We start from the raw sequence: 288,358 nt of genomic DNA, 5'->3' as shown, positions 1-288,358 counted from the left end.
ATCTCCCCCTCTTAGAAAGGTTCTTAAAAATTTGAGAGAAATAAACGATAATAGAATTTTATCATGAAAGGCATTAATCTAAAACTTCGCTATTTTGAAGGAGGTCATAGAGATGGGGGCACCTTGGAAACATTTAGAATGAAAGACAGGATGCATTTCTACCTAAAAGCTGCAAGGGTACACCTAAATAAAAATAAAAATAAATGATATCTATATGGCACTAAAAAAAAACTTTGCCGTTTCAAATGAAAAAAAAATCCATGCTTTTCTTTAAAGTGAACTAAAAACAGCAGGATTAATATTGATGCAGGAATGGGAAAAGCAAACAGACAGGCAGGGACAGGACTGTATCCAGCCTCCAAAACACATGTAAAGTTGGAGCTAAAATGTCATATGCATATGTAATTTATATGCAAAACTCTCCTATAACAGGGCTCATGGCTGCCAAGTCTCCTTTTGCTACTTCCCCGATACCAGCTGAAACTCTATAATTTCATATTATCAGTCACCTACCAAGGGCAAGGCTGTCTGAGGAGAACACAGAAACTTTCTTAAGGCCAGGGTATTAAATTCTTCTCGCACATCGCTTTCCTGGTAGCTCAGCAGGTTTCAGCAGGAAGACCTATTTTTGCTCCCGTGCAGGCTCTGTCCCTGGCAGTGAATGACTGGAACAGACTGCAGGCAGCTCTGCCAAGAATCTGAAGCTCTGATGATGTGAGCCAACCTCAGACTAATAATTTTATATCTCAATATAAGCAAAAGAGTTCCATAAAAATAGACCGTTTTTAACAGGATGGTGCTCTGTGCAAAGAGAGGGCTGAGTAACGCGGGTGTCGTGTGAGTATCTTTCTCCTCCGCGCAGCACCTAACTTCAGCAACTTCCATATGCCTATTTGTCTGATTGCTGAACTAGGGGAAAGAATGTTGAATGAGACATGACTTTTCAAACTCCACGCCTGGGATCCTTCAGAGGTGAAATACCTATCGCTGCAAGGATAACACTTCCTTCTTTCGAGTTTCCAGGAAAAGGAAAACAAATAAACCCCAGGCTCAGATGATCCGTGTTCTTCATCAGATATATACGCACAAGGATGACATGCACATATTTCTTCTTGTAAATTAACAAGAAAAATATTGATGCCGTAGGGGTGGGAATGGCCTAGGGACTCTAAAAAATATTTTCCCTTCTTCAAAGTGGTGATGACATTCACAGTGTCTCCTAGACAGCCCAATCTCATCAAAGACACAGACTCAGGCAGTTTCTACCAAGTAAGTTTCCTGGGGAAGGTGGAAGAGGTCCAGCTCACGGTGGGATTCCAAGACTGGTCTCTACAAAGGAGAGGCTGAAACCTACCAGAATGGCTGCTCTTTTAGCTTGGTGGGAAAGGAAATCCAAGCATAGGCAACTGGGGGACAAACCAACTAAACTAAATAGAGCAGAGAGGGTTGAGAGGAGGAGTGAACATCTTTTGTGACCTTGCTTGCAGAAATTAAGTTGACACGGCTGGGGGGAAGGGCCTGCTTAGCCAGAAAGGAAACAGAAGAGTAAATACCCACCACAGAGGGCCAATTACATGAGGGCATCTGTCCTGGTGATCAGTTTTGGGCTGAATTCCCACTGTGTGCCAAGTTCTGCACTTGACTGGGGAGACTAGAGATGGAGCTTTATAGAGGAAGCTCCAAAGATGAAGGAAGCCAACATTGACGATCCTTGAATAAGACAATGCTTACAAGGTTATTAATCACATATTTATCGACTACAGGTAATAACACCAGTCATGATCTCACACATCTGTGTAGTGCTCTATAGTCTTAAAGCCATTTTGCACCCATCTCTCTGGATTTTCACATCCCTGTCACATTGCTCTCAGGTCCAGCCTGCTGGGGTTTAAGAACACCTCATTGGATATGGTGAAGAACCTTCGGTTTTGCTACCCTCAAACTGGTAGAGCCAGGGAATGAGGAACCCAGGCCCATTCAGGTTCCCTGATATCATTGAAATATCTGCTACAGTTTTTATGTATTTGTGTGGAGAGGGAAAAAGAAGTGTCCTTTGGGTCTAGGTGAGGAATGGGAAGGAAAGAGCTGACGTTAACTCTGCTAACCCAAGCCACCATGACTGGTGACAAGTGACACTGATGACATCACCTTTGTTCTGCCTCCTCCCTTTCCCCTCCCCCTCAGCCACTGTTGCCTGCCCAGAAGCCATCATGATATCAGTCTTCCCCAGCCATTAGTCAGCCATGATGGGGTCCTCGGGAATAGCAGTCTAGGAGACAGAAAACCTGGTTCCAATACCATCTCCAACCCCACCTCACCTGTAACCTTGAAGAAGCCATTTCTGCTAATCAGGGCCTCTGTTCTCTCTTTTCTGCTGAATGCAGTTTTATCCTAGTGGATCTCAACCCTTCACCTGCCACCACACCTGGTGGGACGGGAGAAGGACAGAGCATGAAGATCCAGGGAAAAGAGCAGAAGCTTCAGGATTGTTGTGCGAGGGGTGGATATTGAATCCAACCACTACCACCACCTCCCCCAAAACTTCCCAGGTAGAGATTTCCCCCCAAATCAGGAGCTCTGGTCTTGATGGAGAAATGTTATTAATGAGGAAGCAGCTCAATGCCTGCTCAGTTCCAGAGTCAGACAGACCTGGAGTCCCTGTTTCAGCACTAACAAGCGTTTAGAAGCATCCTCAAGCTGTACAAGTCAATAGAGAGTCTGAACAAGACAATAGAGAGAATAATAGTAGCCTAGCTCATAGGAGTCTGTGTGTGAAGGCTAATCAGTCATTCCACACTAAGGTCTTGGAATAAGGTCAGATACATAAAACGTGTTCAATATATGTTAGCTATTATAACCAATACTATGAAAATTATTGAGTATTACTCATTTTATCATTTTAAATTATATCGATGAATATGAGTTCGCTTAACTTTCCTAGCAACCTTATGAATAAGTTACTATTACTTTGCAATTGAATAACACAGAGAGGTTAAAAATTGTCCAAGGTCACACAGTCAGTAAGTAACAAAACTAGGATCCAAGTCCAGATAATCTGACTCCGGAGTTCATGCTTTTAACCTCTGCAATATATTGCCTTGCCATCACTCTCTGAATATATGGACTCAAAAAAAGGATTAAAATTTCTCATCTAGAGTAATGAGGTTTTAAGTCATTTCACTCCTAGCACTCTATAATCGAGGCAAAGAGTGAGTTGTTGAAGCCAATTTTGCCACTTTAGGCTGACTTTTAGGAGCATACCTATACTGCATGTGTGCATTCAGAGAATGCCATAGTTACTTAACTCCGAGAGTACTAAAATAGGAAAGTGAGTATACCTGGGGTATAGTCTTGTAATATATCTACACAATTGTTGGTTGTAGGGCGATAGCTGTCATTTTGGATTCTCAGTATCTTGAGAATGGACAATCCCAATGATGATGACTGTCTCCTAAGACAAGCTACATAAAAATTGACCATATTTAGCCTCAGGGTTTTTCAGGTGGATCAAGGGATTCCTCTTTCCATTTGCGTTCCCTTACATGGCAAGCCACCACCCCCACCTCTCCACATACACAACCAGGAAAAATTTGTGGCAGTTCAAATTTTATTTTTCTTAGGCACTATGGAATAAGAAAAGGAAATAGAAATGAAAATAAAACAAAGTAATAATAATAATTTATAATTCTAACATTTGTTGGGCTCCTATTGGCTTCCCGCATGTTACTTTATAAATGAAGCCAGGGCAGAATAAACCTTTAGCCAGGGCCCCAAGAGAAGGGAAGGAAGAAGGGATTGAACTCATATGTTCATTTCTGCTCCCAAACTCATGGCTAAGGAACTCACTCTATCCACTTGAGTAGATTTGGGAAGGCAAGAGACCACTTTGATAGAAACATCAAGAGTAGGAAGAGGTCTTCATTCTTGCTAACAATTTCTGTCATGAAATCTTTCTAAGTGTCCATTGTAGAATTTCCTGGGAATTCATCTTGTTCTGTCCCATCCCTCCATCCTTTGCCTAAGCAGTGACAGGAAAATGAGGTGGCATTGGCCAATGTATTTATTACTTCTGAAATAATTTATTTATAGAAAATGTATTTCCTAAATACATTTATTTATGAAAAATTTATTTATTTATGAAAAAGGAAACTAGGTTTTAAGATGGTTTACAGCATTCAAGCACAGTTAAGAAAGAACATGATAAAATTTTCACTTATGGCTGTGATGAAATAACTGGATACTAGATTATCCCTCCTGCTGAAAACAACCATAAAACTGGGCAATATATACAAAGCAGCTGTTTTCACAAGAGTCTAACTAGGAATGTGATCCCTGAGAGAAAAGAAACACACAAGGTAAGTGTAATGATTGCCTTGGCTTTCTGTATGGAGACACTTTCTGGTCTGCAGGGCAGAGAGGTGGAGCCCAAGAAAATATGCTGCATTGCTGAACTGAGGAGGCAGATATCAGAGTTTGGGGCTGCTAAGATTCTAGAGCTGTGAACTGCAGTACCAGAGAGGAGGGAGCTACACAGAAAAAGAAATCCAATAATGTGCATAGGGCCCATTTAAGTCTTTGGCCAATACTAAGTTTTACATGTGTACTAACAAGACTACATTGTGACCTGACAGGCAACAACTGCTGAGAGCTATGAGCCAAGTAAAGATTTTGAACACAGTGCTAGAAGATGTTGACATTCCGAACAGCCAGAATGGAGAGACCTGATTAAACCTCCTACACATGCAGCTGACTCCAGAAAGTGCACACTTCAGGATTAACACTCAACTAGCCCTTAAATGAAGTTTATGCTAAAACAAAATAATGAAGTTAAAAAAAAAGATTCAAAGGGAACAATTTGATCAACCAATAAATTAGTTGTTTGCCAAAACAAAGCCCAACAATCTTTAAAAGAAAACAACAAAATCCAGGCTCTCATCAACATAAGATTCACAAAGCCCAGTGTTCTAGTTTGCTAGTTGCCAGAATGCAATGTACCAGAAACAGAATGGCTTTTAAAAAGGAGAATTTAATAGGTTGCTAGTTTACAGTTCTAAGGCTGAGAAAATGTCCCAGGTAAAGCAAGTGTTCTAGTTTGCTAGCTGCCGGAATGCAACACACCAGAGACAGATTGGCTTTTAATAAAAGGGGATTTATTTTGTTGGTTCTTCAGAGGAAAGGCAGCTAACTTTCCACTGAGGCTCTTTTCTTACGTGGAAGGCACAGGATGGTCTCTGCTGGTCTTCTCTCCAGGCCCCTGGGTTCCAACAACTTTCCCCGGGGTGACTTCTCCAAAGGCCTGGGCTGAGCTGCAAGTGCTGAGATGAGGAATGCCGAGCTGCTAGCAGTGCTACATTGCAATCTCCCATTTAAGCACCAGCCAATTAAGTCAGACGTCACTCATTGCAGCAGACACGCCTCCTAGTTGACTGCAGGTGTAATTAGTAACAGATGAGGTTCACGTACCGTTGGGTTATGTCCGGAGCAACAAGACTAGGTATGCTCACCTGGCCAAGTTGACAACTGAATCTAACTAACACAGCAAGTCTATAGAAATGTCCAATCAAAGGCATCCAGGGAAAGATACCTTGATTCAAAATAGCAGATGAAGTTCAAGGTTTCTCTCTCAAGTGGAAGGGCACATGGCAAACAAAGTCAGAGTTTCTCTTTCATCTGGAAAGGCACATGGTGAACACAGTCAGGGTTCTTCTCTCATCTGGAAGGGCTCATGGCAAACACAGAGTCATCTGCTAGCTTCTTCTCCTGGCTTCCTGTTTCATGAAGCAACCTAGGAGGCATTTTCCTTCTTCATCTCCAAAGGTCACTGGCTGGTGGACTCTGCTTCGCATGGCTATGTAGTTCTGCTCTGCTCTGTCTGAATCACTCTCATTCTCCAAAATGTTTCCTCTTTCATAAGACTTCAGAAACTAATCAAGACCCACCCGAATGAGTAGAGACATATCATCACCTAATCCAGCTTAACAACCACTCTTGATTAAAACACATCTTCAGGGAGATGATCTAATTACAGTTTCAAACATACAGCATTGAATGGGGATTAGAAGAAATGGCTGCCTTTACAAAATGGGATTATGATTAAAACATGGTTTTTCTAGGGTACATACATCATTTCAAACCAGCACACCCAGTATATACTCGAAATCTATGACATGAGAAGAAGCAGAAAATGTAACCAATAACCAAGAAGAAAAGTCAATAGAAACAGACCCAGCTATAATAGAGATGTTAAAATTAGGAAAAAAATGACAAGAAACTTAAAAATGCTTAAGGATTTTAATGAAAAATAGACATGATGATAACTAAATGGGAAGTATTGGTAGAGTAGTGGAAACTCTTTTTAAAAAGAACTAAATGGAAATTCTTGAACTGAAGTATAAAATATCTGAATTGAAGAATTCATTGGAGGGCTTTAGTAATAAATTGGGGGAAAAAAGTACAAATGAAGACAAGACAATAAAAACTATCAAATTGTTACTCTAAAGAGAAAAGAAAAAGTGAAATAAAAAAAAATTGCCTGAGAGACCAATGGGACAATTTCTACTGATCTAAGATATGTGGAATTGAAGTGCTCAAAAAAGAAGAGAGATTGGGGTAGAAAAGTACTTTGAAACTATAATGGTCAAATTTCTCCAAATTTAATGAAGATTAATACCAATTGATCTTATCAGAAACAGTGCAAACCAAAAGATAATGAAACAACGTCTTTAAAATCCTGGGGGAGGTAGAGTCAAGAGGCTGCTCTAGAGGTCACTCTTATGGAAGCTTCAGTTAGACATTGCACCTATCATAACCTGTCAAACCCCAACCAAAACCACTCCAGACAATCCTAAAGAACACCTAGGGCAATATATAAGATTCTACAAAGGTTCCATACACTAAGGTAACTTTCCAGAAACCTGCAACCTCCAGATGGGTCACTGAACCAGATAAGTCCTGAAACGTAGAGGGCCCAGCCTCTCCAGAATGTCTGCTAGTTCCATCTCCCTGCCCCATATTATTAACAACCCCTTCCAACGTGAAAAAATTAGAATGGGCATAGCCCAAATACCCTTAAAGAGTGGGAGAAAGATCAAAGGTAATGGTGGAGTTATACAGAGATGGTAGGGTTTAACAAACGAGTATGATTGTTGAATCATTATATAGATATTTCCTTATTCTCCCTTAAAGAGTGGGAGAAAGATCAAAGGTAATGGTGGAGTTATACAGAGATGGTAGGGTTTAACAAACGAGTATGATTGTTGAAATATCAATTATATTTATATTTCCTTATTCTCCAGCTAGAAATAAAAACCCGTAATTGTGGAATTGTAACCCATACCAAACCCTGAAATCTGTTCTACAACTAATTGTTGCAATGTGCTTTGAAATTTATTGCTTTTTTGTATATATGTTATTTTTCACAAAAAAAATATAAAAAAGTCAATGTGATGATAAAAAACATATTCCTTCTAGCCTCCTAGAAGTCAGCTAAAAGGAAAAATCTGAGGTGATGGTATGGTAACCCATGACAAACTTTGGGATCTATCCTGTAACTAATTGTTGAAGAGTGCTTTGAAAACTATTGCTTTTTCCTTTCTTTGCTTTGTATATATTTTATATTATAAAATAAAATAAAACAATCAATTGGCAAAAAAAAAGGTTAGGCAGAGACATAGCAGGAAATGCAAACAGAGTGAGTAGCAATAATAATACTAGTTAATGCAGAATTCAAGAGAAAGAAATACTAAATGTAGTAAAAAATTTCATTTTATTCTGATGAAAGACCCAATCTACAAGAAAACCTATGAAGTTTTATGTACAAATAATATAGTTCCAAATACATGAAGAGAAAGCTGATAGAAATTCAAGGAGAAATAGACAGATACACATTTCTCTGAGTCTACTAAGCAGGCAAAAATGTAAAGTTTGGAGGTCCGAATAAAATGATGAATAAGAAAAAAAATGCCGGTAAAGGTGGAAATCTTTCTACTTAGAATTTTATATCCAGCAAAGGTATCTCTCAAAAATAAAGGCAAAATAAAAACATTTTCAGAAAAACAGAAGGTAGAAGAATTTATCACTATACCACCTGCACTCTAGCTTTCTTCCCTCTCATATCCCCTTATCATGTAGCATAGGTTGCATTAACTTAACATCATATTACAAGATATCAAGAATAAGAGAAAATATCATCCAAAGGACCTGCATCTTCTTCTGGGGAAAGGGTTAAGGCGTGTGTGTGTGTGTGTGTGTATTTTGTATGAGGATAGTTGAATTATGCTAGGTGGAAATATGATGTTATTGTCTTTATTTGGAGATTAAGTAAGGTTTAAGAAGAGATTTATGGGAGTCAGGTTGACAAAGGGTGGATTGTGGTAGTTAATTTTATGTGTCAACTTCATACCACTAGGTTATGGTATCCGGTTGTTAGGTCAAATATTGGCCTAGCTGTTACTGCAGAAGTATTTTGTAGATTGAATTAACATCTATAATCAATTTACCATAATGTGGGTGCACCTCATGTAATCAATTGGAGGTCTTAACAGCATTAACTGGGGGTTCCAGAGGTCAGAAGAATTTCTGCCTCAAGAGTTCAACATTAATTCTTACTGGAATTTCCAGCCTGCCAGCTTCCCTTCAGTAATTCAGACTCAAGACTTCCATATCACCCTTACCAGAACTCCCAGCCTGTGACCTGCCTTACAGAATTCAGACTTGCCAGCCCTCACAGTCACATGAATCAATTCTTTATTTTAAAAATTTATTTTTATTTACTTATCATATGTACAAACGTACATACATATATCCTGTTGGCTCTGTTTCTATGGAGAACCCTGACTGATACAAAAAAAGTTCTTTATATCAAAGGAAATTGATACCAGATGAAATTTTGGATCTATACACAAAAAAATGAATAGCCCCAGAAATGGCAAATATGTGGATAAGTCAAAAGATGTTTTGCTTATTTCTTAATTTCCTTAAAAGATAGTTATTAGTTACAAGCAAAATTAATAGCAAGGTAATATGTAATTTACAACATATAAGGTGGTACAATATATGTCAAAAATAATGCTAACTACAAAAAGGGTAAATAGAAGCTTAGTGTAACAGGTTCTTGAACTATCTATGAAGTGGTATAATACTGATTCTTGATAGACTGTGTTAAGCTAAAAATGTATGTTGTAATCACTACAGCAACCATTTAAAAATACACAGAGTGTATATTAAAGACTATTATAAGAGATAAATTGAATACTAAAAATATTAAATTAATCAAAAAAATGTTTTTAAAATGGAAAAAGAAGAATAAAAACAGATCAGACAAATAGAAAGTAGATAGCAAGATGATAAAACCTAACCACATCAATACTTACATTATATGTAAGTAGACTAAACACTACAATTAAAAGGCAGAGGTTTTCAGACTGGCCCAAAGCATTAATACCTAACTACATGTATTTTACAGAGATGCATTTTAAATATAAAAGGAAAACCATGTCTTGAGCCTGGGAGTTGCAGGGAAATAGATGGGAATGCAAGGAACCATCTAAACACACCTACCCCAAGATAGTTCAGGCATTCATGGCTCCCAGGGGATCTAATTCAGATGATGAAACAGAACATGGGGGCCTAAGGCAGGCAATGGAAAACTGAGGCACAGCTCTCAAGACCAGCCCATTTTCTACAAGAGACCAGGACAAAGTGAAGGTAGGGAAGGCACAGATAGGAAAGATCAACATGGGCTGGGCCAGGGTCTGGGGGAAAGTATTTGGCAAGACTTTGACATGGTAACAATGTGCAACCTGGTTGGATTCATGACACCTTCCAAGGCTAGAAAGAGACTGGAGGAGGAGGCAAGCTAACTGGGTTGCATGTGGATGGAGCTCTAAAGAGGGCCCCTGACTCAGGAACATGAGCCATGGTAAAGTAAGAAAAGCTTTAGCCTAAGTCTTTCATGGCACCTAGCACAGACCCTTAGCCTATTTAGTTACGGGTAGCACTGGAAATCCAATTTTTTATTTATCCATTCCCTACACTGATCCATAGTGGGTTGAGGACTATGCACAAACATGTATTCAACACTAAAGAAGAAAATATGATCTTGAGGAAATCAGGCAAAGGGAAGTAAAAGCATACAGCTCACAGAATTTTTAGATGTGAGCCAAAAAATTGCCTCTGAGATTCCACAGAGCCAAAGCAAAGAAAGAAACACAGATTGTTAACAGCAAGCCCTTCTGGGTGGCAAGCTGGGGGCAGAACTAGACCAGCCCATGAGAAAAACAGGATGAAGACTATAAGTGGAGTCCATCTGGTAAAGCAACTATAAGGTGCTTCCCCCAGATCGAGTTATAGGAAAACACCAGGAACTGATATTTTGCAAACTTGGTTCCTTTCTGTGAGAATGAATATATCCAGACCCTTGAGCTAAGCACAAAGAGCAAAGTGGTAAGCAAAACAAAACCTCCTGCTTTCATGGACATGAGAGTCTGGTCATGAAGCATCTATTTATTCACTCTTGATGATCATCTAGAAATTCTTCTGGATGCCAGATTATAGCAATGAAAAATAAGAGAACTGTATCAGGGAACAATTCAGAAATAATAAGAAACTGTGATATCAAACCAGGCATTGAGGGAGTAGAGGATAAAACTCAGGTAAGGCTCTATTCAGAAGTTACGTTTGAACTGAGCTTTGAAGAATGTAGAGCGGGATTGACCGGTGGAGATGAAAGACTGTTCCACACGGAGGGAAGGACATGAGGCAGAAAGGCGCATGTTGTCTGTGGAGCAGAAAGGGTCAGGAAGGCTAAAGGGTGGCTAGAAATGAGGACAGGAGGCAGACCAGGCTGGGTCCTGATGCACCTTCATGAAGAATTTGGAACTTGATTCTAAACTATGGGAAGCCATTGCTGAATTTCATGTTGAGAGATGGTGATGTATCAGATTTGGATTTTTATAAGAGCGTCTGGCCTCTGTGTGGAGAACGGCTTAGAAGGCAGCAGGCGTGAAAGCAAGGAGAACAACAAAGAGGCTCTTTCTGTAATCTGGGAGAGATGAAGGCAGATTGAACTAAGGTAGAAGGTGTAGAGATGGAGACAGATGGATGCAGGGTTTTCAGGAAGCAAACGGGTTTTGTGTATTCATTTTCAAACTTCTTCTTAAGAATGCTCAGATACCCACATTGAACCAGGAAGTTTCCATGTTACCAAAGCGATCCCTGGGAACCCTGGGTGATTAGGGGCTCTTGCTTAAGTTAGCCAATCTCTCTTTGAGTCTCAGCTGTGAGATTGAGCTTGTAAACCTACCTCATGGTGCACATATGCAGGGCTCAGATGCTCAAGTGACCACCTTGCTGTTCTTTAATCCAATAAGCGTGTACCCACCACTGACTCTTTGTACTTACTGTTCCATCTGTCTAAACACCCTTCCCCAACATCCTCACTCCCTTACCTCCTCAAATGCTTGTTTTCCCACCTTCCCTTAAGACCCTTTGTAAAAATGCCTGCTACCCCTGACCCCTCCCCCAGCACACCCTATCCCCCTTCCCTGATTTATCTTTTCAGCAACACACATCATCTTCGACATTTTATAAAATCTACTTTTTTGGATATTCTCCACTAAACATAAAGTTCCACGACAGTGGAAATTTTTGTCTGTTTCATTCGCCACCATATCCACAACCCATGACATATGGTAGATATTCAAGCATAGTCCTTGATTAAATAAATAAGTCCTGTTTAAAAATCTGAGCCCACAATCTAATACATACTAATTGCCCAAGAAATAAGAGCTCTGAGTTTTTTGGACAAGACCAATAACACTAATTAAAATTTTATAATATAAATCCCTATTTATGATCCCCTTTTCAACTCCAGTTTTCTGTTTGGAATGATTTCTCTCATCACGGTGACTTCTTGTTCTAGCATTTGTAAGCACAAATCTTTCTTGGTGGCCTCAGCTTGTTAATTAAAATCACAATCTGACTTCTCCAATTAAAAAAGCAGAACCCTACAGCATTCTAGGCCTAGGGGGTTTACAGAAGAGCCACAAGCCAAGGCTTTGACTTCATTTGTTTGCTTCTCTCAGGAAGACGAGCTCACAGAGGTCCTTGTTTTGTCAAGCTTCGCAAAAGCTCACTTTACTGCCACGGAGTTTATCCGCGATTATGAGACCCTGAGCTGTATCTTTGCCGCTCACCAACGCATTATACATTTATATATGTTGCCATTATGTGTAAGGAGCTGGAATTGGAAAGAAGGTAAATAGGACATCTTGATTCTGAGTTACATTTTCTCGTAGTGCAATTGAAACGCCATTCATTCCATTCTTACTGCATTGATCGGTAATTTTCATTTTCTAATTTCAAGTAAAACCTCTTGCTGCAGTCAAAGCGATACGCTCCTGGATGTAACTTCACAGTTCATTTTAGCTTCATAGCTTCAAGACGTTCTGTTGCCATCATTCTTAAGTGGTAATTCCACTTTTCCAATTAGACTGTGGGAACGAACCAGATAAATGGACTCTCATCCCCCAAGCCATAATCTCAGCCATCAAGGCTGGGACAACAAACAAACCCAGAAGTTCTTGCCTGTCATTGTGCTCCAGAGCCAAAGCCCTCTCTCCTTACCCCTTTGGAAATGAGCCATGCCCTGAGGTGAAGTTGCATTTGGGGAAGTTGACACGAGTGATACCAATGCATTTCAAAGAATCATAAGACCAAATTGCCAATCAAAGCCTAGACCAACTGGACCTGGGCTTGCTCTTAGTATCATCCAAGAGGGGCTGTCCTAGGTTGAATTACGTCCCCCAGAAAGATATGTTTGAATCCTAGTCTCCATCTCCCCGCTTGGAAACAGGGTCTTCGCAGATACTATTCAAGTTAAGATGAGGTCAGAGTGGATTAGGGCTGGTCTTAAATTCAATGACTGGTGTCCTTAAGAGAAGAGGAAACAGAGACACACAGGGAGAAGGCCAGCGATAACAGAGGCAGAGAGTGCAGTGGTGCAGCCACAAGCCAAAGAAGGCCTACAGCCTCCAGAAGCTGGAGGAGGGAGGAAGGACCCTCCTCTAGAGACTTCATAGGGAGCACGGCCCTGCCCACCCCTTGATTTTGAACTTCTGACCCTCAGAACTGTGAGAAAATGAATCATTGTTGTTTTAACCACCAAGTTTGTGGTTCTTTGTTATAGCAACCCAGGGAATATAAGCAATATTTAGTCTCTATCTTCCTTTCTCCTCCCAACACACACACACACACACACGCAAGCACACACAAACTTCATCAAAGCCAACAGCAAAAATGGAGTCAAAAAGGACAATAGATTTTGCACTGAAACACAGGTTTGAGTCCTGGTTCCATTGTGGAACCTCAAACAAGTCGTTTCTCCTTTTGCATGTCAGTTTTCCATATTTGTAAAATGAGCAGACATAAAAATCCCTAGAGCACAGGGCTATTGGGAGAGTGAAATGGCATGATACATGGGAAAGCATTCTACAGATTGCAAATATGAAGACAGGAGGCAGTCTGGAGGGTGGCAAAAGCAAGGCCTTGAGAATCCAATGTATCGACAGATGTACAGTATTTATTTAGCCTGTGTCCGTGATGATGCCGCATTTCTGCACCCCCCTTGAGCTCAGTTTCTTCAGCAATGAGATGGAGATAATAACCCTTGGCCTCAGCATCTTAGTGCTCTGCCATGAACACTGCATGAAAATTGATAGTTAAAGAACTTTAAGAAGAAATGTCATATGAATACATTATTGTTGCTGTCACCAATAATGTCATTTAGTCTCCAATCTACTTGGTGCATTCTACAGTGACTATATGCCAAGCATGCCTAGACTGAGACACATGTTAGGAACCAAGGTTAATGCTACCCAAGAAGTGGCAAGACAAAAAGACTTAGGGACAGACTGAGAGAGAAGGACTCTGGTCTCCTTTCCTCCTTGGTTCGGGGTTGATTTCTTTCCTCCAAATCCTGTTAGCCCCTTTATTTGTGGACTAGAATATGACATCACATTTCTCTCCTCTATACATAACCACAAACAACTTCCTTGGATGCCCAGGCTAGATTTTTTTTGGCTCATAGCCTCATGTTTCAAGTCTTGCCAATTTCATTTCTTAAATGGCATTGACCAGATTTCCCAAAACCCTTCCCACCTTGCTCCTTGGGTTGCAAGTGTGATTTTTTTCATACAAAAGGCAGAGAAAAAACAATCTTGGATAAAAGTCTTTCTCTAAGTTTCTGCCCCTGGCATATCCTTAGATCCCCCATGATGTTATAGAAAAGAATGGATGTCAAGAGTCAGGTCCATTGGTTATGAATCCTGGCTCCACCATTGATGGGCTGTATGGCCTTGGGCCAGTTCTTAACCTCTCTGAGTATCAGTTTCCTCAACCCTAAAATGAGAATAACCAACCTCAGAAAGTTCTAGTGAGGAGTTGATGCAATAATGGATGTTAAGATGCCTTGAAGAGTGAAAAAATGTGGATTTCCTTCTTAGCCCCAGTGCCTTAAGAGGATAACCCTGGGATGGATAGATAGGTTGGGAGTAAAACTATTACCAAAGGCTGAAAGGCTGATAAAGGAGAGATGAAGCTGCTGAAAATAAACTTCAAGTCCTACGAGAAACAGCATTTTGTAAAACAGACTTGGAGGTAGAAGTTCTGCTCGCCTTCTAGGTGGGTAAACCAATGTCAGATATCCTTGCCTTTGAATCTGCCCCGCTGGCTGTTTCCATGACCTTAGCCAGGTCTGATGACCACCCTTGCCCTCAATGATAATTATTGAGATATATATTGTCATTTCACAGCTAAATTGTGATAACCAAATGAAGTAAGGCAAAACTTTTCAAATTTGTATCTGCAAACTCTCAGGATTGACACAGTCTTGAAGTATCAAACGGTCTATGAATTACTTTTCTTTTAATTTTGCCGTTCATCTGAGTGATAGTATTTAAAAAATGATCATCTATAAGGCCAAAGTATTTTTGCAACAGTAATGAGCAATTTAAAATTTTTTCAGAGTGTACATAAGATGCTAATTTGCACAGTTTCTCAGTGCTGCTCAGGGTCCTTAAAATTTGTGACTTTATAAGTAAAGAAAAGGTCAGTGTTGTATTCAAGTTAAGAAGTGCTGAGGGGAGAGTCACCCTACATGTGGTCTGTCCCCAGTGCCTTTCGCCACAGTCCGCTCTGCCTGACCATGTTGGGTCTCACTATTCAGCATCTCAGCTGCTTTCATTTAACTGTAAACTCTAGAGAGCAAATCCTTTCCAGAGGAAGTTTCTGGAGTGAAGTCTCTTTAAAATGGTAAAAGCTTCCTAGCCAGGAGGCGAGAACTGGCATGGTAGCCGAGCACAGAGGGATGGGGCGACACCTTGTAGAAGGCATGGGGAGAGCACCCTGCTCAGTTTTCTGTTGCTGAGCTGGAAACAATCTGCATCTGCATTTACTGCAGAGGGCAGACCAACCAGGCTGGGCTTCAGAGCAGGGCAGAGCAGCAGGCACATATCGTGGCATTGACACGTATTAATATGCACATCCGTGTCTGGACGGACCCCACATGTGCAGCCATCCATGGGCCTTGCCCTTTAACCCGGACCACTTTGCCCTTTGCCCACCATGGACAAAATGATCAGCCACTGTTCTAGTTTGCTAGCTGCTGGAATGCAATATACCAGAAACGGAATGGCTTTTAAAAAGGGGAATTTAATGAGTTGCTAGTTTACAGTTCTAAGTCCAAGAAAATGTCCCAATTAAAACAAGTCTATAGAACTGTCCAATCAAAGGCATCCAGGGAAAGACACCCTGGTTCAAGAAGGCCGATGAAGTTCAGGGTTTCTCTCTCAAGTGAGATGGCACATGGCTGGCAAACACAGTCAGGGCTTCTCTCTCAGCTGGAAGGGCACATGGCAAATACGGCGTCATCTGCTAGCTTTCTCTCCTGGCTTCCTATTTCATGAAGCTCCCCGGGAGGCATCTTCCTTCTTCATCTCCAAAGGTCACTGGCTGGTGGACTCTGCTTCGTGGTGCGGCAGCATTCTCTGCCCTTTCTGAGTCTCTCATTCTCCAAAATGTTTCCTCTTTTATAGGACTTCAGAAACTAATCAAGACCCACTCAAATGGGTGGAGACATGTCATCCCCTAATCCAGTTTAACAACCATTCTTAACTAAATCTCATCAATCAGGGAGATGATCTCATTACAGTTTCAAACATACAGTACTGAATAGAGATTATTCTACCTTTATGAAATGGGATTTATATTAAAACATGGCTATTCTTAGGGGGCATGCTTCCTTTCAAACCAGCAAAGCCACCTTGAGACATTTCAGACAGGGGAGTCAGTGCCAAAAGATGCCATGCAAAGACCACTCATGAGGATACAAACCCAGAGCTTCCTCTCCGCTAAGGGTGGGTCCCATTGGCAAATTCAAAAAACATAGTGGGGAGCATTTAGTCCTCAGAGCTGACTGGGAAACAGGGACCACGGGAAACTTAGCCTTATTTTCAGCCTCTTGATTTGGCAAGGGCTGCAGATAAAAAACAGCAGGCCCAGGCCAGAGCTGGAAAGCCAACTGGAAGGCAGGAATAGGGCAGACATCTCTTCCCACCCAGCCCTCGTGACTTAGCAGTGTGAACCTGAAGCAACAGGATGGTGTGTCACCGTGGGGACAGAGGAGGCCAAGCAGATGCCCACCCCAGCAGGCAGCCTGAATTACCAGCTGCTGTGTCAAGCCACAGAGAGTCAGAGTTGACAAGATCCCTGACGAGAGAGGGTAGCCGAAAGCCTCACAGCCCACCAAGAGCTGACAACTTTGGTGGGAATGCAAGATTGCACCTGGTAGGGGAACAGCACAAGGCAGCCCTGTGCCTCTCATCCTTGCAGAGTAGATGAATAACTCTAAAAGGGACTCTGCTGAGGACATAAAGCTGTGGCTTCCACGCAAAACCCATCCATCCATCTGTCAGCAACTCAGCATCCCAGAAACTCGGGGCAATCTGGGCTCTGGGTTAGCAGTAGAAGCCATGAAGGGAAGGGGAAGCCTGGAATCACATGGTTAGGTATGCGGGAGTCACCCCCAAACCCAACAGCAGACCAAGAGTAAGGAGTGACGTGTTGAGTAGTTGCAGAGTTGGCACTTTCTGAGAGCGTGCCCGTGAGGTGCAGTGAGAGGGCAGGGGTCCTCAGAGCTCAGCCCACACATCCCACAGCCGGTTCTCCAGGTCTCATTCCCAGCATCATATTCTCAGGCAGCCGTCCAACCCCACACATTACATCTTGCTGGAGACATAGTCACTGAACTTATTTTTCCCCCATTGTGGGCAAATTCATGTAACATAAAAGTCATCATTTGAATCATTTTAAAGGAAACAATTCTGTAACATTTAGTACCTTCACAATGTTGGGTAACACCATCTCTCTCTCTAGTTCCAGAACATTTTCATCATCCCAGAAGGTAATCCCATACCCTTTAAGTAAGCACTCTTGCAGTCCCTGGTAGGGTGGGCATTTGCCTGGCTCCTCTGTCCCCATAGTGACACCCCATCTCTGTTGCTGCAGGCGCATACCACCAAGTCACAAGGGCTGGGTGGGAAGAGACATCCGCCCTATTCCTGGCTCCCATTCGCCTCTCCAGCTCTGGTCTGAGCCTGCTGTTTTTTTCATCAGCAGCCCTAGACAAATTTAAGAGGTTGAATTTGAAAGAAGAACCAATCTTCTTTTTTTCAGTATGGAGTCACTTCTTCCAGTTATTTCATATAAAAGAAATCATACAATATATAGACTTTTCTATCTGGCTTACTCCATTTAGCCTAATGTTTACAAGTTTCATTCATGATGAGTGAAAACCTGGTTTGAAACTCCAGGAGGGTCAGGAATTAATGCTTCCCTCATTTAACAAACTTTGAAGTCCTAAAGATGGGGTTTGAATCTTGCCTTCTTTCCCTTCACCTTAAGAAAGTTGGAAATTTGTTGCTGAGTACAAAGAAGTCAATTTCAGTGCTGGACTCAGGTTCAGGAGCTCTAGGTTTGTATCCTCGTTCTGTCCTTTGAAACCGGGTGACAGCAAAGCAATCACCTAATGGCTTAGTCTTCAGTTCTTCAGCCGCAAATGGGCATAAGCATTCTCCCATGGATTATCCTACAGTTTAAGTGAGTTTCTATATTAATATTCAATAAGAGTGAATCCCTATACTGATGCAAGAATTTATTCTTAATCTCCCATCACCACCCTGCCATCTCAATCTGACTTAATAGTAAAATTACCTTACAAGAGAAAGAAAAGGCCATAAGTAGCTCACTCAGCCTCCTCTAGTTATCCTGGGTGCCAAGGCAGGTGCTGTGCCCCTAGAAAAGGGGAAAATGTCAAGGACTGGAGCCTACCAATCCCTCCAGTAGGCTCTTTGCCATTCATCACTCCCATTTGAGCAATGGTTCTCAACCCTTCGCCTTGAGAGGCATGGCTCTTTCAAGAGCTCCCTTATGATTCTGATGCCCACTCAGAGTTGAGAAGCACTGATTTAGAGAAAGCATTGTGTCATTGATGCATTCATCTGTTTATTGGTCAAATGTATATTGAGCATATACTCTAGGCCAAGCCAAATGTAGATGCAGTAATCCTGGGCATTAGGGAGGAAGGGAGGAAGGGAGGAAGGGAGGGAGGGAGGAAAGAGAGAAAGAGAGAAGGAAAGAAGGAGAAAGGAAGAAAGGAGGAAAGAAGAAAATGCTTAAAACCTGTTCTCAGGAAGCTCACTTACACTCACCCTGCACTTCAGTCATGCTGTATCCATTGCACCTGTTCTTCTAACCCTTCTCACACCAGCAGTCTCAGGAAGCAGGACTTTCCAGGGCACAATTTCATCATCCCCATTCAGCAGTGCCTGAGATGACGGAAAGAATGGGATCCATCTAAGGACAATTTTTAAGCCCCCTGGACAAAGGAAAGCTTCTCTGATAGCAGCCAGAACCCTGATGCTGAATCTACACCACCCCCAAAAACACAACTACCTCTGTTGTCCCAAATCCAATCCAATCACATTGCAGACAGAAGCCACTAAGATCAGAGAGGTGACTCGCTGGTGCAGGGTCGCACCAAGTTCTCCTGGCATCAAATCGAAGTTCTTTCCACAGTATCTACTCTTGGATTGAGCCAGGTACCCCATCTCTTCTGTTGCTATAACAACAACTGCTCCCATATCTGAGTGTTTCCTGTGTATCAGGCACTGTGCTAAGAACTTTGCACAAACCATCCCATGTAGTTCTCAATTAGAAGTGGGTGTTATCACCTCTGTATAGAGTTGAGGAAATGAGGCTCAAACAAAGCAGTCATCTGGGAAGAGGGGACCCAGGCTGAGAACCTGATCATCCTAGAACGAAGGCCTATGCAATTTCTTTTATAACAAATACTTAAGAATTTCCATTGCATGATCTTTTCCCCATTCAGAGAGGGTCTGTGTCTTATCTATCTTTGAATTCCCAGCTCCCTGTGCCTTGCCTACCAGGTAACTACACTCACTCCTTGAACACGGTTAGCTCTTATTGAGATTTATAATTATATGTTTATTGGGTGTTCACTTGATGTCTGTCTCTGCCACTGGCCGTAAATTCCGTGAGGGTGAAGAGCAGGCCTGTTTTCTGGACCCTCTATCTGCAGCATACACCCAGAAGGTCCTCAACAAGCAGCTGTTGAGTGGATGTGCAGTTTATACTGTGTCTACTTGGAGATTCTGGGCACCAGGCTGGCATACGGTCAATGCCTACTGTTTGACTCGATGGCTGTCTTTAAATCCCTGCAGAAAGAAAAAGAAGCCACCCCAGGCAACAGAGTCCACCCTTCCTGTTCTCCAAGCTGAGACCCTGGGGGGGAGGAGAACTTGCAGCTGACGGGTAAGGAATAAAGACTGGAGCCCCTAGCCTCAAATCCTCAGATGGAGGTACCATGGACCACTCTGCTTGCCAGTAACACTCCTGGGCCAGGTGGCTGGCTGGGAAGCAGGTGATCTTGAGGCCCATGAATGCAGCTTGGGGCCTGGGCTGCTCACCTCCACCCTGAAAAGCTATGAGCACTCCAGCCCTGCACCACGTTTGTTCCCACGTCTTTTACCCTTGACTCACTTGGTGTTAAGGTTGTACTCAAATCCTCGGGGAGAAACAGGGCACTGAGAGAAAAGAGCTCTCTCATCGTCCTTTTCACCAAGGCCATGCATGACTTGTCCCCTGGCACAGAAAACTGTTGCCATGGAAACTACCTCGGATGCCAACGTGACACCAAGTGACATTCAAGCCAAGAGGGACATCGACCTGAGCCACCCCACATGTGCACCCACACAATCCACCCTGCAGCCCCCTTAAGTGTTGGAGGAGAGGGCATAGAAAAGCATGTCCTCTGGTCTACCAAAAGTCCTTCTCTCTTTGCATTCATTAAATGAGGATGGCAAAGACAGAGGCAGAGAAGAAAAAAATCAGAGGAGACGGGGTGCTGTCGTCTGAAGCTTCTTCCATACTCAGCAGAGGCGAGAGGGCACAGTTGCTGTGCCGTAAGCACTGGGTGGCCGACAACGTCTCCCTCGAAACAGGCCTGCAAGGAGATTCATCCAATTGATGAAGGAAAAGAATAGTAGCTCGTTCCTGCAAGATGCATCTACAGAGTTTTCTTCTGCCATCAAGTCCAACCTCAGAGGAGACCTACAAGGCCTGGGGCAGGGGTTGGCGAACTTCAGCTCATGGGCCAAATGTACCTGTTATCTGTCATTGTCTGGCCTGGGAGCCCTGAATGGTTTGTACATGACTTGGGGGGGAAAAAATCAAAAGAAGAAGAGTATTTTGTGACACCTGGAAATTTTAGGAAATTCAAATGTCAGTGTCTGTGAATATGGTTTTATGGGAACACAGCACACTCATCTATGGCATATTGTTTATGACTGTCTGGGTGTGACAGCGGCCAAGCTGAGGAGTTGTGACAGAGACCACGAGTCCCAAGAGGCAGGGTGGCATCTCCTTTAGATGCAGTAGGACCAATGCCTATGAAACTTTTAGAAGCCCATAAAAATGTTTTAATTTTAATTTGTTTTTGAATCAGACGAAAAATATGATAATAATAATGACGCATACATTCATCTTTATATAGACACGGTTGTAAAATGCAGTCTTTAATATTTTCTCGCAGAGGAAGAGAATCAAGAAGGCAAAAGCACCTAGGCCCCACAAAAATCATAATGTGGTCATGCCACAAAGCCAGAAATATTTCCTCTCCGGCCCTTTACAGAGGAAGCCTGCCAACCCTCGTTTGGGACTCAGGGACTCCCATCTCTGACATCCTGGGTGGCTCTGAATATCTCACTCGTCCTCACTGCACTTCTGGGAGTAACCCCGTTCTACCTACTTCCTGGCTGTGTGACCTTGGACCTGTGACTTGATGTCTCTGAGCATTCTGGAAAACGTGGCTTATGACAGCTCCACATAGTGGTGTCGGTGTACAGGCTTGGTGACGAAGACCCACAGCACTGAGCCGGGACTTGGCACTGAAACAGTAGCAGAGCAGCTAGCTCTTGGTAGGGATGAAAGATGGCAAGACCCCTCACATATGGGGCCCAGTACCAGACCTCCCAGCCACACGGGAAACCTGACTTGGGAAGGGACCAAAGCCAGGATGGCGTTGCACTTACGGAAAGTGCCTGGGAAGTCGCAGAATGCCTCTGCACCCCACTGCACAGTTCCACAGTTTTAAGGGGTGAAGGCCCCATGCCTCGCTGTGGCCACCCCGTGGCTCTGTGGGTCTCCCGTGTCTGGGGCAGCCTCTGTCTTGCAATCTCTATATAACCTTTGCAAGGCGCCTGCATATTTCACCCTTCCAGGCGAGCACTCCCATTTTTTTTTTGTCATTCCAATTTCATTTCCTGGGCTGTGCGGACTGCGGGCTCAGCAGTCGCTCAGGTCTGAAGTGACTCCTGGGACCTCCTCACTGTTCTATATGCAAATGGCCTTGCACCTGGGCAGCCGAGCAGGCTCGCAGACAGTTTAGTTATGCAAATCTGATTGATCGAGAGCATATTGCAGGAGCGGGCAGGCCTGGGACGCCGGCAGCTATATTTCACTGGCTAAATTCCCGAAGAAGGGGGGAAAAATTAAATGCCAGGCATTCTGATGCATATTCCTTTTCAACTCCTGTAGTGTAATAGTGTTTATTTCTGAATGTGTTCAACACTCGGGTTAGATGTGGCTAATGTAATTTTTACGTGTGGGGTGTGTTATTGCTGAATTAACAGAAAGCTTGTTTTCCGTGTAAAAAGCCAGTCGCGGTGATGTCACAAGCACAATAGGTCTGCCAGTTGATTTGAAATAATTCCCCAGGCAAATGCAGTAAAGGCAGTGTTAAAAAAATAATAATTAGGTTCTTCAGCCTCAAAATGCTCACCCAAGTGGAGGGAGTAGCTTAAGTTACTCCGACTTTATTCTCTTATACAACAAAAGGTAAAATAAACCACAGGGATGCTGATTACATATTGTCATCCTATGTCGAAAGTGTTTGTCTATTTCCCAAACACAAGATTTGAAAAGGGTTGAAAAGGGAAGATGGAGCAGCAGCAGCCTTGGAGAAGAGGGAAAAAAAAACCTTCGCATCTTCTTGAATCTGCTTAAAATAATAAATTCCCATCAGACACATTGCATTCATGCATGTTGAAGTCTGTAACTCTAGAGGCTTTGGAAGCCCCACTTGTCTTGCTTCTCTGCCTTCTCCTTATTGATTTATAATCACTGATAAATAAGATGCACCTATGTGGCAGGCTATTGCTGCAGAAGGAGAGCGAAAGATATTTTTGCCGTCAACTTTCTCCACCACCCCACCATCCGCAGATCAACATAAAAAATAAATCAACGTTATGGGGATAGAAGGAGGCGATGGGAGGGAAGAAGAAAGAGTAAATTTTGCTCAGAGTTTGGACCATTATAAATGGGGCTATGAAAAGCAGGTCTTGAAAGCTGCAAGTCTCTAAGAGGGGAGAAGGTAGGGTGGACAACTCAGTTCAGGAGTTAAACCTCTTGTGAGTATGATGTTAAAGTGCACCGAACAAATACACACGCAGCTGTCCACTCACTCCCTGCTGCTGATTGTGCTGCCCTCCAAAGCCGGCCTGAGATAATCATAAAGTGTGTGCACCTCTGCACGGAGCTAGTCCCAAACACTCGTGTGGAAGCGTGCGTCCTGTACAAGTGCACACTCACAGACAAAATGCCCGTGTTTAGCCATGAAGGAAAGGAGCAGCATGTACAGGGGCATTCATGGCCAAGTTCTGTCACCAGTGTGCACAGCAGAAATCCTTCATTTGTCACCAAGTCCTGCTTTCTCCCTGTCTGCCCCCATACATGTATACACATGTGCATACATGCACACACACGCACGCAGAACCCACACATACAAGTGTAAACACACACTTTCGCATGTGTGCCCACACCCCACATGCATATATATATGGACATAGACATACCCTGTGCACACGTGCACTTCGCACACATACATTCAACCATACAAGCTCATGCATACATATGCACACGTGTGCACAGCACACACATACACACACACTCACATGCCTTTTGTGAGTGTGGCTGGCAAAGCCTAGCCAGAGGGTCAAAGATGGAGAGCCTGAGAAAGGTCAAGTTTAATCTCTCCCCTCAATGGCCCCGGAGCCCCCCTCCCACCGCTGACTAACAAAAGGGCCTCAGCACTGTGACTGACAGAATTCTTAATTGTATCCACTCATTCATGACAATTTGATTAAAATATTACGCCAAAGTCTCACCCCCTGTTTGCTTCGATCCTCCAAATCTAATTTTGAATTTTCAGAAAGGAGATTACCTCCACAAGCATGACTGGGATGCTATTAACTTCTACTTAATCTTTATTACTGATGTGAGTTTAACATATGTACAGCTTCGCTCTGCTCCTCTTGTTTTCCTCTCAAAAGTAACGTCTGGGCGATACACGCGCGGCGGGCATTAATTTCCACTTTGATATTCCGCTGGAGTCCGGCCCCGGCTCGCGGAGGCAAACAGAAAGGAGGCGCCGTCTCGGGAGCGCACCGTGGTTTGGACAGCGGGTCTCCCGCTTCCATCCTCCTCTCTGAGATGCACGCCAGGGCAGCAGAAGCGAAGCTGGGCTTCAGGATCCAAGGGTTTGAGAAAATCTCCAGGCCTGAATCTGCCTGTTTCCTCCCTCGGCACCAACGGCAATTAGCAGATTTCAATCCAGATCAGACATAGCCAGAAGCTCTAGAACTCTCTAACCAGCCCCTTGCTTCCCAGCCACAAAATAGAAGCAAATCAACCAACAGACAAAAAGAAGAAAAACATTGACCTAGGAACATTATGGTTTAAAGTGCTTTTTTCTTTCAGTTCTTTTAATATTTTCTTTTTTCCTCATAATATATAGGCACATGTGGGTATATAATCAAGATTTGTGTGAGCATATACAAAAGTCTGGAATCATAGCCCATGAGGTATTAGCCAATTGCTTTCCAGTGGGGTTGGGGCGTTGGGGTCACAGGTCACAGGGTAGAAGGAAGAAGGCAGTTCCTTCTACAATGCTTCTAATGCCCCATTCCTCTCCTGCTTGATCAGGCATCGTGGTATCACTTTTGCAATGCTTTTTTTTTTAACTATTCCTGTAGCTTGCACCTGCGGAGTAGGACTGCAGCTGTCTCATGACATCGCAACCGGAAGACATTCACTGGCAGGGCCCCGGCCAGGAGCCCAGGAGCTGTGCTTAGGGGCCTGAGCACAGGTGGTGGCCCCACCTCTTCCCAGGCAGGTGATGAGGGGCCATCCCTTCAGCCTCCCTTGAACCCTGTCCTCTCCAAACAAGAAGTGCAGCCTTGACCTGCCTGACTCAGGCAGCTGCTGCCAAGATCAGTAAGTGCCACCTAGAGTCCTTTGCTCATTCATATTGTTAATGCCTCATTCGTTCACTCCACAAGACTTCCCTAAGCACTCACCAGGCCGCAGGTGCTGCAGGCTAGAGGAGCCACACACACGCCTCAGAGATCTGCAAATTGACATACAGTGGGGTAGCAAGAGCAGGAGGGATGTCCACACAGGTACTGTGGGCCCAAGGAGACTTAGGGTGATTTTAGTGAGTCCGGGAAGCCTCCTGGGGGAGGAGATGGCAATCAGGCAGGGGTGTTGAGAGGTTAGCCTAGCCCAAGGTGGCCAAGTGGAGGAGGGAGGGAAGGCAGGGCCATGCAGGGCCTGGAGATAGGAGCGCTTCTGGGCAGAGTCACAAGGTACCAAGGGGCCAAGACAGAGGCCTCAGGAGACACGGTCCCTGTGAGGGTCTCAGCATCAAGAACAGCGCTGGCACAGAGTCGGGGCTCTATAAGTATTTACTGGGTGAATGAATGAATGAACAAACGAACGAGCTTCTGGGGAGTGGGATAGCAAGAGACAAGTCTGGAGAGGCAGTCAAGGGTTAAATCACCAGAACATAGAAAGGAACTTACGCTCTATCCTGAAGGCAAAGGGAGAATAGAAGAGTTTGGCCTCATTTAGTATTGTGGCAGGAAACAAATGAGCCCTAAGGAGTCATTTGAAGAGAATCTGATGAAAAGACTAGTTACCAACCTGTGGGCAGGGTAGATAGAACCGTGGGTGGTGGCAAAGGGACAGTGGAGGCCACAGTCACTGCGTCGGAGGCAGAGGGCCGGTCAGACTTCCCACGTCCAAGTCGAATCCTGAGCTGTGACTTTCAAAAGGTGGAGCCAGCCCCCCACACCCCACAGGAAATGCCTTCCGTTTGCCTCCTCCCTCTCCCTGTCTCCCCACTGCCAAACCTCAACCAAATGCTGTGGGTGAAGTTCACACAGGCTGGATTTGGGGGGCATGGAGCCAGGGGCAGGGGTGGACAGAGAGTGGTTCTGGGAGGGAGCGGGCAAACGGAAGGCATCCAAGACAGGACATGGTCCATTTGTTCTTTTAGAAAATCATTTAGCCCATGTGACAAGGACTGACCATTCTGCTACAGGACACTGGGCCCCACAGGGAGGAAGGGGCTGCAGATGCAGGGACTTATAATCCAACCAGATAGAACGAGACAAATCAACCCTAACCTGAAAAGAGGAAATTAGTATCTGGCTGACGTGGCACATAACAGGTCCTCATTAGATATTTGTTGATTTGAAATATTTGTGCATTCCTCTAAGCACAGTAGGATTTAATCTCCAGCGCTCCCCCGCCATATCACAGATCTTATAATTTAACAGAGAACTACCTTTTGGTCCTCAAACACACTGTGAAAGGCTTGTCCCTCAGCTGTTCTCCCTGCTGCGTTTCGTAGTAATAGCGTCCTCAGGTGAGGGCACCCGGTTCTCATAGTACAAGCTACATTCCCTAGCCTCTTTTTCAGCTGGCCGTGACCATGAGACTGAGTTCAGGACAATTAGGAGTAGATGTGATGCAGGCAACATCTAGTTCCTGCCTTTAGAAAGAAGGGAGTTTGTCCCTTCTCCTCTCCTACAGGATGATGTGACATGGGATTCAAAAGAGAAGGAGCATGGGTCCCTGGCAGCACACAGCCACCATCCCAACCCTGAGCAGATCTTGCCCAGCCTAAGAGAGAGAAATAAATCACTATTCTGTCTGAGTAATCATATATTGTCTCTATTAACAGAAAATGAGCTTCCATCCCACCTAATACATGTGCTCTCAATGTCTTATCTCCAGGCTTTTGCTCTTATTATCCCCACTGCCTGGTCAAATCATTATTCACCTCCTCTGTGGACACTTTTGTATCAGTCAGCATAAGCTAAGTCATGTGCAATAACAAACAGCCCCCAAATCTCAGTGTCTTATAATAGCAGAGATTTAATTCTCACTGCGTCATGTGCCCTTTTCAGGGGCAGTGGGGACTCTGTTCAATGGCTCATCACTCCAGTTGAGCTGAAGCAACAGCTGTCAGCTGGGGTATGGGGACTTGGGGCCAAAGGAAAAGAGCCCCAGGTTGGCTCTTGAAGCTTCTGCCTGAAAGTGGCATGTGACTCTCCCATTCCCGGGTCACTTGACCAAAGCAGGAAACAATTTGTTGTTGAGAGGATGTGTGTTCTAATCACAAGACAACTCCCCTGATAGTCTATGTCCCCAATTAGAAGACTTTCCTCCCTCCCCTAGGTGCCCTTCCATGAGATCTCTATCCTGGCATGCACTGTGGACGTTATGGTCATTTGGGTACATGTCCCTGCCCATCTCAGCAGCCACCAGGGGCCAATTGTTGAGCAAGGCCTGAAAGCGTATCATCGTTTGCATTTGTTACCCCAGGAAAGCGATGCCTGCTTGGAAGTTGGGGAAAATGGGGCATATTGGGAATAATTAGTTCAAGATTTTTTTCCCCCTAAAGCAAGCAGATCCCAGCTCTTTCCAGGAGCTCCTGAACTGTATGGTGAGGGCATTTGTTGTCTCTGGATTCCCAGGAACTACACAGAGCCTGGAACAAATTGACACTCAGTAAATATTTGTTGCGTAAGTGAATGAATCAATGGTTGTGAGCACTTGTTCCTTCATGCATCACACAAGCATGAGACCCCACCATGGGCAGGCCCGGTGCCTGGAACTTTTCCCAGTGATTGGAGCCCAGGGGGTCCTTCTAGAAGTAGAAATTCATGTCTTTTGTTCCCAAACCCAATCAGTTCCCAACCCCATGTGTGAGCGATGGATTCACCAAAACACCATCAGCACTATGAGAAGCAACAACCAAAAATCAAGGTTTTGTTTGTTTTTTTAAAGTAAGCCTTGTTTCATATGCCTCTATTATGCAGGAGCCTCTGCTGCTGAAGGACTGTTTAGAGACTGAAAAAAAAATCTGTTAATAGCATTCACCTCAAAATGAAAAGGAAATGAACCACTTCTTCACTTCCTGACTAGTAGCCTTCTTCCACTTGGCAGACATTTGATTCACTTGGCTCCTGTTTCCAATGGGCTGAAATGAAAAGCGTTTGATCAGCTCAGGGCTGCCTAAGAGTCAGCTGCCTGGAGTCAGCAGCATAGACATTGTCCTTGGCTCCGTGCTCAGGTTTCAGGTCAGCTCAACCCTGCCCAGAAGCATCTGGTGGGAGCTGACACTGACTCTGACCTTGGCATGGTAGAAAAAGCTGGGGAGAGAGCAACTGCAGAAAATTACTTAACCCATGGGAATATTGTTTTAATATCTTAGTTGCTAAAACAAATACCCTACAATAGGTTGGCTTGACAACAGGAATTTATTAGCTCATGGTTTCAGAGGCTAGAAGGATTGTTTCCTCCTGGGGTCATTATCTTCTGGCTGGCCAGCAATGTTAGGGTTCCTTGGCTTTTCTGTCACATGGCAATGCATGTGGCAGCATCTTCTCCTTTCCCTTCTGGGTTCCATTGGCTTCCAGCCTCCAGCTGCTCCCTGGGGCTTCTCCTTCTTTCGCTTTCTCTATAAGGCCTCCAGTAAAAGGATTAAGACCAGTCCTGAGATAGTTGGTCCATACCTTAACTGAAACAACCTCATCATTGTCCTGTACACAATGGATTCACACCCATGGGAATGGATTAAGATTAAGAACGTTTTTCCACAGTTCAGAACCCTAAGCCACCTCAATATCCAAAAATCCAAAATGTTAACCACTGGCAGAGCAAGACGCTAATCTGAAGGAACCCTTGAAGTAGTGCTAGAGCTAGTTCCTAAGCCTGCTCTACTAGATATTAACTCTTGAGTTGCTGAGTCAAGGGAGGTTCTGGGGAAGCCAGGGCAGTGGGGACAGTCAGATCAACAGCTATTTTGCAAATGGTGGAGGAGTATTTAACATATAACAGCATGTAAGCTGTACCAGGACCTTCTAGCTAAAGAAGATCTTGACTTCCCCCAAGAAAGTCACCAAACATGAGACAGAGGGTTGGGAAATCAGAAGAATCTATTGAAAATGCAGAAGGTTCCTATGGAGTTGGACAAGTGTATTAGTTTCATAAGGCTGCTGTAACACATTACTCCAAACTTGGAGGCTTAACGCAATACAAATTTATTATCTTACAATTCTGGAGGTCTGAAGTCTGAAATCAGTTTTATTGGTCTAAAATCAAGGTGTTAGCAGGGCTTGGTCCTTCTGGAAGCTCTGGAGAGAATCCATTCCTTTGTCTCTTTAACCTTTTTGAGGCAGCTTGCATTCTTCAGCTCTTGGCGCCTTTTGCTCATCACTCCAGCTTCTTCTGTCATCAAATTTCCATTTCCTCTTCTGTAGTAAATCTACCTCTGTCTCCCTCTTATAAGGACATATGTGATTATATTTAGAACCCATTCAGATGATCCAAGATAATTTCCCCATCTTAACTTAATCACATCTGCAAAGTCTCTTTTCCCATGTAAGGTGACACTCATAGGTTCCAGGAATTAGGTTCCCTGTGCTCTCTTCATCTCTGAGCATGCTCCCGCCTCCAGGCCTCTCCACATGTATTCTTTCTGTGGATAAAGCTTTTGTTCCAGATGTTGGCCTGCTTTCCTCCCTCAGTTCATTCAGGTTTCTACTCAGATATACTTCCTCAGTGAGGCCTTCCCTGAGCACCCTGTCTAAAATTGCACCACTCCTCTCTTTACTGTTTGGCAGGAAAGATCGTGAAAGGCTGGAGTAGAGGAGGGTAGGGGTGAGAAGGGGCCAGAGGGCTGGACAAGAGCCAGAACACAGGTTGAAGCCCCTTAAACACTCCATCAGTAAAATGATGGCTATAATTTTCTTTCTTTTTTTTTTTAACATGGGCAGACACCAGGAATCAAACCCGGGTCTCCAGCTTGGCAGGCAGAAACTCTGCCACTGAGCCACCATTGCCCGCCCAATGATGGTCATAATTTTAACCAACCTTGTGGAGTTAACCTATGTAAAGAATTTATATAGGGTTCAGACATAGAACAGGATCTGCATCCTTAATAAGTATTAGTTATTGCTGTTGATACCTGATTTTTTTTATTGTTTTGGAGAGGTGCCTGGTCTGGCATCTTCAATCTGACCTGTCTCCTAGTTCCTACTTTCTCACCTTCTGCCCAGATTCCCAGAATTGATGCTTTTGGGGTCCTCTCTGCTTGGCTTATCGTCCCGCATTGAGTACAGATATGGGAGACATTTAATTCTTCCCTTCACATACATTATCTCAAATTCCCCCCACAACAATTCACGTACATGGAGACTTAGGAAGAGCCAGTACTGGTTCAAGGTCACCAAGTTAGCAAACCTGAGACAGGTGTGTCCAACATCAAAGTCCCCCTTCTCCACCTTGATGCAGTCTTAGAGCCTGGCAGGGTCCATTTGTCTCAGACAATGGCCAAAGCAAGTCCCATCTCACCTGGACTCAGTCCCAGCCTCCAGGGCCTCTTAGGATTGGGAGTTCAGACAGCAGGACGCCTACTGGTTAAACATTGCCATAATCAGCTCTGGGGAAGGGAGAAGGTGGGCTGGTCTTGTGAAGCCCAAACCATGGCCACAGCCCCAGGCCTGGAGAACCTGCAGCATCACCAAAAGTTCAGAAGACAAGTAACCAAGGAACATGCTGGAGGACACACTTACACAAGCACAACTGGGTCCTCATTTAACATCTTGGGGATCCATAGGAGTGGAACAAGAATGCTGCAGTCCCCCAAAAGCCTTAGCATCAAGCTCATCACGGCAGGGTACAGTCTTTAGATCGACTCTTCCAAAACGAGGCACAAACGCCAATGAATGGGTCAAGTGGTGTTTACTGGGCTCTTTTCAGTATTCCTCTCTTCCCCCCTGCTGCTCTGGTGTGGTATATGTGGGCAAAGGAGACTGATGAATTGGAGGTCTTTGAGCTACTGATAGCTAGTAAGGTAAAGTTTTGGGGAAACAGAAGGACCACTTACTGGCTACATGACCTCAGCATAGAATTTCACCATTTTGAGCCTCAGGGTTGTGATCAGCAAAGTAGAGCTAAAACCTCCTGCCTTGAAGGAATGCTGCAAGCATTAGCAATAGCTAATAGTGCTGAACAAATATTGGAAATCAGTACATTGTAGCTGGTATGAGTATATTATTATCACTGCCCTATAGGCACCCAAAGAAATGGATAGCATTTCATGTATTTTACTTTGTTTGGATTAAGTATCTTTGGACACACACACATCCTTAAAACTTTTTTTGAATGTTTCACTTAGCTAACTTTGTTTGAAACAGAAGCTCCTTTTGCAGGTCCTAACTCAACATCCATCATCTGTCATTGCCTCATTCGTGCTTTGGCCAAGGGGAGAAACTCGACAAACACTAACATAGCATGTTACAAGTTACAGATGGTCTTCACTTTCATTTGTCTTACTGGATTCTTCCTCAAAGCCCCCAGAGAATGACCCTGAAAGGATTCTTAGCCCCATTTTACAGATGAAAAAACTGAGAAGCAGAAGAGAGAGACACAAACTGTGGTCAAAGTCACACAGCCAAAAAATGGCCAGGATTTGAACTTAGATTTAAGGTTCCCATCGAAAGGGCTAGGCAAGTTCACTTCAGACATGCATTCCAAATGCAGTGAGAGCATAAAGCTCAGGTGGAGTTATTAGAAGTTTCAGAGCCTTATGACTAGTCTGATTCCAAAGTTTTACAAGTTAAGGATGAGCAGATGATTTACACCACTCACAACTGGAAGTACAAGAAGTCTGTATTGGAAGTGATTCAAGCATTGTGTTTAGTTCTTAATTCTCCCAAAATAATATATTTTAAAAGGTCATTTTAGACTGTGATGCATTATGAAGGGGAAAAATGCAAGCTGCAGAACAGGGTGGATAGTGTCGGTATATTTGTTTTAAATTATAAATGTATGTATTCATTCGTGTGTACTTGTGGGCGCATTGGAACCTTCCGGAAGGATGCACACAAACAGCTAACAGTGATTTGTGGTGGGAAGAGGGATAGGAAGGAACAGAAAGAGAGGGCAAAAAAGATGTCTACTTTTCACTTTCTATACTTCTGAACTGTGGCTTATGCTGAGTCTTTAAGGACATGGGAATCTTCACATCAAGTGGTGAGAAGGCCCCACATTGAGTTCCTGTTGCTTGGACATTCCTGCCACTGAGAGGTGGGTTCAATACCTAATCTTGAATCCGAGCAGGTCATCTGACTGCCTGGACCATTCTAATATAGCAGAAGTGATGCTGAGCTGGTTTCCAGCCCCAAGCCCTAAGACAGTACAGCTTCCCCTTCTTTTCTCCCAGGCCCCCTGCTCTTGGAATGCTGAGCCACCATGCAACCATTCCAAAGCCACATATGGAGAGGGTCAGGGGCCCAGCTGAGCCCAGCCTTCCAGCCATCCCTCCAGACCAGGTCAACCGCCAGCTGAGCACTGCCAGGTGATCCCCAGCAAATACCACGTGGAAGAGAGCCATTGCCCAGCTGGTCTCTGACCATACTCCTGTCCCCAAGAATCAAAAGATAAAATTTAAAAGTTGTGTAGTTGTTGTTTTAAGTCCCCAAGTCTGGGGGAGTTTTATTGGCACAGTGAGTAACTGGAAAGCAGGACCTCATCCGTGAATACCTGGGGGTGGGAAGGATGATATTCCTGAAGCCTTGTCTCAGATTCCAAGGGGCTCACACATTAGTGGGAACAACAGACATTTAGGACATCGCCTCTTTTATTCTTAGATTATAAACACCTCAAGGGCAGAAATCATTGTTTATTTTGTTCCCTGATGTATCTCTAATAATTAGAATAGTGCCCCAAAGAGCAGATGTTCAGTATGCATTGGTGGAACCGTTGAAGGAAGGCCCAGAACTTTTGCCCTCACTCCCTTGTGGCACCCCTGCAGTTCCTGCAGGGGACATTTGAACCAAATGACAAAACGGATGAAACAGCGTCAAAAACTGTTGGGAATTATTCCCACAGGCGTAGGCACTGCCGAAGGACATCCTTTCCTCTAACATCGTTTGCTTAGCAGCTTTATCAAGGTACAATCTACATATCATAAATTTCACCTATTTTAAGTATGTAACTCAACGAGTTTTAGTACATTTATAGTGTTACATGACCACCACCAGAATCTGCTTTTAAAACATCTAAAAACACATAGGAAGGATGTGCTGGAGACGGCCGGGGTCAGGGTCCTTGGGAAGGGAGTGTGGCAATGTGCAAAAAAACCTAATTTGCTCCTGGGAAAATGAAAAGTCCCCATGAAGTAAAGATGTATATGCATTAGATTGTTCATTTTAGAATTAATTATCACTGAAAACTGAAAAGAATCTAAATCCTGACAAATTCAGAAATGTTGGCTTAAATTGTGTCACAGCCTCTTGAAGGGAGGTTATACAGACTCTGATAATAATGGTTATCATGTTGCCAGTGTCTACATGAAGATTTCCAGGATGTAATGGTGGGGGGAAGCTTTATGGTATGATGTGAAAAGGGAAACCAAATACCAGGGCTGCTATAACTAAGAAGCACAGATTAGTGGGCTTAAACAACAGAAATTTATTTTCTCATGGTTCTGGAAGCTGGAAGTCAAAACCAGGTGTTGGCAGGACCAGACTTTCTCTTAAAGGCAGAAATCCATTCTGTCCTCTTCTCAGACTTCTAGTGGGTGACTCACTCCACGGCCTTCCCTGGTTTGTGGCCCCTTGACCCAATCTCTGCCTGTATCATACAGCTGGCTCTCTCTCTCTCTCTCTCTCTCTCTCTCTCTCTCTCTCTCTCTCTCTCTCTCATTAACTATGTCCAAATTTCCTCTGCTCATCATGGCTTCAGCCCTAGGATTCAGGCTCACCCTACTCAAGTTTGGCCTCATCTTCAAATATCCTGTGTCCAAATGGGGTCGCATTCACGGGACCAGGCCAGCATGTGAACATGTCTTTTGGGAGGACATAATCCAATCCATGATACCAGGGCAGGAAATTCAACATAACAGACTGAAAGTCTACATTCAAAAATGAATATAGTTTGTGGAAGGCATAGGATTTTGATTGCAGGTACCATCCTCCATTGTCCTTCATTTGCTTAGGAAGCTTTCCCTGAGCGCCTACCCCGTGCCGCACACTGAAGACGGCTGTGGTCCCCTCAGAGCGCTGGCCCCATGGGTGCTGCTCTGGATGTTTACCCCATTCCTAGTTTTCCTCAGCCATGTACATTCCCTAGCCTAGGTAATTTTGGATTCAATGAATACCCCATATTCTGCAGGACTGAGAAGCTTCTGAACGACAGCTGACCAGAAAATCAGAAGAAGAAAACAAAAGAAGTGTCAGATTTGGTCCCATGCTATACAAAGCCTGGGAACCAGACATGAGCACACACACTCACCCCCCACATGCACACACACCTGGCACCCGCTTACCAACACTGTTAGTGTGTCAGCCGTAAGGCTCAGCAAGGGATGGCAAACAGTCTGTGGTTATTTTAAACAGTAGGAGTTTTTTTTTTTTTGCCAGTTTATAAATCATTTCCATTGTCAATCGAGTGATGAGCCAGCATAAAGCTCGAGCCACTGGGGCCCACTTGTATCGTGCCAGACCTGGGCAGAGCGAGCGGAGACATGACGACCTTCTGTGTTGAGAAGGGAACCTGGGCTCCCACATGCCGTATCTCGCAGCCTTGTTTCACCTCTGGTTCGGAGATGGGCCTGCCTGGGTGATGGCCATTGTCAACTCTGCCAAATGCAAGGCTCGACTAGCAGACTCCATAAGAGACAAAGACCAGGGTCAGCACCAGCCACATTCTTGAAGCAAGCAGATGGAAAAGGGTAGCATGCCACCTGCCCAGCAATATTCTCAGGAACGCGCAACCTTGTTGAACACAGTTTCCAGAGATCTGAATTCTGCCCAGCATTATGCAGGTGAAAGTTGACAACTTGGAAAAAAAAATCCCCTACATTTTGAAGAAAGGAGAGTGCTGCAATGGCAGAAAAAGGCTGGCATGAGCGTGAATGTCCCAGGATACGTTTGATTGAGCAGATTGAGACCTAAAATGTTTGTGACCTCCTGCTAGGTGTAAAGAAGTATATGACAGCCTCTCTGCTTCCTTCTTCCATTTCACGGTCCCCAACATTGACTCTTTTTCTCATGTATTCCTTCCCCAAACATTTCTTGGGCACCTGTCAGATGTTCTACATGTGCCAAGCACTGGGCACACGACGGTAAGACACCACCCATGGTGTGACCTGAGGGCTGACAGGCCTTTGTAGGAAAGAAGATTTGGGTTTGACAAGAACCTTTGGTGATTACAGAGGAGACAGAAGAAGGCAAGATCATAAACCCAGCTGGGAATTCGTCATGGGGCTGCTCAGTTTCTTCCCCACCTACAGGAGCACGTTAGCCATAACTGGCGATTATTTCAAACCTCCTGCAAACAGGAGCTGCCAGTTCTTTTTTCCCTCTATTCATCAGAAGCACCTTCTGGGCAGAAAATAGATGTTCAGTAAAAACTTCCCAGAGGCTGGACTGAGCAGTGGAATTGATGCCAGCTTTTCATGGGCTCTTGGAGATACACTGTCATTTGTGGAGAAGAGGTGAGATGTGCAAGAGCCTTGCTTTAAGACTGTGTTGCCAGCCAGGTTCATATTAGGAAACAGCATTGTTTAGTGGGTTGACTGCTGTGCTTTCCTTTGGGGAATAAGTTAGTTGCATGTCCTCAGCCTGGTGTGCTTTTTTCCCTCAGCTCATCTATGACCTTTCTTTAAATGGAATGTCACTACATTCTTTTCTCCTGCATTATGTCAGTGTTTGGGCTATTTGGGGTTAGGCAGATGAGTCTGTTGGAGTGTGGAATTTTGACTTGAGAGGCTTTGTTCACTGATGAGTGAGTGAGCCATGGAACGGAAAGAGTCTGGCTCTGGGGAAAACAGGACCTCTGGGTTGCAAGGGACCCACAAAGGGACTTGTGCTAGGAAGAGGTCCCGAGGCTCCCAGGCAATCAGAAGGAAGGAGGGGCTTAAGGATGGATGAAATGGAAAGGCCTCTAGGAAAAGTCGCCCCAGAACTTAGAAGAAGTAGAAACTGATTTCTGCTGTGCCAGTGAACCCTTGCCATGGAGAACTCTCCATCAGAAAGGAGTAGATGTCCTCCTTGGGAGAGAGGCGTCAACCCTTGGGTTCCTTGACTTTCCTGACATATGTCAACGTTCTTTCCTTTCTCTTCCTGGTTCCACTGCCTTATTGCTCCTCCCCTTGGCTTCCTCCTCCATCTCCAATTTCCTTTGCTCAAAAGGACTTCAGCCAGATCAGATCAAGGCCCACCCTCTTTCGGTTTGGGCACCTTAACAAATAATAATGTCTTCAAATGTCTTATTTGCAAGCAGGTTCACACCCACAGGGCCAGGGGTCAGGACCTGGATATGTCTTCTGTGGGGGCCGTGATTCAGCCCTCAACACCGCTGTCCACACGCACTCCGTGGGCGCTGTGCCCAGCTCCCGCTCCCCCCTCCCTGCCACTCTTCCTGGTCCTGATCATATTCCCTCCACCGCGCTCACTCTGCCTCCCAGCTGCTCTCTGGCAGCTGCTTCTCCCATTTCCCTCCATGCCTTCTCCTATGCATTTGGTGGGGTCAGGTGAACTTGCGGCCATGAGCTTGACTTCTCCCTGACAAGTTTCATCTCCCACCCAGGCCAGGCAGTCTGACCCGAGGTCCCTGAGCAAAATGCCACACAAGATAGAACCATCCCATTTGTAAATTCCAACGCCAAAGAGCTAAAGTGAAGAGTTAAAAGCCTGAGAGTGTTAAGCCACCTTCAAAGAATGACTCATTTGCTTCCATATCCCTGGAAGGATCAGCCCATTATATTTAATGGACTTTGATACTTCTTATTGTAGTACATAAAGGCTATTATTAAAATGAAAGATTGTTACAGTTAAGTATCCAATCCTTGGTACTTCTTTTTTAAGCTATCCAAAGCAATTGGTATTAGGACTCCTCATAGATCTTCTCCTATTAACCCTGTCTCAGAAGGAGTTGTTTTAAAGATCGTGTTGACCTCCTCTGCTCCCTGGGCTGGGAGGGTGCATAATATGGGGGGGGGGGGGGAGTGTGACCTCTGCTAGGGGGGGCGATGGTGGCAGTTCTTTCCTCTACCATGTGATTCGAGTGTAGCCTTTTAGCATATTTATGAAATAAGAGCAAGGAATGTGGCAGCTTGGAATCTAACACCGTGCTCTATCTACATTATTTGGAGGATTAGAAGCCATTAATTCCTAGAATTGTTCTCTGGAGCATAAGTGGCAACAGCTGTAGCTATCTGCTCCCTGTCTTTCCACATGGGCTCCTCCATACAAGGGACGCATGAACACACACAGTCAAATGGGGGGCTGCCAATTCCACGCCGACCAAGGCAGAACCTGCCACCGGGAGAGAGACAAACAAAATGTCCCCCGAGCGATCATCTGGAGGCTCAAGAAAACGGGATCGTGCCTGCTTCCCGTCTCTAACCCATTTCTTGGGCAGGCTCAAGCAGGAGACAGGCCTCCGCACTTCCCACTTTGTTCTGACCACAGAGAGGCTTTTTGCACCTTTCATTCTGGTCTTGCACAGTGTTATGCTCTGCACCTGATTTCTCGCAGCCTCAGTTTCCCCACCTGAAATAAAGGGACTAGACCAATCATCTCAGGGAGTCTTTCTGGCCATTAAAGAACAAAGCAAACTAACAACCAGATAGGATCTCCGCTATCATCAGGACCAAGTCTGCTCACTACCTGGCCGTTTAGGTTATTTTTAGGATTTTGTTCTTTTAGACAACACCCTAAGGAATAACCTTCTATCTATTTCTTGGCTTTCTCCTCAGAGTACATCTTTAGAGAAAATTTCTAGCAATAGAATGGGTCAACAAACATGTACATTTTAAATTTTGACAGACCTAGTAAAAGTATCTGCTGTGAACGTTGCAATAAATGACATCCCCACCAACAATGCAAGTGGAAGTTTCTTCCCCACACCCTCACCAGAGTTATTTAACTTTGTCAACCTGATAGGTGAAAATGGTATCCCAAATGACTTCTAAATCACATTGGATTTTTTTTCTTTTCATTCCTCATTCATCAACTGAAGAAGAGGTGTGATAGTATGCTATTTCTTCAGACATTTGCAGATCTCACATTTTGCAGATCTCATATTTTGAACCATTTTGAGTCAGGCAAAAAGTCAGGCTAGGAGTGAGAAGTCAGAACTCACCCAAAGTGCAGCCCTCAGAAATGCTTGGCCCAAACTGTCACCATGGCATCTGGGATATGAATGGATGGATGGAATGAAGGAAGCAGAAACGAGTGAACGAGCTAGAGCTGCTGTGGGCTAATGAGGCCAGCAACGCTGCCTTAACAGTCCATTCTGTAAGTCCTATATAAGCCCATCCCAGGGGGAGTCTAACTACCCACTAAAGAGGCAGCCTCTTTACATTTTTTTTTTTGCAAGGCACCAGGAATTGAACCCTGGTCGGCATGGCAGGCGGGAACTCTGCCTGCTGAGCCACCATAGCCCGCCTCCCTCGACATTCTTGACCCATGAAATCTGCGGGTTTGTGGTAGATGGTCTCTAAAGCACCACCCAAAAAGTCTCCAAAAGCCTGTGACTCAACTTGGAGCAATGAATAAATAATGAACTGCATATAGGTTCCCTGTGATCTGGGATGTGAGCTCCCACCAGGGACAGGCTGGGGCTGAAAGTCAGAGTGCAAAGAACGCAGGACCAACACTAGAGGAGTAGCAATCTGAAAGAAGTAGAAAGGGGAAGTTTGCCAATTGCATCTTCCAATTCAGAATGGACATTGTGAAATGTATTTATAGAGACAGGTTCTATGTCCTTATACTTCCTTTTTGCTTTTTTCCAAGAGAGGTCATCCTCATGACCCTCCTCCAGCAGGGCCACTGTGGCTGCTTGACTTCCCAAGGCAGACACATTTTTTAATGGGCTTGGTGGGACAGCCACATGAAGCGCAGGCATTCTCACCTCTCCACTGGCCAAAGAGGAGGGTACACCTGAGCAAAATCAAAGCAGCAAAACCTCCTCAAGGAGTTGGGGGGGCCCCGCCCCCCCCCCCCCCCAGCTCCACTACATTTGCTGGAAAGACTAGAACACATTGAAATTTCCGGGTGAGGTATCACTGAAAAAGCTTTAAAAATACTTAAATATTTCACCCACTTGTATTATTTAGAACTGTTTTGGTTGCAAGTGATGGAATCTTAACTTAAATTAGCTTATGGAAAAAGGGATTGATTGACTCATATGATGGATGTACCCAGGTCTGGTTGGAACCGGAGGCTCAAAAAATGTATCCTAGGATCCTTCCAGCTCATTCTTGCTTTCTTCCTTATTTCTCTTCCCATTTATTCTTATCCTTCCTTCCTGGAAAGACAGCTACACCATTCCCGGACACCAGCATTCAAGATTATGCTCCATGAGAAAGAAGCAATATTTTCCCATTAGACCTGGTGGAAAAGTTCTGTGAAGGGCTCTAATTTTCCAGGAGACCACTTAAAATAAGTGTCATGTCTAGGTGGACAAAACACTTTGGCTGTAAAGGATCAGGCTCCACACCTGAAAACAGATGAGAAAATTCGCCTAGGGCTGAGAAAAAATTCTCTGAAAAGCCAAAAGTAGGGGGGGAAAGAGCTGGGGTGACCAAAAACATAGCTATCACTGGCTATGGTAGTGACCAGTGCGGCCAAGTAGTCCATGGAGTCCTCAAGAAGTCCACCCTAGAGAGAGGGAGTATTTTTTTCACCGACAGTGTTTGGAAATGCAGGAGCATGGTGACAACGTTGAGTAGGTTTTCTTGGTTGTTTTAAATCCTCTATTGACAATGCAGCCTTATAGCTGACACAGGTGGAGTCCCCCCGCTGCCAGCCATGACAGGCCACCAAACTTTAGGGTGTTATCTCAGGGTCCATTTATCCAGCTATTGTCATTTTCTGAAGGTTAACTCTATGGCGGGCCCTGGAGGTACAGACACAAATAAGACACAGCCTCTGCCCTCAGGAACCTCACACTTCCTATAGAGGAAACTCAGTGATGGCACATGTGCTGTAAGAGAGGTCTTCATAAAAAGTTTCGAAACTTTAGTGGAGGAAGGATTTGGTTGTGTTTGGGAATAAAAGGCATGGTACATTCACCGACTTCACAGAAAAGAAAGCACTCAAGCTGGACCTTTTTGTTGGTTGAAGTGGGCGTTTTACAGGTAAGGATAGATGAGGAGGAAATTCCAGGCATAAAGAAGGGCACAAGCAAATGTTCAAAGATATAGACATCAAGATGCTTATTGTGCTTGGGAAGGAGCAAGTTGTCGTGACTATAGCAAACGTGGAGAAGCTCAGAGGCATTGGAAATGAGGAATACCATGAAGATCTTTCCAAAAAAAGAGTCATCATGACACTGCAAGAAAAATCAGGAACCATGAGTCACTGGCAGGACTAAGGGTGATCACCCTTAGTGACCAAGGCAACCGGGAAGAAGTCAGGCTTTGATAGGTCTGCAAACTTGGAAGGACCTGGAGAAGGCAAGATGGGTCCTGACCAATCCAGAGCTCCCCCTGCTGGGGGATCTGAGCCCACACCCTCCAGTCCATCTGGGTCAGAGTTGCCCAGAGTCTCATAAAACTAAATATGCTGATCTGAGAAAAGAAGCCTCTTCAAGTCCCATGACGGCCGCTGTCATCCTCCTCTCTTGCCAACCCCTCCTTCCCTTGTCGGGGTAGCTTCCCCCACCAGACTGCCATGGTCTCCTCTCAACTCCTTGAAAGTTCCAAACCAGTTCCTGTCTCAGGGCCATTGAATTTGCATTCACTCACCTGGACATTTACTCCCCAGCATGAGTGGCTTCTTTCATTCACCCACCTCTTGGCCCTGTCAAGGCTATATCCAGGGGTCCCTCTCCCATAGTCACCTTCACACGATCCTGACGTTATCTTATTTTTTTCACATCACTGATTCATTCAGCAATGTTTATTAGCACTGACAAAGTGCCAGGCACTATTCTGATGCTTTGGATATGACAATAAACCTGATGAAGGCACTGCCCTCGGGAAACTTTTATTCAACTGGCAAGCATGAATAGACAAGCATAAATCACATAATATCTGGTGGTGTTAAGTGCTAGGCAGGAGTAATTTGAAGTAAGAAGATCGGAACCGATGGAGCCTGCTGTTTTATTTAGGGCAGTCGGGGAAATTGTCTCTGAGAAGGTAACTGGACAGCCAAAGCATGGATGAGTTAAGGAAGCAAGCCAGGCAAGTAACTGGGGAGGAGTGCTACGGGCAGTGGGCACAGCGAGTGCAAAGGCCCTAAGGCAGGAGCATGCTTGGCAAGTTCAAAGAGCAGCAAGTACCAGGAAGGTTTGATGAGTGAGAGGCAGGATGGAAGGAGATCAGGTGGGAGCCACGAAGGCCCTGGCAAAGACCTTGGATTGAATTCAAAGTGTGACGGGAAGTCTTTGAAGGCTCCGTCCAGTCCTTGACCTTTATTCAGTTAGAATGCAAGTTCTCTGAGAGCGCAGATGCATCAGTCTCTTCGGCCCCTGTACCCCAGTGTCCAACTCATAAATAAATGTCATATAAATATCTGTGGAATGAATCAACTCGTTAATGAAGCATCCCTTCTCTAGCTCTGCCAACTTAATCCATTTGAATGTTGACATTATAATTTGAACACTCAGATTACATTTTGGCCTGCCAAACCAAGCCCTCCTTTCCTTATGGCCAATTTGACTGACGTTCAACCTACCCATATCATCATAAGTCAAAGGCAGCACAGAGAGGTCCTCTGCCACTCATTTACCAGATCAGATTCCTTGTATGAAGGGGGTGTGTGTACACACACTTGTCCTCGAAGAGGTAAATGCAAAACCAAGTTTTAGCGTATCACTCTGGTGCCCCCAGCTCCTGCTTTGGCAGGCCTCAAAAATTCGCATTCATTCAGCATCAAAATAATCAGCACATGGACCCCTATTTCCTTAAAGTGATTTCTCTCACCAGGAATGGGAAGGGTGGATTATCTGGAGGTGTCTCACTTAGATTCCATAAATGTCATCCCCATTATTGGCACCAAAATGCCATTGAGTTCTTAGTAAACATGATAGGGAATGGCCTTTGCTAAATAATCCCTGTACCACCACCAGCATTGTAAATGTAGCACATAACTGGATATCTTAAAAGGGGGAGTAGGAAAAAAATAAAAGGCAACACAACAGCATTTTTCCAACCAATCAAAATCAAATTATACCTGAGCAACATAATTGGAGTTTAATGAGTAGTTTTATGTTTTGGTAATCAAATCACCATATTGATGGGGTATATCAGCAGAAATACAATGTTAATTACTAAGGAATGATAAAAAATTAATGTGACTCCAATGCAACAGCCCACATTACATACGGAAAGGGTTGTGTAGACGGTTGGGGAGCTGGTCATTTTTCCTTTTAATGAGTCCAATAGCTGCCGGGCATGGGAGCTCTGGCTGGGCAATGTTTATTTGCCATTTTCAATTAAGCATGGTTCAAAGCTGGGTGTCATGAGCATGTGCTAATGCAAAGCATTCTGAGCGTACAAGCTCCATCTCTGGGCTTTTATGTGGGGAATAAGCTGTGCATTTTTAGGATATCACCAAATGCCTTCTCTTCGGAATTAACAGTGTTAGAAAGCCTGTCACTTGAGAGCAAAGAACAAGCCCAGATCCCAAAAATACATAAAGTAAACTCAGATTTTAAAAGTCAACAGCATTCACATTCCCACACTTAAAGATTTCTAAGAGAAGATACAAACAGTAGGGAAGGACTGAGATGGGGCTGTGGTATTGCTAAGAGCTTTTTAATTTAACATGACCCTCCAGAGCACCTAAAAATCCTTCGTCCAACATGGAAATGTCCTGCAAGAAAGGGAATGGGTTGGGGGGGTAGGACCTTATTCTATTCCTTGCTGTTTTAGTTTGCTAATGCTGCCAGAAATGCAATATACCAGAAATGGGTTGGCTTTTATAAAGAGAATTTATTAAGTTATAAGTTTACAGTTCTAAAACCATTAAAATGTCCAAACTAAGGCATCCAGTAAAAGATACCTTGACTCAAGAAAGGCACATGGGTCTGGAACTCCTCTGTCAGCTGGTGAGGCACGTGGCTGATATCTGCTGGTCCTTTGGTTTCTGGTTTCAAACAGCTTCCCCAGGGCTGCTTTCTTTCTTCATCTCCAAGTGTCTTTGTGTCGGCTCTGAGCTTTTTTCCAAAATTGTTTCCTCTTAAACATTGTGAGATTTAATCCAGTAAGGGAATTAAGACCCACCTTGAATGGACAGAGAAACATTTCCATGGAAACCACCTAAACAAAAGGTCCCACCCACAATTAGATGGGTCACATCTACACGGAAATAACCTAATTAAAGGGTCACCCTAAACAATAGGTCTGCTCCACAAGACTGGATTAGGAAAGAAACATGGCTGTTCTGGGATGCACAACAGTTTCAAACTAGCATATCTGCCAAGTCACAGTGATATATGTTTTTCTTCTGAGGTTTTGGAAAGACTGCTCTCATCAACAGTAAAAAGAAAAATTGGATAGATAAATAAAAAGAAAGAAAGCAAAATGAAGCTGATTGAAATTTTGCAGACATTTTCCCTCCTATAAACACTTAGGAATATTCTCTAATTTTGTGCCCTGCAAGATACTTTCTGGTTTCAAAACCAATGTGTGATCTCAAGTCTGGACTACTCATAGGGATGAGCTCTCCCACGCACACCTAGCATCAGTAATTACATGGGTATGCCCAGTGCTCTCTTTCTATACATAGGATTTTAAGATCATAAGGGAACTTGGAGGTCACCAAGTCCCAACTTCCATCCCAATGACCAGGACTGCTCCTAAAGACTAACTCAGCATGTATACAGTGCTTTGCATTTACAAAGCAGATTCACATACATTATCTCTTTTAAATCGCACAATGATCCCAAGAGGTTGGTATTTTTGTCCCATTTTAGTGTTGAAGAAACTGAGGTTCGGTTAGGTGGATTACCCGGGGTTACACAGTTGATAAGCAATAGGGGTCAACCTCAACCACTTGCTGCTCCATCTCCAATGGAAAAGTATTCTCTGTGATTGTTTTTCCAGGAGGCTGCATAGGCACTGCTCCTGCCTACAAGTCTTCTTGCCAGACATCAAACATGACCTTGGCTCTCCTTCCCCATGGCTTCCCTTCCCTTGGTTTTTTCTTTAGAATGACTTTTTTCAGATTCTCTCTACCAAGTTCCAGTCATCCTTCCTGAGCCAGCTCATACTACCTCCAACAGGAAGTCTGCCTACATTCTCCTGGCCAGAAATCATGGCTTTATTCTTCCATAGTCTCTAAACTTTCCAGTTGTGACTAATTCATTAGTCATCAAGTTGTTTAATGACTCTTTCGCTTCTTTAACTACAAGTGCCCTGAAGCCAAGGACCTAGCAAGATGTCTGACAATTAATAGGAACACAAAAAGATGTTTAGAAAAAGAGAGTAGATGAAAAAAAATGAATGAATAAATGAAGGAACAATTTATTGACCATATATGTGTCAGCCCCTATGCCAAGCATATTATAATGAGGATGAAATGAGTTAAAAGGAACAAAATGCAGAACATAATGCCTTGCACATAGTAGATGCTTAATAAGTATTAGCTAATTTTGCCTATCACCATTATTATTATCATCATATTTGGTTCAATTAAATATTTACAGCAACTCTTTTTTACCCCAATTTTATCTCCCTTTTACACATGAAAAAATGAAGATCAGAGAGGTTAACCAATTTGTCCAAAGTCACACAGCTGATAAGTGGTAGAGCTGGGATTTGGAAACTGAGATGTAAACTCAGGTTTGTCTGACTACCTCAAAGCCATACCATTTGCCATCACACTATTCCACTCCCCAAAATTACAGTAAGCCAGAAAACATATTATTAAGGTGACTTCAAAGCATAGGACCATGCCTGATTCCTCACCTCTTGCACCTCCCCACTAATTTCAAACAAAGTACTAAACAAGTCATGTCTATGTGAGTACTCCTGAGGACAGAAAAGAATGTCTACAGGGCAAAGTGTATGGACAGGATCAATTCTGTGGCCACAGAGTGTTGTACCCTTTGGCCTTGCCCACTTGTCCTCATCCAGCTGAGTTCACATGTGTCAATCATCACTGTCAACACAAACCTGGATTCAGCTACTCTGTAGATGATGGCGCCAGAGAGAATTAAAGAACCAGAAAAGATGGCTGGGCATAAATGTAGTGGTTCTCTGATGTTTCAGATGCAGAAATTGGGAATCAAAGACAATCGGTGAATTAGTAATGGGACCAAACCAAAACTCAGATCCCATGCTTGCTAGGCCAGTGCTTTTCCTGCTACCACACATATGAGGAAATTATCTCAAAATATGTGGTTCCTTGTTTGTTTTTTAAAGCAGTTTGAGATATAGTCGCATATCAAGCAGTCCATCCAAAGTATATGATCAATGGTTCACAGTATGATCACAGAGTTGTGCATTCATCATCACAATCAAGTTTAGAACAAGGTTCTTCGTTTTTTACCATTACAATGAAAGTTCCCTGAAGGTAGGGATTAGACCATGGTCTGATCCAAACTCACCATCATTCTTCCTAGACTGTCAAATGGAGCCCATTCAAACACATGAGGCCCTCTGACCTCAGCAGGGAAATGGTTTTCACCTAGAGTTCAGCATTACTCAACAACAAAAGCAGTAAAGATTATCTTGTCCAGTGGTTCTCAATCTTACCACAACTATGGGACCTCTTCTTTCAAGAAAAATCTTAAGAAGCTCAATTTATAAATAGAAGTGGGAACATTCAGATCCCATCCACCACCTCCACTTCCATTCCCAGGAATGGCCTCTGAGTGGCCTCCACAGGCACAATTGGAAACTTTCTGGACAGGTCGACCTCATCTGCATTACCCAGGGCACGCCAACTGCCATGACAAACCACCCTCATATCCAAGGTTGTCACTGCCATCACAGCCCAATGCAGTGGGACCCTGCTCCACATAGTCACTCAGGTATCCAGGATCCTTCACTGGATGGCTCCATCATCTCCCAGGGCTTTGGAAACCTCCTCCAAATCCTACACATCTCTCTAGCAGGCAGAGAAGAGAGTGTGGGAGGTTTGCATGGGATGTTTATACCACTTCCACCCTTATTGCATTAGCCAAAGCTCAATCCTGCAGCCTCTGCTAAATGCAAGAGTGGCTGGGAATTATAACCTCTGTGTCCAGGAGAAAAATAAAGGACTTGGTGAACACAAGCACTTTCTACCACACCATCATTTATAGGAAGACTCTGAGGTCCAGAGAGGTGAAGCAATTTTCTTGGGTCACACAGCTTTTAGCACCTAAATCTATTGATTTCCAACTGGGGCTCATCCAGACATTGTCAATCTGCACACTTAGGAGGCAATGTAGTAAAACAAAACAAAACAAACAACAACAGAAAGAAATTCAGCCTTTGAACAAAACTAAGTTCAGATACCAACTCTAAATCATAGACTTTCTGAGCCAAGTTGGACAAGTCACCGGTTCCCTCCGAATCTCAGTTTCCTCATCTGGAAAATGAAGGCCACAGTCTCAACTGTTGAAGTGCATTATGGAGATTAATTGCATATTAAATTCCAGGCCCAAGGACTGAGAAGTAAAAGAACAGAAAGAGTTAACACCAATATGCTTTTATTTTTCCCTGTCTCTATCTTTTAGTCTGCCTGATCCCCTTTCCTTGCTCTAATTTTTTTCCATAGCATTCATTATCTTCTAATAAAGTGCATGATTTACTAACTGGTTGTCTCTGTTGTTTCTATCTGCCTGTTGTCCAGGAAGGTAAGCTCTAAGAGGAGAGGGATTTAAGGGTATTTTGCTAGTTGAATGTATCCCAAGAGCCTAGAGCAGTGCATGACACAAAGAAAGCATTCAAGAAGCATTTAATGAATGAATGAATTTATCAACCACAGTGTGGCCCTTTATTGTCATCAGTTATTCATCAAACTTTCTATGCCCAGCTCTCAAGCTACTGCCTAGGATTTTCTTTCACTAAGGGCTCCTCCTCTCTCTCCAGCTGTCAGATGGAAAGACTAATTTTCAAAATGCTTTTTTCATGGGGAAGCTCTTTCTGAACAGATCCTGAGTTGGTCATTCTTTGCCCAGTCACACCTCCGTGGGTGTTTGGAAGTGCTTTGGAACCACAGCCCACGTCATCAGGGTGCTTGGCAAAGAAGCCACCAGGAATGGAGAGAGAACTGCAAAAACTTCCTGTTTTCTCTTTTCCACCCTCCTCCTTGTCTTATATCACTGCCTCCCATTGGCCAAAGCTCTCTGGGACCCAGAGGCAAGGGTTCCTGAGAAATGAAGCTCCCTGCAATGCAGATCATGGCAGAGAATACAAGGGAATGGATCCAAAAGCAAACAGGCAATGGAATGACACATGAGTATCTATTATTATTGTGTCTCCAGCATCTGACCACACTTGGCACCTATTAGGTGGTCATTAACTGTTTTTGTGGGTGGTAGAAATTATTCATTCCATATATTTTGTATATTGAAAATTTCTGAGGTTTAAATCCTACAAACTCTATCAATAACAAACTCTAAGATGATCCTTAGATCATCTTAGTGGGGGAATGGACCCCACTTCCTTGTGCTGACAACCTTGTATAATTCCTAGCCCTTGCATAATCCACATCCAGGCATGAGGATGGAACCTATGACTGCCTTCTAACCAAGTGAATATGGATTGTCATTCCTGTGATTACATGTCCTTAATTAGGACTAGAAGACTCATTAGATTTTCTAAAAATGATCCTTATAGGCTTGAGTAACCATGTTGAAGAATCCATGAGGCAAGGAACTGCTGATGTCCTCCAGGAGCTAAGAGTGGCTTCTAAGAGCTGAATAAAGTCTCTAGGAGCTGAAGGTGGCCTCCAGAAGCCAATAACTAGCAAGAAGCCTGAGGTCTTAGTCCTACAGGTGCAAGGAAATGAATGGTGCATGCAACCAGAGTGAGCTTGGAAGCAGATTCTTCTCTAGCCAAGCCTCCATAGAAGAATTCAGCCCAGCCAACAGCTCAACTGAAGACTTGTAAGGACCTGAGCAAACAACCCAGCTAAGCCATTCCCATACTACCGACCCATTGATAATATGAAATCATAAATGTATGTTGGTTTAGGTTGCTAAATTTATGATGACTCATTACATAGCAGTGGAAAACTAATATAAATACTGCCTTATTGAAGTAGGGAAGGGAAGGGTAATAAATACTGCTGAAGAGTCTACTATAAAACCATCAAATCACATTTTCTTCCCCCTGGGTAGATAACTAACCTACAATTCTCAACCTTCCTTGCAAGAGATGTGGCCAGGTACCTGACTTCTACCCAAAAGAATGTAAGTGTAAGTTACAGGTACCACTCAAAGGCCTATAGTCTCAGGTGGTCTTCCATTCACTCTTTCCTCATCTTCTGGATGATTGAAGAGGATTCTGAGCACCGAGAGGAAGGCAGACCTGAGAGGGAAAGAGCCCAGATCCCTGACTCATTGCATTCTTTTGGACTGTATGTGAGTAAAGTCACTGTGTTAAGCCATTAAGATTTTGGAGTTTACCTGTTACAGCTTCTACTGTAACTCTAACTAGTACAAATAGGAAGGTAATCTGTATTGAGAACTCACTATGTACTAGGCACTTTGCTAGATATTTAGTGTATATTATCATATGCAATCATCTAGTCAACCTTGCAATGTGGGTTTTGTTCCTCCAACTTATAGTTTAAGGAACTGAGTCTCTTTGAGGTTAGATAACTTGCCTCTCATATGACTAATGGGCAATGGAGGCAAAATTAGAAGCAGGACTATCTGACCTCAAAGCTAATAGGATCCCTAAAAAGAATGCACTGTGAGGCAACTAGGAGAGAGAAAGTCTTTTGGAAGATCAAAGCAAAAACAACCTACAACTGAACAAGAGGTAAAGACTCCAGTACGAGGGGCCTTTGAGATGGTTTTGGAAGGGTAGGCAGCCTGAGCGCATGAATGGAGTCTGAAAACTTTTAAAACCCAGATAGAAAATCTGATGAAACCCAGTTTGCCCAAAATGTGGGGTACAATAGGAGATAAGGAGGTGGCAAGGCTAGATACAGAGTTAGACAGAGTTTGGGTTTAAAGCACAGAAGATCTTGTATGCTGTGATGGTTATGTTCATGTGTTAACTTGGCAAAGTTATGATGTCCAGTGGTTTGGTCAAGCATCTGTGAAGGTATTTTGAGATGGTATTTGCATCTACAATGAGCTGATCATATCTACAATAAACAAAAAAGATAATCCTCATCAATATGGGGCGTCTCCTCATCCAGTCAGTTGGAGGTCTTTAAAAGCCATAAATGAAGATTTCAGGTCAGAAGAAGAAGAATTCAGACTCAACTTCAGCATTGGTTCTTGCCAGAATTGCCAGCCAGCCAGCTTCCCCTGGAGAATTTGGATGAAGGACTATAGCCTTATCTTTATCTGAATTCCCAGCTTGTGGCCTGCCTAATAGAGTTCAGAGTTTGCCAGCCCCCATGGTCATATGAGCAAATTCCTTATAATAAATCTCTATTTGTTCTGTTTCTCTGAAGAACCCTAACTAATACAGATGGCTAAATGAAAGAAAGCAAAAAAAAAGAGAGAGAGAGTGAGAGAGAAAGAGAGGGAGGGAGGGAAGAAGGGAGGGAAGAAAGGAAGGAAGGAAGGAAGGAAGGAAGGAAGGAAGGAAGGAAGGAAGGAAGGAAGGAAGGAAGGAGGGAGGGAGGGAGGGAGGGAGGGAGGGAGGGAGGGAGGGAGGGAGGGAGGGAAGGAAGGAAGGAAGGAAGGAAGGAAGGAAGGAAGGAAGGAAGGAAGGAAGGAAGGAAGGAAGGGAGGAAGGAATTGGAAATACAACCATTACTGGCTTTTGAGTAGATGGGCTATATAACCATAGCTGTACATCAGAAGTCCAATTTAGCATAATCTTATGTAAACATAAATACCTTCCTCTAATGCCTGTATAGGTGAAAGTAATAAAGCATAGTTTTCTTCCTTATAATTAGAGAGATTTGCCAGAAGTGAATTCAATAAGAACTAATGAAACTCTTTTCCTAAACACAGAGAATTTGTCTCATTATATTGTAGTCACGTTGTCCCACGATTTGTCAGTGGAAGAGCCATAAACTGCAAGCCTGTGTGCGCACATATCCTTATGTGTGTTACCTAGCTAGAAATACAGACATACCCTGCACAGAAAAAATGCTTTGTCCATCGCGTATATAAGACAGATGGCGACAGCAATGACTCCTGAAAGGCTGTGTGACTGGCACATTTTGCACAAGGGGTAGGAATCTCCTTTGCATCTCAAGTCCCTGTCATCAATTCAGACACATTGTAGATTTCCTTTTCATCAACAAAAGACCTGTTAGTTCATCCATGACCACAGAGTCCCACCATTTCAGGGTCTGAAAAGGAAACGAGGCCAGGACTGAGAAAAGCTAGGCTATGAAAGGAAATATCAGAAGGGCTGCTGCTTGCTGAGTTCTGTTCAGCTCCAGAACATATGGGCCCTGGGCCAGCTCTTTGGGTATAGAGTGATGACTGCAAGGCCATCCTCCACCCAAGGGAACTTCTAGCTGGGAGCTAGAAATAGACAGACTTGCAGAGAGTTGCAAAAGAAAATGACCATTGCTAAGCAGACCCTGCTCCTGGGTCCTGCAGAGACAGTATCTGAGGACTCATTGGCCCAGCACTTGGGTAGACATCTTCAAGGCAGCTACAAAGTCCTGAGACCCACTCCACCCTCCCCCTCCTGACTCTTTCACTCAAATCCAGCTCCAAACAGGGAGACAAGATCAAAGGTAGGCTCCTAAAGGCCATGTAACACAGGAAAAGGAATTCAAGTTTTGGAACTGGATATCTGTGTTCAGATCCTGGCTTGGCTGCTCCAAAAAGCAGCCTAGATTTTGAGTAGCTGACTCGGTCACTTCAATTTTTAGAGAATTCAAAGAGATGGGTAATTAGTAAAGTACCTGGAACCTGAAAAGCCCCCAGTAAGTGACGGCTATTTTTACTATAGTAATTTTCTTTAGAGAACACTGTATGTCTAAATGGCATCACCAAAGTCTTTGGGATCTGGGTATTCCAGGAAGCCAGGAAATTCTGAGCAGTGTGTAATCCATCTTAATAATTCAGACCCAAGTACCAAACATCAGGAGCATCTTAAGTCAGGAATTTGCAATCAATGCACCAGCAATTCCTCCTCACTTTTTTCCAGCTGAAAATTTGATATGCTATCTATGCTTTCATCTGAGTTGTAAAGAAAAGTAGTAAACAGGATTGAGCTTGAGACAGAGGTCTTGGCATAACTTAAAATGTCTCTCTCAATGGAGACATCAGTCCAGCCATCAATTGTCTTTGGATACAATTGTTGAGTTGACAACAACTCTCAACTGCTAATCATATTTTACTCCAATATCCTTGTCCTTTCTGCCAGATTTTTTTTTGTCTAGTTCTTAGGGACTTGAGGACTCTGGCATCAAACATGCCTATGACCTTTCCCAGCAAACCAGGTCAGCTACTGGGCCCTGATGGATGAAGAGGATGGATGTTGGCTCAGTATGGGAGCCTGCAGCTCTATAATTATAGGCCAAGGTTGGAACCAACTTGATAGAGATTCCCATCTTGGCTTCATCTTTTAGTATGTGGCATGACCTTGGGAAGGTCATGAGCCACATACTAAAGCCCCCAGTTTTCTCTCTATAAGACTTGGATCAACAAGACCAACCAAGAAGTTTGAATGAGCTAATGCACAGCTTGCATCTAGTTCTGAGTCCGGCACTTGTCAAAAGTAGCCATTTTGTGGGTGCAATAGATCTTGGAAGGGGAACGAGGTCTTTGCCCTTCTAAGCCAAGCCTGGTATACAGGCTTGTCCATGCCAGTGCATCTCAGAAGGCAATCAAAGTGCACAAGTCCCAGAGATGTTTCAAGAAATCACTAACCAAATCCCTTAGACATTTTGGCAAAATACTCCAACTTCTTGCTCACACACTTTAGGATGAATCTAGCAAAAGGATATTAGGATATGACATGTTAGTATATCTGGGACCTGGGATGATTCTGGCCAAGGCCACAGAAGCCCAAATTCTCCCCAGGGGTCCCTCTCTGAGTTACAAAGGGGTATCAGGGATTCATTTGAATATTCCAGACATTAAACTTGGGCACTAGCTGCAGGGATGTTCCAGCTCTTTGGGTGTTTTGAATACATTTTAAGGATCATTGCAAATTTGATTGCCATCAATAAAAATTGCAAACAATATAATTATATTTGTTTGCATATGTCTAAATAGATACACATATGTGAAATGTGGATATGCTAATATAAGCAAATACACAGGCATATACATTAATGTATGGAAGTTCATAGCTACACAGCACTAATGCACTTCTATAACTTGCAAAAATAATCTACTTCTTCTATGCTATACTAGAAAAAAAATCAAATCTAAGCACGGAGGAAGTGAAAAAACTACATGTATCATTCACCTGATTTCAATTGTGCCTCTCTTTGAACCTCAGCCAAATCATTTTGTACATTAAAAATTGGTCAGGGATGATAAGATTCCATTTTCATGGTTGGTAATGCAGAACCAGGGAAAGAATACAATTACAGACCCCTGAGTAAACTCTGCGAATGTCAACTTGATGTAAATGATCAAGTGTCGACAAAGGGGCCAGGGAGGGAGGGCTCAGAGAGGAAAAGAGAGCTGAACTCCAAAAGAAAGCAAGAGACAGACAGACGGAAAGAGCCAGAGATAAGGGTTTAACATCCCCTTCAGACTGTCATGGAGCTGAAACATTGAGCTCCTGGGACCCAGGAATTTTATTAAAGCACTAGCTTTTGGGCCAGTCTTGAGCGTGCCAAGGTTTGGCTGCTGAATGTATTTATTCATTCTCCAAACATTTACTAAGCACCCACTTGGGCTGGCCAATGCCAAACAATGGTAGTAAAAAAATGAACTGACTTGACTTGAGTTCAATCCTGTAACATTTTCCACAGGAATGGGAGTAGGAGTCCAGACAGAGGAACTCCACCTGCACCCAGGACTTTAGAACACGCAGACATGTACAGAGGCCCTTACCGAGACAGAAAACCCAATTCACTCAGCCAACCCTACCCACTGCCACCTGAGCCAAGGAACGATAGTGCAGAATCCAAGGGAAGGAATGAGATCATTCTACCCTGCTCCAAGGATGTCCCTAGTGTGACATCATACTTCAGGACAAACAGGAGACAGACAGGAAATAAAGGGTCTCAAGATCGCATCATTCAAGAAACTGTTGAACGAACTTGAAGGAATTGCTTTGCTAGAGAAGGAAAGGCTCACAGGCATGATGTCTGTCATCAAAAAACTGGAAGGACTGCTGAGGGTTGGGAGGGTAAATTAAGCTTCTAGAGAGACGTCAGACTCTCTACCAGTGGGTAGAAATGACCAGAGAAGATTTCTGTGTATTGTAACAGCCAGAGTAGCCAACAATGGATTCAACTTCTTTGAAAATTAATGAGTTAATTTTGGCTGTAGGTATGTCAGAAAAGCTGGCCAACCACTTGTTCAAAATATAATTTAAGGAATGTTCCTACATTGGAATAGGAGAGTACTGACTGGATGATGTTAAGAAGTGTTTAAAAGAAGGAACCAATAAGTTTTGGTTTTGGCTTTGGAGGAGAGGGATGGAGAGTCTGCAGTCAAATTCTGCCTTCTGTGTCTCTTACATTCGTTCTCCAGGTCATTTCTTACATCCTGTACCATTCTACGTCAATTAAGCAGGGCCATACAGTGAAAGTCTACATATCTTTTTATGTTAAACTGTTTCACCATTGCTTTCCCCTTTTTGACATGTGTATACATTCTCCAATTTGACAATGTTGGGTCCCTGTGAGCTAAGTTCTGATTTCAGCTCTGGAGATACAAAGATGCCCAGGACATTCAAAATCTCTGATATTTGTCTGCTCTATTGATGTTGGACAGGGTTGTGGTTATACTGAAACCCAAGTGTTAGCTATGAGGACAGGACAGCAGGAGTGCCCTCATCCACCTGGAAGCTCACCGGTACTCATTGGGAGATGCCATGGCACCTGGTATCAGAGCACAGTCGAATTCAAGCTTCACTAAACTAGAGGCAAATGCCACGCCTTTAAATCCTTCCTTTCACCTCTCCTATCATGGATTGTCATGGTTGTATGGTGATGGGGGTGGGGAGGGGGGCAGAATGAAGTAGCTAGGGATTGAAATATGGCCATAGGGCAATGAGTTTTAGCCTTGAGAAAGATATTGTCCACATGTGTTCTTTTGAACTTGGCTTGGGAAATCATATTTCCAATGGCATGAAGTTTGACCATTAATATGGGGTTCTCAGCTTCTGGACACCATACTGGTGTCCTCATCTTCTGTCTATTATCATGGGCATTGAGAGAGTCTGAGGTTGTCTTCCACTCTAGGATTCTAGGATTCTACAGGTCTGGCAATCTCTTGGATTTGCCTTTTCTTCCTTCCAGCATCTTTGTAAAGGAGTCCGCTGGCCCTCCTTCACCTTCAGAAATGCAGAGGGTACCCACCAGACCACTTCCCAATTGCCTTTCTGAGGATGAGGTCATCAGATTAAAATGAATTTCCCTGTGAAAACCTGGTAGACACCTAGGCCATCCCCAAGCTTCAGTAAATTCAGAAGTTTCCTCATGCCTCAGCCTTTCATAAACTCTCTGGCTTGGTTGGAAGGAACATTTGCTCAGCCAGTCACTGGACACATGAAGAGCTGAGAGACGAGCAGGAGACCTATAAAAGGGAAGGCCCGAGACTGAAACATCAGAACCTGGTTTGGAGAGTGAGATGTCTTTTAAACAAAGTCACTTTTAAGGTCCCATCTTACTAAAGGGACTTCAAATTACATCTACCAGCATCTTTTAGAGTAAGACCCAGGCTTTATTTTTCAGTTACCCTCAAGTCTCCTGTAATATCTGGGTAGTTTGTTTGCTAGGCAAGGGTGTCTGCTGAATTGCATTGAGCTGTGATTCAACGTCTGTCTGTTGCTTCAGGACCATCTCATGTTATTGTGGGGACACCAAGGGCAACCTAAAAGCCAGAGATATCCAAACTCACTTTCCCACTAGCCCATCAACCTCTTCCATGGAGGAGTCCTGAGTTGTTCTATGAAAAGCCATGCTTAGTAAGGGAAGCCTAGGGGCCAAGCATTCATGCAGTCTAGAGTTGTGAAGACAAGAGGAAAGTTGACCAGAAGTGGGAGCCACTGGAGATTTTGGATTGTGTCCTTGGAGGGACCCAAAGAGAATAAGCATTTTCCAGAAGAAAGAGCTCACATCCTTCTACCATTCCATCATCATTCAAAAGCTGAGAGCAAGACTGATTTTTCCAATTTATTTTAGAATTATCAACTGAACTGATTAAAGCAGCTATCAACTTTGGTTGTTCTTTATGTGTCGTCCTCATTTCACATTTCCAGTGTTTTTTCACGTGCAGGCTGCATAAATTATTGAAACATTATTTTATTTATCCATCTCCCTGTGACAGAAATAGGTTTTCTGAAAGCAGATCTTTCCCTAATCAGTTTTTGTTTTTCTTGGTTTTGCTTCCAAATAGCTCTGTGAATTTTAGGCTGACAGATGTGTAGCATGGGTTTGTTTCTTTAGGGTGAAGCATGCCACGGTGGGAAGATAAAGAGAAGGGCTCTGGGTTCCAGAGCTCCTAGAAATATATTACTGGTGCCTGGGAAATAAGAGACTTCCAGAACTTGTCAAAAGATTGTGAAAGAAGGAAACGCTATAATGAAGTGAGGGGTTATGGGTGAACGTCTTGACCTGATTAGGTTTCAGGGCAATGGGGCCTAACTATTGGTCTCCTGGGTTAAAGGTCTTCCCTTCCAGACAGGGTCACCAGGTCCCAAGGTGACCATAGCCAACTGCAGGTTTCTATTTTGAACTTTATTTTGAAAAAACTAGCCTAGGGCCCAACCCCCCTACATCATAAAAATGCTGGGAAATCTGAAAAGGGATACTTTCATATCTACACACATCTGAAATGTGTTCCCTCTTCTAAGGGCATGTCTAAGATTTGAAATATTGCAAGAAAAGGAGCAATCAAGAGAGAAGTGCCAATGTGAAACTCACATGTGCCAAAGAACGTTCAGTAGTTGATGGTTTGCAAGATAGAGTCCCAGCTCCCTGTCCTGGCATTCAAGGACCCTTGCGGTCAGAGTTCCCGGGACCCCTCCAGCCCCCAGTCCCTCCACTGCTCCCCACCTGTCTCCTGTTAAAGGAAACCACATTAGTTCCCTGCAAGGGCCCTGCCTTCTCCATGTGATAAGCCTTTGCTCTTCCTGCTTCCCCCCCACCCCCACCCCAGCCCCAACCTCTGTCTGCTGCACTCCTGCAGCTGCTCCTTCCCTACTCTTATTCTCACTTCAAAGCCCATCAGCCTCTGTCACAATGAGGAGGAGGATGAAATGGCTAAGGCCAATGGAGCACTTGCTAGGAGGCAGGCACTGTTCTGAGGATTTCACATGCCTTCTGTAGTGAGGGTGGTATTTGTCTTTATTACTGCCCCACTTTAGAGATGAAAAAAACTGAGGCTGGGGAGGTTATGGAACTTATCCAAGGTCTGAAAAGCTCTGTAACAATAACAACAACACAAACAACAACTATGTATTAAGTCCTTAGTATGTCTTAGAAGGTGATTTATGAATAATATCCTCAAACCAAGTGCTATGATCACTTTATAATTAAATGTATTACAACAGACAAAGCCAAAAGAACAATGGCATATACCAATGTCAGCTCTAATGCTCACCAGCACTTTGCAACGAGGATACTAAGTCTTAGAAGGAGTGAAGTAACTCACCCAAGGACACTAACCTGCAGGTGTCAGAGGCAAGTCCAAGCTCAGGTCTCTACCCCAAAGTCCACTGTGTCAGCCGCTGTGTGGTCCACCTGTCCTGGGAGACACAGAGTGGTGCACAGTAAACCCCAAAGAAGAACGTGGCAGAAAAAACCAAGGAGCAAGCAAATGAACTAGGTCTCAGGAAGGGCTATTGGACCGCTAGTCAAAGACCTCATTTTTCCTGGGGGTGCAAAGGTAGTTCAGCGGTAGAATTCTCACCTACCATCCAGGAGACCTGGGTTCAATTTCCGGTCCATGCACTTTCCCAAAAAAACAAACAAGCAAAATAAACAAACAAACAAAATTCAACAAATGTTGCTGCAATAACGGGATACTAACAGGGAAAAATAATGACATACGGCCCCACCATACAGCATACAAAAAAATAAAAATAAATTTTAAAAAAGACTTTGTTCTTCCAAGCTTTAAAATTAATATTTTTCCTCATATTTCTATTCATAAGGAAAAAACAGGGATGCTTAGGGTGCTGTTGTGTCTTTACTTTTAAAGCAACAACCAAAGAGAAAATGAGTTGTCCTAGCTCAGGATTTCTCTCTAAACATATGGCCTGTGACACATGCTGCAGCCGAGTGTTTAGTGCTGTGCCTATCCCCTCATGAGCTGCAGCACAGGGGAGAGGGTGGGATGGAAAGGCAAGGGGTGCAAGTCACCAAAACCTGCAACCCCTCAGGTGGAGAGCAGCCACGAGCTCAACTTCCTCTCACTCATGGCCTTGAGAACACAGCTTATTCCTGGGACTCCCAGAAGACTGAAGTCCCAGGTCCCTGCCCAAGTCACAATCAAACACTGATCCTGCCATTTCTCTTTACCTGGCAGAGAGAGATACAGCTGAGCTCTGTGATCAGCCCAGTTCAAACAGACCTTCATCTACACATTCATAAGAGTTTTGGGTCATGGACTTAACTTTTAAAGAACTCCAGAGAATCAGACAAGATGGCATCAGGGAACCATCTTGTGTGTCATTCCCAACACATTTCCTGAAATATAGTTGCCATTTTGTCAATTGCCATTGACAGAAAAAGGTTTTCCATGCTTGGAAACCATTCTAAGTCTAGAAACTGTAAAGAGAAGGAAAAATGCTCATTTGACAATCAAGGAGGCATGGTAAATATTTTTGCACATACTGTTCCCTCTTCTTGGAATGCTTTTCCTTGCCTGGGACTCTCACCAAACTCCTATACATCATGAAAGTTTTAGGTATACTGGCTTCTCTGTAAAGACCTCCAGGCCTGAGATAGCCCTTCTTACAACGACCCTTTCTGATGTCAGGTTTACACTAAACCAGAGTCTGTGCCAGGGATCGGGAGCTGATTCACTGTGTGAGAGCTCTTTAGGAAAGACCTGTAAAGGGGGGAGTGTTGCAGGACAAGGAAAGGAAGGAGTTAACGAGGTGCTCTAGATCACAAATGCACCCATAGAATCAAGGGACCGCCTTTGTTCACTCTGAATCTGTCAGTCTTCAGACTATTGGCTGCCCCCAGGCTGAGTGGGCGTCCACTGACCAAGAGCAATTCCCCAGAGAAGTGGGACAGCTGTGAGCTGGTAGCAGCCCCACTCAGGTTAAAGAATACGTGGGTGAGGCACCAACAGCATCCAAACAGACCCCTCCTCCCCAGGCAGTTTGCATATGGCACCCACCATGATAAAAATGATCATTGATTGAGCTGCACTAAATCAGATTTTTTAGCGGCGGCTGTATTCGTTGTCTTTTAATCCTTGGAGCAACTCTCAGGAGACAGCCAAATCCCCATTGTTCAAAAGCATCACCTGAGGCTCAGAGAGATTACTGGGCTAGCTCAGAGCAGCAGAACTGGTCAGCAATGGACTAAGGTATCAGCAGAGTGTGCACCTGGACCCAGGTTCACCCAACTTCAGAGTCTGTCCTCTATTAACTGCACTCCCAGTCTCATTCCATTATCAGAGCAGTTGCTATTTTGCATTTTGTTCGTTTGCACATCCCTCTCCCCACTGGCCTGTGAACCCACTATGAACAGAGACCTCCTCCTCTTCTCCCCTCTCTTCTCCTTTCTCTTCCTTTTTGCATTTATTTCTGTCACCACCACTTATTGTGTATACCCTGAGTCAGGCCTTTGTACTATTTGACCCATTTCCCTGTAAGAAGATGATCTCTAGCCACCTTTTGCCATGTGTCTTTCATGCCCACACTGATGTCAGCTTAACCATGACTTGCCTTGGTCAGTGAAATGTTAGCAGAAGTACTAGGTGGAAGGAAAGATGGAAATACCATGAAGAGGTAAAGCAGGAAGATCTCACCTAGTTCAAAGGTCTGAGAAGGCATCAATGAGACCAAGATCTAGAGGCTTCAGATCTAACTAAGTGGGAGGAGAAAAAAAAGTCTGCCACAGCATGTGCAAAGGCCCTGTGGTAGAAGGGAGCATGGTGTAGTCCAGGCTCTGAAACAAGGCTAACAAGCACAGTGTCAAAGACAGGAAGAGAGCAACATGTGGAAAATCTGGCGATTGGGCTGGGGCCAGAACTGCAAAGCCTTGCAGACCATCTTAAGGAACTGGGTCCTGATTTTAAGAACAATAGGGAGACTAGAAGAATTTGCTTCTGGGCTCTTCCACCGACACGTCAAGTGGCTTTGGCAGGTCATTTCATTTCTCCAAACTTCTTTCCTTATTTATAAAATAACTAACTGGACTATGACTTCCGCAGCCCCTTTCAAGATTCCTCCTTTTCTGGTTCTGTCTTAGAAGTCTGGGCCTGGGCAGAAAATATTTCTGCAGTGAGATGAAAGGGTCCCAGCCAACAGAATCTCATCTTTGAGAGGATTTACCTGAAATGTGGTGATGTTCACAGGCATTAACTCCCATATTCCACCGTATTTCTAACTTCAGTCAATAACAAAATTAAAAAATCAATTTGGTTAATCTTCTTCAAACAAAAGAACACAGAGATCTCTTAATAAGAAGAAAATAGGCTTATTTATAATCAGACCAAGAAAATTGTGCACATAATGTGCTTTGCGTCTCAAAACTAATTTCTTTAAAATTTTTAATTTGCAATGCACAAAATAACTATTTTTAAAAATATGCAATTGCACGACTAATTCCATATTAATGAAACTCAACATCTGTGGCTTTTCACAACTGATAGAGTTAAAATATTACCAAATTAAAGCAGGGGATTAATTTGTTTTGACTTATTAATATTGGTTAGACGTTAAAGTTTATTTTTCCCCATTTTTCAATTTTTTTCTCATTTTTTGGTCATTAAATAGCCCTGTGCTGTCCTTCAATGATTTTAGAATTACCATAATCACCTTAAGCATCTTGTCATTCATGCAAGTTATCATTATTCACAAATATACTCTCAGCTCCTCTTTAGGCAGAGTCAATACTCATAAAACATCATCACCATTTCTTCGTTCAACTCAATTCCCACAAACTTCATCTCTGAATTCTCTTTGCTTAGAATATCTGATGTCAAAATGAAATTGGAGCAATTGCCAACACAAACATACGTCCCTCTCCATTACACATGTAGTTTCTCTCCTTTGAGTTCGCTGCACCAATATTACAGGACCTTTTTTGACTCTCTCCCCTCCAACCCTAGCTTCTGGCTATCACCATCTCCACAACAACTGGCTGATGCTTGGGAAACACTGGTTCATGTTAGTGTCAATCAAACCAAAATGTTTTTAGTATCTCCAAGGCTTAGAGCTCAGTGCTCAGCCCTACACAGGCATGTAGAAAACACATCATTCCACCTTCTTGGAGTTCATAGCCTGTGCAGGACATAACAGCAACACACATAATTCCACACTGAAGCAGAGGGAAGTAAACAACTTCACAAAACCTCTTTTGCACTGACATCACTCTTTACAATTACGGAGAGAGCAAAGAGCAGGACTTAGGCTCTTGTCATCTGGTCACCATTTACTACCTGTGTGTCCTTGGGTAGGACACTTTGTCTCTCTCAGCCTCAGTTTCCCCAACTGAAAATTTTGAATAGTAATAATGCCTACCTCATAGCCCTTCGAAGGGCAAAATGAAATGATCCATTTAAAGCCTAATGTTTGGTACTAACCGTAAATGGCTATTGCTGGATTAAAAAATGTTTTCAAATAACTCCTGGCTGAGAAAAGGAGTTTGAGGAAATCTCAAACTTCCATAACAAGGACACTCATACTAGCCACATGATGCAAAAATGACCAGTAATGTCATCAAATTATTAGGACTGGAGTGGGGCAGGGGACATAAATCTCCGAGTGCACTACTCCGTGATAAAAACAGCCAGCTGAGAACCTGCAGGTCAATCCTTCCCTGTAATGACTTCAATTAACATCCAAACATGGAATGATGCATATAAATATTCCTTATAAACTGTAAAGTACCTCCCAAGCCTTTGTTGATAGTGTTTATATCATCTGAATACATGGATAAAATTTCCATTGCCTTTTGTACCTTATAACTTATGGTTTGAAAATATGACTTCTTACAAGGGGAAAAAAATCATCCTGATTAATAGAACACAACATGGAAAAAGGTATTATAGAATTCTTTGTCTAAATTTTGCTTAAAATTTAGTTAGTTTGTCTTGCTAAAAAAGAAAAAAAATCAAACCAGTTTTGCGGAAAAAAAAAAAAGCAGTGCTCAGATCTGCAGGGAATTCGTAATTGGTATTTCCATAAACCAGCTGACTGGCTGTTGAATGGAACACTAGAATAAATAAATAAACTAACAAATGAAAAAGCAAGCACTCAAGTTCTGTGGTATTTACAAAAAGAAAAGACAAGACTGAATTAAAAACTCTCTCATGAATGGGTCTTACTTAAAATGGCTTAACTGAAAAACTAGTATTTTAAGGATTGAAAGTGACTAACTCAAAACTAGCAAATTGGGAAAGATACAAGGTCTTCCCAGGACCATTTTTCAGGAATCTCAGAGTTTTTTCTGCTGTGATTTAGGCAATATTCTGTGACAAAGTATTTTCCAGGTTTTTTTCTTTTTTACCTTCTCTGGACATTCTGAAATGGGCTGCTTTGGGCTCAGAGTGAAAAGGACATTTTATAAGAAACATTAACAAGAAACAAAAGTGGGGTTCAATTGAACCCCACCATTTTATGCTGCATCACTAGGGAAAAAAAGATAATGGAAGGGTCGTGGATACCTATGGCAGAGACTGCTAATTAATATTCAAATCTATTTTTCCTTTCCCCTTACTAACAAAACCTATACACTTGGTGGGTGGCAATTTGCCAACTTCAAAAAGATTCCCATTTTTCTCTTATAATAGGATTGCCCACCTATGAGATATAGATAGAAAATGTTGGGTATGATTTCCTGGAAAGTTATTTAAAGATTAATTGACTCAACTAGGAAGCATAGCCTTTAAACCTTGTCCTTTATGACCTGGACTTAATAGCTGGAGCTGCAGCAGCCCTTTTGGCACCATGAGAAAAAGACCAAAGAAATTGCTAAGATCCCAATCCTGACATCCTGAAGCTGCTAAACCCATACTGGCAGTTACCTACTTCTAAAATTTCTTATTAAATGAAAACTATTTTGCTTTAAACCACCACTTCCAGGCCTATGCTTGGAAATTTCTAAATTGACAATATGCCCTTAGATTTCAGTGAAAGCTGTGGATTTCCAAACAAGATTAATCCAGAAAATCACTTGACAAAGATTGGCAAGTATTTATGATGGATTTTTAATGTGTGAGTGTTTTAGGACTCAGATTCACTTAATTTCAGCCAAGCACTCTGAAAGAGTATTTAGAGTATATATAGATTTTGCTCTAAAATTCATCTCTCACACACGTAGAATATGACTATCTGCTCAGAAATATTTAACATGTATGAAGAGCTATAGCTAGTAAAAAAAAAAAAAAAATCAACACCTGTGTGCCCACCTAACAGTTTAAGGAACAAAGAGCTACCAATAGAGCTGAAACCCCTTTTTACACCTTCCCATCACATCCTCTTTACTCTCCACCCCAAAGTAACCACTCTGCTAAAGTGAGTATTCGTCATTTCTTTATACTTTCCAAGCAAAGTATAATATCTCAAACAGTTAAAAACAAAGGATTGGGACCTAATTTCCTGGGTTCAAATCCCAGTTCTGACATTTACTAAGTGGGTGACTTTAAACAAGGTACCTAACCTCTCTATACCTCAGTTTCCTCATTTGTAAAGTGGTGGTAATAACATAATATCTACCTTGTAGTCTTACAGTGAGGATTAAGTGGCCTAATAAGTAAAATCTGGCATTTATAGTAAAGATTACATGAGTGTTTTCATTATTATTACTTTGCATGAGAACCTGTATAGTTTTCTATGGTTTTTTACACATATTTTATTTGGATCCCCACAAGGTTTTTTATTATAAACAATAATGTAATATAAAAAGTATTGTACTAATAGAGTATACACAATTGAGATTTTTGTATATTATGTCACATATGATAAAAGATAAAATTTTGTAAACAAGTAGAATTTCACTCATCTCTCCTATTCCAGTGTCTTCTACCTCAACGTGTAGAGCTGGCATCCACTCAGGTGCTATATTAGTTAGATTTAGCTGTCAACTTGGCCAGGTGATGGTGCCCAGTTCTGTTGCTGTGGACTTAAATCATCAGCATGTGAAATTCATCTACGGCTGATGACATCTGCGGTTGGCTAAGGGGAGTGCTTTCTGCAATGAGTGACAATCAACTGAATCAGCTGGAGGCTTAAAAGGACAAGTCAGAAGAGTGAAAAGGAGCTCAGCATAGCACAGCACAACTCAGGTCAGAGCTCAGAGCCAACACAAACCCAGACATTTGGAGGTGCAGAAAGGAATCAACCTGGGGAAAGTCACTTGAACCCAGAAGTCATGAGGGAAGGCCAGCAGACATCATCATGTGCCTTCCCATGTAACAGAGAAAGCCAGATGAAAAATTGGCTGCCTTTCCTCTGAGGAACTGTAAACTTGTAACTAAATAAACCTCCTTTATAAAAGCCGTTCCATCTCTGACATATTGCATTCTGGCAGCCTTAGCAAACTAAAACAGATTTTGATACCAGAGAAGTGGGGTGCTATGGTTTGCAAATACCAAACATGTTAGAATGGCTTTTTAAATGGATAAGGGGAGGATTCTGTAAGAATTGTGAGAAGCTTAATAGATAAAACCTAGATTGGTTTGAAGAGACAATTGATGGAAATATGGACTGTAAAGATACTTCCATTGCAGACTGGAAGGAGGGTGACCCTTGTTTTGAAGTCACAGAAAGTTTGACAAAAAATAAATCCTGGTGGTGGATGGAATGGAGAATTTGAAGTCAACACTCTGGGATGCTTGGCTGGGGAGATTTCCAAACTGAGTGTGGAGAATGCAGCTTGGTTTCCCCTTACAGCTTATAGTAAAATGCAATAAGGAGGGATAGGCTAAGAACTGAACTTCTGAGTAAAAAGAAACCAGAAATTTGTAATGTGGAAAATTGGGGGCTTCCAGAAAGTGAGACCACAGAGAATAGTGCCCCAAGTGAGGATTTAAGCAAACATGGAAGCAGTCGATCATTACAAGACAAGCCAGGATTGGATATGGATTTATCCAGAAAGGATCTGTAGAAGGCCCTATCGCTAACAGCTTTGATCCCAGTATACTACATGCCAAGTAAAAAAAAAAACTTGTGAGACTTGCTAAACAAACTCACTACCTGTGTGGACTGGAAGGGACAGAAAATAGACAGATAGAAGGAAAATTACTTCAGAGGCAGAACCATGGAAGCTCAGGTTTGAAGCCGAAAAACCTCAGGCCAGGAGAGCAGATCCACTTGTGCATGTGGAGGTGATTAGTTTGCCAGGATGCAGAGGGCAATCCTTCTGCCTCAATGTTCAGGAAGGGTTCTGGTGCCACAGGCAGAGGGTAGAGAACATTCCCAGGGGATTGGGAGTAGCCTGGCTGTCACCCCACTTTTCTGAAGGGGTTGAATGTGTGCCCCAGAGATGGCAGAGAGCTCAGGTGCCACTCAGCTGCTTGAAGAGGGTGGGACCAAGAAAAAGGTGGTCTCCCCAGTGTCCTACGACTATTCCTTCTTTGTATATTGGAAGCAGTTAACTTGCTCTAAGTTCACAGGTCTACAGCCAGAGGAGAATTTTGCTTTAGGACAGATGTTGCCTATAACTCCTTTAATGAGACTGCATACTATTTTTGAGTTGGTATTGTATTTGTATTGGTACTAAAAATGGTTTAAGGCTTTGTGATGAAGTTAATGTATTTTGTATATGGAAAGGTTAAGTGTGTTGCGTGCAGGACAGATGAACATTGTTGGAGGGAAAATGACTGCTATTGTTTTCTATTTAGAGATTAACTACGTTTAAGGTGATGTGTATAGTTGCCAAATTAACAAAGGGTGGATACTGTAGTAGTTAGGTTCAGGTGTCAACTTGGTCGGTTAATAGTGCCCAGTTTTTCTGTTGCTGTGAACTTAAATCATCAGCTTGTGAAATTCATCTATGGCTGATATGAGCTGTGATCATATCTAAGGGGTCCGCCTTCCTCAATGAGTGATGTTTAATTCAATTAATTGGAGACTTAAAAAGAGAGGTCAGACTAGAGAAAAGGAGCTCAGTATAGCTCAGCACAGCCCAACACAACTCAGCTCAGAGCTCAGAGCTACACAGATCCAGACATTTGGAGATGCAGAAAGGAAACACACGGGGGAAAGCTGTTTGAACCCAGTGCCAGGAGGCAAAGCATTAGATGTTGCTGTATGACTTCCCATGTGACAGAGGAAGCCAGATAAAAGTTAGCTGCCTTTCCTCTAAGGAACCGTAAATTTGTAACTAAATAAATTCCTTTAATAAAAGTTGGTCCGTCTCTGGTATATTGCATTTCAGCAGCCTTGGCAAACTAAATCAGGTCCCCAAGCCAGAAATCCAGGTAAGGTTCAGATTCATGTGATTCTCTCTTCTAAATCTCTCTGTGATGCCCCTACCACTTCTGGGACCCTTATTATCTTTCTCCTGAACCATGCTCCTAGCTTCATCTTCATACTTCCTCCCTCACCAGATTCCAGTTCATTCATTGTCTTAGTTTGCTTGAGCTGCTATGACAGATACCACACAATGGGTTTGCTTAAACAACAGAGATTTATTGGCTTGCAGTTTTAAGGCTAGAGTCCAATATCAAGGTCTAAACAGGTCATGCTTTCTCCCCAAAGACTGTGGCATTCTAGTACTGGCTTGCAACAATCCTTGGAATTCCCTGGCATATGTCTCCATAATATGGCATGTTCTTGGTCTCATCCTATGGTTTTCTGACTTCTGGCTTCTTCTGGTTTCTGCTTTCTACTGAGTGTGTCAAATCTTCTTACTTAAAAAGGCCTCTAGTAATATGGATTAAAACTCACCCTGTAAATTTGACCACACTTTAATAATATTCAGTTTGCTATCCTTGGCACCCATACCCCTTTCACTGGTACCCATACCTCCTCCCCATCACTGAAGTCTCCAGTTGCACTTTGTTGCTTCCTATATGACCCCAGGTAACCTGCTGCTTCCTAGCTGACCTCAGGTACCCCTAAGCCCAGATGGGTGTCACGCGCCTGGCACTTCCCTGTTATGACCACAAGTCTTTCAATGAGTGTGCCCTGCTGCCTTGTATGACTTCCCCGTGCAACACTGCAGGTCCCCCTCTGTGCATTAGGGCTGACAAGCAGGAGCCAGGACTGGGCAGGTGGATAAATGATGAGATACGCAACTATACACCCTGATTTTCAGGGATTTCCCTTTACTTATTTCCCTTAGAATCCATCTTTCCTTTGATTCTTCAGTCCAGTATAGTCACTCTCCTAGAGGGTGATAAGGACAAACATTTGAAACATAAATAAACCCTGTCAGTGGGGAGGGGAAGAGAAATAAGTAATATGATAGTGTTTGGGAGAGTCTCAGTATGATTTTTGGGGGAAGGGTATTGAGAAATTAGCATTTCCATTACAATTATAACTGATCATAAATTTAAAAACACTTCAGCCCCCAAATTCTCCCACTTAAATAATATCCTACAGAAATACTGTAGAAACATGTGTAAGGATAGTCACAATACAATACCCTTAACAGAGAATCAAGAACACCTCAATATCCTTTAAAATAGAAATGGTTAGATGGATTAAGCTGTAACTATGCTATGAAACATGCTGCGGTTAAGAAAGAACGAGCTGGCTATCTATGTCTTGTAGAAAGACACCTAGGACATATTATTAAATTAAAAAAATATATAAAAACAAAAAAATTGGTATGCCTTATATACAGTAAATTATAATTGATGTAAAGAACAATGTAAATATGCATGTGTAAATAAATACAAACAGGTCTGAAAGAGACATCATTAACAGTGATTGCCTCTAAGCCAATGTGAGAGTTAAAGGGAAATGAAGGAGATGAAGGATTTTAAGTGTTTTAAATATAATTTCTGTACTGTTTAAATCTTATATTGAGTATATATACTGTCATTTTACCCAAAAGTACTAAATTTTAATTTTAAAAGAGATAAAAGATGCAGAAGTCATGGTGTCATAAAGCCAGTGGTCACAAGTTCAAATGAAAATGCTAAAAGTGACCAGGGTTATTGTTGCTTTCTTACATTTAAAGATACCACACATCAACAGGCCTATGAAGAAAGGAGGACTGGGTTTATCATTCTCATCTGAGCAAGGAAAAGAATAAAACTATCTCAGAGAAGAGAAATGACCTCATAAGATCAGCAAGGATTCATTGCATCCTTAGCACATTACTTAAATTCTCTGAGCCTCAGTTTCTTCATCTTGAAGATGGAAATAATAGATTTCCATCTATTATTGGAAATTAATGGAATAAAAAGAAGAAGAAGAATGGAAATAATCTTCTGAAATCTTTTGATTTTCAGAAGATTAAATCAAAACAAATATAAAAATCTCCCAGCACATTGCTTAGGCACACAAAAGCACATGGTAATTGTCCAAAAGTGACAAACCAACTCTCTTTTTGCTTCTTTCTCTTCATCTTTAATATTCTGCAATTTCACTCTGATATATCTAAGTGTGAATTTTTTTTACATTTTTGGGTACTTGATGACTTTTGTTTAATATATATATATTTGATAAATATATAAATAATAATTAAATTATTATTGTTGGAACAATAAATATATTGATACATAAAATTTTCTCCTAGATAATTCTCATATTCCCCACTTGCAAAGTTTTAATTAAACATATATTAGAACATATTAAGCATATATTAGAATTTCTCAATGTACACTCCATGTCTCCGCATCTCTTTCATGTTATCTTTTTCTATTGCTCTATGCTGCCTCCGAGGGTGAAGAAGAGGTTACTTGCTTTTATCTTTGACTTCCCTAATTTTCTTTTCAACTATCTCTAATCTATTATTTATCTCTTTCATTTTTTGATAACTGAATCTTTTATTTCCAATATTTCCTATAGGTTCTTTCTTGTATCTGTTTAACAACCTTTCCTTCTCTTTAAGGGGGTATTCTATCCTTAATCTAGCTGAAAATTATAAACATACCTATTTTAAAGTCCTTTCAAATTTTTCTACAGCAGAGTAAATAATGCAAAACGGAAGATTAAACAGGAGGAATTTCTAGCCAGACTTTCTGGATCAATTTCTAGCTCTGTCACTTATTAGTGATATAATCCTTGGTTAATCTGACTGCACATCCATTTCTCTTTCTCCTCTGCTAAATAAGGATAATAATTATAAAAAATATAATTTGTGAAGATTAAATGAGTTAATACATGTAAATCATTTGCACTAATGCCTGGCACATACTAAGCATTCAATACACGTTAACTGTTATCATCATTTCTATTTCCTCAAGTTAGAATTCTCTCATGACTGTCTCTTGTTACATTTTCTTCTTGTGCTTTTTAATTTTTGTTTTAAAGTTCATTTTGCCAAAAGGTTTTTCCATGGGATTTCATGGGATTCCATGAAACAATTGGTTTCATGGATGGTTCAACCTAGACCTCCAGTTACCAACCCTGATAAGGCCTAGGAGTCTTGAAATTCTAGTCACTGTTGTTATGCCTCTCTATCATGCAGGTGTGTGGAAATGACTTGAGACCCAGGTCTTCTGATTCCCAGTCCATGTTCTCATCACTCCTCCACAGCTGCCTCCTCCACAAGTCACAAGGATGCAAACCAGCACCGCTTTCAGGAAATTGAGGAAAGGAAAGAACTAGAAGTAACTGGTACAATGCTCACCAACTCCAGAAACTCAGCCAAAAAAAAGGAAAAAGGCATTGGCTAAAAACAAAACTGGAAAATATGATCAGTAGAGCATTCTTCTAATGCTAGGGAAATATGGACATGAGTAAAGATTCAATAAAGGAAGATTGCGTCATCCTCAGAGGTATGATTCGTATCTTAGGTATTTCTATACATACAGCACCCAACCCAATGCATTCAGGTTGTGACTGAATAATCACTGAATGAAGAAATGAATATGAGAGAAAAGAAAGTTGGCAAGGAGAGATCAAAATCACCAAGGATTCTGGAAAAGAAGAGCTTTCGTAAGGGGCAGAATAGAATCATGATTAAAATTTTGGACTTTCATGGTGTAGGCCGGGCTCTACCACTTACACTATGGAGCCTTAGGCAAGTTTCTTACCTTTTCCTATAGGACTGTAGGTAGAACAAATTAGACAAAAGAGAAGTTCATTCATTCATTCACTCAATAAAGGTGTCTGTTGGATGGATGGATGAATGGATAACTACAAATATGAATAAGAGAAAAGGCATGGTTTCTTCCCTTTTCGAATGCATTTTACTCGTGCAGAACTTATGAGAATCTCAATACATGGGAAATCTAGCAACTGAACAGACATACCCACAACAGGATATTGATGAAATGTTATATCTGGAAAACTATAAACAGGAGTGCATTATTCTGAAGTGGTGGTTGCTACTTCAAGTTTCATGATTTTCTGGTATGTCACAATGGATCTCCAAGCAAATATTGAGGTTACGGCAAGGAGCACAATGAAGTTTAGACATTTTCTTCCCCTTTAGAAAAGGAGGGAAAGGGGAATAGTTGAAATTTAATGTTTGTTTAGAGAACAATATAAATGACAGCCAATGCCCCTAATCCACTGATGTCATATGGGAAGAGATGGCTCAACTTTCTGGAGTAAAGCTAAAACCACTCTTATTTGAAGCCAGTAAGTAGGGCTTCCTGATTTGATTTGGTGCTGATAGAATTATAAGATAGGAGCATGGGCTTTTGGTGATTCAACTTAAGGTGAAATAAATAAATGGCAATGGATATGGTGTTGAAACTGGGGAGCTGATCACATGGTCTTAATCCAATTAATGATATAAGAAAGCTTAATGTATCCAAAAGAACAGCATATTTCAAGTTCAAGAAACCTAGGGAGAAACTCAACACAGCTGTTCATTTGCTGTGTTTCCTTGGGAAAATCATCTAACTTCTCTGGTCCTGTTTCCTCCTTTGAAAGATGTGCGTAATGATCTCTGCCCTGCCTTCCTCATGAGATTCAAGTGAATTAATGACAAGAATATTGCTCTGTGAGGTTTCCAGCAACCTATCAGGGACAAGACTAACTGTCGTTAAGTCTGGGGTGGTCCTTAGTGTTTTGTGAGAGGAGTTCATTTTCCTGTCCCTAAAACCCTAGAAGTTAGGGAAGAGGGAAGGAAGCTGGGGGAGCTCACTGCTAACCAGGCAGAATGGGGGAAGGGCAGGCCCTGCTGGAAATTCTTGCAGAGGATGAAGGTAGGATTAAGAACAATTGAGGCTCAGAGACACACCAGGACATACTCTAGTAAACCATGGCCTAGCAGTGGAGGGAATTGAGCTGAAGAGGTGAGGCTGATATGAAATTGCCATTCTCTGTCTCAATACTCTTTTCCAAGTGTCCATCAACCAATGACTAGATAAAAAAAATATGGTAAATCCACACAATGGAACATCATTCAGCTGTAAAAACGAATGAAGAGCTGATACACGCAACAGCGTGGGTAAACCCTGAAGATATGATGCTGAGTGAAGTAAGCCAGATGCAAAAGGACAGGTATTGTATGATCTTCCGGATATGAAAGAATCAGAAGGAGCACAGTCATTGGGTCAGAAACTAGAATACAGGTTACCAGCGACTGGGATGGGGGAAGGGAATGGGGAGTTCATGCTTAATTGGCACAGAGTTTCTGTTTGGAATGAGGGGAAAGTTTTGGCAATGGATGCTGGTGGCGGTGGGACAACATTGTCATACACCACTGAATTATGGATGTGAATGTGGTTAAGAGGAGAAATTTTAGATTGTATATACGCTATTAGAACAAAAATTTTTTAAAAACACGGGAATGAACCTTCACTCAACCAAAGGTGAAATGAGCAAATAGCAATGACACGGTGTTAAAACTGAAAACAGGGAGCCCTAATGTAACCCGTGGACTGAAGTCAATAGTACCATTATAATAACATTCTTTCATCAGTTGTAATGAATGTGCCCCACTATTGTGAACTATTAATAATAGGTGTTTATGGGAACTCTGAATTTTCTGCGTGATTTTTCTGTTAACCTACAACTGCTCAGACAAAATTTTAAAATTTTTAAAATTTTAGAAACCTTCTCTAAGTGCCAAAATTGGCATGTTGGAACTGTAGCGGGCCTACCAGTCAAGCTGGTGTATGGGTGGGAGCATCATGCGGTCACAGAATCTGAGCGTTGAAAGGAAGCACAGTTGCCACGAGGGGAACAGCGGTCACACATGTGATGCCACCAGCTCGTCCAGGCCTGGTGGGGTTTGCCCACTGCGCTGTCGGATCTGGCCGGCAGTGACCCAACTCCGGGGTTTCTGCTCTAGCCCACTGGCTTTCGGCATGGGAAAGTAGCCCCATGCACGTCTTTGTGCTTGCTGGTCAGAACATCCAATTCCAGTTGTTAACTCGTTATTAATTAAAGTGGGGGGCTTAATTAATTAATTAGGTCCCCTCTGGAGGGGACATGAGATGATTTTGGGTGGTTCACAGACCTAGCCTCAGAAACGGTGAATTGCGTGCTGACTCTATTCAGCTTTTCTAATCATATCCAAGAGTGCTGGTAAGGCCTTGAACCTTCTGAAGCTTGCAAATACCCCTACTCAACAAACATTAGGTTTTGCACCTAAACCCCAATCAGCGACAGTATATAATGTGCATGTCATGCCACTGTTGTATTTTTATTGTACTTTTTATAGTTACCTTTTATTTAACACATAGGATTCTGATTTCCCAACTTTGAGAATGATATAAAAGCTCCTTTTTCAGTACATCTATTTAAATCTAAAATGAGTTAAAGAAAAATGTTGAGTAAATAAAAGTACAAGTGGTATCTGAATGGGGCAAAGAAGAATAATGATTGAAGTCTGGTAAACCAGAAGTTAATCAAACACACCCCCATAGGGTAAGGCTGGTGGGGGAGAGAGAATGAAACTACTGGCATTTATGATTGCCTACTATGTGCCCAGGCATAATGCTAGGCTTTTTTTACCCCTTGCTAGCTCAGCTGATATGCATGGTGAATTTATAGAGGCAATAAGCAAAGTAGTTTGAGAGTGCAGGCTCTGAAACCACTCAGGAGCTCTGTGACCTTGGATAAGCGACCAAACCTTTCTAGGCTTCAGTTTAGGGCTCCCAAATTAGCAAATTAAAATACAGGATGCCCAGTTGAATTTAAATTTCAGATAAGCAATGAAACAAAAAATAATATAAGCATGTTCCTTGCAAAGTTTGAGATACACTTCTACTATAAAAAAATTTGCTGCTTATCTCCAATTCAAATTTAACTGGACATTCTGTATTTACTCTGGCAATCCTGCCTCAGTTTCCTCCTCTGTAAAATGAGGATAATAACTGTCCCTACCTCGTAGGGCTATTGTGAGTATGCAATGAGCTAATACATGTAAAGTACTTAAGACAGTGTTCGGCATATGGTAAATGTCTAGTGAGTGTTTTATTTTTATCTTTTTAATCTTCCCATGGGGTTGCCACAAAAATTATGGCCTTGAGACACTGCTGTTGAACACCAGAGTTCTGTGGTACACGGTCCAGGAAGCCACTCATGTAAGCCTCGCCTCTATGTTGAGCAAATCTGTGAAGCTACCTGAGAGAGGCACCAGGACTTGTTTCCTCACCAGCACGTCCCCAGCCAGAGGACAGGAACCAAGCACAGTGGTTCATTGTGTAAACGTGAAAAAGCTATCTTGCAAATGAAAAAAGGTCAAAATCAGTGAAGTATGTGTAGCTAGTGGCAAGCCTGGCACTTGAACTATGATAAATACATATTAAGGCCGGTGTTTAGGCCTTAATGAGCTCATAGACGGGCTCCAAAGGTAAGTACAATAAACTTCCAGAAAACAAGAGAGAGCAGCAAACAAAAGGTGCACCCTCTCTGTTGCCCTTCTGGAGCCTGTAAGAACCGGCTAGTTTTATTTGGGGGCAATCCTGGCCCAATGTTATGAGACTGTGTCCTGATACTGCCACACCATCCTATTGAACTCTCTGGGGCAGTAATTGTTGATTCAGTGCCTACTGCAAGGCACAGGGGTATTACAGAAAAGCGCAAGCTAGCCTGTGGCTTCAAGGAGTGCATAGCCTGGCTAGGAAGATAAGTACAATAAGCCTCCAAAACAAGAGACAAAGCATAAAGTTGAATTGAGGAGGTAAAAGTAGATGTGTTCACTGGCCACAGGACCAGTGGGGAGAAAATATGAGGAAGTATACTTGGAAGAGATTTAGAACAACCTAAAGACAGAGTGGATGGCAATAGGAAGTAATGAGTACCCTGTCACAGGAGGCATGCAAGGAAAATCTGGACACCTCCTTCATGGGAATATATGTAAAGGAGTCCAACAGAAGCTGGATGAGCTCGTCTTTATGGTTCCTCCTAATCCAAAAGCTCCCTCAGTCTGTAGTTGGTATGAGACATATTAACATGAGAGGGATGAGACTGAATTGCATTCTCCAACCTGGGGCTGCCCACATTACCAAAGGATCAGGCCCACATCTGAGACATGGTAATGTGCCTAGCAGCTGAGTGCAGGGTTTCTCTTCCTGTGCTGCATTCGGACTCATGTGAACTGCATTGCTGTACCTGTTGCAGGGCGGGGGTATGGCGGGAGCAGAGGAGACATTCCCACCAGCAGGATGGCGACAGACCTCCCCCACTCTCCCCTTTGGGGCCACGTGGTAAGGTGCGCTCCCAGCAATGCTAAGTTTTAAGCAAACCCCACCACTTGTAGGAATTGTTTTATATACGAATTGCAACAAGATTGTATAAATCTTTTTTTTTTTCACCATTAAATGATATTATCTGGGTTACGCCAGGACCATCTGGGAAGGCAGGAAGGCAGGAAGGCACACGGCCTGCTGCCTGGATCCTCTGCTTGGCTCAGCAGGCCTGGAGTGGAAAACGAAACACGAAGGGCCTTGCCAGCCCCCAGTACCATCCTCCAGCCTCTTGATACCTGCTCCCCTACCCCCACCCCCTTCAAACTGCACTACAGACACAGGCCAGATAGGCTTTGCCTGTGCTCAGACCTTCTCCCAGTCCTTCTCCAAACTTCACCTAGGACAGTGATAATGGCTGGGTAGATTTCAGCAGTTTAGTTTTTTTCTTTTTTTGGATTTTTTTTTTTTTAATAAGAACCTTAAAGAGTTTTGGTACTTAATCCGTGGGTAGGAGAAACTTGGATGGATAGACTACAACCTCATCCGTTTTTCCCTTTTTGACACGTGCCTTCTGCCAGCCCCCATCTCCCCTACTGCTTCCAAATACTACACACATGGGTGCCACAAGAGATTGACAGGAGGTTGGCACCAGGGCCAGACTGGCAAGGAGCGGCCAGAGGCCTGAATGCCATAAGCCTGAAGCTTAAGTCCCCTCCACTGGTCACAGACACAGTGACCCAGGAAGGCTGCAAAGCCAAGCACTGGCAGCATTTTTTTAAAGAAGAAAAATACATATGCCTTGTTTGTGAATGACAAAGAAAAGGAAAAGATGAAATACCTGGAAAATATATATTTGGAAAAAAAAAAACAGATGCTGGTGATTCTTTTTAATTGGGTTGGAAAGGGTTACTTCATTATGCAGCAAATTAGAAAATTCATAATTTATCATTGCACCCAGTCGAAATGCCACCCAACTGAGTCGCACCCCTGTGAAAACCATCACATAGTAGCAAACTGTCAAGCCTGCTGCAGCCGACGGGCAAAATTAATATGCAAATGTATGCAAGAAATTAAAAAGCAGAATTACCCAGGCAAATGAGGTAGCTATACTTGAATTGTTAGAATTATGAATAATTACTGCGAATTTTCTGCTCCTAATATAACTTGTTTTTTGATAAACAAAGACTTAATTATCGAGATGCGCTGGAGAATTTCCGTGGCGCTCATTAATCTTGCAAAAAAAACAAGTCCCTGGTGCCCAAGCCGTAATGAAGAGCGCGTGCCCTGAATCTTCAGAAAGATCACAGGCACCAGGGTGCCAGGGCTGGGGAAAAAAAATGACAGTGCCAATGTCCCCTCCTGTACCCTGGAGTGTCATAACGTCTTCCACTAACTATCAAAGGGACTTATTTATGCCAGCAGCTGAGCTATAAGTCCAATTTACGATGCCTTGAGCAGTGGTGAGTGATCTGTTGATGTGCGCTGGAAATGCCATCTTGCAGTGGCGCGCGCCGGGCCCGGTGCTACCAACGCGAGGCCGACCTGGCGCCCGGTGCTAATGGAGGCCGCGTGACAGCCCCTAATCCGCAAGAGGGACCGTCTTTTAGGACCCGTCTCGACGGTTCTCCATTAATCTTGGTTGTGCAGCTCACTGGTGTCCATGGGAACAAGGGCATTATCATAAACACTGGTTTTAAATTTTCCCATTAAGAGAGGCAACTCCGAGGAGGACGCGCAGGCGGGCGCCAACGGGGCGGGGCGCACGTGGCCGTGGCCCTGGCCTTGGCCTTGGCCCGAGGGTCTGTGCCCATGCCCGGCCGGAGGCTCAGGCGCGCGGCCCATTCCTCGGGTTTGGGACCAGGAGGCAGAGGGCAGCGGGGAAGGGGCCCGGGCGAGTCTCGTGGGGGCCGTGTGTGCAGCCCGCGGCAGCGGATGGCCTGGTGGGAACCGAGCTCGTTTGTGCGAAGCCCGCAGAGGCGCGACCCGCCGCAGGTGCTGCCGGCGCGCAGCCCGGCATGTGGGTATTACTTAAAGCCCCGCATCGAAGTGGGGAGGACTGAGTTCCCGTCATCATTAGGCCGGTTTCCGCCATGATAAACCCTCGCAGATCATAAGGCAAAATTACAAAACATCATTTCTGCAGCTCTCAGGTGACTGAAGGCGCCCCCGGCTGCCTGCATTTTCAACCTGTCCTTTCTGAATTCTGGTCCCCAAATACCCTGATGTCTTGACAGAACCATTTCACTGTGTAGGCAAATTGTCACCTTTTACACCAGGGCATCTGTCATTTTTATACTCAACGCTGCTTCTCCTTTCTTCTCTTTCTCTCTCTCTCTCTCCCCGCCCCCCCCCCCCCCTCAGTTTCAGTACAAAGCCCTGGAGCTCAGCACTCTATCCAGGCCTGGGCTTGTGTATCTCCTGCAGTAGCCTTATACAAAAAGTAAAAATCTTCTGCAAATCAGATAGAAGTGATTTATCCCCCAGCATCACTCATCCCCAGATTTTATTTTTATGCAGAACTCGGTGCGGCTCATCTCGCGTTCTCTCACCTTTCCCGAGTTTAATTCTCACCACGAGCTGGTGATGGAACGTGAGGACGAGAAGATATCCGAGCTCCACGAGAAATAGAACGCGACTCAGCATCTCCATCTTCAGTCACGGGACCGACTCCTGGGGGAAGCTCCTGGAGGGCTCACCCTCACCTCCAAGTGGGATGCTCCCCAAAAAGAGAGGGGCGGGGGGCCCTCCGTCTTCTACACAACCTTCACCACTCGGTTGGATGTTTAATCAGCAAGCAAACCTGAGCATCTAGTCAGAGCCCAGAACTGGGAGGGAGATTGTGGAATGTGATGGACTAAAAAACAGACTTGAGCTTTAAGGCTGAGACACTTCATTTCTCTGAGTCCCAACATCCTGCACTACAAAATGGGAACAGAGTTGCAGCAAAAAATTAAAATCCCATAAAGTTGCCAAGCACATGATAGGTCATTTGTATTCTCATTATTGGACTAAAATATGGATTAGGCATAGTCCCAGGCAAGAGTCCCGGCTGGGGGGAGAAGGAAAAGCAGGAAGGGTGAGTTCCAAAAAATGTGGTGTGAAATAATCAGCGAACTATTTCAAGCCAAGATGGAGAGCCCTTGCTTCAGGTGCAAGCCAGGGTCAGGGAGGGTGGGAGTGGTCAGGGGAGGTTTGACGGACATCAAGCTACTACCTCTCACTCTGACCACGGCCCCTCCTGGCCCCCACCCCCACCCTCTGCAGGCTCCGGGCTCCTCTGGGTTTCGCCCTGGGTTGCTTCTGCACCCTGGCAGCAACAGCTGAATCTGGTTCGCAGTTTTTTCAACACTTGTGAACCTGTTTCCTGTGCCCCATGCTAAGGTGAGCGAGTTTTAGCACTGAAAGTCCCCCTCCCCAGACATCCCCAAGGTCTTGCGCAAGTCAGCGGGTTGTCAGCCAGTTGCTCAGAGAACAGCCGAGAGGGGCTGCTGGCTGCTCCCCCAGTCTGCATCCAGGCACCACAGGGCCCTTCCTCTAAGCTTCTCAGTTCTAAGAATCTTGCTCTCTTCCTTGGTCTGCCAGCCCTGGGGTGCCCAGCTGCTTCCTGCTCCCGTGCTACTTTTCCGTGACCTAATTAACAGCTATATTCAATTTGCTTTGTTCAAATAAAGGGTGTGGTTTGGGTCTCCTGGCTGGACCCTGACTGATACAGAGGACTTTTGGGGGGTATGTGGAGGGGGACAGGGGGAAGAATTTGACCAAGGCATTGAGGGAGGGGGCATGTGGGGGGCTGCAGGGAGGGAGGACACCTGGGCCAGGGTTCACGGGGCAGGACTGGGACTGCAGAGGGATCCTTGTTGGGTGAGGATGAGTGTGGGGCTGTGACTCTGATGGCTGGGTTGGATTCTGTTCTCTCAGCAACCTGTCCCTGTAACTGGAGGAAGCGTCTCTACTGCAAACCCAGCAGCACACTCCAAACCAACGCTCCTCTAGGTAGTCCAGGGGTGGACCTAGGAGATCCTCTAAAGAAGCAAGCAGCCCACTGAGCAGATGAGCAGACCAAGGCTTGGGGAGAGGCAGAAGCAGGGCCAAGGCCCACTCCAAGAACCCAGACCCTCTGGCTCCTTCCACCTCGCAGGCCTGGTCTTGGTCGCTCCCTGTTCATCACTTACAGTATGGGGGGTAAAACCTCCTTTTCCTTCCCAAACCCAATAGCCATGATCAAAATAATAATAAAGTTTGATTGCGCCCCAGTGGTGGACCAAGCACCTGATGTGAATAACACCACCAACTTCCTCAGCACTGCCCAAGGTCCATTTCACCCCTGCCCCCATTTCACAGATGAGGAAGCCGAGGTCTCAGTAGGTTGGACGACCTGCCCTTGAACCCAGGAGTCCGACTCCAAAACCCATGTGAGAACACAAACCTGAGACCCCACCCCCACCCCCGTAGCTCCTGGTCCATAGAGAGCTGTTGAGGAGCCGAGAGGTGGATGCTAAAAACTTTCCAGCAACAGTTTCCCACAGTGATTTGTTTAGGGCTTCTATGGCAACATGTGGAAGGCAGCCGGCGGTAATTGGGAGACACAGAGAGGGCCCAGAGCCAGCAGAGCAGGCCTGTCAAACGTCCTGAACCAGGCAAGCGCTTCCGTATTGTTTTTTAGGTCTGTGTTTATTATTTATTGAGGAGAGTGGTTCCCTCCCACAGCTCTTACTGTGGCTGTGGGGAGGTGAGCATGTAGCATGCGCCCTGCGCGGATGTCCGTGCCGTGTGGGAGTGTCTGTGCCATGCAGGGGCTCTGACACCCCCGCATCGGGCCATGCCGCCATGGCCCCGGCCACACCAGCTCAGCCAGCCCGTCGCCAGCCCTGAGTCTGAGTGGTTAGGGGGGAAGGGTCCAGCCCTCTGAGGCTGGCAGGTATCCAAAGCCAGGCTCCCCCCAAAACGAGGCCACTGTACTTCCACCCAGCTCCGCTCTCTGCTCTGCCTCAGGCCCTCCCTAGCTTTTTAGAGGAGGGGTCCTTTTGAGAACCCGGTGAAAGCACAAGACTTCTGCCCAGCAAAGCATACTCACAGAGGTCACCCCTGAAGCCCATCGCAGAAAGTCTCAGGGTCCCAGTCCCCAGGTCAAACACCTCTGAACTTGACTCCAGGCTTCTTAGGGCTGGGGAAAGATACCTATTCACTGATGAGATCCCAGCACTCAGCAAAGGCTTATCACATTGCCAGTAGCCCCACAGATGAAATGAACTCCAGGTAACATTCTCACGCCTGTTTTGAGATGAAGAAACTGAGGCATAGAGAGGACAAGCAGTTTACACAAGGCCCCAGTCTGACACCAAAGCCCAGACTCCACCTTGTCCACCTGAGCCTCCTGCAGTGCTGAGTATTGGGAAGAGGGATCAGCGTTTATTGAACACCTGTGTGTACCAAGCACGCACATGCAACCACTCACTCAACCACCTGTCAACCTTCACAACATTTTCTAGCATCACACCCACTTTATAGCTGAGGAAACTGAGGCACAGGGGGCTTAGGCAGCTGGCTGAGGTTCTCAACAGGTAAGTGGCAGAGCTGGGATGTGAGCCAGGCTCGTGGCCTCCAGGGCCCAAGCACCCACCCAGAGGGCTTTGCTGCCTGCACCAGACTTAGTTCTTATCTAAGGCTGCCTGGAAGCTGAGCTGGGGCTGAGGGACAAAGGACATTGGAAAGAGCTTCAGAGACTTGAGCAGGACTTCAAAGAATGAGGGCAAAATGATAGGGTAGGGCATTTCAAGCAGAAGGAATTACACAGGCAAAGTCCCGGACACTGGATGTCCACTGGCCACTGCTAGGCACCATTATATATATTATACATTATACTTTGTGTAAATTAGACAAGAGGAGGTCTTACCGCAGGCATAGACATCCTTGGGCTAAGGTGTACAGCCTGGCGAGGGGGCATTGGGTGGCAAATCAGGCCCGCCTCAAACCTTGGCTGGGAGCCCTTGTATAGTGAACAACCTGCCCAACCATATGCAGCAGCCCTGGGTGTATAAGAAAATGAAGAATCATTTGATGGATTGTGAAGTCCATGGAAGAAGGGTGCAATGAAAAGTAAAGTTGGGAAGGTCAGGTGGGGCCTGTCCCTGGAGCAGAGATGGCAAATTGGGTTGAGCTTGGGGGCCGTCTCCAGTCCATCAGGACTGGCTGCCTGGAGGAGGAGGCAGAGTGCAGAGAAAGACTCAGGCACAGAACCAGCTCATCAGAAAGAAAGCTGTGCTCCAGAGTGATGTCTGCCACAGACACAGGAAGGGAGGGAGCTGCGGAAGCACCAGGTGATGTGTCCTCTGTCTCAGAAAGGGTGGCAAGCTGAGGGCGTTCCATTGAATTCTGGTGACGTTGCTGGTGGAAGTTTCCTTGCAGAAGTTTTGTTGTGGGTCTGACCTGGACCATGGCTATAAGAGCCTCTGTTGTCCCTTACATTCAATCCCTTCTCAGATAAAATGAAATATAGAAGGGGGAAGGAGGGGGAAAAAATTCCCTTAATTTTGGTGAAATGAAGCGGCAGCAGCTTCGCTGAGCCAGGCCTGCCTCTGTCTCCTGCAGACAGAGCCTTGGGGCACAGTCGCTTGCCCCCGAGGACTTTTGGAGACGGGAGCAACTCTAAAAATTAATTTTTAATTGGCACACCCTTGCACTGGGAAGGAACAAAGAGGGGAAGGAGCTAGTGGGAAGAAGTCTCCCTCTCCTTCATGACAGTCTAAACCTGCGCTGTCTACTACCCTGGCACCACGTAGCTATTGAGCGCTGGAAATACACGGCCAGTCCTGATGGAGAGCCGTGTGTCAAATACGCACTAGATAGCAAAGACTTGATCCGAAAGAGAGAATTTAAAAGCTCTCGTGAATACTTTTTTTGCATGATGATTGCATGCTGAGACGATAATATTTTGGATAATTGGGGTAAATAAAATACATCTTTAAAATCGATTTTTCCTACTTCATTTTTGCCTTATTTTAAGTGGAATTGCCTACGTGGCAGGCATTAGGTTTCTACTGGGCAGCACTGGTCTAAATAGATATGAGGAGGGGGTAGCTCCAGCCCTCGGCCGGATGCCTCTTCTCCACAGCTTAAGAATTCCCACCCAAAATCCCAGCAGAGAGGCCCCCCCACTCCCGTGTATCCTTACACGTGGTTCTTTTTTTTTTCTAAACGGACTCTTTGCCTTTCACACTGCTAGAAGGAAAAGAAAACACAGTTTGGGGAACGGTGAGAGGAACTGGGCAATAATCCCCCAATGCGTTGGTATCAGGTGTGCAAATTGCTGCAGCCTTCCTCAAGGGCGCCGTGTCTCAGAGCCCCAAGGGGGTGGGGCTCGCGCAGAAGATGCAGCCCCCAGGGGCGGAGGCTCAGGAATGCCGCATTAGCACCTGCTACCTCCAAACCAAGCTAGAGGCCCAGGCTGCTTAAAACTTGTGATTTTTTAACTTACCAAAAAAACAAAAACAGAATATCGAGTATGAAGACTATAGATCCAACTGCCATCTGATTTAGAAAATGCCAATAAAATATTAATTCTACCCTTTGAAAAAATAACTGCTTGCTGATTTTATCATTGAACAAACAAAAAAGTGTATAAAAAAACACACCTGTGAGTTCATGTTTAAATGTACTTGATCAGCTGACCACATTTCAGCTATAGTATACCTCAGGGCTTCTTATCATCTCTATTCTGCAAGTTGCATAAGAATAAAAGTCAGAATTAACAAGTTCAAGAACATTTTTTTTTCCTTCCAAACCAAACTGGAGTCGCAGGATTCGCTGAACAACTGAGCGCAGAAGGGGGGCAGTGAGGATCCAGCCATCAGGGGAATCCCAGCTAAGTGCCAGGGGGGCTCTCACATTCTTATTCACACACACACACACACACACACACACACACACACACACACACACACACTCAACCCAAAACTCTGTGGAGTCTGAATCATTAACCTGGTTTTTCAGCTCAGAGGAGCTTTGCAACCTGTCCAAGGACACACAGCAAATGAGCTGCAGAGCTGAGTTTGGAGGCCAGGCGGCTTGACCCAAAGGCGGTGCCTATACATTGCACCAGGATCTGTTCCCCCCACCCTGGGAACAAGGCCCTCAGGACCTGCCCATGTTCAGGATGTAATATCTACTTCATTTGCGTGTCATGCCCCAAATTTCCACTTTACATCTTGTTACAGATATAATTTCTATGTAAATGTAGGTTTTCTCTGCTTTTTTCACTACTGTCTCCTATCTCCAGTGCCTAGGAGAGTGTGTGTCATACAGTAGATGTTCAATAAATATTTGCTGAATGAATGAACAAATGAATGGATTAATGGAACATGGCCTATTCCCTCAGAGAACTCATGATTTAGTGCAGGAGACTGCCTGGGAACCAGATAAAATGCATGCTCGGTTACAGAGTACTGGGACCCAGGGCAGAGGCACTTGAGGCAGATAGCAAAGCACTTGGGTGGGGCCCCGATCCAACCTAGGAGGGCTTCCTGGAGGAGGTGATATGTAAGCTGAGTCTTGAGGATGAGCAAGAATCAGAAGAGATAAGGTTGGGAACCTAAAGCAGACAGGGGCAGGGAACAGGATGGACAGAGTAGACAGGCAGACAGGGAACAAATGGGAGGCAGGAGCCCAGTTCGGATGTGGAAGGTTGGGCAGACTGTGAGAGTCTTGCAAGCTGTAGGGAGGACCCCAGAATCTTTCCTACAGGTTCCAGAACAATGGTTCCCAAAGGGAATGGAAGGCATGTATGGGCAGAGAAAGGAGGTTCAACCCCTGGAGGGAGCCCCAGTCCCCTAGAGAGGTGTTGGAATACAGAAGGGACAGAATGTTATGGGCCAATTGTGTCCCCCCAAAAATATATTCAAGTCCTGGCCTTGTCCTGAAAATGTGTCCCGATCTGAGAACAGTGTCTTTGAAGATGTGATCAGTTCAGATGAGACCAAAGTGGCTTAGGCTGGGTCGGAATCCAGTAGGACTGGTGTCTTTATAAGAAGGGTAGAAGAGACCCAGACAACCTAGGGGAGAAGATGGCCATGTGGCCCCAGAGGCCGCGGCTGGAGTGGTGCTCTCACAAGCCAAGGAATGCCTATGATGAGCAGCAAGCCCCTGAAGCCGGGAAGAGGCACGGAAGGATTCTCTCCGACAGGTTTCCGAGGTGTCAGACACCTGGATTTCAGACTTCCAATCTCCAGAACTGTGAGCCAAACCATTTCTGTTGTTTTAAACCCCCCAGTTTGGGGACCTTCATTACAGCAGCCACAGGGGACTGAGCCCCGGGCAAGAGTATAAAAAGGAGAGTTTGCAGCTGTCCTGGTTAAGAGCATATCCCCGGCAGTCCATCAGCCCTGGACTTGGGGCCAGCTGTGTGACGTCACCTCCTGCAAAGCATGCCACCCTCCGAACCTGGGCCTCATCCGTCCTGGAGGAGTTGGGTTATTAAGAGGGATAAATGATGTAATGCAGCACAGTGCCTGGCACACAGGGATTGCCTGATAGTCACCATTGCCATTACCTGTCAAAACAGGACATGAGATTTTTAAAGAGTCTGAAAATGTCACTCTGCAAAGCCATTAAAAGGGATTTGATCTGCAGTTTGTAAAGATGGCTCAGCTGCTGCGTGGAAAGTGGATTAGAGGAAAGGAGAGTGGAGTCAGAGAGTCCAGGGACGCGGCCCTCTCTGTCACCAGGTGAGGAATGACAGAGCCAGTCCCTGTCACCTGGAGGTGAGTTGAGGGGATACCAAATGCAGGTGTCTCCAGGCAGGGAAGGAAGGAAGAAGGGCTTGGAGGCTGATTGGTCTGGGGCTGAAAGACCGAGACAGGGATGAGAAACCATCTCTAGGAAAGCCAGAGCAGGATGCATTTGCTGAACACATTTTCAAGCAAATGATGGTGAAGGAAAGATGGGGAAGGAACATGGCTGCCAAGTCTGTCCCTTCAAGGAGCAAGTCTGGCAAGACCCCAGGTTCTTCAAGGCCCAGAGGTGCCTGGTCTCGTCTTCTAAGGCCTTTTCTTGGGAGACGAGGTGGACGCCCCTCTTCTTTGCTTTTAATTCTTGACCCATCAGCTCCAAAAAGTCACCATGTCATAATATCTTTTAGGATTGGCAACACCAAGGGCAAATTTTAAGTTTACCCAGAGCATTTGGAATCCTTTCTGAGTGTGTTTGGAGGGAAAAACTCGTTCAGTGATGCTGTTTTGCACTGTCTGGTCCCAGTGTTATTTCCAGAACAGCACTGTTCCATTTGCAGAAATAAAGCTCAATCTTGGATTCTGAAAGCCCTTGTGTTTTACATCCTGGCTGTTTTCTTTGAGACCATGATCAGCCTTGCCTTGCCCTTGGGGCATATTGACCCAAAATGATGGCCCTCCCCTCTCTGGCACTATTTAGCATCTTAAGTTTTTGTTGTGCTTTTATTCACATTAGTAATTACTCTTTCTTTTTGCATTTCCTCTCTCCCCTCTCTCTGCATTTAGCCATTCTTCTCTTTACTTAGGCGAGGCTGCCCTAGCATTTCCTATAATCATACTTCGTATTCTGCAAATTAATAGCTGTTCTTCCCTAATTAGTCTTTTTTTATTTTTATTTTTATTTTTTGCACTTCTCCTTACCTCTCCCAGTTCTACGCACACAATGTCCAAGGTACGCTCACTGAATTTAAAATCCAAGTTCATAAAAGTACGACGCATGGAAGAAAAAAACGTCAGCGACAGCAAAACAAGGTCCCTCAAGCCCCATAGCTGGAGGCTCAGTAACAGATGACAGCACAAAATATCTTCGGGATAGAGTATTTACAAAACTACTTTAAAAGAATTGCATGCCATTAATCACAAGTTCTTAAAAATCAGTCTTCTCTTATTTGTTCTAATCTAGCTAAATGGCCCTGGAAATACAGCCCGTGGTTTGCTCGATAAAAAGCAAGTTGAAAATCATAATGTTCTCATCCAATTTCCAACTCATACATCGTGTTATGGATTTTTTTTTTCTGCGAGCATTTCTCCAGTCCACTAAATATTCCAGACATACAAGAGTCTTCATTTGATTCATTCTAATAACTTTTTTCATCAATATGACTTTTGAGAATGCATTGGTATGGCAAATTGAATATTATTTATGACTTTAATTTGTGTCCTATTTGGATTTTACATTCACAGGGCCAACTTGGCTATCATCATTATCGTATTGTTTCAGACTACTCCTAAAATTAAAACCCACTCTTGTCTTTGAATGTTTTGTTGTGTTTGTCTTTCTTGTTTGGTGCTGCACCGAGTATGATTAATTCTGTTAGCCAAGTGCATATGGCCTCCCTGGCCACCATCCATTATCTTCATCGTGGCTGCCTGAGAGTGAGCACTTTATTATTACTTTTTTCATCTTTTCAGTTGCCAGATGTGCTTTCCCAATTCCCGGGGCTTTTGCACTGTCCAAGTCCAAGCCCTTCACGGGAACTTTTGAGGCTCCACGTGACCTGGTCCCTGTCTTCAGCGTCACGCTGTGCCACTCTCCCACTCACTCACCATGCCAGCCTTACCAGCTCCTGGTCAGGGGCTGGAACACAGGGGCAGCAGAGCTCTTCCCTGCCTCAGGACATCCCGCATGCCATTCCCTCTACCTGGGATGCTCTTCCTGCACTTACCCTGTGAGCAGCTCCTTCCCATCCTTACACCCAACACAGAGGTCATCTTGGACCCTTCTCTGATTAAGCCCCATCTCCACCCTTCTTCTCCACCTGTGGTTTGCTCAATAAAAAGCCAGTTGAAAATCATAATGTTCTCATCCAATTTCCAACTCATACATCGTGTTATACCTCCACCGTTTTTCTGCACCTGGGGGCCCCTCTTTCCCCTCATAGCATGCATTTGTATTTGTAATATGTGTTTACTGTCAGGCGTAAACTGTCTGTCTCCCCAACTGGAGTGTCAGCTGTGTCAGGCAAAGACCTTGTCTGCCTTGCTCCTTGCTGTATTTCCAGGAGCTACTACTGTGCCACGTAACTGAGGCACTGTGTCGGGTTGGGGATAGTGCAGGGCGGGTTACAGCCCAGATCAAGCCCAGATATCCTTGAAAGATCCTCTCCCTTCTCATTCCCCTCTAGAATGTCCAGGGTCTCACTGGACGGCTCAAGTAGAGACTCACATGATGACACACATTTGTTCAAACCCTCTTGTGAGTAGTGAAATGAGTATCAGGGGATGAAAGTGTCCTCAGGGTTTCATGGTTCCTCCAGGAGATATTTTTTTCCTGATGGAGTTAAAATAACACTGCACTGAGAGCTGTCAACATCAGAAAGAGTTGTGGTCTCTTCTTTTCTGTGAAGTATTTAGAAATATGCTGAGAGAGTCTAGAAGCAATGATATCATAAAAGCAACAAGCAAACATAGCACTGGGATCTTGGCTTCTAAATAAAATTCTTCACAAAAAGGAGACAAGCCTCCTTAGAAAAATAGCTGATCTCAGGACTTGGGCAAGGAAAACTTAAGATGACCCTAGAATATCTTATTGTGCCAGAAAGTAAGAAAGTGCCCAAAGAATGATGGGAGCATGTTTGGAAGAGCTCTCACTGACCAATACAGGGCATTTGAGCAGTGAAATAAATAATGATAGCAATGCATTATAACCCACTGAATAAAATAAGAATCTGTAGGTCCATTCTGATATTAAAAAATGAATAAATAAAAAAATAGACTAGGTGTAAAGGGCAAAATTCCCTGGTGACTGGATAGCCAGACACCCCTGTGTTTAAATTCCAATTCTGCCTGGTAGTAGCTGAATGTCTTCGAGGAGAGTTGCATAGCCTCACAACACTTCCCTTCACCCATCTGTAAACTGGGGAGAGTGGTTCTATCTACTTAGCAGGACCATGGTGAGAAGGGAAGGGGTGGCTCAATGTGTGTGAGGCCTCGTGCAGAGCAGACACGCATGATCTTGTTATTATCGCCATTGTCACTGTCATTAGTATTGACCTGGACACTGGCCCCACAGGGACACTGACACAATCACTTCTCAAGGCAGCTCCCATACCTGTGATTCTCGGAGAATCACTGCCTGAATTAGGTATCTCCTTACAGTATAGGACATTGCCAGCCCAGTGCCAAGAAGACTTATATAAGTTCTTTCCTCTCAAATTGGTCCCCTCAGGCTCTGCATCAAGGAGCCACACAACTGATTAAATGAGACAAAACTAAGCCCTGACATCCCACCCAATCCCCAAAATAGCAGTGACTCCTGGTCATCGCATGACACATTAACCTTCCAAAAAACTATCTACTCTCCGTTTGCTTACTTTACTAGACAGAGAATGTGCAGGAACTGTACCCCAATCACAGATGAGAAAACTATAGCTTCTTAGGATTCCATGACTTACCCAAAATCACACAGCAGACTTGGAATGAGCTCCGTTCCCCTGTTGGAAAATCCTATCTTGGATTTTATTAAATGCTTCCTGCATTAAGTGGCAAGGACTATTGTTGGGTCCATTGGATAGAGCACCGGGGCTTGCCTGGAGTCACACAAGGACTAAGTGGCAGCCCCTGCTGGGGTCCTCTGAGCATGCAGACTAGCCCAGAAGGGACAGCTAAGAGAAGCATGACGATAATAACAAGGTTATTGGGCTTTGGCCCAATAAGATGTGACCAGAGTAGAGTGTGTCAGTACTTAGCAGAACACTTTAAAACTGGCACTGCCACAGCTATAGGAAGTAATTCAGATGGGATTCCACCATCCTGGGTGCTCAAAGGAGGAAGCCTTGGAGTAGAGTCATCTCTAACCAAAGACAGTGGCATGGCATGAGTGAGAAATAATCTTTGTGCTATAAGCCATGATATCAAGCGTGGCTTATTACTCTGGCATAACATAGCCTATCCAGATGTCATCACATTTCTAGGATGTGGCATCATCAGGAAGTCTAGCATGGAAAGGCATGCAGGAAAGAGCAGGATGCCCTCTCCCAAGCTCAGGGCCCAGCGATAGACAGCAAATCGGGCAAGAAATCCCAGCAAGATTAAACGTGTACATTTATTTCTATTTCCTCTCAAAACTATTCCAAAAGATAGAAAGGTATTTTTTTAACTTTTTTTATTAATTAAAAAAATTAACATACAAAACATTAAGATATCATTCCATTCTACATATACAATCAATAATTCTTAATATCATCACATAGTTGCATATTCATCATTTCTTAGAACATTTGCATCGATTTAGAAAAAGAAATAAAAAGACAACAGAAAAAGAAATAAAATGATAACAGAGAAAAAAAAAAAGATTATACATACCATACCCCTTACCCCTCGCTTTCATTTACCACTAGCATTAGAAAGGTATTTTTAAGACAAAATACACAAGAACAAAGAAAACAGGAATGGAAGCAAAGCAGATTATAGGTGACAACAAAATTTTTGTAGCTGAAAAGTAAATAGATAAATTAATAGAAAGGAGGTTAAAAAAAAGTGTCTATAGTAGCAGAAGTCAATAAAAATCAAATCAATTTCTGGCATAGAAGTCCAGATGATGCAGGCTCTGAGCTCCAGTACCTCTGAAATGGGGCTGTCTCAGTACATGACTCTGGGAAACACAAACCAAGTCAGAGATTATGTAAAAGGTGAGCACAGATACAGAGATTACATAAAAGGTGAGCCAGGCACAACTCCAGGCTCTAATTTGGATGTTTCCCACCGAGTTGTGCAGCCTAGAGATTTACTGGTGATTTACAGGAAAACATCCAATATTTGTTACAAAATCTCATGGCTGAGAAAGCCCAAACTTAAGTAACATCCCGAGAAAGGATGCTTGAATGTGTGAAAACGACGTGTCTACCCTCAGACAGGGTTGATGTTATGGCTAAGTAGAGAATTCTGTATTGGAAATCATTTCCTTCAGAATTTTGAAGGCATCATTCCGTTGTCTGGTAGAAGGGGAAAGATTTCTCCTGTCTTTCTTCCATCTTCCAGATCTTGGTCAAGTGCTCTCATTGGTGGACTCTATATTGGAAAACTGCTGGAAAGGGATTCTAGGAAATGCAGTTCCCAGGCTTCCAGCCCTGCTCAACAGAAAGAAATAGGAGGGAGAAAAGGATAATGCGTTCCCAATACATAATCCAGCTCAAAGATAAAGAAAGAAAAAATTATTGGATCAGTCCAGACATTCCAATATCTGATCAATAGGAGTTTCCATAAAGAACTGGGAAGAAAATTATGAAAGAAGAAGTACAAGAAACGTTCCCAGAGATGAAAGACATGAGTTCTCATTTTGAAAGGATTCAGTGAATACTCAGAATGATGATGAGGAAAAAAACCATAAACTCTACATTGGAGCACATTGTTATGAAAGTCAAAATACTTTGGGATAAGAAAGTCCTACATTTTCCAGAGAGAAAAATAAGCCACATTAAAGAGAAATGGAATGAAAATGGCATCAGACTTTTCAACATCTACATTGCAAACTTGAAGACAATGGACTGATGCTTTCAAAATTCTAATGAAAAAGAGAGAAGTTTCACCCCAGCCATGCCATCAATCCAAGATGAGGTTAAAGTTATTTTCAGGTATTCATGCATCCTTTCTCAGGAAACTACTGGAGCCTTTACCCAACAAAACTAGAAAATACACCAAGAAAGACAAGTCGTGGAATCTAGAAAACAATGGATCCAACACAGGAAAGGGGCAAAGGGAATTCCCAAGATGACAATGAAGATGAAGAAATATAAATAAATACATACATGCATACATACATACAAAAACCTAAAAACCCATTCATGGACTTATTATGTATTAATAGGGGATTCACATCTCTCTTGAAGAGTTTGGAGATGACTTGCTGATTGATATATGCAAAGCTAAATAAGCAAAAATCAAGGAAAGTAGCCTGGCACCATGGGATCAGCAACACCACCCTGACCAGAAGGGGGAAATGAAGTGTAACAAATAAGGTATCAGGGGCTGAGAGAGTTCAAATAGAGTCGAGAGGCTACTCTGAAGGTCACTCTTACACAAGCTTCAGTTACACACTGCTACCTATCATAACTTGCCAAACCCCAACCAAAACCATTCTAGTCAATTCTAAAAAACACCTAGGGTGTTATATAAGATTCTACAAAGGTTCCATGCATTAGGGTAACTTTTCAGAAACCCACAACCTCTAGATGGGTCCCTGGACCAGATAAGTCCTGAAATGCAGGGGGGCCAGCTTTTCCAGAACATTAACTCGTTCCATCCCCCTAACCCATATTATTGACAGTCACTTCCAACATGAAAAAGTTAGAATGAACATAGCCTAACCCTAAAAAGTGGGAGAAAAATCAAAGGGATGGTGGAGTTATACAGAGAAGGTAGGGTTTAACAAATGAGTATGATTATTGAATCACTATATTGATATATCTTTTAGTCTCCAGTATGTTAGAGCAGCTAGAAGTAAAAACCTAAAATTGAGGAATTGTAACCCATACCAAACTCTGAAATCTGTCCTACAATTAATTGTTGCAATGTGCTTTGAAATGTATTGCTTTTGTAAATATGTTATTTTTCACACAAAAAAAGTCAATTGTGATGATAAATGCACAGCTATATGATGATATTGTGAAAAAAATCAAGAAAAGGAAAATAAAAGTTTGTATACAAAAAACAGAAAAGGTACTACATGACTTAGCTGTGAAGAATATTTACATCTTCATAATAATGCAGACTCTAAATAGTTCTGTAATAAAAATAATGTTACAATTATATTGGGAAGATGGAGAGGAGAGTCCAAGAGAGCTAAATCCCATCCTTCTTAGTAAGAAGTCAGTAAATTTGTAAAGCTGAGAAATTCAAAAATAGACATGTTAGCATATCTTTATAGAGTGATAAATATCAAAAACAGCTAAAAGAGTTAAAAAGTGGTTGCATCTGGGGAGTAGGAATCTAGAATGGGAAGGTGGGACAGTGACTGTTGACTTTTATTATGAACCATAACAGAATGGTTCATAGAATGATCTAATTTAAAGATATCACGAGAATAAAAATTAAATTAGGGTTAAAAAAAAAAAAGAAGGAAAAGTAATTTCCAAAGCATGATCATCTATGGGCCGTTTCTATTCTAGAATGCCAACTTCAAATTCTTTTTGCTTTGCTTTAACAAGTTTCTTCAACCCTGTTGCCTCCATTTTCTCATCTGGACAATGAAGACATCTGGGATGCCAGGGAAGTTGACCTGTTTGATGAAGCACTCTGGGCTCTTTCTCTTTTCTCTAAGATTCTATGGTAAAAGCCGAACATCTCGAGCCACTATCCCCCAGCTCAGACACGGGCCTCAGTCTGCCAAGCTCTTCCCCAGCGCAGGGTCTCTATCAGCTACTCTCTCTGCTTTTGACCCCCACCCCCATCCCCAAGATCCCAGTGGCTGTATCCTCCTCCTCCTCCTCCAACTGTGAAGCCCCCAGAGGCCGTCCCTGACCTTACCATTTAAGTAAACTCCTCTTCCTAGTTTTTTCTATCTCATCAAAATACGTTAGCAAAAATTTTAAGGTATTCATTTATTGAATGAATAAATGTTCACCTGTTCATTTATTGTTTATTACTACTCGAAAGATTGTAAGCTGTATGAGAGAAAGGATTGTGTCACTTTATTCTTTAATTCTACTTCCAGGGGCCTTGCACAGTGTGCAGGCCCACAACTAAATGAATGAAAGGATAGTTCAGGTACATACATGTCACAGGAGACTGTGGCCTTTACACCAAGCCCCTGCTCAGTTAGTTTTGACCAGGTTTTCACTTTAAAGTTTAACTGAAGCAGTCAAATGGAAGCAGGACATCTATTATGCTGCAGTGTCTCCGGGTAATAACAGCTAACATTTATATACAGTAGTCACTGTGTTCTAAGCACTTACACAAATTGGCTCATTTAATTTTCACCATAACTCTACAGAGTGGGTGCAATTTTTAGCCCTCATTTTACAGATAAAGAAACCAAGACACAGGGAGTCTAAGCAAATTTCCAAGTTCCCACAGTTAACAGGGTCAGGATTCATACCAGGGCACCTGGCTCTGGTGTCTGCACTCAAACCACCTTCACTCTGCAGTGAGGAATCCAAAGCCCAGGAACAGACAGCTCTAGGCTGTCTTAACACAAAGCCATGGCCACCATCCCCGAGCCCTCAACATGTGCTAGACCCACTTGCTGAACACTTTTCATCCTGATTATCTCCATCCTCCAACAATACCATCCTATCGCATCATTGTTTCCAGTTACAGTTTTCAAAGTATCAAAGCGTGACTCAGCAGGTGATTTGGAGAGCTGCCATTTGAACCCAGGTGTCATCGACTTAAAAGCGGGTCCATTTTCTACTGCTTCTTGTGCTTTCAAACTGGAAAAAAGGGGAAGCAAAAGAAAAAGAAAAAAGAGGGTTGGGAAGGAGCAGAACAAAATAAAAAGAAAAGCCAGCCAGTGGTTTGATTTTCTAAGGGCAGAAGTTAAGTGTCCAAGTGCAACTTGAATGGAACTATAGTCATTTCCACTCAGAAGGGGAAAGCCACTATGTGGCCTTTTAAGATGAGGCTCTGGCTTAATTGAAATGACAATCTCATCATCCTCACATAATGAAAATATTTTACAACTGAACTTTTTTTTTTTTTCATTTTTTTTTTTCCATTTACCTACATGACTTCTTTCTTTTTACGGGAGGTGACCAGGATTGTGTGTGATTGAACCACCAAATTATTTCTGAGAAGGTAAGTCAGCCTCAGTCCTTTGAGTTTGGACCCTCTGTGTTTGGACAAACAGAATTCTAGGAACGTGACCAGAAAGGCTACACAGGATTCAGAGCCATGCTCTACAAGGGGAGCTCCCCAGCCCTTTTACTGGAGCTCAGGGCTGCAGTGATGAGCCAGGTCACTCCCCATCAACTTCAGAACTCACTGGGCATGGAACAAGGGGGAATTCAGCTCTGGGTGTCTAACCTGGGGCCCTTTGCAAGTCAGGACCAAGATATGAGATGTGGAAGGAACTCCAGGATCGTACATACCATAGATCTCATGCAAAGAGCCGTGGCCTCACATTCTTACCTGGCAGATCAAGGCTTCTATCAACTCTGTGGCCCATACTCACCTTTCTGCATGCTCCTTTCACTTTCCCTGACTGCTCCCATCAATAGCTTGGAATATCTTGAGGGCAGGGGTCATATCCTTTTGCCTTCCAATCGAGGGTCCTACTAAGTGCTCAATATATAGCAGTTGCCCAGTAAAGTTAGTTACATAAATGAATGAATTTATGATGGGTTAAGTTGTGTCCCCCAGAAAGATATGTCCAAATACTAACCCTTGGTTCCTGTGAATGGGACCTTCTCTGGAAATAGGATCTTAGTAGATGAAACAAAGTTAAGATGAGGTATAGTAAATTAGAGTGGGCCCTAATCCAGTATGACTGGTGTCCTTCTAAGAAGAGAAAAAGAAACACAGACACAGGGGGAAATGCCATGTGATGAAAGAGGCAGCTACTGAATTGCTGCATTTACAAGCCAAGGAGCACCAAGGATTGCCAGCAACCACCAGAAGCTGGAAGAGTCAAAGAAGTATCCGCTCCTAGAGTCTGCAGAGAGAATGTGACCTTGCTAACACCTTGGTTTCAGACTTCTAGCTTCCAGAACTTGGAGACAATACATTTCAATTAAGCTCCCCGATCTGTGGTACTTTGACATGGCAGCCCTAGGAAACTAAGACACACGCATGGCCGAAGTGTCCATGCACTCTTGTTTATGTTGTGTCATTTGTTTTGCCTGGGATGTTCAGTCTTCTACCTTCCATTGACCTGAGTTGTCCTTCAAGGTCAGGGAGAGCAAGATCTCCTCCACCTACATGATGGCTAGACAACTGAACATCTTCTCAGTCTTCAGACAACGGGTTGGGGTGGAGGAATGTGTCTTGCCTTTTGACATGTGCCACACTTGATGGGTCCGTGGGTTGCAACACCACAGCTTGCAAGTTCAACTCTGCCACTTTACAGTCCCCTACCCCACTCTGAAGCTGCCTGTAGATTTGGGTCTCTCCTGGCATTTCTCTTTGGTTCATCTCCCTCTCTAGCTTCTTAGAAACCCAGCTTGGACAGTCGCTACCCAGGGCCGCTCTCAGGCCTTTACCTTTTGTTCTCCTAAGCACCTCACACCCACATGTGTTCAACTAAGTTTTGAAAAAGGCAAGTGACCTTTTCTCAAAGGGAAGAAAAACTTGAGTTAATAATTTAGATTTGAATGGCTCTTTAAAGAAGAGATTTCAATCCCATTTCCTCAGTTCATAGTCATGCAGTCCACAAAAAGTAAGTGATGTTATTTTTCTCCATTTTATAAATCAAGAAACTGAGGCTCAAGGGAAAGGAGTTGTCCAAGGTCCCATAGCTGATACGTAGCAGAAGTGGTACCTGAACCCAGCTCAGGCTGACTCAAGGCCTTGGTAACTTGGGGGTAGTGGGAACCTGGTGGCTTTCTTTGTGGTTTCCTGGGTAAGGATATAATGAAGAGCCTCAGAGGCACAGCACAGAGACTTCCTTGGGCTGAAACTCCAGTCAGGTGGGGAAGAGGCTGGGAAGTTGCTGGCCTTTATAATTAGCTGGTAATTCACCTTGGTGAGAGCCCTTGTGGTTCTCGTGGTTTTGTGTCCTTCCTTGCGTGCCTTGCACAGGAAAGTTAAGGCCCGTCATCTGATTCCTTTTTATGCCCAGACCTGCTTCTAACAAATTCCTGTTGAAAACATAAATCCAAACCCAAATGTGGACATTTCAGATCTTTGTGGGACATTTGCAGGGTTTTGTAAGAACCAGGCCCTCCAAGGGTGGCTCTCTGCAGTCATAAACACAGAGCAAGGACCTCAAGACCTGGGGGAGTTTGGGGAATGGTGAGAGCAGTTTCATCCCCATGGCTTGCAGCCTCCCTGCATGCAGTTGAATTAGTGAGCCTCTCTGCAAGAAAGAGGGGGAAGGCTGGGGAAACCTGCTTCAAGGTATGCCTCATCCATTTAGGCCATCATTGTGAGAAGGCCTCCTTTCTGCACCATGTGCATCTCAATCACACAAGCAAAGCCACTAGTGTGCAGCACCCATGCCCTGGCACAGCAGCATGGCACACTCTCTCCTTCTCTTTTCTGAGTCATGTGGAGAAGACATCATCTCCCCCTCTCACAGTTCCCAGCTGGGCCAAGCAACAAAAGACATTCAGAAAGGGGCTCTGGCCTTGTGAGGAAGGACTCACTTATGGGATAGAATAGAAACTGAGCTAAGTTGAGAGTGCCACGTTCTGACCCCTAAACAGCCACTCTCTAGCTCTGTGAGCCTCCCCTCCACCCTACCTCTTCTCATGGCCAATAACTAGACCTTGGCCAAGATTTAATTCAGACCTCACAATCAGCCTTCGCAAAGCCTTCTGGACCCCCAGCCACCATGCACATCTGGGCTAGGTGCCACGGGTCCAGAGTCCCCTGCATCTGTTCCCATTCCCCCTTCTATGCCATAAGTGTCCAAGTGCTGTGCTCCCATCAGACTGTGAGTTGCTGAGTGGAGGGCACAGTGAGTTGCCTCTTCATGTTGCTGCATTGTCAGTGTCCGGGGCACAGTTCTGCAGACCAGGGAGGATTTTGCCTGCATGGCAGCTTGGATTCTGCTTCTAGTTACATGCCTGGTACTTGGGTAGGGCTGGCCATGCATGGGAGTTGAGCCTGTTGACCCTGGAGCCAAACTGCCTGGGTTCAATTCCTGACTCTGCTACTTTTTAGCTATACAGAACCTGTGGTGTGTTGCTTAAAGCCTCTGTGCCTCAGTTTCTTCATCTGTAAAAGGAACATAATAAAAGTATATGACTCATAGGGGCTCATTATGCATCTCGATTTCGCATAAAGACTTTAAAACAGGTTTAGGCCCACAGTGAAGGCTGCTATCATTGTTAATCTCTCTGTGTTTCTGACTCCCCAGCACAAAACACCTGATTTGACCTTTGCAGGCAAGTCCCCTTATTTATAAGACAAGGGGAAACAATGAACCCATCACTAAGCTCCCTTCCATTAACTTTCCCAGTTCTGTGGGATATTGCAAGCATTATGCCCCCAGCCCCAGAATTGTCCCCAAAGTCACCTGCAGCACAAAGAACAGACCCACCAGCACCAAGATGCAGAGGACACCACAAGGGCACGACAACTCTTCCCAGAGTGGACAAGCAGAAACATTTGTGCTAAAGTTTAACACTGCTTTTCATAAATCTTTCAGGCTGCTCTATGTTACCACGTCCAGGTAACCTTTTTTTTAATGCCCAGAAAGCTGAGTGGTGACAATTAGGATTCAGTTCTGTAACAACGTACCCTCCGACTGGCCGCGTCCTACCCTCTCTGCTCATTAAGGTGAAACGCTTGTTAGTGGCTTTGCAAGTTAGGGGAATGGAAAACCATCAAAAAGAGATTGGGGGTTGGGAGGGGGGCACCTGCTGCCTTGTCTCAGGCCTCTAAGTGGGGCTGTTTCATTTCCTCCCAATGCAGCCCCCTCCTCTCCCCTTCCTCTGTCAGGCTTTACCTCTTGTCCCTGGGCAGGTGGGGCAAGTGCTTATCATCTACCTAATTGTTCAACAGGATAATATGCTAGATTTCAAAATAATTAGGCTGATGGTAATGAGGGTTTGATAGTGTCTGTGCAATTAGATGGATGGACACAAACACTTTGTTTTTAACCTATGCCGAGACTAATGACCTCAGGTGGGAATACAGCAGGGCCGCGTTTTGAAAGGAGGTAAAAAATATATATACATATATATATCCTTGGAACCTCAGAGAAAATAAATCACAGGGTGGGTTCCTTCCCACAGATTTGCTGCTCTGGATACCCGACCCATTGTTCCCAAAACATCAGTAATGAGGGCTTCCAGGCCAAGGGGAACATGGTGTCAGAGGAGTCCGCTCACTATGGGTTTGAACCCACTCATGTATTGCCTCTGTGACCTGGAGCAAGCCACTTAACCTTGCTGGGTCTCAGATCTCCGTCAACAGAAAAATGAGGACAATGATAGTTACTGCACAGGCCTGTTGTGTGTTCCCAATATACAGAAAGTGTGCAATAAAGAGTTGAGGCAGGGAGCTGGGGAAACTCATTGTGGAAGTCTCAACTGCTAGAAGACTGTTCAGAGCCTAGTGCTCATGCTTGGGGCACAGAGTTAAATAACATCCAGCTCCTACCAGGTGAGTTGTCACAATACAAATTTGTTGGCAATTGAAGAGAAATTTGGAAGGGATACCAAGGACAGGATGATCAACTCTGTCTGGAGGAGTGAGGGTGGGTTTCCTGGAAAGAATGAAAAGGTGTGGCTGAAGCATAAGGAGCCCACACCAGGCTGAGAGTGAAGATTAAGATTCCAATGTGGTATGGATAGCATGGGACTGACAGAGGGCAACAGATTTCCCCTCAATTCCTAGAAGGGAAGAAGTCTTTCCTGGCAACTACAATAATGTGAAAAGCGTATTTCCTTTGACAATCCTATGTGGCTAGGCTACTACAAAAAAACTCTATGCAGGTATCTTCCTGTCCCTGCACCCATTTTTCACAGCTTCTCCATCACCAGGCTAGAAATTCCTGGGAAAGTTGTGTCAGGAGTCACCAGCACCAGGAGAGAAGTCACTGGTATCTGAGGGTGGTGGCGTATCAGAACCATGGACAGAGACACAGGCGGTGGTCATCCAGCATGCAGCCCTTTCCCTAGATGTTCCCCTCAGCTTTTGAACTGTCTTCCTTATTTTATCCATTAATAACAGAATATTCAGAGCCATTTTCTTCTCTTATGACATACTGCATCAACATTAGCAACCCAGGTGCCAAATTTTGCTGGAATCCTATGAAATTTACTGGATGGCATCAGGAGACTTTTTCCCAGTGCCATTTTGATTCAAATTGGCAGAAACTCCACAGATTAAAGATCACTCTGACATCCTCTGTGAGTGTGGGTGTGGGAAGCTAGAGACCACCAGGACTCTAATCTTGGGGCCAAAGGGAGAAGAGGGGCAGATGTTTAATTGAAGGCAAGGATCTCAGGACTCCCTGGTGCCTTGAATGAGTCCCAGGTTGATGTTGCCTATAATCCCCCCATTATGGGATAGAAGCCCAAGGGACCTTGCTGTGATCGGCTCTGACTCTTCTCCAGCCCTGGGGAGGCACTTCCCCACTGGAAGATTGAAGTGTCTGAAGAAAAACTCTTGAGCAAGGCCCATACTAAGGCAATTCCATGGACAAATGCAGGTTCCCTGTTGAAAATTCAGGGTCAGACTGAAGAAAGGAGGAGTTGAGGTGATGCCTTACTTGCCCAATTCAGACACCTGGTTCAAAAGTTTTTCTTGGGATGAAACAATAGGAAATGGTGATGATCTGTACCAAAGTCAAGATTTTGGTGGAAACCCTGAGCTCCCATATTGAAGGGGGCTCCCTTCAAGAACAACCAAGCCAGAGGAGGCAGACAGAAAAATAGATCTGATGCTACAGGAACCCCTGAAAGTCTGCTGCTGCCATGACAGACTCGGACTTTAATAGGTCACTTGGCACATTCCTCCCAGATAAAGAGGCTGCGGCGCCAGAAGACAGAGGCCCTGGAGTTCATCCTCTTGGTACCACTTCCTGATATCCAACCATCTCTCCATGCAGCCATCTGAAGACTTATACACTGGACTCCTGACACCTGCCCATCTTGCAAGGTGGTTACATAGCTCATGAAACCCTACTGAACCTGCACCCACAGTGTCTTATCCCCTTGTGTCTTATCCACTCAAGACATTAAGTGAGCATCCACTCTTCTTCAATTTGAGGTACACTGCATCACTTCCAGTAAATGCTCAGTGCACCTTAGTCACTAGCATTTTAACTTTTAGGTGACAGGCACTGTGCCAGGCACTTCTTGTATAATGGCGTACAAGAAGATCCCATACAGTCTTTCATCAAATGCTTACATTTTATTTATCCACTTTGTTGACCCATCTGTCTCACCCAATAGACTACAGCTTTTGATTGTTCTCACTCCATGGCATAGAACCATAGCTAGCACGTAGGACACCTCCATCTTAGCAAAATGAATCAGGAAAATTAAAAGCATTTTGAAAATACTATCCAGTGCTACAAGGATGAAAGTTGTTATTAACAACAGAAACAATAACATTCAATGTCCTAGCCATTCTTCCCGAGGTATAAAAACAACAGATAGAAAGATGGAAGACCTGCTTATGTTTCAGTTCACAGAAGTGAAGGAGGTCTTGCCAACCTTATGAGACTTTAAAGGGCTGTTGGAGTTGGGAGAGGGGAGGGACTCTGCAGTTGGAGGCAATCAGAGAGCCTTTCACAGCAGAGGAGGATTTCACCTTGAGATAAGGAGATGGGGCAGAGAGGTGAAGGCTAGAGAGCTTAGGGAAGAGATGAGGGGCATGAACTGGGTGGTTTGACCAGATAAACAGGTCTGTGGATCTGCCACATCAGCATTACCACTGGTTCTTCTTTTAAAACACAGTCTCTCGGGTTTCTCCTGAATCAGGGTCTACAAGAGTGGGCCCAGGAATCTATACTTAACCAGTTGTCACACAAGATTGGTGTTTTAGTTTCCTGGGCTGCATTTATCAATGTACCATGGAATGGATAGGGTTTTTAAAATGGGAGTTGACTTGCTTACAGTTTGAGGCCATGAAAATGTTCAAATCAAGGCATCATCAAGGTGATACTTTCTTTCTGAAGACCAGCTGCCAACAATCTTAGGCTCCTCTGCCACACGACAATACACATGGTGGCGTTTGTTGCTCTCTCCATTCTCTTCTGGGTTTTCTTACTTTCTGTGGCTTTCTCCCCAACTCTCTGTATTCATCCTGCTTATAAAAGACTAAAGTAAAAGGTGGACCACACCTTAACTGAAGTATCCTCATCAAAAGGCCCTACTTACAATGGGTCCACATTCCCAAGAATGGATTAACTTCAAAAACATGCTTTCCTGGTGCATGCAGTTCCAAATCACCACAATTAATATGTAGACCAGACCTCAGGATGGACCCAGAAGTTTACAAAGAAAGTACGAGAGGAGTCAGAGGAGATTCTGGAGTGGAGGAGGGATGTCATCAGAGCTATGATTCTAGAGTGAAGAGTGGACTGGGCGAGAGGCAAGAAGTCCTAGTGCGGAACTGTGGGAATAGTCCAGACACAAAGCAATGATGACCCAAGCCAGGACATCACTGATGGAGAGAAGGGAATGGAACTGAGAAATACTATGGGGTAAAAATGGTAGGACTTGGTAACTGATTGGATGCAGGGGGGTGAAAGGAAAGGGGATCAAAGACAACTTATTCAAGTTGCCTTTCGTGTTTTTAACACAAAATATTTTTTAAATAGCACATATGATCTTATGCTCTTTCATACTTACCTGATTTGAAGAAGTAGTACCCTATCTCTCAGTTCCCAAAGATTTACAATGGCTCAAGACAATGTTAATAATGATGTATTTTATAGTATATGAACTTTGCCATCTGTGGTACAGGCATCAAAAAGTCAATATGAGTAAATTGACAAGCTTGTCAAAGAATTAAATCAATTTTCTTCTTCTGCTGCATCACTAAACATATTTCAGAATGTCACGGTAATATTCACTGTCCACCATAATGGCTATGTGACAAAGAATGAAGTTAAAATATGGGAAGAAATGGCTATCCATTGCACAGAAATGCACTTGCATGCTGAAATAAGCCATTTGTTCAGGGAAGTACACAGCCGCCCATATCTTGTCTCAGAATTTGTCACATTCGCAGCAGAGAGATCTCTGCCCTTTGAACGTGAGAAAACGGATTTTAAGACATTACCCAGTTTTAACCCATACCGAAGTGTTCTTTGATAGAACAGATGGTCAGGCCTAGGATGCGACTTTAAAATCAGAAGGTCCAGCCTCCTTGTTTGAAATATGGGGAGAAAGAGGCTTACAGAGGATGCCATCCAGCAAAGCCAAGATTCAATGCTAGGGATTCCAACTCTAGAATGAGGTCTCAACACATGGGCCCTTCTGGGAAGAGGAGACGGGAGAAGGGTCATGTGTCAGGAGATACAAGCTGAACTTAGACCATTGCTTGGTGAAAAGAAGACAGGGATGTTTGATTAGTCCAAGGAACATGCTGGCAAAAGCGCCTGTTCTTCTGTTCAGTAAATGAACAAGAAAATGTCTACTGTGATACGTGCTCTGGAGAAAATAGATAGGGTGATAAAAGCAGGTAGGGAAGGTGGCCTAGAGTGAATAAGGGGACCTCTCTGAGAGTCCTAGTGTCTGGTACACTGAGCCACTGTTTCTAAATGAACAAGGAAGGAAACACATCTGCATTTCTAGAGAGTATTCCTTATGCCAAAACAAGCTTGTTTAGACCTTACAACAACCAGAGACACAAGGGCTGCCATACCCTTGTATTGGTGAGACTACTGAGGCTCAGAGAAGACTCATGGCTTCCCAGGATCAAACATCATGTAAGAAGTGGGTCCAGGACCCACATCCAGTCTGTCTGATCCGAAAGCCTCTTTTCTTAACCCTCCCTTGCTCAACCAATTTTGTTGATAACTCCAAGATCTCCTATTTCAGTTGTCCTTTCCTTTCTACTCTCGACTTTTCAGAATACAGGCCTCCTAAAGAACCTTCATACTCATGAGGGAAGGGTGGGTGGGTTCTCTCCCACCCTTGGGCCTCAGATGAAATGTGGGTTGCAGGAACTGGGAAAAGCCACTACTGGACCTCGTGGTATTGTGAAAACAAGAATGGATGACCAAATCATCCAGAAAACCAGGGGCCCTGTCTTCTCCTCCAGAGTGGAATTGAGAATACTCAACTGCTCATATCAAGGGCTCTTGGGATAGCAAAATGATTGGAAAAGTGTACTAAAAATGGCAGCCACCCATAGCCTTTACAAGTGTGCCCCAGGATGAGTATGTGTGAGCGTTAATGTGCATATGTGTGTGTGAGAGTGTATTAAGTGCTTGCACTGTGCCATGCATTTTACAGAATCAACGTTCCCATTTTGAAAATGGGCACGTGGACACCCAGAATGATTAACTGACTTGTCCATGCTAGAGTCAAAACTACAGATCAGGGAATTCTGAGGTCAAAACTCTTGCTCTGCCTCTTTGGGGAGAGACGTTCTCAACTTCAACAAAGGCCGACCGGCCCCTCCCTATTTCACCTCCTTCTGTAGCCACTCACAGTTGGGAGGAGCCACAGGGCGCCTTCCCTCGGTGCCACAGTTGGCTTCCTTGGGGGTGGGGGGGCAGAAGGTAGCGCAGGAGCATGTGATATGTGCAACACCTTGGCATCCCACGTCCAGACAAAGAGATGCCCGGTTCTGGGCCACACCTTTCTGACTTTTCATTACTTATCAAAAAAGGAAATTGTCTCTTGAAAGCTAGAGGCCTTTCTTATTTTCTTTAGTTGGAAGATTTTTGTCCTCCAGTTGATAACCTGGATGACAAAGATGGATTTTCCAAGCAAGTATTTGTGCTGTTTGTGGCTGTGTTTGTGCAGCAGGAAGCAGGCGGCTGGATAATCGAGCCCCTTTGGGAGAGGAACCGAGGACCGTGTTTTTTTTGCACCTTGGTCCTTTTGGGCCATGCCACTAATTGGAACTTACTGTCCCATTAACGAGTCTTCTCTCCAGGGATTCATATGACCATTTTGACTCTCAAGTCCCTGCCTAATGGACTATTGAACAACAGAGGGCCCGCCCGGCTTTGTCTCAGAGGCTCCCTATTAACATGCAGCCATCCCCAATTAACCTTGGGTTTAAAAAACAGAGTGGCAAAGCGACTCTCAGGCCAGCTTCTGAAAAAAGGGCTAAATTGGTATGAGGTAATTGCTCTCTCTCTCAGGAAAAGACCAGCTTGGCCACCATCTGAGCAGTGGCTTCAGGCCCCTCAGTGGCCAAGAATCAATTTCCAGCCTCAAGATGCCTTGTCCCGTCTCCATTTCAGTGACCCCAGTGGGCAAGACCACGGTAGCAGAGTCTGCAAATGGCTCCCTGGATGCCTGGAAAATGGGTCCGTAATAAGAGTGGGGTCAACAAAAAGAGGGTCATTTTCCAGGATTCCCGAGGGGCAAGGCAGACAAATGAGCCCTCCCAACTGGAATGGGATAAGGATTTTCTCCATAGCCTCCTTGTTTCACCTTGAGCACAGTCGCCTTAGATTCATAAAATCCCCCAGTCTAACTAAAGTACACATCTGACCTAAGCCCTTCCCGGCTTAGGGTCCCTGCTGCCTCTGGATATCAGCTCAGCTGCTCAGGATGTGGTGCTAAGCCTCCATCTGCACCTCCAGGCTCACCCCCTCCCGTGTGCCTCCTCAGACTTTCCCTCTACAAACGTCCTGCTGTTTCACACGCTGGGCTTTAGCTCCAGCTGTGCCTCTCCCTGAAATGTGCTTCTGCTCAGTCCTTCCCATCTTTTAGGCCTCACTGCAGACCCATCCCCTTTAGGAGGGCTTCTCTGATCCCTCCATTCCTGTTCCTGCCCAGACTGAGCTTGAAGCACTCTTTGCTCTGCTCCTGCCATTGCTTGAATCCACCAGGAATGCCACATTTACCGCAGAGATCTGATGTCATTTATTTGGGTCTCTCCTACTAGTCCAGAGATTCTCAATACCAACACTCTGGACATTTGGGGCTGGAGAGTCGTTTGCTCTGAGGGTATTTCCTGTGCATTATAGGATGTTGTAACCACCAAAAAGTGTCTCCAGACATTGCCGAGTTGTCCCCCAAGAGGAGCAGAATCGCCCCTGGTTGAGAACCGCTGCACTAGACAGTGAACTCCTTGAGGGCACACCTAGTGTCGTAGAGGAGCAAGAGCATAGGGTCAGAGAGTGTGAGCCGGAATCCTCGCTGCCTTCTCACCGGCTGAGCATGTCCATAAGCAAGTTGCTTCCTTACCTGAGCCTGTTTCGTCACCTGTCAAATGGGGAGAAGGATGCATAGCTCATCTGATCATTGAGATTAACCGAAGTGATATCAACACTGACAACCAGAGCACATTGCTGTTCTGTTTGACTGGGTGTCATTTTTAAATCCATGGGAAATATAATGTTAGATTCAGATTCACCTAAACAGCTATCAGGCCCTTTCTTCACGTGGGCCATCCCATTCAATTCTTGCCTTATCATTGTACCATTTTAGAGATAAGAAAACTAAGGCCTCCATGTCAGCTGACTTACCCAAGATCTATGCAGTTACCATGTTAGAGTGGAGATTGGAACCACAGTTCTGAACTCCAACCAGAAACACGGCAGCCAGCAGGCCAGGGAGAAGCTCCTCTGCTCTTAAATGGTTATTTTCTGCACAGGTGCCTTCAACCTCTTCTAGAGAAACTGCTTCTCTATAACAAGACCAACACATCACATGAAATGTGGAACAACTTTATAGAGACAACATAGGATATTGCATTTTTTTAGACATGGGGCTCAAACCCATTGGAATATAATCAAGCAGAGGCCGAGGTTCTGCCAGAGCTCTGCCAACAGTCAGCTCCACTAGCAAAGGCATCACATACCAACTCAGGTCCTGGATGCAGAGGAGCTTTGCCTGAATGCCTGGTCTCCCTGATGTCCTCCACTGCTCTCTTACCCTCTGAGCCCCAAGTCTTCGCTCCTTCTTTCCCAGTTTCCTCAAACATTGCGAGACCCTGATCACTGTTTCAAATCCCCTTGTGCTCCTTTTGATGTTTTAAGCCTCAGTTTAGCTGCAGCTTCCTGAAGGGGCCATCTTTACCTTCAGCTCTGGCTAGATGCTGCCATAATGCCTTTCATTTCCCTGGCACAAGTCTCCTTCATCTGCAGCAATCTCAATGACCAGGAACCCTGTTCAATTCTCTGCTCTCTCACTGCCGCATCCCCATCACTCGTACATAGTAGGTGCATGTAAATAAGCGACAGATGGATGAATGAAATTTGCATAGGTGCACACTTTGGGCTTTGGTGGCTTGGGGCCACCAGACATTTAATTTCTGTAACTGCCCTTGTCTGATTCCATGATCACCAGGCAGTCCACAGGTTTTCACTTTGCTTTTCTCATAAGGTCTGCCTATAGGGAGAAAATATGCCAGTCACAACTCAAGAATTCTGGTCCACATGGCTGTTTATAATTCTCACTGTAAACGAGTAAATTGGATTCTAGATTCATAAAAATAAAATCAAGTACTGGGGTGACTCCCTTTCACGGAATTGTCTATACACGTTTGCCTGCCACTATTCTCTCTCCCAGAATAAATAGTGAAGTGATGCTCCCTTTGTGTCCCCCCATCCACAAGAAAGGAAGTCAGGGTAGGATGGAGAGAAAATCTGCAATAATCTTGCATCTCATTCTCATTTCTTTGCAAAAGAAAAGCAGTGTTTACTGGAAAATATTGTACAAAAGAATCTCTTTCCACAGGAAAAAAATGTAATCATCATCTCTTTAGGGAAAAAAAAATACAATTCCTTAGAAACACAGCCATACCCTGCATATGGTCTGTTTAAACGCATTTTATTAAGATTTATACCATTTAATGATAGCTCAAAGGATCTCTACATAAGCAGTTCCATTTTAGTATAAGAGGGTTGGATTATTTCTAATTCAAGCCAGTAAAAACTCACTCCTCAGTGGTTTATGAAACTTGAATACGTTGATATGGCAGCGTTCAATTAATGTCAGGCCGTATGGATTTCAATCTGGCTTGAAATATATTTAAACAAATGAAGTAGATACAAATGTTGGCTCTTTGGCCAGCCAGAGCTAAAAAATCCATTTTCTATCCCATTTATAATAAGAACTAATTTGAATGTAATTTATCTAAAGCACAATGTTTCCTAATTTTTACATGCAACCATTACTTATAGTTTAAGTAATAGTTATATCCATGGATCTTAGTGCACTTAATTGAAAATGCATGTTATTAAAATGCAAGACTTAATCTTTCAAAAATAAAAGCATTATCCTAAAGAATAATTGAATAGTCAGGCTCAGCGCAAGAGAGAATAGGGGGAGAAAAGCTTAAAAAAAAACCCTCCCCTTTAAATACAGCACTTCTCTCTCTTTACGTGGTATTAGAATTATGTCAGAGTGAAATTAGCCACTCTCGACCCGTTATTTCAATTCAGATTACCACTGCCTCTCATCCGAGTGTCAGACTTGGCACCGGAGTCAAATCCGTCTGCCGAGGAGTGACATGTCAAGGGTGACAGTGACAAATTGTCACTAAGTGAGGAATAACACATGACAGGGTGTGTGTCCGTAATGAGGCATATGCATGCCGTGGAGCCCCGGGCCGCGCGAGGCTGGGGGCGAATGCTGGAAGCGCTCCCGACGCCACGAGTTCTCATTAAATGGGCTTGGCGCCTCCTCCGATGGGGGGCTCCCATCATTAAAATAAATAAATAATAAACAAACTCCTGAACGAACCGTACACGGACAAAGCCCTGCTCTGGTTTAAAAAAAAAAAAAAAATTAAAATTTGAAAAAAAATAGAAGGAAGTCCAAATGTTTGTTTGAGGACTTAAAAAAAAAATCATCCTAAAGCCGTTCTTTGTGACCTCTTTTTCCACATTCAAGGTTTGTTTACTTCATTTCCTCCTTTAACTTCACCAAAATCAAGGAACTCCATACCCCAGAAGGAAACGATTCCACCTGTGCTTGTGTTTGTACAACTATTTCTACAAGTATTTCGAGATACAATCTGATTTGTGAAGCACAGGCCATCATAGAGCCATTTCACAAAGGCACCAAAGAGCAGATTTCTTATTGGTCTCTAGTGCAAATGACTGTGTTTTACCCCAAGCAAAATGCATACTGTTAGGGAGAGAGAGGGATGGAGCAAAGGCAGGTGAGAGGCATCCTTATGAAAAATTAACTCAAGACCACAAAAAAGAAATCATTTAAAAAGGGAGATTGAATCCCCTATTATTTTTGCTTTTGACCTTTGATCTTTAGTTTCCCTTCTGGGGTCTCTAGAATTGTGGGTTGTCCTGGTGAATTGTGACGTTCTTCTACCCAAGTCACACGGATGCAAAAAGTGCCATTGAGTTTCAATGGATGGATGGAGAGTTGGATGCATGGGTGGGTGGTAGAAGGATGGATGGATACATGCATGGGTACATGGGTGGGTGAGTAGGTAGGGGGAGAATCGAATGTCATGCTAAGAGCTCAGATTATGCCCAGAATGCTGAAGAGTGACCGTGGCCAGGTTTGCCTGCTGCAATCTTCCAGGCATGAGATCATAAGACCGAGGATAGAGTGCTGAAAGAATGAGAGAAGCAGATAGGTATCAGGGGTGTTGGTAGAGAAAAGGACTTGGTTAACTGGTTGGATTTATAAAGTAGGGAGAGAAGCCTGGTATGACTCCCAGGTTTCTGGTAGAATAATGGAATCATTGAGATGACACACAGAGAAAGCAAATTTTAGCAGGGAGTGATAAACTGACTATATGGGAGACACTGAGATTTTAGCAAGATTTTAGAAAGCCTCAGCACATTGGTGGAAAACGAAGCTGCAGGGATGGAAGAGATAACCATACAATCAAAGCCTATATTTTAAGAAAATGAAGGGGATCCAAGGGACAACATTTATATATTCCTAGAGTACACATTTTCTACATACATTTCTATGTTTTTTTAAGTGGGATCCCACTTAACACACTGATTTACAATGCACTTCATGAGCATCTTCTTTTATCCTTTTCTTCAGATATCATTTTTAATGGTTATTCCAATTTATGAATATGCTATAAATTACTGAATAAATCCTCTATTGTTGGGCAAGGAGATGATTCCTCACTTTCAGTATTATACGCACCCTCCTGTGATTTGGATTCTATTATAACTGACCTTCTTTGCAAGGGCTCCCCAGAGCTCCATTGTGATCAAAAGGCAAGGGGACAAGGAACGGGGAGCTGCAGAAAGCCAAGATGCTGTCAAAGAGCATGCCTGCAGAAAGGGAGGGAAGAGTTCAGGGGGTGAGAGATGACTTATGGATCACATACCATCTGGGGTGAGAGGACAGCAAGTCAATGGGACAGAGATACCCAGCGTGGTTCTAAGGATTCCTATCTGCATCTGTACTTCCACAAGCTCCATGGAGCCTCTGCAGGAAAATTCTTGATCAACCATCCATTTAAAAGTCACTTATTAAATTCAATGCCTTGTTCATTTCCTGGACCATGCACCCAAAAACAAAATAATTCAGTGCCTTAAACATGTGGTTGGTAGTGATTCTGACTGTGTATTGGGCAAGCCAGGGGAAGTAAACAGCCTAAATGCTCAGTGACTTAATACAATGAAAGTTTATTTTTTTGCTTACAGTGGGTCTGCAAAAGACTCTGCTCCATAGAGTCCCTTGGGGACCCAGGTTGACAGAGGGTCCACCATCTTGTGGCTTCATCATCAAGAACATTCCATCTCTTTGGTCACCATGGTAGAGAGAGAGAGAGAAATTAGAGGATCTCACACGGGCTTTCCACTGCCCCTGCAGGGGCATGACACAAGTCACGTCTGCTCACACTCAACTAGTCACATGACCCTGCCTCACTGCAACAGGGCTGGGAAATGTGGGGAAACAAATGGAATATCAGGCAAGCTTTGCCGCCTCTGCCACAAATGTAAATGGGATTTCCAAGCTGTTCAACCCTGTGATGACAAAATAAGGTCACTCTTCTATTAAATACCCACCTTTTAATAGCAAAAGATTAGAAAAAGCCTAAATGTCCATCAGTAAATTTAAATTGATTATGTTGCACCCTTCAAGAATACAATTTATTTACAAAAAAGAGAAAGCACTTATGTAGCAATATGGAATAATCTCTAAATATATTATATATATTATTAAATGGAAAAATTAAAGTGCAGAACACAATGTATATTGGAAATATATATATATATATACGTATAGGTCTGTACACATACACACATGCACACACATAGTTGCTTATTCATAAAATATTTCTCATGGGCCCCACAAAAAGCTGGCAATGTGGGTTGCCTTTAAGGAAAGGACTGCAGGACTGAGAAGTAGAGGTGAGTAGGACAATTTTCTTGCTACATTTTTGTATCCTTTGACTATTAAACAATGTAAATGTCAGATGGCCTTAGTTTGCCAGTGCCGCTATGACAAATATCACACATTGGTTGGCTTAAACCACAGGAATTAATTGCTTGCTTTCTCCCAAAGTCTGAAGTGTTCCAATAATCCTCCATCGCATGGCCTCCTGCTTCTTTCTTTCTGTTTCTCTGATGTTCGCTGACTTCTGCCTTCTACTCACTGACTGCAACCGCATTTCCTCTGCTTATAAGGACCCCCATTATATATAGATTAAGGCTCATCCTGATCCATTTTAGACTCATCTAAATAGGATCGTCAAAGATCCTATTCACAAGTGAGTACCCACCCTAACCAATAATAACATCTTCCTTCTCCCCAAATTGATCTACAGATTCAACATAGCACCAATCAAAATTCCAACAACCTACTTTGAAGATTTGGAAAAGCTAACTACCAAATTCATCTGGAAGGGAAAAAGACCATGAATAGCTAAAAGCATCCTAATAAAGAAGAAAGAAGTGGGAGGATTAACACTCCCTGACTTTAAAATCTATTATAAAGCCACAGTGGTCAAAACAGCATGGTACTGGCACAAAGATAGAAGCATTGACCAATGGAATTGAATCAAGAGTGCAGAAGTAGACCACCAAATCTATGGTCAACTGATTTTTGACAAGGCCCCCAAATTCTCTGAACTGGGACAAAACAGTCTTTTCAATAGTTGGGTTTGGAAGATCTAGATATCAATAGCCAAGAGAACGAAAGAGGACCCCTATCTTACACCCTACACAAAAATTAACTAAAAGTGGATCAAACACCTAAATATAAGATCTAGCACAATAAAGCTTCTAGAAGAAAATGTAGGGAAACATCTTCAAGGCCTAATAATAAGAGGTAGCTTCCTAAACTTTACACCCAAAACACAAGCAACAAAAGAAAAAAATAGATAAATGGGAACTCCTCAAAATCAAATGCTTCTGCACTTCAAAAGACTTTGTCAAAAAGGTGAAGATGCAGCCAACTCAAAGGAAGAAAATATTTGGAAATAACATATTGGACAAAGGCTTGATTTCCTGTATATACAAAGAAATTATACAACTCAACAACAAACAAACAAACAACCGAATTATAAAATGGGTTGAAGATATGAATAGGCATTTTTCTGAAGGGCAAATACAGATGGCTCAAAAGCACATGAAGAGGTGTTCATTTTCATTAGCTATAAAGGATGCAGATCAAGACTACAATGAGATACCACCTCACACCTATAAGAATGGCTGCCATTAAACAAATAGGAAACTATAAATGTTGGAGAGGATGTGGAGAAACTGGGACACTTATGCACTGCTGGTGGGAATGCATAATGGTGCAGCCACTATGGAAGACTGTTTGGTGGTTCCTCAAGAAACTAAATATCGAGTTGCCCTATGACCCAACAATAGCACTATTTGTTATATACACAGAAGAGCTGAAAGCAACAACACAAACAGACATCTGTATGTTCATAACAGCATTATTCACAATCGCCAAAAGATGGAAACAAACCAAATACCTATCAACAGATGAGTGGATCAACAAAATGTGGTATATACGTACGATGGAATATTATGCAGCAGCAAGGCAAAATGACATCATGAAGCACGTGACAAGATGGATGAGCTTTGAGGACATAATGCTGAGTGAAGTTAACCAAACACAAAAGGATAGATACTGTACTATTCCACTTTTATGACCAGATAAAGGTATAATCAGAGGCTTATACATATATATATAGAGAGAGAGAATATAGGGGACTTAGAGATACATAGAAGCTAGAGATGGGTGAACCGTTAGCTAATGAGGTTGAACTCCACTGTAAGGGAATAGATAGGAGTGAAGGTGGTTCTCTAGTGGGTCTGTAAGTAATATTACCATATTGAAGATGAACAAGATTGAAAGGGGTTGTATAGACCTACCTGTTCCACTGATTGACACTAGAAATTTGATCTCTCACAAGAATTACTTCAAAGATATGACTCTTGTATAAAGAGTGTTTAAGTCCAGGGTACAGGGAGAAAACTGTTATTGCATGCTATGAGCTATGTTCAAAAGAAAACCATCAGCACTACCACAGCAACAGCAGAAGTAAATAATGGGGGAAGGGACAAAAGTCAAGAGGAGGTTTAGATTTTCTATTTGGCAAGGGTGTGTTTATTGGTTTTCTTTCTCTTGGAAACAATGAAATTATCTAAAATTGAGAATGCTGATGGACTGTGGACTTTGGGCCCTCTACATGATGCCCAATGAATGCAGGTGGCTGAAGGATGCAGTGACGGAGAAGTAGATTGGTGAACAATGGTGTATACTTATGAATGAAGGTCATGCTGTTACAAAAAGGAACAATATCATGAGGCATGTGATGATGTGAATGAACATGTGGGACATTTGGTGAGACAAAATAAGCCAGAAACAAAAGAACAAGAATGGTATGGTCACCTTTAGAAAATGCTTATAAGAAAACAGGGGCCTAGACTGTAAGCTTTTAGAGCAGACACATTAAGTCCAGAGTGGTGATTATTATTTCTGGATTTTGAGAGGCTGTTTTATATATATAACCTGATATTTAGAGATAAAAACGAAGCCAAACAAGTTGGGGTTAAAGTAATTCAGAACATAGGAGTAAGGAAGACAATGGCTATATTTTAGAACCACACATACTATTTGAGACCAATGGAAGAAAGGTTTATTTGGTCTGAAACTGAAATTTTCTATAGTTCATAATCTAATTCAACATATCTGTTTAGCTCATTTGAACAACTAAAACACAGGGAGCACAGAATAAGAAAGAGGTCCTTTAATCCTGTATAGATTATTGTAATGTCTGGATACATCCTAGAGTATATTAAGCAGAGAATCAAAAGGTATTGGCAAAGTCCCCTGAGGGAAGGTAGAAAAATATGGAACTATTAAACCTTACCATCAGGAAATCCCCTGATACTGTGTCAAACTTTAGGGGCACCCAAATCAATAGGTCATGCCCTTGATCAGTAGGCTTACACTTGTGAAGCTTATGTAGGTAGCAGAGAAGCTTAGCCTACCTATAGGCATGCCTACGAGTTACTTCTGGAGGACCTCTTTTGTTGCTCAGATGTGGCCTCAGTCTCTCTAAGCCCAACTCTGCAAGTGAAATTATTGCCCTCCCCACTAGGTGGGACATGACATCCAGGAGTGAAAGTCTCCCTGGTGACGTGGGAGATGACTCCCAGGGATGAATCCAGATCTGGAACTGTGGGATCAACAATTCCATCCTGACCAAAAGGGGGAAAGAAGTGTAATTAATAAAGTATCAGTGGCCTAGAGAGTTCAAATAGAGTTGAAAGGCTAGTCTGGAGGTTGCTCTTATGTAACTTCAGTTAGTCCTTGCTATCTATCATAGCCTGCCAACCCCCAACCAAGACCATTCCACCCAATCCTAAAGAATACCTAAGGCAATATATAAGATTCCACAAGGGTTCCGTGCACTAGAGTAACTTCCCAGAAACCTATAACCTCTAGATGGGTCCTGAAACCTAGCCAGCCTCTCCAGAACATCAAATAGTTCCGTCTCCTTACCCCATATTAGTGACAGACCCTTTCAATAGCAAAAATTAAGAACTGCCATAGCCCAGACACCCCTAAAGAGAGGGATAGAAAGATCAAAGGTGATGGTGGAGTTATACAGAAAAGATAGGTTTTAACAAATGAATAGAATCCTGAATCACTAAATTGATATTTCTTTTAGTCTTCAGTATTTTAGAGCAGCCAGAAGCAAAAACCTTAAATTGTGAAATTGTAACCCATGTCAAACTCTGAAATATGTTCTACAAGTAGTTGTGGTGCTGTGCTTTGAAATTTATAGCTTTTTTGTATATATGTTATTGTTCACAAAAAAAAGGAAGGAAAAAAAGTCGATTGTGATGATAAAAAAATATTTAGCCCTCTAGCCTCCTATATTCTGGGGCAGCTAGAAGGAAAAATCTGAGAGGATTGTATGGTAGCCCATGACAAACTCTGGGATCTGTCCTATACTTGTAGAAGAGTGCTTTGAAAACAATTGCTTTTTTATGTCTTTTCTTTGTGTATATGTTATACTATACAAAAAAAAAGGTGGTCAAGGAGTTATACAGAGAATATACATTTGAGTTTAACAAATGACCATGAGTGCTGAATCAGTATGTTGATATATCTTTTAGTCCCCAGTACCTTAGAGCAGTTAGAAATAAAAACCTAAAATTGTGGAATGTAACCCATACCAGACTCTGAAATCTGTTCTACAACTAATTGTTGCAATGTATTCTGAAATTCATTTCTTTTTTGTATATGTTATTTTTCACAAAAAAAAGAGAGAGAGAGAGAGAAGGAAGAGTATAATAGAGAAGAAAGGATTCAACAAATGAATATGACTGCTGAATCAATATATTGATATTTCTGTGGGTCTCCAGTGTCTCGGAGCAGTTAGAAGAAAAAATGAAAAATCGTAGAAGTGTAACCCATACCAAACTTTAAAATCTGTTGTATAACTACTTGTTAAAATGTACTTGGAAATGTATTGCTTTTTTGTATATATATATATTTTTTCACAATAAAAAAAGCTAAAAAAATTATAATAATACCATCTTCCAAGGCCCTATTTACAGATGAATTCACATCCCCTGAAATGCAGTTTAACACTTGAAAATGTCTTTGTGGGGAACATGATTCAATTTCCAACACTGACCTATTCAAAAAATTAATAAACTTATTATACTTGCAAATTTCATTCTAACTGACCTCGAGCACCCCTCATCCCCATGCCAGCCTCCAGCATGCCCCAATATTTCCAAGAAGCCTCAGGGTGCCACCTCAAGCTCAGGGCCATGTCCCCATGCCCCAGCCATGGCTGCAGCTGCCATAAGGAGTCCAATTGCCTTCAGGCAGAGTCTCTGTCCATGGCAGTCACAGCTACTGTGGCCATTCTGGCCTCAGGGAGGAGATGTGCCTTGGTTCCCTCTAAAAACCAAGGGAAGAGGCTTACGGATCATTCAAGATGCCAGCAAAGACTCAGGCATAACAAAGAGAACCAAGCACCAGCTACTAGATGAAAGGGCCTCAGAGGCCACAGACCCTGATGCACGCTGCTCCCACCTGAGTGCCCAGGGGCCACTCAGACCTCAAGTGAAGCATCCAGAACCACTGTACCCCCAGGATGCCAGATACAGGAAACATGTGGGTGGGAGGCCCACCTTCCAAACCCTCATTTTCTTGCCAAAGGGGGCATCTCTGCATGATGAGTGATGGGAATATCCAGTCCCAATGGGGCATGGTTATCACCTCTGGCCCCAATAGGACAGAAGCCCAGAACCCAACAGGCTAGCCCGAGAGCATTTAGCAGGCATGCAAACACAGGAACACTTAACACATGAGGCTCTCTCCAACTAAGTAGAAACAGGGTAAGGAGCAAGCAGATGCACAAAACAGACCAGGGCAGCAAGAGCAATCCTGGGACTCTTTCAGAATGTTTGCCAAACCCAGCCCTGGCAGGGGTGAGATTCCAACTGAGAGAGAGGCTCACAAAGGCTCCAGTCCACATAATTAATTTCAAGTGTTTGGGGAAATCAGAGAAAATTTGCTGAAGACAAATCCCAGATCTCCAATTGGACAACTACTCCCCCTGCTCATTTTCCCCTCAAGTCTAGTTTCCGCGCAAATGTCTCCCCAGCCAGCCCATCTCCTCCTGCCAGGGAGGCTGCCATGCAACCCCCCTCCCTGCCTCCCCTGGAGGATGCCTACCCTGCCAGTTCTGCAATGACTCAGCCATTAAAATCAAGGCTGCCCTGGACGGCCATGCCTCACCCTCAGCAACAAGTTAAGTGTGCTGAGATTGCATATTGCCATTGTTAGATGGCAAGTGGGATGTGAGTTACTGGCCTGGAGGCCGAGGTCTCTATGCTATTGCAGGGGAGGCATATTCTAGGGCTGTGCCAAGCCCGTTCTACCACATGGGGCAAATGTTGACTATGTGCTGACCACAGTTCTAAGCTGTGGGGAAAGAGCAGTGAGCAGACCAACGTTCCCATGGTGATAGGACAGAGCTGGGCACTGATGGCATGAGCAGCCCAAAAACTCTTTGGAGATGCTCCAAAAGCAGAGGGGAGGAGGAGAAAGGTTGGGATGCAGAGGGCAGTGAGCAATCCAGGAGAGGGAGGAGCCTCTGACAGGGGCCATAGGTGAAAAGGAGTCTGTATGTCCCAGGAAGTGAAAGAAGGACAGCCAGTTTGTTTGGGGTAGAGTGAGAAAGGAGAGTAAAACCTTAGAAGAGATTGGAGCAGTGGGGGGTGGCACAGACCATGCAGCCTTGGGGACCATGGAGAAATTTCATTGTATTGGCAGTGGGAAGTCATTGGAGGGTTTGAACAGAGGAACAAGGTGGTCATTGGGGCAGCTGTGGGGAAAATAGACTCAAAATGCATCAAACTCAAAATTTTCATCACCAAAATGTGAAAAGACAAACCACAAATTAGGAGATATTTGCCACTTGGTAAACGAGCAAAAGGAAAACATCCTGAACATTCAGGAATCAACAAGAAAAAGCAAAAAAGCAAACCAAGAGGAAAGAATTGAACAGGCTTTTTACCAAAGGAAAAACAAGAATATCCTACAAACATACAAAGGGATGTTCAGCCTCACAAATAATTGGGAGATTCAACTTTAATACCCTTGGATTTGAGAAACTGAGCAGTTCCCCAATAGGAGCACATATCCCATTGGGAAAGCAATTGCAATTCTTTAAGAATGAAATAAAAATTTTGGTTTCAACTTTTAGGCATTATTCCTTTCCAATGGCTCCTACATTGTTAGGACATAAGCCCAGGCTATAGACTGAATCATGCCCCCCACAAAGGCACGTTCATGTCCCAACTTCTGGTCCTATGGCTGTGAGCCCATTGGGAAATGGGATTTTCAAAGATCCAATTAAGATGAGGCCAAAGTGAATCAGGGTGGCTCTAATCCAATATGATTATAGTCCCTGTAAAGGAATAATAAAGTCCAAATAAAGGAAATGTGGACAGGGTAGGAGTAAGAAGGAGACAGGAGACAGAGGGCCACACGGTGAAGGATGGCTGACAAGCCCCACGAGAACTGTACAAACGTCAGAGAAGGTATGGCCTGCCAATACCTTGACTTTGGACTTCTAACCTCTGAGACTGTGAGAAATTAAATTCTTGCTGTTTAAGCCAGCCAATCTGTGGTATTTTTTATAGCAGCCCAGGCAAACTAAGACCATTCACATTAAGTTGTTTGAATATAGTATTTAATAGATGGAATAATACTTCCTAAATGGTTTTTCTTTTGGCCTAGGGATGCTGTGAAAAAATTCCTGAAACACTAAACATACCATGGACTGAGAAATTCTGGGAGCCTCTGGGGTAGAGAAGATGGAACTGCCCTGGAATGAGCTTGGGGGCTATTTCAGCTTGCTAATGCTGCCAGGATGTAGTATACCAGAAATGGGTTGACTTTTTCAATGGGGATATATTAGGTTACATATTTGCAGTTCTAAGGCCATGAAAATGTCCAAATTTTGGACATCAAGAGGAAGATACCGTCTCAGAGGAAAGGCTGCTGGTATCTGGGGTTCCTCTGACACATGGGAAGGCCCATGATGTTTGCTGGTCCTTCTCTCCTGACTTTTGGTTTCAAAATGGCACCTTCAGCTCCTATGGACCCTTCTTGCTTCTCCCAGGGCATTTTCTCTCCAAATCCTCTCTCCCTGTGTTTCTGTCTTTTATTCTCTCATAAAGCACTCCAACAAGGGGATTAAGACCCACCTTGAATGGAATGGGTCACATCTCCATGGAAACAACCTAATCAAAAGATCCCACTCAACCAACAGGTCTGCCCCCACAGGGATGGATTAAGAGAACATGGCCTTTTATGGGGTCCCATAACAACTTCAAACCAGCACAGAGCTCAAAGGTGTGTGGAGATAGTGGAGGGTTAGATGAATCTGGAGAGCTGCTGGGGGTACAACAGAGGAGCCCCCATTTTCCTCTGGGGCCATAGTAACTCCTCTAAATGACCACCCTCCAACCCCTGCCACCAATTTCAGGGGCTGTGGTCCACTATGACTGGGGGAGTGACGGCATGATGAGGCAATAGACCCAGCCCTGTTTGGCTGCTGCTGTGAAAAACGGCAACCAGTAAGAGAGTCACCTGGGCCCACCTGTCCCCAGATATGGGGATAGTCCTTAGATCAGAATTGAGGATGGGGCTGTGATGTAGAAACCTCTGGTGCAAGTAAATCACCTGTTGCTTTGCGTCCTCCTAAAAGACATGGCCAAATCCCCAGCCTGGTCTCTCGAATGTGACCTGCTGAAATAGGGTCTTTTGAAGATACATGTAGTTCTGATGAGGCAAAAAACGGATTAGGGTAAGAAACTTCCAACCTCCAGATGGGTCCCTGGTCGAGATAAGTCCTGAAACCTAGCCCAGCCTCTCCAGAACATTAGATAGTTCCATCTGCCTATTCCACATTAATGACAAACCCTTCAAATATCAAAAATTTAGAATTGCCATAGCCCAAACTACCCCAGTGAGAGGTACAGGAAGATCAAAGGTTGTTGGTGGAATTATACATAGAAGATAGGACTTAACAAATAAATAGCAGCTAGAAGTAAAAACCTTAAATTGTGAAATTGTAACCCAAGTCAAAGTCTGAAATACGTTCTACAACTAATTGTGGTGCTGCGCTTGGAAATTTATAGCTTTTTTGTATGTATGTTATTGTTCACAAAAAATGAAGGAAAAAAAGTCGATTGCAATGATAAAAGAACATTTAAGCCCTCTAGCCTCCTACATTCCGGAGCAGCTAGAAGGAAAAATCTGAGAGGATCATACGGTAGCCAATGACACACTCTGGGATCTGTCCTGTAACCACTTTTTTGAAGAGTGCTTTGTAAACTGTTGCTTATTTAGTTCTTTGCTGTGTATATATGTTATACTATACAATAAAAAATGTCTAAAAAAATGGATTAGGCTGAATCATAGTCCCAACATGACTGATGTACTTATAGGAAAAGGGAAATTTGGACACAGGAGCGAAGGCCATTGGGAGTATCAGAACTTGGAGGGCTCCGGCTTCAAGCCATGGAACACCAAGAAGTGCCTGAAAACACTTCAAGCTCAGAGATGAGAAGAAAGAGCCTCACCTACAGGTTCCAGAAGGAGCACAACCCTCCCGCCAACCCTGGTGGCAGACTTCCAGCCCCCCAGAAGTGGGAGACAGTAAATTTCTGTTGTCTTAAGCCCCTGCTTTGTGGCACGGTTGTCAGGGTAGCCCTGGGAAGCTGACACGCCTACCAATGGAATCCCGCCGGCTCTGGTGCACTCAGCACCTGTGGCCCTTGGCATCACGGCCCCCCGGGGGTGACTGACTTACTCTCTCCAAGCTCAGCGGTTTACTTGGGGGATGGGGGGATGCTGGGCGTGCGTGAGCCCAGTCAGGCCTGCAGAGGCACAGGGAGGCAGGTGGGGGATCGGGGCTCTGTCATTTCCCCCCTGGACCCCCATTAGCCCATGGACCAGCGCCTTGTTGAGAAACAAGTTGGCACCTGGACTCTTAAAAATCATCTACAAAGGTTTCCAACTATATGCCCATCAGCCGTCAACTGCTCTGAGTCACCGAGGCGACATTTCCACCTGGGGGCAGGAGTGTGTGGAATGGCATTTCCCATTTTAAGGGGGCTCCCCGGGAAACAAACAAAGAAAGTGTGGGGAGCCAGATCCCCCTCACATCTCACCAACTAGAGGGCGTGGATCCTTCCAGAAATCCACGAACCATCTATCGTGGGGGGGACTGGGCAGGGAATAAAGAGGAATCAGGGTGACGATTATTGGGATATGATCAGATGAGGTTAAGTGTGTGACCACCCTGCCTGGGTTGGAACCCCTAGTTTTGTTATTTGTCAGCCCTGGGAGCTCCACGAGTCTCAGTTTCTTCCTCTGTAAAATGGGAATAGAATAATAGAGCCTACCTCCTAGGGGGAGGGGAGGAATTAAGCATAAGGCTGCACATGAAATGCTGTGTATCGTGCACATAGTAAACGCTCAATAAACACACATCGTTATTGTGAGGGTTTAATTCACGTGTGTAAGTGAAAGAATGAGGGAACTTGCAAATGTAAACCAATAAGTTGGCATCATTTTTATAGCTGTAGAAATGACCACTAACCTTACTTGCTTACGGGGTGGGGGGGGGGGGGGAGAAATGTGCCAAACGAATCGACAAGATCCCTGTCATCAATGACAGCTCCTACCAGTGAGTCCTCCGTGGCAGGAGGCGGGCTCACGTTTTTTTCCCCACCGTACAGACTGGTAAATGTTTTATACTTATTTACAAGGCAGAGCAATTATGTGTAATTATTCCATAATGCAAACACATTATGAATCCTTACAGCACCTTTTTTTTCCCTCCTCCTAAGGAATCTGGCTGAACTGTGTTAAAGATGTTTTGTGTAATTGAAATTTGGAACAGGTGTAGGAAAGAGAGAAAAGAGCTTTCCTGACTGAGGTTAAGGAAATTGCAATAAGCTCTTAGGTTAAAATAGGAAAGCTATTCTAGGAAGGGCTGGGGAAGGGCTCTACCCTGGGGAGGAATGCTAGGTATTAGGGCATTAAACACCAACGGCCTGAGAAATCAAAGAATTTCAATGAAATGAGCTCCCTGTACATCACCATTTTAAAATTCCTTGACGCCACTTACCACTTCAGAATTTATGTTTATTTACGCGTCTGTGGGAGGGCCTCCCCCATGAGAAGGGCGGGAGGTTCCGATTTAACAGCGTCTCCGCATGACCACAGCTCCCAGAAGAGAGCCAGGCGCATGAATATCTGTTGAATAAACAAGTAAATAAATAACTTACTCCCTGAAGTGCAGGAGCAAGAAGAAAGAGGAATTAGCGTTAAATGAGCCCTTACTACACGGGTACAGTCACATGAACCCGTGTACTCCTCACACACGCTGCTGGGGTTCGGTATTTTACAAACCCCAAAGCACGGATGAGGAAATGGAGGCTCAGAAACGGTCAGTGATCTGTCAAGACCCCACGGCACAAAGTTGTGGAAATGAGACTCACGCCCAGGCCTGCCTCCCTCGCCTGCACCCTAGAGGCCACCATGCACCAAACACCCCAAAGCACCCTCAAAAAAGGAGCATTTGAACGGGCAGCCGGAATGCCCCAGAGCGCCCGACTGAGCAGTGCCGCTATCATGGTCAAGGAGCCGTCAGGCTATCAAAGCCGTGTTCAAAGCGGAAAAGAGGCCGGGGGCGACCATTCCTCAGGGAAACTCATTTTCCCGACAGCTGAATGGAGACTTGGGCCACAACCTTTCAACCTGAACTTCGATTTGGCCTAATTCTGTATCAAGTGACCACAGTTTGCCATCTGTCCTTGGACGTCAAGGGGCGGATCTAATCTTGCCTCCTGCAGCCTTGACATCTGCCCGGTGTCTGTTCTTACAGGAGAGACTATCGCAGTGTTTATTCCACCGCCCCTGTCCAGGGGGCTACACGGCCGCATGTGCCTGTATCTGCCGCTCCATCTGAGAGTTGGAGGCAGGGACAGTCACTTTTTATGGGTGAGCGGATAAAAGCAGGGAGCATTTTCGTGGGGGCTGGTGGATGAGAACCACCTTTGCGCTAAGTGGTGACTTCAGAGGACTTCTATGCCCTGGAGAGAATAGGGCCTTCGGTCAGGATCGTGACTCGCTCACGGATTTGCTGCGTGATCTTGGGCAAGTCCCTCTAGCTCTCTGCTCAGCTGTCTGAGTTATAAAAAGAACTCCTTCCCAGTGGAGTAATTGTGAGGATTTAATCTAATGGGATAATGTATGTAAATCACCTGGGATGTGACACTGAGAACGAACTTCTTAAACAGTAGGTGTTAGTTTTAGATTACTTAGACTCGCAGCAAATGTCATCTCAACCAAGGAAGTCTCCCGGAAACCAGATGCAAATCTCTTTCTTTTTTGAACTACCGTCTTCCCAGAACCCATCTAGAAAGTCATTTCATTATACAGCTGTGAGAGGCCTTAGAAGTCATGCCTTGCAATCTGTTTATTTTACAGACAAGGGCACCAGGACCCAGAGAAGGGAAAGAGTTGGCCAAGACCACCCGCTGGGGTATCAGCAGAGCCAGGAGTAAAATCTCCAACCTTGAGTTTTCCCTCTTGGCCTCCTTTACCATACACATTCTGTATCAGTTACTATTGCTGCATAACAAATAGCTCCCCCAAATTAGTGGCTTACAACAACAACAATCATTTCATTATTTCTCACTGTTTCTGTGGGTCAGGAATTTGGGGAGGATTCAGCTGGGTGGTTCTGGCTGAGTGTCTTACCTGCATTGCAGTCAGGTGGTGGCTGGAGCTGGAATGGGGGAGCCAGAGTACCTGGGACTGGCCAGAACTTCTTTACTTCCCATAATCTTAGAACTTCTGCATATGGTCTAACCATGTGGATATGTTTTGGCTTCCTCGTAGCATGGTAGACCTTGGGCAGTTGGGCTGTTTATGTGACAAAACAGGATTCCAGCAAAAGTGTCCCAACAAACAAGATCAAAGAGGCACAAAATCATACGATAGTGGTTTTGCCTCTTTCAGTTGGTTACAAGTCTCAAGCCTTCCAGATTCAAGGGGAAGGAATTATACTCCACTTCTTTATGGAAAGTGGTAAAGTTCTGTAAGTACACATGTGGCAGGAGACATTGTAGTGACCATCTTTGAAAAAACACAATCTGACACAGATTCGGAGTTGTTGAGATAAGCAACCTTAGTTCACAAGCCTCCATCCTGTCCCAAGCCAAACCAAGCTCTCTGGGATTGACCACCCCCAGTCTGGTGAGCTCATGAAGGATACCAGGTGACATCCAGACCTGGGGCAGGAAGGAGGTTGACGCGGGTAGCCAGGGAAACCATGGAGGCATGGTTCTGGTTTGCCCTGTCCATGGCTCTGGGCTTCTGGACCAGCACAACATAAGTAACACTGCACTGAAGCTTGAATGGCAACACTTACCAGCAACCCTAGAATTCTGACTGAGCTTTAGAAAAGCCGAGTCTTTCCAGGGCTGACAGGGGCCCATGGGGCAGGGCTGCAGGTCCCACTGATGGACTCCTGATCTAGTGGCATTCTTCCCAGCAGCCTGCCTGGCCAAGGCCTGCTCATCTGCCCTCTCGTCACCATGGGTCCAGAAGGAACTGCATTGTGCATTTCAGAGGCCGCCCTTGACTCAAGCGTCAAAGGCAGGGGATGAGAAAGGCCCCCAGTTTCCCGGGGCCACTTGCCCACTCATTCCCTGGCAGTCTTAGAGGTAAATAACAAATCAGTGGGCATGCTAAGTGCCAGCAATGAACCAGAGCTCTGCCTTGAGCTGCCTGGATCTAGAAAGAAGTGTTTTACCTCCTGAAACTATAAGAGTACAAATAGGGTAACCCCCCCCAACACACACACACACACACACACACACACACACACACACTCAGGCACACCATATTCGTTAAAGAAACCCTAGCCACAAGCCAAAGCAAGTGGCTCCCAGAACAACAGAGGCTTATTTCTCACTCTTATAAAACCCAAAGCAGTGGTTTTGATCAGCAGGTATCTCTTCTTCAAGCCTCCTTTCTTCCTGTTCCTTCGTCTTCAACACGTTCTGGACTGTATCCAATTTGCAGAAAGGGAAAAAGCACAGCGGATAGGCTGATGGTGGGGGGGAAGGGGCCAGGTATGGGCGGATGACCCTCACCTTCATCCACATTCCACTGTCTGGACCCCAGTTGCATGTCCCCACCTAACCATAAGGGAGACTGGGAATGGAATCTGGCCAAATGCCCAGGAAGAAGAGGAAATAAGTTTGGTGAAGAGCTGGCCAGTGTCTGCCCCCATGGGCAGCGCAGAGGCTCAGTCATGTTCTCGGTACCCAGGCTCTTTCCATCTCTCTCCATTGTCATTTCCTTCTGGCGCTGGTTCACCCTAAGACTTTCTCTCATGATCTTCTCCAACTGTGCCTCTGCACCTGTAGGCATCTCCATCTTCATTTTGCCAGTGGTCCAGGAAAACCATTGGAGGTACCTTGACTCTTTCTTTCTCCATGCCCTACAGCTAAGCCATCAACAGGCATCATTAGCTCTACCTGCAGAGCATACCCAGACCCTGACCCTCTTTCCACATCTCCACTGCCATCACCCTGGTTTGAGCCACCATATCATCCAGGAATCCACAGCTGCCACTTGCTCCCTTCTTCAGCCCTTTCTCACTATGTCAGCCCAAATGAGTCTTTAAAATATAAGTCAGAGATATCTGCTCTGCTCCAAAACCATCCACTGGTTGCATTTCTCACTCAGAGCAAGGGGCAACATCTTCAGAGTGGCAAACCACCTGCGCCCCACCATCACCTCATCTCCTTCCCCTCCTCCTCCCTCATCATTCACCCTGCTGTGGCCACACTGGCCACCTCACTTGCCCTCTAGCAGGCCCAGAGCGCCCTGCCCACCTCAGGGCTATTGGTGTCCTCTCCTAGGCATGGCCCCAAAGCGTGGCGACTTCCCTCATTTTCTTCAAATCTTTATGCAAAAGTCACTTTCCCCAGCAAGTCTGCTAGCAAACCCATCTGAAATGTCAGGGCCCCCCACCTCCAGTTTAATTTTCCTCCCTGGCGTTAATCACCATCCAACAAACAGTATTCTTGCTCACTTACCTCCTATAACCCCTGCAAGAATGCAAGCTCCACAAGGTGGGAAGTTGCATCCATTTTATTACCTAATGTAGGGCCAATGCTGTGAACAGAGCCTGCCACAGAGCAGGCCCTCAACAAGTAATGGCTGTGTGGATGAATGAAAGGACTACCCCACCATCTTTTTCTCTTAATGTCACCTAACTTGTTTATTTGTAATAGGCTTGAGAATTTTTATGTTTGACTGGACTCAGACTTAAAGGTAGAGGCCCTTACAGAGGACATCTCCCCTCTCTTGGAAATTCTCTCTGGTATTTTCCCTTGGCCTCTTACATTCTCTTGACCCAAAGTATTACAAATTCGTCTTTATGCTTCTGAGTTTCTTCAGAGCCCTTCACTGATGTTTGTTCAGCAGAATGTGGTGTAATAAGTCGCTGATCTTGGAGCCCTGGTCTGGGGTTTCTTGCCTTCTTTGTCCAGGGTTTTCTCACAACACAGCAAAAGACATTCTCTTCCTTAGAGAGACTGAAAGTCTGTGTACTCCACAGGGCCGTTTGGGTCCCCTGCAACAAGGCACAGCGTTATCAGTCACGGCAGTAACCTCCTCCCTCCTTTTCTTTTTATATAATTAAATTGATTGGCATCCATGGGCAAATATATACTTTTGCTCTCTAGGTCCCTTAACAAGGAGTGTGCCTTGTTAAGCAGCAGACAGTCATAGCCATGGGCCAGGACTCTTGCCTCTGTGAAGAAGCTTCATTTGTTTCTCCTGCCGTGGATTCAGACCACACAATCCTTCCTGCCGGCAGGGGGCCTCAGCTCCTTGCCGGGTGGAGCCCTCCTGGGGCTGCCTGCAAATCCTCATGACAGGGTATCTCCTACCCTCAGCCCCACCCCCAAGCCAGAGACCCAGAGAGAACAAGGCGGGAGCCACATAGGCTTTAACGATCTAGCTCTAGAGGTCATCATTTCTGCCATATTCTATTGGGAACCAACTAAGACATGGCTACCAGGAAGGGGGGCTCATGGGGCCACCCAGGAGTCTGGCTGCCTGGCACAGGTACTCTCACCACTTCACAGGTGAGGGAAGCGCAGCAGTCACACAGTTGGTCAGAATCAGAGCGAGATTCAAACCCAGCTCTGACTCCAAAGTGGTAGGAGATGACGGCGTGGAGGTGTTCAGGTCCTGGACACCTGGGAGGTAACAAGAGAATTTTGGCTCAACTCATAACACATTTTCTGAGTGCCCTGCGGCATCTACCCCGTGATGTCCCGACATTCACCTGAAGCTATTATCTTACAATTTAATTTCTCCTCTTTTTGCCACTTGATAAAATATAGTACAATAATTTTTTTTCCTGGAAAGGACAGCGATTTCATCAGCATTACAAAGCACCTTCAATTTGAACTCAACTTGTAACCAGAGCTGAAGATTGTTTTGCTTTTAGTCACTATTATGCTGAATGCTATTCATTACTTTTTTTTATTTTCAGCAATATGTTTTCTATCAATGTGTGTCTTTTGTAGTCCTCCCTCCCTTTTTTTTAGCATGAATAAATTTCTCTCCACCACTATATTACATGAGGCTAAAGTACCACGTGTCTTTGACGTCTTGGGAAAGGAAAAGCAAACTGGAATTGAATTAACTCTTCTGTTCCCTGGGTGCAGCCTCAGGACTCGCAGAGACCCCCATGTCCCCCACCCCTTTCCGCCCCTTGCCCCTGATGGGAACAGGCCATCCAGCAGCCCAGGCACCGGCAGCTCTTACCAAACGATGACGCAAAGTTACCTCATGCATGGCCCCTCCAGGGTTGAACGTGGGTGTCCCAAGGGAGGCGTCCCTTAAAGCATAGCCCTTTGCAGAACCGATCCAGGGAAAGGGCTGGTACATAGAGAGGGGGCAGGCACATTCCATTTCCTTGGACAGTCCCTGCAGGTCAATTGCTTTTGTCTTCCAGAAGATCCTCTCTCAGAAAGAAGTCCTTCCCGGCAACGCCCAATGCAAGTGGCAGTTTTATTTTACTTAACAGACTCCAAAACTTACCTTCGCTCCACTTTTGATCCCTTTACCATGTGTCCTTCAAGGCTCACTCAGACCTGGTAGCGAAGGCAGAAGAAATTCCAAGGACTTGGAACCCAAGGCCAAGCGACTCAAGTGAGTAGAAAGACTCTGCACACTGGGAATGAACAGGGAGAGGGTATACCAGCCAGTGGGGTGGACAAATCCCACCTCCCACTTTGAAACTATGTTGCAGCCAGGCAGTGTCCCTCCCTGGATCAACCATTCCAGGGGAACAGGTGTGCCCCAGGAGGGCCGTAGCCGTGGGACAGGCTGGGGGGCAGGCGGCCACAGGGTCTCTGCCACACTCAGTCTGTAGGGGTTTCCAGGCAAGGCACAGAGTCCTCTGTCACCTGAGCCCCTGTGGTCAATTGAATCATGCACCCCAAGAAGGACATGTTCTTAATCTTAATCTGCATCCCAACGAGTGTGCCCCCAGCTGTAAACAGGGCCTGTGAAGCTGGCATTTTAAAGTAAGGTGTGGCCCAGCCGAATCAGGGTGTTCCTTAATCCATTCGCTTTATAAAGAGAAGAAGCCAGAAGCCAGAGCCAGCATCAAAGAACACAACAGGGAGATTCCAGAAGCCAGAAGTCAGCAGAAACCAGAAAAGCAGACACAAGGAGAGAGGGGTGACCATGTGACAGGAGGCAGGGACGCCAGATAAGGAACCTCAAAGATTACAGCAAACCAGAGCCAGAATGCTCCAGACTTCAAGGAAAAAGCATGGCCTTGCTGACACCTTGAATTTGGACATCTGGCCTTTCGAGCTGGCAGCCAATAAATTCTTGGGGAATCCCATTCCTTGTGTGGTACATGTCATAGCCGCCTGGAGCACGAAGACAGCCCCTCTGTCCATCCTTTCAGCCGCCCAGCACCACTTTTGTGTCCAGGTTCATGGGAAGAGGATGGACGGCTCAAGGCATGAGTTCTGATCCAACACAGTGTTAGAATGTGCACAAGGTGGGTGTTGGGTCGGAGGAAGCTGGGCGGCTTCTCAGCCAGAGGAATCTTTGTGCCGGCAGGAAAGAGGGAGAAGCAGCAGCTCGCCAAGGTTGAAAGGATGTTCACAGAGGGTGAACAAGGGGCACCACAAGTACTGTGCCAGCTGCTTTCCTGGCTCTGTCTCATTTAATCCCCACAAGCATTCCATGCCACGAGATGGGCATGGCCCACATTTCACTGATGAGAGATCCAAGTTTCTGAGATAGAAAAAGCCTCGCTTGGGTCTACTGTGAAAACCTGAGCACTTTCCACTGTATCACAACAGGCGGCAGCTCCTCAAAGCAAAAGTACCTGCAGGAGCCAAGGCAACTGTCAAACACGAAGCAAGCCGTGTGGGGATGTGGGGGTGGCGGGGGAGACGTCAAACATCTTCGTGGGATGGAGCCGAGAAGGCAGAGGGGAGGGGTGCCAGCGAGCCTGGGCGGGAGGACAGGGGCTCTTCCCAAAGCTCCCCTCCTCTGGCAGGTGCCCCCCACCCCCAGCACCCTGTGTAAATTGCAGCCCCCAGCGCCATCCTAGCACTCCTCTGCTCGCTCCACCCAGTAGACTGCAGGCTTCGGGAGGGCAGGGACTTCTGTCTGCATTCTTTTCTGCTGCATCCCCAACGTCTCCATCAGTGCACATGGCAGGCCTCAGGCAAAGCTGTGTTGAATAAATGAAATCATGAAGGGCCCCATGTCCCATATCTGGGTGTCAGGGCTGCCTGGGGCATGTGCTCTGCTCTGCATACAGCAGCAGTAGGTGTCGCAGTCACCAACACAGACTCTGGAACCAGAGGACCAGCCCGTGATGCCTTCCCCAGCAGCTGACCAGTCCGTAACCCTGTACAAGCCACTTAATCTCTACTTTCTCATCTGTAAAATGGGGGTTTGACATAGGATGAAAATGGGGATGAAATGAACTAAAATCGGTGGTGTTTAGAATAACTCCTGGCATACAATAAATGCTATCAAGGGTTAGCCATTATATCTGTCTATTTTTACTGCCTAACAAACCTGACAAAACTAACAACTTAAAGCAGCCATCATCTCTGTAACTCATGATTCCATAGATTGGCAATTGGGTTGGACTTGGCTGAGAGGTCCCGCCACTGGCTGCTGCTCTTGGCTGGGTCCACTCACACCCAGGGCTGGCCTCGCGTGTCTGGTGGCCGGGTGGTGTCTGGTATCTGGTGACTCTGGGGTGCCCAGGGTACCTGGGCTATGTGTCTCGCTCATCCTCCATCAGGCCATCTCAGGCTTGCTCACAGGGCAGCAGTTACAGTGTTCCCAGGAGTAGAAAAAGAAAACGAGCCCCAGCGCTCCAGTATTTTTCACACTTCTGTTTCTGTCATCTTGCTAATATCCATCCTTTTACCCAAAGCATGTCACATGAGCAACCCAGATTCAGGACTAGAGAAACAGACTCTAAATCTCAATGGGCGATGAAGAATTTGTGGCCATTTTTGCAATCTACCACTGTCCTTGCTATTTCAGAAATACCAAAGGCTATAGAGAAACCTCAAAAGGGCTTTGCCAACAGCCAAATCTGACAGAAGCCTAGAAGTCCTACTGGGTGTTAAAAATGGGAAACAAACTTACCCCATCTCTTAGTCCTACCTTCCCGTCTTGTTTTAAATGATAAGTGAACTTGGTTTCTGCTGTCTATCAAATGGCCCTTAAACCTTTGTTGGGGAGGATGTGGCATGGAGAGCTGGCTTCAGAGCAGACCTTCTTTCAGGGGTGGCCAGAGCTCTCTGCCTGAGGCACCCCCGTGAGTGGCATTGCCACCCACCAGCCGACACAATCCAGCTGGCAAATCCCCATTGCACTTACCTCTTTCTCAAACAATAATTTGAAATAAACGAATCTTGCTCTGACGTACTTCTCCCCCATGATTACTAAGCTCAAGACATAGGGGGAACAGGCATTTTTAAACGGAGGCTTCAATCAGCGATTACCATTATTGCATAATTGGGGACACGGAAAGCAACAGAGTGCCGCAAGCTGCCAGGCCCCTGCCCCCGCTCAAATGACACTCTGAGTTCAGCTAATTGAGACTAAAGACTGCTCTGCTTTGCTTTCTAATTTTCCACAGTTAGTTCCTTTTTATTCTGCAGAGGTATCCTCTTGGTAATTGACTTTCAAACACTCCTTGTTACATATCGCACTTAAACAGGAGTACTTCTGGTAGGGAGGAGCTGCACAATGTATCTAGGAGAGGATGGCATTAGGGGCACAACCTGGGGCACCTCCAGCAGTGCCCACCAGGCACTGATGCTCACGAAACATGAGATACATCCTCACCAGTGTACAGAGGTCATGGTATCATGGAAATGTGAACACAGCAAGCTGGCACATGATCGCAGGAAATGGGTTCCCCATCTTCCCTCTCATTTTACAAGACCCTGTGCCAAGCGATAGATGAGGGAACTGAGAGTCCCCCAAGTTGGACTGGTCATTCACAAAGGACTCTATTGCACATCTGCTATATGGAAGCCTTGGAAATTAGGACAGAATAAGACAACCCCTGCCTTCAAGATATTTCACTACCTGGAGGCAGGGAAGCTGGGGAGATAGAAAGAATACAAATTATAGTAACGCAGTGAGAAGGTATACATAATAGAGATTGATACAAATGCAAAAAGGGAAAGAAAGGAAAACTCTTTGTGGGAACTGAGTAAGTGGAAGTAAAGCTGAATCTTGAAGGATGGCTCAGAGTGAACCTGGTGGAGGAGGGGGTTGAGGCATCCAGTTAGAGCAGCAAGCAAACGCTATTTACTGCAGGGCAGGGGTGAGAACCCCCAGGGTCTGCGTGCCAAGGCCAGGCCAAGTGCGGACAGACACCAGTTGTTGTTGTTGTTTGTGATTGCATGCTATCCAATTGCTTGGCAAATACCCAAGACTTCTGCTTCCAAGCTTGTGTGGAATCTTTCACAATATCTCCTTGGACAGCCATATCCTCATTCCACTGAATGAGCAGTTGCTCCGATCACATTTGGATTGTGGTTTTAGACTTGATGCTGGAGTCAGTTTGTAAACTATACAACAGTTTCGTTTTTACAGCAATGCATCCTTTTGGATCCCAAATGTTGCGTTCTTCAGCACAATGATCTGTTTTGTTGCTAGATTTGGCTCCAAAGAAATTGGAACCATTTCCAAACATAGACATCTACCCTCAAAGGTAGATTTTGAGCATTGAGCTCTGTGCATGTTCCAAGAATATGGTCTTGCAGGAGAAGGGTGCACACCCAGCCTACCACCTTCCTCATCCCTGCCAGAGGATGAACCAATCAGCAGTCAGCACAATGTGTGGGCTACTCTGAGCAGGGTCCAGGGTGTCAGAAGATGAGGACACCATGGGCCCACGGGTGGGTCTTACCCTCCTGACGTAAGATTAATAAACTGACCCTGCCTCCCCTCCCCTGGCCTGGGGGTTCGGTCAACTTAGACTCCCGCTTCTAAATATGTTCATTTTCACTTCAGATTCATGTAGCACCAGGCCAGCCAGGGCACCTAAAACCCTGAGATCTGGGCTGAGGGTTCTGCATACTTTGACAGACAGCATATTTATTAAGACACAAAAGTTGTGGAATGTTTGTTTTAAAGAGTCTTGATCACTGATTGAAAGCCATGCCTCATAAGCTATCAATGTCTGGGTAGGTAACAAAGCATTTTCCATTAATATATGTTTGCAAAATCCTTTTCAAGAAGAGGGCACACTTCTGAACCCCGAGAGACGATGGGAACCAGTAGCCCATTTCTAGACCAATATGCTAGTCACAAGAGTCTCATTCGAAGACTTAGGGCCCAGCTTCATGGAAGGGGGAGCCTTCCCCAGTCCCCCAGACTAATGGGTAAGCCCCCAGCCCAGAACCGCTGCCTTAAGAAGCCCACCTCGGCTCTCAGAATTACACACTCTGACCTACAGAAAACAAAACCCCAGCACAACACGTGGCATCAGTAACAGAACTGGCATTTCTGGGCTGGGAATTACAGATCGCAGCACCTTGGTGAGTCTGCAGTCAGTGCCCCCAGGGGTGGCTGGGGCGGCTGGCTGCCCTGCTTTCCACGGGAGCGGGTGAGCAGCGTGACACCGTCAGTCACCAGGAAAAGTTCACTTCCCAAAATACCACACACTGCAGGTAAACGGAAGAAAGGTCAGAGTGATGTAGGTGTGCATGTTATAAACCATCTCGTACATAAAAATTGCCTAATTATTGGGAAGATATGGAAGAGTATATAACTTTGCTCTGAGCAGCTAATCCTCAAGGCTGGATAAGCGGGAGCACATCTGGGTGCAGCCTAAACCCATGAGACCTCAGGACTTGCTCAGTTGCAGAGAGAATGCCAAAGTTCTTTATATCCCCACCCCTGCCACATTATCACATTTAAAGCAAGCTCTGTAAAAATAGCATGAAAACGGCAACTGTATTTGAATTTTTGGTTTTCATTTCATACTTAAATAATGTGACTAATCATTGTTTTTTGCCCTTTGTCCCTGAATTTTCATTATGAAGATTCAAAAGGTATAAATTTCATCCATTAGGTCGGAAGCATACATAGTACATTATTTGAATGAGTTAAGTTTTGTCACCATCCATCTATTTCAATCAGATTTTGAAATAAGGTGGGTGGATGTCAAGTCCTCCACTGTCTCTTGTTATTTTGCTTGGTAACCCCTCTCTCTATGACTGAAACTCTGCACAATTGTGGGTTCTTTATCTTTCAAAGAGCAAGCCCTTTTTTTGAAGTGATAGAACTTTTCTTTTTAAATATCTTCATCATTCGTCCGATCAAAAAATCATTTATTGAGAGCATCTATTATGTTCTAGACATTGGACATCAAGGACTAACTAAGCAGACAATTATTGTTCCAGTATCTCTGTGAGTTTTTTTGGAAAAGGTAACATAGATCTATGTTGATAAAAAGAGCCGCTTATAAATGTAAAACAGAGAGCAAATAGGAGAGAGTGCTGAGTCAGAATAGTGAATTTAGGGATCCTGGAGGAAGTAAAATCAGACTCTTGAAGAATTAGCAGGAAGTGAAACAGAAGAGCATCATGGTTTGAGTTGTGTGTCCCACCACCACCACCACACATAAACACTCAAAGATATGTTGATGTCCCAACTCCCAATACCTTAGAAGTGTCCTTATTTGGAAATAGAGTCTTTGCAAATGGAATTAAAGGAATATGAGTTCATACAGGAATAGGGTGGCCCTTAATTCAACTTGACTGGTGTGCTCATTAAAAGGAGAGAAGAAGGGAAAACACGCATGAGGGGAGAACAATGGAGGCAGGGTTTAGGGAGATACATCCACAAGCAAGGGACACCAGGGCTGCCGGCAAACCACCCGAAGCCAGAGACGGCAAGGAAGGATTCTCCCCTATAGGTTTCAGAGCAAGTACGGCTCTGCCAACCCCATGATTTCAGACTACTGGTCTCCAGAACTGTGAGACAATGAAGTTTTGTTGTTTTAAGCCATCTGGCTTGTAATAACAGCCCCAGGAAACCAATACAGAAAGTGTGATGTGAAAAAGCATAGAGCCTTGATGAACAGAATAGCTCATTTGAGGAACTTCCAGTAGTTTCTTTAATGCACATCACATCAGCATAAACTATGAGTGGCAGGCCCTTTATTTCTAGTTAATCTATGCCATAAATAGGGACTGTTCTTGAGCCTTCCTTCTTTTTCTCCTCATGGCATGGTCATAGGATCATTGTCACAGATCTATGCCTTTTTAAAAATATGGCCAATATTACAGAGAACATGTGAGCCAGGGTAACAGATTTCTACAGACATGGGTAGGGTTTGAGGACTGCAGGGACAGTGAGGCTCTTGGAAGGCCTGGCAAGACAAGTGTCTTGAGGCCACAAAAAGTGACTCTATAGCCACCAGAGACAAAATGGCAGATGCAAAATCAACCACTAAAAGGGATTGGATTTTGCAATTCCATTTTCCTATGTGCAAGCACACACACATACACACACATAACTAAGGAACATCTGAAATGGCTCCTGGGTCATCTATTCAGATGGAGGTTCACTTGATGTTGTGGATTGAATCATGTCTCCTACAGAAGGCATGTTCAGGTCACAAGCCCTGGTACTGAAGGTGAGGACCCATTGTAAGCAAGATCTCTTTAAGATGTTAGTTCACTTCAGGTGTGACCCAACTGAATCAGGTTGAGCTTTAATTCAAACTACTAGAGTCCTTTATGAGCAGAATGAAGATCAGATAGTGAGAAACCATGGAGAGCAACCAGAAGCTAACAGTTAACAGAACCCAGAAGAGAAAGGAGAAGATACTGCCATGTGGATTGTCATGTGATGGAAAACCAATGAATTCTAAAGATTGCCAGCCGTCCAAAAGATACCAACCCAAGGAGAAAGTAAGCCTTCTATCTTCTGAAACCATGAGCCAAAAAATGTCCATTGTTTAGCCGACCCATTGTGTAGCATTTGTTTTAGTAGCTAAAAAACTAAAACACTAGACCAGCGACAATGCTTGCATGGTCTGGCAAACAGGCTACTCCTTCAGAAAGGAAATACTGCAGAGTAGAGAAAGTGGTTCCAGGAAGGCTGAGCTGACTATATGCAAGGAATTGCCAGAAGGCTGATCCCAGAAGCAAGTACATCCCCTATACCTACTCAGGAAAGAAACTGTCTGTGATTATAGAAAAGAGAATGGCTTTTACCTCTTGAACTCTCCCAGAAATGCTACTTCTTTGTGGCACCCACCCATGTAATGTGTAATACAAATATCATCCAGCATGTCCACTCACTGAAATTCCACTCAAAGTAACTTGTGGTAACCTTGATCTTTTTTCTTAATTTTACTTTCTTCCCATTTTCCCAAAGAAAAGGGAAATAAGACAACCAGTATTTTGCCAAGAGGTCAGTTAACCAAGGAAATTTTCTTATCAAATGCATTGACTATGCCAATGTACAAGTTCCCCACTCAATAAATCTCTCTTGAGGATGAGCAGAAGCAAAGCTAGCTGCTCTGTGGATCACAGAAAAAAAAATAGAGGGTCTGGGTCCAGAACAAAGTAACTCATAAGTCCAGGTGGGAAAATGAGATATCACATAAGAAATAACCTACATACAACATAATGCATTCAGGAGCCTGAAACGTGTGTACTGATCTGGAGGTTTCGATGCCAGGCCCTTGATGAGCATTCATTCATTCACTTGATCATCCATCTACCTATTATTCAGTGTCTATCAAGAATCATGGGGAATTCAAGGGTGAAACATCAGCAAAAATAGTTCTAGAAGAGGGGCTAAGATATGACTGAGATGAGGGATTGGAGCTTAGGGGGCCTGTAATCGGCGCTATGGGAATTTAGAGCAAGAGCACCACCCCACCCTCACCCTTGGAGCAGCCCCAGGCAGGCTTGGAGCAGGTAGAAGCATTCCAGCCAGGCCTTGAAAGACAGGGAAGAACTGCTTCTACTCCTGGAACTCAGGGACAAACCCAGGTATCTCATTTGTCTCTAAACTAGACTCACACGTCACTCTACCAGCTTTAAAGGTGGAAAAGCTCGAGACATATTGGAAGAAATCTGCACACCTGTAGGATAAAAGCCTTGAACTCAGTCAGGTAGACCTGAGTTTGGACTTCAGCTTGCTACTGGACCTACCTGACTGCCCCTGTTGGTGAAGTGCTCTTCCCCATGGCTGAGAATATTGGCACTGACCGCTAAGAGTTGCCCTTCAAGAATTGCCCTTAGGACATGACTTCCAGGGGTGTAAACCTCCCTGGCAACATGGGACAGAAATCTTAGAATGAGCTGGGACTCAGCATCAAGGGAATGAGAAAAATTTCTCAACCAAAAGGGGGAAGAGAGAAATGAGACAAAATGAAGTGTCAATGACTGAGAGATTTCAAACAGTCGAGAAGTTATTCTGGAGGTTATTCTTACACATTATATAGATATCTCCTTTTTAGTCTAAGGTGTATTAGAGAGGCTAGAGGGAAGTACCTAAAAATGTAGAGCTGTATTCCAGTAGCCATGTTTCTTGAAGATGAGTGTATAATGTCACAGCTTTCACAATGTGACTGTGTGATTGTGAAAACTTTGTGTCTGATGCTCCTTTTAGCTACAGTGTAGACAGATGAGTAAAAAAATATGGATAAGAAATAAACAAACAATAGGGGGAACAAAGGTTAAAATAAATTGAGTAGATTGAAATACTAGTGGTCAATGAAAGGAAGTGGTAAGGGGTATGGTATGTATGAGTTTTTTCTATTTTCTTTCTTTTGCTGGAGAGGTATAAATGTTCAAAAAAATGATCATGGTGATGAATACACAATTATGTGATGACATTGTGAGCCATTAATTGTAAGAGTGTTTGTATGTCAAGAATGTCCATATGTTTGTTCGTTGTTTATAATAAAAATAAAAAGAATTGGCCTCTGCAGGAGACAGCCTCCTCACCCCAGGGGCAGCTTGCATCTAATAACTGATGACTATGGAGAAAGGACTACAAAGACTCAGACCCTTGCCTCAACTGGGGACAACCCTGAAGAGCCATCCAGGCCCAATGCTTCCCTTGGATGGGCTGAGGCCTTTGTTGTGACTGCATCACAGTTCACCTTCTCCCTCTGCCTGTTCTTGCCTCCCTGACTTCCCCGAGAGGATAAGGTCCTGAGTGGCTGGCCCCAGCTTGCACCTCTTTCCAAGTTTGCCTTGTATCCAGTGATATCAAAGTGGTAGCTAGAAATTAACAATGGTGGGAGAATTTATACCACAGAATTTGACAAACTCTATAAATCAGGGCTCCCACTGTCCCTGCCCCAAGAACTGGTTGCTAAGAAAATTTACCCACGATGTTAGGTGTCATCAACAATAGAGTTCCTACACAAAGACTCCCCTCTGTCTCTGGGTCTATTTCCCTGGAACCTGACTTTAAGACACTAATGAACTTCCATACTATCACAAGTCTCATGTGATGCCTTCATGTCTTCATCTGTCTAATGGGAATAATAACAGTCACTGCCATGGAATGTTTGCTGAGAGTGGAGGGGATGGAAAGGATTGTTTCAGAAGCTGGCCCATAGTGAGAATGAATGTCAATGGGAGTTGATGCTGAAGCTGAGCCCAGAAGGCAGGGCCAGGCCCCGGGGCTCGCTAGGCTCAGGGTGAGTGCTTTCACTGCCCTTGTGCAGCCAACAGCCCCACCATACTCCCGCTGATCCTCCCCCGTGACCAGAAGGCCTGGCCACAGCCTCCCACTCTTCTTCCCACTTCCCCCTCAGCACAGGGGCATCTCTGCCAATTGCTCCTGCCATGACCAGCGTGACTTCAGACATTTCCCCTAATCTCTCTGAGTCTCGGTTTCTACATGTTTAAGTGAGAGGCTTGTCTGAGATCTCCAAATTTGGGGCTGTGTTTACGAGTTCTGGAGTGTTTGGGGACAGAGGGCAGGCAGGAGTCACAGAAAGAATATGGGATTCCAGTGTAGCCTGAGCTCTCTGGCCCACGGGCCTCATCCATAAAATGGGGACATGTCCCTCGGGTAGTTGCAAGGAATAAATTAGTTCAGTGAACAAAACCTCTCAGGCCAGTGCCCTGCCCAGTCACTCTCTCTGCAAATGAGCGAGAGGCTACAGGATGGTGCCCTTGACCCAGAGCCCAGTGGCTTAAAAATGTGTCAAATGTCCATGGTCTGTTTGCATAGCAGCACTTAGCTGAAGAGAAATGATCGCCTATCATTCCAAATATAACATCCTCACTCACATTTTTCTCCTCTTTTGCCACCATAAACAAAAGACAAGTTGAGAATTCTAGGGGACAGTTTTAAGAGTCAAAATAAGCCACCTCATTAGAACCACTCCATTTTGCTTCCTGCTGTTAGGTTGCTGGGTGGTACAATAAAAGAGTTCGCCTTGAATTTTGGTGTATCACACTCTTGCTTCCTAGAAGAGATTAATTTTACCCTATATCTTCCCTTCTCTGGCTACAGTTGAAGGCTAATTGTTACCTTGGAGTGTCTTTGCTTTTGTGGTTCTCTTCTTGTAAAGGGTAATGAAGAGGATTTCTAGTAACCCAAGACGTGGAATCATGCTTTCCTTGGAAACAGATGAAAACCGCTTGTCTTTAGCATTCCATTGTGCACCTTACTGGTTCCCAAATTACGTGTTCAGTAATACAATCTGAGACATTGCTTCCATGTAGCTGTTTGGCAGTGCATTTTCCTTAGCTCTGACTCATATTATTTGAAAATGAGTAGCAGTTGCATTTCAGGTAGGCTTGCCAGTTTTTAGCAATTAGAAATACAGGACACCCAGTTAAATGTGAATTTCAGATAAATAATATTTTTAGCATCAGTATATTCCTTGTAACATTTGGCACATCATAGTTATACTTTAAAAAGTATTTGGATTTTATCTAGCAACTCTAATTTAGGAGACTTCCAGAAACCAAAAAGAATAAGCAACTTCAAGTAGCTTCAGCCACAAGTTTTCTTGTTGTGTTATGGGAGATAAATCATTATAAGCAGCCTTCCCAGCCAACTCTCAATTCTTCATGTGTAGTGCTAGTGGAGGGCCATATATGAGATGGAATGTGGCAGCATTTTAATGGCATGAAATTAGCTTCAAAATATCTTGAATTTTAGAATATCCCTGGAATAGTAAGGAAAAAGAAGAGGAAAAAAATTCCCCAGAACTCTATGCACATTGAACACTTCTGCCATCTGGAATGTTTTCTAATTGGTCTCAGTTACTGTCCCATCAGCGGCTCCTGATGCTTTGTTCATCCTCTCCATGTTCTTCTGGAAGTGGAAAGGCTCTGTTTCAAGACACGAACTCCTGCCCTTTCATACGTTAGTTTATTTCTGAATTTGACATCTGAATTTCCAAATAAGGACAAAGAACTCTGCCAAGAGTGGAGAGAGAGAGAGAAAGAGAGAGAGAGAGAGAGACTTGCCCTCAGCTGTAGATGGGAGATGCCCAATGGATTCCTACCTGTGTTCCTGGACCAAACACTGAAGAGAGGGACTACATGCAAACCACAGCTTCTGTGTTTCTGTTGATTATAGTAGCACTGCTCCCCTAGTTCACATTACTGGCACTAAGACTTGTACCTAAGAGTGCTGCTGAATGCGAAAGCCTTCACAGTCCACTGGATAACTATAAAGCAATAAGATATGCTTCTGCAAGCCATAAGGGAACCCAAGTCTCATGCCAATAGTTCGTTATTTTCAACTTCCTATCACAGAGGTGCGGGAGCCATTTGTACACAAAGTAGGTCTGATTCTCTTACCAGGTGCAGTCTGGGTCATGGAGCCTGAGAAAGAAGAAAATCTCTGTAATTTTTAAGCCATTGAGATTTTGGACTTGCTTGTTACTGCAATATGATGATTATTGCACCCTAACTGATGCAATAAGGGTTGACAGTATTTGGGAGTTTGAGGGCCAGGTTGCAATGGTAAGTTTGATATCAATTTACTCATATTTAGAGTGTCAGCACTGAAGGCAGTAGTGAAGCAGGTGGAACTGGAGCCCGACAGGCTTGGGCTCAGATCTGTGTGACATCTTCTCTGAGCATCAGGTTCCTAGAAAATCATAGCACTCTCATCCCAGGATTGTTATGAACAGTAAATGAGCTGATGCATATAAAACAGCAGGGTGCCTGGAACATAGTAGGCACTCAAAGAAAGTTAGTTAATATTATTAATAAATGGTTATTACAAGATGGAGGTTGTAATTTAAAAATCCACACAACAATAAATTCAGCAATTTCTTCCTGCAGATTCCAGAGGTGAGTTTACTGCCTCATAGCTCTGCTGATTCCAGTTTTGACTTAAATAGCTATCAGTCAGTTCTTTGTATTATGCCATCTACCTTTAACTTCTACCTCATTGGGCCTAGTTTTGCCTTTTCCAGTGACTCAGAAAAGTCATATTCTCCTTTCACATGACAGCTTTTCAAATATCTGTAGACACTGACCTTTCTCCACCACACCCTCCGTGACCACCTCTGTCCTCCCCTTCAGACTAAATAGTCCGTTCTTCTGTTTCCTTGTATAACATGGTTTGGTAACTATTTTCCATCCTGCTCACCCTTGTTTGGAAGCCCCTCAGTCTGTCCATGGCCATGCACATCAGAGTACCAAGATGTGGTCTTTCAGAGTCTGGAGTCAGAATGGAGTGAAAAGAAGTCTTCATCTGACCCAGCCTACAAGTTTGTAATCAGTTCAAGCCTCCAGTGCCTTCCCCTTTATCTGCTGCTGGGTCATGCTTACTTCATTCTATTTTAGGCAGACTGATCTTTTCTTCTTAATATAAATGCTTGACAGGTTAATTTCATTTCCTACTTTTCCTCATCTTCTAACCATTCATTCATTCAACAAATATTTATCCCACACCTGACATGCCTCTGACACTGTGCTTGGAATGAGGTTAGAGGGTCAGACTGCCAAGGAGACTGATGGGTAAACAGAAAAACTGTCCAGACTCTTTTGACTCTGACTTCACCCAAAGTATAAATGGCTACTTCTAGGAAATTGTTTCATCTGCAAATGGGATAACCATGATTTGTATGTCTCCAAATAAAACGTGACTAGAACGTGGAAGAAGGTCTGAGCAGCACAGCAGATCAGTAGGGACCCCTCTCCATGAGAACTCCTCCTGACCCTAGAGGGTATATAGATTTGCACTTTTCCCAGGACACTTGCCTTGCTAAAATGAAGTTACATTCTTTTTATTCCTTCTAATTACCAAGTAAATATGCAAGGAAGAAGTAAAGAAAGAGAGAGAATGGAGGGAAAGTGAGAGGGAGGGAGGGAGGAAGGGAGGGGGAAAACAAAAAGGGAAGAAGAGGAAAGAGAAGAGAAAGGAAAGGTCTAGTTTAGCATCATTTATTTAAAACTGAATTCAGAATATTATGGAACACTGACATTTGAAGATGAGCTTAATATTTAACCATTTCAGGTCTCTGGCATTTTTCACTTTTTCTATAATTACTTAAAATATGACCACAATATTTCTGCCATCACACACAGCACATTTCAGCTGTCCCTGCATGTCAGCAGGTCATGTGGATCTGTGTAATCATTTGAAGGGTGTGATTTCTTTTGAACTTTGACCCACCTCTTAAGGAACTATTTTCCTTTATTAGGAAAACTGAAACAAATGAAAGGTAAATAGTTCTGCTTGTCCTTTCATCCGCCAACATTAACCTAGTACCCTGAAGACAGTGTGGGCCCTATAAATATTTGCCAAATAAGTGAATTTTTTTTAAAAAAGGAGAGAATGGAAGAATGGTCACTGACCTAGCAAAACAGAGAAAGCCCTTGAGGTACTCACCTGAGTAGTGCAGGACTCCACGTTCCCCTGGGGTTGGGGAGAGAGGGGCAGTCCTTGTTTAGATTTTAGCCTTACCCCCCCATTTAGTGCAGCCAAACAACTTCAAAAATTTAAAAAACATCTCCAGAATTGTTGAAAGATAAAATAAAGGAAACCTCTCAAAAAATAGAATGAAAAATTCGAGAGACAAAATGGGAAGAAAAAAAGAAATAGATAAAGCCAGGCAGTCCAATGAATAATTGATAAGAGTTCCAGAAACATGAAAGAAAAAAAATGAACAGCAAGAAATAATCAAAGATATAATACAAGAACATTTCCCAGAACTTAAAAACATAGCCCCCTAACCGAAAAGGCCACTGAATCAAGCCATATCATGTTTAAACTGAAACAGCCTCCTCAGTGGTAAGCCTGCTTCAACTCTTATTCTTCTCCAGTCTGTCCTCCCAAAGAACTGGAGTGGCCTTTTAAATGTAAAGCAGAACCTATTTGCTTCTCTGCTTACAACTTTCCAATGGCTTACAATTTCAAGTGGAATAAAGTCCAAATTTCTTTCCATGGTCCTCCATGACATGGCTTCTGGTGAATTCTTGAACTTCGTTTTCTGCCTGTTCCCTTTGTTCATCACACTCCAGTTACACTGTATTCCTCACTGCTCTTCAGACATGTTGACCTCAGGACATTTTCACTTGCTTTCATCTCTATCTAGAACACTCCTCTCCAATACAGTTGGCTTCTCCTCACCCTTGAAGCCTCAGATCTAACATCACCTTCTCATAGAGGTCTTCCCTGATCACCAGAACCAAGATAGCACCTGTCATAAAACAATCATTCTTCAACTTCATTTTTGTTTTATATTCTTCATTGCACTTGTCATGATTTGAAATTTATTTATATATTTATCTTTTGTTCCCTCTATCAGACTATAAGCTCCATACGAGTGAAAACCTTGCATTGTTTACTGATGTATCTTTAGGGTTTAGAACAATGCCTGAGACAAAGTAAGTGCTCAATTTGACAAATAATTGAGTTCCTAGTACAACAAACAAGAAACCTCATCAAGGGACATAACCATGAAACAGAACAACACCAAGGATAAAGAGGAGATCCCGAGAGCTTGAGAGAAAAGACTGTTAGAATTCATCCGACATCAAAGACACTAAATAATGAAGGAAAAGAATTTTCAACCTAGACTTCTCTATTTAGCCAAACTATCTATCATATGTAAAGGTTGAATAAAGATACATTATTTTCAGACAAGCAAGGATTAAAAAAAGTTACCTCCCTTACACCTCTTTTTAAAAGAAATTACCTGAGGATATACTAACGCAAAGCAAGAGAGAAAATCAAGAAAGAGGATACAGAATCCAGGGACAGGAGATCCAATACATAAAAGTGGTAAAGTGAAGTCCAGAATATGGTGAAGAGGAGCTCTAGAAGAACTGAGCAGAAACCCAGAGACAAGAAGAAAGGCTCCAGGAGGGAAGGCCTTTAATAAAAAAAGAAAGAGAAACTGATAGATTTTATTTGATTGAGCATGTGAAAGAAAAAAGCTACTGATAGATACATGATAGATCTGATGGCATTATTGCAAAGAATCAAAAGCACATAGAATTATTTCATTCTAGAATTCTGTACAAGTCAAACCAACAGTCAGGAAAGGTAGAACAAAGACATTTTCAGACATGAAACATCTCAAAAACTTTACCTCCCCACATCTTTTACTCAGGCAACTGTTGGAGGATGTGCTCCATCAGAAAAGAGAAACTGAGAAAGGGGTACCCCTGGATCAGAAAACAGGCAATCCAACACAGGAGACAAAGAGGAAACCCCAGGTTTGGGAAGGAGGGGTGCACACCCAGAAAGATTATTGCGTACCTATTTGGTGGCTACTGGTAGAGAACGGGGGGCTTTGAAAATCTGTGCTGTGCTCTGTAGTCAGAGTCAGTCTTCCCTCCAGTGTGAGCAAATAGGTAAAGCAAAAGTCTCTCCATTGATGAGAATAATTTCTTTTATTCATGAGATTTTCAGAGATGGTGATGTAAAACTGAGACTACATGATGAGACAGTATATTCCCAACACTGAGGCAATGCATTAAAAACTGATACCTATTTTACCCCACTGCTTGGCTAAAAGCCTTTATCCCAGTAAATTGTAATGTAGAAAAAAAATAACTTCCATCCTTTCTCCCTCTTACACACACAGGCATCCCACACACATGCAGAGTGCAGCTTTGGAAGGATACTCAAGCCTCTAATAGTGTTGTTTCTAGGGAGGGGAACTAAGTCTGGGGGAAAGGAAAGGTTGTTATTTTTTTTGGTCATGTATTCTTTTGCTTTTGAATGCAACAAACAAAACAGATTTATTTATCTTCTGCCTTGGAGATCCATGATCCGCTATTTAAAACTCATTATTTTTACCCTTTTATTCTTTTTGTGCACATGTATTACCTATTCAATAGATGAATATTTCCTAAAGATTAAAGATGGTGGAGATATGGGACCTAAGATCTATCGCAGACACTCATTTAAAGCTCACAAAGGTCATCCATCAACAGTTAAAGAGTCCCTTAAAAGTCACAGCAGGGCTCTTCCTGCCTTCAGTCTTCCATGGAAGAAACCTGACCTCTTCGAGTCTATAACCCGATTTTCAAAGCCAGTTCTATTTTTATCAAAGGCCAATTAGTTACATATATACATTTTTAATAGCATATTAATTTCACTGCATATAATATAACTCTGGATAAAATGGCCTCTCTTGCCCTCTTCCATCGTTTTCTGGTGTATGAACAAGAATCACCACAGAGACCCTCCAGCCTCTGGTCTTTGCTAGGACACATGAAGCGCTTCACCTTTGCGAGGAGGCTGCACTTCCACTGATGGCTGAGCCCTCTGGCTAAAGGCTGGAGAAGATTGGAATGGAAGGTCACAAATAAATATGAGCTAGTAAATATATTTCAAATGGAAATTCAATTATGATGAACATTTGAGGCTCACTACAGTCACCTCCACTTAAGATTTTCTGTCTGTCAGGTGGCCTTCTGGGGGAAGATAGCACCATAAAAGGGAAAGTTTAACAGTACTTCCCAGGGGGTTAGGGAAAGTTAACTGTGGAAGAATGGTCAAAAACGGAAACGGAAAGTATTCAAAGCCACTAGTTACTTTTTTAAAATGTAAGATTAAACCATAATTATTGATGCTTTTGAATAGGGAACTAGAAAAAGCCATTGTTTTAGAGTTTGTTAAAAATCTGTCCATTTTTTGAAGTAGAAAACCTCTTCATTTCAAAACAAGACATTGGCAAAATCAGGTGGGGCTGGGGAGCTGCTTCAGGTGCACTGGGCTGAGTCAGGGCACAAGATTTAGCTGTCTACCAGCATCTTAACACACTTCATCTCTGGGTGTAAGTGATTCTGAGATGAAATATCAGGTGAAGGAGTCCTGTACCAGTTTAGTTTGACAGCATCATAAATTAAAATAAGTTTTTAAATTAAGTATCCTCAAAAATAGAAAACAGACCCAATATCCCAATAAAGAGGGAGAGGGACTCAATATAGAAACTAAAATAATTATAAACTTACTTGTGTGGGAGGTAGGGTGGGGTGTGGGTTATGTAGCAACGATCTTCTGAATTTAAAAATATTAACAATGGGGACTATCAATTAGGCACTGAGTGCTTTGAGCCTATGTGCTGGCTCATCTACAATTTTTTTTTTAATGTCTGGCAGAATGTTTTACAAACTAAACCCAGCAAGACTACAATTCAACCAGAAGGTGCCTCAGATGGTTTTGCTAATAATTTTTGATCAGCTGAAATGGAGAAAAACATCATCTCAAATTATTCACTTTTCAAAAAACCATCAATTTCAAGTTAGAATACTAAGTACCCCTTTCCTCCTTCTTTAATCACTTCCAACCAGATAAGTCCAAACCCCAAAAGAACCCTCACAAAAAGGAAAATGGGATAGACAGTGAGGTTTTTTAATATGTCTGTGTATTAAAAATCTTGTCAATATTAATCTCTTGCCACTCAGAAGTTGGGTCCAGGGTCTATGTGTAACTTTGCTAGAGGACACTAAGCTCTTCTAAAGAAAGTGGGGGAGATGAGGCTGCTATTGCTACTGTCACAAACATGTAAGTGCGAACCACCATATATTGGCTTTTGTTTTAATAGCCTTTTAACCAACTTTGTTAATGGACTGAATGCAATTTAGATATGGAACTTGGCTAAAACGTAGCTTCAATTGGCTATTAAAATTTAAGAGCCAACTAAGATAGCTAATTACAAAAAAAGCTCCAGTGATAATGCTAAGCAGAATCAGTAATAGCAAATGACAGTCTGTCTAGTCTTATTCCCATAGGGAAAGAAACTCTTAACTGAGAAGTCAACCAGACAATGTGCAGCAAACCTAATTGCATTACTGGTATTATGGCATACAAATCTGGCAGCTCACTGGCACAAAACAGTGAGTAAAATCTGTCAAACTCAAGTCAGAAAGCAACCGACCCTCTTTTATATACCAGTTAGAACAGATTCCAGGAAATCTTATTTTTATTCACAGTTGATGGGTAAGTGCTCTCTCACTTAGGAGTACTTCTGTTAAACCTAGTAGGGACTGAAGGGTGGGTAAGGATGGAAGGAAACTGAGCTTCCAAAAGGCACCGTTAAAACGGAAAAAAAAAACTTTCACCTGCACAGAATTAGGTTCTCCCTTTAGGTCTCAAAAAGGCAACAATAAATATCTGACTGCTCAAAAGTTGAGCTCGGGGGTGGGTGGGGGATACTGTTCTCCTTTTTTGCTTGATTATAGACGCCCTCATGACGGCATCAGTAGAAGGGCAGGGTAGTTCTTCTGTGAAGATTTATCATGTTTGGTGGCCACTTTGAATCAGAGGTACTGGAGTCTTTAACATTCCCTAGTCAAGTGTTTCCCTGCTGTGCCTGTAAATGTCAGTCCAGTTTTTTCACGGCTGTGCGCACAGATTAGAAACAGCAGGAGAGCTTGGGAGTATGACTACAATACCAGTAAGGACACTTGTCTTCGTGGCACTGCTCAAGTGATTCTTGGAATGCAGGACCCTGCTGTTTTCTAATATTTACACACAACTGGAATCATTGAGAGCAGTAAATGCAGTCTACAGGCAGCTTGCTTCTTTTGTGTTAGGGACTTTTACTTCAAATAGGGATATCAAAAATAATGCCACCAAAAAAAAAAAAAGAGAGAGAGAGAGAGACAAAAGCCATTTTTAAAAGTTTCAGATTTCCCCTCAATTTTGCTGATAAAAGACCAACCAAGTTTTATCATGACTGTTCACTTAGCTCAACGCTCCCTGGCACACATTTTCTATGTGTATCATACAGTTCACTGGAACAGCAGGTGTTCGGGGTCCTTGACCTGGAGTCATGATTTTGCAGGCTGTAGTTTCTCTGACCTCTACAGGAACAGAGAAGGCCTTGGAAACCATTCTGATGTAATTTCAGCCACCTTTGCTTTCTGAGCAATTTGCATGGCATACCAAAGACTTTTGAGATTGTAGTACCTGGAATACAACTTCTCTTTCAGAAAATAACCTGATTGGGTACTCAAAACAATAACAATACCACTGTGACAGTGTATACAGATCTTAAATGTCTAAATGAACCTTCTTTAATTATAAACAGTAGGGTAAATTACATATATCGCATAAGCTTAAATATCTGCCAAGGAGTTGTGGACTAAAATGTTGAGGTCGGGTCAGGGAGCATTGCCCAGGGACCTGATCATACACTCTTGCATATACAATGTTAAACAAATTAGGATGTGCACAATGCCTCCCCAATTGAACAGACTCATCATGTGTTACCACCCAAATGTTCTGTAGCAGTTAATGAAATGAAGATAAGAAAACAAAGCATTTTATGCGTGGGAGGGTGGGGTGGGGGAGAGAGGCACTAAAATGACCGGGACAAGAAAGGTCGTCTCAAGGATCTTGAAGGCACATTTCTAAATCTAGGAAAGTTCAAGCAATAAACTATTACTCTCTTCTCTCTTCCCCAGGCAACTGAATAGAATCAGTATGTACTTCCTGGCAGTAACTTCCCCTGAGATTTGGTCCTAGAACTTTTCAGACTTCAGGTTTAGCAGACCCTCCAGTTGCTTTATTCAGACTTTTAAGTACTAACACATATTGGACTGTTATGAGGAAGGTTTGTGTGTGTAAAGGAATGTCCAATAACCTGAGAATTACATGAAAAAGGACAATACAAACTTCTGTGCTAACATTTTTGTGTCTAAGATCAAAGAGAATATTGAATACAGCAATTTTTAAGTTTTTAAATAAACTGTGTTACTCAGATGCTGTAAATCATCCACTTTTCACTTGTTAGAGATATCAGAGGCGGAAAAACAATCTACAGAAAAATGGAAAAAGATTCAGGCTACTGTTCTGCTTTCTCACTCCTCCAAACCCTGAATTCACTCTTATAAACTTTTTGCTGTTTCTGCAGCCCAGCCCCAATAAAGATATAGAACATCTCCACTCATAACTCTGATATTTCAAATTTCTGACATCTGCTGGATGTCATTTGCAGTAGAGTTCATAAATAAAACTGTAATTGGCTCAGTGCAAAATAACTACAATCTACAGAAATTCAGGAATACTATTAAGCTGCAAAATATTACTGCCATACTGTAAGAAAATTCACCATTATATGAAAGATATAGCCACAGTGAAGTGGAAACAGTAAGCATTTTACTTGCAAAATAATATCAAAGTGATAAAGAGAGTTGCCAAAACCACCTGGTCAGAAGTATATAAGTAAAGAAAAGCTAATGTTAAACATGTATGTGACTATATTTATATCAAGACTGTTTACAATATTAATTCTTCAATGTTTAACTTTTTGTACTCGATCAGTAAAGTTTAAGTAACGAGAGGCATGTAGAATAACGTGTAGAATTTAAATAACTTTGAAATTTTACCTGTATAATTGCTATAAATCAACTATGAAAAATTATGTAGGCATCAATTAGGAATAAAAAAATAACAGACAAAAAGTTTGGATTTTGGAGTGGTGATGGCATATAAGTGGATTTTTTCTTTCATTCTGATTTGTTAATGTATTTGGGAAATAAATAATAATCAACAAGCAAAGCAGCATTAATTAAATCAGTGTGGTGCTGGTCTAAGAACAGATAGATCAGTGAACTCAAACAGATAGTCCAGAAGCAGACTCTGCTATAAGAACTTAATATGCAATAAAGGAGGGATCATAAACTGAAGGTGGGAGGGTGGGGAAGACAACTTATTTAACAAATGATATTGGAGCTCTTGGTTAGTTATTGGGAAAAGAATCCCTTGTGATATTCATGCCATATGTACCAAAATAAATTCTACATAGATTAAAACCTTAGAAACATTAAAAAGAAAAAAAACCTAGAAAAAGCCATGGCAAATATTTCTGATTTCTGAGTGGAAATATTAAAAGTAAACAGTGGCAGGGCAGGCCACAGTGGTTCAGCAGACAGAGTTCTCGCCTGCTGTGTTGGAGACCCAGGTTCGATTCCCAGTGCCTGCTTATGCAAAAAAAAAAAAAAAAAAGTAAACAGTGACAGAAACTATAATAGAAAAGACCAATTAGCTTAAAATCACAAAAATTAAGCTTCATAAAAATGAAAAATTTATGACCTACAAACAATAAATAGGAAAAAGTCAGCAAGGTCATTAATGTGTAAACGGTACATACAAACACAACAAAGAGAAAATAAAATAATCAATAATAACAAATTAATAAACAAATAAAATGATGTTCAGGTACAATAGCAATTAAAAAATTTACCTTATTATAGATTTTTAAAAACTAATACCCAAGGATGACAAAAATGTAGGATGGGCAAAATGTTAACTAATACATTTTTGCAATGCAACTTGATAATATATACCAAATCCATTTTCCTAGTCTTTAACCCAGTAATTACCTCTTTGAAAATCTAGAGAAATATTCATACATGTGGATACCTTTCGGCTCAACTCTGTTCAAAAGTATTGTTTATAATATCCCAATACTAGAAATAAATGAATGACCAATATTAGGAAAATGATCATATATCCATAAGAAAAAACATTATGGAAACATAAAAATTATATTCATCAAGAATCTGTAATAACATTGGAAAGTATAGTTAATGTTAGCTTTAAAGAGCAGAATATTAAATTTTATATAAAGTACAACTATTTAAAGGTAACAATGCATAGAAAAGACTGGAAGAAAACGTGTCAAAATATTAGCAGTGGTTGCTTGTGGGCAGTAATATTATGGCTGGCTTTTCTTTTGACACTTTTGTGTCAAAAATTTTCTACAATCACCATGCATTATTAATACACCTTGATAATCAGAATAGAGCATAAAAATAAAATTCTAAAGGGTAAACAAGTACATAACACTCAACTATATATTCAGATATACATGCTCAGACATAAGAAATTTATGTCTATTTCCATCACTAACCTATTGCTATGCAACTTGGGTTTTTACACGTATATTTACTCTAGTAAACCAAAGAAATATTAAGATTTTATAGCTCTGGCCTATTAGTATTTTATTTGTCTTAAGAGATCACAATTGAACAATACCAAGAAACTATTTTACTTAGGGCTTAGTCGGTTACCAAAAATTAATCAATTGCTCTCTAGAAAATTTAAAGCACATATAAGCTCCTATTGTAGGAGCAGACATGAGCCTGGCACAGGTATTGATCCTCAACAGACTGAAATACCTTACATCACTACAGACCAAAGAAAATGACAGAAAAGACAAGACAAAATTATGCCAAAAATACATGATTGAAATATAAGTTGAATTGTGAAGGGGAAACAAAGACTATCAAATCTACGCAATACACAGATTGGAACAAAAACAAAAGCAATGTTAAGATAAAAATAATAATATAGATCTGAAAAAGGCAAGGGAGAAAAGTGCAACTCAGAATGTCAAGGAAGTCATTTAAGCATTTTAAAAAAACATAAAGGTTGTAGGAAAAAAAAACAGTGTAAGGTAGGGAGTAAGAAGCTAGCAGAACAAGGAACATAGCTGATGAATCAAACTGGCTACTATGGCTAGTGGTTTTCATTAATTTCTGCAGCCCCATCAATATAGTAAAATTTTAGAAAATGCCAGCACTTGTTACAAACAATATGTGAGGAAATATTTGTTTTCTTAATATTTAACCAACAGCTTTTGCTATGTTTTTGTTTTTAGAAAAATATAAAAGGCTAAGGCATATACACAAAAACATACCACACACATTTTATCCTATTTTAAGCATCATGTGTTTGTAACAGAACCTGAGAGATGGTTTAGGTGTTGCAAATAAACTTGAGACCATAACACTGATGAGTATTAAAATCCAACATACAACAGAAAACAGGAGGAATCCCTGCCCAAAATCCATTCTCTATTCTATGAAGGCACAGTTCTAGAACTTCAAGAGGCATTTAAAAGATTAACCATCAAGGGAGAATCTGCACACCTATTTTGCATTTTTCAATATCTGTCCACTGCAGTGATAAATGCTTTCATATAACAATTAAATATCCATATCAGAGTCAGAAATTACCAGTCTTTGCATTGGCTCAGTGTTTCTCAAATTTACAACCCTGATGATTTTTAGTATTTCCACATTCTGAGTATACTTATTTACTTAAAATTTTTTTTCAAATCAACCCACTTTCTAAAAACTGAAATAGCTACTTTAGGCTTGTCCCAAGTCATAGAGAAATCACCAGTTTAATGTGCTAGTTGTATTATGAATATGCATTGACATACTTAAGTATTAAAATAATTTTGTCTCAATACACTACCTAAAAACACTGTATATGTACCACCCTTTAGGAAATACTATAGCCCAATTCCAAATTCTCTAACAAAGTACATTTTAAGGAACATTATCTTAAAATAGTTTCAAAAATACCTTAAAATGAAAAGCTTTTGTTTCCAAGACAACTAAAAAAAAATTCCATACCTTAACATTTCTAATCACGAAAATTCTAAAAGTGCTTGGTTTACCATGCACATATTATATGCTATAAAAAATAAACCCCCTAAAAATAATCTCCTGTGAATGGTAAACAGGTTATAGATATCTAGTTCAAAAGATTTCCTAAAGGAAGTCAGTCTTTATATAAAATTTTTTCTCATGCCACCACTTGATATTTCATCATCTATTTTGTCGTGCAGCTTGCATATTTACATAATTCTTCTGTTATTTAACTTTCCGAATGTGTGTATTTTATCTCCAACAGATATATTTACTCTACTTTTACTTTCATATTTCTTCCCCTTCTTTGTTCTTCCCATTTTATATTGCAGGTACTTAATAAATGCTTGTGGAACTGAACAAAATCAATATGACCAAAACCTTACTGCCACAACAAATTGTGTATTTTAATCAAGCATAAGTGACCTTTATTTTAAGTTTTGTATTTCCTTAAAAGTGAAGACTTTGTCAAACATTTTTATCCACTCTGGGAAAGGTACAATTAGAAAAGTGCACTGCATATAATTTTTTTTATCTGTAATCCAAAACCTCAAACACATAAAGCATGAGATAGCTTGAAAGAGTTTAACCTGAGGATTTGGAGATTTTATAAATTAGACTTTAATAACTGTGCAAAGCATTTATTTTAATAAAAAAAGTTTACAAATGTTTTTTAATGACATCGGTATCTAATTTTCTATCCCCCAACCCACCAGGACTCACATGAAAAAAAAAAAACACCTAAAGTAGAATAGGAGAAAAAAGCCAAATGGAAAGAAAGAAAAGAAAAACTGGTTCACAGGATTTGATTTACTTCTGAATTTTCTTTCTGGTTCTTGCACCTTCAGGGGAAAAAAAAAATCTAATTATTAATCATAATTTTACAAAAGCGAAAACTGAACAGAAATATAAATACTTACATGTATATATATATATTACCATTAATATTTAAAAATCTAATTTTACTATGATGTTTGTGAAGATGAAATTTGTACACAAAGTTATAACTGTTAATATTCTAAAAATCTTGGGAAATTCTGTTAACTTCAGTATATCAAAAAATATGCTAACAAAGTTTACCTTGTAGTCTTAAAAGTGATATCAGAATTCTTATACTGGGAATATATAACCAATTTACACTGGTATTGAAATATTTTTATTGTAAATTTTACAAAATTTTTATTGTAAAATTTAAAACACTGCTTTCATTCTTTTGGGGAAAGAGATGAGGTTATGCATATTATGAAAAGCAAGATATTTTATTCCAAATGTGTTGCTTTTTAAAGCCTGCTATCTATCCACCTTAGGCAGGGGAGCACTGGGCTGTCCCAAAATGGAGAATCTTTTCCATTAGGAATTAAATGAATCCCAATTGAGAAGTCTTTTGGAAAAGCACCACATTTGACATTGCACCACATTTGACATTGGTAGAAATGTCAGTTCCTATGACAGTTCCTACTCAACTATTCCTGGGTTGGAATGTCAGTGATTTCCTACTGGGGACATGGGAAGTCTGCCTCACAACGAACGAGACCTTTTCCCACTACCACCCCCACTCCACCTCCAACTCGAGTGCTCCCCCACAAGTCAGTAGAGAGTCAGAACGATAAGCTTATGACTGATCAAAACTGCCTATTGCTTGCAAATGAAGTGTGCCCCAGTTCTTTCCCACCACCTCATGCTCCACTCTGCTTGCAGAGAGCAAGTAGTATAGAGAGAGGGACAGCACAGTCACCAAATTAACTAACCAATGCACCAAACAACAAAGAGATCAATACTTTGTTTCTGAAAAGTACAAAACATTCTTTGAATCTAGAACAAAATATCTACCACACATGTCTAATGAACAGTTGCTACAGGTTTTCTAATTACAGGCTTGTATAGATTTTTAATTGGAAGATCAGTTTAAAAATTAGCATTTTTCATTTTTCCAAGTTCTAGTTTCTATTCAATTGCATACAGTTCAATTACATCAAACTTCAAACTTGTATGTTTATTCCACTCATAATGTACAGCCTACACAATGGTTGGATTAAATTTTTGAGTTTTTTTCTTCAAGTTTGGTGATATAGCCCTTTATTTAAACATAGCCCATGCCAGTTTTGTAATTTTTTATTTCAAGAATTCTGAAATTCGGCGGGCCACGGTAGCTCAGCAGGCAAGAATGCTTGCCTGCCATGCCAGAGGACCCGGGTTCGATTCCTGGTGCCTGCACACGTAAAAAAAAAAAAATGCAGCCAAAAGAATAAAATACTTAAAAAAAAAAAGAATTCTGAAATTAGTTTCGTATAGAGAACTGAAAATGCTGTGATCATCTGAGCCAAGCAAACGGGATATCACAAAAACCAGTAAATAATCCACACTACAGTAAGTTTCCCTTTATTGAATCCCTGTAAGATTCAATACATTTTGAATCTATATCTACATTACAAAGAGCATTCAAGTAACAATGATTATAAATACATTTAAATAGTACTATTCTCACTACTGTCCAAATTTGACATTTTACTGCTTATCCCCTTCAACCTTGATGTTAAACTTTCTCACTGCAACTAAAAATGCTATCAACATCTAGAATTTATTATGCAATCTGTATGCGGCAACTTGAAGATTTTGCTACATGTATCAATTCAGTATTTTCCCTAGTAATTAATTCTGATTATTGCAGAAAAAACCCTATTTCTGTAATGCAGTAAAATTAGTAAAAAACTAATGTATAAAATTTAGCACTTGGAAAATAAAACACAAAAATTTAGGATAGTATTTTATAATTTTGTAACCCAAGAGGAAAAAAAAAAGTGGAAAATTTCCTTGTAGGGTCTTAAAATAAAAAATCTTATTTTGACCAGTCCATAGATATTCAAGAGGTAAATATAAGTTATGCCTTCCTCAAAATGCAAGGTACTTCAAAAATAACACCAACAAGAGTAGGTTCTGTTTTATGAACAGTAGGGACAAAGCATATTAGCCATCAATATCATGGCTACATTAACTTCATTTTTAGTACAAGTATGAAATATTGGCATGGTTTTGAAATGCCAGAATACACATGGTTTTTAAAGGCTTATCATTTTGTAGGATGAAAATTAAGTTGCAGCAAATAACCAAATTTTCTCAATTGGTAAAAATTATGCCTTGAAGGATTAGAGGCCTCTGTTCTTCTTGAAAACCACCCTGTCACCCCCTCTCTTTCTTTGAGAAAACCTACACAATACACATTTTGAAAGCTTTCAGAATGTGTTCTTACACAATGGACCCCCAACTATTCAAAATGAGTTTAGGTGTATCAAGAAAATTATACACGTTTTTTAAAATGGTCTAAATAGATATTAAAGGAGAGTTGCTCCCATTTTGCTAGGCACAGCATTCTGAAAGATCACACAGTGAGAAAAATCTCTTACCATATTGTAAACCATAAATTGTGTTTGAAAATAAAATTGTTAATGAAGAAACTGACATTTCTAAAACTGCTGTTAAAGGTAACCATTCCTGAAACACGTTTATGACACAAAATCTTAAAGCCCTAAACACAGAATTCACTGAATTGCATTATGTATTTCTTAAAAATAAAAAAAATAAATAGTAATGTGCCTTCTCCTTCAAGTTATTTTAACCTGATGAATACAAATAGACATTTTCTTGAACACTTGGCTTTTTATTCTTCTTCTTCTTCTTTTTTTTAACCTAGAAGCAATAATATTTTACCATTCTCTCATTCATGAATATTTACATAGTATAATACCTCAACTGACTTTACACTTTAGGGAAAAAAACACAATTAAATTGCTTAAAATTACATTTAAGTAAAGCAATTCAGAATTTATATGAGTATAAGAAAATGTGATTAATCTTTGTCTTCTTAAAAAGGTATGTGAAAAAAAAATCAGAATTGCTGTCCTTAACTCATCTATGGATCTACTCCCTGTTTTGTCATTAACAAAATAAATAAAATACCAATATATTCTCTTTTAGAAAGAACCATCAGTACCAGGATCTTCCATTAAAAATGTAGAGATATAAACATTTTTCAAAAGTATAGCATCATTTAAAATTTATGCATCAAATCAAATGTCTTTGTTGCTCATTAAGCAAAGTTCAAATAACAGATGATCATCAGGCAGTCAAAAAGAAGTATGTGTCATCCCCACGCACAGCTGTGGACTCACTTTAGACTTAAAGGTATCACTTTTGTTATAACAACGTAGGCCTGTCCTAAACTAAAATTACTGGTTTTAAAATGTAAGGGATTTTTTAAAAGATACACTATTACTCTATCTTCATAAATACTCCTTAATTTTGCTCCCAGTCACTGTCATAGCTGCTGCTGCTAGCCTCTGGCTGAGGAATGCTTCGATGAATTGATCCTTGGGACTCCTCACTTCCTAATAACAAAATGAACAAGACAGTGGGGGAAGGAAAAAAAAGAAAACAGCAGCGAATGGATGATGGTAGCAGAAAAGAAAACAGGACTACTTCAAACCCTTTAGCCTCCAGACTGTAGTTATATACTCCCTCTTCAGACAGCTTTAGTGTTCTCTTGGGTAAATTCAGATAAACCTAAGGATGTTCTATCCATAATATATATAAAGAAAATGTTAATAAAATTAGACTGCATATGATTCTCTTTGAAAGTTGCATTTTGCTTTCCACAAGCATCCACCAGTGCCACTGTTAAACAGAAGTTAAAAAAAAAAAAATCAATGGAATGCCTCAGTAGGACACTTATGCTTCAGTGCAAATTTACCAAAATTAAGCCTTTTCTGTTAGGAATCAAGAAAAATCTCAAGACCAACAAAATAACAAACAAAAGACAAATAGGAAGAAAACCTTTTTTTTTTTAAATGATGATTGTAGCACATTATTGTGAGTGTGAGTGTAATCTAACATCACTGAAATATGTATGTGAATGTGGATGAAAAGGGAAGTTATGGGTCATGTAAGTCATTAAAAGGAAAGCTAGAGGACAGAACATGGGACTGTATAACACAGTGAACCCTGCTGTGGACAATGGCTGTGGTTAATAGTACAAATATAAGAATATTTTCTTTCATGAACTAGAACAAATATACATCATTATAAGGTGTTAATAATAAGGTGGTAAATGGGAGCATATAAATGTAATGCAAACTATGGTCTATAGTTAACAGTAATATTTTAATACTCTTTCATCAATTGTATCAAAGGTACCCACAAATACTAAGTGTCAATAATAGGGTGGTATAAGGGGCATGGGCTTTTTCTTTTTGGAGAAAAAGAACATGAAAATGTTCTAAAATTGACGGTGGTGATGAATGCTCAACTCTGTGATTACACTGAGAGCCACTGATTGTATACTTTCGATGGATTGTATGGTGTGTAAATATATCTCAATAAAACTGCTTATTAAAAAAATGGTATTGTAGCCAATACTGAGTCAAATAAATCATCTCTTACGAAACTTGGAACACATTTTTCTTTTTTTGAGCCAACTATAGGTATGTCTCCAAGTTACAGGCTGGCCATTTATTAAACATACCAGACCAAAGCCACCCCAGTTTTGCCCTTTGCAGATTTGCCTTTGCTAATGTCATTTCTGGAACTACTCCATAATGGAAAGTTCCTTCAGAGTCAGTTTATGAGCCATCTAAGAAAACAAATCCAATGACTTTATACCTTGCTTTTTTGCTTCAAGAGCTTTGCAAAGTGATGATTCAATGTTTTAATTCCTTGCCTCCCAATTTGTTGAGAGAAGAGTTGGCAGACTTTATAGGAAACATTCGGGCAACTCAGACAGGTAGAATTTGGTAGCTGCAATAAACCCAAGCACTCATCACATGACTCCTGAAATATACTATCATCTCTGGAGTTATGGAACAGTATGAAGAAGTGGAAAGATATTGGTTTAATAGTTCAGAGTTCTAGTCTCTATCTCTAATGTTTTCACAACAATTCTGTCACTCAAATACTCAGTGTCTCAAGCTCCAAATCTGAAAAATGCTAGTACTTTCCTGTCCCAAAATCATGATTATGTGAAAGCAAATAAGATGATGTGTGTACAAGACATTATGGTACATACTATAGAAGCGTATGATCTTCTTATATGATACATTATTATAAAATAAGAATGTTGACCTAAATACTTAATTCCTTATCTAGTCGTAAGAAAAGAAAATTGGTGTTTATATATATGAAAGAAGTTGAGCAAGACTGTTCAACTTACGGGTTTGTATGGCTGAATCTTCTTTCTTTATATTTGAGCATTCCATGTCTTCAACAATAGATGCTGTGCTTTCCTCAATTTCTTTCTTTCGCTTCTTACATACCAAGAAAAAAATAAGAAAGATGTGGTCTAATGGTCAAATAAGTAAATATAAAAACTTACCATGGATTAGTATAGATACACATGAATGTATGTTTGTATGCATGTGTCAAAACGTACAGGAAGAATATACACAACTTCAGGATAGTGGTTACCCAAATGGAAGGGATGAGAGGTGGGAAGAAAACAGGATTAAAGGAACTTTCAACTATACATTTAGTCTGGTTGGTGGGCATATGGATTTGTTAACATCAATCTCCAACTTTTTATGTTTTAAATCATTCATCATTGAAAGCCATGTCTTAACCATCAGAGTCTCTCTGATCCTATAAATATTCTTGTTGAAGCCAAATTTTTTACAAGCTTGATTATACTACTCACGCCAGTGATGACCTATTCTCATTTCACAGTGGGAGTGGTGGTGGTGAATGGTTGATGATCTACTTGCTGAAGGAGAAAAATGTGTGCCTCACCTTGTACGTTATAGGACATCAATGGCTGTACCACTCAACATTGGTGCTGAAAAATCTATTCATGAAGCAATAAATAGTAAACTTTTGATAAATGTTTCTCTCTTGGTACACTTTTTATTAAAAGTTTAGTAAAATAAGAGGGCTTTAAATCATACTGTGAATGAATAATCTTAAAAGTACATAGCTGTCTTAAAACTTCAAAATTGATTTTCCACCATTTTTTAGGTCTTTCCTATTTTCAATTTATTTCTCTAGTTGTTACTCAAGAGTTAGTGCTTATATTGTCACATCCATTCGTCCCAAATGCTCATTCAACTTCTTTTTATTATTTTCTATCACTAAAAACATTTTCTAACTACTTCAGTGTTATATAAAAAGTTTAAAAATTACTCAACATCCTATACTAGGTATTATTATAAAGGTACATAAACATAAAACAGTACTTTTGGTATACCTTTATACCATGTAATCTCAAATTTAAATGTGTTAAAATACAAAACTGCATGCTCAAAACCATTCTAGGTTACCTAAAATAAATTTGTCTTCAAGAAATCATCTGATATGTCCCAAATTTCAAATTCACGATGCAACAGAATGTCCTCATTTATATTTTCTAACAATTACTATTAAGTTAATATTTATCTAAGAATTTTCTTTGCTTCAGGCCATTTTTTGTATAGCTATAAAAGAGTATATAGAATACCTGCTGACAGCACACTGTTCTTTCTCCTAATGGCAACCATGGGTTCTGTTCCAACTACATGGGAAAGCTGAACTTTATTCAAGCCACATTATCTTAAAACCTCCAAATGGTCAGAACTGTTATTATCTATGTATTGCAATTAATCCCACTGCTTCAAAATATTCTTAAGGTGGCTGGGAAAAGATTAGAACCCAGAGAGATATCTACCTGTTCCTAAAGAAAATGCTTCCCATATACAAAAAACAACTTGACTAAACCTAAAGTAACTTTAAAAGGCATCATTTAGTAAGTTTGTATATGAAGGTATTGCTTCTCGAAAATAGCTGTAAGAGTGGCTGCAACTTCATATAAACTGATGAGAAAAGGGGAGAGTGCCTTACATCTTTCTTTTCCAAAGTGTTGCTTCATGATTACCATCTAAACCCTGCTGGGCTGAACAGATTGGTTCGATAATTACATACAATAACTGCAGTGGGCAGGTAACCCTCAGCTGGCACAGGGCAGCTCCCCTGTGAGAACTTCCATATGCAAACTGCACTGATGGAGTGCATTAGGTACATCTTTCCTGCCGGTGCACAGGCCTGATTAACGCCAGCCAAGACTCCAAGGTTAGCATGTCAGCAGATTTGTGATGCATTAGGCAGGAATAAACACAGACACTTTTGTTCGTTCGGACCAAAATTGAGGAGGAATATTTCAGTACTGTATTGCTTTCCATACAGGAAAAATATATTTTCCAGTTTTAGGAGGGCAGATTTTTAAATGTTTATGATAAAGGAAGCTATCCAATACATTCTACCCAAGAATCTAGTGCATTCATCTTGTTTTCAAGCTTATTTAATAAAAAGGAGCTTTCTTCATCTTCATGCAGGTGAATTACATACCAATGAAAATCAGACAGTATTCAACCAACAAAAGAAACACCTGTGTTTTAAGCAGCATGTATTAGGTAAAGCACTGAATTGCATTAATCCACACTTCAGCGGCTATTTCACCTGCTCAACTTTTCTGACAATGTATGTAATTTGAACAGAAAGGACCAATGGTCTCCAGGTCAAAATCAGTTAAAAAAAAAACACCTTCAAATTTAACAATATCTCAGTTTTCTACTTATTTTATAAGCCAATTAGTAAAATTCCAAATAATTTGTACCAGCTTCTTTTTCCTGAAGATCTTCAAGAGTTTCATTTTGTTATTTGTCAATACAGTTAGGCTCCAGATAGTGAATGTTTTGGTTACCTTTGAGCAGAAAAACGGCTTCAAAGAGTGACTAGGTTAATCTCGGCTTTTGTCACATTCCATACCAAGTCTCACAGGTGCCTTTATTTATGCTTATAAATGAAACCGAAATATTGTACAATACACAAGGATAACTTGGAGAATAAACTTAAAAGTAGTTTTCTTTTAATTCAGCACTGCAAAAATATCTTCAAAAAAAGTAGAATTGAGGATTATTTTAAAGGGTATAAGAGTATAAATTGCATATTATATTTTTGAAATATTCAGTCTAAAATTTAGTTAATTAGCAGCTTCTCACTTCCAATTTAGAAAAAGGAAGGAAGACAAATCAGCTAGCTGCATTTGGATGGGTAATTTACTAATAGCCTAAACAAGATGAAGACCTGCTTTCTTGATGGAAAATAGAATAAAAATCTTCAGAGGCAAAAACTGAAGACTATTTCTTTGCATTACAAGTTAAGCACCGAAAGATTAGCTTTATTTGCTTTCAGCAGCCTCTAAGAAATGCCAGTCAGATTTATGGCTAGATCCAAAGAAGAAGCATATTAAGGCATTTGTTGTTGGGTGTTTTTCTTTTCCTTATTACAGAGACTTAGAACAATACACCCTAAAGTATTTAAATGTTTGGTATTGAACATGTGTCAAAGAACAAAAAACTCTAAATATAAATATGTGAACTGAATTATTGAACTTCATTTTATTTATTTGATTAAGCTTCCTTGAAATCCATGCTAATGTATACAATTTACAAATTACTATTATATTTCTTGATAGTATTAAAAATTATCTGTATGGAGCATATCTTTTATTAAGGTAAGGTAAATGCATCTATTATATCACCACATAAGCAAAACCATTGGATTTAATTAAAATCCACTTTAAGACAGAAAAAAATGAAGTTGGGGGACAGAAAAAAGCCAAAGAGTATTTGCTAAGTGTGTCTCAGCTGGTGGCAGAGAGAAGACAAGAACTCAGAGCTTCATATTCTTATTCAGTTTCCTCTCCACAAAACTATGTTGCCTATGTGGCTTTTCAGTATGAAGTAGCAAGTTTCTTTCTATTTTTTTTTTTCAATGTATTCTCTTCTAAAGAGTTATAATGCACATATTTGTGCATTTGGCTTAAACTATTTCTACCGCTATTTCTCTCCTATCTCTCCTTTCTGAAAGAAACTATGGCTTACTCATTTTCCTAACTCTTGCTGAGCTTAGCACAGTATTTGATATGCAAATATCTATGGAATTGCACCTGTAAAACAACAATTATTATAGTAATAAACAGATGATTTTATATGTCACCCCAAGTCCCTCAAAAATTGTATAATATTTAAATGGACATTAAGTAAGTACAGATATGTTTGGGGAAAGGCAGAAAAAAGTCAGAGAGACATAACTGAAGGAGAAAAGAAAAAAAATGGGAAGTGGGTTATGTAAACTAAAACTTAGGAGGACAGAAAAAAATTGAAGAATAATCTAAAAATATTCTGCTAGAATATATTAAACTGATTTATTCTCTTATAAGAATTTTGGTGATGATGGTATAATAAGAATACTGAATAATGCATTTCCTTCCACAAGAGAACTGACCTCCATCTTAAAAGAGGTGATCACACCTGTATTCACTAAGCATCTAGTATGTGCTATTGAAGACTTTGTTTTCAAGATAAAAAACTAGACTATGTAAGAGACTAAAGCAAAAGAAAACCTTCAGCTTTTATAAAATCATTACCACACATGTTTAATTTCTAAACCTGTTTGCTTTATGTAAACCTGTAAGTTGAATACTCAAGAAATACTTTTAGACTTCGGTAAATGAGTCTTCTTAAATATGTGACTTAGAAAAAGCAAAAAACAATAGCCAGAACCTGCAATTTTGTTTTTTCCCCATCTGGCAAGAAGTCTGGAGAAAGAATGCAAAAAATTAAAATCATTCAGGACTAATTATCTTAAACAATAAACAGAAATTTATCAGAACAGATGACAAAAAAGAAAATAAATACACATTTATTTATTTGTCATGGAGAAGAGATCCCAACGACTTCTCTCTTTGTGGAATAACTGAAGAAGGCCCCAAATCTATGGATTTCACCAAATTTTTGCCTCTTCTGGCTAGGGAAAGAATGGGAACAACTGCTAGGGAATGGCAGATAATTTGGCAGACAGCCCCGACTGTGCCGTGGCCTACCAGATCCTCCCTAAAACCTGCCCCCTTTAGGCAACAGAAAATCAATTAACAATAGTGAGCCCTCAAATCCAAGCTATGAGAGGAAAAAAGTCTCATGAGATGGAAAAGGAGTCAAAAGGAAAGTCAAGGATTCACAAATTCAGTAATCTGGTAAATCCAGATAAAGTTCTCCCTATTCAATATGAATAAAATTAAGAGAAACAGCATACCAACAAAGCTAAAATGCTAGGAGACAAAAAGAAAAAAATGAAAAAGAGGATCAGAGCATGCAAAAGACATCTGAAGAATCCACTGTGGAAGAAAATATAGTCCTTCCCCCAAAAGGAAATTTTATAAAATGCATTGGAGACATAAAAAAAAGATTAAAAATTTAAGGTAATGAAAAACGATAAAAAAAAAAAACATAACTAGGAAACTGATAGCAAAAACAAACGGAACAGTAATCATTATACAATGTATAAATACATTAGAGTCAGCTAAAAACAGCAGATAGAGACAACAATTGTATGACATGAAGGAAAAGTTTGGGATAATCACAGATAATGCAAAGGAAACAGTAAGATAGTGCACATGGAAGTATAAACCTAGCAAAACATGTGCAGGAACTTTATACAGACAACCACAAATATGACTGAGATAAAGAACACTTCAATAAATGCAGGGATATACCATGTTCATGATATAGAAGAAAATACTGTACAGATATCAATGTTTTTTCCAAACCAACTGAGTCAATGCGATCTCAAAAATAATCTGAGAAGGATTTCTATGAGAAATAAACTGATTCTAAAATTGATATTCAAATTTAAAGTGCCAAGAGTAGCAAAAGCAATCTTAAAGAACACAGGTGGATGATTTACACAAATCAGATGTATCATATAAAGCCAGTACCTCAAACAGTGTAGCTTTTGCAAAGATCTAAGCAGGGGCATGGAACAGAACAAGGTATCCAGAAACAGATCCGCCCCCCGCCCCCCGCCCCTCTCATGTAGGCACCTGAGAGCCCTCTGCAATGCCATGAGGACATCAGGATCTTTAAATAAATGGTTTAGATCAACTAGATATCCACAAGGGGAGAAATAAATATTGACTCCACCAAGCTCAAATTAATTTGTTAAACTGTAGACCTAAATGTGAAAGATAAGATAAAGCTTCTTGAAAACAACATAAGAGAATATCTTGAGGTAGGCAAGATGTTCCTAAATAAAATACAAAAAGCACTAGTTAACCATAAACAAAAAGATTAAATATACAGACTTTATTAAAATTAAAAACTTTTGTCAAAAGATTCCATACAAAGAGAGTGAAAAGATAAACCACTGACTGGAAGACCACATGTCCAATACATACATTGAGTATACCTGAGGAACTCAACTCTGACAAACCAAAAGATAACGCAATTATTTTTTAAATGGGCAAGAAACTTGAAACACTTCACAAAGAGGATAATCAAGGCTGACAGGCATAGGCATATGAAAAGATGTTCAAAATGATTATTTTTCAAGGATGTGAGATTAAAACCATAAAGAAATATCTCTACACATTCACCAAAATAGGTCAAATCAAATATAGTACAATAACTAGTATCAGTGAGTAACTGCAACTCTCATAATATGCCAGTAGAAGCATCTACCGAGACAGTAGCTTTGGAAAATTGAACATATGCAGATCCTATGCTCTACCAATTCCACTCCTATGCATATACCCAGCATAAAATGAATATTTATATTCCCCCAAAAGACATTATAAGAATGTTCATAACAACATTATTCTCAATTGCCAAAAACTGGAAATAATTCAAATGCCCAACCATAGAAAACATGGTATACTCATATAATGGAATATCATACAGCAATGAAAACCAACAAACTTCTGCTACATGTAACAGCGAGAAATTCACAGACATACAAATGAATGACACAAAAGAATACATACTACATGATTCCATAACTACAAATTTCAAAAAAAAGTCAAAATTCATTTATGGTATTAGAAATCAAATACTGGTATTCTCAGTGAGTCCCTGATGACTGGGAGGGGTCAAGAGAGGTTTCTGGGGTTTTGGTAATGATCTGTCTCTTTTTTTTTTTTTTTTTTTTAAAGGAAAGACAGAGAGAAGGAAGGAAGGATAGAAGGAAGGAAGGAAGGAAGAAAGGGAAACATCTTTAAACATTTTCTTGTTTTATTGTATTTTGTTTTTTTGTTTTTGTTACATGGGCTGGGGCCGGGAATCGAACCGAGGTCCTCCGGCATAGCAGGCAAGCACTTTGCCCGCTGAGCCACCGCGGCCCGCCCTGTAATGATCTGTCTCTTGATGTGGGCAACATTTAAATGGATATGTCCACTTTGTAAAAGTTCTAACTCTACACCTATCTGAGCACTTGTGTCATATTCTCATTTAAAAATTTAGGAGGAAAAAAGTTACCTGACAAAATCCAGGCAAACTGAGGAGATTCAAAATGAAGAACCCAGTAATAATGCAGCTAAGGAATAAGGACTATTAGTAAGCACTGAATTCACCTGAATACACAACTATGGTCTAGTCACCATTTCTAGAAAACAGAAAGAAGTTTACCAACCTTAACAATGTAAGTTTATATAATTAAAATACAGTTTTTCTCTATTAGTGTATCATGTTAAAACAGCTAGATGGATTTGAATTTGGAGGGTATGTCTGGGGCACTCTGACCTAAACCATAGGCTATATAGTATAAATCCCCCACGATGTGAGATTGCCTCAAAGAGATAGGTCACTATCCTCCAGAGCAGTCCGCTGACTTCCAATAGGTCACCTCTACTCTTGTTCAACTTTCTGTACCACATTTCAGGCTGAATGGCAGCAGGGATATATTTAATAATGGTTGTAATCATTTTTCAGAAAAGCTCTGGAAAAGCCAACTAGCATAAAATAATTTTTTAAATATCGTAAGGTAAAGTCAGAGTGGAGAAAGAAGAGTATGTGCATACCTTTTACAGGGAGCAACAATATATACTGTCTAAAAATGAAAAAAAGAAAACATAATACACATATACAGATTACAGGGCCACAATCTAGGCTTGTTTAATGAATCTTCAGGTATGAGATTCAAGAGATTCCAATGAGCAACCCTTTTGTTAGCTTGAGGAGACAACCTTATCAAAACCCTAGAAGAAAATGGCTAACAGAGGTATTACTGTCCTTTTAATTTCCCAAACTCTTCCTGTAAAATTAAACTGTTCCTAACCCAGACAGTACAGGGAGAATTCTTTAAAGAAAGAACCACGTTATTGATCTTCATACCCAAGAGACTAACCAGATCAGGTACAAAAATAAGACTTTAACTGTTGAATGTTGATTTAAGAGTACACACTGAACTCAGACTGATGAAACTATACTGCCAGATTCTGATAAAAGTGTTTAGTTCTAACCAACAATGAGAATCTTTGGCTATTCATTTTGAATCTCCTCAGTTTGCCCGTTTTATGGACAGATTAATCCTTGGTCTCTCTCTCCTCCAACCTAATTGTCATCCCAAAATTCTGTGCTTTAAATAAAACTCTTCATTACTGGTCTGAAAATAACTGGAAAAATTCATATTTCACTCTAGTTTCCTAATATACTACAAAGACACTACCTGTAGTACAAGACTGTAATTGTATACAGTCAAGTACAGCTGGAAAAAAAGGTAGAGGGGTACACAGAAACCATGCTTCATTCCATGGTTGATCAATTCTTATAGATCTTACAATAATGAATATTTCTTCAGAACCTAAAGACAAACATGTATTGAACTGGTTAAATCTATCCCCAGAGTCTCATGGCCTGGAGATTCATTGAGTAGGTTTAGAGTGTGGGCCAGAGATTTGGTTTTTTGTTGTTGTTGTTTTTTTGCTTGTTTTTAACTTTTTTATTGTATAGCATAACATACACACAAAGCAAAGAAATAAAAAAGAAATTTCAAAGCACTATTCAACAAGCAGTTACAGGGTAGATCCCAGAGATTGTCATGGGCTACCATAAGATCCTCTCAGATTTTTCCTTTTAGCTGCTCCAGAATATAGGAGACTAGAAGACTTAAATATTTTTTTATCATCACAATCGACTTTTTTTTTTTGAAAAATAACATATATACAAAAAAGCAATAAATTTCAAAGAACTGTACCACAATTAGTTTAGAACATATTTCAGAGATTGACATGGATTACAATTCCACAATTTTAGGTTTTTGCTTCTAGCTGCTCTAAGATACTGGAGAATAAAAGAGATATCAATTTAATATTCAGCATTCATATTTATTTGTTAAGTCCTATCTTCTCTGTATAACTCCACCATCACCTTTGACCTTTCCATCATCGCTCTCTTTAGGGGTGTTTGGGCCATGGCCACTCTAACTTTTTCATGTTGAAAGGGTCTGTCACTAATATGGGGGAGGGAGATGGAACTATCTGATGTTATGGAGAGACTGAGCCCTCTAGGTTTCAGGACTTACCTGGTTCAGGGACCCATCTGGAGATTGTAGGTTTCTGGAAAGTTACTCTAGTGCGTGGAATCTTATATATTGCCCTAGGTGTTCTTTAGGATTGGCTGGCGTAGTCCTGGTTGTGGTTTGGCAGGTTATGATAGGTAGCAAGGTCTACCTGAAGCTTGCCTAAAAGCAACCTCCAGAGCAAACTCTCAATTCTATCTGAACTCTCTCTGCCAATGATACTTTATTAATCACACTTCTTTTCCCCCTTTTGGTCAGGATGGAATCGTTGATCTCACAGTGCCAGGGCCACATTCATCCCTGGGAGTCATCTCCCATGTCGCCAGGGAGACTTTCACACCTGGATGTCATGTGCCACATAGGGGGGAGGGTAATGATTTCACTTGCAGAGATGGGCTTAGAGAGAGTGAGGCCACATCTGAGCAACAAAAGAGGTCCTCCAGAAGTTACTCTGCATGCCTACAGGTAGTCTAAGCTTCTTTGCTACCTACCATAAGCTTCACAAGAGTAAGCCTCAGGGTCAAGGGCAAGGACTATTGATTTGGGTGTCCCTAAAGTTTGACACAGTATCAGGGGATTTAATATTAAATTAAATTTAATATTAATATTAATATTAATATTAATGGTAAGGTTTAATATTAAAAGTTCCATATTCTTTCTCCCATCTCTCAAGGGACTTTACCCATACTTTTTGATTATTTGCTTAATATACTCTAGGATGTATCCAGGCATTACACTGAGCTATACAGGATTAAAGGACCTCTTTCTTATTTGGGGCTCACTGTGTTTCAATTGTTCAAATGAGCTATAAAGATAGGCTGAGTTACATTATGTGCTACAGAAAATTTCAATTCCAGACCAAACAAACCTTTCTTCCTTTGGTCTCAAAGAGTATGTATGGTTCTAAAATACAGACACTGTCTTCCTTCCCCTGTGTTTTGAATTACTTTAACCCCAACCTGTTCGGCTTCATTCTTATCCCTAAATATCAGGTTATATATATATATATATATATATATATATATATATAAACAGCCTCTCAAGATCCAAAAATAATAATTTGAGTGTGAGCCAGAGATTTGTTTTTGTTTTTTTGTTTCCATTTTCAGACACCATACATTGTTGCCTGGCTATGGACCCTATGAAAAAAAAAACAGAGCTAAACATAAAGAACATATACTTAAAAAATTTTTAGAAAATTAGGGCAAGGAAAGAGGAGGAAAATTTGCTCATTACAAGCATACCTCAGAGACACTGATGATTTAGTTTCACACTACCATGATAAGGAGAATATCACAATAAGGTGAGTCACACAAATTTTTTGGTTTCCCAATGCATTTAAGTTATGTTTACAATATACTGTAGTCTAAGAGTGCAATAGCATTATGCTAAAAAAATATTCTGTCTAAAAAAATAAATATCACTGATATGTACACTGAACGTATCTTAATTTAACAATACTTTTTTGCTAAAAACACTGACTGTTATCTGAGCCTTTAGAGTCACAATCTTTTTGCCAGTGGAGGGTCTGGCCTCGATGTTGATGGCTGCTGACTGATCAGGGTGGTGGTTGTTGAAGGCTGGAATGGCTGTGGCATTTTCTTAAGATAACAATGAAATCTGCTGCATCACGTGACTCTTTCACAAAAGATATTTTTGTAGCATGCGATGCCGTTGAATAGCATTTTACCCAACTTCTTTCAAAATTGGAGTTAATCCTCTCAAAGCTTGCCACTGCTTTATCAGCTAAGTTTATGGAATAAAATAAATCCTTTGTTGTCATTTCAACAATGTTCACAGCATCTTTACCACAAGTAGATTCCATCTCAAGAAACCACTTTCTTTGCTCATTCATAAAAAACAACTCCTCATCCACTAATGTTTCCTCATGAAATTGCAGCAATTCAATCACCACTGAGGTGCCACTTCTAATTTTAGTTCTCTTGCTATTTTCGCATCTACAGTTATTTCCAGCACTGAAGGAAGAACCCCTCAATGTCATTAAGGAGGGTTGAAATCAACTTCTTCCAAACTCCTGTTTATGTTGCTATTGTGACCTCCTCCCATGAATCACAAATGTTCTTAATGGTATCTATAATGATGAAACCTTTTCAGAAGGTTTTCAATTTCCTTTGCCTAGATCCAACAGAGGAATCACTATCTATGGCAGCTACGGTCTTATAAAATGTATTTCTTAAATAATAAGACTTGAAAGTTGAAATTACTCCTCTGATCAATGAGCTCTAGAATAAATGTTGTGTTAGCAGACATGAAAACAACTCATCTTGTTGTACATCTCCATCAGAATTCCTGGGTGACCAGATGTATTAATGAGCAGAAATATTTTAAAAGGAATCCTTTTCACTGAGAAGTAGGTCTCAACAGTGGGCTTAAAATATTCATTAAACCATCTTGTAAACAGATGTGCCGTCATCTAGGCACAGGCAGAGTAGATTTCACATAATTCTTAAGGATCCTAGGATTTTCAATACGGTAAATGAGCATGGCTTCAACTTCAAGTCACCAGCTGCATTAGCCCTAACAAGACAGTCAGCCTGCCCTTTGAAGTTTTGAAGCCAGGTATTGACTTCTCTCTAGCTATGAAAGTTGTAGATGGGATCTTCTTGCAATGTAAAGCTGTTTTGTCTACAACGAAAATCTGTTGTTTAATCTAGCCACCATCATCAATTCTCTCAGCTAGATCTTCTGGATAGCCTGCCACAGCTTCTACATCAGCACTTGATACTTCACTTTGCACTGTTATGTTATGGAGTCAGCTTTCTCTCTCAAACTTAATGAACCAACCAACCACTGCTAGCTTCAAACTTTTATTCTCCAGCTTCTTTACCTCTCTTTCATTCACGAAATGAAAGAGAGGATAGATCCTGGCTTAAGAGAATGTTGCAGTTGGTCTGATCATCCATCTAGACCATAAAACCTTCTCCATAGCAACAAGGCTATTCCGCTTTCATATCATTCATGCATTCATGAGAGCAGCACTTTTAATTTCCTTCAAGAACTTTCTCTTTGCATTCATAACTTGGCTAATTGTTTGACATCAAGAGGTCCAGCTGTTGGCCTATCTTGGCTTTCAAGATGCCTTCTTCACTAAGCTTAATCATTTCTAGCTTTTGATTTAAAGTGAGAAACATGGCTCTTCCTTTCACTTGAACACTTAGAGGCCATTGTAGCACTAACCGGCCTAATTTCAAAATTGTTGTATCTAAGGGAACTGGGAAGCCCAAGAAGAGAGAGAGAGCTGAGGGAGCCGCCAGTCTGTGAAGCAGTCAGAACACACACATTTATTAAGTTCACGGTTCTTATATATGGGTACAATTTGTGGCAACCCAAAACAATTACAATAGTAATATCGTAGATCAGTGATCACAGATAACCATAACAGATAAAATAATAATGAAAAGGTTTGAAATATTGCAAAAATTACCAAAACACGACGTAGAGATACGAAGTGAGCACATACTGTTCAGAATAAATGGGGATGACAGACTTGCTCAACACAGAGTTACCGTGCCATCAATTTGTAAAAAAAAAAAAAAACTAGTATTTGTGAAACATAATAAAGTAAAGAAGTACAATAAAATGAGGTATGCCTGCATAAGAATTAATATAGTTTCTCTGATCAAGCTTTATGTTTAGTTCTGAACTTCCTGGTACCCAGAGTGAAAAACAGACATCTCAATTATAGACCCCTCACTAAAAAGGAGATAGCACACTAGCTTCCCCAAAACAGAAACTTTTTTCCTTGTAGGGAACTTCCAAGTTTCCAATCAGTCCAATTCTGCTTTTAATATAGGGCATCTACAATTTGTTTGAAGAAAAGGTTCTGTGGCTTAAAACAAGGAAAAGCTTTATAAGAAAAAACATTAATCAGGTCCAATTTTTTTACTTCACAAATAAAAAGATAACAGGCCAACAAAATTAATAACTCCCTACCATTATATGGCTATCAAGCAGCTTTATGTCTTACTCAATTATAGTTTTAAGTAATTTTTAGCAGGGTTTCTTAAATTCTTAAATAGTAATTTCTATTTAATACCAAGAATAGACCTATGTCAGCTCTGAGAAAAAAATTAGTAAACTGATGAAGCAAACCTCCTAATAGTTTGACTTGATACTCTTTTTTCCATCTCCTACATGAAGCTTTATACATGTAGGGGATGATCCAACAGAAAATTTCCACCCTTCTGAACTACCCAAGGGCGCAAGAGAATTATAAGTTCACAGATGTTAGCTCTGCAGCAGACTGACCTATTCAGCTGTCAAGTCAGCCAATCTGCAGAAACCAAATTTTCTCCAGCATGTAGGTCCAAACAACAGTAATTTGCTAAGGAAGGGGGAATCACTCTAGATAAATTCTCACTGCAGCAGAGATCTTTACTTCACAATCAGCAAAATTCTAAAGAAAAGCACTAGAGAAACTAGCTATAAATATTAATGTAAAAAAATCTGTCCTGAGCAACAAGATGCATGCTAAAACCACGATATATGTTTTGCTACCTTACTGTTAAATTCCACTCAGTTTTTATTTTCACCCTTCTTCACTTCAAACCTAGGTGTGACTTTCAGCACACTTCTTCCTCAAAAAAGTGGATCAAATACAGTAAAGACAAAATTTGTGAAAGAAAAATAAATGTTTATGTAGATAATGTGTGTAATTTCAGACTCTGATGAAATTACAGTAATCTATTTCTCAAAGAAAGTCAAATTCATGATTAAATTAAAAAAATACTTGTGACCTTTGTAAGTTAAAAGAATGTCACTGATCACCGATGAAAACTTTTAATATGCTCCTTAATATTTTAAAGAGAGAAAATGTAGTTTTTTAGTGTTTTTTTTGGATCTCCTCATAGTTTGGCATATGGGATTTCCAAAGGAAATGCAAAATGATGTACTGGAATTTACAGAGTAGATGACAGTAAAAATGGTCAACAATTCAAAAATTATTTTGCTTTTAAAAGCAGTTCTCCTCTCCCATATAAAAGCAGTTAACATATTTTACTAAATAATTAAGATCATAAAGAAAATCAACAAGTTAATCAATAAGTTGGTTATTAAAAATAACCACTAATAATAAGTTAATTTAATACATCAACAAAATGTATACCTGCAAAATCTAAATTTTAAAGTGGTACTAGGAGTTCTTTACATGCCTACTCAGTATTGTTACCATAAAGCTCATTAGTTCTTTCTTTTTTTCCTGGCTTTTAAAAAAGGGAACTCAATAAGTTGCCAGTATACAGCTCTAAGGCCAAGAATGTCCCAACCAAAGTAAGTTTATAAAAACGTCCAAATTAAGGCACCAACAAGAGGCCACCTCTACTCAGGAAAGGCTAATGAAGTTCAGGGCCTTCCCCTCCACTGGAAAGGCACATAGTGAGCATGTGTGCTTCTTCTCTAGGCCCCTTCTCCACGAAGGTTCCCCAGGAGCATTCCCTTTGATCTCCAAAGGTCACTGGGGGGTGGACTCTGTAGTTCTTGTGTCTCTGTTGCTCTTGTCGTTCTTGTGACTCTGCTCTGTTGCTCTCCCGTTGTTCTGACGCTTTCTCTAAAACGCTTCCTTCCTCAAAGAACTCTAGTAAACTAATCAAGACCCGGAATGGGTGGAGTCACATCTCCCTCTAACAAAAGGTTAATAGCCACAATCAGTTAAGCCATATCTCCATGGAGATAACCTAATCAAGTTTCCAAACTCCATTCAGGAGTTTGGATCAGGACAATCCCGCTCTCCCCAAAAACAGCCTTGGGATTCTCCGTTAGTCCTGCTGGCTCCTACTCCCTGCATCCCTCCTGTCCCTAAGGAGGCAAGACTGCAGGCACCCCAATGCAGAGTAACAGGTGAGCCCATCCTGCTGGCCACTTTCAAATGCCTAGCCAGCTCATTAGTTTCAAACATTTTTCTCCAAAAACGAATTCCCTTTTATGTAGATGTATACCACTACATAATGACATTTCCTTAAAACATTTCTTTCAAGAGTAAAATAATTTTCAAATAGTAAACACATACTCCTTAATTACACCAACAAGCAAGAAAAAACTGAGAGGCAAAATCAACCTGAAGGGGTGACCGGAGAAAAGAACACATAAATAATGAACTGGTGTCTCGTCAGAACCTCTCTGTCAGATATTAGAATCTCAAGTTAGAATCTTTTTAGGAATTTAATAATTTGCTGTTCAACATAATGTATAAATATTTATTTTACTGCAGCCCCCTAAACATTGTTCTATATCACAAAAAGAGTTTGCCTTTATGTGGTAGTGATACAATATTTAATTGCCAAGCAATCTGTTACTGTTTTCTTTAGTGAGCTACTGTTTTACTTTCTCAAAACTAATAAATGCTGTAATTATAATCACAAGAGGCACAAAGGAAAACAGCAAAATTCACCTTTGTTACTGTTTTTGTTTTCAAACTTCCATTCTCCACAACACTGAGGTCCAGTGTGCCATCATCCTTACTTCCTATAGCTTTGAGTCCTTGCAAAAGTATATCTCGTAAATTTTGATAATGAGGTTTTTCAGTATAGCCCAGAAATTTTACTGTTTCCATGTATTTGGCAATTTCATCTGAAAGGATAAAACAGTTATTTTGCAATATTTTTTAAATTCAACATATTAATCTCTTAATCTAAGAAAATACTCCAAGGTTATAGTTAAATTAGAACACAAATGTACAACACCATGTTAAAATATGTACTTATTTTTTTCAATCATTTCTTCAATTAAAAGTATACTTTTGAACTCAGGAATTACCAGATTAATAAAAAAAAATATGTTGAAATAACAATGTAAAAAAAAATGTATGTACTTGTGGGCGATATTAAGACAGAACACATTCACAAGATGTAAATATGCATAAAAATAACTGCTGTAGTTTTAAAGCTCTAAAAGAGCATGAAAGGACTCAGAATAAAGACTGTGAAAATAAACTGTCCTTACATACTATGAGTATCATAGCTAATAACTGTTTGGTATGGAAGCTATTAATCCTATCAAAAAGGCTGCATTCTTTGTGTAAACAAGAAATAAGAGACCAAAAATAGGTCAGAGAAAGGATAGAGAAGCAAAGCCTAGTTTTCCTGCAAAAAAGCCCACTTCTGAATAATAAAAGGTTTGCTGTACATTTGAGGCATAGCCACATCTATAAAAAGAAATCTTACTAGTCAAGATCAACACTTCTCAACATTCAAAAATCATCTTTAGGCTAACGGGTCACACATGTCTATCTCCAGTCCAGAACTTTCCCCTGATTTTCAGACTGTAGATCTACTGCCTCAAATATCAGCTCTTAGATGTCTAATTATGATCTCAAGCCCCAGCAAGTTCAACTTCAATCTCCTGACCTACCCCCTTAAAACCTGCCCACTGTGGTTTTCCCCATCTCACTTCCTAAGAATTCCATCCTATTCAAGCCAAACATCTCAGAGTCAGTCATCCTATGATCCTCTCTTCTTCTTATACTCCACATCCAACACATCAGTAAATGTTGTGTTACTTATATATCTGCAGCTAATCATTCAGGTATTTAATAAGCACCCACTGTATATCCAGTGCTATTTTAGATACCTGGGATATACAGTGAAAAAAAGAGACAAAATCTCAACCTACTTCATCTGATAAGGGGATCTACAAAAAGTTCTAAAGTAACATCATCACGTACGGTAAAATATGAGGACATTCCTTCTGAGAGAGAAAAACGGAAAGAATGGCCAATTGCACTATTTCTATTCAGTACAAAATAAAAGAATTGTATGATTTTAGCCAGTACAATAGGCAAGAAAAAGATGTCGCAGGCATAGAGGTTGAGTGAAGATGCAAAATAGTCTTTAATCACAAACAACATGATTGTGTATACAGAAAATCCTAAGGAATCCAGAACTAATAAGTAGATTCAGCAAAGTCACAGGATACTAGGTAACAACAATTCATTCTATTTCTAAATACTAACTACAAATAACTGGAACATGAAACTAAAAAAAAGCTTACAATAGTATCTTAAAACATCAATTACTTAGCAACAAATATAATGAAAGATATGCAAGATGGCTAAAGAGAAAACTATAAAACAATTGAGAGAAGTTAAATGAGACCAAATTAAATAGTGCATATATTATTGGAGATTATAACACTAAATATCATGAAGATGTCAGTTCTCTCCAAACTTGACGACAGAGTCAGTGCAATCTCAAAGTTTCAAAAAACTTGGGGAACAGGGGGATCTGACAAGGTGATTCAGAGGGCCAAGAAAGCAAAGTAAGGTTTAGAGAACAACGGTACAAGTCAGTACAGCCCAAGAATAGGCAAAGAAGAGTTCAGAAAGAGATCCACACATATAATGACCCTTGATTTATGAAAAAGGTGGCACCATAGGGAAAGAATGACTTTTTACAAAAAAGATTGCTGGGTCAATCCCTTTCCATATAATATACAAAAAATTTCAGGTAGACTATATATATCTTCATGTGTAAATGGCAATCTATAATTGCCAAAAAGTAGAAACAACCCAACAGCAGAATAGATAAATTATGGCATATAAATACACGGATACTGTAAAGAAATGAAAATGAACAAACTACTGCTAAACATACAAGAATGGGGATGAATTGTACAAATATAATGTTAAATGAAAGACAAAGACACCAAAGAAGTAGAAATTAATGTCATGGGGGCAGTGATTTTTTTGTTTTGTTTACTGTATTATTCCATTTCTATAAAGTTCAAAAACAAATCGTTGGTGTTAGAGGTAAGGCTACTGATTCCTTAGGCCAGGAAGAGTAGTGATTTGTAGGAGGCACAAGGGGATTTTTGAAGAGCCAATAATATTTCATTTATTGATGTGGTTGGTATGTTGCAATTTTAAATATCCTAAGGTCAGGGTAGACTTTCCTGAGAGGGAGACAACTGACCAAAGTCTTGAAAAGACTTTAAAAACATCCATCCTGTGTGGTGCACCCATGGCAGAATTCTCGCCTGCTATGCCTGAGACCAGGATTTGATTGCCAGAGCCTGCCCATGCCAAAAAAGAAAAAGAAAAAGGCATATCCATCCTTTATATTTCGAAATACCTCTACTTCTCCCTTGCTTGGATTAATATAGTAGCCTCTCCTTGCCTCCTGCTGCCCTTGCCTGGCTCCCTTAGCAGAATTTCCTTAAAACAGAACCTGGAGAGATTCCCCTTATAGACAGATACTTTATCTCACTTTTCTGCTCCACACCTTCCACTCTTATTCAAAGTAAAAGCCCAAAGCCTTTACAATGGTCTGAGTGATGCATTCCTCAAACATACCAGGCACGTAAGTTCTTCTGCCTAGAACACTCTTCCCCAGACTTCCACATAGCCTGCTCCCTCATTTCCTTCATACAACAGCTCTAAAGTCACCATATCAGGGAGGCCATCTCTGGACAACCCAGTTAAAATATCAATCCTCATCCCCAACTTATTCCCCACCCCATCCCCAAACACCCTAATTCTGTTTTCTGCTTTCTTTTTTTTTTTCATAGTACTAAACATACAATAAACTATAAAATTCACTTATTTATTTACTAGCTATCTCTCCCAACTAGAATGTCGGCTTCATGATTTTTGTTTTTCTCTGATGTGTCCCCAGTGCCTAGAACAATCCCTGGTGCATAGTAAACCCTTAACAAATACTAGTTAAATGAATGAATAAAATTTGGTTCAGGAGATAACTGAATGAGGCTCAAGTATTAATTTAGCCCTCCTTTGAAAAGGAGCATGCTTTTTTTTTTTCATGAGAACAGATTTTCGTACAATGGTTACACTTACAAATACCTAAGTTCTTACAGTAAGAGATGTTCCAGGGATATCAAGGCTTTATACTCCTAGTAAACAAAATCCCTATGAACATTTAAGAAATAGTTTCCTACCTGGTTTGTTTTTCTCAGGAAAACATTTGTCCATCAAACCTGCAATATTTTCTCTGTATCTGTTAAAAATTAAAGAATGAATCATTGTTTGAAGCTTGATGCCATGAAATATTATTAATATTTGGTAACAGTAAACAGTGAACTAAGCAGCACTGTGCTCTATCATAAATGCTTACATTTTATTCTAAAAATAAAACATCAAGGTACCAAGTATCTTTCTTCTTTCTATATTAATATCAATTAAAACCACAATTCTCTTCAAAAAGCTAATTAAAAAATGTTTGCCTTATCAAGATTTTGCCCAAAATATTGTGTTTTTCTTTACCTAATTTTGGAATCTCTAACATAGTTAGGATCTTTCAAATTATCTTCCCAAGGAAGACAGCCACTGAGCCATTGGATCATGCAATAACCAAGTATTTCCAAATCACCCCGTCTTGAGGGGGCTACAAATAAAAAAGAAGCAGATTAGGCATACTGAAATAATTTGTAAGGTGTAATTGCAAGTATACATAAAGCAATAAGGTAAAACAAGCAACTCTAGAGTTTATTTATCATAAAATTCTGATTGTATTTAATAAAAGTATTGAACTCTGGGTAGTATCAAAGAAATAACTAAGCTAAAATTAAATTGGTAAATTTTAGGGTTTCAAACAAGAGATTATGAGTCTAGGAAATGAATTATAAAACAATATATTTAATATTGCCCTTGGAAAACTGGAAGACATTTAAAATACTGTAAGCTATTAAAAGTTCCAGAGACCTGGGTCTTTTAGATCCCTCCTTAGTGCTGAGCACAGAAAAGAGAAATAGTCAGTGAAGAAACAGACTAACCTAATGGTGACAAAATAACAATATAATATTTTATAGTAGTTGTAGCTACATAAGCAACTTTCCAGCATTAAAAAATAAATATAGCATTCTGATAAAATTAACTGAAATCAAAAAGAAATCCTCATTGTAGATGACTAAATACCTTCACTGCTAAAACCTTGGTTATCTTTGAAGGGTGGAAAGGGAAGACAGAAAAACTTAAGGGGGCCCTGTTATTTACAATTTTAGAAGTCTAACCTTTTTATCCCACTCTACGTGGCCCCTTCAATAAATTATTCATTTCATTACTTACTTATGCAGAACTAAGAATCACATTGGAATGAGAGTGTGAAAATGTAAGTGGCGTATTTCTCATTTAGCTACTGTTTACATACCCACGCCATTATGTGCATCGATACTGGTGAATTCAAGAGTGCCATCGTGACATCTTTTAGGGTCTTCTCTGTATTCCTTATGGACTCCTTCTGGACAGTATCGATAAGCAAGGCCATAATCTACCAAGTAAACCTATAAATGTCCAAGTACCAAGACAAATTAACTCAAAGGATTGCCCATATACCTCCTTTAAAGCTCAGAAATGAGGGTAGATAAACCTACAAGGTAACACCAAAGCACTCAAAAGTGTAAGCCATTGCAAATTGCAAAAGGCATTTCCTTTTTTTAGAGAAATGGTAAATGACCATGTAGCTATACTCTAGATAATACCACTTTGCATATTTTTTAGACAATTATGGGTTATACCTATCATTAATATCTTCTCTTCAACTTGAACAAGGATTATAAATCTTGTACTTTTTCTTAGACAGTCTAAAATAAAATTGGGCAAAGAATAAACCCTCAATACTTGTTGCTTGACATCAATGACCACTTTTCACACAGAAAAGCACACTGAATACAAGACTGCTAACTGAGTTAGGTGATACATCAGTTATCTTCTATTTCTGTTTCCTCCCTTATAAATGATCAAATATCAATTTACATACTTCATTAGAAGTAACTGTGCCAGTTTGAAAGGATGTATGTACCCTAGAAAATTCTAATCCCATTTTATAAATCCAGCCATTTCTTCTAATCACTATTCAGTACTATATGTTTAAATCTGTAATTAGATCATCTCCCTGGAGATGTGACTCAATCTAGAGTGGTTGCTAAATTGGATTATGTGGAAATGTGTCTCCACCCACTCCGGTGGGTCTTGATTAGTTTGCTGGAATCCTATAAAAGAAGAAACATTTTGGAGAATAGGGGAGATTTGGAGAGAGAAACCACAGCACTGCAAAGCAGAGACTCCACCAGCCAGAGAGTTTTGGAGATGAAGAAGGAAAATGAGTTTTGGAGATGAAGAAGGAAAATACCTCCCGGGGAGCTGGAAAGGAACCTAGCAGATGACACGGTGTTTGCCATGTGCCCTTCCAGCCATGAGAGAAACCCTGACTTGTTTGCCATGTGCCTTCTCACTTGAGAGATAAACAGTGAACTTCATCAGCCGTCTTGAACCAAGGTATCTTTCCCTGGATGTCTTAGATTGGACATTTTCTATAGACTTGATTTAATTGGGACATTTCCATGGCCTGAAAACTATTAACTTGCAACTTATTAAATTCCCCTTATTTAAAAGCTATTCCGTTTTTTGATATATTGCATTCCAGCAGCTAGCAAACTAGAACATGTACATATAGGTCTTATTAGCATAAAAAAAAGCTAAGAAATTTGGTTTTCTTCTATTCCATAGCCCATACATTATTGCATCTCTGTATCTGGGTAACATATATTTGTCTCACAACTGTGTACCTTTGGTAACATAAAAGAACTGAAGTGAAAATATGGGGCTGGATCTAGCCCATACGTCCAAAATAATCTAATCCAAAAAGTAATCTAATCAAAAGCGTATGCCCAAAGAATAATAGAATTGTAAAATTTTCATACAAAAAAATGCAACATATTTTAGTCAACTAGAAACTGAAATAAGTTGCATTTTTATGTCTCACAATGTGCATTTCCAATCTATTTCAATTAATGAAATCTTATCATTCAGATTCTTACCTACTTTTTGTTTTTTTTAACCTAAAAACACTACAACAAGATGGCTGAAAAGGGCTGAGATGAATTTTGTGCTTGTTTTTAAGATTTCTCCATTAACATGCTACAATATCACAACCATCTTCTGTATTAGTTATATAGATCCTCATAATCCCCATAATTCATCACCCAAGATGGTGGAGAGGGGAACAAATATGTGAGATGACAGAAACAGATAAGGCAGTCAAAAGAAAACGGGGGAGAGGGGAGCAAATATATAAGATGACAGAAACAGAAAAGACAGTGAAAAGAAAAAGGAAAATTTAACAGGAAGTTAGATAGGTTTGAGAGGAAGAAAAATGACATATGGAGTACTGATAAATAATAATACAATAATCAAAGTACCCATCTCATTTAAAATGTTTAAATCTTCATTATGTAACATCAAATAAGAAGTGAAACATAACACAAGCCAGATTAAGTACAATGACCCTACTATGAGTGGTCAATGAAACACTACTTTTACCAAAATCATGAAAACAGCTACAGGAAAATTATATAGATCCCTTTACTGCAAATAAATTGACCCAAGTAAAGGTATAACATTAGCTTTTCTCCTTTCCTAGGAAAGTAAAAGAAGTAGAAAGGGAGTGTAATAAATGAAAAAAGACATATTTGAATTCCAAATACTAAGGATATACAAATTTAGACAGCTAAGATATTTCTGTAAACCAACTGATCTGAATAATCAACATGTTAAAGACCAAATTTTCCAAGTAACAGAACACTTACATTTGATGGATTTCTTGAACAAAGGAAATAAAAAAACTGACAAAGCAGACAGGCAAACATAATTCATTGGTGCACTATATAATTTTAAGCTTCCACCCCCAAATAGCTATTTGAAATTCATTTTGTATCACAAGCACTTCTCCCGAATATTATTTAGGGCAAAATAGCCAACTTGATAAAGTGCCAACAAATTGTATCAAAAATGTAGAATGTTAACTAGATAAAAGTGTCAAAAAGAAATATTATTATTACCATATCTACTTCAAAAAGTAAAACTTCTGCATGGGTTCAAAAGTTCGAAGCCACCATATTTGTTTTCAGACAACAGGTTTTAAGTAATAGAAATTAAAATTACAAAACTACCTGGTCAGGATTCCTGTAGCTCAGAAGAAGATTTGAGGCCTTGATATCTCCATGTACATATTCATGCTCATGGATATATTCCAGAATATCCAGCTATGAAAGTGTATCATACAGAATAAATTAATGCAATACCTGACACCAACCAGCAGAGGACCAAGTTTTAAAACAAACTAGCCTTTAGCATATTAAAAACAATTTTTAAAAAACTAGAACGCAGTTCACATACAATTCTTAAGCTTAGCTGTAAAACAGTCTTTCGAGAAAACCTTTTGGCATTTGCTTCGTATATTTTCTGAAGGTCACTCCCAAAGCGATCCATTATCATAAACCTGTAACTGAAGCCAAACAAGAAAAGATCAAAATATAGCTCAGGAAAACCTACTTTACAATGAGAATCGCCCTTACAAAGTAATTTTCTCAAGGCAAGGTATAGTAAGAAAGTATTCTAAAACAATAAACAATTGAAACAATATCTGCCAACCAGAAATTTCAAGAGTTGAGAGTGCTTTCCTCTTCTGCTTTTTACCTCGAGGGAACTCTTCTTGGTTCAGCTAGTTACATGAGACAATTTTCAATTTGAGGTAATGCCCACAGAGAGAATCCAACTGATTCATCACAGCAAAAATAAAATAAGAAAGAAAATTTTAAAAGAAAAATAAGAATGATACCACTGATTTTTCTCCTAAAGTTAATTTATGTTTCTGGATACTAGTTTCCTTTTTGTAACTGTTTTTTTTTTTTTCTATTTTTAAGGTTTATTTTAACATTTTTGCAGTATTAACATTCTGTTAAAACCAAGACAGAGTTAAGAGAAGCTGCAACAATAGCTCAATTCAATAAAATTACTTAAATGATGTAAAAGGATTGTACATTAAACACTTGGTCAAGATTGGGGGAAAAACAAATAACCTGGGGAAATGAGAGAATTTTTGTTTTTGCCACAAACCAACTATGTCACCTTGCCCAAGTCAGATTACTGCTCTGAACCTCAGTTTCTAAAGGAGCAAAATAGGCCTCATGCATTCTAAGGTCTCTTTTAGCACTCAAATTCTGTGACTCAATAACCATATGGCATACATTTCAGTATAGACTGAGAAGCATCTTCTAGTTGCAGTGACACAGTTCAGCTTTTTACTCTTGAGGATTGCCTTTTGTCTTCAAGACTTTCCCAGATTCCTCTCATCTGGTTAAATTATTTACATCAATATAAACTAAGATGATACCAAAATATACTAAGAGATCTCCCAATGGGGATCAGATTAATAATGACCATCATCATCACAACAGCAGCTAGCATTTATTGATTCCTTAATATGAGCACAGAATGATTCTGGGTACTTTAGGTGTATTACCACATTTAATCCTCACCTCAACCCTATGAGGTAGATGCTCCTATTATCCCCATTTTATAGCAGAAGAAACTGATGAGAAGTAATTTGTCCATCAGTAATAGTAAGTGGTAGAACAAAGCTTTTAACCACTACAGCATTCCTATTAAAATAAATAAATGTCAGTAGGACACAAAAATCCACTCCTACTTTCTAGACTACTATGATAAAAATACAATATGACAAGTTCAACTGGGAAGTAAGAACTACATTAGAAGACAAAATTCTGAATATATAATTCAAGATTCAACCCATTTTTTAACTAGAAGAGAATCAGAGTTCATCTCACCTAAACTTATGTTTTATTAAAACAACCAAGTCCATGGAGATAAAGTTCTTTGTCCAAAGCTATAAAACTAACTAACAGCAAAATGTATTTATTCATGTAAAAACAACATATATAGAACACCAGTTAAAATAAGTCTTGTGCTTGGTGCCTAGGATAAAGATAGGAATAAAAATGATTAAGCCACAGTCTCTATACTCAAGTAACACACAGTACAGTGGAGAAAGAGACACAAAGAAGTACAGCCAAATGTGTCAAACCATACCTAAAGGATGCCACAGTGCAAGGGAAGGGTAGACTGATGAAGCTGTGCAAGTCCCAGGAGGTTTCAATAGGACTTCTAATATCCAGGCCAATGCTTTTTCAATATAACTGCTAGATAACATAGCTTAACAATCTAAAATTTTGCCTACAAAATTAACCGCAAACTACATGTAAACCACCTGTGACCACAGTACACTGAGGCGGCCTTCTCTCACAAGATTTCTCAGTACCGTGATCTCTCAGCAATAAAGGAACAATATTTTTTAATTCTTGTTACTCTTTGTATAATAGATTTCGAAAGGGTGAGGGGTGAGGGATGAGACTAAGCACATATATACATGCTTGCTTTCACAATTAAGAGGTATATGTGTGTGATTATTTTAAAATAATATATAGGCAACACAAATATAAACTCTGCTGACAGTTTGAAACAGAACTGAAACACAACTGTTTAATTCAACATGGGATCTGTTAATGAATCATATGAAGTAGGTCTTTGTTTTTATTCAGAGATCACCCCACCATTATTCTAAACAATCCCTTAATCTTCTTACCATTTCTAATTCATAAACAGTAACCAAAACCTGATTTCATAAATTGCACAGAAATTTTTACTGGAAAAATAGTTCTACCACTGAGTAGAAAAATGGAAAGTTATCTCTGAATTACTTCTCTAAAGTAAAACTTTCAATGGATACTTTCCTGGAGAGTTAGACAAAATGGTGCAAATAGTGAGAAAATTAAAATCAGTATAAATTGTAAGGATAGTAGCTAACATTATTTGGCCCCAACTCCCTCTTCTGAGCAATACATAAAAAAAGTTTCAGGGAAAAGTAAGAGATTCCAGTAGGGGAAGAGGGCTGAAAGAATATACTATCTATTTCTATATTTTGTTACAGCTACAATGACCATTTTAAAGAGCTCCAACCTAAAATGTAAATCAATACCTTAAAAGTGATTAATGCTCTCCCTTTGGAGGCAAGACTTCTGGCCACCTTATTTTATAGAAGAAACAGACTGAGAAATAGGGTCACCAGTAGTAAATGTTGAGTTAAAAGTTAAACTCACATCTGTCTGGTTCCAGAATCACTGCACTCTGTGGCATCCTCTGATCCATGCTGGGGGAAAGTTCTCTCCTGATGTTTTCCTATGTTTTCTTACAGGGTCAACCTTTGATCCCCACACTCTCTCTGGGCCCTGGGTGCTCCAAAGGAGCCAGACACACAGTGCTTCTTTTTGTTGGCTAAGTGATCATAAAATAGGTGATAAGAAATGTGCCAACAGCGATGGCAACTTTAAGAAAACTCATCAGTCCTGACCAGGCAAACGAAGAATACCAGTAATAACAACAGTGATTACGATGATGGGTGCAATTAATATCCACTGAACACTTATTATGGCCAGAGAATCTCCCTTACAACTTACATGTTTTCATTTCATTTTACTAATCCAATAAGGAAACTTGAAAAACAGAAAGTAACTAGTGCAAGAGCACACCTGATGGAGTTAAGTATAATCTAGTGCTAGAGTTAAGTTTTATTGTGATACACCGTTATTTTTTAAAAGAACTTTACTGTTGAAATTCCTGAAAGGGGTGGGGACCTAGCAAAACAGTTTTGTTTTGTTTTACACAAAAGGGGCAAAACACAGATTTGAAACCAGGCACTCTGGTTCTAAAATCCTTGCTCTTAACCACTGCTCTATGCTTTTTCTCCAGAAAATCTCATAGAACTATAGAAACTTGTCCCAACAAAATCATAAACAAAATGTAACACACTTCGGGGGGGTGACATACTCCCTAAGAGAGGTATGTATCCTAGGATAAGAACCCAAGCTTGGCTGAGGCATTCCATCATCTTCCCCATAGCCGTACACTTCACTAGGGTAAACGCTGAGGTCACTCTGCCCTTGCCAGTGAGTGGCTGAAGGAGCACTGACAAAATTCTACGACAAAAAACATGCTAAGTTTATCAGAGGACTTCAGAAAAGACTTCCTTGCCAATAAAATAAAACTCATAGGATGCAGTATCATTTTCTTCTGTTGTATACTACGGTTGCATGTGAAGCCTAGATATGGGGCAGTTACCCTAAAAAGATACAGCAGAGAACTAATTATTAGTGGAGAACTGATAGAGAACAAAGCATAAATGAGAAAAGGCAAAGGAGCAAGATAAAAGAATCTGTGCCCTTAAAGATTGCTTAAGATAGTTCAGTCAGTATTTTCCTTTACTTGCAGCTGAAAGCAACCTACCAATATACCCCAAATTCCAAACTTAATCACTCTAAGTCTCAATTACCAGTCTTACTCCATGATGTTCATTTATTCATTCAAATATTCACAAAGTACCTATTGCACATCAAGTGACGAAAATCTCTTCAATTCAGCTATGCCAACAATGTTTTCTCTGCTCTCTGAACCAAGATACATGAGTCAGAATCACAAAATTTGACACCTAAATTGTTCTCTAATTACCTCATAAGTGTCTGTTTTCTCTCACCAGCTAGACAGAAATTTCATAAAGAACAAGGCTCTAATCTTCTATAGGTAGATTACATATTCAAGGTGAAATAAATATCAAATTGAAGCTTAAAGGAGCTTCTTTTTGCATAGTGATAATGCAGCTTTTTGTTTAACTGTTTATTTTTTAAGAACAAAAAAAAAGGCACGTTTAGCTTTGTTCCTACTCGTCAACTGGATCCTGGTCAGTTGATATCACTCTGATTAGCAAGATGTCACCATTCTAATAGGACATCATAATCTGTTGCTATGGAAAACTATACACAAAGGGAGAGATAACATCTTCATATCTGTCATATGTACACCACAGAGCCCAGATGAAGGCTTACAATATTGTAAGTGCTCAGTAAATAATTCTTGATTAAACTAACTAGCCACTACATGCTCAAAATAGGGAGAAGAAAACAAAATATGCATATTTTTACCTTTTTCCATTCTTATCATGTAGACCAGACCCCCAATATTTTGGAACACCCAGGTACTTCAATTTATGGGAACGAATCCATTTCTGAACTACAAGTTAAAATAGATACTTGTCATTGTAATTCTACCATATAGAAAATAATTTTTAAAAGATCATTAAGAACAGATATGTATTTATTCATGCACCAAGATTTCACCTTTATTTATTCATTAAAAAAGAGTATGGTACAACAAATAAATGAAAAGTACTTATAATCTAAGCAATTTTATTAACCTACAAAATTTTGTTTTCCTGCCCTTATAGTATTGTCTCTAAAAATGAAAAATCCGCAAAAAGCATGTTTTGAAAAACCTTCAAAAGCAAAGTACTGTACCTACAATTAATCTCTCTGATTATATAAGTGTTTACTTGCTTACACAAGAAGATTTGGTTTTTACCCCTATCTAAAAGTCTTCCACCAAGAAATCAAGATCCAGGAGAGACAGAAAGACTTGCCTGAGAGAGACTGCCAAGCCTCACACCATCCTATAAAGAGACTCTGGGATTCTGAGAGGGGAGGGGTGAGGAAAGGACAGAAAGGAGCAAAGTAGCTAGAAGAGGCTCTGCTACTTTAATATGCTTTTACTTTTCATGAATTATGGCATCTTCTCAGGTTACATTCTCCAGATTTTAGAAAAATAGTAAGATCTGTAGATCCTTGAAGCACACTCATGGATAGGGTTAATTCTCAATTTTGAACAATATCTTCTAAATCATACATCATTTATAAACTTCAATCTATATATCAATATAGGTAAAATCCTGACATAAACCCATTAAGATATCAGAATTCTTTCATACAACTCCCATTATTTAAATGGAATATATTCATAAAGTAAAAAATATTAAGGAATCATAACATAAGCGCCAATCCACTAGTCTTCCAAACAATAAAAACAGTGATCATTCAAAAAGATTAAGCACATATGAATCCTATTTCTTACTTTGTTCTGGTTTAGCAGCTCGCTGGTAGAACTTTAATTCAGTAAAGAGAGGTCCATTGTCACTGGGTTCCTTAAAAGACATAAATAATTAGTACTAGCAGAAGTTAAAATTACTGAATTATTTTCAATAAATCTTCAAAAGAGACTAATTATCTTTCGAAACAATGTAATTTTGATACTTAGGTTTATTAGAGATTAAGTTAAACTCTTTAAAAATGTTTCAGATATTCTCAGAATAGTCCATAAGCATTCTATTTCTCTCAAGTTTCATTTCTACAAGTGATAAATTATACAAAATCAGATACACAGTTCAGTCTTTGTAGAAGTTTAAGAAAAAAAAATCTTTGAACTAATTTTCATCTTTATTAAGCTTTCTCTTAAGCAAAGATCAGCAACCATGTTCACTGTATCACCAAGGGGCTACAAGACATTTCTGAGATTTAATAAAATTTCATACCTGACTTAACCAACTAGTGACAAAATTCCATTCCTTCTCTGTTTTTCATTGTCATCATATCTAGTTTTTATCAAGACTGGCAGAAGCAGACCTTATCACAAAGAAATGTTCTGGATCTCCAGAGTAAGCAAGCACTGTCCATTTAACTCCATCCTTTCCTTCTGACACTGATTATCATGTTTTTCAAACCAAAGAGCCCTTCAACTAAACTTCCCAAGTGATAAATTAGTCAATAGGAAAATGGAGCTCAATAACAATTGTTTACCACTAACTTTGCTGAGCTACACTCACTTCATATTTTAAGCACATTAACATTTAACACTGATTTGTAAAGAAGCATACATTCACAAAAAGGTACACGTGCAAAAAAACAGGAAACGTCAGCCGGTTGGAAGTTTTAACTGATTAATTTGGAAGGATGGGAAAACCCTTATAATTTTGTGGACTATTTAAATAATAAATTTTGTCTGATTAAAACTGGTTACTACTTATTTAATGTCTGTAGTTGTGTGCTGATTATTATCTTTTCTATTGAGAATCAGAGGAAAAGAGAAAAGGCAGTGGCAACTTGAAGTAAGGAAACATTTCTAAGTTGGCTTTCCTTTTAGAAATAAGGGGGAAAAGTTATTTTGAACAAAACATCTCAGTAACTGGAGTTCAAGGGCTGTGAGACATTAGAAAAGTTGATAAATTAGATCCACTACCTTAACTTAGAGAAAACTTATAAAAGGATGTCACTTTTGGTTACTGGAGATGTCTTTTGTAAAGACTTCTGTATGCTTCTATCTCTCTCTTTTTTTCCTATTCAAGATGCCTGTAACTCCATGAAGGTTAATTTTGTTTCTTCAGGTTTAAGTAAAACCATCCTCTATAGACACAGTTCTAACATCTCAGATTTTTTTTAATTAAAAAAATAGGAGTCCTCAGTTAAACTATTTACAGGATGACGGATCAGCCAATCTGCTGAGCACTTGACAGTAAATGGACAATGCAGATATAACACTTGGGTCAGAACCCAAAAATAAGCTTGCTTTGTCTGTTACAGATAAATAAACTCTTCATCCTGGCCTTGGAAGAATGTATATAGGGCTCAGCATGCCATCAACTTCTTAAGAAGCAGGAGTTAATAAAGCATAATAATGATGCAACAATAAAAATATATAATAAATATACTGAGGTGTGAGTGCCAAATCCCTAATTTGTGAATTTCAGCAATTTCTGTTTCTCCATAACCTGTGGCTCCCCTTCTAGCAGCAATGATTAGTAACTCAGGAATGCTTACAGGCATCTTGTTCTTACTGAGAACAAGCCTTCAAAAGGAGTCACAGAATCACTGTAAGACATGGAGAAGGAAAGGAAATTCAAGAGGAGGGATTTTGATAAAATTAATCTCCAAAGATTAACTTTTGGAATATCTCATTAACATTATTTAGGTTTGAAAGGGATTTTCCTAAGAAAAATCTTGGCTTATTACCATTAGTATAAAATTCTGATTTATTCCATTTCCACCTATGTCGTATCAACTTTAATTTTCAAGTTCTTGAGGCAATAATTTATTAAATTCATAATAATGGGAATCAACCTATATAAATTAAGCTATTGTAATGAAAACTCCACTTTACAATGAAGGCTCTCTGAGATTATGTCATATTTTTTCTAATCCAGTAAGATTCCATTATAACAAAATTAAGGAGCTACTTCCTTGGCATGCACTCTAGCTAAAGCTAGCTGTTTCTGTTGAAGAAAATACCTAAACTCATAACTAAAATTTTATTAACATATTTCAAATCTAAAATACTTTGCCAACTCTATAATAGCCAAGATTTAGAAAAGAAATTGGGATTGACATTTTAACTAGAACTTCACTAAACGTTCTTTTAAAACTTCTAAGTGTCAAAATGAAGATGACAACAGTAAAAAATTAAAATGTGATATATTTCAACGGCACCATCTAAAAGCAACTGGCTGCCATTTAAAATCGAAGCTGTACAAAGTTTCTCCCCCTTACCAAAAAACTATGATATATGAGTTGAAAATTCAGGTCATTTCTTATAACATCAGTGAGGGATGTCAAATGTCAAACATCACTCTGCAAATATCTTTTCAAGGAATTTCAAACTGCAAATTTATTATCAGTTCATACTGGAAAACCATGACACAATGAATTGCTAGGATACGAGATCCAAAAGCCTGACCTCCATCCTCAGCTCTACCAGGTCATGGACAGGAGTGCAAAGGGTGAATATGGTCAAAACAACTAATTGAGGACAAAGTCTATTAGCAAAAACCATTAAGAAGTATTTTTTTTCTCCTTATATTAACCAACTTATTATTATCAATTCACCATTTCTCTCTGCACATTTATTTTGATGAAATAAAAATACAGAGAGTATATACTCAGTAATCTAGACAATGCAAGGTTAGCCACCTTGGTGGACCAGCACTACTACTCCACACCCATGTAGGTCAAGGATTTAGCCTCAAAACAAAAGCAGAGACAGTAGCTTGGTAGCAGGGGAAATATTTTCAGTGTATACCTAAACATCTATATACAAATGTCTTTACCTTGTTCCAAGGCCAAATGTTAGAAATTACTCAGAGTTCTTTCATAGAGCAGATATGTATAAACATGAGCAAACTGTTCTGACAATTTTTTCAAATTAAGTTGGAAATCTATCCCAAAAGCAGAGGGTATATGTACACTTGTACTGAACAAAAGATCCCAACACAAAGATAAAAATGTGTACGTACACACAATTCCACTTAAAATAATTAAGGTGTTCTCTGCTCAAGACTCTACCAGTGATTCTCAACCTTAACTCTAAAAAGAAATCATTCAAAGAGCTTTATTCTTTATCTTTTCTATAAGTTGTATCAACATCCACCAAGTTCTTTCATTTGCATCATTCCTTCAAATAAAGTTATTTGGGATCCCTCCTTCCCCACTATCATGGTCAGGTTCATGTGTCAACTTGACCAAGTGGTGGTACCTGTTTGTCTGGTTGGGCAAGTGCTGGCCTGTCTGTTGCTGTGAGGACATTTCATAGAATTAAATCATGATCATGTCAGCTGCATCCACAGTTGATTCCATTTGTAATCAGCCAAGGGGCGTGTCTTCTGCAATGAATGATGCTTAATCTAATCACTGGAAGCCTTTTAAGGAGGATTCAGAAGAAACAGGCTCTCTTCCTGCTTCGGCCGGTGAGCCTCTCCTATGAGTTCGTCCAGACCCTCAGAATTGTTGGCTTCACAGCCTGCTCTGTGGATTTTGGACTCTACGTTCCCACGGCTACGTAAAGCACTTTTATAAATTTTATATTTGCGAGTGTTTCTTGTTGATTTTGCTTCTCTAGAGAACCCTAACTAATACACCCACCAAAAGGCAAACAAACAAAACACCAATAAACAGGCCCTAACCTCAGAGATTCTGATGATAGTGCCCAAGAATTGAGAACTACTGTTTGATACACTGACATTATTAAATCTAATTTAACATTAAAAAAAATCAATTGCTTTTGATCATTTTTTAAAATATATGCTGAGTTTTCTTCTCATAAGATAATTTATAAGAATGTGAAAATATTTTAATATATTTTCCACACATTTATCTATTTTATAAAATTACCTTCATACAATATATGTACAGTTTTGCATCCTGCTTTTCTAAACAATTACAATATTTCTCAAAGAGTGGTAAAAGGGCGTGATTTTTAATAGCCCTTAATGTTTTAAATGGCAGATGTTCATAAACAGCTCTGATTTTAATGCCAGAAAGATTTGATACTCATTTTACACGTTTCTATGTGATGAACCATTTCAATACTTTATGTTTAAAAGCTTGAGAATAAAATAATTTCAGAATAGCAATGGACAGAATTATGGTATAGTATACACTGCAAGTGAAGGCAAATTATGAATGGGCTTACTTTCATACTCTCCATGGCAGTTGACAAAGCAAGTAGCAGAAAGTATCTAGGAAGATGAGAATAATGAATATAGTAGTAAAAGGGTGGTAGAAAAGTACAGGTAAAATTATTAAAAAGAACAGATATGAACAGAAATCCTGGGATGAGATGGGACTCAGCATGAAGGGATTGAGAAAATCTTCTTGAACAAAAAGGGGAAGAGAAAAATGAGACAAAATAAAGTATCAGTGGCTGACAGATTTCAGAGTCGAGCAGTTATCCTGGAGGTTATTCTTATACATTATATAAATATCCCCTTTTTAGTTTATGATGTACTAGAGTGGCTGTGTACAGGTGTTCAGGGAAGCACCCGAACTGTAGAGCTGTGTTCCAGTAGCCTTGTTTCTTGAAGATGATTGTATAATGATGTTGTAAATCAGATGATTTTACAATGTGACTGTGTGATTATAAAAACCTTTAGTCTGATGCTCCTTTTAACTAGGGTATAGACAGATGAGTAAAAAATATGGATCAAAGATAAACAAATAATAGGGAAACAATGGTTAAAATAAATTGGGTAGATAGAAATACTAGTGGTCAATGAAAAGGAGGGGTGTGGGGTATGGTCTGTATAAGTTTTTTCTTTTTTACTTCTTTTTCTGGAGTGATGCAAATGTTCAAAAAAATGATCATGGCGATGAATACACAGGTATGTGATGATATTATGAGCCACTGATTATAAACCATATATGGAAAGATCATATGTTAAGAATGTTTGTGTGCTTGTATGTTGCTTTATTAATAAAAATATTTTTAAGAAAAAAGAAAAGAATAGATAAAATAGGCATTTAAGAATGGCATAAGGCAAAAAGGTTTACATTAACGTCCTTACTGACAAATAACTTAAAATCTACTTAGGGAAACAAGACAAACACAAACTAAAAGCAACTAATATGAGAAGAATATTAGCATGTGAAATTGTATAATAAATGGAAACACCATGAGTGCTACAGGACTTCAAAGGAGTTCAAAAAAGATCAGAGGAGAAAAGAGCAAATAGTGGTTAATAAATTTTCCCTCAGAGGGGAAAGAGAAAGGTAATATTATTTTGTTTATGGCATTCTGCCAGGATCACAGATGAACTATGACATTGAGAAAGTTACTGAAATATTAAATGCAAAAGAGAAATCAACTGAATATTTATCATTGTCCTTAATTACAAATAGAAGGAATAATAAAGGCTAACAGAAACAGAACTCAATTAGGAAACAGAAGATTCAGAGTAATGAATCAGGTTTCTAATAAATGGCCTTATACTTAGAAATGTAATTTGATACCTTAAGCATTTAAGAAATACCTGTTTCTACCCATTTCTTTTCATAACTGTAAGTAAAAAAGGGAGTACAAGTCAAATTACTCTGAACAGTAACTAAAACACTTAGAATTATTTGCAATAAAGAATATCATATTTCTAAGATAAAACAATTTAAAGAAATTCAGGTTATATAGAACAAAAAAGACACAGTTACACAACAGTTTCACCCATTACATAAGGCACTTTGATCTTTCCTTCTTAGAACTACTATGCAAATTAACCCAAAGCAAAAGGCTCAAAGGTAACTATGTTATTTGAACCTCAAAATTATGAGAAGTCATAAGCCAGCTGGCTTTCTTTTCACAACAGAAATCTAATCTTAACCATATATTTTAATATTCTGTCATATAAAAGACAAATGCAGATAATATTCAGAGGTTCCATGCAAATGACCCAATTTAATAGTAAGAATGTAGTTGCTCTGATTTAGCAGTATTGTGAATATTTAAAAAAAAATGTTATTCTACACATGAGAACTAAGAAAAATCCAAAATTAAAGGACAACAAGAAAAGGAAAATGTGGGGGAAACAATCAATGACAAAAATTTTTTTTAACTTTTTTATTGTATAGTATAACATATATAGAAAGCAAAGAAATAAACAAGGAACAGTTTTCAAAGCACTTTTCGAAAAGTGGTTACAGGACAGATCCCAGAGTTCGTCATGGGTTACCATACGATCCTCTCAGATTTTTCCTTCTAGCTGGTCTAGAATATGGGAGGCTAGAGGGCTCCTATATTTTTTAATCATCACAATTGACTTTTTTCCTTCTTTTTTTTGTGAACAATAACATATATACAGAAAAGCTACAAATTTCAAAGCACAGCACCACAATTAGCTGTAGAACATATTTCAGACTTTAACATGGGTTACAATTTCACAATTTCAGGTTTTTACTACTAGCTGTTCTAAAATACTGGAGACTCAAAGAGATATCAAATTAATGATTCAGCATTCATATTCATATGTTAAATCCTATCTTCTATATATAATTCTACCATCACCTTTGATCTTTCCGTACCTCTCTCTGGGATTGTTTGGACTATAGCAATTCTAATTTTTTTATATTGGAAGGGTCTGTCACTAATATGGGGTAGGGAGATGGAACTTCTGATGTTCTGGAGAGGTTGGGCTAGGTTTCAGGACTTATCTGAACCAGGGACCTATCTGGAGGTTGCAGATTTCTGGAAAGTTACTCTAGTGCCTGGAACCCTTGTGGAATCTTACATTGCCCTAGGTGTTCTTTAGGATTGGCTGGAATGGTCCTGGTTGGGGGTTGGCAGGTTATGACAGATAGCAAAGTCTACCTGAAGCTTGCATAAGAGCAACCTTCAGAGTAGCCTCTCGACTCTATTTGAACTCTCTCTGCCACTGATACTTTATTAATTACGCTTCTTTTCCCCCTTCTGGTCAGGATGGAATTGTTGATCACACGGTGCCAAGTCTGGATTCATCCCTGGGAGAATGACTCAAATTTTAAAGGAATCACTTTACTTTCACTTCTGGGCATGATGGAGTAACTGGGACCCAACAAGCCCTCCAACTGGGAAAAAATATAAGATTGGACAAAAAATATGAAGATACTATTTTCAGGCACTGGACAATAGGCAGTGTGGGACTCTAGCCCCTAAGAGATAGGAAATAAACAAAATGAGTCCATGACAGCCCCAGCTTTCTTCCCAGATGCACTAGGAGCAAAAAGAAGACCTAGGAGATCACAGAGTAAAGAGGAGGAAAACAAACATAGCACTGCAGTCACACTGAGCTGAAAGGCAGGTTATCAGAGTTTGGGGTATCAAGCATCCATCGGAGTCCCACTGACTGTTTGGCTAACTAGGAAGCTGTGCATATACACATATGAAGAGCAAGAATCTATGTGACCAGACAAGACACAACTAACAGAGAATCTATGAGGCTAGGCAAGAAAAGACTCTGATAGGAAAACTACCAGAGTTCGCAATGGGCTAAAGGTTAGAGTTACACATATGAACCAGAGAACACTAGCTCACCAACACTTAGCATCAGGGAAGACCTCAGAAAGGTCACATATTAGGAGTAAGGCTCTAGATCTACCATGACAAATCTTAAAATCAAATCCTGAACATCTCAAGTTGATTTGCAAGTAAGTTAATTGCCTATCAGAACAAATCTTAATTATTCTAACTTTATTAAGAAAACAAAATCTAGACACTCAATAAGATAGGTGTGAAGTACAGATACATAAGAAATTACTAAACATCTGAAGAAGCAGGACAATGGTACCAATAAACAGAAGAAAAAATAGTTGGTAGAAACAGACACAGAAATTACAGATAGTGGAATTAAACAAGTCCTTTAAAACAGCTGTTGTAAATATGTTCAAAGATTTAAAAGAAAATAAACATATAATGAGAAAAAAATCAATAGAAATATTAAAACAAAAAGTAGTATTCTAAGATCAAAAAATAAAATGTTTAAAATGAAAGTCAGTGAATGAATTTAGCAAATTAGACAGTACAGAAGAAAACTTTAATGAATTTAAAGATAGGACAAAAGAAATTGCAAACTAACATGAAAAGAGAAAAAAAGGCTAAAAAAAATGAACAGTCTCAGTGACCTGTGAGCTGACATCAAGTTTTGACAGGTGTAACTGAGGAACGAGAAGAAAGCAGAGAGAGATGGTGTATTAGGTAGGGTTCTCTAGAGAAACAGAATCAACAAGGGAACACTCACAAATATAAAATTTATAAAAGTGTCTCACGTGACCACAGGAACAGAGTCCAAAATCTGCAGTGCAGGCTGTGAAGCCGACAATTCCGACGGAGGGTCTGGATGAACTCCACAGGAGAGGCTCACCAGCCGAAACAGGATGAGCCTGTCTCTTCTGAATCCTCCCTAAAAGGCTTCCAGTGATCAGATTAAGCATTTCTCATTGCAGAAGACACTCCCCTTTGGCTGATTACAAATGTAATCAGCTGTGGATGTAGCTGACATAATCATGATTTAATTCTATGAAATGTCCTGATTGCCATAAACAGGCCAGCACTTGCCCAACCAGACAAACGGGCATCACCACTTGGCCAAGTTGACACATGAACCCAACCATGACAGATGGGCAAAGAAAAAAATATTGGAAGATACAGCCAAAAAGTTTCCAAACTTAATTAACAATGTGAAACCACAGATGTGCAATTCCAAGTAGCATGACTTACAGAAAACCAGACCAAAGCACATCATAATCAAACTGCTAAAAAGAAAAGAAAATGATGAACAGGAAAATCTTAAAGGCAACCAGAAATAAATATATGTTAATGCAAGGGAACAATGATTAAAGTACCAATAACTTCTCATTAGAAACAATGCAAACCAAAACACAAAGGGGCAACATTTCTTTTAAAGGAGCAACATTTTTAAAGTGAGGAAAATAAAAATTTTAAAAAGCCTGTATATGTGATTTGGGAAGCAATATTTTAAACAAACTTGTAGAACAGCTATAGAAAGAAGTCAGAAAATACTGAAAGCAAAAAGAAGAAAATCAACATCTTTAGGACCAAATAGAGTCAGAGATTGCTGGAAATCTTCAGGGACACAGGCAGCAGTGAAAGCAAAGAGAGTTCTGATGATGAAATCAATTGGCCCTCAAAATGATGATAGAACCAGCTGAATCTTATGGAAGAAGATTCAGTCCTTTATCCCCGCCTCTTTATGAAGAAGTGGGAGAAGTAGAAGATGATGATGGCAGTGATGCTAAGTCATGAGTGAAAAATGATAGTCACTGAGATCAAGAAAAGAAATCACAATAAAGTATAATTTTTAAAAGCTGGTTGGGACTGCAAATATCACAAAATTGAAGAAAATAATATTTTATTCATTAATCAACTGGCGTGACCTCAATAACATATTCTTGAATAACCACTCTGTGAGATACAATTCATATGCCATGCAGTTCACCTACTTGGAGTGGGCACTTAAATGGTTTCTGTTGTGTTCACAACGTTGTGCACCCAACACCACAATCAATTTTAAAACATTTTCATCACCCCAAAACAGAAACTCAATACTCATCAGTTACTCCCCAATTCCACGAAACCCTAAGCAACCAATAATATGCTTTATTTCTCTATAGTTTGCCTGTTCTGGACACTTCATATAAACGGAATCGCATGATTTTTTAAAAGCCAATATCTAAGTCAATAAGTGACTAGCCTTTCCAGGAGGCTTTAAAGAAGCCAATAAAGGAGATAAAAAATGGAAATTGTAAAAAATAACCCAAAAGAAGGTAGAAAAGGGAAACAAAGGTAGATGGGGAGAAAAAAATAAATAGTAAGATGGTTGATGTCATTATAAGTTTCATACCAATAATCACATTCAAATAATGATCTAAATATCATATTAAGTTATGATAAAAATAATTTTACAGTAAAAAACAGCAATATATTGTGGAATTTGCAACATAAGGAAAATGGATGACAACAATAATAGAAAGGACAAAAGAGGGAAAACAGAGGCAAAATGTTGTTAGCATCTCATGCTACACACCAAGCAGTATAGTATTATTAAGAATCCAGAGAGAAGACAGAATGAAATACTAAAAGCAACTCAATTCAAAAGAAAGCAGGAAACAAATCAGCAAAAAGAACAGAGAACACAGAGAAAAACTGAAAATAGCAAGAGAAGAATCAATAAAGCCAATCATGCCAATAATTACACTAAATGTAAATGAATTAAACACTACAATTAAAGAAAGAAATTGCCAAACTGGATTTTTTTTAATAGTGAGATCCAACTACACATTGTTTATAAGAAATGCATATTATGACTCTGTAATTGTGAGAACGTTGTGTCTAATGTTCTTTTTATCAAGAGTATGGACAGTTGAGTAAAAAATATGGATAAAAAATAAATAGTAAAGGGAACAAAAGTTAAAATAAAAATGAGTAAAAGGAAATCCTAGTGGTTAATGAGAGGGAGGGGTAAGTGGAATGGTATGTATGAGTTTTTCCTTTTTTCTTTTTTATCTCTTTTTCTAGAGTGATACAAATGATCAAAAAAATGATCATGGTGACGAATACACAACTATGTGATGATACTGTAAGCCATTGATTATACACCATGTATGTTACGTTTACATGTTAAGAATGTTTGTATGTTGTTTTATCGGTAAAAATATTTAAAAAAAGAAATGCCCATTAAAATAAAGTTATAAATAGGTTAAAAATAAAATAATGGGAAAAGATGCATTGTGTAAACATGAATCGTAAGAAAGCATAAGTTGGCTATATTATTATCTATTAACATAGACTCAGGACAAGAAGCATTCCCAGGAATAAAGAAAGGCATTTCATAATGACAAAGGCTCAAATCCTATAAAAGAAAAACCCTAAATGGGTATACACCTGATAACAGAGTTTCAAGATATGTAAAACAAAAATTAAAAGAACTGAAAGCGAAAATGCAAGCCAACAATTATAGTTGGAGATTTCAACACTCCTCTCTGGTAATAGTTAGAAAAAAAAATTATTATGGATTTAAAAAGCTTGACTAAGCCTAACAATCAACTCACTCTAATTGACATTTACAGAACAATGCATCCAACTATTAAAGAGTTCACATCAAGTGCACAGGAAACTTTTTACCAGGACAGATTATTTACTGGCCTATATAACAGGTTTTAAGATTTAAAAGGACTAAAATCATCCAGGATAAGTCATTCTGACCACAAAAGAATTAAATTAGAAACAAATAAGAGGCATCTCAAAAATTCTCAAATGCTTGAAAATTAAGGAACACACTTCTAACAGTTAAGCAAGAAATTAGAAAATATTTTTAACTGAATAGTAATGAAAATATAACAGTAAAATTTATAGAAGGAAATTTAAAGCTCTAAATATTTATATTAGAAAAGAAAAGATTAAGTCAGTGATCTAAGCTAAGTGTCAGCAAACTATGATGTGCAGCCAAATTCAGCCTATATAACCCATTTTAGTAAATATTTTTTTTGAAGCATGCCCATTTGCTTACCAAGTACCTACTAATAATCTATGGCTGTTTTCATGCTATAATAACCGAGACAAGTAGTCTGACCTGGAAGCCTAAAATACATTGAGCTTAATAAATTCCCCCTTTTAAAAGTCATTCCATTTCTGGTACATCCCATTCCGGCAACTTGCAAACTAGAACAGATTTTACTACTGGAAAAGTGGGGTGCTACAGTTCACAAATACCGAACTTGTTAGAATGGCTTTTTAAATGGATAAAGGGAAGATTTTAGAGGAGATATGAGAAGCTTGATAGAGCCTAGAATGCTCTGAAGAGACTATTGGTAGAAAGGTGGACTCGAAAGTTACCTCTGATGAGGCTCTAGACAAAAATGAGGTGTGTGTGATTTCAAACTAGAAGGAGGGCAAGCCTTGTTTTAAAATGGCAGATAATCTGGCAAAGTTGACTAGTAGCTTTGGCTAGAAGGCAGATTTTAAAAGCCATGAACTTGGGTATTTAGTGAAAGAGATTTCCAAATTAAATGTGGAAAGTACAGCCTGGTTTCCCCTTGCAGCTTATAGACAAATGAGGCAGGAAAGGGATAAGCTGAGAACTGAACTCTTGGGTACAAAGAAACTAGAAATTGATGTTCAGGAAAATTCTGGGCTTCCAGGAAGGAAGACCTCGAGAATAATGCCCCATGTGAGGATTTAACCAAATGTGGAACCAGTTAGCCTTAGCCATTTCAGAAAAAGCCAAAATTGGAGATGGAGTTATCCAAGAAGGATTTGTGGAAACTCCTGTCTGATGAGCAAGATCCTTGCTTACTACACAGTAAGCCAACAAGAGTATTATACAACATGTATAAAAAGAATCACTGCCAGTCTCGACCAGAGGGTTCAGAAAAGGGACAAAGTGAAGGTAAAATATCTTCGGAGGCAGAACCATAGAAGCTGTGGTATGAAGTCAAGAAGCCTGGGGCCAGGAGAGTGGACCCACCCAAGCACTTGGAGAGGGTGAGTTTGTCCAGAAGGGAGAGGGTGGACCTTCCACCTCCTCGCACAGGAAGAGATGTGTCGCCTCAGGCCTTGGAGAGGGTGGAGCACATTTCTTGAGGATTGGGAGAGCCTGGCTGCCACTGCACGGAGGGGTCGAGCGTGAGCCCAGGAAATGGCAAGAACCCGGGTACAGCCCTGATGCTTGGAGAGGGTGGAGCTGAGATAAAATAAAAACTTGTTCTGAGTTTTACAGGTCCAGAGCCATAGAAGGATTTGCCTTAGAACCAGACCATGCCTGTAACAGACTTTGATGAGATTTTGTACTGGTTTTAACCTTGTATTGTATTTGCACTGTTACTGAAATGGTTTAAGGCTTTTGTGATACGGTAATGGAGTGAATGCATTTTGTATAGGGGAAAATACGTCTTTTTTAGGGTTTAGCATGGAATGTGCTGGTTTGAAAGGATGATGCACCCTAGAAAAGCCATGTTTTTTGAGCGTTATTTTTTGGGGGTTGGTTCACATTAATCTGTTCATTTGAACTGAGAGATCTGAAAGTATTTAACAAAGAGGATTTTGCCCATGAGTTTATATGCCAGATACTTTTCATACATTGAATGGAGTCAAACATGCAGCTTGAAGATTTTGAAAAAAGATACATTTAAAATATAGGATAAAACATAAGTATTTTGTTAACCCAATTTTAAAATGGGCAGTCGATTCAAATATACCTTTCACCAAAGAAGATACATGAATAGCTAATACGCATATAAAATATCAACATCATTATCCATCAGGTTTAATTTGTGCACATTAAAACCACAAAGAAACATTTCACACCCACCAGAATGGCAAAAATAAAAAAGACAAGAAATAACAAATGCTGGTTAGGATATGAAGAAACAGAAAAACATTAGTAATGTAAAATGGCATAGCAACTTGGGAAAACAGTTTGCAATTTCATTTTTTTTTAAGTATTTTTATTATAAACAACAAACAAGCATACATTCTTGACATACATTTCTGACATGCTTACAATCAATGGCTCACAATATCATCACATAGTTGTGTACTCATCACCATAACCATTTTTTTGAACATTTGCATCTCTCCAGCAAAAGAAAGAAAAAAGAAAAAACTCATACATGCTATACCCCTTACACTCCCTTTCACTGACCACTAGAATTTCAATCTACTCAATTTATTTTACTCTTTGATCCCGATTATTTATTTCTTATCCATAATTTTTACACATCTGTCCATACCGCAGATAAAAGGAGCATTAGACACGAGGTTTTCACAATCACACAGTCACACTGCGAAAGCTATATCATTATACACTCATCTTCAAGAAACATGGCTACTGGAATACAGCTCTACAGTTTCAGGTACTTCCTGCAGCCACTTAATACACCATAAACTAAAAACGGGATATCTATATAATGCATAAGAATAACCTCCAGAATAACCTCTTGACTCTGTTTGAAAAATCTCAGCCTACCGACGCTTTATTTTGTCTCATTTCTCTCTTCTCCTTCTCAGTTGAAAAGGTTTTCTCAATCCCTTGATGCTGAGTCCCAGCTCATTCTAGGATTTTTGTCCCACACTGCCAGGGAAGTTTACACCCCTAGGAATCATGTCCCACATAGAGAGGGGACAGGCAGTGAGTTTGCTTACCGTGTTGACTGAGAAAAAGAGAGAGAGAGAGACAGAGAGAACCCACATCTGAGCAACAAAAGAGGTTCTCTGGGGGTGACTCTTACACTTAATTTTAAGTAGGCTTAGCCTATCCTTTGCAGGGATAAGTCTCATGGGGATAAACCCCAAGATTGAGGTTCGGCCTATTGATATGGCTGAACCTACTGTTTGCAAGAATATCAGGTATTCTTCAAATGGGAAAGTTGAATTTTCCCCTCTTTTTCCCCATTCCCCCAAGGGGAGAAAAGCCATGTTTTAATCCTGATCCATGTTGTGGAGGCAGCCATTTCTTTTAATCCCTATTCAGTGCTATAGGTTGGAAACTTGAATAGATTATCTCCACGAGGTGTGGCGCACCCAACTGTGACGATTAACTGTTGATTAGAGGGAGGTGTGACTTTACTCATTCCAGGTGGGTCTTGATTAGTTTACTGGAATCCTTTAAAAGAGTCAAAATTTTGGAAAATGTTACAGAGCCAATAGAACCACAAGAGCCTAAGCAGCTAGAGACTTTTAGAGATGAAGAAGGAAAATGCCCCTGGGGTATGACATAAGAAGTCTGGAGAGAAAGCTAGCAGATGTCGTCATGTGTGCCATATCCTTTCCAGCTGAGAGAGAAACCCTGAAAGTCATCGGTCTTCTTGAACCAAGATATCTTTTCCTAGATGCCTTAGACTGGGCATTTCTATATCCTTGCTTTAATTTGGACATTTTCATGGCTTTAGAACTGTAAACTTACAACTTAATAAATTCCCCTTTTTAAAAGCCATTTCCTTTTCTAGTATATCATATTCCAGCAAACTAGAATATATATATTATCTGGTTATTTACAGAAAATGTTAGCCAACCTGTAATATAAGCTTTCACATTAACAATCTAGACAAGAAGAGTAAATTAAGCCCACAGAAAGTAGAAGGAAAGGAATAAAAAACATAAGAGGATAAAATAATTAAATAGAAAATAAACAGTAAAACAAATTACCAATGAAAGCAAATGTTGCCTCTTTGAATACATTAATAAACTTGGCAAACCTCTACCTACCCTGATAAAGAAGAAAGAGAAAATGCCAACAGCACAAATGCAAGAGAGAATATCATAACAGATCTTTCAAAAATTAAAAGGATAACAAGAAAATATGAAGTTTATGCCAATAAATCTAACAATTCAGATGAAATGGGCAAATTTCCCAAAAAACACAACTTACTGAAATGACACACACAACAGAAAATCCAAATAGCTCTATAAATAACTTAGGAAATTAAATTTTAATTAAGAAAACTTCCCTTAAAAAATTTCAGGTCCTGATAAATTCTATCAAATATTTAAGGAAGAAATAATATATATTATAAACAAAGTCTTTCAGAAAACCCTTCTCAGCTCAATTTGAGGGCAACATAACCCTGATACTAAAACCAAAGAATGAGATTAGACAATTTATTAATTTAGAAAAATAAATATTCCTCATGAACAAAAACTTAAAAATCCTTAATAAAATATAACAAATCAAATTCAGCATTATGTAAACATTACTCTAGTTACTTCATCAGTAAGCAGGGTATATACCAAGAATGCAAAGTTAGTGCAACATTCAAATATCACTCAAAGTAACTGCCACATTAACAGGATAAAAGAGAAAAAAACCCCACAATCCATCAAAAAAAAAAAAACACTCAGAAAATTAATAAGCACACTACAAACTCAGATAAAATATTTAAAACAAACATATCTACAAAGGACATGTATCCAGAATATATAAGCAACTCTTACAACTCAATTAACAAAGAGCTGAGGGAGGATGACGTATACAACCTACTCTCACATGCTTAGGTACTATAGACAAAGGGAGGGGGAGGGGAGGAGAGAGGGAAGAGAATGGAGGGGGAGGGAAGAGGAGGAAGGGGAAGACAGAAGTGGCAAATAGGCAAAATTTTAAAATTGGTGTATCTGGGTATGGAAGGTATGTTAGAGTTTTCTGTATGGTTTTTGTATTATTTTAGAGCAGGGGTGAGGGGGTGGGGAAGTGGACAGGGGACAAAAGACTAACCAGGTACTTCACAAAGGGAGATATAAATGGCCAATAAACACAATAACAAAGTATTTGAAATAATGAGTCATCAAGAAAATAAAATTAAAATAGGAAATATCATTATAGTCTCTATAATGGCTAAAAACAAACAAACAAACCTGATAACACCCAACAAGTGGTATCTCCTGGTCCTGTAGGTGTGAACTTATTGTAAAGGTGTGGCCCAAACAAATCAGGATGGATCTTAATCCTATTACTGGAGGTTTGAGAGAGAAGGTCACCGAGAGAAAAGCCATGGGCAGCAGCCAGAAACTAGAAGTCAATGAAACCCAGAAGAGAAAGAAGATGCTGCCATGTGTGTTGCCTTGTGACAGAAATGTCAAACACCAAGGATCACCAGCAGCCACCCCCAAAATGCCACAGTTTTCAAAGAGGAAGCATCATCTTGCTGATGCCTCAATTTTGAATATCTCCTAACCTCAAAACTCTGTGCCAATAAATTCCCATTAAAACAACCTATTTACATGATGTATGTTTTAGTAGCTAAAACTAAAATAGGTTTTAGTTCCTAACAAAGTTAAATACATATTATCTTCCCTGTAATAGTATTCTACTTCTAGGTATTTATTCAGGAAAAATAAAAACCCATGTCCACAAAAACACTACTACAAAAATGTTCACGGCAGGTTTATAATAGCCAAAAACTGGAAACAACCCAATGTGTCTCAACAGAAAATGGAAAACAAACTGTTTTATATCTATATGATAGAATAGTAATAGCAATAAAATGGAAAGACAATAACCAATATATATGGATGGACCTTTAAAACATTAAACTAAACCTAAGTAGTTGGAGATAAAATAGAAAATACTATATGATGCCATTTTTATGTGACATTCTAAAACAGCATTACAAAACCTCAGACAAGTGGTTGCTTCCAAGGGTTCAGGTCTGACAAGAAAGAGACACAGGGAATTTTTAGGGATGATAGAAATATTCTATATTTTGATGGGTGGGGGGCAGGTTTCATGGGTATATGCATTTATCAAAAGTCATCAAACTCTTTATTTAAAACTTAGACATTGCCCTGTATGTAAACTATGCCTTAATAAAAAGAATGTTTAAAAATGATAAGCGCTAGAAAAATCCAGGCCCAAAAAGAGTTCATTCATGAGATGTCAAATATATTTCATATTAGAAGATTCTAATTAGGTAATTCTAATTCCAGAGATCTATAGCCTTTAGGGAAAAAAGGGTGAGTAGGAGGTGGCCAATATGTGTAAACTGTCCAATGATAGATCCTATTACCTTTTCTATTTAACAAAAAGATGCTCTTCACATGTATTAGAGAACTTTGAGGGAGGAGGAGCAGACTTCTACAACCCTAGGATTACAGATGTTGGTAAGCAAAACAATGCATAATATATTAATAACAAAAACAAAACAAATAAATGTCTTTTAGTTCACCAATATTTAAAATTGACCTTGCTATTCACAGTATACTTATAAGAAATGGGATGTTGCCAACCTTCATTCATCACAAATTAATTTCAACATTAGTATACTAAAGAAAGTTTAAAAGGATCACAATAAAGAATTTAAATTACTAAACTGGAAGGGAAAGAGAAGAAAATTGGGAATTAAAAATAATAATAATAATAAAAACTAAGTGGAAGTCCAGAAGCAAATATAAGATAAAATACAGTAAGATTATGTTAAATTAGTATTGTTTTGTAGAATATAAATATAAAAAGCATCTCATCTAATATAAATAGCTGAAATAAAAAAGGGAGACCTTAATATTTTGATTCTATATTTGTATCCTGAGTGGTTCAATTCATTTTTTCCCAAATGCCAGTGGTACTCTAATTCAAAAAAAGGGGAGAGGGACTTTTTGAACTCCATTTACTTAAAATTAAAAAGCTACTTTTTTGTTTCATTAGGTATGTATCAAACATTAAAAATAAAAAAAAGTAAAAACAAAAAAAACTAAAAAATTAAATTAAATTTAAAATTTTTTTAAATATTATTAAAAATGTAATACTTTATGATTTAATTAATTCTATCTATCAAAAAGACTTTTACTAAGTAAATCCTATACTAAGTCAATAGAAAAGAAAAAGATTAATTTTCTTACCACTTTTGCAACACAGGGTGCATCACTACCAACTGATTTTGAAGAATTTGTATCAGCTGTTTTAAAAAAAGTGAAATATTTAATATCAGAACAAGCAGTAGTATTATAGACTATAAATAACTTTATATTAATATTAAAGTCTGTTAATTTGTAACCTCTTGATTGAATAAAACCCAGTTCCCAAATATGTATTTCAGATATTATTACAGTTTATTTCATCAATTTTCAGACTTTTCTTTTCCATGATTTAACATGTCCGAATTTGGAATATATCTTATCATTGATAGTATCTTCAGTTCAATTACCACTTAAGTATGAGAAACTTGAGTTAAACAAAAGTAAAGATTTATTTAATTCAAAAACACTCATAGCATTTGATATGCTAATATAGATTGTGAATTCCCAAGAAAGACAATAGCTCATATAATTTCTATAAGTTATCACTCTATAGTCTCCTTTTAAGAAGAAACAGCTAGAGGGTAAGAAAAGTGGGAGCTAGATTTCTAAAAGGTGTCAACTGGGTAAAAAACTCATCTAGAGCAAAAGTTTAAAATAATGGCACTGTAACTTTAAACTGCCATCCAGAACAATTTTAATGGTGCTGTCATTTTTTTTTCATACCAGTAAAGAGGCACAGTTGCCCTGGAATACTGAGTTAGGAATATAGGGTTGATTATATTCATTAAACAAATATTTACCATGTACCTACTATATACCAGATTCAGGGAAATGGGGATTTAGCATTGAACAGGAGAAAAGCAATCCCTACTCTCATGAAGCTAATATTCTAGTGGTAGGATGCAGACAACAACCAAACGAGTTAAAGTTTGTTTGATGGTACTAAGTGCTAAGGGAAAAAAACTCAAGGAGGAAAGAAGGTAGGCAGTGTTGAACAGACCTCGCTGACAGAGTCATTTGAGTAGTAGTCTGAAGGCAGTGAGGAAATAATTCATGTAATTTTCCAGGTAAAAAATATTCCAGGTAGATTACTATAAAAGCCCTGATGTGGGAGCTTGTTTGACATGTTTGAGGAAAGCCAGGAGGCCAAAATACCTGGAGGTGAATAAATGAAGGGAAAGGTAACAGGAGACAAATCAGAACAGCAGCAGGGTACAAACACAATGGGCTTCATAGGTGACATAATGGCTTTGGCTTTTACTCACAAGGAGAGAGAGAGCCCCAGAACACTGTAAGCAGGGAACTGACAAGACCACATTTTTACTTATACAGAATTCTTCTGGCTGCTTTGTGGAGAATGGAGGTAAGGGGTTAAGGGCAGCAGCAGAGAGATCAGTGAGGCGGCTATTGCAATATTCCAAGCAGAGGCCGTGAAAAGTGTGGCAGAGAAGGTGGAGGGAAGTGGTCAGACTGTGGACATATTTTCAAATAAGAGTCAACAGGATTTGCTAACAGATTAGATATAGAGGGTGAAAGGGAAAAATGAAGCTCAGGGTAACTCCAGGTTTTTGGCCTGAGCAACTGGGTAGAGGAAGCTTCCATTCCTAATGTTGAGTATCTTAAATCCATATATCCTGCAACAGAGACAACTTACATAAAAATCTACCAATCCTTCTAAACCTCAAGGTCTAGAATATACTACTTTTCTATGGTTTATAAGGCTCTTCATCTTATGTCAGATAAAACTTGGGTCAATGGAATGGGTTTGGCTGAGAAAAAAAAACAGAAAATCAGCACATACTTCCCAAAGGTAGGTGCTGCTGATCTGCAGGAGTCATACTTATAAAAAATATAAAGCAGGGGTTTTTAAGCTCTGTTTCATAAAGTGCCACAGGAGACTGCCACTGACCAACTGCGGCCCACTGGCCCTGGAAGTGGCTAAGTGGAACCACTCTTGAGTAAAAGCAACAACTCTTTTATCTATCAATGTTGCTCAAACTTAAACATACATCACAATCTCCTAGAGGCCTTGTAAAAACATGTATCTGAACCCCTTTCCCTGGAGGGGATTCAGTAGATCTGGAAAGGGGCCCAAGAATCTGCAGTCCTAACAAGTTTCCAGGAGATGTTATAATATTAATAATAATCTAATAATCTATGCCCTAATATTAGTATTCAGAGTAAGATGTTGCTGGCAGGGGGGGGGGGGGGGGGCGCGGGGAGCATTTCAGTTTTAAAATTAAAATTGTATAGACCTCCATGGCAGAAAATAAATAAATCAATAAATCAGGATTAGAGACAAAGAATTCAGAACGGAAAAGTTAGAGAGAAATATCAAAAACAGACAAATTGTATTATAGCACCATTAATATTCTCAGTGAAGCAGACAACTTTATAAACAATAGGTAAAATGCATTTTAAATAAATAATTTAGTTTGAAACCTTACAGAATCTCAGTGTTCTACAATGTCATTTCCAAAAACTTCAGGAAGAATATGCTAATTCATAGCACATTTAGTCAGGCCTAATATTCAGTTTCTAGGTCATTCTCCAGTTTCTATTATGACAAGTATTAGGGTCATACAGGAAAAAAAAAAAATCCATACCTATAAAATACATGAAAACCTATAAATTATACAAACACAGAGGAAATAAATCTGAACTGGGTGGAGGGAGGAGAGGAAAGAGATACATGGCTTTTGGGGGGTCTCAGAAGTAATTAAAATTATATAGAATATTTTAAAATCTGAAATCATACTGTTCTCAAGACATTACAGAAATACATCCCCCTTTTTTTTTTACTGTGATTAAATCGACAATCCTTTCCATTCCTTGATCAGAGATCCATTTTTGCTTAATCATACAGTATTAAATTGACTGTAGACTATTAAGAACATCATATAATAGCTCAATTAAGAAACCATTTTGATAAGAAAGCATATAAATCATTGGATTAACAATTAAAAGTAGTCATATACTTACCAAGATATATACAACCAAAGCCACCTTGACCAATGGGCAATCCTAGCTTCCATTCCTTTTTTGTCATGTCAGTTATTATCTCCCCAACTGCAAACTGTTCTGCAAGACGTCTCTTTGCAGGACCCTGCTTACCAGCTTGTGCTGCTTTTACACGAGGCATTTTTACTATAAAATAAAACAAAGCAACACTCAGAATTATAATCTTGGAAGTTTTCAGAACATTTCTCCCTGAGAAAAGCTTCTGTGCAACAGAGGGTGTTAATGCAAATTCCTACTTATTTCAAAATTTAAATAAAGGATACCTGTTAATTCTGACTCATAAAGGTTGAAATCCTATTTGATTATATCTTACTTTTGGAGGAAATGCATTGACTTTCAAGAAAATATTTAGTTTTAAGCTCCACTGGTATAACAGGCATCTATGATTTAAAATGCTACTTAAAAAAGAATGGCTCTGTGAAGCTGAGGGGGAAAGGTGAATCCAATCCAATTAGAATATATAAGTACACTTTACAGTAAAACAATGAAGAGTTTATAAAGGTCAATACTGATGTGATAAGTATATATTACAGAGAAAGTGAAAATATCAGATAATTAAATACAAGGGAAAAGGGAAAAAATTTTACAGCACCACAGTAGATACTTTACATGTAAGTTTCAAACTATTCTCACAATTTTGTGAAGACTACATTATCCCCATTTTACAGATAAGTAAATTAAAGCTCAACAAAGTTAAATAACCTGCCAAGGTTATATAGCTAGTAAGTGGTGGAACAACAGAGATTTGAACTAATAACTACCTGGCTCAAAACCCCACCAATGTGCTCCACAATCACAGAAGTCACTACAATGAAGAATATCTTTCAAGAGTAATAGGGAGAAATTGTGGCTGTTTAGTCTAAATTTTGGTTCACAGAAAAGGCAAAGCCAGTGAGGTTCAACATACCTATTTTTCCCTTCTCACTAGTTCTTCTTTCAGAGATGAGTCTCCAGTCAGTTTTCTCACTAACAGAAGTTTAACATCAATTTAGGGAAGGCATTGTGAAAGGAACACTGGACTAGCATCAACAGACCTGGACTTCAGTCACTGGGGCAATCTTGATCATGTCACTTCCTTCTGGGCTTTAAGGGTCCTCAGCTGGAAAGTGAAGAAACTCAATGTATATACGTACGTGCATGTGTGTATGCATGCCTGTGTTGTGATTTCAACCTCTCAGTTCTACAAATACTATTTGAAAATGATTTAAAACACTTTACAGGATTCTACAGTTTCCTAAAAATGCAGTAAAAATAGAGTAAAGAAAGGAGGGTAATAAGAGCTATAAGGTAGGCTGTGATACTTAAAACAGCTATTAAGACGGAAGAAGTGTGTTAAGAGGTGACAGTTTACATTATATATGTAGTTGAGTTCTGAACCTAGACATGCTAAGAACACACACACTAAATGAGACTGGGATTTTTTTTAGCAAATACCCACCCACTATCACTCCACATAAGTTGTACAATGCTCTTTATTTATTTATTGGAAATTTTTAATTTTTTTCCTACAGAACAAAACTGCTACATCTTCATTGTCTAAATCTTCTCCAAATTAACAAAAACATAGTCAAATATATGAATGTGCCTCTGTTATTTTTTCATATCAATTACTGTTTTTTTAATTGTAAAATTCTGCTGAGTAGAATTTCAATCCAGCCTTAAAGCATCAAAAAAAATAATGTAATGAAACCAACTAAAGGTAGCTAGAACACACAGTACTTCCAAATACTAAAATGGATGCTTTATACATTTTAAAGTTTGTTTGATGGTATTAAGGGCTAAGGAAAAAAAACTCCGTAAATTTTATCAGACCACCAAAGAGTGATTTTCTAATTGATTACTTCCTTATAGCAGTCAAAACAGTTTAAAATAAGTTTTAAAATTATAAAAGTTTATCTTTTCTGCAACTCAAAGTAGTGACTAGACTACTTCTTCTGGATACAGAAAATAAAAAAATACTGTATTTTAAATAAAGCTCAGCTTCTAGTCAATATAAATTTTACTCAATACAAAGCAGTTTTCTTCCAAATTAAGTTGTTTGCCTTTATTTTCAGTCTTATCCCTTTAATCAATAAATTGAAACTAACTAATAATCAATTAAAGCTTCGATTGAGTTTGTTTCTAAGTCATCACTGTTAGTCTACTCAAAACTCTTAGAAATCACTGCTCCTAAAGGTTAACTCTGAAGATAGTAGGAGCAGCAGTATAGTTTTTCAATCTCCCTGAATTCTCCCATAAAACAGACAGGGCAGGTGGAGATCAAAACTCAAAACCCATGGATAACATCTACAACAAAATTAGAAGGCTGATATCTCCTCTCTCCACAAACCCCAAAATTTGAGGAGTGAAGACAAACCCCAGACAGCAACAAGACCTAAGTGATATCAGCAACTTCCAAGAAAAAAGCAGGAGTAAGGGTCTCTGATGAACCTGAAACTCACAAAATTACCAATAGGTATTTATTAGAAAGCATAGAAGACAATGTGAGAGCAGTAGCTGAAACTAAGAAGGGTTCTGCACACTCCACAGTGGGTAAGCACAAGGGGTCCACAGCAAGGCCTAGAGAGCCTGAAACATATGGGTTACATGACTCTGAAAACTAACTGGCCAAAATTCCTTCCAAGGACAAAGCCTCACACTGAGGAGAAACTGCTGGGAAGGAATCCAAATTGATCATCACAAGTATAATACAAACAAAGGAAAAAGAAGGTCCAAATAAAAATGGATATGAAAGTTAGCCTTCATATTTTAGAACACTACACAAAAGCAAATGAAAAGGAGATCTAGAGAATGAAGTTTTAAAGTATACCTGAACTACACCACCTAAAACTAACTGCACATAAAGGAAAACTAATTGCACATACAAATCTGCAACAGAAAAGGATCAAGGCCTAGTTCCATACAAATACTGTATATAAGAAAAGAAGAGAAAACATTCCTACAAAAAAAGTATATAAGAAAAACATGTCTCCCAAAGTTGAGAACTACAACTTAATGTGTGGATTTGAAAGGATGTATGGACCCTAGAAAAGCCATGTTTTAATCCTAATCCAATTTTGTAAAGGCAGCTGTTTCATCTAATCCTTATTCAGCACTATATGTTTGAAACTCCAATTAGATCATCTCCCTGGAGATGTGACTCAATCAAGAGTGGTTGTTAAACTGGATTAGGTGAAGACACGTCTCCACCCATTTGGATGGGTCTTGATTAGTTTACTGGAATCTTATGAAAGAGGAAACATTTTGGAGAATGAGAGAGATTCGGAGAGAGCAAAGAAGAACGACAGAGCCACGACAGAGCACACCACAGAACCGTGAAGCAGAGAGTCCACCAGCCAGCATCTGCTAGAGATGAAGAAGGAAAACATCTCACAGGGAGCTGGAGAGGAAGCCAGCAGATGACGCTGTGTTCACCATTTGCCCCTTCCAGCCAAGGGAGAAACCCTAACTATGTTCGCCATGTTCTTTCAAGATGAAGAGAGAAACCCTGTACTTTATTGGCCTTCTTGAATCAAAATCCAGGTATATTTTTCCCTGGATGCCTTAGACTGGACATTTCTATAGACTTGCTTAATTGGGATATTTCCATAGGCTAAAAACTGTTAACTTGCAACTTAGTAAACTTCCTTTTTAAAAGCTATTCCATTTCTGGCACATTGCATTCTGGCAGCTGGCAAACTAGAATATCTAATATTTTTAAACAAGCTAAAAGATATTTTAAAAATATATAAAATGTAAAAGACAACATGAATCAGAATGAGAAGAACTCCAAAATCAGGTGACAGAAGAATTTGAAATAAATGGAAAAATCATTTCAGAAGTAGAGAATAAACTAAAAAGAACATAAGACTGAATAAACTAAAGAAGAAGAAGGAAAAAGAGAAACAGAAAGTGAAAAGGAAAAAAGTTTAAATAAAAATGGAAAAAAATGGGCAGGTTGCCGTGGCTCAGCAGGCAGAGCTCTCGCCTGCCATACTGGAGGTCTGGAGTTCGATTCCTGGTGGCTCCTGCCCATATGCAAATACAAGAGAAAAAAGAATTATAAAAAAAAAAAATGGAAAAAAATGTTTTAAGTGAAAAACATAAATTTAGAAGATGGGGAAAGAAAAGCCAGGATTATGTACAGCAAAGGAAATCAAAGCAAGGGAACAGAATTTTTTTTTTTAATTTTAATTCCCAAGGGGGGGAAAATGTGAAAGTACACAGTGAAAAGGCATACCACATACATGACAAAATCAACCCAGAATGACCAATACCGAGACACAGTCCGGTAAAGTTAGCACACTGTAATAATGTAAGACGATATTAATTGAGTATCCAGGCAAAAAAAAACAACCAAAAACCAACCAAACAAACAAACACTATAAAGAAAGGAAAATCAGATTGTCATCACACCTTGATCAGAATATTTTATACCAGAAAAAGGAAGTAATTCAAGGAAAGAAGTCATGAGCCAAAGATTTTATAATCAGCAAGTTCAAGTAAAAAGACTGCAAAGTGTCATCAACATGGAAAAAGGGAATAAGAATCTACTAGGGAACAAGCTTCAGAAACACAAAATGGCTAGAGAAAGATCAATGTAAGAACTGGTAGTTCTATTAAACATCTCAATATTTATCTTATAATTATATATGTGTCATTCATTTAAGATATCTTCAATCTTAATTTATCTCCCATGTTTTCTTCTGGTAAGCAGTAAATATACATTATTTAGATGTAGAACTGAGACCTATGGAGGATTATAAAGGAGAAGATAGCATATATAATGGCTACATGCTCTGACAATGTATAGATAGGTATCACTATAAAAAAAATGTGAGAATATGCAAAACAAAAAGCAACTTTCCAGACTGGTGCAAGGATAGTTTAGTGGTAGAATTCTTGCCTGCCATGCGGAAGACCTGGGTTCGATTCCTGGACCATGAACCTCCCCTGCCGCCCACCCCTCAAAAAGATAACACCTCTTTAAAAAGCAACTTTCCAGTAATTATATTATTGCTGATAGCACTGGTATTGTTTCCTGAGGCTACTAAGGGTATAAATGTGGAATAATGAAGATGAGTAATTATATGATATTCTAATTCTATCATCTTGTTGTGTCTTTAAAAATCAGGATTAAATGTGAAAGAAAGGGGATAGAGATGAAAGATGGAAGAGCTGAGGTTAAAAATGTTGTATTTGGAAATATCAATTTGAATTCAGAAGGTATTTTATCTTTTAAAAACCCTACACACACACACATACACACCTTTGTATTTCCTAGCCTCATTCACAAAAAGGCTCAGAAACAATAACCAACCAAGCAGCAATGAGAATCCCTAGCACATATATTATATTCTTAAAATACTTAAAGAAATGGCTGATTCCAAGTCTGGGGCTAGAAACATACAAGATTAGCTTCAAACATCCTGTCATAGATGGCAAGGAAGCTATTCATTTACTGGGGTCAAATCAAAACGTCTAAGGAGCTAGCTTGGAAGACACTCCACTGACCAAAATGGGATAATTTGAACACCAAAAAAGGTAATAGCCACACTGGATTAAAAGACATAAAATGTGTAAATCCAAAAGTCCTAAATAGTGAGGGAAGAAAACCTAAATGGTCACCTTTGGAGAACAGGAAACTATTCAGTTTTGTAAAGTGGTAGATAAAGGGAAAGAATCAAGCATTTATCTTTTCTTTCGGTATGAATTGTATCACTTGGTAACTAAACAGAGTAGGAAAAGAAATGTACCCTTATAGAAATATTTTAGCTAATAAATGAGTGACTTTAGATTATCACCATTTCCAACTCCTAATTAATGGATCCAGACATTGAGCATTGATGGCTACTAACATTAAAATACGGCATTCAGACATTATATGCCTCCTAATAAAAGAACGCAACACTACCCATGAAGTACTCTTGACAATAAATAAATAAATAGAACCTGAATCAGGTCAAGCCTACCAATTCACAGGATATGTTAAAGACAGAAGAACATGTTAAGTTATAACACAGGAATGCAATCAGCAAAATCCTGACTCTGAGAAACTCTATAAGACATATAATTCCAGTTCTTCAAGAAATAAAAGTAAAAGTGAAAGGGCAGAGGAGAAGAAAACTAGATTTTAGAAGGCTTAAAGCAACATATCTATAAAAACTAAATCAGTCAAATCTAAACTATAGTGTTTAGGAACACAAAGCTTGAATGACAAAACTATAAAGAAAAGCAAGGAAATGATTACCATAAAATTACTTACTTAGAGAAAGCATTAGAAAGTTGTGACTGGGGTGAGACTTGTCCCTGGCAAAATTCTATTTCCTAACATAAGTGGTGGTTACAGTGGTAATCGCCTTTAATAATTTGTTTGATAAGGTTTTCTGTAGTATGTAACATTTCACCAATTTTAAACACTGAAAACAAAAAACACTGCTCCTATAAAAATATCTAAGGGATCAAAGTGGAAATCTTTATATAATCAATAACCTTGTCTAATCACAAAAGAGAAAGTAAGGGCAGGACCAGGAAGAGGGGAAAGGAGAGAGAGAAAGGGAAAAAAAACAAGAGGGGATGAGGAAGGGAGGAAAATACCTAAACAAAATCTGTACTTCATTTCCTATAAACTGTAAACCAGTAACCTCTGCCCATTTTTATTTGGAATTATTAGTCTTTTGCTTCTTTATTTATAGGCATTCTTTATATATTCTATATTAAAGAAATTAGTCCTTTGTATTGCAAATAGTTTCCTCAATGTATTTGTTTTGACATTGTAGATTTTAAGCTTTAGGATTTTGTTACCCTTAAAAGACCTCCCCAAATCAAACTTTTAAAAAATATCTCCTAAGTGGTATAATCTTGGAATGCCTAGAGTGTATGATAGTGACTAAATGTACAAATTTTAAAAATGGTTTTGCATGAGGAAGAACAAAGGAATGTCATTACTGCAGGGTGTTGAAAATAGATGGGAATTAATTTTAAAATTTTAACTTATGTGTGAGACTAAAGCAAAAAATGTTTATTTGGTAAAAAATTTATATTTTGACTAGTGCATTTCCTAATATAACTTATGTAGACAGCTTAATTGTACATAAGTACATGGAACCTTGAGTAAGGCATGAGATTTTGTTGGTTTGTCCAGAGTAATGCCCCGATAAATCCCAGAGTGATTTGAACAGTGAATAAAAAAGGATTTGCAAAGTTTCCTTCAGGGAATGGTGAGAAAGGGGGAAAATTCAACTTCCCCAAGTTGAATTCTTGATATCCTCACAAGCAGTGGGGACAACCAAAGCAACAGGCTGAGCCCCCAGTCTTGGGGTTTGTTCATATGAAACTTAACCCCACAGGGGATAGGTCAAGCCTACCTAAAATTAGGCCTAAGAGTCACCCCCAAGAGAGCCTCTTTTGTTGCACAGATGTGGCCTCTCTCTAGCCAACACAAGCAAACTCACTGACCTCCCCCTATTTGCGTGGGACATGACTCACAGGGGTGTGGACCTTCCTGGCAACATGGGACGGATATCCTAGAATGGGCTGAGACTCAGCATCAAGGGATTGAGAAAACCTCCTCAACCAAAAGGGGAAGAGCAAAATGAGACAAAATAAAGTGTCAATGGCTCAGAGATTCCAAACAGAGTCTAGAGGTTATCCTGGAGGTTATTCTTACACATTAAATAAATATCACCTTGTTAGGTAAGAGGTAATGGAGAGGCTGGAGGGAACTGTCTGAAAATGTAGAGCTGTGTTCCAGTAGCCATGTTTCTTGAAGATGAATGTATAATGAGATAGCTTTCACAATGTGACTGTGTGATTGTGAAAACCTTGTGTCTGATGCTCCTTTTATCTACCTTATCAACAGACAGGTAAAACATATGGAATAAAAATAAATAATAGGGGGAACAAATGTTAAAATAAATTTAGGTTGAAATGCTAGTGATCAATGAAAGGGAGGGATAAGGGGTATGGTATGTATGAATTTTTTTTATATTATCTTTTTATTTCTTTTTCTGAATTGATGCAAATGTTCTAAGAAATTATCATGATGGTGAATATGCAACTATGTGATGACACTGTGAATTACTGATTATATATGTAGAATGGAATGATCATAAGTTAAGAATGTTTGTGTTTGTTATATTTTTTAAAAATTAAAAAATTAATTAAAAAAGTATATAAGTAACTACCTATATATATATATATATCCTATGTTTTCTTTAGCTATGTTATGGTTTCATTTTTTGCTGGTAAAATCTGCAGCATCTGTCTATACTTATTTGGTTATAAGATTTGAAGCAGGAATCTAGCTATTTCCAAGTGGCATTTCCAATTTGTTTTTTCCCTCATTCATACTACTTTAAGAGGAGCTACAATGTTTAAAGAACTTAAACATAATATATCTACAAACCCAAGTAAACCAGGTACAAAAGATATTTATACAAGGTTGTTTGCACATAGGTCCTATATTACCAGTTTTTGTGCAAAAAAGAAAATAAAGAAAAATAGATTAACTGGTATTTGAAATTAACTGTGTGCCTGGGTTAAAACCTCCCTCACCCCTAAGTCTGCCCCCTAAGAATGTTAAGAAATCACTGAAATATAATCTACTGCTTTGATAGAAAGAGGTCATGGGGACACCAAATATTCCTTTAAAATATTCCCAAATCAAACTCTCTCTCCCCTGTGGCCTCTCATATAAAAAGATCTGAGAATTTCCTTCTGATATCTCTTATAACCTTAGTGGGGGGCTTGGGCAACTGATGGCCATGTCAGTGCTCAGAGGCTGCATCTGCTGGATGGATTAATGGCAGTGGATAAATAAAGAAACATTAATTCAATAATCTGTCTTTTAAAATGCCAAGACACAAAAGAAGACAAACAAATGCAGATGACATATCACAATATATAACCATTCCTAGAAAAAAAGTATGTTTGCTTTAACATAAAGCTTTATGATTTTTTGATGTGCTACTGTATTTTATTTGCTAATATTTTATTTATGAACAAAATTTTTATTTATAAGGCTAACTGCATTTTTTTTCTTTCCTGCAGTATTTATCTGTTTTTATACCAATATTATGTTCACTTCACAAAAAGACTGAAAGTTTATCTTCTTGTACCACAATCTGAAGAGTTTAAACAGCATTTGAATGATCTATTCCTTAAAGATTTTGAAGACCTCAACTGTGAAAGTCTGACAATACCAGGCACTGGCAAGAATGTGGAGCAACTGGAATTCTCAGACATTGTACTCTGTTTTAACAATTTTGAAAATCTGTTTGATAGGAACTGCTAACTGATCCAGCAATTCTACTTCTATGTATATACCTAAACAAAATGAAAGCATGTCTAACAAAAGACATACACAAGGGAGTGCAAGGGTATTTCAGCGGTAGAATTTCTCACCTGCCATGCAGAAGATATGGGTTCAATTCCTGGCCCATGCACTTCCCAAAACAAAACAAGCAAACAAAAAAACAAATTCAACAATTGGTGCTGCAATTAAGGGATACTCACATGGAAAACGAATGAACAACTGAAAACACAGGGAGCCCAGAATAAGAAAAGGGGCCTTTAATCCTATATAGTTTAATGTACTGTCTGGATACATCCTAGCATATATTAAGCAGATAAATAAAAAAGTACTGGCAAAGTCCCTTGAGGGATGGGAGAAAAAATATGGAACTATTAAACGACCATTAGGGAATCCCCTGATACTGTGTCAAACTTTAGGGACACCCAAATCAATAGGCCAAGCCCCTCAATCTTGAGGCGATTACTCTTCTGAAGCTTATGTAGGTAGTAGAGAAGCTTAGCCTACCTATAGGTATGCCTGAGAGTTACTTCTGGAGGACCTCTTTTGTTGCTCAGATGTGGCCTCATTCTCTCTAAGCCCAACTCTACAAGTGAAAGCATTGCCCTGCCCCCTACATGGGACATGACATCCAGGGGTGGAAGTCTCCCTGGTGGCATGGGAGATGACTCCCAGGGATGAGTTCAGCCCTGGCACCATGGGATCAACAGTTCCATCCTGACCAAAAGGGGGAAAAAAGTATAACTAATAAGCATCAGTGACAGAGAGAGTTCAAATAGAGTTGAGAAGCTACCCTGGAGGTTGCTCTTACACAAACTTCAGTTAGACATTGCTACCTATCATAACCTGCCAAACCCCAACCAAAGCTATTCCAGCCAATCCTAAAGAACATCCATGGCAATATATAAGATTCCACAAGGGTTCCATGCACTAGAGTAACTTTCCAGAAACCTACAACCTCCAGATGGGTCCCTGGACCAGGTAAATCCTGAAACCCAGATGTCCCAGCCTCTCCAGAACATCAGATAGTTCCATCTCCCTCCCCCATATTAGTGACAGACCCTTCCAACATGAAAAAGATAGCATGGCCATAGCCCAAACACCCCTAAAGAGAGCAATGGAAAGATCAAAAGTGATGGTGAAGTTATATAGAGAACATAGGACTTAACAAATAAATATGAATGCTGAATCATTAAATTGATATCTCTTTTAGTCTCCACTATCTTAGAGCAACTAAAAGTACACACCTAAAATTGTGGAACTGTAACTCATGCCAAACTCTGAAATATGTTATACAATTAATTGTGGTGCTGTGCTTTGAAATTTATTGCTTTGTCGTGTATATGTTATTTTTTACAAAAAAGAAAGAAAAAAGTTGATTGTGATGATAAAAAAAAATACGTAATCCTTCTAGCCTCCTATATTCTGGAGCAACTAGAAAGAAAAATCTGAGAGGATCATATGGTAGCCCATGAGAAACTCTGGGATTTGTCCTGTAACTACCTGTTGAAGAGTGCTTTGAAAACTATTGCTTTTTTCTTTCTTTGCTTTATATATATATATATATTATACAATTTAAAAAGTTTTAAAAAAAGTGAATTAAGTCATATACTTAAGTTCTGTTTTGTTTAATGTAAAATCAGCATAGTAAATTCTACAAATCATAAGTAGTTTAATAAGTAGGGTCCAGTCAGGAGAAAGAAAACACACAAGTAATTTAAAAAGGAAAATGTATTATAATAAAGAATTATTTATTAGTAAAAGGTAGTTAACTACTATAAGGAGCAAAAGAGGACTTTGAAGAATATAGGAACAGTAAATGCGGGGTGCAGTTACTATCTCAAAGGCTAGGGAAAGTACCCAAGAAAGGAATACTTCATCGGGTAGGCTGTGGGTGTAATGGTGGGAACAGAGAGCCACCATTGGAATGCTAAGAGTCAGCACGGTTGGCAACAATACCTGAAGAGAGGAAAAAGCCAAACATGCTAGAATGGTAAAAGCCCTACTATACCTTGCCATGTCCCTCTCTCACCCTCTACTGACAAAATCCTATATTGTGCAGGCAAAGGAAAAGTGTTCACAGGGCTTAGTTCTAGAAGCCCAAAAGAGCAAAAAAATAGTAGATATGCAATTGAGAAGAAATAAATTGATAAGCTTTATTTATTGTATAGACTGATAAATTTTTAAACATGCATATACACTTGGGCAACCACTACCCAGATTAGGATATAAAATATTTTCAATGTTCCATAAAGTTCCTTCATACCCCTTTCTGCCAACACCCATTCCTGTTCTTCCAAACAAAGATGCCAACAGTACGCCACTTACTTTGAAGAACACTATTCTGCCAGCTTTGTCTGAGATCTGTCTCTCAGATCTGCAGCTTTGAGCATCCCTTCAGGCATCCTCCCACACTCTTATTTGTCATCACTGCTTCGGCAGCCCTTCCTCTTATTTTTTTGGTTCAGGGTTACAGAAGTTTCCTAGTTTCATAGAATATGAAATCTGTGTTTCTCAATATTCTTGTTGTTCTTTAACAGTTTTCTGAAAAGAGGAAAGTGGAATTATAAAACCAGAGGTCCCTGCCTAGAAAGTATAATAAATAGCATAACCATAAGTATTTGCCTCAGTAAGTTAGTGAGTTTTCTAAAAAAAGTTACTATGCTACTTGAACTTAACGATTGCTTTAAGTAAGTACATCATAGGTTTCTTCTAATAATGAAACAAATACCTGCTTTAAAGTTTATATTTACATTATATAAATACATTGGAGGGCACAAATCTTAAATTAAATCTTTGTTCATACTTTCAGTGTACTTGGCTCAACACAAATTCACTCTGATGGCTATAAAATTTTCAAAAGAAAAGAAAGTTTATCACATAATTCATTACATAATCTGACCACTCCTTTTCCTGATAATATTAAATGAAATGCAGATGCAATTGCAAGGCACATCAAGATGCAAATCAACACTGCCCTTTGCTGAAATCACTTACTGGTATATTCCATATTAGCATATTCACCAAAATTTAATTGTAAACAGAGTAATTATGGTACTAAAGTTATTAAATACACAAAGCAAGCGAGGAACTATACATATTCAAATAGGATTTCATAGGCAGATCAACTTTTATATCTGAAACAATACCCTAATTAATAGTCAGCTCTGATGATAAAATGGCCTGCTGTTTTTCAGATAACATTCCAAAAAAGTTCTGCTATGAATATTAAAATAAAGTTTTGTGAACAGATTTTTAAATTTTCAATAGCTATATTTATCACAATACGGTACTGTATTTAGACAACTGGCATTTCTCAAGTCCTGGATTCAAATTTGGAATTTTTTTTTAATCTTCTGCTGAGGAGAAAACAAAACAAAACAAAAAGACTGAATGAATCACAACACTGCCACTTATACTTAATGAGCTCCCTGAATTCATCAGACCCAAACTAGGGAATTACAATGCTGTATAAACCTTGTTACACACTGGTGACTAGTCATAAATTTTCCCTAAAATAGGTGTGCAAGTCAGCTGGTCTAGGGGGTCACATATTTTTATGAAATTTTCTTTAAAGTCGTAAACTCCTCTGACATGTTTTATACTACATAGAGACATATTGATTCAAGGATAATTTTGAACAAGCTGTACCAATATATTCCAATATATTGTACCAATATACACTTATCTTTGCAATCCAAAGCTTTTCTCATCACTACCCCTCCCTCATCTAAATTTATTGAAATATTTCCCATATGCAAAGATCTATCTCCTCCTCAGTCAGCTATGACCTCTCGGAAGTTTCAATGCTATTTTTACCTCTTACTGTATGCAATAAATGCTACTTTGTCTAACAGGTTTATGTACTTATTTCATTGCCTAATAAGTTTATGAGCTCCTTAGGTACAAGAACTGTCTTTTCATCTAATAGTAATTCAATAAATTTGTTAAACAGCAAAAAGGTGAAGTTATTTCTTTAAATATCTGTCTTTATGCTTAATTTACATCAACCAATTGTAATCCTTTTAAAAGCCCAGCAACTGAAATCTTTTACTATGTTTAGAGAATTCTCAACCTTGTAATTCTTGATGGGAAGGGAAGAACACCTCCCATGACCAAATATTCACTTCCTCAGGTTCTCTTGCAGATAGAACATTGCAAGTGCTCAAGGCTCTACTAATCACATTATCCATGTAGGACCTGTCCTGGAACGTGGATAATAGTTTCTGGCAATGCAGTAAAATGGCTGCAAGATTGGGTTCCAGAAGCAGAAATAGCAGCAGGAGCATGTTATGTGTGTTTATTGGAAGCAGGGGCAGCTTCCTCACCAGAACAGTTCTGTAGCATGATCTGGGGAACATTTTCTGACTACTGTTCTCAAGTCTAGTTTTCTAGTGCTCACAACAATTTTGTGAGTTAACCAAAATTATCCTTAAAATAAATCCCTTTTCTGCTTAACGCAGCTGGCTACCTCCACAGGCTGTGTCAGTTAGGATGGTTAAGCTGCAAGTAAAAGATGCTCAACTATAATTGGCTTAAGCTCAAAAAAGTATTTTGTTTTGTTTTGTTTTTTACTGGTTGAGCTTTAATTTCACACAACTAGTGCCGGCAGAGGGCCTAACACACTTAGTGTGCTGGTTTGAAAGGAAGTATGCCCCCTAAGAAAAGCCATGTTTTAATATAAATCCCATTTCATAAAGGTAGAATAATCCCTATTCAATACTGTATATTTGAAACCATAATGAGATCATCTCCTTGGTTGATGTGATTTAGTTAAGAATGGTTGTTAAACTGGATTAGGGGATGACATGTCTCCACCCATTTGAGTGGGTCTTGATTAGTTTCTGAAGTCCTATAAAAGAGGAAACATTTTGGAGAATGAGAGATTCAGAGAGATTCAGAGAGAGCAACACTACAAAGCAGAGAGTCCACCAGCCAGTGACCTTTGGAGATGAAGAAGGAAGACACCTCCCGGGGAGCTTCATGAAATAGGAAGCCAGGAGAGAAAGCTAGCAGATGATGCTGTGTTCCCCATGTGCCCTTCCAGCTGAGAGAGAAGCCCTCACTGTGTTCACCATGTGCCTTCTCACTTGAGAGAGAAACCCTGAACTTCATCGGCCTTCTTGAACCAAGGTATCTTTCCCTAGATGCCTTTGATTGGACATTTCTTTAGACTTGTTTTAATCGGGACATTTTCTCGGCCTTAGAACTGTAAACTAGCAACTCATTAAATTCCCCTTTTTAAAAGCCATTCCGTTTCTGGTATATTGCATTCCAGCAGCTAGCAAACTAGAACACTTAGGCTGCTCAACTCTCCAGCTTTTGTCTTAAAAGCCACCAAGACCATCAGCCACAGATATCCACAGATAAAGACTAAAGTGATTGTTATACCAGGGCTTCCTGACCTCTGGGAGAGACTTTCAAAACAGCAGAAAGGAGCACAAGTGAAGTTCATTTGGTTGGCTTGCTTTATCTGGTTTCTCATTCTTTCAATTTAAACCTGAACATAACACCTATCTCTAGTATCTATCCAACAGACTCCTGGCTGGGAAGCCCTGTACTAAATTTCGAAAATGTACCCAGTTTTCATTTTTTGTACAGTGCTTTACAACAGTTGCTAAAACTTGTTTAATGCAAAACAAGACCTTGAAAAGTCAGTCATATTAAAGTTGGTTTGATTATTAACAGTTATCTTTTAGGAAGAAGCTTTTTCCCTATGTAAGATGTCATACTGCAGATTTAAAATATAGACTATCAATAAAATGCATGAAGTGTTCAAAAAAAAAAACTTCCTCTGATGCATAAAACAAGCTTGTGACATCTAGAATGACAAGGACTAAAGTACAGTGATGACCAAGCAGCTGTGGAGATTCCAATTTGTGATTATCTGTGTCTACATGGCTATTTGAACTCTCCCAATAAATGGGGATGCAAGAGTAGGGGGTTAATAAGTAGGGATTCCATGTTTACAGAATCAAGTTCATCAGAGATCTTAACAAATATTTCCTGAATAAATAAACCTGGTGTTTGTTTTTTAGAAGGTTGCATTATTTCTGATAGATGTAGGTTAAAGCATAAGGTAAACACAGAACCGATCACATTGGTTCTGCTAAAAATCCACAGCAGCAATGCTATTTCAGTTATAAACTGTTACATAATGAACTACCTCAAAATTTATAAAGTCAAAATAATAACAATTTGGAGAGAAGGGGGATCTGTTGCTTGGTGGATATAGAGTGTCTGTAAATTCTGGAATATTTTTAATGAAATTAATTAAACAGTGTATTATTTTTCAAGATTCTGTGATCTAGGCTGCATATAGCTAGGAGCTTCTGCTCTAAGAGGTGTCTGCTAGGGATGAATTATCTAAGATGGCTTCTTTGCTCCCATGTCTGGCACCTCAGCTGGAATGGCTGGAACAAGTGGGAGCTGGCAGGGAATGTGCATGTCTGTCTGTCTGTCTGTCTATCTCTCTCTCTCTCCCCCTACTAACTAGCTTAGGCTTCCTCACATCATTGGGATTTTAGGATAGTCAAACTTCTTAGATGATGGCTGGCTTCCAAGAGAGAAGAAATGGAAGCTACAAATTCTTTTAAGATAGGGTCAGAACTGGCACAGGGTTACTTCTGAAACACATTCTATTGATCAAAGCAAGTTATAAGATCAGCCCAGATTCAAAGAGGAGGGGGGATAAATAAACTCCACCTCATAATATGAGGACCAGGATATGAGTACTAGAAGGGGAGACACTGTTGGGGGCTATTTTTGGAGATTAAGCTATCACAATTGCCCAGCAATCCCATTAGTTTCTATTTCTCCAATCAATTCACTCTCCTACTCTCTCCAATAACTATGTCAAATCCAATTTACTCTCCTGAAAACTATAATTCCCCTCCCCAACTCATAATTCTCAGTAGATGACCTTATTTCCTAGTTGTGAAGGGAAAACAGAAGCTTCAAGTGAGAATTCCCTTATCTTTCCAAGCCCAAACCTACAAACTATGTGTACTCACTTTAGCCCAAATCTACATCTATCCTATCTTCATACTCTCCAATCCTAATTTAAAGAAACTATCCTCCTATCAGCCATTAAGACCTTCACCTTTACACTGCATCCCACCCCTTCCAACTTTCTCAAGAAACTTATACTAGTAATCAAATCTTTTCTCATATATTCAATGTGTCCCTCAACTGGATTCTTCCCATCAGATTTTAAATACGCTCATGGCTCTCCCAATTAATCCCCCTCAACATCCCAAATTTCTTTTCCCTCTCAAATGTCAAATTGTATGTACTTGCATTTGCCTTTTTCTCATTCATTTCCCTCCTCACTCATTCCATAACTCACTCCATCTGGATTCCACCTTCATGACTCCATCTAACAACTCTTGCCAAGGTCACCAGTGACCTCCATATCACTAAATACAACTGACATTTTTAATCATTTCATTTGCCTCTTCAAGAAAACTCAACACTGATATTTGTTCTTTCCTTCTTGAAACATTCTCATCATTTTGCTTTCATAATATAATACCATCCTAGTTTTCACTCTACTTTTTAGACCACTCACAGTTCTAGGTCATTTGTGTGATTCTTTCAAGGAGTTTGTTCCACTCTTTAATATATGGTATTTGAGGGTTGTACCATCTTAAATAAGCAGACCCTTCTACAACTTACACCAAAATAAAGATTTTATATATGATAATTAACTACATGAAAGAAAAACATGCTCTTAAATAAAACTAATTCTTAGAAAATTCAAGCTGGAGGCATATATTGAAAATACAAGTGACAGGTTAAGTGTCTTACTTTACACTGACATATCTCAAGAAAAGGTCATACAGGCAGTAGGCAAAACAGATACAGAAATTAAATTGAAGCAAAATAATACCAATATATACTAAATACAATATTTGATGACTATGGAACATCCTTTTCCCCTCCCACACATACCATTGGAAAAGCTTTGTAAGTGATATTATCTCAATTTTTGTTCTAATAGATACTAATTATGTAGATTCACTGCTTATAACAGCCATAAATAAAGGTTAACTGTGAATTATGAGCATTTATGAAGAAAAGTAATGACATGGTTTATTCATCCAATAACTCACTCAACAAATATTTGCTTGATAATTTACCATGTGCCAAGTACTGTTCTAGGTACTTGCCATACCTCAAAGAACAAAAGATACCTGCCCTTTGGGTATATACATTCTAGCAAGAAGAGAAAGATAATAAAAATAAACAACAGGTAAATTACCTAAACTCAAAAGGAAAGTAAGTAAAGGGGAACAGAGAAGAGGAAGTACCTGTGGAAGGGGATAGAGTGTAGGGTTAAACAGAATGGTAAGGGTCAGTCTCAGTGAGATGGTGAAATCTGAGCAAAGATTGAAGGTGAGGTAATTAGCCATGTGAGCATCTGGGGGAGGTATTCCAAGGCAGGGGGTAAACTATGCAAAGATCCTAAGGTGGAATATGACTTGGAGCTGGAAAAGAGCAAGGATACCAGTGTGGCTGGCATGGCATGAACAAGGAGGAAAGTAGAAAGAGGTGAAGTCAGAGAGATGACATAGGTATGACGATCAAACAGAGCCATGAAGGCCACTATAGGAGCTCTGACTTTGGCAAAAGAGTGAACATACTCCACAAAGTTTTGGAATATGTATCTAAATCTGCATTTTAATTCACGATACTTCAACCAAAGCAAAAATCATACTTTAAGCATATGAATCAAAAACAATTCTCCAATTGACCTATTTCACACCAAAATCTTTATTACATTGTTTTTATTACACTTTGCCAACAAGTATGACTACATAGACAGGAACCATCTATAGACTGAACTATATATATGTGTTATAAATTCAAAATGTTAAGTGTTTCTATAATGTCTTTGTCATAAGTCACCTCAAGGAAGGAATGGGTTTATGATGGATAAAATTCCATTCCTAAATGGCAGAGGAGAGGACTAGACCTAATGTCCCTTTAACTTAAATATAACTAATTGGGTAGAGCTCTCAGAGTGAATTGTCTATAACCCTTTGAAAGGAAATACAAAAACTTTTACATGTTACACCCCTCATTTACATTTTAAATTAAAATTAAAACTGAGTCTCATGGAAGTCTATATTATTATTAAGTATAGTATCTGCTTTATTAATTAATTTGTTTAACAAATAACTATTGAGAGTATACTCTGCCAAGAAGTGTCCAAGAAGAACAAAGCAGTCAAAAATCCCTGTCCTCGTGGTAATACCCCAAGGCAATGGTACTATCCCCATGGTAATGGTGATGGCTATCAGTGCAAGAGAAAAAAATAAAGCAGGGCAGTGAGTTTGGAGTGGGGGTAAAATTTAAAAGATAATCTGTTAAGACCTCATGAGAAAATGACATTTAAAGAGAAATTTGGAAATAAAGTGAGGGAATAGCCAGAAGGATGGTACAGCCAGAGACAAATTAGACAAGGGAAAGCACTGGCTGAGGTGAGAGATGTAAAAGGCCAGAGGATGGAGGTCATACAGAGTGCACAGGTGACTGGAAGGACTTTTGACTTTTACTCTGACGTGGGTAAACCTCACTAGAAGGTTTTGAGCAGAGACACGGCATAGTCTGACGTGCATTTTAAAGGATTACTCTGGTAGCTACATCAAGAATAAATTATAAGGGGGTAAGGCAGAAACAGCTACTAGTTATTACAATGGCATTACAATTGGGATAATCCAATGATTGCATTAATCCTTACTGAATATTATCTAAATAGTAAGAATATCAAATTAAAAAAAAAAAAAGACTGCACTGACTTTTAGTCACCAAACAGAAGGGGTGTAATATAACCTACGAGGTTGTGGGTTTTTTTTTTTTAACTTTACATAAGCTGCCCTCCCCCAAAAAACAAGTCTTCAGTGCCAAGTAGAAACAATTGATATTGGTGACAGATGGTCTAGGAAACATGCTAATCATCTCTTACTCTGGATTTTCTAAGCTCTATCTTTAAGGCAATTTAGTTCACCAGGAAATAAAACATTTGAACTCATCTATTCCAAATGCATTTATAAAATACCTCCAACATACTTGCCAGAAACTGTGCCAGGGGCTGGGTATACAAAAGCAAATAAAATGCAACCTTTAGTCTAAAGGAGACACACTTAGCTTCATGCAGAAACACTACCATACAGTAATGCTTTAATATTATACCACCAGCTTCAAACAAGGATCAATAAAAATCCCTCTATGTAATGAATGTTTCTGAATTCTCTTATAAAACTATTTATTAAGCCATTTATAAAACTATTTATTAAAGAGAGTAACCAGTCGTGGACATCTACAAAATCAAACTCTCTTAGTTTTGTGGTGGAAAACTCCTCTTTTGCAATGAATGCCAGGAAATTCAGAGCAAAATTATAACTCAATTACCTAACTACGTATCTTCTAAGTCAGTAATTCTCAGTCTTAGCTATACATCATAATTATCAGTGGAATTTTGAAACAATAAAAGTCCTTCTCCATTATCAGCTCCAGCCTCTATACATTTTAATGCCGCACAAGGAATGGACTGTGATTCCCAGACTATTCCACTGACCTAGACATTCTGATACATCTTTCTTTCATAAATCATTCATTTTCTATTTAATCGCTCTGTAACATACAAATATATTGCATTATTTTTATAAAAGCTTCCTGCAGTTCATTTTAGAAGTTGGTAAAAAATATGAATTAATGAATGAACAATTCAGGAGAAGGCAAAAAATTGCCATTTTGCCATCCTATCCTATCCATAGGTCAAAATGACTCATTTGTATTTCAGACTTAATTGGGATTAAGAGGTGATTATGTGTTTTGGTGTAAATGGCTTTCTGGCAAACTACAGTATAAGTCAGAGAATAAAATCAAACGACAAATTGGTCAACAAAGAACTTCACTCTTTTGCTAAATTATATCAGAAATAATTTGAAAACAACACATCTAAAAACAATCTTCTTACAAATGAGATAATCAGAAGTTGATTAAAGCATTTGATTAGTACTAAGAAATATGAAAAATAAAATAGAGAATCCTAAGTTTATATAGCCATTTCCCAATAACAAAGATGGTCTTAATATATTCACTTCATTTTGTCCTCACACATCTTACAAAATTGTTACAGAACTATAAGAATATCCATTAGGAATAAAAATATACTGATTACCACAGAAAGGTTAAGTGACCTGCTTCCAGGTTCCTATTAGGGACACCCAATCACCCAATCAGTCCCCTAGTTTTATTCAGAGAACCGAGCATATCAATGAAAGTATGAAGATCATTCAGAGCTATATGGTCCCTTTGGTAACATTAACAAAATGGGTGTCAAATATAACACAACAAATTATGAGAATATAGAAGTAAACCTCCTGAGATAATGATCCTACAAATTCATAGATTCATTCCTGAAAACCATTAAGCTAAACTCAAACTGTGATATAATCTTTAGAAGCAATTGTCACACTAGTTATGTTTTCACACCTAAGCTGGAAAGAACTAGGTGAAGACTCAAGCTTCTAAAAAGAAAAAGAAAAAAAAAAGTGGGTAGCTTCAGAGGAGAAAAATTTGCTCCAAGCCAGAATTTTTTTTAATTGAACTAGAAAAGTGATTAATGTTAGATTATGAAATTTTGAGGAATGGCAAATAAAATGTTTAAAATACAATATCAAATGTCACTTCCTCAACTTTTATTTTCCCAAAATGAGTTGTAAAAGTTCTAAAAGAGGAGCACTAACTGCAGAATGAGTTCTTAACTGAAAACACACAGTAGGATACAACTCGAAAACACAAGCCCAAGACACCTCACTGCCACCGCCACCACCCCCTCCATCACCAACACCCCCTCCACCACCACCACCACCACCATCCAAAATGGGAAAGGTTCTGTGAAATCTGTTTGTGAACTCCTCTTTCTAACTTTTGATGCAGTGATCAGAAGATCCATCCCCAAAGTCCTAACAGGTCTCCAGGAACCAACAGTGAGGAAGACATAATCTTCTTTTAATCCTCCAGAGATCAGAAATCACAAATTTACTGCTCTGTCTGTGCAAAAGAATCATACCTAAGAAAAGACCAAGCGCATAAAGATGTCAAATTCAGAGGGAGGAAACACCTGGCTCTTTGATTCATAAGCCCCACAAAAGAACCACAAGGAACGCCTCTTTATGTAAAGCAAACGCTCAAATTTTTCTAAAATTAGAAATTTTGAACTATATTGTTAATATTTTTATATAATATTTAGCATATTTCGACAATTTTATAAATAACAGATTTCCTATTAATTCTGTTTTGGGTGGAACAGGGCAGCAAAATCAACAACTAAATTTTGTTTCCAGTTAATTCTCTGTGTTCACTGTTAAATCTATTAAAAAAAAATACACAGGATAGCTACTGAACAATTTTCATTACATATTCTTGGGACAGGGCCTAGGGGAGATCATCTCTAAATACAGTAAGAGGAAATTAGAATGACCAAATAGTCAAAGAATACAGACGTATTCTACAGTCATTAAAAGATTCTTCATGAAAATGTGGAAGAACTTTATAGAATCTCAGAGACAAGACATTTTTCATAAGTAATACACAAAACAGAAACCAATAAAAAAAGATAAATTTCACAAAAATTCTACATAGTTTAAAAAAACACCATGAACAAACTCAATAGACAGAGTTAAAATATCTACAAAACATATGGCAAAAGGCTGTTTCTTAATAAGGAAAACTTTAACTAGTGAGTTGGTTTGAAAGGATATATATACCCTAGAAAAGCCATGTTTTAATCCTAATCCCATTTTGTAAGGACAGCCGTTTCTTCTAATCCCTATTTAGTACTGCATATTTGAAACTGTAATTAGGTCACCTCCCTAGAGATGTGACTCAATCAAGAGTGGTTGTTAAACTGGATTAGGTGGAGACGTGTCTCCACCCATTCGGGTGGGTCTTGATTAGTTTATTGGAATCCTATAAAAGAGAATGACAAGAGAGAAAGTCAGGAGATTCAGAGAGAGCAGAGAATGCTGCAGCACTGCAAAGCAGAGAGTCCACCAGCCAGTGCTTTGCAGATGGAGGAAAACGCCTCCCAGGGAGCTTTATGAAACAGGAAGCCAGGAGAGAAAGCTAGCAGATGATGCAACGTTCACAATGTGCCTGTCCAGCCGAGAGAGAAACCCTGACTGTGTTCGCCATGTACCTTCTCACTGGAGAGAGAAACCCTGAACTTTATCAGCCTTCTTGAACCAAGGTATCTTTACCTGGATGCCTTTGATTGGACATTTCTATAGACTTGTTTTAATTGGGACATTTTCTTGGCCTTAGAACTGTAAACTAGCAACTTATTAAATTCCTCTTTTTAAAAGCCATTCCATTTCTGGTATATTGCATTCCAGCAGCGAGCAAACTAAAACAACACATACAAAACAGAGAAATAATATAATGAACCCCCATGTACACATCACCTAGTTTCAACAATAATTAACACATGGTCAATTTGTTCCATCTGTATACCCCAATCTACAAGCCCCCTCTCAAAATTATTTTAAGGCAAATCCCAGACATCATATTATCTCATATGTAAATGCCTCTAAAAGGTAATGTTTTTTTAATATAACCACCTTACACTGTTGTCATATTTAACAACAGTTCCTTCACATCATCTAATAAAGAGTATTCAAATCTCTCCAATTGTCTAAAAAAATTTCTTTATAGTTGGTTTTTATGCTCAGGACTCATACGAAGACTAGTCATTGCATCCAACTGATGTGTCTCTGAATCTCTTTAATCTATGAAGGCCACCTCCCTCTTTTATTTTTTTTCCTTCCCCTTGTCATTTGTCCCGTAAAATTTCCCACACTGAATTCTGCTTATAGTGTTCAGAATAGTTCAAAATACATACTCCTATATATTTTGTTGTTGCTTAAATTGTCCTGTCTCTGAAACCAATGCCCTTTAAACAAAAACCACCAGGAACACAGCTAAACAAGTTGGGTTCATTACTCATTGTATCAAGGGAGAACACACATGAAGGGGCACTGTGACTCTCAGAAAGAGGATCTTAGAAAGAACCTAATAAAGAATTTGAGCTTGGTTGGGTGATTTGGGGTAGGGTCTAGGGAGACAGAGGTTTGCTCTAAATTGGATGTTGTCAGAAAGTGGGGGCAATTCTGTTTGGGTATTATAATAAATCTTATATATATAGAAGGTAGACTAGAATGTGGATAAAGCTATAATTGGTAAGGAGACAGCAATCACAATTTTGGCCAAGAGAGGAAGTGTTTGGTATTTTGTGGTTGTCACAGTGACCTTGGTTTGGTCTGTGCTTTGTCTCATTTTATCATGGTCTCAGAGTAACCTTGTCTGAGGTATACAAATGAGACTGTTTATGCCTACTAGGAGAATAGATGTGAGCTAGCTTTGATACCAGCCAGCTTCTGAATGCAAGAAGTTGTTCTTTTCTTTTGCACGGGATGACAGAAGCCCCTTCAAGTTGGCCACTGTGTTCTCCTTTGACATGATCCCAATTAGTCTTTGAGATTTTCTCTGCTTTCTTAGCTACAGGCTCTTTCAGCCACTTCTACAAAAGATTCTGCCTTCTTTTAGTGGAGTATGGTGTTTAGAAACCAAAATCTGAGCATTAAGATATTCATGGCTCCCACGTTGTCATTATTTCTAGGCCTTTTGGGCAGCTAGAGCTAGGAGAATTCTTTTTAAGGAGAAAATGCATCATAAGTTTATACTGATATTTCCCATTCAAATGTAGGATTACTGGGTTTTTGTTTAACTTCTTTAACTTCTTATTTACATTTCTTTTCTATTTTGTTAAAAATCTTGTATCCTAACATTAGCCTAAATATTTAACTGATAAATCTCTTTCCTCTTTGAATTTTGTTTTATAGTTCTGTAAATCATAGGTATTTCCAAAGCCAAAATGACATAAGGTGTGTTCAGAAGCCTAGCTTCCATTCCTGCCTCTCTCTTTATTCTTGCCCAAGCCATAAGAAATTGCTTAATTTGTAGTTTATCCTTCCTTTTTTCTTTCCTTAATTAATATATATAAATATCTCTTCTTCTTAGGCAAGAGGTAGAATATTACACACCCTGTTCTTCCTCTTGATTTATTTCATAAACAACAGATCCTGGAAAGTACTTCATAACAAATAGGCTCAACTTCATTCATCAATAAAATGCAAATTAAAATTACAATGATATTTAATTTATAACTAAAGTCACATTTTTCAGCAATAAGATTAGTCAGGTTCAGAGAGTCAGAAAACTGGGTTGGCCATAGAGTGAAGAAAGAGGCACATTTTCTTTAAAGTGCAGTTTGGAATCATCTTTCTAAATTTTAATGCATATAGCCTCTGACTCAGGAAGTCTACTTCTAGCAATTTTTTCTCTAAGTATATTTACACACTAATACATGTGCATGGATATTAACTACAACATTGTATATAACAGCAAAAGACTAGAAATAGCCTTAATTTACATCAAGAGGGGACCTGACACAGCCACCGTCATAGAACAGAATATTACATAATTTTAAAAATGACATGGAATGGTATCTAAAATACACTGTTAAGTGAAAAAATACAAGGGAAGAACCATATATGGAACATTCCTATCTGTATAAAAGAAAGGGATCTATATACGTATGTTGCATATGCCTGAATATAAATGACTGGCACTCCCCGGGAGTTGTGGGAGTTGTGCATCAAGGTAGCGCCATGTGTGAGTAAACATGCAGTATTAGGAGGCTATATAAGCAACCAGTAAGAGAAGGGCCACTGGGGTGAGGAACTTACTTTTCATTCTTTATCCTTATATACTTTTATACTGTTTAAATTTATTATCATGTATATGTATTAATTTTTCAAATAAGAAAATTTTTAAAGAATTTTTCATCAATAATAAGAATAGCCTTTAAAAAGTAACTCTTTCCGGATAGGCTAAGCCTACTTAAAATTAGGCCTAAGAGTCACCCCCAGACAACCTCTTTTGTTGCTCAGACGTGGCCTCTTTCTCACCCAACATAGCAAGCAAACTCACAGCCCTGCCCCTCTCTATGTGGGTCATGACTCCCAGGGGTATAAACTTCCCTGGCAACATGGGACAGAAATCCTAGAATAAGCTGGGACTCAGCATCAAGGGATTGAGAAAACCTTCTCTACCAAAAAGGGGAAGAGAGGAATGAGACAAAATAAAATGTAAGTGGCTGAGAGATTTCAGTCAAGAGGTTATCCTGGAGGTTATTCTTACACATTATATAGATATTCCCTTTTTAGTCTAAGGTGTATTAGAGAGGCTAGAGGGAAGTGCCTGAAATTGCAGAGCTGTATTTCAGTAGCCATGTTTCTTGAAGATGATTGTATAATGATATAGCTTTCACAAGGTGACTGTGTGATTGTGAAAACCTTGTTTCTAATGCTCCTTTTATCTACAGCATGGATAGATGAATAAAAATATGGATTGAAAATAAACAAATAATAGTGGGAACAAATGTTAAAAAAATAATAAATGGATACATGGGGGAAAATGTACCTACTGCAAACTATGGACTATGGTTAACAGTAATATTTTAATATTCTTTCATTAATAGTTAACAAATGTACCACACCAACACTCTGGGTCTATGGGTGGATGGGGGTGGGGCAGATACAGGGTATGGGAGGATTTGGGTTTTATTTCTTATTTTTATTTCCTTTCTAGAGTAAAAAAAATGTTCCAAAATTGACCATGGGGATGTATGCACAACTACATGATGAAACTGTGAGCCAGTGATTGTATACTTCAGATGGTTTGTATGGTATGAGACCGTATCTCAATAAAACTGTATTTAAAAAAAAAAAAGTAATTCTTTTCAAAATTGCTAATCTGGAATTTCTATTTGCCAGCACTTCTGCAACATCGGATCAGCAAAAAAAGCCAATAGAGAGCCTCACAAAAACCAACCTTACCAATTGTCTCAAGTTAAAAAACACTGCAATCAACCATGTAGAAAAACAATCCTCAATACCTTCACTTGCAAACAACATCATACCTTCATGTTTGGATATTAAAGACTAGGTCAGTCTTTAAAGAATAATACTACTGCTACTACAAAAATCTTGTAACAGATAACAAATATTGACATGAAGTTCCTATATTAATATGAGCATTTATTTTTACCCAATTAATTTTAAATGAGTAAAAATATGAATAAAAGATCAAATCTATAGGGAAAAGCATTTCATCATTTTATAATTTGCACCTCTTATATGTGAATGTACTAATAAATAATAACAATTGCTACCATCGCTACTAAGGACCTTTGAAGTAGGCTTCATATTGAGGAGTTAAAACGTATTATCTCTAATTCTTAAAATAAACCATAAAACATAGGTAACGTTATACTGATTTTACATATGAGGAAACTAGGGATTAGAGACGTTAAACAACTTGTCCATGACCTCACAACTAGTAATGGCGGGTTCAAGATTCAAATAAATATGTATAGAAAGAAGTGTAACTTTTATAAAACTGCCTTTTCATTAAATAACAGAAACATTAAAAGAAGGAGCATACTGCAGAGTAAATCATTCACAAAACATGAAGTCTCTAAAGTCAAAATATTTGCTCCAATAACTAATAATATAAATGCCTTAAAACAGTATAGATGATCAATATGGCAATGTAAGACATCCCCGGAAAAATCTTCCTTCAGAATCAGCTAATAAAAGGACACAGCCCACCTGCTTAGAACTCTGGAGACTCAAGGACTCCACAAACACTAAATCTTAGAAAAAGAAAACTAATCTCAAAGAATGGGTAGGAAATTTCTGGCCCAAACCTGCCAGTCCATACCCCTCCCCCTCACTCAGCCTAGCACAGCTTGGGAGTCATAAGGAGGCAGGATAGCCAGGGTACCACCAGCTGCAGATACAGACTATGGAGCCACTCACAGTGGCAAGTGAAACCCCAGGCCTACCAGGCACAGGGACCCAAGTCAACCAAGTCCCAGGTTAGAACACAAGCTGTTGAGTTGTGCTGTATGCTATGTGCAAAAGGAACCCCAGGAAAAGAAAAAAAGAGACCACAGCAAAAATGTTAACAAGGTGTGCACACTCAGTCCAGTTTATGCTGGCTAGACTACCTAAAAGCAAACAGATTTTTCTGGATTGATTCACTTTCCTGAATTGATCACAGTCAGCTCCCCAGGATGGAATACTCTAATGGAAAGAAAGCAGAAAATTTTCACAGAAGGGAATGATGGAACTGCAGTAAGACCAGACAGGTACCAGAACTGAAAAGTGTAAGGAAATGGGGGTACTGAGTAAGGGAGAGAATTTAAATAAATCATAGGAGCTGTGAAGAAAATTCTGCACAGAAACAAACAGAACAGATTGAGATTTCTGAAGAAGCAACAGAGGAAAGAAAGCTTTCTCCTGGAAGTGAAACAATTGTATGAAAGTGCAATCTTAAAAACTGTGCCACATATCCAGGACAAGAATCACATGAAGAGCTGAGAAAATGTAAATAGTTAAACACAAGTTACTCTAAAGGTCCACATTGGACCAAGTGTCAGAGAAGAGCCTCAACACAAAACCAATCAACAATAAAACCCTAGAAAAGAGGGAGAAATTGATCTTCAGAGTTAAGTCATCCAAGATAATCAAATGCCCAAACATCAACAAAAAAAATCACAAGCCATACCTAGAAACAGGAAGATATGACTCAGTCAATGGAACAAATTAAAACTTCAGAAGACACAGAATTTGTAATAACTAATTGAAGTTCAAACATCTAAACCAATTCATCAAGATGAAGGAAAATATAGACATAGAACTAAAGGATATTAAAAAGACAATGTGTGAGCATAAAGAATTTGAAAGCATAAAAAAAATAACAGAAATTATAGGGACAAAAGGCACAATAATAAAGATTAAAAAATATACGAGAGGTATACAAAAGCTGATTTGTACAGACAGAAAAAGAATCAGCAAACAAGAAGACAGAAAAATCAAAGCCATACAATCAAAAGAACAGAGAAAAAAATAGAAAAAATTGAGCAGTGTCTCAAATTTGAGTGGCAGCATGAAGTACACAAATACACGCATCATGGGTGCCCCAGAAGGGGAAGAAAAGAGAAAAGGAGCAGAAAGAATATCTGAATATGGCCAAAAATTCCCCAACTTTTATGAAAGACATAAATATAAATGCCCCAAAGCACAACATTCTCTAAAGAAAGTACATTCCAACAGATTTACGCTGAGCTACATGCTAATCAGAATGTCAAATGCCAAATATAAAGAGAGAGTTCTGAATGCAGTAAGAGAAAAGCAACTCCTCACATACAAGGGATCCTCAATAAGACTAAGTTCTGATTTCTCATCAGAAACCATGGAGCCTAAAGTAATGGCATGATATATTTAAGGTACTGAAAGAGAAAAACTGCCAACCAAAAATTCCTTATCCCAAAAAACTGTCCTTCAAAAATGAGGGAGAGTTTACCCTCGCCCCCGCCCTGGTGCTTAGGAGCCAGCCTGCACTCACACTCTGGGTCTCTGGCTCTTCCTGGAGGGATCAAAGAAACTTCTGTGTACATACCAGGGTGCCTGTATTTCAGTGTTATTCTATCCAGAGGCAGTATGAAAGACTGAACCAACAAATTCCTCTCAGGCTGACCCTCTCAGAACTTGCCTGCTGGCAGAAACAGCTTGCAGACAGCTAAAGGTATATAAGAACAAGTCCAAGTAACCTGGGACAAAGGATTACCTACTTTAAGTCATACAACAGAGCACCCAGGAGGGGAAGAGTTATTTCCTAGGGAGTAAAGCAGCATTCAAATTCCTGTAAGCAAGAATTCCTAAGGCCACCAGCAACCACAACCTCAGGAAAACACACAGGCTCAGAAAAGACAAAGGACCAGGCACTTTACTTTGCCTCAGGCTGATCTTCTTGATAGGAGGACTAAACTCTGGAGGAAAGCACCAGACAATGCAGAGACAATTTGCAAAGCTTGGAAGGTGTGTGTGTGTGTGTGTGTGTGTGTGTGTGTCTGTCTGTGTGTGTGTGTCTGTGTGTGTCTGTGTCTGTGTCTGTGTGTCTGTGTCTGTCTCTGTGTGTGTGTCTGTGTGTCTGTGTGTTTGTGTGTTTTGAGTTCTTGGCACTAAGAAAATTTCTGTCATATCACTATCTGGTTACAAACTTATGGAACAGACCATTCAGGGTCTAAATCCCAGAGCTAACACTTTAAATATTAAAATGTACAGTAATGCAACAAAAGATTATAAGAAAAAGAAACAGAAATGATGGTCCATCCAAAGGAATCGAAAAGCAAGTACTCCAACATATTTGCAAGCCAATGTTCACAGCAGCATTATTCACAATTGCCAAAAGATGGAAGTAATCCAAGTGTCCATCAACAGATGAATGGATAAACAAAATGTGGTATATACATAAAATGGGATATTATTCAGCCATAAAAAGGAATGAAGTTCCGGTATATACAACAACATGGATGAACCCAGAAGACATGTTAAGAGAAATAAGCCAGACTCAAAAGCACAAATACTGCACAATCTCTCTGAAATGAAATAATTGGAATAAGCAAATTTATAGTCAGAAACTAGAATACAGGTTACCAAAGGCCAGGCAGAGGTAGGGAATGGAGATTTAATGCTTAATTGGTACAGAGCTTCTGTTTGGGGTGACGGGAAAACGTTGGTAATGACAGTGGTGATGGTAGCACAACATTGTGAATGTAACTGCGAAATTTTAGGCTGTATATATGCTATTACAATAAAAAACATATATGGGACTGTACAACACAAACAGTAAACCCTAATGTAAATTATGGCCTACAGTAAATAATACAATAATAATAATATTATTTTATCAATTGTAACAAAGCTACCATGTGAACACAGTTTTGATAATAGGGAATATCGTGAGAAAGGAGTGTATGGGAACTCTGTATTTTCTGCATGGTTTCCTATAAAACTACAAATTCTCTAAAAACGAAATAAAATTAAAGTTTCAAATCTAAAAAAAAAATGAGGGAGAGTTTAAAATATTCATTAGATAAACAGAAACTGAGAGTTTATCAAAAGACCTTCCCTAAAAGAATTATTAAAGGGAGTTCTGCAGGTTGAAAGGAAAAGACAGACAGACTGGCCTGCAGTAGGGCAAAGAAATTAAGTTTTTCCGTAAGGATAACTAAAAGGGTAAATGCAAAACCAACTGTACTGTATTCTCAATATACAACTCTACTCTTTAATTCCCATAAGAATCAGAATACAGGAACTTCCGGAGAAGATGGGGGCTTAGTAAGACGCGCGGATCTTAGTTCCTCCTCCAGAACAGCTACTAGGGGAGTAGAAACGATACAGAACAGCTCCCGGAGTCACGACAGAGATAAAAAAGACAGCGTACCCCATCCTGGAACTGTTGACTGGCTGAGAGAACCCGCTCCGGTGAGATCGCCGAGGGGTGCAGGCTTTCCCGGGCAGGGCGGCAAGCGGCCAGAGTCCCTCCCTTCCTCCTTCTCGGGCCAGCTGGCAAAATTGGGCAGGCGGTTCCCTCAAGCCGTGGCGACTAGCGCCCCCACCACACGCGGCCCCCCGGATCAACTGAGAGAACTGGATCGGAAATCCCCAGGCCGCGGAGAACGGTGACCGGGGGGGGTCCCTTCCAAACATGTGACTCCCAGGTCCGGCTGCGAACGGTGCACTCTCCCGGGCCGCGGCGGCTGGTGCCCTCCCGCCACGCTTGGCGCCCCGGGCTGACTAGGAAATTCGGACGGGCGCTCTCACGGGCTGCAGCGATCGGCGACCCTCCCCGCATTTGGACCCCCGGGCCAGCTGGCACTCTTCCAAGCCACTTCGGCTGGCGAACCTCCCCCATGGCGAAAGTTTTCCAAAGTCAAAGGACCCACAGCACTTTTTACTGGTGGGACCCGCAGACAAATGTGTGCCACGAGCACCACGTACTGGGCAGGATAAGAAAAACAGAACCTAGAGATTTCACAGAAAAATCTTTCAAACTGTTGGGTCCAACACCCAGGGAAATCTGACTAAATGCCCAGACGCCAGCAGAAGATAACGGATCACGCTCAGAAAATTGAAAATATGGCCCAGTCAAAAGAACAAACCAATAGTTCAAATGAGATGCAGGAGCTGAGACTACTAATGCTGAATATACGAACAGAAATGGAAAACCTCTTCAAAAACGAAATCAATAAATTGAGGGAGGACATGAAGAAGACATGGGCTGAACAAAAAGAAGAAATAGAAAAACTGAAAAAACAAATCACAGAACTTATGGAAGTGAAGGATAAAGTAGAAAAGATGGAAAAAACAATGGATACCTACAGTGATAGATTTAAAGAGACAGAAGATAGAATTAGTGATTTGGAGGATGGAACATCTGAATTCCAAAAACAAACAGAAACTATCGGGAAAAGAATGGAAAAATTTGAACAGGGTATCAGGGAACTCAAGGACAATATGAAGCGCACAAATATACGTGTTGTGGGTGTCCCAGAAGGAGAAGAGAAGGGAAAAGGAGGAGAAAAACTAATGGAAGAAATTATCACTGAAAATTTCCCAACTCTTATGAAAGACCTAAAATTACAGATCCAAGAAGTGCAGCGCACCCCAAAGAGATTAGACCCAAATAGGCGTTCTCCAAGACACTTACTAGTTAGAATGTCAGAGGTCAAAGAGAAAGAGAGGATCTTGAAAGTAGCAAGAGAAAAACAATTCATCACATACAAGGGAAACCCAATAAGACTATGTGTAGATTTCTCAGCAGAAACCATGGAAGCTAGAAGACAGTGGGATGATATATTTAAATTACTAAAAGAGAAAAACTGCCAACCAAGACTCCTATATCCAGCAAAATTGTCCTTCAAAAATGAGGGAGAAATTAAAACATTCTCAGACAAAAAGTCACTGAGAGAATTTGTGATCAAGAGACCAGCTCTGCAAGAAATACTAAAGGGAGCACTAGAAATCAGATACGAAAAGACAGAAGAGAGAGGTATGGAGAAGAGTGTAGAAAAAAGGAAAGTCAGATATGATATATACAATACAAAAGGCAAAATGTTAGAGAAAAATATTATCCAAACAGTAATAACGCTAAATGTTAATGGACTGAATTCCCCAATCAAAAGACATAGACTGGCAGAATGGATTAAAAAACAGAATCCTTCCATATGCTGTCTACAGGAAACACATCTTAGACCCAAAGATAAACATAGGTTGAAAGTGAAAGGTTGGGAAAAGATATTTCATGCAAATAACAACCAGAAAAGAGCAGGAGTGGCTATACTAATATACAACAAATTAGACTTCAAATGTAAAACAGTTAAAAGAGAAAAAGAAGGACACTATATACTAATAAAAGGAACAATTAAACAAGAAGACATAACAATCATAAATATTTATGCACCGAACCAGAATGCCCCAAAATATGTGAGGAATACACTGCAAACACTGAAAAAGGAAATAGACACATATACTATAATAGTTGGAGAATTCAATTCACCACTCTCATCAATGGACAGAACATCTAGACAGAGGATCAATAAAGAAATAGAGAATCTGAATATTACTATAAATGAGCTAGACTTAACAGACATTTATAGGACATTACATCCCACAACAGCAGGATACACCTTTTTCTCAAGTGCTCATGGATCATTCTCAAAGATAGACCATATGCTGGGTCACAAAGCAAGTCTTAACAAATTTTAAAAGATTGAAATCATACACAACACTTTCTCGGATCATAAAGGAATGAAGTTGGAAATCAATAATAGGCGGAATGCCAGAAAATTCACAAATACGTGGAGGCTCAACAACACACTCTTAAACAACGAGTGGGTCAAAGAAGAAATTGCAAGAGAAATTAGTAAATACCTCAAGGCGAATGAAAATGAAAACACAACATATCAAAACTTATGGGACGCAGCAAAGGCAGTGCTAAGAGGGAAATTTATTGCCCTAAACGCCTATATCAGAAAAGAAGAAAAGGCAAAAATGCAGGAATTAACTGTCCACTTGGAAGAACTGGAGAAAGAACAGCAAACTAATCCCAAAGCAAGCAAAAGGAAAGAAATAACAAAGATTAGAGCAGAAATAAATGAAATTGAGAACATGAAAACAATAGAGAAAATCAATAAGACCAGAAGTTGGTTCTAGGAGAAAATCAATAAGATTGATGGGCCCTTAGCAAGACTGACAAAAAGAAGAAGAGAGCGGATGCAAATAAATAAGATCAGAAATGGAAGAGGAGACATAACTACTGACCTCACAGAAATAAAGGAGGTAATAACAGGATACTATGAACAACTTTACGCTAATAAATACAACAATTTAGAGGAAATGGACGGGTTCCTGGAAAGACATCAACAACCAACTTTGACTCAAGAAGACATAGATGACCTCAACAAACCAATCACAAGTAAAGAAATTGAATTAGTCATTCAAAAGCTTCCTAAAAAGAAAAGTCCAGGACCAGATGGCTTCACATGTGAATTCTATCAAACATTCCAGAAAGAATTAGTACCAGCTCTCCTCAAACTCTTCAAAAAAATCGAAGTAGAGGGAAAACTACCTAATTCATTTTACGAAGCCAACATCACCCTCATACCAAAACCAGGCAAAGATATTACAAAAAAAGAAAACTACAGGCCAATCTCTCTAATGAATATAGATGCAAAAATCCTCAATAAAATTCTAGCAAATCGTATCCAACAACACATTAAAAGAATTATACATCATGACCAAGTAGGATTCATCCCAGGTATGCAAGGATGGTTCAACATAAGAAAATCAATTAATGTAATACACCATATCAACAAATCAAAGCAGCAAAATCACATGATCATCTCAATTGATGCAGAGAAGGCATTTGACAAGATTCAACATCCTTTCCTGTTGAAAACACTTCAAAAGATAGGAATACAAGGGAACTTCCTTAAAATGATAGAGGGAATATATGAAAAACCCACAGCTAATATCATCCTCAATGGGGAAAAATTGAAAACTTTCCCCCTAAGATCAGGAACAAGACAAGGATGTCCACTATCACCACTATTATTCAACATTGTATTGGAGGTTCTAGCCAGAGCAATCAGACAAGAAAAAGAAATACAAGGCATCAAAATTGGAAAGGAAGAAGTAAAACTATCACTGTTTACAGACGATATGATACTATACGTCGAAAACCCAGAAAAATCCACAACAAAACTACTAGAGCTAATAAATGAGTACAGCAAAGTAGCAGGTTACAAGATCAACATTCAAAAATCTGTAGCATTTCTATACACTAGTAATGAACAAGCTGAGGGGGAAATCAAGAAACGAATCCCATTTACAATTGCAACGAAAAGAATAAAATACCTAGGAATAAATTTAACTAAAGAGACAAAAAACCTATATAAAGAAAACTACAAAAAACTGTTAAAAGAAATCACAGAAGACCTAAATAGATGGAAGGGCATACCGTGTTCATGGATTGGAAGACTAAATATAGTTAAGATGTCAATCCTACCTAAATTGATTTACAGATTCAATGCAATACCAATCAAAATCCCAACAACTTATTTTTCAGAAATAGAAAAACCAATAAGCAAATTTATCTGGAAGGGTAGGGTGCCCCAAATTGCTAAAAACATCTTGAGGGAAAAAAACGAAGCTGGAGGTCTTGCACTGCCTGATTCTAAGGCATATTATGAAGCCACAGTGGTCAAAACAGCATGGTATTGGCATAAAGATAGATATATCGACCAATGGAATCAAATAGAGTGCTCAGATATAGACCCTCTCATCTACGGACATTTGATCTTTGATAAGGCAGTCAAGCCAACTCACCTGGGACAGAACAGTCTCTTCAATAAATGGTGCCTAGAGAACTGGACATCCATATGCAAAAGAATGAAGGAAGACCCATATCTCACACCCTATACAAAAGTTAACTCAAAATGGATCAAAGATCTAAACATTAGGTCTAAGACCATACAACAGTTAGAGGAAAATGTAGGGAGATATCTTATGAAACTTACGATTGGAGGCGGTTTTATGGACCTTAAACCTAAAGCAAGAGCACTGAAGAAGGAAATAAATAAATGGGAACTCCTCAAAATTAAACACTTTTGTGCATCAAAGAACTTCAGCAAGAAAGTAGAAAGACAGCCTACACAATGGGAGACAATATTTGGAAATGACATATCAGATAAAGGTCTAGTATCCAGAATTTATAAAGAGATTGTTCAACTCAACAACAACAAAAAAGACAGCCAACCCAATTACAAAATGGGAAAAAGACTTGAACAGACACCTACCAGAAGAGGAAATACAAATGGCCAAGAGGCACATGAAGAGATGCTCAATGTCCCTGGCCATTAGAGAAATGCAAATCAAAACCACAATGAGATATCATCTCACACCCACCAGAATGGCCATTATCAACAAAACAGAAAATAACAAGTGCTGGAGAGGATGCGGAGAAAGAGGCGCACTTATCCACTGTTGGTGGGAATGTCAAATGGTGCAACCACTGTGGAAGGCACTTTGGCGGTTCCTCAAAAAGCTGAATATAGAATTGCCATACGACCCAGCAATACCATTGCTGGGTATCTACTCAAAGGAATTAAGGGCAAAGACACAAACGGACATTTGCACACCAATGTTTATAGCAGCATTATTTACAATTGCAAAGAGATGGAAACAGCCAAAATGTCCATCAACAGAAGAGTGGCTAAACAAACTGTGGTATATATATACGATGGAATATTATGCAGCTTTAAGACAGGATAAACTTATGAAGCATGTAATAACATGGATGGACCTAGAGAACATTATGCTGAGTGAGTCTAGCCAAAAACTAAAGGACAAATACTGTATGGTCCCACTGATGTGAACGGACATTCGAGAATAAACTTGGAATATGTCATTGGTAACAGAGTCCAGCAGGAGTTAGAAACAGGGCAAGATAATGGGTAATTGGAGCTGAAGGGATACAGACTGTGCAACAGGACTAGATACAAAAACTCAAAAATGGACAGCACAATAATACCTAATTGTAAAGTAATCATGTTAAAACACTGAATGAAGCTGCATCTGAGCTATAGGTTTTTTTTTTTTTACTATTATTATTACTTTTATTTTTTTTCTCTATATTAACATTCTATATCTTTTTCTGTTGTGTTGCTAGTTCTTCTAAACCGATGCAAATGTTCTAAGAAACGATGATCATGCATCTATGTGATGATGTTAAGAATTACTGATTGCATATGTAGAATGGTACAATTTCTAAAAAAAAAAAAAAAAAGAATCAGAATACAACTGAACAAAAGAGAGGCATATTTCCAGATAATGGACATGTAACATAAAGAGGTAAAGTCGGACAAAAACAACATAAAGAGGGGAAACAGAGGGATATGGGACTAGATAACAAGTATGCTACTGAAGATACGTTGGTATCTTTCAAATTAGTAGGTTACGATGTTGGTTGGTTAATATAAACCCCAGGATAACCACAGAGAAAGCATTTTTAAAATATACAGAAACAGAAATGAGAAAGATCAGTCCGAAACATCACAAAAGATCAACTATCCAGAGGAGGTTGCAATAAAGGAAAAGAGAGACAACAAAAAGATATGGCATATAAAAACCAAGGCAAAGTGGTTGAAATAAGTACTGTCTTCATAGTAATAACACTGAATTTTAATGGATTAAAACTTCCCAAATCAAAAGACACTGATTGGCAGAACTGATAGAAGAGAGAAAAAATAGGAGTAATCCAACTGTTTGTGGTTTACAAGATACTCACCTTACATCCAAAGACACAAATAGCTTGTAAGTGAAAGGACAGAAAAAGATATTTCATGCAAATACTAACCAAAAAAGAACTGAGGTAGCTATCCTAGCATAGGACAAAACTGACTTTAAGTCAAAAGTTGTTAAAAGAGACAAAGAAGGACATTATGTGAATAAAAGGGGCAATCCACCAAGAAGAAATAACAATCTATGCATCTAACCACAGTGCCCCAAAATACATGAAGCAAACTCTGGCAAAACTGAAGGAAGAAATAGTCACCTCTACAATAACAGTTGGTGACACTCTCATCATAGCAAGAACAACGACATAGAATAAGGAAAAAGAGAATTTGAGTAATATGATAAATGAACTAGACCCAACAGACATTTACAGAACACTGCACCCCAAAACAGCAGGATATACATTCTTCTCAAGTGTACATGGACCATTCACCAGGACAGACCATATGTGTTGGATCACAAAATAAGCCTCAATAATTTTAAAAGATTGAAGTTATACAAAGCATATTCTCTGACCATACTGGAATGAGGTTAGAAATTAATAACAAGGAGAGAAATGGAAAATCCACAAACACACAGAAGTTAAATAACACACTCTTAAACAATTAGTGGGTCAAAGAAGAAATAGCAAGAGAAAGCAGAAAATATCTAGAAACAACCGAAACAGGAATACATGTGGTGGTTTGAAACTGTTATGTACCCCAGAAAAGCCACGTTCTTTTCATCCTGATCCAAATTATAGAGTGTACTTCCTGATTAGATTGTTTCCATGGAGATGTGACACAATTGTGGGTATAACCTCTGATTATATTATTTCCGGGAAGATGTGGTCTCGCCCATGCAAGGTGGGTCTTAATTAGTTTACTGGAGTCCTTTAAAAGGGGAAATGAATTATTTTGGAGAAAACTCAAATGCAGACATTTGGGGATGCTTGAAGAACTGAAATAGACAGGAATGTTCTGAGATACTTAGAGACAGTCAGAAGCTCAGAAAGGAGGCCACTGGAAGTAGGGACTGAAAGCAATAAAACCTGGGAGCAAAGGGCCAGCAGATGTCATGCCACATGCCTTCCCATGTGACAGAGAAACCCCGATGGGAACAGGCCTATCTTGTGTGAAAGTATTCTCCTGTTGATGCCTTAATTTGGACATTTTCATGACCTTAGAATCATAACTTGTAATTTAATAAATCCCCTTAATAAAAGCCAATCCATTTCTGGTATACTGCACTCTAGCAGTTTTAGCAAACTAAAACGCAATATATCAAAACTTATGGGATACAGGAAAGGCAGTGCAGACAGGGTAATGTATAACCCTAAGTACTTATATTAAAAAGAAAAAAGACCTAAAATTAATGATCTAATTGCACACTCAGAGGAACTAGAAAAAGAACAGCAAACTAAACCCAAAGCAAGCAGAGGTAAGAAATAACAAAGACTACAGCAGCAATAAATGAAACTGAGAATAAAAAAACAACAGGGAGCAATACAAAACCAGAAGTGGGTTTCCCGAATGATCAATAAAATTGACAAACCTTTAGATAGACTGACAAGGAACATTACTACTGATCCCACAGAAATAAAAAAAGATCATAAGAGGATACTATATGCCCACAAATTAGCCTACATGAATGGACAAATTCCTATGGTTACTATTAAAAACACAGAAAATTACAAGTGCTGGAGAAGGTGTGGAGAAAGAGGAAGACTTAGTCACCGCTGGTAGGAAAGTAAAGTGGTGCAGCCACTGTTAAAAACAGTTTGGCAGTTCCTCAGAAAGCTAAGTCATATCACCAGATGACCCAGAAATTCCTTTACAAATTATATACTTAAAAGAATTCAAAGTAGGGACTCAGATATTTAAATACCAATGTTCAGAGCAGCATTGTTCACAAATGTCAAAAGATGGAAGCCACCGAAGTGTCCACCAACCAACAAATGGATAAACAAAATGTAGTTTATACACACAATGGATTATTCAGCCATAAAAAATAATGAAGTCCTCACACATGTGACAACATGGATGAACCTTGAAGGCTTTACGTTGAGTGAAATAAGCGAGATACAAAGGAACAAATATTGTACGATCTCAGTGATATGAAATAATTAGAATAAGCAAACTCATAGAATTAGAATCGGGAATATAGATTACACCGGCTGGGTTGGGAGTAGAAAATGCTTAATTTGTTCAGAATTTCTATTGAGGTTGATTATAAAGTTTTGGAAATGGATGGTAGTGATAATAGTACAATATTGTGAGAGTAATTAACAGCACTGAATTATATATGTGAATGGGGTTAAAAGAGGAAATTTTAAAGTTGTATGTATGTTATTAGAACAAAAATTAAAAGCTAAAATACAGGCCTGTATAACACAGTAAATCCTATTATAAATGACAAAATACAGTTAATAATACAATAGCAAAACATTCTTCCATGGATTACTACAAATGTACCATACTAATACAAGGTGTTAATATTAGGGTGGTATATGGGGGAAAAAATACACCTAACGTAAACTATGTACTGTAGTTAACAGTACAATTTTAACATTCTAACATCAGTTTTAACAATGGTACCACACTAATGCAAAGTGTCATGGGAACACTGTATTTTTTACATGATTTTTCTGTAAACCTACAACTTTTACAATTTAAAAAATTAAATAGAAAAACCTGTTAAAAAAAAGAGCAGTACAGAAGACAAAATAGAAACACATTCGCATGTTACTGTAAAAAGAGATCCCATAGCCTAACTCTGTTAAATACAAAGTAGGACGACTTTGGGGTTTTTTTTTTGTTTTTTTTTTTTGCATAGGTAGGCACTGGGAATCAAACCTGGGTCTCTGGCTTGGCAAGCGAGAATTCTGCCCCTGAGCCACCATCGCAATGCCCTAATTGTTTTTATACTATGAAAATATGGACACAAAGTCAGTTGAAAAAGTTGATGTGATAGACCCTGAAGGATTTATGGGAAAAAAAACAACAGTTAAGAAAGTAAAGTAACACATGAAGAAGAAATTCTGCCTCAAGATTGCAACAGCAGGCAGGAGAGGGATGAGGAATGGGGAGTTAATGTTTAATGAGTACAGAATTTACTGTCGGGGGTGATGGAAGGATTTTTCTGATTGATGGTAGTGATGGGAGCACAGCATTGTGAATGTGACTTAGGCCACTGAATGTATGATTGAAAGTGGTTAAAATAGGAAACATTATGTTGTATATATGTGTGCTGGTTTGAAATGATGTATGTACCCTAGAAAAGCCATGTTTTAATCCTAATCCCATTTTATACGGCAGCTGTTTCTTCTAATCCCTATTCAGTATCGAATGTTTGAAACTGTAATTAGATCATCTCCCTAGAGATGTGATTTAATCAAGAGTGGCTGTTAAACTGGATTAGCTGGAGGCGTGTCTCCACCCATTTGGGTGGGTCTTGATTAGTTTCTGGAGTCCTATAAAAGAAGAAACATTTTGGAGAAAGAAAGAGGTTCAGAGAGAGCAGAGCAGAACGACATAGCCATGAGAAGCAGAATCCACCAGTCAGCGACTTTTGGAGATGAAGAAGGAACATGCTTCCCAGGGAGCTTCATGAAACAAGAAGCCAGGAAAATAAGCTAGCAGATGACACTGTGTTCGCCATGTGCCCTGCTAGATGAGAAAGGAGCCCTGACCATGTTCACCATGTGCCCTTCCACTTGAGAAAGAAACCCTGAATTTCATCAGCCTTCTTGAACCAAGGTATCTTCCCCTGGATGCCTTAGATTGGACATTTCTATGGACTTGTTTTAATTGGGACATTTCTCAGTCTTAGAACTGTAAACTAGCAGCTTATTAAATTCCCCTTTTTAAAAGCCATTCTGCTTCTGGTACATTGCATTCCAGCAGCTACCAAACTAGAACAATATGTTACCACAATCAAAATCAAAATAAAGAAATAAAGTCTTCCTGCTGCCACTTTAAAAAGCAAAAGAGGATTGCAGCATCAGTGCTGAGCCTGCCTGAATTTGCAAATCTCCACAATCCTGAAACCAATTCCTTGAATGAAAAGAAAGGAAAACAAAAAACAACAGAAACACATATATAATTCATTTTGCCGATATACAAAATAAAGAAAAGTAAATACCTCAGCCCTGAACAGTGTGAAAAATGTATATCCATTATATATATAGCATTCATGGGCACACTATGACCATTAGTTGTGTAAGTTATGTAAGTCTCTTTTGACATATTTTGGGATAATCTGGAAGTCAGGAACCCTATCTTTACTCACCTTGGTATCCCTTGTGTCATATCTGTTACTTGATGAGAAACCAACTGTTATTTTATAATTCAAGGGGCTGACTTACAGCCATGGTCCTGGTCTACCTCTTGTGAACTTTAAAAAAAAAAAAAAAAAAACAGGCCCAATTTCTCCAAGGTCTTTTTTCCTCACTTGTAAAATGAAGAGGCTTAGACTAAAGTCCAGGCAGGCCATTTTACCTAGTGATTTGTAAGGAAAGAAGCATAGTTCATTTTAAAATCAGAATGAACCACGAAGGATCTATTCTAATAACCAGCAGATGTACATTTTGCTGTCTAAGGCAATCCACAATTACGTATGTTGCAAATGGAAGTTGTTGCCAAGAGGATGCACAACTCTCTTACCACCCTGCTTACTATAAAAAGTATGAAAACTTCTTAAACAAACTGGAAGAAAAATCAAGGAAGGAAAACGTTTTCAGTTGACTATAAATCAAAGCAAACCTCAAATGGTTAATGAACTCAATAATAAAAGGGCAAATATGAGCAAAGGATCTAAACAGATATTTCTCCAAAATAAACATACAAATGGTCAATAAACATGTGACAAGATACCCACCATCATTAGTCGTTAAGAGAATCCAAGTCAAAACCACAATGAGATACCAATTCACATCACTAGGATGGTCAGAATCAAAGACAGACAATAACAAATACTGGTGAGGAGTTGGAGAAATCAGAAACTTCCTACATTGCTGGTGGGAATGTAAAATGAAAACAGCTTCTTAAGAAGCTAAACATACATTACATATGAAACAGCAATTCCACTCCTAGGTGTATTCCCAAGAGAAATGAAAGCACACATTTGTACACAAATGTACAAATGACTTTTATGCAAACCTACCACCTCTCCAATTTAAAAAAATAATAATAATTAAAAAAACATTACACTGAGTGAAAAAAACAGACACAAGGTAGTAGATATTATATGAGTCCATTTACCTAAAATGGAGATATAAACAAATTTATAGAGACAGATTTAGATTAGTGGTTATTTAAGGCTGGAGAATGATAGAGGTATTTAGAGGTGACTGCAAAGGGAGTAATGAAAATGTGGTGATAAATGTACAACTCTGATTATAGTAAAAGCCACTGTGAATATATGTCAATAAAACTGCTTTAAAAACAAAAAAAGAAGCAAGCCACAAAAAGACTACATGGTATCTGATTCAATATATATGAAATTCCTAGAATAGGAATATTTATAGAAACAAAAAGTAACTTGATAGTTTCTTAGAGGTGGAGGAAGGAAAAAGGAATTGGGGTGACTGCTAATGGGTAGGGGTTTATTTTAGCAATATTGATAATGAAAATGATGTTCTAAAGTAAAATGTGGTGATGGCTGCAAATATACTAAAAACCACTGAAGTATATATTTTAAAGGCTGAATTGTATGAGATGTGAATTATATCTCAATAAAGCTGTTAATAAAGCTGTTTTAAAAAAATGAGTAGAAAAATGTTATACCAAGGATAAAAAAAGGAAGGAACCATGGCTACACTGAAGTTAAGCCAGACTGTGGAAACAAAACTAGACTTTCTAAAGGAAAAACAAATCACTCCAAAGCAGGTAACTATGAAGACAAATGAATTAGCAAATAGTATAATTTCTGTTATGGCACACAGCAGTGGTTCCTGGCTACTCTACTTAGGGGCACCAACATAGGTATAATAAAGGTGTGTCACTTTCCAGGGAAACACATACGTAAAATGGGCAAGAGAATTTGCCAAAACTAGAAATTACTGATCATAAATGAGTTCTGCTGAATTATGAAAATCCACATTGTATCTGCAATTCTTAAAGATCAAATAGGAAACAGAGGGAATGGCCAAGTGAAATGAATAGTACATGGAGATGTCACTCAAAAGTAGAATTTGTTATCCCGAACCACCATGGTTTACTAAATAGAACAAAGGACATAGGAGACCAATGAGATCAAGTTTGTGGAGGGACTTGCCAAAGGGATCAAGAAAGCCGTCCTTTAGCCCTGAAACCCAGAAATACCAATCTCTCCAAGAACATCAACCAATTTCATTCCTCTACCCGTTAAGGTCATCACCCTTTTCCAGCCCAAAGATGTTAAAATGGTCATTGCCCAGATATCCATGAAGAGTGAAAGAATGATCAACTGGGAAGGTGGAGAGAGGTGTAACTGAGAAATTAAGATTTAGTAAATGATGACAATTAACTCATTACAGAGATATTTCTTTTTAGTTCCTAGTGTATTAAATAGCTAAAAGGAAACATCTGAAATTACTGAACTGTAATCCAGTAGGCTTGACCTTTGATAATGATTGTATATATAGTTTTCATCTGTGACCGCATGATTATAAAAACCTTGTGACTGACACTCCCTTTAGCCAGTGTCATGGTCAGGTTTATGTGTCAACTTGGCCAGGCGGTGGTACCAGTTTGTCTGGTTGGCAAGTGCTGGCCTGTCTTCTGCTATGAGGACATTTCATAGAATTAGATCATGATCACACCAGCTGCATCCACAGCTGATTTCATTTGTAATCAGCCACGGGGAGTGTCTTCTTTAATGAGTGATGCTTGATCTAATCACTGGAAGCCTTTTAAGGAGGATTCAGAAGAGACAGGCTCTCTTCCTGCTTCCGCCGGCAAGCCTCTCCTGTGTTCGTCCAGACCCTCCATCTGTATCATCAGCTTCACAGCCTGCTCTACAGATTCTGGACTCTATGTTCCCACAGTTACATGAGACACTTTTGTAAATTTTATATTTACAAAGATTTCCTGTTGATTCTGTTTCTCTAGAGAATCCTAATACCACTTGGTACCAGAAATGGGGTGCTGCTGTGGCTTGCAAATACTAAACATGCTGGAACGGCTTTTTAAATGGATAAGGAGAAGATTCTGGAAGAGTTGTGAGAAGCTTGATAGAGAAGGCCTAGAAGGCTTTGAAGAGACTGTTCATAGAAATGTGGATCCTAAAGACACTTCTGATAAAGTCTTAGACAAAAATTAGGTATGTGTTATTATAGACTGGAAGGAAGACGAGCCTTGTTTTAAATAGCAGATAATTTGGCAAAATTGACTAGTGGCTTTGGCTGGAAGGCTGATTTTAAAAGCCATGAACTTGGATATTTAGCAGAAGAGATCTCCAAATTAAAAGTCAAAAGTGCAGCCTGGTTTCTCTTCACAGCTTATGGTGAAATGCGACAGGAAAGAGATAAGCTGAGAACTGAACTCCTGAGTACAAAGAAACTAGAAACTGATATTCTGGAAAATCCTGGGCTTCCAGGAAGAGAGACCCCAGAGAATAGTGTCCCACATGAGGTCTTGGCCAAATATAAAACCAGTCAGTCATTTCAGAGAAAGCCAGTATTGGACATGGAGTTATCCAGGAAGGATTTATGGAAACTCCTTATGTTTGATGGACATGATCCAAGGCTACTAGAAAGCCAACAAGAATGTTGTGGGACCTGTATAAGCAGAGCCACTGCCAGTCTGTACTGGGGGGGGTTCAGAGAAGGGACATTTTAGAAGAAAAATAACTTCTTCTAATGTGTGGAGGATGGGCCTTCCACCACATTGCAGTGGAAGAGTCATGCCACCTCAGGCCTTGAAGACGGTGAAGCAATTCCTTGAGTTTGGGGAGAGCCTGGCTACCACCACATGGAGGGGTTGAGCATGTGCCCTGGAGAAGGCAGAGAGCCCGGGTGCAGCCCCAGTGCTTAGAGAGGGTGGAGCCGAGAAAAAGGTGGTCTCCCCAATGTCGCCCAAGGTTGCATTTGGAGAAAGGCAGGCCTCTGCATAGGCCCTTGGAAAGGGTAGGACTGCCACTTTCAGAAGCCCCAAAGATAAATGATTCTCAGACTTTGAAATCTAATGCCCTGAGGGTTTTTGAAACCCGCAGACTTTGCCCTGCGGGTTTTTGAAACTGTATGGGTCCAGTGATCCGTGTGTTCTTTCCTTCCTAAGGAAATGCGTATATGTATCCCATGACTGTTCCTCTTTTGTATGTCGGCAGCAAATAACTTGTTATGAGTTTTCAAAAGTCCAGAGACAGAGAATTTTGCCTTATGACAGACCACGCTTGTAACTAACGCCGAGATTTTGTACTGGTTTTAACACTGTATTTCATTTATATTGCTACTGAAATGGTTTAAGGATTTCTGATAATGTTATAGAATGAACATATTTTGTATATGGGGAAAACATGACTTTTTTAGAGTCCAGAGGGTGGAATGTGGTTTGAAAGGATGTATGTACCCTAGAACAGCCATGTTTTAATCAAAATCCCATTTTGTAGAGGCAGAATAATCCCTATTCAATACTGTATGTAATTAGATCATCTCCCTGGAGATATAACCTAATCAAGAGTGGTTGTTAAGCTGGGTTAGGGGAGATGTGTCTCCACCCATTTGGGTGGGTCTTGATTGGTTTATTGGAGTTATAAAAGAGGAAACATTTTGGAGAATGAGAGATTCGGACAGAGCAAAGAATGCTGTAGCACCACGAAGCAGAGAGTCCACGAGCCAGCAACCTTTGGAGATGAAGAAGGAAAACGCCTCCTGGGGAGCTTTATGAAACCGGAAGCCAGGAGAGAAAGCTAGCAGATGATGTCATGTTCGCCATGTGCCCTTCCAGCTGACAGAGAAGCCCTGTCTGTGTTCGCCATGTGCCTTCTCACTTGAGAGAGAAACCCTGAACTTCATCGGCCTTCTTGAACCAAGGTATCTTTCCCTGGATGGATGTCTTTGATTGGACATTTCTATCGACTTGTTTTAATTGGGACATTTTCTCGGCCTTAGAACTGTAAACTAGCTACTTATTAAATTCCCCTTTTTAAAAGCCATTCTGTTTCTGGTATATTGCATTCCAGCAGCTAGGAAACTAGATCACCCAGTAAATGGATAGATGAGTAATAAAGGCAAAAACAATCATTATTATTATATTATTATAATAGGGAACAAGGGGTATGCGCTGTTTTTGTAGGGTTTTTTGTTTGTTTGTTTGTTTTTTGGAGTAATGAAATGTTCTAAAATTGACTGTGGGGATGAAAGCCCAACTATATGATGATACTGTGAACTATTTAACTGTATACTATGGATGCATTACATGGTATGTGAATATATTACAATAAATTTCATCTAGATCTTAATCAGCTTAGTGCACACTCATCAGAACTGCAGATAACATGAAGCAATTCATGAGATATCATGACTACATTAGACAGCAGAATCCAAATCAAGAAGATTCTAACAGGCCTAAATAAAGCTATAAAACTAGACAGAATACTACAGCAAACCAGAGCCAGAAAGGAAACTAGAAAACATTTCATTCAAATCCTTCATTTTATAGACAAAGCTGAGGCCAGACGGGTTTAATAACACACTAAAGTTCAGAAGGCACATTAAAGGTAACTTAAGGCCTAGAATGGAAGAATTCTAACTCCCAGGCTTGTGTTCACCTGACCTAATGTCTACCTCTGACTACTTGTCTGGATATCCATATGGAAATAAATGAATCTTGATCCCCAAACCTCACAATATACACAAATCAATTCCTGGGATACTTAGACATAAAAGTGGAAGGCAAAAACAATAAAGCTTCTAGAAGAGAACATAAGAGAATATCTTCATGACATGAAGGAACAAAAGCCTCTTAAATGAGACACAAAAGGCACTCACCATAAAGAAAAAGACTGATAAACTGGAATTGATTAAAATTTAGAATTACAGTTCATGAAAAGAAATATTTCAAGAATGAAATGGCAAGCCATAGAATGGGAAGAGATTTTTAACAATTCACAGTCAACAAAGGATTCATATCCAAAATACTAGAAATGCCAACAAATCAATAAGAAAAAAAGATAAACAGCCCAGTTTGTTAAAAATGGGCAGACTTGTACAGGTACTTCATACCATAGGAAATTTAAATGGCTACGAAGAATACAGAAAAATGTTCAAATCACTAGTCACCAGGGAAATGCCTATTAAAACCACAACTGCTAGAAGGATTTAAAATGTTTAAAAGTTCAAAAACCTGACAGTATCAATTATAAGTGAGACTGAGGGGCAAGTGTAATTTATACATTGCTGGTTAGAATATAAATTAGTATAACCACTTTGGAAAACTGTTTAGCATATCTATTGAAGCTGAATCTATACATATGGTGTGACCAGATATGAGTAGATATGTACACCAACCAAAATGAATAAATGTACACCAAAAGATGCGGACAAGAATGATTAAAGGAGCATTATTCATAATTGCCCCAAAGTGCAAACTATTCAAAAATCCATCTACAGTAGAAAGGATAAACAAATTGTGATACATATTTGTGGTGAGTTTACAAAATGGCCACAAATTCTCTGACATATCTCCAAGATGCAGGGTCTAGCCCCTTCCCCTGAACTTGTCTATTTTAAACAGTAGAGTATGGCGGAAGTGATAACATGTAACTGAAGAAAAAGAAGTACCCTCTGGGAACACAGCCAACATGGTGAGAAAAGCCAAGACCTCATGGTGGAGCCCACCTATAGGTGCTCCAATCAGTAATTCCAGATGACCCCAGTCTTCAAGACATCTCTGCCCAGATGCCAGATATGTTAATGAGAGCTTCTGGAGGATTCCTGACCCCAGCCACTGCAAAGCAGAGACAAGCGATCCCTACCATGCCCTACACAGGTTCCTATCTCACTGAATCCATAACAAAATAAAATAGTTGCTGTTTCATACCACTAAGTTTGGAGTAATGTGTTATGCAGTAATAACAGAAACTGATGTGCTGTGCAGTAATAGATAACCAGAACCGGAGAGCTATACAAAAACAACAAACTACTTTTGCATGTAACAAAGTGGATGAATCTCACAACATTCAGTAAAAGAAGCCAGTCACAAAAAGGTCTGCAGGGTATAATTCTAGTTTTATATGAGTTCAAAAAGTGGCAAAATTAATCTATAGTTATAGAAGTCAGAAGATTGCCCTTGGATGACAACAATTACTAAAAAGGGGCACAAGAGAGGCTTCTGGGGTGCTGAAATAGTGACTATCTTAATCTGGGTATGGTACCACAGTGTGTTTGTTCACTTTGTAAAAAATTCATTGAGCTAGATACTTAAGATTTGTGCACTTTTTCCAATACAAATGTACAATTCAATAAAACTTTTTTTCAATCAGTACAACTTGATAATCTAAGAGACGCAAGAGTATGAAGGAGAAAAGAAAGATGATTCCAAATTTGCAGGCATCATTAACTAAGTGGTACCATTAACAGAACAGTTAAACCATGAGGGAAATAAAAACAGGAGCAGAGAACAGAGACCAAACCCTATTCATTCTGTAATGAAGTAAATATCACAGTACTCAACATATAGTCATTCCAGCTTCCTAGACATTCCCCCCATTTTAATTTCTCTTAACCACCCTTTCTGGGTCTCCTTTGTTGCCTCTCTCCTCCCAGCTACCTCTTAATATTGGGATTTCTAGGACTCCACCATCAATCCTGTTTTAAATATACAAATGATTTCAGCCAATTCAAGGGCTTCCAATATCTTCCGGGAGTGAACAATTCCCAAATCTGAATCAAAGGTGAAATGACATGAAACCATACCATGTAAGGAACAGCTAATGAACTGGGGCTGTTTCAAGTCAAGAAAACTGAGAAGACTTGATAATTGTCTTCATATATTTGAAAGGAAGATATTTGGAAGGGGAATTCAGGCTGTTCCACACGTCTTCAAAAAGAACTGGGAAGGAGAAATAAGACTTCCATTCAGTATAAGAACTTTCTAATAGTCAAAACTTTATTTAAAAATACAACAGGCTGCCTCTAGAGCAGAGGTTTTAACCATGGATGATTTTGACCCCAGGGGATATTTGGCAGTACCTGGAGACATTTTTTATGTTCATGGTAGACAGGGGGATTACTGGGATCCAGTGGGGAAAGCCAGGGATGCAAAATATCCTACGATGCAGAGGACAGCCCCCACAAAGAACCATACATCTAAAATGTCAATAACCCCACGGTTGAGAAACCCTGCTCTACAGGTAATGAGTTTCCTATCATTGAAGACATTCCATTATAGACCAGACAATGTGATCATGTCCAATACGTGACTTTCAAGAATGGTGGGAATGAATTTTTTTTTTGTCTGATAACTCTCCAGAGAAAAGCACCCTCAAGTACTTTAAAGTGATAATGATGATGGTAAACATTTACCGAGCATTTACTATGGGTCACACATTATACCAAGGGATTCATGTACACATTACACAATTACTTTTACAACTCTACGAGGTATTATTTTACCTTGATTTGATGGTAAAATTAGATTGCCCTAACGTCATACAGCAGTCAATATTTGAATTCAGATCTACCAGGCTCCAATTATAGACATCATAATCCAAAATATAAACATTAAATGACTTTCAACCCTACAAAGCTTTTGAACCCTAGAAAACAAATGAAGCAGCACATATTCTAGAACTCTGACATCAGAACAATGTCTGAACAGGTTTGTGCTCATTGCAAACCTAGCTGGCTAGAAAAGGAAAGGATTATTTGAAATAGTCCCATGATGAAGAAGAGAACAATTATCCTGATTGTCCCCAATTGCCTACTTCTATAAGAGTCAAGAAGCTCTTATAGACCCACGGAATCTCAGTCAGAAGCTGGGATTAATGATGACATCCCTTTATCCACAGGCGTGAAAGCTCAGGATGGACAGACGTTTGAACATCCCCGACTGGGAATCCTGCCCTTAACAAATATACTAGATGCAGATACATGGTTTCTTGGCTGCCTATACTCACGCCCATCTGTCAGGATGGCAGTGTGCCTGCTCACATGTTGGTCAAACTGTCACTAGGGCATAGGTGCCAAGCAATGATAGTTTTAAATGGGCAGCTTGCATAGCACTGTAAGAGCTTCCTGTTCTGCAGAAAAAAAAAATTCTGTGATAATACTGAGTGAACGCAATCATAAGTGAAATATTCTTGGTCAAGCTCAGCATTTCAGTGGTAAAAAAGATCTAGAATAGTGGAAAACATTCAATCTAAGGAAGCTGAATCAAAAGTACTTTGAAGACAATTATTTAAGTTGTGCTAAAGCTTTCTACTCTGCCAATCTTTTATTAATACATGTCATGGCAATATCTTATACAGTGTAATCTTCTGATCAAAAAGTCATCATTGATTTTAAAAACTGGGATGGTATGTGTTTCCATGCTCTTAATAAAAAAAAGAGTGGAAATGCACTGGTTTTAGTAGCTTAATTGATATTAAGTAAATTCTAATTGTTGTGCGGTTATTTTCTAAACGAAATAAGTCTAATTTATAGCCAAGATAATCTTTTAAATGCACACACAAAAAAGGAGAAACCAAATAAGATTTCCACAGATGAACAGAAAAAAAAGGAGTATAACTTGCTTAGGGGAAAAAAAAAATCAAAAAGTGAAGTGGATGCTAAGAAAACAGAAATTTGGTATTTTCAGTTACAAATTTTAAAAATTAGAACTTAAGGGTAGAATCATAGGGCTATCACACTTCCCTGACTATAAACAAAAATGTCCCTAAACTACATCTAGGTTCCTAGACTATCCTTAAAAATCTTTTAGACTACTGACATGAAGTACTTAATGTTTTTACTGTCTGGAAATTCTTCCGAAGACTAAAAATCTAATGCTGCAATTTGAGCCATTTGTTCTGGTTCAGTTCTCAGTGGTTTCAAAGACAGCTGGTCATCATCATTCTCTGTTTAGTTCTTCATATGCAAGTATCAAGACATACTGATTAAATAACCCCTGAGTCTCCTCTTTGCCATGATAAATAAATCTAATTTCATTAACTTTTTCTCATTGGATCAATTTACCAATTCTTTATATTTTTATCATTTCAGTTGCTCATCTCTTGGATCCTTTTCAGGGCTGATAAGAAATGTCATCCCCTTCAACAACAAGTCAGTAGAAACTACTTTTATTTTATGTATAACTTAACCAAAAGTAGCATTAATATGAAAACGTTTGAAATTCCTTGCTGGAATTTCATCAGTGACAAAAGACTGATACCTATAATTACTCTTCCAGGAAAATGCTAGGATTCTATAGCATTTTTAGCAATATTTTTTTAGCTTTCAGGAAAACAAATTTAACACAAAGTGGTGAGTTAAGATTCATCATCACATCCCATTCTTCCAACCAACCTATTACTCCTGTACGTGGGCCCTAAAACAACTTCTCTTGAATAACATTACTATATAAGTTTCCCTCTCAAAATCCTAAAATGTCTTCCTAGTAGCCAATGAAATGGATTATAAATCTATGTAGCCAGCATTTTCTATACTCACGAACCAAGTAGTATTCTTTCACTTCCCTCCTCTCCTTCACTTGCATGACTTGCCAAAACACCTGGCTCTACATATTTTCTCTAGGATCTATCTTGCTAATCTCTCAAATATTTCCCTACTTCCTCTCAAATTTACATGTACTTTTTTCAAGACTCAAACCATGTCATACCTTCATAAATCTGCATTAATTTTCAAACTTAATTGCTCATTCATTTCCTCCTTTCTTCATTGAGGTACACAGCTTACAGTCATTTTCTGGTGATTTGTGACATCTAACTTTATTGAATAAAATAATCAAGTATTTTCAGCTGTAGTTTTAAATTTACACAATAGATTTTTTTCTAATCCCAGCATAAAACTTTATCATTAATTGATCTCTAGGTTTAATGTAATTCCTATCAAAATTCCAACAGGATTCTTAGTATACATAGGCTGATTCTAAAATTTATATGGAAAGGCAAAGGAATTAGATTAGTTTAAACTATTTTGAAAAGGAAAAACAAATTGGAAGAATCACTCGGCCCCAAACAAGAGAGTGTGGTATTGGTGGAGAATAGATACATAGATCAATGAACAAAACACAGAATCCAGAAACAGATCCATACAAGTATAGTCAACTGATTTTTGATAAATGAACAAAATTGATTCATTGGAGAAAGGTTAGGCTATTCAACAAATGATTTTAGAACAAGTGGACATCTATAGGCAAAAATAAATAAAAATAAAAGAACTAAGATTTAAACCTCCACTTTGTGCAAAAATTAATCCAAAATGAATCACAGATCTAAATGTAAAACATAAAGTTATAAAATGCTTAGAAGAAAACATAGATGAACAACTTCCTGATCTAGGAAAAAGTTCTGAGACATACATAACATAAAAACATGATCCGTAAATTGATAAATTGGACTCCATAAAAATTTAAAACTTTTGCTCTGCAAAAGACACCATTAAAAGAAGGAAAAAAGCAAAGCCACAAACCAAAATAATATATTTGCAAATCACATACTGGCAAAGGACATCCAAAAAGTCTCTAAAAAACTCTCTAAACTCAATAAGAAAACAAACAATCCAATTACAAAATGGGAAAAACACTTGGACAAGTCACAAAAGAAAATGCAAATGTTAAATAAACATGTGAAAAGATGTTCAACATCATTAGCCATTAAGGAAATGCAAATTAAAGCCACAATGTGACACCACTACACACCTCTTAGAACCGCTAAAATAAAAAATATCCCCAATACCAAATGCTAACAAGGATGCCAAGAAACTGGATTTTCCATATGGTGATTTTAAGGTTGTAAAATGCAACAGGTACTCAGAAAAAGTTGGTAGCTTCTTAAAAAATTAAACATATACTTAGTATAAGACCTAAAAGTCACACACCTGGGTATTTATTCTATAGAAATGAAAACCTTCATACAAAAACTTGAACATGAGTGTTCATAGCAGCTTTAGTTGTAATAACCAAAAAACTAGAAGCGACCCACATGTCCTTAGCTGTGGATAAATGGTCAAATAAAATGCAGTACAACTGTGCAATGGAACATTACTAAGCAACAAAGGAAGAAACTATTGATGTGCAACAACTTGAAAGGAACTAGTGAAAACAGCCAATTTCACAAAGTTATTCATTGTCTGATTCCGTTTATATAGCTTTCTGGAAATGACAAAATTTAGAAACAAAGAAATCACTTATTACTGAGGATTACAGCTGTGAAGGAGCAGATAGCATGAGGGAGCATTTTTGAGAGTGGAGTAGCTCTGTACTCTGATTGTGATTATAGTTACATTAATTTACATGATAAAATGTCACAGACCCATACGCAAAAAACAAAAGCATAAAAACAGAAATTCAAATAAGGTCTATAGTTTAAGTACTAACACTATATCAATGCCAACTTTCTAGTTTTGATAATTGTGCTATTGTTTTGTAAGATTTTTTTCACCAGGAAACCAAGTGAAGGGTACAATTATTTTTGGAACTTCTAGGCAAGACTAAAATTATTTCAAAATAAAGTTTTTACAAATTATCATACATTTTACTGTTTCTAGTTTGACATAGGTATCTAATAAAATTATGGTGAAGAACTAACGAATTTTCTTAGACATTGGGGGTTGAATTAATCTTTCTATAATTAGTGATTTAAATCAAATCCAGCCTACTGAAAACAATGAAATGACAATTTTTCTTTTAGTGCCCAATATTTAAAAGTCAATGACTTTATCTTATCAACTTGAGAGCATCAAAATATTTTAAGGTTATTATTGAAATTGTACATTTTTATAACTTTTTATTTTGAAATAATTATAGACTCTTGAGAAGTTGCAAATAAAGCACAGAGAAGTCCTGTGTACCCAATCACCCAGCTTTCCCCAAAGCTAATATCTTACATAGTACATTAGCAAAACCAGGACAGTGACACTGGTACAGCATTAGTAATTAAACTATAGACTTTAGATTTCACATTATTATATGCACTTTTTTTGTATGCCTTTCTACATAGTTCTAGAGCATTCTGTCACATATATAGAGTCATATAACCATAACCACAATCAATATAAAGAACTGTTCTGTCATCACAAAAAAATGCCCTCATAATATTCCTTTATACTCACACCCAATCCCCAACCTATCGTCTGGCAATCACTTATCTTTTCTCCATCTCAATAATTTGGTAATTTCCAAAATGCTATATAAATACAATCATACAATAACCTTTTGAGACTGGTTGCTTTCACATGCCATAAGCTTCATCCAAGTTGTGTGTGTCAAAAGTTTGCTTCTTTTTGTTATGCAGTTGTGTTCCAGGACATGCCTTCACCACATTTTATTTAACCATTTATCCACTAAAGGACTTCTGGGTCATGTCTAGTTTTGGGCTGTTACAAGTAAAGCTGCTATGAACATTTATGGTCAAGTTCTGTAGGAACCTAAGTTTTCATTTCTCCAGTATAAATGCTGGGTTGTATGGTAGGTCTATGTTTAACTTTTTAAGAAACTGTTAAACTGATTTCCAGAGTCTTGAAATTAGACAATAATCTAGAAAATGGCTGTACTATTTTACATTCTCATCAGTAAAGTATGAAGTAATATAAATTTGAAAGTCACAATTTCTAAAATATTTTCTAAAAAGCCTGAAAAGCCATTATAATTAGACCTCTTTAATGTTACAGTCTGACTTTAGTTTTTAAAAAGTGAATTTTTTAAACTTTTTCCTGATCCCTAAACAATAGATTTCTTTGTTATTACCTTTAACTTGGAATGTATAATTACATATTAATCTGCACGCTGATAGCACTGTTGACACAATATATAGTAAATCCTAGTAAGTGGGGGGAAAAAAAGCAACATTGCCAATTGAAACAAAGGCCCAGACAGAGCCTATGAAGACAAGAAGTTTAATGGCACTTTCTAATGTTTAGCATTGTGAAATGAGATCACACTGCACTAATAACATAGTATCTTCAAACGATGACATTTATTCAGTTGTTATTTGGTAAAAAAACATTGAGAAAAAGCAATTATCCCGAAATAATGCTGCAGTTATCCTAGCTAGAAGATTTCTAATAAAACATTTCTTATTTTTAATTTTAAAAAAGATATAATTGACAAGTAGATAACAGAGTCTTCTTTTGGGTTCTTGCAACAAGGATATAGCCTATACTAGGTCTGGAGCAGACATAATCTACCTCACATGCAAATTGCAGGGAGACAGCCAGTACACAAAGAAAATGAAACACACAGAAAGAAAATACTAGGCCCCAGAAAGCATGGGATGGTGCTGCCTTTCTTACTAATGACCTGCCAGTTGTGAATTTTAGTCCCTTGCAGGACCCACTATTTTATTCCTGATAATAAGCTCTATGAGCTGTATGTGCCCCAAGTATGCTATTTGCTTAAAAAGTAATTAATAGAACATTACCCAATCTTAAAATGATAACCTTGCAATTTAAAGATGAGTTCCACTTAAATGCATATAATTTATTGATAAACATTTTGATGTGTGTATGTTTAATATTCATCCTAAATATTTACCAGTGGGAACAATGTCTATCTTAATTTTCAAATCCTAGACCCCTGGTCCCCATCCTATGGGTCAGAGACCCACAGAGAGAAAGGAGTTATTACAGAGAATCATCAAAATCCATGTACCTACCTAAAGCCTAAATGATGATTCACAAACATCTATTTTTCCAAGGTACTAAGATGCTGTGGCTATTTCTTAATAAATTTACTTAAGAATGTTACTTTGAGTAGTTTCTTATCATTAGTATTGATGAATTTAAGAAATCAATTATGGGGGGGCAAGTGGGAGGGTAGGGGCACAGCTCATATCTCCCTAGACTCTCTGGAGAACTCTTCTTTTGCCCATGGTTCATCCAGAATAAAAAGAGTAAGAAGCATTCGAGTTTGAATGCTAAGATTTAAGTCAACACAGGGAGAGATGGAACAGGAGTAAATGGGAAAATGCATGGAATTACATCAGAACAGCAACCTTAGAATGCAAGGTATCTGGATATTGAAAAAGGAAAAAAAAAGAAAGGGCACAGCCCACTTTGCATTTTTATAATGGCAAGTGGGAATATATTCACAGGAATTTTGGTCAAAAGAACCAAACATATTCTAGATTAAAAATGTCTATTGGTTACACCAGCTAGTTAAATGTTTTGTCAAGATTCTATTACCTTTCTAAATTAATCTTGCATCCTTATTAAAATCCCAGATTTTCTACATTTTGTCACCAACTGTAAAATTTTTCAAATGTACCGTATACACTGACTTCTTATTTGCAGGGTGCTAGATAACTAAAGTCAAAACAAATGAGCTACACTAATTCAACAAAATGAAAATTTGCTTTAACAAGACACTACAGTGGCAAGAATCTACTCTTTACCTAGCCCAATTCCTGGCATATACCATGTATGGTGAAAAAATTAGTTCATTTCTGCTCACTCTGAAAAATAACCTCTGTACGCATGTAAAATATCCTACCAGCCTGAAAATATTCTCCAGTCCTATTCAGTTACCAACCCATTCTCAAAACTCATCAAAACCAATTTTGAAGAAAACCTAACTCACGCACACAGAGACAGCATTTAATTCCCAGTAGGCTCACTGCCTGATCTATGGAGATATGAACATTTGCACATTTGCATAAATTTAGGAGTCATCCTTCTTCATTTGGTATAAGGTAAATTTTAAAGCATCTTTTTCTAGGCTTTCCTTCATTTCCAATAAGTTTTATTTTTCAAATCAAAAATATTTTCCAAGTTTTATTCTTAAAATCAATATCCTACTCATAGTTCATGATATCTTATTGGGGTGCCTTTAAGGAAAAAAAAGATTGTGCTGTCAAAATAAACATCCAGCTGTTTTGGTTTTTTTTTTTTTTCTGTTTTAGACATCTGGGAAATTCACAAATACATTTATTATTGTGTATTAGTTCTCAAATTTTAGAAAAAGCTAGCTTATTTCACTAAGTTTAACTTTAGGGTCTGTCAACATTTTGAATGCATTGCTGTAATTTTTTAAATACATACTTGCATCTTGGAATAAAACTTAGCATAGGCTTTTCATACAACCATTTCTTGGGCACTTACTAACGTACTATATGCCAGGCTCTATGTTTAACATGTTACTCCATTATCTCATTTGTTTAACAAATAACCTTTCATAATTTTTGCAGCACCAAGCATAACCAAGATGCCATTACATTACAAACCTGATATTTGTGATAGATAGTAGTTGACAAATACGTTGACAGCAATGCAACACAAGTTCGTAACTAAATTCAAGTTGTATTACAGACTCCTATAAGCAATGTTGAGATGCATAGAGACTACCATCTGTGGTAGTGTCAGCAGAGGAAGCTATTATTAAATGACTACTTAAGTTACATTCCCTTCTAGAGGTAACAGATGAACATAATCTTGTCTACCCAAAATTTTAATTCCAATTACTACATGCCATTTTGAACAGCATAAATATAATGTGAATAAAGTGGTTATATATATATATAAAGAACCCTTGTTCCCTTCTGAAATTGCTTTAAAATTGTGTGTTAAATTCTCCCTCAAAGTATCGTGCTCAGCATGTTACAAAAAGTGTGATGCCTTTACTCTGAACTCTTAAAAATAAATGCTGCCCTACATTTGTTTTACTTGTACAGATTTCAGACTCAACAGATGGGCAATTCCAGTTAAAAAAAAAAAAAGAAAATAATTAATTAAGCTCTTCATTAATTCGATAAAACCACCACGCTCCCAACAGCAAAACTGCTATTGACAAGTTGTAAAAAAAGGAAAGGGGAAGGGAAAGGAAGAGTGGATACAAAGACAAAAATGGGTGACTTGACAAAAAAGACGTTAGAAAAATGGGTGGCCTGAAACGAAATTCAGTGATTGTCTCTCTCTCCACCCAACATCTCTTTCGGCGTCAAGCGTTTAGAAAGGGCTCTATAGTGTTTGTCGAACATAACTAAATCATCAATGTATTTTGAGAGCGGAACCAAAAAGCATTTTGACGATAGGAAAAATTATCTGTTGTTCCTGAACCCTGGTGCATCAGTAAAGGGCACCACTCTTGTCAAGTGAGAGAAGAGAGGAGGCACCATCCAGAGATGGATAAGAAAATCCCTCGTAAAAATCTACACAGCCCTCTACCACCTTGCACGATGGCCTCAAGGGCATGCTTGTCGGGCGTAGAGATCAGAACAATGACAGGTAAACAGAGGGGGCCCTCACGGTTCCCGGGCCAGGAACGTCCTCCTCAGGGGGTTAGGCGACTTCTCCTCTCACCTCTCGAGTCAAACGTCACCTCCTCTGAGAGGCCTTTCCTGATTTCCTCATCTAAAAGGAACCTCACTCCAGTACTCTGGCCCACAATTGCCCGTCCCCGTGTAAAATGAGATTTCGGTGTCCGGAAATAATCGTACTCGTTCATAGTCTGTGTTTGCCTTCTAGAATGTAAATTTCATAACAAAAGAGGGGTCTCGAGGACCACGGCACCCAGCACAGACCCCACATCTCACACGAGACTCCGAGGGCCGAGAAAGCAGAGCAGGTGTGAGAGCTGCAGTCAGAATAAGGAACGCTGGGGCACCAGCCGGGAGGGAGGGGGACGCCCACACAGGCAGAAGCGACGCGGCCACTGCGGCCCAGCCGGGCAGCCCAGGCTAGCGGCGCGTCCCGCAGCCCCCGACGCAGCCCGGGGACCAACCGAGGTCACTGATGCTCGGAGGCCAGCGCCGGCCCCAGCACCAGCGGGGACAGCCTCCGCGTCCCCCGCCCCCCGCGCGAGCTCTCCCTACGCGTCGCCTGCGACCTCCCTACCCCAAGCCGCGGAGAGATCGCCTTCTGCCCAGTACGAACTTCCCGCCGCTTTCGCCGATTCCCAACTCCAGCACCGCCCCGGCCCCCTCCACACCCTGCAGTATGAAGCGTTCCCATTGGCTCTGGGGGCGGTGGAAAGGCGGGACGAGCGGGAGCGCTGCGGAACAGGGCGGAGCCTGCTCGCACCTCGCCGCCTCCCCAGGAATGCCGGGAGCGGTGGGCCGACACTGTTTCTGCATGCTGGGAATTGAAGTCTTCTAGCAGTGCAGTAAGTCCCTGTCCCTTTGCCCCCGTGAGTTTCTGGGAAATGTAGTTTAGTGCCTCTCCGTACTGATCAGATTCCTACCAAAGCGATATGAACGGAAATAAATATTGCCAATTTTCGGAGTAGTTTGATTTATTAAAAATTGTGTTTATTGGTTGAGCATCTCCTCTGCCTTCTTGCCCCTGCTCCTGTCTCCCAATCTTCTGGTCCACCACAATAGAATGCTTATCCCACAGTAGCTTGGCTCAGTGTACTATGACCTGGCTCTAAAGACAACAATCTAGGCTTCAAATCCTGGCCCCTTCAGTTAATAGCTCTTTGTGACCTAAGGAAAGTTACTTAACTTCTAAAACCTCAGTTTCCTGTTTACATGAGAATTAAATGATCAAATCTAGAGACAGTACTTTGAATATAGTATTTGCTCAATAAACAGTAGATAGTATTAATACTATTCTGTCCACCCACTGTTATGTGTCTAAGCCCCACCTGTCTTTCAAAGTCCTTCCTGTCTACCTAATCCTCTAGTATTTTATCTGTAATTCTCTTACACCACAGTTTACTTGTATTTGTAATCAGTCATCCAAGCCTTCATCACCCATGAGACTGTAAGTGTCCTATGGGCTGGGATGCTGTTCTGTTTAAGCCATAGACACAGGGAGACTGACCGTAAAGCTAATGAAGTATAAGTTTCATGGTCTCACTCATGGATCCCTTCCAAAACCCTGGGAGAAGTCTTAACAATATGTTCACACAGTTTTTTGTTTCCATTTACCAAGGTTAAATATTTTTGGATCTTTTTTCTTAAAGAAGACTCTCAAGGTTGTATGCGTTTCAGTCCCCACAATACCTGGAATCACTGGCACTATTGTGACTAATGTCTTCTGTTTGTCCCTCCAGATACTCTCACCTGCTCCAGATACTTCTCCAGCCTTCCCTCTACTCCAGGAGGCTGACCAATACAAAGCACTTCCAGGTTCCTGTGCTTTGTGGAATAATTGCCCCTGGTCCCAGACTGGGTTGACAATTGGCTGGCCTTACAGCACAACTAAATCAGCAACAGCACATGGAGTATTCCAAGGTGAGAACGGAATGTATTCTGGAGCGCATGGCTCTGCCACCCTTGGTCAGATAGCTTAGTGTTAAACACCACTTAAATGTGGCTTCTATTGGGTTTGACCAGTGGGGAGCCCGACAGAGAACTGAAAGTCGGGAGGACAGTTGGTTAGGGCTGTTATTCCCACAGATCCTTGCTGGCAAGGTCACCCCCAGATGACAGTCACCGCTTCCCAGCCCTCCTCTCCAATTTGCAGTGACAGCTCTTTCCCTTTGTCTTTCTAGTTTGGAAGTGATAACACCATCTCTGGTGGTTCCCACTCCCACACCTTTGTAAATAGTCACATTGTAAATAAACCCTCCACAAATTATCATATTTTCAAGTGTGTCATCTGCTTCCTGTCAAGACCCTGATGGAAGTGCGTGCACAAGGTGGACATTCAATGAATATTTGTTAACAAAGATATCTAAAGATTCACACATCTCATGGGTGTAGAATCTCCCAACAAGACCCTGTGGCCAGAATCCAATGAAAAGAAGACATTTTAAACACACATGCACATACATAAATGCTAAGACTTGGAAAAGGACTTATCTATCACAGTGTGTGACCATGTTCCCCCAAACTCCCATAGATGTGGAATAATTGCCCCTGGTTCCAGACTGGGTTGACAATTGGCTGGCCTTACAGCACAACTAAATCAGCAACAGCACATGGAGTATTCCAAGGTGAGAACGGAATGTATTCTGGAGCTCATGGCTCTGCCACCCTCGGTCGGATAGCTTAGTGTTAAACACCATTTAAATGTGGCTTTGTTCCAAGGCAGTTGCCAACGCCTCCAACACCACTCCCACGTGCTGAGATGTCCCTCAACTGCAGAGCATGGCAGGACACCAATCCAAGTTGCTATCACAGAGACAGCATGTCTGAAATGCTGTAAGTGGGAATACAACTCTGGGGACTTAAGAAAGCCTCTGCAAATTCTTCTGAGTTGGTAGCTTGGTATCAAGATCAGAGCTGAGCAGAAGGCTGACAGGCGAGGGCTTGCTGTTGCTGGACTCTAGAACTTACACACTGATTTAGGGAACGTGATGCTTGGTAAAGTCCTGCCATATATTCAAGAACACTTATAAATATTCTTTATAAGTGTTTTCTGAGCACTTACAGTTAGGTAGAGATTAGGCTAGCTTCTGGCATTTAATGAATGTTTAAGGGAGCCCTACTATATGCTGGTCACTGTGTTTTCATGTACATTCACTCGCCAATCTTTTGGGGGGAAAAATCATCACAAAGAGTTTTAATGGGGTGGCCCATGGTGGCTCAGCAGGCAGAGTTCTTGCCTGCCATGCTGGAGACCCACGTTTGATCCCTGGTGCCTGCCCATGCAAAAAAAAAAAAAAAAAGTTTTAATGATCCCGGGGCCCCTGTGTCTAATTCTCAATGTTCTTTTTATGTCCTTTTATGCACAGCCTCAGTACATGAGGACAGTTCTTTAAAAGATATAATTTCGAGACAGTGGTGGAGATTTACACAGAATGCAAAGTAAAAATGTCAGGATTGGCTAGAGGACGGTGGAAACTCAACCCGTGGAATTAAAACACAAAGTCATTAGAAAAACAACATTGACCTGGCTGCCAGCAAGCACTGGTTCTACCCATCAGTCAGTCCATGAGTCCTTCACCTCGCTGCTTTCATCCACAAAATGGGAACATCATCCCAGGCCACCCTGCTCTCTGCCTCCCCAGGCTGCTGGGAGCTGATGAGGTAATGTTTGAGAAGGGCTTTGATCTGCCTGGAACAAAGAGGCTTGGGTGTCATTATTCAGTGTGGGCCATCTAACAAAAGTCAAAGGCATGCTAACTCTTGGGAGGAGGGAAATGAGAGGGGAGGGAGGGGTAGAATGTGATCAGGGGCCCTATGAGGGCCTGACCATAGTTTGGATTACATCCTCAATCTCCTTTCGATGCTTCATCCCATTCCAGATACCCAGAGCCCTTATTTCTGTTTGGCAAGGACTTTTGAGCATCTCCCATGCACCAGGCCCAGTGCCTCCGGGGGGAGCCAGGCATGCCCACAAGTTCCAGTAATTATAATTTTATGAACACCTATTATGGGCTGGGAAAACCGTGAGGGAGTAATATGCACCACCACCACCACGCCCAGAGTCCAGATGCTACCAAGCCCCAGAGAAATGAACTAGAATTGCTCAAGGCCATGTTGCTAGTAACCAATAGAACTGTCTTATACCAAATCCATCCTGATATCAATCACAGCTGCCAATGTCAAGAGAGGTAATGAAATAGGAGCTAACCAGTAGCATGTAAACTCCAGGCAGTGACAAGATAGAGAAGAGCAACTTATTCTGCCAGGCTTCATAGACTAAATAGCATTTTGGCCAAACTCCAAAGGAAATCAGAATTTTAATAAGTTGAAAGTTCGGTGGGACCATGAGAGGCAGTTAGCCAATGGTTAATAGTGCCGGCTCTGCAGTCAGACACATCTAGATTCATTGTCCTGGCTCTTTAACTGTGCCCTTGACCATGTTACTTTCCCTTACCGAGTCTGAGTTCTACACAAGTTTGATACTCTTTGCAGTGCTTACTTCATGGGGTTGTTGTGAGACTCATATGAGTCCATACAATGGGCCATGAGCTCCAGGAGCAAGGACTGTGTCTGCCTTCATCACTGCTGCGTCCCCCTGCGTTGCACAGAGCCTGGCACACAGCAAGTGTTCAATCAGTGTTAGCTATAATTAAATATATACTTTTCTGTTTTTTACTGGAACCCAGGGGGTGTGGAGACTTTTGAGCATAGTCACATTTAGGACAGGGTCCTTTCTACATGGGACCAGAGCACCTTTGATTCTGAAGACTGAACCCAGAGACAAGAAGCAGTAGGCTCACAAGTATAGGCTGGTTCTGGGCTCCAGGCTTCGTGCTGCCGTCATAGCTTCCTTCCCCAATGCAGGGGCTGGACCCTCCACTCCACAAATGGGCATGAGTAACTTCAGTGTTCCAGGCTCAAATGCAGGGCTTTGAATTCCCTTCTCAGATTGTCCAGGCCATCTCATCCAGGTAGCAGAGATGGCTAGGATTCATATCAGCAGTTCTGTATGGAAATAAAAACAAAGTCCAAGAGCATATCTTAAAAAGTCAACAATGGAAAGAATACTGGCTTTCATAGTCTTAGGTCCACAATGGGGCTTGGCAATTCACATAGTTGCTATTTGGCGAACTTACATGACTTCTCTGAACTTCTGCTTTCTCACTTGGAAAAAGAGATAAAAATACATATATCACAGGGTTATTATGAAAGGAAAGATGATATTCATAAGTGCCTAGCATATAGATGATACTAAATAAATGTTTGCCTAATATTCTTGGATTGAATTTATTGGATTGGATTGAATTATTGGCTGAAGTCTACCATTGGTATTTGCTCAGGGTCCTGAATGTGGCTAGAATACTTAACACTAAGGAACTCAGATTTTATCCCATCTGTTTTAGCATCTCAGCTGCAAACACAAATACCATGCAATAGAAATGTATTGGCTCTTGGTTTCAGAAGCGAGAAGGCTCCTTCCTCCTGGGGTTGATGTCTTCCGGCTGGCCAGCAATCTTTGGGGTACCTTGTCTTTTTCAGCACGTAGTAGTACACATAACAGCGTCTTTTCCTTTTTCTCCTAGGTTCCATTGACTTCCAGCTTCTGGCTGCTCCCTGAGGCTTCTTTTCTTGCCCAATTTCTTTTGCTTATAAGAATTTCAGCCATATTTGGATTAAGGCCCCACCCTCTGTCCATTTGGGCACATCTTAACTGATGTAACTTAATCAAAAGGTCCTACTTACAATGGATTCACACCCACAGGAATGGATTAAGACTAAGAACATGTTTTTCTGGGGTACATAGCTCCAAGCCACCATACCATAGGTGCAGAGGATATATTGGCTGAATTGATTAGATGACCACTCTGGAGGCCTCTTCAGAGACAGTACATTTGGCCAATTCCTCAACCAAGGACCAGCTCCTTTCTCCAGCCTTCCCATGGCCCTGAATCCATCTCCCATCCATTGCTGCTGCCCCTCTATGGTGGACATTTATTGCTTCCACAGACCGGCATCCACTTATTCTTCCTCCTTCTGGGAGCAGCTCTCAGAGTTGTTTGATTGGATGGGATTGGTACCCATCTTCAGCCAATCAGAAGATCTCATAACCCTGCCCATGATTTTGGCTCCTTCATGTGCCTATAACCAGGGAGCTAAGAGATAATTTGCTGGAGCTTTTGAAGTATAGATGTTTCTTCTTCTTCCACAGAATAGACCTGTCCACTTCTATTAAGCAGTAGTTTCAAATTTGAGGGCTTGAACAGTGGCTGTCATTTTGGTGCCATGAAAGAAAACCTTGGAGCTTCTGGGAGGACACCATCTGGTACCTGCAAATACTAGCTTTCCTGTGGAAGACAGAGCCAAGAAATGGAGAGGAATAGGGTACTTGAGGTCCAAGATTGAGTCTTGCTTGGGGCCTTGTACCTCTATACTTTTCAGTCAGTATGAGCCAATAATGCCTGGCTTAAGTCACTCTGATCTGGGGTTTTTTGTAACTTGCAATGAACTGTCCCAGCTGATACTTTCCCTGAGTCATCTCTGCAGATCATCTACTAGGACTAAGCGTCCTTAGGTCCCCTCTCCCTAACAATTCCTCTAGATAGCCTAAGAGAGGGTTAAAGGAAAACATGATGAACATAGACTACTCTACCAGGAGTTGATAAGGAGCCTAGTTTCATGGTCTTATCTCTATTTCCAGTCCTGCAGTCCTCCTGGTATGTCTCTGTTATGGCCAGAAAGCCAATGTTCAATTTTCTAACTTATACCAACCTCTCTCTGGGAGTTCTCTACATGGAAATTGTCCTCTTGAAACAGCAATCCATGGGAAGTGGCGCACCCCCTGGTGATCTAATTATGTCTCAGATGAACATCAGACTAACATTCCCAGCTTAATTTGCTCCTGCCCAACCCGGAGAGGTCGGGAGAGGTAATTAACCTAGTTACTCTGCTGAACTAATCTGGTGACTCCCATAATAGTAAAAATGACTTCTTTTATATTTTATGACACAATAATTGATGCTTATAGATTACTCCAAGGTCAGAAATGGATAAAAGGGGTTTTAAAAGCCAAAGAAAATGCTTCTTCCATCTTCTTTTCTTTCTCCTGATAATGATGAAAATGGTGCTGCTGACCATGATGATGATGATAGTTTCAATTTATTGAGTTTTAAGTATTCACCAGAAACTGTGCTAGTTCCTTACAAACACATTTTGAAGAAATCTTCAGGATAACCCCCTGGGTTGGGTATTATTGCCTCTGAGTATGAAGTGTGAGATATGAGATAAGAAAACTGAAGTTGGAGAAGGCAAATAACTGGCTCAAGGTCATATCAAGCTCGTAAGTGATGTTGTTGGACTTTAAGCCAAGGTTTCAACTTAACTATTCTATCATGTAGTGCACCAAATGTTCATCATTTCATGTTTAATATTCCCTGAGCTGATGGTCAAGATGCCATAGTTGTTCTGTCTTCCCCAGATCTTGAGAGATTAATGGGAAATTTAATTTGTGAGCCTCCCAGAATGATCAGCTTGTTTCCAGCGGACAGGTGAAGCTCTCTGAGGTGAGAGGTAGGGTGGGAGTCATGTTTGATGTTGCTTTCTTTCTGCCTGCTTGTTGGGAGGAGTGGCGGATATGGTCTCTTGGCATACAGCATCCTTCTATCTTCCCTTCCTAGACTGCAGAGGCTGAAAAGCAAACCAACTGTGTTTCCCAGATACCCTGGTCCCTAGGGTTCTGGAAGCAAATCGGGTTCCACCAGTTAGATTCTTCAAGGAAGACCTAGAAGGCAGAAGTACAATCTTGGTTATTTTCTGTAACAATGTTTCAATGCCTTGTGTCTAATTCCTTGAATATCTAGAAGCAGTTGGCCACATTAGTAGCTTTCTGATTCCTGGATGGAGATACATTTGTGAGTTCTTAAAGTCTCTAGTCCCACCAGCAGCGGTCTTGTTCTCGTTCCTTTCAATTGTGGCAGAGCAGGTGGCTCCCCTGACAAGGCAATTCCTGCAGGTTTTACCTGCCAGTGCAGTCCGGCAATGATCTCATAAGCACATGATTTCCTGTATTAAATCCCTCTGTACTTAAAATACCTAGAGCTGTTTCTCTGTCCTTCATTAAAATTCTCTGTATGCCCTAATAAATGCCATCTCTCCTCAATTCTAGTGCAAATTTTTCACACTTTACTATCTCTGAAATCAAGGCTATGTATTGCAGTTGATGCCAATTGTAATTGGCAGTGGTTTTATTTTTTCCTTTGTCAGTGATACATAAAATAAGGGGGTGTCTAAAAATTGATGAAGTGCTAGATTTGATGAGATTCTAGGATGTCTGATGCTTGATGCCTGCTTTATTAGAACTCCTCTCCAGATTGCATCTCCTCTTTATTCCACTTCCCACTTTGCACATTGAATCTGATGCTTCCACACTTCTGAATGCATGGACTTCTCCTCTTTCCTTCCACTCCAACACTTTTTAAAAGTGAAATCAAATGTCCTTAGTGAAACAGGGAAGCAGTGTGGAAAAGGAGCATGGGCTTCATGAATGAGACCTGTACCTCCCTCTGCTGCTTAATTGCTTGTGACCTTGTACCAATTATTAACCTCACTGACCCTCCCTCCTCATCTGTCAATGATAGCATCTGCAAAGACCTTGGCCTTTAGTGAACACTCAGTAAAGGTTGTTTCATCCCCCTTCAGCTCACCCTCTCTTATCCTCCTCTTGAATATCATAGCCTCTTGCTTGCTCCGTCTCCAGAAACTAAGCTGCGAACAGCTGCTAGCATCTATTGTCAGTGACTAGCCATAGACTCAGGTCAAACATGCATACACGTTCATTGCAGCTGCCAAGTTGCAAACTGGGAAAGGAAGGAAAGCTTTTCAAAAACAAAAGCAAATCGTTGCTTTTATTTCTGCAACCATCCAACTCTTGTCATGTTTTGGTTTCAGGGCTGCTCCAAGATTCTGGGACAAAAGGCACTATATATAAGCATGATTATGAGACTCAAAGGGCTCTAAGCAAAACAAAATCATTTTATCACAAGAGAATTGGAAAGACTTGTTGCCAAATATAGTCACTGCATGGAAAATGTTTTTTTTTTTCCTTTTTTCCACATATCTTCACCATCACCACCACCTGGCCTTAACTGAACCCATGCATTATCAATTAATCTATCATCAGTATTTAAAAGTGATAATATCAACATATTTTAGCAGATATCATGTGCCAGGCAGGCACAGACTTAACTATTTTACATCTAAGATCTCATTTGGCCTTCACCAAAACTCTATGAGGTAAGTGCCATTATTACCCCATTTTACAGACAAAAAAAATTGAATTTTGAAGAGAACCAGCAACTTGCCCAAGTTCATATAACTAAAAGGTAGGGCAATGATTCGAATCAACCTATACAATGTCAGTGATTATGTTCATCCTTCAAATTAAAGGAACACAGAATTGCACAAAGAGAAATGACTTATGGCTTCTGTTGAGGACTGAAGTACGTGCCCCAGAAAGACATGTTCTTAATCTTAATGCATTCCATGTGTGTGAACCTACTGGTAATAAGTGTTATTTTTATTTAAGGTGTGGCCAAGTGAATCAGGTTGGGGTTTAATCCAGATTACTGGAGTCCTTTATAAACAGAATAAAATTCAGATAGAAAGCAAGAGAAGCCATGGGGAATAGTCATAAACTGGATGTCAGTGGTTCCTGGAAAAGAAAGAAGATGCTGCCAAGCATATTGCCTTGTGACGAAAAAGCCAAGGAACCCCAAAGATAGGCCGGCCAGCCAAAAAATATCCACCCAGCAGGAAGCAATCCTTTTAGATTCTGAAACCACGCACCAAAAAGTTCCTGTTGTTAAGCCAACCCATTGTATGGTATTTGTTTTAGCAGCTGGGAAACTAAAACAGCTCCTGCTCTGAAGAAATGTGCAATCTGGTCATCGAGATAAGTGTGAATGAGTGACATAAGAGTAACTATCCTAGCAGCTCAGGCACAGGAGAAATCTTTATGAGCCAGGGTTCCCAGAGGATAGGATCTCTCAATATGAATTGCCTCATCCACCTTCTCGCTCCATCCACCAATTTCTTCGTACCTGTGATTTTTTTCTTGATTCAGGCAGCAGAGGCATTCCCACTACATGCTCAGAGGAAGGATACCACAAGGAAGTGAACCAGAGAACAAAGAAGGCTGTACTCAGCTTTTGCATTCTAAAATGGAATTTTGAAACTCATAGCCAAAGCAATTAAATTCTGAGAAGATTTTTGACTTTCAAAAACTTGTGGAGCTTCAGAGGACCACTGTCCAGTGCAATGCTGGATACATTTCCTTGAAGGGAGTAGGGAAAGGGGAAAAGGAAGATGGAAACAAAAGGTGAGGACACCAAGGTATCACTGAGAAGAGATCTGGATGTCTCCTGTCCCTTCCTCACTCCAAAACAAGGTTGCATATAGTGGAGTATAATAAAGCCCCATGTGGGACATACTTAATGTATCCTGCAGTATGTGGTCTCACCTGTCTCCTGGACTCTGGGTCCTTACTCTGCCTCAGCCACTGTTTTCATAGTGTGTAACAACTTGGAGCTGTGTGATTCTGCCATCTAAGCCATCTCCACATGCCCAGTCTCTGGCTCCCCTGTCTCCAGAGGGTCTGTGATCTGGAGCCTCAGTTGTGAGCATGCAGTTCTCCTTCTCTATCTCACACTAAGATTTTGCAGCAACTTGTCTGTGAACCAGGTCAGGAGCCCCTTTTTCTTCTTATCACTTAGTTTAGAAGGAAAATTCTACAAGGTCAAAAGTGTGAGCAGAGGGCAGGCCACGGTGGCCCAGCAGGCAGCGTTCTCGCCTGCCATGCCGGAGACCCAGGTTCGATTCCCAGTACCTGCCCATGCAAAAAAAAAAGGTGTGAGCAGAGGGAGAGAGGTTGGTGCAAATATATACTAAACAGATTGAGAGAATCCCTAGAAAAAGGGGACAAAAGTGAAAGTGTTTTGTATTTCTGTTATGGAAGAACTTCGGGGGATTTTAACTTACTTAATCCTCACACCATCCGAGCAAGGCAGGTCTGACCACCGTTACCTAGCAGGTGAGGAATGGGAACTTTAATTGTGGTTGTGGCTAGGCAGTGACAGAAATGGCGTTTTATACCCAAGATGTCTGATTCCAAAATCATAACTCCACACTGCCTACTAAAACTCGATAGTGGACATTTTTTTTCTCTGTTCTGCATAAATGTCTCTGGCGAATACCTTGAGAGAGAATGAATAATCAGCAATTTGATGAATTACACTCACACCAAGCAAACAAGCCAATTGTTGTTTTTGCCTCTAACAGGTGTGGCTTGATTGCAGACCATTAGTGACCATTAATAAAAGAAGCCCAGCCTGCAATTCACAAATATGTCTGAATTTCCCAGGACTTGCAGTTCACACCAGGGAGCTGAGCTCAGCCAATATTTTCATAAGCTAACACCTGTGATAGAGGCATAAAGCATGATATAACTGAGCTAACATTGATCTTGGGGAATTAAAATATAAACCAAAGGATCATTTGTGAACTTGATCATTCTTTCCCTTGACTGTCATTGGTCTTAGCTTAACATATGGATAAGCCTCAGGAGTTTTACAAATCTGTTAAGCAGCTTTCAGAGGATTCAGGACGTATTGCAGAGCCCTTGATGAATCCTCCAGTTATTCATTCACCGACTGCGAAATAAACGTTTACTGAGCACCTACTATGTGGGCACTGTGCTAGTTCTCAGGAGAGGATGAACAGGGCAAGGTGCTTGTCCCCTGGAGATCATATGGCTGGAGCAAATGGCACAAGTGACAGTTACAGGACAGGGGGGTGGTTGCATTATTAGGGGTAATTCTGTTCTCCACCCTCATGTTTCCAAAAATGAAAATTCCATCCCACAGCTTCTCTTATTGGAGAGAAATTTCATCCCTTCTCCCAAACACTCCTTACAAGGGAGGAGAAATGGCTTGTCAGATCAGTAAGCCTGGAGAAGGAATGCAGCATGGGGCTCAATGCCTTCCCTTTCTCCCCCACTTGCCTGCCCCTGCCTCCAGACCAGAAGAAAGTTTGGTTCAGAAACCACTTTGTTGAGGCTCAGAGGCATGGAGTAGAGACTCCCCTTGATTCTGACTGATTCACTCGATTTAGGGGAGTCACGCCAACATTTGAAGCCTATTTGGCCTCAGATCAAGCCATGTTCTGGAATCCAGCTTGACCAAAAATGGAGCCGAAATTTATTTTTTCACTTTAATAGATTTTGTTTTTAAGGGCAGTTTTAGGCTTACCAAAAAAAAAAATTGTGGGTAGTACAGAGAGATCCCATGTACTGCTTCCCCCCTCCACACCCTCTACCCCATGCACATGTACACATGTGCACACACGCACACACACGTACACACACACAGTTTCCCTTATTAGCATCTTGCATTGGTGTGGAACATATGTTACAATTTATGAACCAATATTTGCGCATTATTAGGAACTAAAGTCCACAGTTTTCATTAGGGTTCACTCTTTGTGTTACACAGTCCTATGGGATTTGGCAAATGCATAATGTCATATACCCATTATTACACTATCAAGTTTAATAGTTTTACTGCCTTAAAAATGGCCCCTCTCCACATATTCATCCCTCCCCACTCCAAAATCCCTGACAACTACTAATCTTTTTACTGTCCCTATGGTTTTGTCTTTTCCAAAATGTTACATGGTTGGAATCCTGCAGTATTTTCAGACAGGCTTCTTTTGCTTAGCAATATGTATGAAGGTCTCTCCATGTCTTTATCTGATTTGATAGTTCATTTCTTTTTAGCCAAAGCTGACATTTTGCTATTTTTCTTTTTGATTCTATGTCTTTTCATCAATTTATTTCAAATCACAGAGGGAAGGAAATGTGTGTTATTTATTTGGGGTCCTAAGCCCCAACAGTTATGAGAGAGGTCAGCAGGAGTAGCTGAAGGAGCAAAGGTGAGAGACCCCCTAGCCTCGTGTAGGTTGTAGAGCTGTTGGATAAGTCTAGATCCTTGAGCAGTGTTCTGAAGAATGAGTAGAAGTGAATGAAGCAGGCAGGGAAGGGAAGACCATTCCTAGTTGGGGAAAAGGCACATGCAAAGGTACAGAGGTATGAAAGAGGCTGGGTGCTTTTGAGAAATTGTAAAAAGCTACCCTTGGCTTTTTCCAGGATGACAACCCAATCTCGGGATTGCACCCCAGAAGCGGGAGTTGTCATAGACCCTCCTGTGTTTCACTTCCCATTGCAATCAAGAAAGGCTGTTTGCAAGTGGGGGAAAAGAAAGCTAGCCTTGTCTCCTGACCCTCCATCAGCTGCTGGAGCCTTAAGCTGGGGCACCTGTCTCTATGCCTTTATCTGTATCTTTCCTTCCTCATCTTCAGTCATATGTTGACCTTCTTTAATATGGTAATTGCCTCCTTGACACCACCAAAAGCATTCTTCCTGAGGTCACCAAGGACCACATATTAGGAATTATAATTAACATTGCTCAATTCCTATCTTACTGAGCCTTCCTGCAGCATTCAACACAGTTGGCCTTTATCTTCTTAACATATTTTCTTCCCTAAAACACTACTCTGTCCTGGCTTCTGCTTTCCTTTTCCAAAGCTCCTCTGCATTATCTTTTGCTAGCACTTCTTCTTTAGTCCCAACTTCTAAATCTTCAAGACCCTTTTCTCTATCTCTGTGTTCAAATCTACATAGATTTCGGAAGGTAGAGATAAAAACTTGGGAGTCAACAGCATATAGTGTGTATGCTGGAAATGGGAATGGAATGTCCATGGGACAAAAAATGAGTATGGAGTAAAAAGAATTTGGGGAACTCCTCTGATTATGATGGAGTAGCTTATATCATACTACCCTCCCAGTGGAGACACACCAAAAGCAAGGAGAAGCTAGAAGGGATTTGACACTGGAAAGAAGGGAACCACAGTAGGGAAACCCCACGTTTATTTGACTTTTCCACTGAGGGAAGTCTTCCTGCTTCAGGGTAGCTAGAATTCAAGAAGGAAATACCATCTTCTCAGGCTGAGAAGTCAGAGGATGGTGTTCTCAACTTCTGGAGCAGTTGCAAATTGCAGGAGAGAAATCCAAGAAGGGAGGGAGCCCCAAAAGGGGCAGCCCTCAAACCTACATATAACAGCCTTTGGATCCTTGGCTGATTAAAGACTCTTGAGTGAATTAAATCACCAATAATCACCCCAGTTTGTAGCTGGGTTTTATTTGCATGTATCTGCTTCTCACCATTTTGAAGTACGATCAGGAGTTTCTAAGTGTGGCATGAATGACTCAGTATTTTGATTAATCAGCTCAGTAGGGAAATTTTCCATGGGTAATCAGACAGAACATAAAGATAGGACACATGCTGACATTGAATGGAAAGAAGAGGAGAAGGAGAGAGAGAAAGATGGAGATAAGAATTGTTTTGTAGCGAGAAAGGCAGGTTGAGTCAACACCACAGAACTTGGAAAGTATCTGTTTGATCAGAAAGTTAGGTTGGCAGCCCTCTTACTTAGGGCTGCTGTAACAAATTACCACAAACTTGGGGGTCTAAAACAACAAAAATGCATTCTCTCACAGTTCTGAAAGCCATAAGTTAAAATCAAGGCCAGCAGGACTGTGGACCCACTGAAAGCTCTAGAGGAAGTTCCTTCCTTGCCTCTCCCCGCTGCTGCTTGTAGCAGGCAATGCTTGGCTTGTGGCTACGTCACTGCAATCTCTGCCTCTGTCTTCTCATGGTCTTCCTCCTTGTGTGTATCCAGTCTCCCTCTCCTTTCCCTTTTAAGGGAAATATTCATTGGGTTTAGGGACCATTCTAAATCCAGGATGCTCTCATCTGGAAACCCTTAGCTGCACTACATCTGCGAAGACCGTATTTCCAAATTGGGTCATATTCACAGATAACATAGGTTAAGATGTTCATATGTCTTTTTGGGAGACCCAACTCAACCCGCCATAGCAGCCATGGGCTATGTTTCCTCTATAAGTCCCTTTAATAGAAAGTTAGTCTCAAGGGGAGGCTGGGATGGCAGTTACCTTGCCACTGCTCTGGGCATCACTGAACACATCTCCTGTCACTACGTGTCTTCCCAAATTGGAGCCTGCATTGGTCCAAACACGGTGCTGACTGTCATTTCATTCTCATACCCACTCTGCAAGCTCCCCACTCTCCATAAAGAAACAGAGGCCCCAAAAGGTTTAATCAGTGGCTCAAGGTCACACACATGGAGGAGTCAAGATTTGAATCCAGGTTTGTCTTCCCCAAAACATAGGAGATGGCTACACCACATTGCTTGAAGAGCCCATACTATTAGAGAGCTACTGAATTCACTAAATTCATTTGTCAAAATGCAAAAACCTCCTGAGCAAGGTATCCAAGCCTTCTTGGAAACCCAGACTGCAGAGGAACGTACTGGATCACTTTCTTCTAGAACACAAGAGACCCTGGAGTATGCATGTAGGGAGAGAGGTGGATGGAGGAGTTTCAGTACAAGGGCAAATTTAAAATTTGAGAAACCAAAGTCCAAGCGAGGTTAAGTGATTTGACCAAGGCTACACAGAAATCAGTATGCAAGTCAGAGCTTGAACCCCTGGCTTTGGGTGAGGAAGTATCTGAAATTGGCTATACCAAAATGTTGCTGCCAACAAAAGCAAATTTAAAGAACAAAGCCCCATTCAGACTCGACAAACAAAGAGACTCTCTTTGATCACCTCCTCCAGGAGGCCTCCAGCTGCACAGCTCAAAGGAGACATAAAAAAAAACACCAAAACGAAACATGGAGTTGAGTTTAAAAAGATCTGAGTTTTTCTACCAAGTCTTCTACTAAAGACTTAAGTGACCTTGATCAAACCACTTTTCCTATCATTGATTTCCTTATTTTTAAGCAAAAAGTTTGGACTTAATTTCACAAGTGTCTCCGGTACTGTGTATTATTTGTAAGAGCTTAGGCCAGCCTCAAGGCCATCAAGTTCAAACCCCAGATGCCAAATAAACATCTGTTGTTTCCCTTGCACTTGACATCTTTCCCTCTTCCTCTGTTAACAGCATCCCACTATTCAGCGCGGAACCATTGCCTATAATTATCGTCCTGTGGTTGGAAGGGGTTGGCTCCACTGTTCTTGTCTGCTCCAGGATAGGCAAGTGACCCAGGCTTAGCCAATCAGTAGAACTGAAGTCCTGAAAATAGTGAGTGGTTCAGTGGTAGACAGGTGATTCAAGCTAAGCCAATGAGATTCAACCCCAGAGCTTTTGTTGAAAATATTGGGAGAAAGAAATTCTGCTGTTGAGACTGTTGAACAGTACACATGTGACCCCAGAGCTGAGGGGGGATAGTTAGGAGGCAGAGAGAAACCAGGTCCTGGTGACATTGCTGAAGCATCTGGATCCACCCTTGCCTGAACCTATATGAGCCTTTATGTTCCCTTTTTATTTGGCATAAGCCACTCTGAGTTCTCAATCATAACTGAAAGTTTCCTAACCTACAGAAAACCCCTTGCTTTAGGGATGAGGAAATAGAGTGGAGAAATGGCTTTTCCAAGACCCTACAGTAAGTAACAGTCATATAATCTGACAGCAGGAAGTGCCTCCAAGCCCATCAAGTCCAGCCCCCACTATTTATAGATAAAGAAACTTGGTGCTCAAAGGGCAGGCCATGGTGGCTTAGCAGGCAGAGTTCTTGCCTGCCCTGCCGGAGACTGGGTTCGATTCCTGGTGCCTGCCTATGCACACACACACACACAAATGAGGTCCAGAGATGAAAGGTGGTTTGTGACACTTATACAATATGCACACACACACACATACACATGTACTGCAGTCTGAGTTGTCTTATGATACTGAGAAACTGTGTTTATCATCAAACATTTCATGCACCCTATTCCACGTGAGAGAATTATTATCTAGCCTGCTGCTGTGAAATGCTTTCTCCCATAATGGAATTTTACTCTGGGAGTGTATTTTGGTATTAAAAGGTTCTACTTTTTAATGTCGACGGTTCAATCTGTGATCTAAAAGGCACTTAAATGCTTTGAACAGGAGGCATAAAAAGCTTTTATTGCAAAAGTCTTGCTGGATCTACCAATTCTGCCATTGATCCTTTTCCCCAGAAGGCTGCTCTGGAAGCAGTCCATGCAGTTTTAAACCCCATGGCAGGGCTGGCTCTCTGGCTGGTGAGTAAGACATATTACCAAGGGCACTTTCTGCATACCCGTTTGCAGACCTCAAAACCATTCTGGATGAACTGCATCAGGCTTCTTCACCTCGTTGCTTGAAGAAAAGATATCTGAGTCATCCAGAAAGTCCAGGTGACTTCATCCTAACTCAGTGCATTTTCTTAGTTAGGTCTGCTCACTTTATATATAAAATGGGTTCCCAGTCTTTTTGAGAAGGGCCGATTAATTACAGTTGTTATGACGCCTGCTGCATAAAGATGCTCAGGGATTATGAGTTCCCTGTTCCTGGTTGACGTTATTCTTCACTAACTGGGGGGGTTCAGGTCCTATTGAGAATAGGGGTGTAGTGGAAAGAAGTCCACACCCCAAATGGGTAGCCCGCTGCTCTCCCAGCTTTACCCCGGGCAGGTCATTAACATCTCCAAGCCTCCATTTCTTCATTGAGAAGAGGCGTTTGAACGTGTCTGAGCATTCATAATTATTCATATTGTGCACGGAACACAATGGCTACCTCTAACCCAAATCTCCTGTGACTTTCACCTCCGCTATGAGTCATGGAAAAGAGGATAAGCTTGGCACTTTTTGACCATTGGCCCGCCTTTTGCCCACAGATGGGGACCAGGGACATTGGGTTCATTGCCTCATCAGCTGAGGCTTTAGGTGGAGTATTCAGAGGGGGCTGTGGGCAGAGCAGCAGCGAGAGGCCTGGGTGATGGAACAACTCTTCCCAGAGAGTATATCATGGACCTGTGGACCTTCCAAAGCTCCAGAGTGAGATACATTTGGAAAACATTGTATCCTGTATCTTCTGCAAGATTTCCAGTATCCACCAGCCAGAGGGGGAAAATATATAATTTTATTTAATTTGTACAATGTCATTACTTCTCAAACACTTCTAACCAGAGAACATTGTCCCCTGAAGTAACATCTATCACCACCCCATAGCACTACTGGAAGGCAGAGCACTCCTTAGAGAGCAGGGCTTCAAGATTGCAGAAACTCAAATGAGATTTCTGAGCTATTTCTTAACTCTGATATTCCTTCTGATACTTCATATGTTTCCACTTTATTCCTTAAACCACACCATCCACCAGTTGTCCAAGTGTTCATTCACTCATGCACTCCACACCCACAAAATGCACACCACTTCCCATGCAGGCAAAGAGCACACCTACAAAAACACGGCTCCTGGCTATGAAGAAGTTGTTATCTGAAAGGGACGATAGATACATAGCCAACTCCATACAGAGTTGCAAGGTCCCTAAGATAAATGTGTACCTGGTGGTGGTGAGGGTGGGGGTGGGGAGATAGGTGTCAGAGGAACCTTGTTTGAAAGACAAGTGACTGAAGAATTGAATGTGCCATGAATGCCAAGGAACTCAGGCATCGCTCAGAGGCAATTGAAGAGCTACATGTCTGCAAGTGTGTGTCCATGCATGTGTGCATTGGGTGTGCATATGTGACCTGCTGAGACTTGCCATTAAAAGCAACTATTCCAATAACCTTGTGGAGAAGGTCTTGCAGAGATACCTACAGCATCTGACAGGCAGGATGTGGCTGAAAGGGTTAAAGATGGATGCAAATTCATTGTCAGTTTCCTGATGAAGCCATGGAGTTTATTTCCCCTCCCCTTAAATATGAGCTGGCCTTTGGGACTTGCTTGACCAATAGAATATGGGAGAAGGGGCTCTTAGATACCCCAGCCTTGCAGTTTCCACCTAGGTCTCTAGGAACACTCACTCTGGGGTAAGCCAGCTGCCACATTAGGAATCTGATTCCACTGAGACTGCCATGCTTAAAGAAAGCCCTGGGTAGAGCCTCATGGCTAGGTGGGTTTGGGAGAGATGCTGTAGCAGCCCCAGCAGTCCCAACCATCCTAGTCTGGTCACCAAGCATGTGAGTGAAAATAGCATCCTGGATAATCCAGCCCAAGCCACCAGGATGTGGAGAAGAACCCAGGAACTCAGCTGGCAGTCAGAACCGAGGCCCCAACAGTACAGCCAGTGAGTGCCCTCCAGGACCCCAGCAGAGCCCTGCAGCTGTCTCCAGTGGGGATGAATTGTCCTGCATGGCCTACCCCAATTCCTAACCAATGTAAGTCTAATAAAATGGTTGATATTACATGCTCTAAAGTCTGGGGGTGGTTTGTTAGAACTGATAAACAGAACACTGGACAAGCTCAAAGCACCAAATCTGCTAAAAAAAATGTATATCCTGGGAAACAATAATCTAAGAAGTAGTGCACGTGCACACACATGTACACACACTCAACACATTCATGTGCATGCACACACATGCATGCATGTGTGCACGCTTAGTTCTCAGACACGCCTACTATTTCATAGCTACAAAAGCATGGGCGTGTGCTCCATTTAAGAAAGAGCCTGCAGAAGTATGGATGCCATCATTAGTAGGCAGGGTTCATTAATTAATGAAAATTTAATGTAACACCAGGAGCCAGGTAACAACACTGTGTGGGATGGGATGCTTCTTTCCCAAGGCAGGATCGTCTCGGCAGCAATTTTTATGTTCCCAGGTCAAATCCAAAACCTCACCACAAAGCCAGCTAAAGTCTCCTTTCAAGGAAGGCATTTAGGGGAACTTTGAGCCATTCATCTCCTCCCCAGGCTCAAAGGCTACCTAGAATAGCCAAAGGCAAATCACAGCCTCCCTTGGCCTTCTGAACCAAGATGAGAGAGGGCTTGGGGAGGGAAGCCATTCTGCAGCAAGAAACAAGGGGGTCACTCATTGCCAGAGAAACCAGAGCCCAGCTCTGTGCTCAGGAGACCCATGCTCAGATCCCACTTCTGTCTTGGAGTCTCTATAACAGGAGAGCAGCTCACCCATCTCAGAAGTGAGTAAACTTGCAAACTCTCTGCCAAATCTAGAAGGAGCCTTGACACCAGCCTAAAAAGTTCATGTGTTTAACAAACATGTATTCATCAAGTGCCTTTTATGTCCTGGACTGTATAGACCAAGGCATAAGATAAGGTCCCTCCTGCACTCAAGGATCCTCTTAAGAGAAAAGCTCATCACTATAAAGCAATGTGCTAAATTCAAAATAGAGGATATGCTGAGGTCATAGGTACATGCTTCTGATGGAGCCCAGGGACTCAGAGAAGGCTTTTGAGAAGAGGCTTCTAAGATTTGGATAACCCCTGGGGCCATGATGGACAAGCACCCTGGCTTGATAGGTACGACTGTTGTTTCACCTCAGGAATCTAGTTCTTATCTTAAGGCAGGAACTCAAAATGACAGGGGTAGCCAAGAAAAGAATCTTGGGGTTCAGCTGGGGGTGTTGGAGAAGGTCAGCCAGGCCTGCTCATGACTGCACAATTCTGCATGTACTCCTTTGTGCAGGAGCATTTTGTTGACTTTAAACCCAGCAAGGTTTGGCTGGAAGCCTGGCACATAGTAGGTTCTCTAAATTGTTTACAGAACTGAATTTTGGGACTCTTACTGAAAGCCAGCCAAGCCCAGCCCAGTGGTCCTCAGACTCCAAGACAGACTTGGAATATTTTCACAGCTCTTACAGGCAGCTGCCACCACCTGCTCCTGCACATAGCAGTGGAGCTGCCCATCAATTCTGCCCATTTGTTGCCAGCATGATGGAGCAGGGATGGGTCCCATCCTACAAAATGGCAGCCTATTGCCCATAGGACCCAAACTGAGTCAGTAGGTCCTTTCTCCAAGAATTTTGAACCGAAGGGATGGGGAAAAGAGCAGTGAAAGAGACAGACTTTAAGAGAATCAGAGGCATTGAGTGAGATCCACAAAGAGAGACAGAAAGAGAGATGGAGAGAGAACCCAAATGCCCTTCATCCCTGGTCCCTTCCTAAGGCTGACAGAGGCGAAAGCTGCCATTCCTTTCATCCCTGCCTCCAATCCTGTTCGCTCTTCCAAGAAGAATCTAAAGATGCCTACCCCAGGAGCCTCTGTGGGTTATTTTTCAGCAACACAAAGAGAAACAAGAGAAATCTTGGCAAACTTTAAAGAAAATATAGTTAATTGCCCCTGGCATTCTCTCTTTAGTGACACAAGCAAGCCCTGGGTTTAGTCACATGCATTATTGTAATCAGCCTGCCAATCACATTTTGAAATATTTCATTTTTGACATAATTACAGTAGAATACCCACAACCCATCAATAATATGGATAAGGCAAGATTGATATTGTGTTTCCAAATGGGACCTGACAAAGCCGTTGCAGCTTTTGTTTGAGGAAGAAAAGCAGGGCTGATGGCATCTCCCTCTCACTTTATGGCTGGGTGTGGGGGGGACGTCTAGAACGTCACTCACAAGTGGCAGGAAAACCCCACTCAGGGGAACCATCATTTGGAATTTTCAATTATTCAGACCTTGTATATATTATTCTTATTGAGTAACAAATTCAAAATGAATACCGTAACCCGGGGCCTTTGTGTTCAGACATTATTATGAAATGGAGGCCTATTGTGAACGGCTCTTTTATGTTAATTTATCCCATTTACTGATTAGTTCTTTTCTGTCTATTGGTTTATTTCTGTAGACCATTCTCAAAAGCAAAACACGTGTGCCTCCAATTGTGAAGTTTGGCCTTCCAACGCGTTCAGGTCCATCGCTCTGGCCGCACCTGTTCCCCCCGGCCCACACCATTTGTCTTTTCATTTCAAGGTCCAGATTTTCCTTATTCCCGACGGTGGGCACCAGAAGCCTCAGACTAATTCTAAGACAGGCTACTCAAAGAATGATTGTTTTTTGTTTGTTTGTTTGTTTTGCATAGGGAGGTCTGGCCTTTCTTTACCCATTTCATTCAAGTCCTGAAGCTGGGAGGAAGAGAACAAAGCTCAGTGCCCTTTATCGGGTCTTTTACCTATAAGCACGTTATATATTTTCTATACTTATATATATTAGGTTTCATGATATATATTTATTGTAGATTTATATTTATATAAATGCATGTGTCTTTGCTATGCTTTTCTATAAATCCAGTAAGGAGAGAGACTTGAGCTTGTTTTCACCAACAGTAAGGAGCATGAAGCAGCTAAGAAGCAAAGTGATGGGAATCTAGGACCAGGTAGAGGGAGGCTCAGGTGGGCTACCAGTGTGATGCCAAGTGACCATCCAGTGGCTCCTCCCAGCACTGAGTGCCCAGGCTGGGAATCACCCTCTTCTCAGCAGGGTGAGGGCACCTGTAAGGCTGTCCCTGGCCCGCCGGCCAACGTCACAATTAGCTGCAGCAGGCACAGAGCAGGGACTTGCAGCACTTTTTTGGAGCCCATGAAAATATTTTAATGTTTTCAATATCAGAGGAAAAGAGATGCATTTTTAGGTTGAAGAAACTGTTTTAATATACTATATAGTAAAAAGTAACACACAACGTTAATATTTTTGTCTTGATGTCAAGGCAGCCGTAGAAAATAATTTTAGCATTTGTGCACAGAGGAATCTGAATGTGACCTGCCAGTCTCCCTGGGTCCTTCAGGGCTCCCTGCCTCTCAGTCCCCTCTCACCTGCATGAGCTGCAGTCCGAACGGCCTTGCCAACCCACGTGTAGCTATTTCACTCCTTCTCTGAATACCCTTAGATGGCACCCCATGTCCTGAGAATGTTCTGATTCCCCGCTTCCTGGCATGCCATTCCGAGCTGACTGAGAGCTTTGGGAGCACGGGGGCCGAGCCGGTGGACCTCACGCAAAAGGAAGAACAGATAGCATTGACTGATCGGGTCACTCATTGACAACGGCAAGGATACCCAAGGGGGTGCATTGGTAGTTGACGTCTCCCATAGATGCAGCTG

General features: G+C 40.3%; 1 protein-coding gene across 8 annotated transcripts; it reads right to left on the bottom strand.

Moving 5' to 3' along the window:
- Positions 1-150,890: 150,890 nt before the first annotated feature.
- Positions 150,891-266,068, bottom strand: VRK1 (VRK serine/threonine kinase 1). 8 transcript variants are annotated; one of them, XM_077123489.1, is made up of 15 exons: positions 265,962-266,057; positions 218,505-218,720; positions 207,919-207,983; positions 206,846-207,010; positions 203,966-204,021; positions 185,411-185,480; positions 184,429-184,516; positions 179,774-179,882; positions 179,548-179,640; positions 176,748-176,880; positions 175,865-175,985; positions 175,540-175,598; positions 172,040-172,218; positions 156,470-156,563; positions 150,891-151,112 (listed from the first exon to the last, which is right to left on the bottom strand). In XM_077123489.1, the coding sequence occupies exons 4-15, from the start codon at positions 207,003-207,005 to the stop codon at positions 151,081-151,083; spliced, it is 1,194 nt and encodes a 397-aa protein (XP_076979604.1). In that variant the 5' UTR covers positions 207,006-207,010; positions 207,919-207,983; positions 218,505-218,720; positions 265,962-266,057; the 3' UTR covers positions 150,891-151,080. The 8 variants fall into 8 exon arrangements, with proteins under 8 accessions (XP_076979604.1, XP_076979605.1, XP_076979603.1 ...); XM_077123490.1 differs by lacking the exon at positions 207,919-207,983; XM_077123488.1 differs by lacking the exon at positions 218,505-218,720 and having other exon boundaries at positions 265,962-266,016.
- Between the last annotated feature and the right edge of the window lie 22,290 nt (positions 266,069-288,358).

This window comes from Tamandua tetradactyla, chromosome 12, assembly GCF_023851605.1.
Source record: "Tamandua tetradactyla isolate mTamTet1 chromosome 12, mTamTet1.pri, whole genome shotgun sequence".
NCBI classification, from domain to species: Eukaryota; Metazoa; Chordata; class Mammalia; order Pilosa; family Myrmecophagidae; genus Tamandua; species Tamandua tetradactyla.
This window is presented reverse-complemented; position numbering and strand designations above follow the sequence as displayed.

Coding starts and splice junctions, on each gene's coding strand:
- VRK1 (XM_077123486.1), bottom strand. CDS start 207,005: ATGCCTCGTGTAAAAGCAGCACAAGCTGGTAAGCAGGGTCCTGCAAAG. Junction 185,481..203,965: donor CACCCTGTGTTGCAAAAGTG/GTAAGAAAATTA, acceptor ATGTCTTTTAAG/GAACCCAGTGACAATGGACC. Junction 179,883..184,428: donor CATGATAAGAATGGAAAAAG/GTAAAAATATGC, acceptor GTTTGGCTTCAG/TTACAGGTTTATGATAATGG.